Raw genomic sequence first — 250803 nt, 5'->3', positions numbered from 1 at the left:
GGTTACGAGGCCGACGACAACGCCGACAACGCCGACGACGACGCGAAACCCAGGAACGGACGCCAAAGAGCCATTTGTGTAGCCAGCACTCCTCCACAGTCTCTCCTCCTCCCTTCTATCATCCTCCCTCGCCCGGAGAGCCGACAGCGCGCATGCGCGGCGGCGGAGCAGATTCGTCGGCGAGCTGGTTACGAGGCCGACGACAACGCCGACGACGACGCGAAACCCAGGAACGGACGCCGAAGAGCTGCGCTCTAAAATACCGCGGAAATGAATCCTCAGCGAAGAACACTTAGCAGAGCGATGTCGTTTACGTGCCGAAGGGACCCGGCAACGTCATGCTGCAGCGGAAAAGCTTTTATTGTAAGCAAAGCAATCCATTTTCACTGGCAGCTCCAAGCACCCAGGGCCATAATGACCAGCGCGCCTTTTATTTCTTTCAAAACGGGGCAGCCTGTGGCTATCGCCCCCCCTCCCCCCCCCAAAAAAAAAAGAAAAAGACGGTTTTGTTCAGCATCCTAATGCTCCTTCTATACGCATATGTCCCTTGGATGTGATGAATTCTTGCCAATTTCGGACGCCGACGCCGCTGGCGAGAGAGAGAAGAGGTGGCGCGGACCGGAAACTGCTGCAAAAGCGCAGGGCTGAGGCAAAGTGGCTTTGAAGCCACTTTGCCTCAGCCCTGTGCGTTACTATAAATCTATATAACTATATAACTATAATATACATATATATATATATATATATATATATATATATATATATATATATATATATATATATATATATATATATATATATATATATACTTTTCTTTGCGACGTCGCATGACAAGCAGGTGAAGGGGGCGGCGCCCACACCGTTTTTACCGATGGTGCAAGGCCAATAGCAGAAGTGGACTGCAAGCAAACTGAAATAGCTTTACATTATAGTACCCATGGTGTAGCCTTTTTCTGGATGTTCAAGTAGCGGGATCGATTCGCGGTAACCGCGGCCGCATTTGGATGGGGGCGAAATGCGAAAGCGCCTGTGTACTTAGATTTAGGTGCACGTTAAAAAACTCGAGGTGGTCCAAATTTCTGGAGTCCCCCACTACAGCGTGCCTCATAACGATAAAGTGACTTCACCATGTAAAACCGCATAATCTAAATTAATTTTTCAAAATCTGTTTAAAGAAAGGGCATCGCAAAAATTTCCGATAACAATCAGAATGAAATACCTAAATATTACTACCAACTTGTTGGAGCCGCTTCTTGCGTTTCTGGTTCGTGTTTTGCATTTGCTTTCTCGAAGAATGCTACATGATTCAGCTCTTTATTGCGCTATAAAAGATACTACTTTGGCCAATTCAGGGGAGTATAATTTATCATTCTTTGGCGCTGCCTGGAAAAAGGACATGCCAGCTTGGACTGAATCTTCGGTCTATCATTTGTGGTCGGCTGATACCTGGCTATATTAGATGCTGCACCGTTATTCTGAGTGCGTACTGATTCTTTCGGTCGGCTTTTCACTGTCAATGCAGCTGGTTCTCCATTGCTGCATTTTATTTCAATTTAACGGCCATCTTTCCCTGTATAACCAACCACTAAACAATTTCAAGACGCGGACTACATTTAGAAATCCGTGCTACACTGTCGAGTCAAAAGTAATACGACTGATGACATGTTCAAGACGGTTGACTTTGATGAATGAAGTTTTGTACTCAGTTCCCTCTGCTGACATAGTAGGTCACTAACTTGTGCTGCTACGCTTTGACAAGTGCTTGATATAGTGATGACATCAACTCAATTCGACTATTTCAATTCGCTTTTGCTTTTTAATTACTATATTTGGCGTCAACATACGCACGCGTGAATGGGAGCGTATTCAAGCTACCCTTGTTAGAAACGATCTGGCTGTGCCAGAAGCTGGCTGCAGACAGTAGGAGTAAGGACCTTTCGACAAAGAAAGTGAGGCATGCTGGTTTGCAAGTTTCATTTTTCACCATAGCATATGTTCTGACATATATGGCATATGGCTAAGAATGCCGTCCGATGATATCGTTTTTGTGTTTGCCATATCAGAAAGCTACTCTGAGCTCATTTACGAAACAAATATTAGAAGAAGCTGTTGAAACCTGAGGCAGCACTTTATCGTATTATAAATCAAAAGAGGACACTTCGTTCACGCCGCCTAATAACAGTGTTCATATATTTGGTGGGAAACAAACCGTGATCACGTTACTTGCCTTACCTTGTGTTACAGGAACCCCTTGCTCTTGGATCGTTGCGAGTTCTTGCGGTAAGAGGCTGCTTTTTGCACCCGGAAACTTCAAGCGCACTCTAAGCGTCCAAACTGTCCAGCTTAAAGTATGGCATAAATGCTAGGTAATAGGCATATTGCAAAGTGGTTCAAGTACATAGGTTACAATGCTTACCCGTGGGATTGTGGACACTGAATCTGACGTTCCTACTCATATTTCTTAGTGATAGATACGAACACTCTTTTTAAAATGTCCAGCTACGCCTAGTGAACGATAAAATAATTATACCGAAAGCAAAAATTTCTTAGGAGTGTGGCGGTATAAATATGGGGGCCGTTGAGAGATCCAATGGATGATTCAATTGATGTTAATGATGATGATCCAAGGTATATCAATAATAATACGATAACTAATTATTTATGTATAATACTAATATAATTATTAATGGAAACTGGCCCTGGCAACTTTTAACAACCGAACTCTGTCGAGTGAGGCTAGCTTAGCAGGAATCATTGACCAACTATCAGACACTGTTTGGGACTTACAAAGAAGTCTAACCCCAACGGTAAAACTTTAGATATTACCAAATTTGCAGCAGGCTTTAGCCTTCTTGTGCTACAAGAGTGCCACACCTGCCGAATTTTTATTGAGTACCGTTCGACTTTCGCATTCGATACAAGCCGTAATATGTGGTGCCACTTCCATGCCATGCATGCCTAAACTCTCGCTTTTCGTTATTTTTTTTTTCAGTGCCTTATCTACTACACTATTACAACGTCTCCGGCTGAAGTTGGAGGGCAGTTTGGATGCGACTTCGTTACAATTATTTCCAGAATATTGGGCAGCTCTGCATCCAAGGTGCTCGCGCCCTTTCTATGCACAGTTCAAAACACGTTAATGCTTGATTGCGCTGGCATCACGTGCTAGAACTTTCCTGGAATGCAGCGCTTGTGCTAGCTCAATGAAAACAGACTTGTATCGAAATAATCATCAAATAAAGCGAGAGCATCAAAATGTGCATGGCGCCCGCACTTGGTCCTATACGTTTTTCCTTTGTGAACATAAACATTTGTGTACATTTTATTCAGTAAATAGATTGCTTTCTTTTTGCTGTTGCCGCAGTAAATATTCAGTATTGTGATCTATGAGAACAACTTGGGTACTTACTATGCATGCACAGGATAGATAGAGATAATTTATTTGAAAGAAGGCAGAGAGGTCGGCCTGAGCTAAGGTGCTCTAGCCTGCTACGCTGCACAGGGGGAGGGGGAACGGGGACATAAAGATGTGATGAGGGATGATGATGACATAGCAAGAGAGATGCGCAAAGGCGAAAGCAAGTTCAACACTCTGATGATAAACATTCACAAATGTCATCCATGAAGCCACAATCAGGCTTCGCATCAAGTCTGTAGTCACCAATTAGAGTGAAAATAAAAATAGAGGCGTTAGGACGAAGCTGGTGGGGGCCTCCCCTGCGTGAACAGCACAAGCGCCAAACAAAATATTTATAGCATATAAAGAGCTGCGATAAGCGGCTCTAGCACGGCGAGCACTTGTAGGGAACTTTTAGCGGCCGGAGTCTCGAGGCCACCGAGAATCACGCGCATTGATTCTACTAGGTGCTTCAGCATTTTTTGTACACTCTCTCTCCCTGCCTTTCCTCTTCATTCTCTCTCTCTCTCTCTTTTGTACACTCTCCTCATTGTGTTCATCTCTTTGCTTGCTTGTAGTGTCGCCGGTTTCATTGGCCCTATGATTCTTGGCTTCATGGCGCAGAGGACCGCTAGTGCCCGCTGGCATGGCCGTGGGCCTAGAGGGCAGCAAAGGCCATTCCGTGTCTGTATCAGCCGGTGGAGGTGAATGTTTGCCGCGTGCTCTCGTCGACCTTGCAATATCAGTAGACGCCGTTACCGTCCTCTGTGTACGCACAGGCAGAGGTGACCGTGGTACCTCTGCCACGCTAGGTAGTTCTCCTCGAATGGTTTTGTGATGCTTCTGTCGCGAGCGTTGGCCACTTTGGCGAACAGATTGAGCAGCCTCTGCACGCGAAGATTGGTCTCTTGCCATTTTTCGAAGGATGCGAACCTCCTGTTTCATCTTCGGGCATTCCTTCGGAGTCGCTTCGTGAGAACCAGCGCAGTTGGGACATTTAAATGAGGACGCCTCACAGTCGGTGGTATCATGCTCTCCGCCGCAACGCGAGCAGGTGGCTTTGCTTCTACAAACAGCGCTCACGTGTCCTATCTTGTGACATTTCCGGCACTGAATAGGCCTCGGAACGAATGTTCGTACTCGGTGTATAACGTAGCCCACTTTGACGGAGGCTGATAATGTCGAAGAAGCAAACGTTAACTTGATACATCGGGAGTCCCCCAAGCGGTGAATGTCAAGAATGCGCACCGATGACCTCAAAAGACTCTTGAGGTCCGCATGCTTGATTTCAAGCTCTACGTCGGAAATCACTCCAGTTGTTGTCTCCTTCCCGTAAGTAATAAAGGAGCGGACGGGGATTGCGCTTAACTGTGGAATGTTCTTTAACTTCTCAAGTATTGCGGAATTTTTCACATCTATTGTCAGGATATTCTTGCGAGCGTTGATCCTGATTTCATTAATTTGCCCAGGGGCCAAACTTTCAAAATATTCGGTGAGGAACTGCCTGCTAAGGGAGTTCATGCTGTGTGACGTCGAGAGCGGCACGTAAGAAACCATGAAGGATTCTTGCTCACTCTGATACGATGAAGTCGCCTCAGTCGACATACGGCGCATCTTCTTCATGCGGCGGCCCATGACTACGGTGTACTCGCTGTCAGAGTCCATGGCTTCTGGCGTTGAGCTCTCCCAGGAATCGAGCTAGTCCGAGCTTCCAAAGGCACGTCGTCCAAAAATGAGCGATGAAGTAGACGACTGACTTTGTTCAGGTGGTCGTGGGAACATCTTCTTGCTCATCCTTGATGAAATAACTCTCACGAAAATGACAAGAACGTCAAAAAATGCATAACAGCAAGAGGCCCAGAACACCAGTGAGCTCTGGGCACTTCTTTCTCTTCCTCCTCCAAAAAGAAGCCAAGGAGGTTATATGCATGCACAGTAATTATTATAACAGAAAGTACGTTAAAACATTCGCTGGATATTTCAGCCCGAATAAGACAGTGTGTTCACACCGCAATGAAAATTACTCACAGTGCCAGGCAAAACGAAGACAAGCACGATCGCCACCCGATGACTACTGCTAGTCTTCCTGGGTGGTAGTCATGTTTCATAATGTCAATACACACCCCCACCCTCCCCCCCACGAGAGTGCCGACCGGGCACTTGTTAGGAAAGACCATAGGAGGCCGTCACGTTCGGCTTAGGCTAAAAACGTGCACGATAGCATTGGACGGTCGCAATGATTGACGGCGCTCTGTCGACGACTTGTTCGTTTCGGTTGTTGGTGATAAGCGGTTTTGAGCTTTTGGGTTGATATCTTGTACACGTTCCAAAATAGAAAGGAGGCGGTTCGTTCCACCGAGCCAAATACGATTCGTCAATTTGAACCGTGCCGAACGCCATGACGTCAATTGTGACGTGATATCTGCTGTCAATCATTCTGTGTTGTCTGCTATCAGACGAACGGAACGGAACATACCGCCTATTTCGTGAAGTAAAGAACGAACCGCCTCCATTCTATTTTGGAACGCGTACAAGATCGCACCCTTGGTGGATAGATCATGAACAAAGCATGTCCTCAATGACGTGGACTAAATGTACCGGTCTTGGTTTGTTAGAAGCTGTCGGGTTGCATCGTGCTGTTAGTCGTAAAAAAAAATGTCGGCGACATCCGTAGCGCAGCTGGTTCAGATGACTCGGATAATAGGGTATCGCGTCGCGTAGTCGTTCGCGATGGCAACCCACTTGTTGCGTGATGTCGAAGTCTGAAAAGAAGCACGATATCGAGGCTAACTTCAAATAGCGGTGCCATGGGAATGAATGACACGGGATGAAGCAGACTGGTTGGAAGCATAGCTGGTCACTTGCTGTGTTGGCATTGGTCGCAGCTGGCGACATATGGTTGCATGGAGCGATAGAGCCCCGGCCAGTAAAAACGACGCTTCACGCGATCATAAGTGCGGGTGACAGCAAGGTGGCTAGCGGTGGCCTCACCGTGAAGCTGGTGGAGTACAGCTGATCGCAGGCGTACAGGCACGATGGGAAGGCGTTCTGGACCGTTGGGGTGCATATTTTGGTGGTATAAGGTGCCGTCGCGAGGGCATAATAAGTGGAGGAAAGGGTCGTGTGTTGCAGAGCTACGGCTACTAATGATGGTACATAAAGCCGACTCATGGTGTTGGTCATCCTTTATATTAAAGAGGTCCGATATAGACAAGACGCAGGCGTTGGTGTCTTGCTGGATGACGTCAGGGAATTCCAAGGGATGCCGTGACAGGCAATCGGCATTTTTATCGAGCTGACAGGACTTCTGCACTAAGGAACACGAATGTTCTTGAAGGCGGAGAGCATTGGGACGAAGGTAACCTGTAGGGCCTTTGAGGAAATAAATTCTTCTGCGGCTCGGACAGGAGGCGGCTAGCGTATGCATTATTGCAGTCGTATCCGCACTGACCCTGAGTGAAGATGGCACTGATTCCATGACCGCTGGCATCTGTGCGAACTTCTGTCGGTTCAGCCTGACCAAAATGCGCGAAAATAGATGTCCTGAGGGCATCGATAATCACCAAAAAGGCAGCAGTGTGAGCCAGGCCCTATGAAAAAGCATCGTCTTTCTTTAGGAGCGCCATAAGGGGACGCGAAATGTCGGCGAAATTACGAATAAAACGGAGCAAACAGGGGCACAATCTGATGAACCTTCGTAGGTCTTAAGCGAAACAGGGTACGGGAAACTTCGTTGCGGTGCGAACTTTTTCAGAATCGCGCTGGATACCCGCGCGTTGACTGGACGGCCGAGTACGGTTGCTTTACAGCATCCGAAACGACATTTTGAGTCATGGAGCTGTAGTCCGGAATAGCCGAATACATCGATAATGGCTGAGAGTCGCTGAAGACTTCTGTGACATGTTGCTGGAAAAACAATGACGTCGTCAAGGTAGCACAACATGGTTGACCATTTGAAGCCGCGAAGAAGCGAACGCATCATGCGTTATGTAATGAATGAGAAGAAAGGGGGTCCCGTACTCGTGGCGCCGGCGCCAGAAATTATGTTCTATATCTGCCACCAAGGTTTGTGAGTAGTGACGCTGGCTAACTCGCCCAGGCTTAGTTCTAGATATAAAACAAATAACCAGGAAAGCCGATAAGAAAACGACGCTGCGGTAACTCATTTGCTGAGAGCATCGTATGCGTGATGCGACGACGTGAGATCGTTCCCCACCTGCGGCAGGTTGTTTTTTTCCTGCACTTTCATTTCCATTAATTTATTACTGCTTTAATTCAGTCAGCAATCACAAGTAATTTCCCCTTTCTTGTCCTTGGTGCCTTTGTTTTTAGAGTTCTTATAATATGACTAATAAATATCGCGCTTCTCGGTTAGCCCTCTTTCTTCTCGTTTATTACATCACGAGGGTCCCGAGTACGGCAACAGTGATGCCTTAGGTAGCATGCGTGAGTTTATTGAACAGTTACCTTCACCCAAAGGAGATCACGTAATTGTGACGCCTGCGGCAGAAAGGATGTTTTATATTCACGGCCAAGGTTTGTGAGTGGTGGTGCTGGCTGGCACTCCAAAGGCTAGTTCTAGTAATAAAACATAAATTCCGAGAAAAGTTGGTGGGAAAATTGCGCCTCTGTAGCTCAATAGGTAAGAGCATCGCACGCCTAATGCGCAGACCTGGTATCGTTCCCTACCTGCGGCAAGGGGTTTTTTCATCCACTTGCATTTGCTATAATTTATCCCTTTAATTCCATCAGGAAACGCAAGTAATTTTCCCTTTGTTGTCCCTGGTGCCTTTGTTTTTAGGGTTCTTATAATATGAATAATAGAAATCGGGCCCCGAAGTTAGCCCCCTTTTTTCTCATTTATTACTTAACGAAGGTCCCGAATACGTCAACAGTGATGCTTTCAGGTAGGATGCGTAGGTTTATTGATCAGTTGCCTTCACGCAAAAAGATTACGTACTTGTGACGCCTGCGGCAGAAAGGATGTTCCGCATCCACCGCCAAGGTTTGTGACTGGTGGTGCTGGCGAGCACTCCCAGGGTTAGGTCTAGTAATAAAACATCAATAACCAGGAAAGCTTATGTGAAAACTGCGCCGCAGTAGCTAAACTCGTAAGAGCATCGCACGCACAATGTGAAGACGTGGTATCGTTCCCCAACTGCGTCAAGTGTCTATTCGGCCACTTTCATTTCCATTAGCTTATCACTTCTTCAATTCAATTTGTAAGTACAGGTAAATTCCCCTATGTTGTCCGTGGTGTCTTTATTTGTTGGCGTCTTATGATATGATTAATAAATTGGGCCCCTGGTGTAAACCCATTTGTTCTCGTTCATATATGTATTGCGTATCTATATCATCATCATCAGCCTGCTCTTATGTCGGCTGCAGGACCAAAAGACCGGTCTCTGCGATCTCCAATTACTCTTTCCTGCACCAACTGATTCCAACTTGTGCCTGCGAATTTCCTAATTTTATCACTTCACCTAGCTTTCTGCCGCCCTCTATTACGCTTCCCTTTTCTTGGCACCCACTCTGTAGTGCTGCTGGTCCAGTGGCTGTCTATCCTAGATTTATATGCATACATTTCTTTTCATGCAAGCCTCTTCTAGAAACAGTCATATGAAACTCTGCGTAAGGTTGACTGCGACAGGCACCAGCACCGACTTCAATTTTATCTGGACGGCGCGGCGCTTCCTGTGGACCTCAAAAGCGTACAACTTGACTTCACAGGCCACATGTCACGGCAACTTGGCTAGAGCTCGAATGGATAATCCATTCATCTTCATTCTGCTGATAGGAAAGCGTACTGGCAAATGATATTGCACTAACGAGCTCTGTGGAATTGTGCTGCCATGCACTGGGCTGCTGTGTGGACTGGTCTGTAGCTTGAAATTGTGTTTCCGATATTAACTTTCGCTTCTTGCTACAATAATAGAACTTTGTCTTGACAAAGCAGAGATTGCGCGTCATGTTTGGCTAGAAGCAGAGGATATTAAAAAATCAAGAAACAGAGGTTAAAGTTAATCGATAAGAATCTAGATAAACTGAACACAACAAAGAACTAAACATTATCTTGCACTAAACAAGCCACTAATCAACAACCCACATGCTCCATAGAACCCAAACTAGGCGACCTCGAAGATCGTCTCATGAAATCGAATTATCTACGGAGCTCTCGAAGATAAAACTGAATATGAAGAAACTCTACAACACACAAAATAATGTACGTGTGGAGTGACACAAAGAAAGGAACAAAATAGAGTGTATTTACAAAATCAGCGCAGACAGATATCAAAATTGTAGCCAGCTCGAGCGAAACTCAGATGGCCGTCTTCGTCTTTCTTATTGCCATGTCTCTTAAGCGCGTGTTGTATCGCGATAGCAATAACGTTGTGAATGCCACGTTGAAACCATTACAATCTGTGTCGATAGAACGCATCCATTGAGTAGAACGATCTGTTGCAATTAGAGCTACATCATTCATGCTAAAACAACTACACTACAGCAACAGGACTTCAATTTTACGGAAGTGGCATAAACTTAAACAATCTAGTCTATTGTGTAGCGAAGGCTTCACATCGGGCGCGCTATTGAGAAAAGCTACGGAGCAATATCAAATAAAGCAAATCATCCGGCAACAAGTCACCCTATTTTACAACAAACTAAAATTAATGGTGATTTGTTCTGGTCGGACAAGCTGAGAAAAAGCACATCGCCTCTTTCAGCCGATCCTAGGTATCCAAAGAAGTACAAGCACGAGACAAGACACTTACCTGCTCGCCCTCAGGAATAACGTCACTACTAATCCTTTTGACCTCGAAGGCTTATAGCATAAGAAACAAGGCAGACAAATGAGGATATTTGCTGGTTTATTTTGAACCCGACGTTTTAGCGCTGAGAGTGTGCACGCTAACGGCTGATATCAAATACGTTTAGACATTGTCACCTAGGCAGAACATTCCTTGCCTACTTCAGTCGTTTTGATCGTATCTATCTAATACTGCCGTCATCATCTCATTGTCCTGATGTTGCTGTCTTCACGTTGTCGTCGTTATACCATCGTCATAATTTAAATAGTGACATCTACGTCATTGTCGTCAAGCCGTCGTCATTATAAACCTTAGTCGTTCGATCGATATCAGTTCCTTCTTTGCCATTCCATCTTCATTGCTTCTGCGTAATACACTCTTGGTCATGCCTCCAGGCTCATAGTCGACCTTGGTAAGCGAGTGCCATAGCAAAGCGCGACGACATCGGAGTATGTAGCATACAGCCAGAACAATGAAAGTCTCATAATTTCCACAACACGTGTTAAATCAAGTTGGCTTCAGCAAGGCGATCTGTCTTTAGATTGCTCTAGTGCTGTTCGCATTACCATCGACAGTCATCGTGAGAAGAGTTCTGCCATAGTTTTTTTTTGTAGGAGCGACATCTCGTCCAATGAAACCATACCAGAAACTCTTGTATGCTTTTGCACCTACCCATACCACTTAAAATATATCGCAGTGAACGATCACGCACCATGATTATAGCAGAGCGGATGACACAAGCATAATTGATACTCTATTGCGCGAATTCACCTCATTCTTAGATATGTCTAGAGGCGGTGAACTGATATTGAATTATCATTGGCAAAGGTTTACATATATTCTTTCCTCGTGTGTTGAAGCCTGCCGACCCACTAATAAGAAGAAAGTCAAAAAATGCAATCCTTGGATCATACGTACAGTAATTCGCGATAAGCTCAAGCCAGTAAAAACAATACCGAGATTCAAAGCATCGCACGCACAATTTAGTTAGCTTGGCAATGCAATTGATGATATGAAATCAAAAATAAAATATGCTGGAACATAATATTTCACCAATAAACTTCCACACCGTTTGAAAACATAACATAAAAAATTGAATGGTGAATGGTCCTTGGATGGTGAACGGTCACCTCCGCATCTGCGGCAGCGTTGTGAGCGGGGTTGGTTGCATATGTCGGGGCGGTGACCGGTCTGCCCGACAGCTATAGCAGGACTCCACCCTGTTGAAGAACAGTTACAGGCGGTAGAGGACACCAAGGTATGTGATCTATTTGGGTAGAGTGGTACTTCCGAGGGCGACCACCACGTGCCGGGTTCGACTCATGCGCCTGCCACACATGAAGGGTACACCAGGATTACGGATGCATAGATCTGTCAGGACCTCAGCGTCGCTACTGCCGTTGGGAGCATGAAGGACGGTGCCTCTGATTCCGGTGGTGAGGCGTACACGTCTAGCTCGTAGGAGTGGTAGTCCATATTGATGCATTTGATGCGCAAGTATGCCTGAGCTCTGTCGAGATACGGGATGATGATGGTGAAGGCGTATACCGGGTGCGACCGGACGGCGTCGCAGCACTCCCAGCACTGGTCCGGCAGCTTGGCGGCCTGGAGCAGGGCGGCACGCAGTTGCTTCAGGTTCAACTTAGGCAGCTCGATGGGGGTTTGTGGCCGGAGGACGAGGTGGAGTTCGTTATCCCTCAGGCGTGGCAGCGGCGCACCCCGGCGCTGTGATGGCGGCTGCGGTTTAAAGATCGTCGTGCTCCTCCCGTTTCCGGATGAGCCGTCTCCAGTGGCACTCTGGTGGGGGTCTCGTTGCTGGCAGTCCTCCGGGATCGGTGGCAATGCTGTTGGGCTTGCAGGCAGGATGAGTGCCAAGAGCCATTCGACCAATTCTACTTTGAGATAGTGTATCCTTCAACCTCATACTCCATGCCTGTAGGTGGCAGGAATACGGCAGGGCGACGGCTTTGGACGCGCAAGGCCTAGCTTAGCTGTGCTCGCGCTAAGCCTGTCAGGCCTAATGCGGTGAGCAATGTGGTCCGATTTCGGCAAACTCTTCAAGGAGAATCGGGTCTTGCTCGCCGTACATAGTGGTGTCCACGGGTTCCTTGCACCTGCTTGCTCCCACCCCGTACAGGGAGCAGACAGATGGGGGCCATTGTTTCCCCGAAAACGATGGCAGAAACCAGAGGCGATAAGGAGTGTGACTGCTCTCTCCGCACACTTGCAGCGTCGCCTCGCTCAAGGGGACTATGTTTTTATTGGACTTCAACATGAAGTTGAATCGCCTTTCAACAACTTGCTAGCTAAGCTCGGCACACGCTTGTCAGATCCTCTCGACTGTTCAAATGAACGACACGTGTTTAGGTATGTGGCACATTTTATAATTTTATTTGCTGCACGTTTAAACATTTGCGAAGTTCGAGAACACAATTTTAAATATGTGTTATGATAGTTTTCATCCCCTTTAAGGCACATTTGAATGGTCTGTAGACGGGATCGTCAGATTTCTTGATAGGAAGTTCGCATGCCTGGACCACCTATTATGTTGGCGCAATAACCTTTGAATTACAGTGATTCGAAACTAGTCAAGAGAAGCATAACAGATAAGTGCTCCAACAACACATTAAAATGCTGTTTCACATGGTGCGATTTTCAGTCAGCGACACAGCGAATTCCGTCGCTCAGCGATCGCCGCGACATCGTGGGCTCTCGGCGACTGGATTCCAACTAGTTCGTGGCGCCGTCGCTGAGTCGCAGCTATCGGCACGATTTAGGAGGGGCAATGTGTGACGAAACAAAATGCCGTCAAAATAAGCATGTACCTATTTTACCGCGCGTTGGTAGCTTTGGGGAGCAATGTCGCGCGCCAGATTTAGCTATGTTGGAAGAGGGCGTACCCAGCAGTGTTTGCGGCTTGGGAGCTTCATAAGCATTTTTATTTTCTTTCGCTTGCACAATTCGTTTAAAAGGAGAAGCTACACGCTATCCAGGTCGGGAGAAGGGCGACACTTCAACATAAGGCACGTACCAACTCGATCGCCACCGTCGCCAACCTCTTCATCGCTACAAGTTGCGGCTGCTGCTTATGCATGCACACTCAATAGTAGGTTGTTCTTCTGCAAACGCAAATGCTAATCCAGGAACAAAAGTTGTGGCTCCCATAGTAACAACGAAACTAGAGTGTAATAAAGGGAACCACCCCACCGACGCCGCACAAGCCGCACGCTCATACTTGCGGTGTTGTGCAGCGCCTAACTCACCGTATCTGCAAGGTGTCGTAAAGTCTCAACGCTTTTAAACGTTAAGAAATGATGTACTTATTCTATTATCGAGTAATATTAAGAAAATTACAATATTTCACTAGTTTTCAAGTTGTTTTTATTTAACGATGCAGGCATGAATACTTCGTTCGCAGGAGACAACCTTCCGCGTCGTTGGGACGGAAATCGTGCTGCCGCAAACGCATCTGAAAGCTGTTAGCGAAAATCGCTCGGCGACGTTGGCGGGAAAACAATTTTTTTCGCCCCAGTCGCGCCATGTGAAACAGTCTAAAGAAGTCATGCCCGCACCAAATGAACCACAGTTTTCAGAAACCGGTCTTATACTTATAGGAAGCTGGCTATCCGAACGGCGTATTGATCTCGGCAGCAGGAACGCTACTCAAGAAAACGAGCTCAAGAATGGGTCAGTATGATGCCCTAAACGATTCAATCTCAAAGAAGAAAAATATTGCCGTAATCCCCTACATCGAGAACTCTCACAAAGCAATAAGAAAGTGACGCTCCCTGATACGTAGGGGGTTGTCTTTTTAAGCTAGGAATGTGAAAACACCCGTGTACTTAGATTTAGGTGCGCGTTAAAGAACCCCAGGTGGTCTAAATTTCCGGACTCCTCCACTACGGCGTGCCTCAATCAAAAGGTGGTTTTGGCACATAAAACCCCATGATTTTTTTTTATTTTCTAACCAGCTAGAAAGCCTTTGAAGGAAAACAGATCCGACAAGAGAAGTAACAGTCGATTACGAACAAATATGTAGCAATAAGTTTGTGAATTGAAGTTCATTTGTAATTTACGGCATTCCATTGCTCTGCGGAAAACAGAATGTTGGCCAGTCCACCAGATGGTTAAACAAACGTATGGGAAACACAAGAACTAAGTGAAGAAGCTGCCACGTCACCGATTTCGTGCACTCCATCCTCAGAAGCGTGATTTTCAGCGAATGTTTTCATTCTATGCAGATATAGGACGAGGTCACCCATCTAATCAAAGAAGCTGGGCATATCGATTCACTTGGTGAATCCTGCATAAGCGAGCCACCGATAACGTTGGTGCCTAAAGAGTTGGATTTCCTGCTCGAGCGGTAGTAATGGTGTTCTGTGGCTACGTTCTCATGTTTCTTTTTCTTTTTCCTTGTTCGTTAGATCTTGCTCCTTTCACGTGACCTGTGTCACAGTGTACACGAAGTATATCGTCTGACTTGGTTTTGAAAATAAAGGCTGTTGCTGCTAGTAGCACTACGTGTGCGTATTCTTTTGTACCTCCTGATGTCATCCTTCCGTGTCCGCGCTACATAGGGCTCGATTCAAGGTGATCAGCCTAAAAGCCCACATTGCGACTCTTCATAAATTTAAGGAGCTGGAACTTGCATGGCTCAAAGCACTTTGGTATTTTTGCTGTTTATGTTTCCCTTGTGCGATTGCCTTTCGGTAAAACTAATTTGTAACATTCTTCGCATCATTCCAGCTGTTTAACAGCAGGCTTTAAAAGAAATTCGCTTCAGCGACAAAAGATGCCATTCTTAAATTAATATGTTGCTTGCGACGGAGAGCTTCAAGACATCAATGAACGTTCTTAATCAGTCAGAATGATCGCCGCGATTTTGACCAGAGCAACGTTGTTATAACGTTGACTGACTCCTTCTGTCACACGTTTTCTTTAATGCAGAAGCATTCTAGGGCTACTTCTCTCAGAAGCTAGTGAGACTATGTGATCCCGAGGTATACGTAGAGTCCTATAATGGTATAACTATATGAACATGTCTTACCACTACGTATGACTACTGACATTTAGGAATTATGACCATACATGGTGTGTCAACCATCATGCACTAGGATTTAAACATATACAAATGCCACGTAGTGGACATAACCAAGGTAATCTTGTTTGCCGTCCATTCGAAATACTCAGATTACTTCTTGCACTAGGGCGAATTTCATAATTGGACGTGGTTGATTAATCAACTTCTCAACTATTATAATTAGATCAACAATGTCAAGCATAAAATTTTAGAGCAACATGAAAAACTCCTGCGATAGCTTTATTTTAATGAATAGGTGCTACATGAAATTCTTTTTGCGAGCGTGAATGAGGTCCGCGAATACACGCTAAGGGCATCCAGCGGCCACTCGCGCGGCAATTCGCGGGGTTATTTCACACTCCGGAGAACACTTTCATGTAACATCTATGGAGGAACACAAAGCTGTATCAGGAGTTTTTTTTTGTTTCTCTACAATTTTCTCATTCGCACTTTTAATTTAAGTATAATATTTGAGACGTTGCTTAATTAAACCTAATGACTCAATTAGGCTAAGTGCAAAAAATAATCTGATTGCCTCCAAGCAACCGCAAACAGTATTACCTTGCTTCTGTCCAGCTACGTGGTATTTGAATGTTTTAAATCTTGGTACGTGATAGTTAGGACATCCTGTATAAAAGGAGTGCTGATGATTTTTTGATTAATTAGGGTTAATACAAAGCTAGTAAGAATAATCACGAACAAAATATTTAAGCATAAATTAGACTTCGTAAGAGTATTGAAGGGCAAAGAAGACTAGTGAGGAGTAATTGCGACAAAATTGCTTAATTATGATAGCAACTGTTTTAGAGCTAGGAATGACTAGGCTAATTAAAATTAATTTATCTTAGAATATTTCCCAGTATCAACAAAAATTTAAGGTAAACTATTGAGGCCTAATTTCGACAGATTAACAATAAATTGAATAGGGCTAATCATGATTAGCTATTGGAAGATTATATAGGCCTAACAGGAATGAATTGCGATTATTAGGTCGAAGCAATGTTAATCAAGGTCATCATTATCATCAGCCTATTTTATGTCCACTGCAGGACGAAGGCCTCGCCCTGCGATCTCCAATTAGCCCTGTGTTGGGCCAACCAATTCCAACAACCACCCGCGAATTTCTTAAATTGATCGCTCAACCTAGTCTTCCGCCGTCCTCGATCGACTGCGTTTTCCTAATCTTGGTACAGATTCTGTCACTCTAATGGTCCAACGGTTGTCTAGATGCGCATTATATGACTTGCCCAGCTCCGTTTTTTTCTCCTAATGGTAGTTGGAATATCGGCTATACCCGTTTGCTCTCTGATCGAAACCGCTCTCATTCTGTCTATTAACGCTATGCCTAGCATTCTTCGATCCATCGCTCTTTGCGCGGTCCTTAACTTGTTCTCAAGCATCTTTGTCAGTCTCCAAGTCTCTGCCCCATATGTCAGCACCGGTAAAATGCGCTGATTTTGCAGCTTTCTTTTCAATGATAATAGCAAGCTTCCAGTCAAGAGCTGACAATGTCTGCCGTATGCATTCTAACCCATTTTTATTTTTCTATGAATTCCCTTCTCATGATCAGGGTTTCCTATGATTAATTGACCTAGGTAAACGCACTCCTTCGCCGACACTAAAGGCTGACTGGCAATCCTGAATTCTTGTTCGCTTGCCCGGCTATTCATCATTATCTTTGTCTTCTGCATATTAATGTTCAACCCAACTCTTACGCTCCCTCTGTTAAGGTCCTCATTTTGTCGCAACTTGTCTGCAGTGTTGCTAAATCGAACAACGTCAGCGCCAAATCGAAGGATGCTGGAATGTTCGCCATCGATCCTTATTCCTAAGCCTTCCCAGTTTACTAGCTTGCATACTTCTTCCAAGCACGCAGTGAATAGCATTGGAAAGCTTGTGTCTCCTTGTCTGACACCCTCACTCCTCGCATGATCAAACCATTAATTAGTAGCCAGGAGTTGTGGGAGACTGCCCTGCGCAGCTCCGACCCCACCCTACAGGACCATGTCCTGAGGTGGGCTGAGGAGGTAGCGGAAGCCTACCACGACTGGTAGACGGAAGTCTAGCTATATGAAGAGGTGGCGGACCCCAGCTGGGACTGGAGTACTTAGACCTCCCTCACTCTACCCCGGCCCCTCTCCTACCTTAAAAGGGGAATAAACTTCATTCATTCATTCATTTCTTTATAGGTATCTTCCCACTTTTCTTCTGTAGGATTAAGGTGGCGGTGGAATCTCTGTTGATATTTTTCAAGGCATTTATATAAGCGGTCTGCCCTCTTTGATTACGCAATGCCTCTACGACTGCTGGTATCTCTACTGAAGAAAGCCATATAGAGAAGTTTACTGTACTCTGCGGATTTCTTGATTTCTTGATTGATGGCATGGATGTGATCCATTGTAGAGTAGCCCTTCCTGAAGTCAGCCTGTTCCCATGGTTGACTAAAGTCCAGTATTGCCCTTATTCTGTTCAAGAATATTATGGTGAATATCTTATATGATACAGGGAGCAAGCTATTTTGCCTACAGTTTTGCAATTCTTTAACGCCTCTCTTGTTGTGGATTAGTATATTGTTTGCATTTTTCCAGTTTTCTGGGAGCCTTGCGGTGGACAGACACTTCGTATAGAGAGCTGCCAGTTTTCCAAGCATTACGTCTCCTCCATCTTTGAATATATCTACTGTTATTGCATTTTCTCCTGCCGATTTTCCCCGTTACATGTTTTGGAAGGTGCTTCTTGCCTCATCCTTAGTTATAGGACGAGTCTCTGCAACTTATTGAATACTGCTTCAAATGGAGGTGTCGTGGCTACTCTAGGTACTGTACAGGCCAGTATAGAATTCTTCCGCTGCTTTTACTATACCTCCGAAATTTCTGATGATATTACCCTGCTTATCTCTCAGTGCACACATATTTGTTGGTCCTATGCCAAGTTTCCTTCTAACTGATTTCAGGCTGCGCTCATTTTTTGTGGCTTCTTCGGTCTTTCTCATGTTATAGTTTAGAATATATCTTATTTTCGCCTTGTTTATCGGTTTTTACAGTTCCGCGTATTGTATCTTACCTCATGAATTTGACACTTTCATTCTTTGTCGTTTCTTTATTAGGTCCTTTGTTACTTGCGAGAGCTTGCCTACTGGTTGCCTTAGGGCCTTGCCTCTCACTACAATTGCTGCATCTGAAACCAGCCTAGCTGCAGTTTCATTCATTACCTCTATGTCATCTTCTTCTCCCTGTATATGAGAGATCTGCATATTTGTTGGCAAGTGCCAGCCTGAAGTTGTCTGCTTTTACCCTTACTACCTCTACGTTGGCCTGTTTCTTATTGACCAATTTTACTCCTTCCCAATTGAAATTGAGGGGAATCCTAGCCCTACCTAATATATGATCACTGCACTTTGCCCTACCTATCACTTCTACATCCTGCACTCTGCTCGGATCGGCAGAAAATATAAAATCAGTCTCATTTCTTGTTTCACCATGAGGGATTTACCAGGTCCACTTTCGATTGCTACGCTTCCTGGACAAGGTATTCATTATTCGAAGCTTATTTATTTCTGCAAATTCTATCAACATCTCTCTTCTAGCATTCTTAGAATCGACGCCGTAGTCGCCCATTGCTTGTTCCCCAGCCTGCTTTGCCCCCACTTTTGTATTGAAGTCGCTTATTACTACAGTATACTGAGTTTGCACTTTTCTCATCCATAATTCATCGTTTTCATAAAACTGATCTACTTCATCATCTACTGATGATGATGAAGCTTGCTTCATCATCGTGATGAAGTAGATGATGAGGTCACTAGATGATGAAGTCACTACTTCATCATCATCATCAGCTTGAACTATCTTTAATCTTTATCTATTACTAAGTTTGATTACGACTACTGCAACCCTCTCATTATAGCTGTAGAATTCGTCAATGTTGCCCGCTATGTCCTTATGGATTAGGAATCCTACTCCGCATTGCTTCTTATCTGGAGGAGCTCTATAGCAGAAGACATGGCCGTTAGTCAGCCCTGTGTAAGCCTCACCAGTTCTTCTAATATCGCTAAGGCACACTGATATCCCAAACGGTGTCTGATAGTTCCTCAGAGGGCCCTGCTAAGCTAGCCTCACTCGACAGAGTTTGGGCGTTAAAGGATGACAGGGTCAGCTTCCATTGGTGGCCTAGCTGGACCCAGAGATTCTTAGCACCATCTGCTGCGTTGCAGGTCTTACCGCCGCTTTGGCCAGATGCTCCGCAGCTTCTGGGGACTGAGGGGCATGGTATAGTTGTTGGAGTTATTTGAGAGGTGGTGACCGTATACTGCACCAGAGAGGCCTATTCCTGTTCTGGTGAGGGAGTGTCTTTGTTGAAGCTTAGTGGACCTTCCCAATTTGGTTGTACCTGTATTAGTATAGCCCCACTCACTCTCGGCATCTTTTGCCGGGGGTCAAATGTGTCAGGCGTCACTCACAGCCTGCAGATGCAGTGTACTGGAGGAGATGAAATTCATGCTCACCACCGTCATATTAAAAAAAAGAGGATTCGAACTTTCAACTAAGCTAACCGAGCATTCGACATAGCTCAGTCAGATAATCCCCTAGGCGGCAAGGCTATCTTCTCGTCGACAAATACAAGATTAAAGGAAGTTATTTCATGTTACATTACAGACCATATTTCAGATTATTTATGACTACTTTAAGTTCACCCACTAAAATTAATAGTGACTAGTTACCTTCACAAATTAGGTAATTGCAACAAGTAACTGCAAAAACCGCGGCGTCTGTCGGCTGTCTGTGAAGGAGGGTTCTTTCTATACACTTAAACAAACAAAAAACAAATAAACAAGATTAAAGCTAGGGAATGCCGCCATCATACGATGAGAATCATTCAGATTCGTCAGAGACACGTGTTCTAGAATGAGGGACTCGAAAGAATGCTTACGGACTATCTGACATCTCCGAATAGAGGCTTACTGCAGTAATGTTTTTCTTGCTTAGCCTTTTGCTGATCATTTTGACGACTGAATTTATAGGTGACCTAGTTTTGACGTTGCCACAGCTCTGGGTAAATTGAGCTATCAATCTGCTGCTTCGTCAAAGGAGGACACGCTTTTTTTCATCGGTCAGAGGTCAGCATCGTCCACACAAAACACTTCCCCGAACTAGAACGAACGTGTTCTCACAACTCAGTGGAAGTATGCGTCACCTTAAAATCGCTTTGTTCTATATAACCTTCAAACCCCTATGTATCTCCTCGGCTATTAACGGTAGGTGATATTTTGTTGTCCCTGCCGGCGACTTCGCATTCATAAGAGAAACCAAGCAAATATTTGTAATTTATTCGACGACATCAATAGAGACACCACTTTCGCGTTAATCTTCAAATTCAAGAACTGCTGTATCGTGCACTCTCCAGCCTGGATCGACGTACGAGAACTCTTCGAATCTAAACCTAAATCTGAGCATGATTTCACTTCCGTAAATTTGATGCTTTCACTTTCTTTTATTTTAGAGTTCACGGAACATCGTCTCGTTCTTGTGGCAGTCGTGATGAGGATATGCTCGCTATATTTTCAGCAGCGTAACCTAAATGCATCCTTAGGACGGCTGTTTAGGTTGATGTGTACCCACTGAAGCAGGAAATACCGTACAGCTCAATGGGAAATCTCATCTATTAATGGTCAAAATTCTGTTCTGGCGATTGGCTGTATTAGTACAGATGTTCCCAGGATATTACATGGATATATTAGCTTATTGAAGTTGTTCCTCAGCGCAAAAGAAATAGAAACATCGCGTACGAACCCTATGTACCCTTTCTTAACAGAAAACGAAGATTTTGCCTCTGCAACACTTGTCCTTAGTTATTGAGAAAATCCGTTGCAGAAGAAGAAAGAACAAGAAAAGGTACAGTACAAAAGAAAGTATAAGTCAACAATGCTGCGGATTTTCTTATAGCAGGAAACTACTAGTATTATCCCCAACTTCTAGACTTATGCTAGCTGTGACACTAAGGAAGTATGAGAAATAGCTAATGTGGCTTCAAGTGAAGGGCGTGTAAGATATCAGAAACTAGAGATCAAGGATTGGTACAGGTGTCATAAAGCGTAAAATAGATGTTTTAAGATCGGATGGCTCTAATATGATTAATACAGATTTTTTCTCTTGTGATATGAAAACATTTCAGCTGGGTGTACACTTACAAGCCTTAAAGCTACTCTCAGACAGTAGGGATCAATTTAACATGCCTTCTCAAATACAAGTTATTCAACACATGACAAAAGCAAGGAGGAAAGAGCACAGAAGCGGCGCGGAGAACGTTAGAAAGATGTATTTTCAAAAATGTTGGGTACCGCATCATGCCCTGCTGACTCTTCGTTTGCCCAGATGAAGGTTTCAAGTTGAATGCACTGCTGATTTTTTTTCGCACACACATATGTGTGATAGCAGCCAGCGTTACCGTCTAAGGGGCGCTTTCTTGCTCACAGGTATTTGACTGAGAAATACCTATAGTTTTGACCGTGAACAACTGTACAAGAAATAATCCGCGTAAAGGCAATAACTTCCTGTAGAAAAGATGTAATTAGTGTGGGTTCTTGTCACACGAGCAGTATCGCTGTTCTGCTTCATTTATTCTAGTACACTCTGTTTCGTACAGTTGTGCAGAATACAGGTACGTAGCTATAAAGTTGACTGAAAGCATGCTAGCACAAATTATAGCTAAATGCGGTTTGCTATAATTGTTCCGAGCGCGAACTTTTTTTTTCAGGTGTCCTTACTGCGCGAGAAATGGAAATGACGGCGAACACAAACGTCTCAGCGGAAAACCTTCCTTCAACTACCTCTTGCATCGAGGCAACTATACCCGACGTATTCTCAATTGGAAAGGTAAGAGATTTTACCTTTCCTATAATACGCGCCTTTTTAAAGAGGTATTTAAAGAAATGTTGGCACTACACATATTCCGTTTACTGTCAACGCTAATTCGACTATTACTGAATCAATACGGCACACAACCTAATGCCACCGTCGAAACGAGTTACACGTGAGGCGTTTACGGTAGCGGGACTTCTCTTTCACGCTTCCCAAAGTTTCCTAAGTACACTCGACGCCATATTGAGGTGTCATCGAGAAGCCTGCACATGGCCTCCGCAATGCATGGCACACCGGTGCGTGTGAACGTGAAGAAATGCGTCATGCGGCAGCCGAGCTCCTCTCTTTCTTTTTGCTATAGGTACGGCGCAATCTAAGCGCGCTGTCGAGAAGATCGTGCGTGGCTGTTGAAATGAGAAGCGTGCTGCGCCGGTACGCGCGAACGCGACGAATAATTGTGGGTGATAATGATGTTTATTCTCATCCCCTTTTAAAGGAACGCGACAAAATTGAGCGCCCTTCAACTCTGTGAAGAAGGATTAACAGTGAACCTACGTATGTGCGACCCTTAATGGCGAATTGCACGTCCGCCGCGGGTCGGCCCGGTATTCAACAACCTTCAAGGTCGGCCCATGTATGAGGGCTTAAAGCCTGTTTCATCTCCGCCGCAGGTTGGCCTAGTATTGTACAATCTTCGGGACGGGTCCCCGTATGGGTAGTGCTAAACGCCTGCTTCAACTGCGCCGCAGGTCAGCGCTGCATTGTCCTATCTTCGTTATCGGCCCACGTTTGGTTAGTGCCTAATGCCAGTTTCCCCTCCGCCTCGGGTCGGCCCGGTATTGCGCTATCTTCAAGATCGGCCCACGTATAAAAAAATTTTTCGTCTACGTGCCGACGCGATCCGCCAGGTCCTACCAATAGACAGCTTCGCGGTAATATTATGGAGGACAATGTCACTTAGCTAGCCAGAATGCTTGATTTATTCAGGTTTCACTACATGTATTGCTATCTAGCCCTTTACTTACCTCATCTCTACGTCAGCTTACATACCTAAAACCTCTGTCAAAATATTGCATCGTTATCTACGCTTGCTATGAATGCGGTTCCATCAGTCTCTTTCCTGCTTCGTTGCCCCGCTTGCCCCGCATCCCGTAGCATATACTCAGTGTCCCAAGTTCGCGAGAGGTTCATTGAAAGGCTGCACATGCCCCGTGCATTTGTGGCGCAACCTGCGAAATCTTCTCGTTGTAGTCTTTGAGGAAACCTGGTGACGAGGGTTTGATTCGGCCCACCATCGGATGACTTTTAAAGATACTTTTCTTCGTTGTGGAGCAGTACATTGCCAGTCACACATAGATGTTTACCTAGGTTGGCGTCATATACGTTAATAGATACAGCGGCACACACCTACACGCACATACCTAGTTATCCATGTTGGCATCAAAGAGGTTCATTAAATACTAGCGCCTATCAAGTGGCAAATACCTAGTGGTCCAAGTCGGTGTCCGAGAGTTTCATTGCAGAGCGGAGCATTTCCTGTGGTATATATACAGGTAGATAGTTACCCAAGTTGGCGTCCAAGGCATTCGTTGAACAGTGTGATGCACCTGCTGGCATAGACTGAGTAATCCCGGTTAGCATCAAACAGAGTAATTTAAGGCCAACGCAGATTAAATGGGAAATACCCAGCGCTGCAAGTCCGCGTCCAAGTGTATCATTGAACAACGGTGCATACCCAGTCCCGCATCTATAGTGAAGCATGTCGGCGTGAAAGAGGTTCGTGGAAGAGCGACATATATATATATATATATATATATATATATATATATATATATATATATATATATATATATATATATATATATATATATATATATATATATATATATATATATATATATATATATATATATATATATATACACTGTGACATACTCAGTGGCTCATGTTGGCCCACGGTTGCTTTCGAACCCTGTTACCTCAACGCAGCAGCCTGGTGAGTTATAGGCCCAAGTGAGCCAAATAGGCGAGGAAACGGTTAAAGGTAATATGCCGGGTGTTTGATCGAATACTATCAAAATTATTTAAAGTTGCCTGTGGCACATAAGTCAATTGTAGTTCATGAACCGGTCTACTCGAAGCGGCAGGCACTACTTGCACGAAACTTTGATGTGCAAAATCAACTACCAAGAACTCACTAGTAAATTTTTCAGCTAATGATCTCGTGACCTTTATTGCAATTTACAAATTCTAGCAGTGGGCTTCGCAAGGCGGATCCAATTGGAATGAATTTTCAGGACGACACCAGTTTCTAGATATAAATTCCCGAACTTTGCGGAGAAACGCATTAGCGTTCCAGTTACTTGTGTGCTCCAGTACATCAAACGTCCTTTTGTTAAAAGTTAATTGGAACGATGTAGCAGGGTTTGTTTGCTTGCTTTAGGTAGGATACGGGTGTCTTAGTACAACTGGGCTTATTTTACCAGTTTCTTGATATTTACTGCTCGTTTTTCATAGGTACACACGATATCTCTTCATACTTCTTCTTTTCTAGAAAAAGTTAGCTGACATGATTTAGAAAACCTGCCTACCCACGTCAATCTTTGTCTGTTTTGTAACCTGCACTGGTCAGAAGGACCAGACGCAGTACACCAAACCAAACACCCTTTCCCTCGCTATCACAAGCAAACGCCAAACGACCTCAGTTTTCCAACCACGTTTTCTACTTGTCCTCTGCGAATAGAAAAGGGTAAGAGGCGGATAAATCCTCAGCGGCCTTACTTTTTTTGCCCACAGCAGTACGAAGGCCACTTCTGCTAGCTAACTGATTCCTACTTATTTCTCCAAATTTTCTAATGTCATCACATCACGTTATTCTCTACCGTCCTCGATTGCGCTTTCCTTCCTTTAACACCCATTCACTAACTCTTAAGAAAACCATATATATCCATAAAGACTTACAAATTCTGCTTGTGTAAACGACGCAAAGGAAAGCATTTCCTACCGTTACAAAGAGAAGTCGTCGTGTTGAAACATCAGCTTCAGTAACGTCCTTCGTTCAATGACTGTTGATCACGATGATGTCCGATGCCTTTAACTTATCGTCAAAATAAAACGAGAAAATAAAAAAACGCACCGCAGAAGCACTCCGTACGAATGGTTAACCAGCGAAGATGGAACGTGCGGCCCCGGTTTTCATCACTGGGTCAACTCCGACGGTTCAATAAACGACGGCTTGGTAGGGTGCCGGATCCTCGGTGCGTAGTTGCTGCTTCCGCTCGGCTGCACGAGCCTGTTCTTGTGTCCGAGCTGTAGAATCGGTACGGCATAGAGAGGCTCGCTCACGGCTCTGCTCCCGGCGTTGCTGATCGAAAGCTGCCTGCTTCTAATGAGTACATATGAAGCGTGCCCTACCCATTCCGGAGAATGAGAGAAACTATTACGCGGGCGCTCGGCTGCGACACAATGCAACGACGTCACTACTGGCGTAGCGAATTCAACACCAGTTAGATAGCACGAGGCCTTTTCACTCCCATACCTGACATCATGTTACCTGGCCCCACTGCCATAGAATAAAATGGGGATGCTCCTGCGAAGGCATGCGTGATTTTGAGGTCATCGCCTTCGTCACGCCAGCATCGTCAAAGCAAAATGCGGGCCAGGCAGCGTAACGTCATCGATCGGGTAAACAGGCCTTGTGTTATTCAGGTGGTGTCGGCTAACCGCTCGCCTCTCTTTCTCTTTTCTTTCGCGCATGCGCATGAAGCTGGCGCCGGAGGAGCTTTCGGTGTGCCTAAAAGCAGTGAAGAAGAAACTAGGAATAGGCAAGACTCAGGTGTATGCGTTAAGAGACAAAGCAGGCAATATCATTACCAATATGGATGAGATCGTTCAAGTGGCTGAGGACTTCTATAAAGACTTACAAAGTACCAGTGGCACCCAGGACGATAATGGAAAAGAGAATAGTCTAGAGGAATTTGAAATCCCACAAGTAATGCCGGCAGAAGTAAAGAAAGCCTTGGGAGCTATGCATATGGGGAAGGCATCTGGGGAGGATCAGGTAACAGCAGATTTGTTGAAGGATGGTGGGCAGATTGTTCTAGAACAACTGGCCACCCTGTATGTGCAATGCCTCATGACCTCGAGCGCGCCGGAATCCTGGAAGAGCGCTAACATAATCCTAATCCATAAGAAATGGGACGGCAAAGACTTGCAGAATTATAGACCGATCAGCTTACTGTGCGTTGCCTACAAAGTATTTACTAAGCTAATCGCAAACAGAATCAGGAACACCTTAGGCTTTTTTCAACCAAACGACAAGGCAGGATTGCGTAAAGGCTACTCAGCAATAGAACATATTCAGACTATCAGTCAGGTGATAGAGAAATGTGCGGAATATAGCCAACCCTTATATATAGCTTTCATTGATTACGAGAAAGCATTTGATTCAGTTTCAGATTCAGTTTTTACAGGTTCAGTAGACAAAGTATGGCAGCGTTCTTCTAATTAAGTGTTTTGCTATGGAGAGATAAAAGCATGTTTTAATAAACCTCAGTATTGCCATCTTTTAGGATAGGAACGCTGATGCTGCACCTTTCGTTGCTCGGATACAAATAGACGTTCTCGAACGTCACTGAACTATTAACGCTTAATCAATCTTTGGTGAGTGCCCCAGTAAAATTTCACCCTCACGGGATAAGTCCAATGCCTTGTATCTTCACAAAAATGCGTAGTTTGTCAAAGTAAAACGTTTGTATGTTATAATAGTGTAAATGTAGATTAGCAGCTAAGTGGTAAAGAACAGCTGAAACAAACAAATTTATCTGAGAGAATACCAATCTAAGATTTATGCATACCGACAGGGATACATTGGGCTCCAAAAAAACAGAAGGGGAAGCCTACAGTAGGTGTCGGCCAACAGAACGGCGGGAGGGGGCTAATCTGAAATGTCGGGACGGGTCAACTGAAATTTGGGGGTGGGTCAACTTGAAATTTGGGGGTGGGCCAACTCTAACTTTGGGATGGCCCAATGAATATGGGTGTGGGCCTACTTGAAATTTTGGGGTGGGTCCACTTGTTAATAAAAGGTGGGCCGACTTCAAATTTAGGGGTGGGCCCACTATATATGAGGGTTTGCCCACTTAAATTGAGAGTGGACCAACTGAATATGGGAGTCGACCTACTTGCAATATGGGGGTGGTTACACTTGTTACTAAAGGGTAGAACAACTTAAAATTTAATTGTGGCGTAGCTGAAATTTGGGGTTTGGCCAACTTGAAATTTTGGGATGCGCCAACCTGAAACTGGGGGGTATGCTTACGCATACTTAGAGAACTCCGGTAGAGTTAATGCATAATTTTTGGCTAACTAGGCCTGTTCTTGTATTACTCAATCAAAGTGACTTCATATGCATAGAAAACAAAAAAAAAATTTATTTTCAGTGTCTCGGACAACAGCGCGACTTCTGCGTGGAGGAGGTATGTCAAAACAATGTCTTGATATACCATTGCAGAACTTATAGGCACTGCTATCCTTCGTGGTATAGCATAAAGCATATGTTAGTGCACCTTAAAACCTGTTTACACGAATTTCCTCAATTTTCAAAAAAAAAAGGCGCATTGGCGCATCTTTTACATATTAAAATGACTGCGAATAACTAACCTTCCGAACTTTGTTTTCCAGACGAAGGTTTCTCGAGCCGTCGTGTTGGTGGGCGTAAGTAAGATTGGTATACTGCTCCGCTTTTCGCTGTTTCATCTTAAGGCGCTAGGATGAGTGAATATAGTGAGGTAGCTTATTGTCATTTATAAAACCAAGTCGTTGACGCTAGAAGAACGTTAAAAGTAGTCTTGCGGTTAGCCTCAGACAATGAACGAGAATTCAGTTTTTTGGCCAGCAAGTATAATAGCTATGATTGTCTTTGTGAGAAAATACAATTTAACCAATATAGCTATCAGAAAAATCTAAATCAAATCCTCTGGTTCGATGAACAGTCTAAACCCGCGTCATCACGATAGAAGAACGAGCTGCAACAAATAAACCAATTATATAGCTCGCTGTTCCGTTTATCGTCAATGGTAACTTAGGGTACGCAAATCTAAAGGAGGTAGCTGCAATGCGTAATCATATCGAATAATCGAAGTCCTCGTCGAAACAGCCATTCACAAAGGCGCGGGCGTCAACTTGTTGCAAACTAAAAAAAAAAACAGAGGCGATCGGTGAGGACACCGAAGCAATACAACATTGCAACGCGCTAATCCTGCCTATGTGACTATGATCACTGTCCGCCGTAGCCCTATGCATTCGCTGCTAAGGTTGGTGCAGGCGGTTCACACAGGCGCCTAACAGAAAGCTGTAGCTACAAGCCACGACAGTTGCAACAATATTGTTTGACTTTGCCCGTTTCCATGATACATAGCAACTGTTAGGGCTTTCAAAAATAATCTATTTGTCGCTGTGCTTAGCATGTCTTGTACATGTTCTTTTCTGATTTGTCCGCATGATATTGCGCTGCCTAAATCGGCTGCGAAATTTCAAAAAAATTACCACCGGCCTGTCCTTTACTTCTACATGCAATATGTATCTGTGCTTACGATAGGAATAGATCTGATCTGGCCCAATTCCGCTTCCGAAGCTTGATCACTGGATGATATATACACAATCTTTCCAAAATAATTCAACAGGGATTATTTAACTGTCCAAGAACGAGGCAGTAAAGTACCTTTAAATAGATCATTTTATGCACACAATGCAATTAGGACATTTAATCCAGTGAGTTCGCGAGACAGGCACTTGGCGCGAATCGTGATAATAATGCCAGTTCACGTTATTTATATTCGCGTTCTAGCTGGACTTGTCCCGTATTGCTTTAAAAGAAGTTTTGGTAAATGGTGGATGAACACTACCTTTTGCCTTAAGTTTAAGGACATGTGTCCGAAAACTGGAGCTAGCTTCAAAATTTGTTTCAGGTAATATTCTGAATTCACCGGCTTCAATTTGACATCTGCCATAGATGTTCTAGTGTAACAATGAACATTGAATACCAACAACCTATTCATGGGCATATATTTTTTATGTTCGTGAAATTAACGCCCACGCCCTCCAGTAACATACCTCAAAAAAGAGCAGCTAGCTGCATGACCCAATTTTTTAAGATTCTGTTCTGCAGAACTGTATGAAGAAAACGGTTATTCAACCAACACGGCGTCATAATAATGTGGACATCTATGCACCAGCAAACCCACACAACCTCATAACCGATGTGTTCAGTACCGTATGGAGACTTCTCACTAACGTTTTTAACAGGTTCAGCAGGCGAGGCTGATCGAATTTACGTATTCTTAAACAAGACAACGCAACGTTCTTTCTTGCTTCCTGCGTCCTGTCAAGGTGTTTCTGCTTATTCTTTTTTCTTATTTTGCCCTAGGCCGAAAACCCTACCTGCTGAAATTTACTTACCGTTGACTTCCCAAGTAATCCCAGTCGTGATTATATTTATCCTATGTCACTCGTACTCATTTGCTAACCACCGAATTCGCAGTGCACACTGCTTGGAGCTTTTGCGGATCTGGACACCGTCAGCGCTTTGATGCTGATCCGAGACATCTACGTCGTCCTCGCAGAAAGAAGGTTTCACAACGGTGAGACGCACTTGAGTGACCTTTTTATCACTAAACTAAATTAACACTGAATAGACAGCACTAAACCTCTCCTTGACTCTTCCTGCTTCATATAAAGCAATACACGATATAGTGACGTACCCGACTCGGCATCCTCTTTCTCAGGTCATATCTTGAAGAAAAATGAGCAGAAAAGAAACTGGACAGAAAAAAAAAACATTAGCCCTTGAATAGGTTCTCTGAAGGATCTTCACCAGGTGTACAACTATTAAAAAAAAAACAAGGTTCAGTTCTAGTCTATGGAAAAATACGCGTGCTACATCCACAAGATAAAGCGATCTCCAAAAGCACTGTCACTGCGAGCATGCCGTTGCATAAGGTTCTCAGACTAAATCATGCATTAAAAGGCCTTTCGGAATGGTTCACGAAAAATTAGTATCTTTTTCTATTGACAAACGCACCGCAAATAATAACAAAATGCAGCAGATCCAACGCGCCCTGTTGGAAACTACATGCAGCAAAGCTTGCGAGTTAGTGTTCACGTTCATCTTCTCATCTGGCTCAAGGATGCCCTGGAAGACGAGCTCTGCAAAGAGATGTACCATTGAACGCAACCAGCGTTTAGGGGTTAAAAGAGGCCAGCTGGCTTGCCGAGCCACTTGTTAAGCGTACCCGACCTCCTTTTGCAGGCGCAGATGCGACCGTCACCGCAGTTTTCAGGTGACGCAACGCATGCGCAACTTGAGGTTTGTGAATAAATCAAATTAAATTACGTAAAAAATCAAATTATGTGGTTTAACTAGCGAATACCATGATCTGATTATGAGACACGCCGTAGTAAGGAAGTCCGGACATTTGGACCACCTGGGCTTTTTCAACGTGTACCTAAATATAAGTAGACGGGGGTTTTCGTATTTCGCCCCCAACGAAATACGGCCGCCGTGGTCGAGATTTCATCCCGCGACCCAACACCATAGCCATCATCAGCAGCCCAGAACATAGCCACTAAGCAACCACGACGGGTGAAGCAGTCACGTGCAGCCGGCGTCCGCAGGATTCGTCTTTTTACAAGACCTGCGACGTCCCCTTGTAGGACTCCGCGGTGCGCGGCTGGCGTTATTGCAGAACATTGTAGAAAATCATATGGCTAGTTGTTTGCGACCACTCACGAATCGTCCTCTGAAGAGAGGGCGCAACGCAGCAATTTTTCTTCCCAATTAAAAGCAATGACAGCTTTCCCGGATTCCATGTAATCCACAGTGAACAACCAGACAAGTCAGTAAAAGCACTCTCACCGTTCCCAGTGGCCAAATCTCTCAATCATCACATCGGATAAGGTAACAAAGCAACAAAACTCGCAAGCAGGGGCCTACTTCTTGAAATCTACGAAGACAAACAGCAGGAGAAACTCTCCAGGCTCAAAGTGATTGCTGAATTTGGCACCCCCATTTTGCCACACGGTTCTCGGAATACCATTCGTATAGTAACCTGCAAGGCAGACTTCACTGACCTAAGCGAAATTAAACTCCTGGAAGGACTGAAGGACCAGTGTGTTACCCACATACAGACAATAAACATTAGGTACGACGACAAAGAAACTCCGACCAAGTACATTATACTAACGTTTTAATCTAGCACCCCACCTGACACTGTTGAAATAAGATACTGCAAAGTACGCGTCCACCAGTACATCCCGAATCCTCCTTGCTGCTTTTAATGTCAAAGGTTCGGACACGGAACACAAAGCTACCGATGCCGACTCACGTGTGCTCAATACGCCGCCCATGACCATTCATCCGATGACTGCAATGCCTAAGTACACTGGGTAAACTGTGATCGTGGAAACGCTGCATATTCGCGATAATACCCCACCTGGAAAACAGCGAAAGATGTACGGGCACTCAAAATCAAAGAAAACCGCGGCTACCAAGAAGCGCGCAAACGTTTGTTCTTACCACACGAAGTTCATTTTTCCGATGTGGCGTCCGAAAAATACCATGTCCCGAGCGAGGGTCGCCGAAGGCTCGAACAAACTCCCCGTGGTATGCTTTTGCACATTTTTAAATATGTTGCTCTTACATACCACAAGAAAAAAGAAACACGGAACGAACACATAATGCAAGATTTCTTAGAATTGCAACAAAAATACAAAGAATGCACCTAGTTCTACACTGACAGGTCCGAGACAAATCGTACCGGAACCGTGGAAAAGTTGCCTTAAGTAGCCGCAGTTAGCTTCGGTCTTTACAGCCGGATTATAACGTTGCTAATAACCTTGAAAACAATAGTACTAACAGGACATTCGAAAAAAGGGCAGCTGTCATCACAGATTCAGTTCACTTAATGCCCTCTATAGAAAATGAGAGTGCGAACCTCTTCTCGTTGGCATCCTGAGCATGCTCGGTGAAAGGGAAAATAAGGATAAAGTAATTCGTCTCTGCTGGGCTCCAAGCCATGTGGGAATCCCGGGAATTGAAAAGGCGCACAAATAAAGAGCAATGACAGCCGATGAAGGATTAGCAGAAATAAATGTTCATCTCAAGAACTGTGTCCGGCTGGTATGTGCTTCGACCACGTGAAAGTGCCAAGGAATTGGCACGTTAAAATGAATAACGAACTCCAAATAGTAAAACCCATGCTGTAAGAGGGGAAGACATACCATAAGGAGTGTTTCATTGAAGTTATGTTATGTCGCGTTCGTATTGGGCACACGCATCTCAGACAAGTTTTTATCGTAAAATGAAGAGCAACCGGCTCGTAATCACTGCCAGGAACCTCCAAATATGAATCACATTTTACTATGTGGTTCCCCATAGATTCCCCAATATGTGGTTCCCATAATATGTGATTCCCCATAACCAGACGTTGGAGAAAAAAAGTCGCCGACGATTACGCTTCTTGGTAATGCGATGTTTGAGCGCCGCTGCTGCCTTACTTCAACATCAGTCAACCGCATACAGGACAAGCAGTACCGAACGGAGGAGGTTCTGCGTTTCCGATTAGGCAGCAGACACCGTGATCCGCCGCTACTGAGCCGGCGCTCTGTCGACATGCCTTCGCGCCCTCTTATAGTGGGTCACAGCCACGGAGAGAAGGGGGGGGGGGGGAGATGAGCAATTATTATTTAATGTTTCTTCTGAGGTGGGATGAGGAAACGGGTGGAGAATAGGGGTACTGAGTAAAGGTCACGCACTCTTTCACTCACAAAGAGGCCTCAATGTGGCCGCACAAGGTTGGGGTGGGAAGTAGAAGTAAGGGGGCGAAGCGCTATAAACTGTCATTCGAGTCACCGCAAAAGCGCCGCGCCAGGTAAGAGGGTATAGGGCAAGAGTGGAGGCGGTAGAAGAACAGCCAGGCGCAAGAACTGCCAAAGGCGACAAATGCCACTGGGGAACGCGCCACGCAAACGCGGAAGCGAGATACACGGCGGAAAGCCGTACAGCCACGTTACGCGGAGACGGAGGAGCGGACAGCCGTGGATCACGCGCGAGGCGGCAAGGATCGCCCACGGCCGGCACCACGCCAGTGCCGCGGCAGCGAGAGAAGGGAAGGCGAGGGCGGAGTGGACGGCAGCGGCGCGAATCACCGCAAGGCCAGTACAGTATAGGGCAGTTTAGGACAGTACAGTGCAGTTTAGGGCAGTACAAAACTATCCGCACATTTATAATAGGTGCGCATAAGAAACCCATATTTTCAGCAAACCTCCGTACGCTTTCTCAGGGTAAGCGTAATGAGGCTTATCGTATTTATGTGGTGGCGCGAAAAGCTCTTCCGACATCCCTGCGTCTCAAACGTTGTAGCCACGTCTGAAAAAAAAAAAAACAGGCTCGTCGTGTCAGGATGTACGCGGATATTTGGGCTGCTGCAGTACTTTCTCGACCTTGTGTCATGTTTCTGTGACAAATACGAGATGCGGTCTCTCCTCTACCGGTTTTTTTTTCATTTCTTCTTTCAGCTGGAAAGATGGTGGATTACTACTTGTATATAAAAAAGTACAGCGGGACCATCGGTGACCAAGTGTGTGGAGGAGAAATCAGGATTGCGTTACCAAATACCTGGGCCAAGGTTCGTCATTAAAAGAGAAATGAAAGTTTTTTAATGTTCTAAAATCGGACGTATAAATGCTATTACATTTGTGTTTGGTCAGGCCGTGAGCGTAGGCCAAGTGAGCAACAATACATGAGGGAGAAAAGTTGCCATTCGCTGGCATAAAATCCATAAATATACCAAGTGCAAGTTTTCAAGGACGTGTGACAATAAAATATACCAAAATTATGGTGCATTTATATCATGTTAAGGATTACCTGATCAAGACATAGCCTACAATTAAACAATAAAAATTGAAGCAGAATCTAACCCGTGCCTGTCGCCAATGCTAGAAGACGTCTGTCTATATGTCTCTGTCTGTCTTTGTCTACGGGCCGGCTGCTGCATGCTTGCATGTGTATGTTGTGTATTCTCACAGAGCAAAACACGTCAGTTTTTAACCAAGTAATGCGCGCATTTTCGTTTCCACCATGCGCAGTTAGTGTGACACTGGCGTGGTTTTGGCGCGTAGACTTCCGTATCATGTCTAGCGACCAGATTCCTAGCTACGACACGTATAAGTAGAGTCACTGCACTTATGGGGTGTTTTACATTGAAGTTTCCATGCCACACTTCATCCCGTGCGAGTAGTGCATGCATTTGTGCGCGCAAAACAATTGATTTGTTTGTGAATATCTTGAAACTTGCTTCTATGGTATATGTTTCTTCTGAATGCAGTGCATTAATGAGAACTTGGCGGGATGTGCACCAGGAGATACAGTCAAAGTGAGTATATGGTGCCGACCTAATTTCTTACGTAGAAACTAACGCAAACGTGCCCAGTGTCATCGCGAATGTCCTATACCATTACATTCCGCATATCGCTACACTGCACGAAAGAGGAGAGCAAAAGCAGGGTGAGAAATTTGTTTTGTCGGTCTTACATGTAATATTTATCACAAGAGCGTCCTATAGGAGTCTAATACACTCGTGATGGCGTAATATAGAAGAGGCGTTCATTTGTTCAGTCCTATAGCATAATTTAGAAACTTAGGTGTCGTCCATAAAACTATAAAAACAAAATGTAAAAGTCCCACCCACTCTTTCGATGGAAATTTCTAAAGCATTTTCAGGTTACCTGGCTATTTAGCCCGGCTAGGGTTGGTGCAAAGCGAAATCAATTGAACCAGCGTAAAATGAGTAGTCTGTGCGGGTCGTAAGAATACGTGAGTGTCATGACAGCAGCCCGATGACGACCAGCCTGAAGACAGTCGTATGGCGCACGATTTCTACGGCCATTCAGCGCGAGGTTAGGAGATGACGTTTATGAAATTCTACACAGGTAGTGGCGGATTGTAAGGAAGAGAAACACGAATTGTGACGTCATCAGCAACTACTTGTTACACACTCCTACGTACCTACAGGTATGTCATTTGTTGTACGTGAAAATAAAGATGGCATTTGTACTCCGGTAATGTTAAAATATGATTAACTTGGATGATCATCAAGTCGTTACAACATCGCACAGTGTCTACGCCGCGTAAGCTCCTACGAAATACGTACTGGAGTGAAGTGGGCGGTCCCAGAGATGGTACCGTTTAACACAGCGCCTAAAATTGCGAACTGTCCCAATAAAAGAAGACAAAGTGGCACTGGGCGCTCGCGCCCAGCGTTTCAAAGAGCTGGCTGCGTTTTGAACGACAGATGTATGCGTGCGATCGTGGCTTACTAACGATCTGTCTCAATAACAAATGTGCTTTTCTCATTGTTATTGATGCGAGCACAGCAAATTGCTCGTTGAGCGAAAGAGACGCCGTTTGTATTCTGTATTACGTAAATGACGCGCAAATTCTCATTCGCTACGACGCCACGTCACGAACGGCCCTCGACGGAGCAGAGCGGGCAAAAAGGAAACACATGCTTCCGGTTTAGCGTGACGGGTGTTGCGTGAGGTGAGAGCGTGTCGCCGCGACGCCACGTCACCCTCGCTCTCGCAAGCCAGCGCGCAGTCCATATCTCTCTCTTTCTCTCTCGCTCACCTCTGCTGGGCTTAGCTGCTGGGCGCGCCAGCCAGCCTTCGGGGCCGCTGCTGCTTCCTCGGCCTCTCGTCGCGCAGTACGCCGGTAGCTTGAGGCGTTGGCACCGCAGGTTGCTACTGCTTGCTGGCTCGGGCGGCGCGTACCGCTATGGTACATTACTCGCAGCTCAAAACACGAAGGGCCCCTCAGCGGTGTTCCATTTGACATCTGTTCATTCACAACTAATAAGAAGTGCTTAGGTGTTCTCGGATTTTTCAAGTTAGGTTTAGTTCTTCTTTGCCTGAATGAGTGGTTTTATCAAGAAACGAACAAACACCAACATTAATTGATTTTTTGAAGGAGGTTGTGTCCTTTTCTTTACTGAAAGCGCATATTTCATTTTAATTTTTGTTCAGAAGAGCGGCGAGTTGAGCAAGTTGGTTAACGTTCATGATTAGCGGCCGCGCAAAGACAAGGACGAAGGAAGACGACAAACACGACGTTTAACCGGCAACCGCCACTTTAGCGCCGTGTTATGTTTACAGTTCAGCTACCAACTAGTACAGTGCCGTGCTTTTTGTCTCGCTTCGTCCTTGCCCTTTGCGCTGCCGCTAATCGTGAGTTTTTGTGTTCTGTGACGGGAAACAAGGTATATCGCCATCTTGTTGATGCTGTTTTGCAGCTATCTGTCTATGCCACGATGTACAGCTCAGTACCTGAGCACAATGCGCTGACATGGTTGAAGAAAGTGTTTGTTTGATCTGTAGCGAAAAACTTTCTTTCTTCAGCTGCACTTTGGCAATCTACCTGAGGAGTCATGACTACAAAGTCAAATGCTTTCTTCTTGTGTTGTCTGTTAGTGGCATCATATGCAGCAAACCTGAAAATATACACCGCATATTCTTGCGAAGCCGCAACTCCGCGTTCTTGCGGAATGTTGTCGAACGAACTCTGAAAATGATCACCCAATAAATCCTTCGGTACGCGTTTTTGCTATGCCCAGACGCAGAGCAAGTGCCGGCTGACATGATGATACTTTTGTGCATGACCAGCATGTGGAAAACGCGCAGCGTGTGGAAACTCGTATATAAATTTGACTGCTCTTTCTAGAAACAATAGTTCGCCCCCCCCCCCCCCCCACCTCACAAATAGTCCCATGGCGGAACCCGTGAGGTATCTGCATAATAAAATTAAATAAAGGTGTGATAGCAATGCCCCCATAAACGAAAGGTCAGCAAGGTACCACTTAAAATAAACGTCTTACGTGTACGCGCGATGCCTTAGGGCATGAGTGAACTGACAGCGATTTTTTTCATAAAGTCGACGGTTTTGTGTTTCTGAAGGCCTCTGAAAGCATTTCAGGTAACTACAGTCAAGCGAAATTGTGTGAGAACTTTTCTTAGCACCAACTGCCTGCTTTGTACGTATGTCGTTGCTAACGAGGTAATAAAGAAATAAAACAGTGATCGATGCCAAGTTGTTAGAACACCGAGCTGCTGTGCTCAACGACAAAGATTCGATTCCGCTATCGTTTCAAATATCTTTCTTTGATTAAACCGAGCCGTAAGAACCCTACGTATGAAAAAGTTCCGAAAACTACGGTAAAGAATGCTCAGAATTCAAAAGAACTGCAGAGCCCGTAGTAAAATGTGGCATTGACAGATTGCCAGTAGGTGTATGACATATATATAAATTTATATTTTTATGCGTGAAAAAATAATCACCATACCTAATCTTTTGCAGGAAAGCACGATACAATCCATTGTGCAGCTCGAAGAGGTAAGTGCAACTGAGAACACTGTGTTTTTTTCAAAATGTCTCTTTTTCACCTTGTATACGCTTCAAAATATCGAAGCCACTGTACCGGGGGTAATTCAGTTCACTATGGAAGTGCACCTTAATAAGCGTCACATGCAAAGCTGAGCAGCCGACATCTAGAATAACGATCTCCAGTTCCTTGTGCAGGAATAGAGAAGAAGCATTTTGATGTGTCTGGCCAGCAAAATCATGCAAGTGAGGGTAGACTGCAGAATATTTCGCAGCACGACAACAAACTGTAAGAAGCAGTAGAATAACAAGTGTAGAAGACAGCGTGGTAAGACAAACATTGGAGTGAAAACGTTCGGTACGAGAAAAACTGATGGCAGAACTCATCCTAAATTATGGGGTTTTACGTGCCAAGACCACTTTCTAATTGTGAGGCACGCCGTAGTGGAGGACTCCGGAAATTTTGACCACCTCGGGTTCTTTAACGTGCACCTAAATCTAAGTGCACGGGTGTTTCCGCATTTCGCCCCCATCGAAATGCGGCCGCCGCGGCCGGGATTCGATCCCGCGACCTCGTGCTCAGCAGCCCAACACCATAGCCACTAAGGAACCACGGCCGGTGGCAGAACTCATCTTAAGATGTCTGTTGACGGTAATGCGATAGCAACCCACCAATGTAGCGACAGACCATATCCCTGAAGTCACGTTTATTTAAGACGTTTAGTGGTATTTCTGATGCATTAGTTGCGCCAATTAGATGCCACAATCTAAAATATCGTGCCACTTTGGCATGGCACTCGCTCGCCAAGGTCGTCCGTGCGCAAGGAGACCTGAAGGCGACTATCGGACGCCGACGCAGTGACAATGAATGACGAAAAAAGAATGACATCGATGGACCAACGGCAATGGCATATAATGAGACGGTTACAACGGCAGTCAGCTGTTGATTCTTAAATATCTCAATGGCATAATGACGATAACGCGACCATTACGACACGAGGACAATGAGATGACGACGATAGTAATGCCACGATGGCGTGACGACGACCGTATGGCGACAACTGGATGTAGACATGGGACCGACAACGATGGCACAGCAAGATGACATGACGAAGAGGAAATGGCAATGCATGCCTAATAGCGTCTGTGTGACGACAACGCGAAAGCAATGGCGGCATAATCACCACTGAATAACGACAGCATGATTTCTATAGAATGACGAAGAAGTAATGACGTCGAAGAATCGACGAAAGTTGTACGTCGACGATGGTACGACGAAAACGGGATGACGATATAGAGATGATGACTTTGGCGAAACAACGGGGGGGGGGGTAACAACAATGGCATGTGCAACAACGGTGTGATGACGATGGCGTGATAATAGCCAGATGTCCAAGTTACAATAATTATGATTGAACGACTGCGACGGCATCCCAACGACGGTATTACAACGAATACGTGACGAAGACTGTGTGTCGACGTTGCAGTGAAGACGATGACATGGCACCGCAATGAGGACAATTGGATGACGACGAATATATAATGACAATGGCATTGCAATGGATGTGGTACGAAATTTGTATGATGAGGGTGGCGTGACGACGACGGCATGAAGCGAGTCGGATGATGATGCTAGAGTGATTATGATGGTACAACTACGGCTGTGTCACGACAACGCTTGAAGTGAGGCATGATAGCAACTGTCTGACCATCACGGCATGACAAGGGAGGCATAATAACGTTTGAATGATAACAGTATGATTATAATACAATCCCAGAGAAAGATTGACGTCGATGCAACGACGAAGGCGGAGTGGCGACATGGCATGACGATAATGGGATGGTGCTATTTTAGTGATGACAATTTTAAAAGGACAGCGTGACAACGACGGAATGACGATTACTGCGTGACGAGGATGGCGTGATGGCGACGACGTGACGAGAGTCCGATGACAAAACTGGAATCAAGACGATGCAATGACCACGAATGCATCAATACCGCGAACAAAAAGCCCAAGCTATTGGACAAGTTGGACCACTGAGTCGGAGTACAAGGCGTGATGGCGACAGCATGATTGCAGTGCGATCAAGAAGGTGGAATAGCTGGAATGGCAGCAATTTAGCGACCACGACGGCATAAATATTCAACGAACTAACGAATGCATGACGACTGAATGACGACGATGGCGCGAAGACGACGGCTTGACGAGCGTCGGACGACAAAACTGGAATGATGGTAATGAACCAACTACGATGGCATCACGACCACGAGTCCGTACCTATTGGCCAAAGCTATTAGACAACTTGGCCACTGGGTCAGAATAGAAGAAACGAATGCCACGGCACGAAGATGGTAAAATTACGAAGCTGGAATCGTGAGAATAGAACCACTGCGACGGCATCCCGACAACGAGCATATACTTAATGACTCAAGCAGGTGGACAGCTTGGACCACGGCGTCGGCGTCAGAAGTTGATAGATAGATAGATAGATAGATAGATAGATAGATAGATAGATAGATAGATAGATAGATAGATAGATAGATAGATAGATAGATAGATAGATAGATAGATAGATAGATAGATAGATAGATAGATAGATAGATAGATAGATAGATAGATAGATAGATAGATAGATAGATAGATAGATAGATAGATAGATAGATAGATAGATAGATAGATAGATAGATAGATAGATAGATAGATAGATAGATAGATAGATAGATAGATAGATAGATAGATAGATAGATAGATAGATAGATAGATAGATAGATAGATAGATAGATAGATAGATAGATAGATAGATAGATAGATAGATAGATAGGTCAAGACGACTAAAGTAGGCAAATAATGATATTGGCATTAAAAAATTGGTCGAAGTTGTTACACCAAGATTGTCGAGTATGCGTAGGATTTCTCATCAGTACACATATTAAGAGAAACAAGATAAAAATATAGTTTGGATAAGACAGCGCTTTCGCATCTCCGCTGAAATTCTTTCCCCTCTATACTGATGTGTACACAAAAATATTTTGACACAACTTTGCGGAACAACACGAGCTCATGGGCGAAACTGTCTGGTAGGCGCGCGTCACAGTAAAGCTTGAAAAAAGAACAGAAAAGTAGTTCAGCTAAGGAATTAGAAGAAATGACCGCAGCGTTAGCATGATCGCGTGAGGGCGGTGAAGATAAATATTGTAAGGGAACGCAAGGTCCTCCGTCACTCCCCCTCCAAAAAGAATAGCATGTTTGTAATGAGTAGTGGCCACAGGATAATAATATACAGATTCAATGTGCAAACGCTTGCACGAAACGAAACAAAATGAGCACTCAATGGTCCCGATATAGAATGCGACATGTCTGATTTCCTAAAAGTAACTACCTTTCTTACCTAGTCATAGGGCCGGTCTAGCGAAAATTGGCCCCTTACAGTAATCTACAAAAATATTATATATTAGGCATTCTAAACTCTGTTGGTCACGATGCCACAAAAACATGTTTTGCGTGCACGTTTGCGTCCCTTCAAAAAATTTACAGTGCATCGCCAAGGACGTGTTTGACAGCGTTCCACAAGATGCGATTGAAGACCTCTTCTGCGACTTCCTCAAGAAGGTGCAAGTGACTTCCGCGGCCGGTTTGAAAGCGAAAGGCTTGCTTATGTTGGTATTCAAGGACAAATGTAAGTGATCACAGCTTTGGTGCAAATCCTTGAAACTTTTGCGCATGAAGCTGATATGTTTAATTACTGCAACGGGAGTTAACACAAGCACGTATGTGAATATTTTAGCTGACCAATTTTGAATCTCACTGATAAATTCTTGTACCTTTTTCTACTCTTTGTTGCGTATGTTTTCATTAAGTGTGGGGTGTTGCAAGTTAAGCTGGTGAAAATTTCTACTTGACTAATCTTCTGGAACCTATATTGCTAAAGCTGTTAGTGTAAAGAATGTTCATCAGAAATGCTTTCTGAAATAATTCACTACGGTATTCTTTTGTATGCTTCTGCACAGTGCCTTGTGCAAAGGCGGCTCTGGGTTTCAGCAAAAGCTGCTCTCTCGCGAGGTAGTGAGAGCGTGAAACTTTACTCGGTCCACAGTACACGCGAGTAAACTCGACGTCACCAGGCTAGGCACACTCGGGAACCATTAGGTCAAACCTGACGGCCCTCTCACGGGCCTTCTGTACTGCCAGGATTTGCGAGGTCTGGTCCTGGGCCTCAATAAGCTTCATCATTTCCTCTTGGGTGAAAGGGGGACCGGCAGAGGGTCAGCCCCACAGGACATGCTCGAACTCCCCATGACCACCAAACAGGGGGCAGTCCGGGCTTGGGAAACGTTCGAATCACATTGTGTGCAGTGCCGTGGGGCTGATGAAAAATCTTGTGACACAGCATCTTCTATGAAAATGAGGAAAAATAAAGTCATAATAATATTATTCATATGCATAATTACAAGAAACTAGAGTTCACACTCTGGATTTTGGATCGTGAGAGTGGCCTCGAAATCCACGCTCATAAAGCGAATGTCGGAGGTCATGCTCATGCACTTTCACATATCAAAGGCTCTAAAACGTACCACAAAGTCCTTCTTTGAATAAATTATACCTTTTATATGTTGATTGGGCAAGTAGGTTGGGATCAGTTGTCCGCTCATTATGAAGCAGAGTCAAGGCGAATAGGATGCATTCACCGTAATTTTCAAGCTTTGATGTACAATATTTTATTTCCGGATCACCGTTCAACGTACTATAACGAAGCTTCGGCATTACCATTAGTGGATAGCGGAAAGCTGGGTCGCTTAAATGCTGCTCGCATGAACCATTGTTCGGAATAACTCCAAACGAATATATATATTGCCGCCAGCATTGCGAGAACACAAGACGACCGCCACATCCCAACTGCGTTTAAAAGAGCCGCCACACCGCAAGCGTCAAGAAAAGCACCGCAAGGCAACGCTGGGCCGGTGCTGACAGACCGGTGGCTCGTGCGCGAGAATCGGACTGGCACGCGACAGGAGGCGACAAAGAAGAGAACGACGTTAGAAGAAGCGAAGCTCAAGGGACGTTTTTGTTGACGGGCACAGGTTCGCCCAGAATAAACTAGTTTTCATAGAAACGGCCGTCGTAACTGTTGGTTACATATCTGGTGGAGGTGCGGGGTATGACTTCAACACCCACACGCACCAGGGAAGGTAGCCCGGATCCCCGAAGTTTGGAGCCAACGGAATTAACGCCGGTCCACCAACGCACGAGCCGCCGCATACGAGGTGAGGCCCCCGAGTTTGGTCCTCTCGCCGATTCACCAAGGGCAGCGGCAGCAGTCAGCCTAGGTGCCAGTGCGATGGCTACTCAAGTTATGGCTCCTCACGTAGTCGTTGATTCACCCCGGACGCCAGAATCCTTTCACGGAGACACATTCGAGGATGCCGAGGACTGGCTCGAAAACTTCGAGCGTGTCGCCAGATATAACGGTTGGGACGAAACAAGGAAACTCCGGTATGTGTACTTCGCCCTGGAGGAATCTGCGCGCACGTGGTTTCAAAACCATGAAGCGTCGTTATCATCGTGGAACGACTTCCGACGAGAGCTGCTTGCTACGTACCCTAGCACGGACCGCAGAGAGAGGGCAGAAGCCGCTCTTCAGGCGAGGAACCAGAGAAACAAAGAAAGTGTGACCATGTACATTGAGGATATGAACCACCTCTTCCAACCACCGAGCTGATCCAAACATGGCTGAGGACAAGAAATTGCGGCACCTAATGCACGGTGTGAAACAGGAGCTTTTTGCCGGCCTGGTTCGTAATCCGCCCCGCACTGTAGCCGAATTTCGATCAGAGGCGACGACGATGGAGAAGACGCTGTAGCAGCGTGCGAGGCAGTACAACAGAGATGTAAGCCTCGCATCATTTGACGTTGGGTCAGGAGCCCTCTCCAACAACATGGACATCCTACGCGAAATGGTGAGGTCCGTCGTAAGGGAAGAGCTGCAGAAACTGCAGCTGGCTCAAAGCCCTCCGCCAGTGTCCTCACTTGCCTATGTCATACGCGAAGAAGTCCGGCAAGTAATTTGTGAGCCAGAGCCTCAGGTACGGCCCCGCGCACGGCCAGAGCGTCAGCCGCGGATATCGTACGCCCAAGCTTTACGCCAGGACCTAGGACGCGCCGACTTTGGACGAACGGCCACAATACCCCAGATACTTCCTCGCAATGTGCCGCCCATGGCAGAAGGAAGGCCACGTAAAAGCGATGTATGGCGCACTGCAGACGGGCGCCCCCTTTGCTACCACTGTGGAGAGGCTGGTCACCTATACCGGGAATGCCAGTATCGCCGAGTAGGACTGCGTGGTTTCTCTGTGAATGCACCTTGCCCTCGAAACGGTGAGCGCCCTGATGAAATCGAAGCATTTATGTCCACGCGCCAAACTATTCGAAACCCCCCGCAACATGAACCTCGATCGGCAGCGCCTATGCGTTATAGGTCGCCCAGTCCTCGCCCCTCTTCCATTTCACCGAGGCGTCGCTCACAAAGTCCGCGACGGGAAAACTAGAGCCAGCGACCTGTGGAGGCAAGGCCGCTGAAGCCCGGAACACCGAATGCCCTCCATCGCCAATCCGACAAGACGACGGCAGTGACGAACCGAAGAACCAGCGCCGTTAGTTCTGATGACGCCGTTACTTCTGAGTTGCCCGTCATCATCGACGACTTCGAAGTGACTGCGTTGATAGACACTGGTGCGGACTATTCAGTTATTAGCAGTGTACTCGCCAGAAAATTGAAAAAGGTATTGACCCATTGGACCGGACCCCCAATACGTACAGCGGGGGGACACTTAGTCGACCCCGTTGGAATGTGCACAGCAAGAATCGGCATTAGAGGCTTTACATACGTCAGCAGCTTTATTGTTCTCCCTGAGTGTTCCCGTGATCTGATACTGGGCATGGACTTTTTGTGAACGAATGGCGCAATTATCGACTTGCAAGAATCACGTGTGTTGTTTTCCACAGAAAATGCTGTTACCATTTCTGATACAGAAGAGCCACATATTTCCTCTCTCCGTATTGTGGATGAAGACGTGACGGTGCCGGCACGGTGCAGTATGACTGTCGTTGTAAGGAGTGACATATTTCGTGACTATGAGGGACTTGCAGACGGAAATATCGGGCTGCTACTGGAAAAGCAAATATGCGTGGCAAGAGGCCTAGTTCACCTGCGTAACGGATATGCGGACGTCCTTTTGACTAACTTTGGCACTGAGGCACAACTAGTGGCGAAGGGAACAGCCATAGCGTCTCTTCATGACTATGCGCAATTTGCGGATGTGTCAACCCTCGATGCAGCATCACCAGCTTCCGCCACCTTAGACAGTGTCCTTACCTCTATCGACATTGACCGAGAGCTGTCATCACTACAAAGAGATGAGATTGTGAACTTGGTCACAGAGTTTGCGGAATGCTTTTCGACTTCATCGAAAGTCCGTCGTACTCCCGTCGCAAAACACCGCATTGTGGTCGAAGAACCTGCAAGACCAGTGCGCCAACACCCGTACCGAGTGGCTCCAAAAGAAAGAGAAGCGATAAGAAGTCAAGTACAGGAAATGCTCAAAGACGATGTGATACAGCCATCCAATAGCCCGTGGGCATCTCCGGTAGTCCTGGTCAAAAAGAAGGATAACACCCTACGATTTTGTGTTGATTACAGGAAACTCAACCTCGTCACCAAGCGAGATGTTTATCCACTCCCACGCATCGACGACACCTTGGACAAACTACGCAATGCTTACTTCTTCTCTTCTCTGGATCTCAAAAGCGGATACTGGCAGATAGAAGTAGACGAGCGAGATCGCGAAAAAACAGCATTTGTGACACCGGATGGTCTATACGAGTTTAAGGTGCTCCCATTTGGTCTGTGTTCTGCGCCCGCCACCTTCCAGCGGATGATGGACACTGTTCTCTCCGGACTGAAATGGCAGTCGTGTCTCGTCTACCTGGATGATGTGGTGGTCTTCTCCACTACATTCGAGCAGCACATGCAGCGACTGAGAGCAGTTCTGGATGCTATTCGCACGGCGGGATTGACCATAAAACCCGAAAAATGCCACTTCGGCTTTCGCGAGCTCCGCTTTCTCGGACACATTGTCAGTGCTGAAAGCGTCCGCCCCGATCCTGAGAAGATCACTGCAGTAAAAATGTTTCCGAAGCCAAGAGACAAAAAAGCTATTAGACGTTTCCTGGGACTGTGTGCCTACTACAGGCGTTTCGTAGAAAATTTTTCTAAGATTGCCGAACCACTCACGCGACCGACAAAAGAAGATGTCCCTTTTGTGTGGGAGAAAGAACAAGAGGACGCCTTCTCTGAGCTACGACGACGTTTGCAGAGTCCTCCTATACTTGCCCATTTTGATGAAAATGCCGAAACGGACATCCACACTGACGCGAGTAACGTTGGTCTCGGTGCCATACTTATTCAGTGGCAGAATGGAGAAGAAAAAGTTATTGCCTATGCGAGCCGTACCTTATCAAAAGCCGAGACAAATTACTCAGCTACAGAAAAGGAATACCTGGCGGTTATATGGGCCATCAGTAAGTTCCGGCCATACTTATATGGCAGACCGTTTCGAGCCATCAGCGATCATCATTCGTTGTGCTGGCTGGCGAACCTCAAGGACCCTTCTGGAAGACTCGCTAGATGAAGTTTGCGTCTGCAGGAGTATGACATCACGGTCGTTTACAAGTCCGGTGTCAAACACAATGATGCTGATTGCTTATCACGTGCACCAATCGAATCTACGTCACCTGAATACGAGCAAGATTTCCCATTTCTTGGGGCTGTAAATATGACGGAAATGGCTCATAACCAGCGTACAGATCCGGAATCACTCCTGCTCATCGAGTACCTGGAGGATCGACAAGTGAAAGTGCCTCGAGTTTTCGTCCGCGGATTGTGTTCGTATGTCATCCGGAACAACGTCCTCTACAAACGAAACTTCGAGCACACTGGTGAGACGTTTCTACTTCTCGTACCATCATCGCTGCGAGCTGAGATCTTAGAAGCTTGCCATGATGATCCTGCAGCTGGCCACTTGGGCGTTAGTAGGACTCTGGCGAGAATCCGCCAGAAATATTACTGGCCGAAGTTGATGAATTCAGTGCTGCAGTATGTCAAATCATGCCGAGATTGTCAAAGACGCAAAACACCGCCACTCAAACCAGCAGGTTTTCTGCAACCGATACAGCCACCAGCAACACCCTTTGAACAAATAGGGGTGGATTTACTTGGACCATTTCCCGTATGAACGTCAGGAAAGCGGGGGATTGTGGTAGCAACCGATTATCTGACTCGGTATGCTGAGACATCTTCTCTTACAAAAGGAACCGCCATTGAAGTGGCTCAGTTTTTTGTCACACATATAGTGTTACGACATTGCGCACCTAAAGTACTCATAACAGACAAAGGAACAGCTTTTGTTGCCCGTTTGATGCAGTCTGTTATGAAACTAACACATACTGCTCATAGAAAAACCACAGCGTACCAACCGCAAACAAACGGCCTGACTGAACGGCTCAATAGAACGCTCGCTGACATGATCTCAATGTACGTGGACATCGAGCATGGGACATGGGACAGTATTCTACCGTATCCTACCTTTGCGTATAATACTGCAGTACAAGAGACGACACATTTCACGCCATTTGAACTTGTTTATGGTAGGACAGTAACAACGACACTAGACGCGATGTTACCTGTAAACAACAGCAGTGAAGACGACCCTAACGCTAGTGAGTACGTAGAAAGGTGGGAAGAAGCATGGCAGTTGGCAAGGCACCGTATCATACAACAGCAAAACGTCGACGCAAACCGGTACAACCTAGGGCGCAGAGAGGTACAGTACAACCCCGGAGACAAAGTGTGGGTATGGACGCCAATACGTACGCCCGGTCTTTCGGAGTAGCTACTGCGCCGTTACTTTGGTCCCTACAGAGTACTTCGCCGGCTAAGTCCCTTAAATTACGAGGTAACTCCTGAAGGCCAAGTCTGCTCCACACGACGCAGGACTCGCCCAGAGGTCGTACACGTAGTACGAATGAATCCTTACCATGAAAGGCATTGACAACGGGAATTTACACGTACGATCAAGCCTAGCACCAGCCATCCCCTGACCACTTTCCTTATAAAGCAGTTGGCTTCTCTATAGGCCTTTCCTACGCATCGGGCCGATGCTTCTTTGGAGGGGGCTAATGCCGCCAGCATTGCGAGAACACAAGACGACCGCCACATCCCAACTGCGTTTAAAAGAGCCGCCACACCGCAAGCGTCAAGAAAAGCACCGCAAGGCAACGCTGGGCCGGTGCTGACAGACCGGCGGCTCGTGCGCGAGAATCGGACTGGCAGGCGACAGGAGGCGACAAAGAAGAGAACGACGTTAGAAGAAGCGAAGCTCAAGGGACGTTTTTGTTGACGGGCACAGGTTCGCCCAGAATAAACTAGTTTTCATAGAAACGGCCGTCGTAACTGTTGGTTACAATATATATATGTATATATATTGCTGTCTAATGTAGAGAAAAATCTGTTAATTAAAAGGGGGAGTGCAAGTAAAAAGCAACGTGTCTCGTAAATTTCTTAGGTAGACTTAATATATTCCATTGCCATTCACATAAGGGGCACCGTTGGGGATACCAGAAAGTGGCGCCACTAGGCACGATTACCTAGATTACTGTACTTAGGCGATGCAGTTATTGTATATGTCCCGGCTTCCTGGGGGAGGCAACACAGTATTTCGAATGTGAAATGAAATAACACAGCAAAAACAATATATTATATGTCTACCTACAAGAGAGTTAAAATGACTGCACACGGTGTTTTCTGGATGCTTTCAGGTATTTCGGCATTAGTAAAAAGAAAACATAAGTTCGAATTATGTGTAACCTATAAACGAGCGCATGTTACCGCCACGGGTGTGTTTTTTTTTCATTAAAGTGAAAAACTTTTCATTATTATTTAATCTAGTGGCGTTTTATTTTATCAAAAGTTTAAGGTCACTTGTTCCGTGTGCTTTTGCCGAATGACGACACATAAATGTAATGTCCACAATGCAAAAACCTGCGCGAGGATTATAGCAATTCAACACCCACAAAATGGCGCTTCCGTGTTTTGGCATTTCTACACGTGCTGTCAACAATAATTACACGTGCTATCAACTGTAACGGCCTTGTGCTTTCTGAAGGCTTGTGCTTTCCACAAGTATGCCCGCATGGCGTCATTTAATATAGCTTGATGTTGAAACAAGCACGCGTAAACAAAAGGCCGCGTTAGTGAGACAACGATAGAATACATCTGAAGCGCATCTTGAAGATTTCTTTTTTTTTTCTACGGCAATAAAGCTTAAATAAATAGATTTATAATGTGACAGGAACCAGGGCTATTCAATTGCTGAGGCAAATATATTCTTGAACTGTATTTGTGAGGAAAGAAATATGTTCTTGTAGTGAATTTATGACACATTTATTACTCTAAGACGTGGCCTTTTCCTTTTCAGGTTTCTGATTCATTCTGACGCTGCCGGCTACCGCTGCAGAAGAACTTTAGCTGACTTCAACATACGTAGACAGCAAATAAAATGAACCGAGTCATAATGCTTCTTTCTTGCCCCATAAATTCACCAGGTGCATCATGTTAAGTATATTTAATTCGGGAAGACGGGGGTATGCAATGGTAAGCCTAGTGAGAGCTCTCCATTGCGAATGCGCTGCAGTCTCAAACCTTTTAATGTGCTCCGAAACGAAGTCGACAACAGGCAGTGGCAAAGTAAAGCTCGATACAATACTCATAGCGTTATCTTACCAGCATTACCTAATGTTGAAGCTCTATCGGTGCACGAGCAGACCACACAAACGTTCGTTCCTGGAGCATCGTGTGCAATAATATCTTTTTTTTTTCGCTTTTTCATACGTCACTGCGACAGTGTCACGTTTTCAGATCCTTTAGTGACGTGGCACTTAAAGGTACCACTACTGTAAGCATCGGCCATAGGAGTCTAGCAGAATACAAAAACTTGTTTGTGATAACTCAAGTGCCAATTGTAACAAAACTGCCTTCGGCTACATTAGTTACAAGTGATGGCTACATACTATCACAGCAATCTTAGCAGAGCTTCTGCGCTGGCAATTGCCTATTTTTCTTATTACAGCCTCTAAATAGCACCTAAGCAGCCGACGTGCACACGTGGTGGTTAGCGAATATGACGGAATTCCCAGCACGTCACCTTCGAGACGTTCTAATTTGCTGCAGGACATGGGTCACTTCGGGCACAGTGGTAATGGTGGCCTTCTTTCTTTTAAAGTATATAAAAGTAACATTTATATTTGTACGGTTCTCCTGGCGCACACACTCGAATTTGAAGCGTAAGATTTTAGCGTAAGACCTCAATATTAGTACCTAAATCTCGCATCTTATTTCCTGGAAGTTGGCCTTTACATCGCAATAAAACGTATCTTCATCGCAGGAGCTAGCGTCACTATTTCTTTACTTGTAGTCACACGTCGTCGGTAGCTCTCACGGTCACGCAGGTGAAGGAGCAGTCGCGTATACTCCATCTCACAACTTGTTTGGAACACTGCCGAAAATGCGGCGAGTGCACATGCAATATCCCTGTGCAGGGAAACAGTTCTGGGAGTAAGCCTTTGAAAAACGGTGGTATTAGAGAGTTCTTTTTTTTTATTGGTACGCAATACATTACAGCAATACGGGACATGCGAAGGACCTCTGCGTATGCACTCCCTATTGCGCGATTTCAGCAGGCACTGAACATATGACGTGGTGCGAAAACCCACATCGAGGGGCACTGCGCTTTTCTCTGGGCCAGAGTCAGCTTCCCCAGTGCTGCAAATGATTTGTGAGATGGACTATAAAAAAATTTGCGAGGCGTTTGTTCTTTGTCCCTGTTGCTGGATGGCGTAAATATATTTCCCTATGCGGTTTTCCTGGGGCTGCCGTCAAGTGAAAGGGATAAATTTTTACCTAGTTCGCAATGTTAAAAAGCGCTAGCCGGTGGACGACAACGCGAAGAACAAATCATAGCACCGTACTCCAATATTGGGAAAGGCGTATCTAGACGTGTACGCTTTTATTAAAAAACAAACATCTGCATACACACTAAGTTAGCGTAATATAAAAAAAAAAGACTAGTGTGCTGATAAATCCTAAAAACAAGCAAAACGTTTTGAACAAAGAAACATTATAAAGATATTTAAAAAAACTTTACCAGCGTAATACCAAACTGTACATTCCACTGATATCAGTTAATAGTTACATTATCATGGTCTAACGCATTATAATTACAATACTGCAAAACGCTGATTATATGAGTTCTGATGGACTTGGTGTTTTACCCTCCCATTCCTGCGCTGTATTAACGGTAAGTGAAACTTAGTTTACATCTTCAAGGCCCATTGCAGTAGGTAACCTAAAAATATTCTGCAAAAGAAAAGTCCAAGTTCTTCCGACCCCTTTATTGTCACTTAGTCATAAGTACACAGTTAGAAGCCATCTCCCCCATTTTGATATATAAAAAAGGCAACTAATAAAACGAGTTCCTGCAAACGCTGCCATGCTGGCTATCACATCAGGACGTCAGATCCACGTACTTGCGTCACGTGTATGAAGCAATTATTTCTTACGTGCATGGTTGCAGCACATAAGCGGTTTCTCCGTTTCGAAGCAAAACAGCGCCAGGCGTTGCAGCGATCTGTGTCACGTGGTTGTAATTGTCGCAATAGCTCATTCGCTCTCGCATAGCCAAGAATTTCATAGCCTGACTGTTGTGGCACTATCGCGGCTGCAGCCACTCGCCCAAAGTCTGTAGTCAATTACAATTTTATTTCTCTCAATGTGATTCCTTATACACGAACATCTTAACGCCATCAGAATTACATGCCGAAGGACAACAGGTGCACAGCTGCCTCTGTGATAGAAAAAACACGGCTCTTGTGAGCATTTTCACTTTAACCCGCAAAAACTCATCCTGCATTTTGTTAGCGTTATGTACGTAGCAATATCAATGCAGTTATCTATGCAAGATAAATTTTGGTAAGAAGCGATACATGTGCAGGGTATTCTGAAGCAGCTGTACCTTCTGGCTAATACTACTGATCGGTTGTAGGACTAGGTCCAGGCGTCTTTCCTTTTAGATGCCCAATTTAGCTGCACCACGGGAGCACAAGTATTAGTGCACTGAGCACTGCATGAGTGATGCTATTTTTAGAGCGATAAGTTATTCGCGCTGGCTCTCTGCGGATGGCTTCAGGATGGAGGTATAAGAAAGCAATGGTGTTAGTATGGTGCTCTTATTGTTAACTGTGGCTGCATGGTAGGTGTTGTAACCTTCCCATAGGATTTAAAGCAAGAGCCCTGGCGTCGTCTCGGCACTCAGTAATATCGTTTTGTCTGTAATATAAGATTTTGTATACAGAACGCAGAGTGGCATCTACCTTGACCGCTCTCTTTTTCACATATTTATATCGCAAAAGGTGCAAAAAACCTCGTTAACGTTGTATTGTGGAAGAAACGTTGCCCCAACTCCGCTTCACACATGTCATACGGACTTGTTTGTAACCCTTGATGAAGGACTCTATGTACCACTAAGGATGAAAGATTTCGACACACTGTTCTTTCGAGGTCCCGTCCATACTGTAAAACCGGAAAGGCATCTGAGCGCAAATTGTTATGCAACACTCTTCTCGCATTACCTTATCTCAACGATTGTTTACTGAAATGATTTTATGCCAAGCTCTCGTTTCAGCCGGGTCGTTCAGCGTGACCAAGTACATTGAGCGTACTAAGATGCGCCAGCACGCAATCTTAGAAGTTTTTTCTTTGAGGTTTTACATGCCAAAACCACTTTCTGATTATGAGGCACGCTGTAGTGGAGGACTCCTGAAATTTCGACCACCTGTGATTCTTTAACGTGCCCCTAAATCTAAGTACAAGGGCATTTTCGCATTTCGGCCCCATCGAAATGCGGCCGCCATGGCCGGAATTTGCTCCCGCGACCTCGTGCTCAGCAGCCTAGCACTATAGAAACTGAGCAACCACGGCGGGTGGTTTTAGAAGTCGATTACATCTTACTGTTGTTTCTGCGGTGTATTTTGAGCCGTGAACAAGCACGTAGCAGATACTGTTGGCTGCGCTGCCACAGCTATGATCTGAAGAGGAGTGGCGTATCCTGCAGGTAAGATTCTTCTCTGTTTGACCTGCCGTTGTAGGCCAGTGGCTATGGCGCTGCGCTGCTGAGCTTGTCACGAGTTCAATTACAAATTCGGCTGCTATATTCGGATGGGGGCAAATTGCAAAAATGCTAGTGTGCTTAAATTTAGGTGCACGTTATGGAACACCAGGCGGCGCAAATTATTCTTGCGTCCACTACTACGGCGTGCCTCATAATCACACCCTGGTGTCGGCACGCAAAACACCAGACTATATTATTCTTCTGTGTCTGGCATTACCTGTCGAAGCCAACGGAGTATTATCACTGCGTTCCGAGTCGACCACTTCGCAGAGTGGCAGGCAAAAGCTTGTGAAGAAGCTGGAAAAAGAAGGAAGAAGGACGAAGCCATCAATCCAGCCTGCACAACGCTGGCATAGCACACCGGTTTTACTACCTGCTGTAGACTTGCTTAAGCACGATTCACCCTGGAGCACTTGCTCAACGCTTTGGGCTCCGCAGTGACGTGCTTACAGACTTCCGCAAGTGGAGTCACGATAATTGTTATTACAGTGCCTTCCTTGATTCCTTCACAGGAGTAGATTACTTGCATTTTTATTCTTCTTTTACCATGGCTTAGGTAACCCTGATGGAACTAATAATAAAGAAGTGCTCATTGTCTTGGTGATGAAAAGCCAAACACGCTAGTTCTCAGCGTCTCTACTACACACAATGAGTGAATTTATGTGCATATGAAAGACAAACTTTGTAGTCATCATACCGTAGAAAACATCGTCACTATGGAGACGCATGCAGGGTGGCGGAAGAGTGAAAAGCAGAGAATTGAAGTAGATTAAACGGCCATTTGGCAACTCTGCACTGGGGGATGGGCTAAGAGTAGAAAAAATAAGAAAACAGAAGACGATCAAAAAGAACGCATCAGTTCCCACATTTTATATCTTTTAATGAGTCCCGTTTCATTTAAAAACGACTCATAAAATTTATTCTTACAAAATCGGTTGAAAACACCCAGAGCACCTTGTCAAACATTCTTCTAAAGGGAAACACGTATGTCGTTTCGCGATGCACACTTATCCAATTCAATACGCGGCATTCAAGAAATTAAGCTGCTTCTCACATGCTCCACATTATTTGACATGAATTGATGAAAGCCTTGTGACGGTTCCCTTAGGAAAATTTAAACAGGGAAAATCACAACGAAGAAATTATTTTTGCTAAATTAGTTTGCGTTAATAAATGCACGTGGTGAACCACAACAAAGGGCCCCAGACTGGGACAATTTTTTCGCGCATTTGTGCAACTAAGCTTTCTTCAATGATAAATTAATTCGTCTTTTACCGTCCTGTTGTTCAAGCCATACTGAAATCTTCAAGTGAATGTCACATCTAACCACCGATGCGCCACTGGTAACTCATTGTTTAAAAGGGCCCTGAACCACCCCTTGGCCTTGGTGAAATAACCTTGTCCGCAGGAAGTAAATGCTGCTGTGAAACTCCCATCCAAGTTTTGCTGTCGCACGCAGAGCGTGGAGCTCGCAAGCGCCACACGAAATCACCTTTCTCTCAAACGCTCTCTTTCCAACAAAAGCCAGCGCCTGATTCTCTTCTGATGCTCTGTTTTGTAATAAAAGCGGATTCTCAAGCGCAGCTGCTATTGGTAGTGGCGGTCGGCTAGGTAGCGAAGATGCCGCGGCCGCCGCGCGGTGCCGCCACAAGTCCACTGGCTAAGCGCACTACGGCTTGCTGAGGACAACCGCGTTTAACTTGTGTTTAGCGCGTCGGAGGCACCAAAATCGGAAGTCGTGGCGTCTACGTTAAAACGGCTCGCAATTGTGACTTGAAGAAGGCGGAGCATTGTGGGTGTGCCCAACTCCGCCGCAGCCTTCGCAGTGCAAAGCAATAAGAGGGGAATGGAGCACAGTGGATGCGACGTTCGAATGCCAAAAACTATGCTTCTGCTGAACACAATAAAGTACTTTTTATGACAAAATATTTCTGAAATCACCTATTTTCACTTTAAATACATTTCTTCACCTCAATAAAAGTGGTTCAGGGCCCCTTTAAAGTACCGCATCAGATTTTTGCTAAGAGGAGAATGTTGGCCGAATAATGTGACCGCGAGACCAGAAAGGTTCAGTGGCGTAGCAACAGGAGGGGCCGGGGGGCCGTGGGCCCCGGGTGCAAGGGGCCAGTGGGGGGGGGGGGTGTCATACACGTCTGAAGACACCCCTCTCTGCAGGCTACACCTGGGGGGCGGGGTGTCGTACACGTCTGAAGACACCCCTCTCTGCCGGCTACACCCGGGGGGGGGGGGGGGGGGGGAGTGACAGAAGACCTATGGGCCCCGGGTGCCAGACGACCTAGCTACGCCACCGGAAAGGTTACCACGCTTTACCGAATACCACGCTTTAAGTGCATAGCACGCGTTGCATAGTGTGCTGAATTATCAACCTTTCCTTAGATTCCGCGGTCAGTAAGCTTTCGGCGCTGACTTTACGCTCCGAAGTCCGTGGACTGCTTTTTGGCTGATAAGTGATGAGAAGAGGCGAGCTCTTGATGATAGAATGTTCGAGCGTAGAATGGTAGAATTTTCATGCAAGGCCAGGCGACTTTTCGACGCGAGATCTAGCGACAGAAGCTCAGTATGCTTTTCATTTGGTCACACTGGTTATAAATGAATACTCAGAGTAAATTAATCGTACCGAGCTATTCTGGGCAGACCTAGTGTACTGCACAGGTTCTATATCGCTGAACATTGTCATCATCATGTTCAGTGATACAGAATCTGTGCATTTCATACTGCGGATTCATATTCTACTTCTGGCTCGTCTTATGTCTCCTAATTTGTTAGCGATTTGCTGAGGTAGGCGGTTGTTTCTTGAGGTGTAGCCGAGGCTCCGGGAAGAAGACTCATTCAAATTAGAAAACTCGGACGAAGGCGTTAGGTTTTTACAAGAAGGGGCGTATTCATCATGCACAGTATTCAGTGTTGACGACACAGATTTATATTATTCCCTTACAAAAATCAGCTTTTGAAGAAAATCAAAATTGGCCTGATGAATAACGATGAGTTACATTTGAGGAATGAGACTTGGATGCCGTTTCAATCATTTCTCGAACTCTTCGCATTTTACTTAAACTCTACGTTTGCTGTCTGGGATACTGAAGTTATGATTCAGAAGCAGGGGGTCTACATTGGCTCTCAGGTGGCACAAATTCTTAGAGTGATTTTTCTCGCCTGTGTTGATTTGACGCTGGAGAGCGTCTTGACGAGAACTTTGATGAAGTGTTTCAGGTTGGTTGACTGCTTAATTAAATTATGGGGTTTTATGTGCCAAACCACTTCCTGATTATGAGGTACGCCGTAGTGGAGGACTTCGGAAATGTTGACCACCTGGGGTTCTTTAACGTGCAGCTAAATCTGAGTACGCGGGTGTTTTCGCATTTCGCCCCCATCTAAATGCGGCCGCCGTGGCCGGGATTCGATCCCGCGAACTCGTGTTCAGCAGCCCAACACCATAGCCACTGAGCAACCACGGTGGGTTGTTGGCTCGTTGATAATTACCCACTCTCAAACAACTTCTCAAGATATTGATATTATTCTCGCTGGCATTAATAAACAAGAAATGGGTCTCGGATTTGCTCACGAGCTGCGACCATTAAGGAAATTGAAGTTTTGGATTTAGAGTAACGATTACCAGCGCAACACATTTCTTGGCAATGTAGCCCCAGGACAAGCAAACCAATTTTAAACGACGCGTTGGCACACTCAAAACTAGGGAAAAGAAGCATTGTTATCACATGTTTAGGTTCCGCACTTAGAAAGGCATTCCCCCACCTCACAAATCTCAGCTTTTCGCAACAACTAAATCATCTAGAGAAGGCCGGAAATCCATTGTATGAATATGTGAAGGGCAAGTGATGAAAAAAAATTACTGCCCTTCCACTCTGTCAAGATTGAAGGATTTGTTGGCTATATTGCCGACAAATGTGTTGCGCTTGCAATCTTAACTGTAAATTCAAAAATTTAATTCCATTATTAGTCGGCAGCTCGTGAGTAAATCCGAGACCGATTCCTTGTTTTTTAAGGCCAGTTGGAAGGGTTTGGAATTGGATGCTTCACATACGTTGATGTGCCGACCACGCGTCACCGGTCGTGTCTAGATTGAACCTTTGGCAAGGACTTGTCTGGCATAGCAGCACAACCGGTCGCGGCGTAATACCAACGAAGCTATATTGGGATGACTATATAAACAACTATATTGATTTATATTGATTCCTACAGGATTACTATATGGATTGAATAAAGGCGCATGTAATTTCATGGTTTTCATGGTCTTTATTTTATCTCATTTGTTACCAAAGTGACCATAACTTTGTGGCCATTGAATTACGCCGCGACCAGTTGCAGTGCTATGCCAGACAAGTCCTTACCAAAGGTTCTATCTAGACACGGCCGGTGACGCGTGGTCGGCACATTAACGTATGTGAAGCATTCAATTCCAAACCCTTCCGACAGGAAGGATACAATCCTTTTGCCGCCGGAGCGTGCTAGGTCAACGTTAAAGTCGACGATTGATGGGTGCACTAATTTGTTTTATTACACTTTTCGACGCTCCAATGGAAACGAAGGCGCGCCGCCATCACACATTTTCGATATGGCTATTAAGTTCATGCGTCATAACATGGTCGATCAGATGATAACATTCAGAGCGACTGCCGTGACTGATAAGAGCACGCGGAAATGGTAATGCACTTCATATACAGATGGAAGATGATAACAGTCCGAGCAACCACTGCGACTTTTTATTTGTTTGCGCATTCGCATGGGGCTGCGTCGGAGGAGTTCTCTGCGTACAGGCGACAAACGGGCGGACGCACGGACGGATGAATCGGCTACACATACACAGCTTCGCTGTAAAAAGGCGAGTAATCCCAGAAGCAGATCGAAACGGGAAAAAGTTTACAGTCATCCCCGTATGTACATCACATGGGGCTTCGTAAAAAAAAAAGGCACCGATGAGATATGGTGTTCAAGCCGTCTTCTCAGCTAAAACCTCGTTAAGCAAGATATGCAATCAAGTCAATAGACCTTAGCAGGTGTCCAAGGCCATTTGTCGCATCAAGCACACATGGAACCTCGTGGCATGCTCAATGCGAGTTGTGTATGTCATTCAAGTTTCGTGCGGCAAGAAGGGTTTTGGGCAGACGGGACGCTGCCTTAACATCCGCCTCAAGGAGCACCAAGGTGCTATCTGGAATTCAACAGGCTCGAATCTGGACGCACATTGTAGGAATTTCCCATACAAATCTTTGTTTCAGAAGTGAAATATCTTGTAAGAATGGAAATCAAATTAACCGCGAGATTGTAAAAGCTTACGTTAAGCATGTTAACGCAGGATCATGCGTCAGCGAGACTTCTTTCCGCATCATAAAGAAAGGAAGTTCTTGAATGGCAAGATATGGTGGCACCCTTTCACCACCTGCACGCGTCACTTCATCACCTGATCCCATTCTTTGTATATTTATTCACTTATTTGAAAAAATAAACGAGTTGTTAGCCTGCGCTCGTATTGTCTAGTTGTTTTTGGCCTTTGTCCGGGTTGTGCTGCCCTCCCCTAGCAAAATATGTTTACCATTAACAGACGCCTCCAAAACTGCGTTTGTAAATTAACGCAATTTAAATTCAGAGGCGACACTTGCCAACGTCACGATATGATTAGGAGGCGCGCCAGAGGGAGGTGCTTCAGATTGATATTTAACACAGTGGATTCTTTCAAGTGCACCTAAATCTAAATACACGGGCGTTTCGGCATGTGTCTCATAGAAATGCGGCTGCCGACGTAGGAGTGAAGCCCATGACCTCAAGCTCAGCAGCGCAACATCATAGCCGGAAGCCTATCAACATTGTTTGTGACAGGATTTCATGTAGAGGGCACGTGAACTGTTTTTTTTTTTCTTAGCGTGTACCGCAAATTCCTGTGACACCATCGACGGTCATTATACCATTTTTTTATATACTATCAGTTTCAAATGAAACTTGAACAGGGGATCGCGTGGCCCAAGCATATATGATATAGTGCACTCCATCCAGTCATCACCATTGACAGGTGGGCACATCCGGTTCATCACACGTGGCTCCTGCCGCACGGCCGAATCTACCTTGCGATGACGGTGCAAACTGCACCACGCGCACCGGTGTTCGCGCCGACAGCACTCGTGGTTTCGGCGATCTGTGCGTCAAGACTCGCCGTAAACTGCAATATTCTAGCTTAATTTTTATTTTTTTTTATTTTTTCCCTTTCAAATGTAAGAACCCGAACAGAAACAAAATTACCTCACTAGAGGGGAATCACGTAGTAAGGCCAAACCGGATGTTCGCCCCTGTCAAGGGTGATGACTGGACGGCGCGCACTATATCTTCACTTATGCTTGGGCCACGCGCTCCGCAGTTCAAGTTTCATTTGACGCTGATGGTACGTGGGATTCCCGCAGCACAGCTATCGAACTTTCTCTGATCAGAGTATCAGCAGCCGGCGGGTCATTCTGAAGTTACAGTTGCAATTATCGGCATTCGCATCTGACGGCAGCGCTATCCCCTCCCTCCGCCCTTTAGAGTCGATCTTACCATAGAGAAAGGATTCAGCAAGAGCAGACACTCACTCACAGCCCAGCGGGCGAATTGACTGCAGCGCAACAAGCTGCCGACATTAATGCCCGAGGCACACTTCCGGTTTCGGTTTTGAGCGCGCGCGTTTCGAACGGGAGCCGGGACGTGTTACGCCAGCTGCGCTGATCGGCGCAGTTTCCTTCTTTTTTTTTTGCTGCTTCTACTGCTTAACCGCGCGTGGTCTTGGTGCGCGCTTATCTTATTATTTAGTAAAAATGATTGTGAACAATGTTTAAAAGCCTCCATCGAACATGTGCCACGTGCAGTTTCATAAGGACGCAAGTCGCCTTGTCAAGTTGGAAAACGTTTAGTTTCCTCTATATAAATGCCCCTTCCGGGCTTTTTGTGTATTCAGCCAACGTTGTGGCAGCAGCTAAACAGCAATGGTTCCCGTACGAAGCTTCACCGGACGGGGTCAGCTGAAAAAAGTAATTACAAGCCTGTGCAATTTTGGTATTAACACTGTTGTGCCATTACCACAAGCCCGGATTCCGAATCTGCAAGATGCAGAATTTATCCTGCGAGCGCCCAAATTCTCCCTTGAAATGTCAAGATGCTGAGCCGTCAGGCAGCGGTGTCCTGCGGGAGAAGCATCAACAGGCAACGTGTTCAGACGTGTCAGCGTGTGCCAGACAGCCCGGCGCCGCACCTCCCTTTGCCTGGAGGTCACCGCGCGCGCGAACTTTGAACCAGGTGGCCAGCGCGGTCGCTGGTTGGACCCCTCGGACGACCGTCGTGTGCTGACTTTGTATTGGGCCGTTTGAGTGACAATGGTTCCTCGGGGATTATAAAAGACGCGACGCGCTGCCTGAAAAACAGGATCCGCCGACCCACCGGGAGACAGTGTCGCTCCCGACTGGGGTGAGATGTGTCACGCGTTTTCGCCGGACGTCGCCGTGCGGGAACAGTCGCGTTTGTGTGAGCTCTCGGCCCCAGTGCCGATCCGATCTTGTCCTGTACAATGACCTGTATATAATGTATAAAATCCCTTTCGTTATTCTCATCGACGCCTGGCTCGGAGTCTTCGCCACCAACGCTCTGTCACGAAACGGGTGACGAGCGCTACGGGACCACAAAGCCGTAATCGTGGTGCAGCGGTACAAAGTCGTAACAACACCTTATAGAAATAATGGCTGTAGAGGCGAAACGCGCGGAAGTGGTGAATGGGCGGCATTACAAACAAAAACAGTTCCCTTTTAAATAGATGGCGTAGAAATTACCCAATTCATCTAAAGGAATGCCGTCCATATCACGAAAACATCGTATTGCCAAGCATTCCCCTCTTCCCGGGCCTTATTTCCTGCACTTTAAGAGCACGAATACACGGACGACTGTGCATTAGCCAAAGATCTTGGCTTCAACGAACCCGTACGTACGCTACGTATACACAGGTGGCCACAATATAGGCTCTCAGACCTTGCTGGACACCCACGGAATTCCTTCCGCTCGGACTCAAGACAAATACTTAGTTGAAAAACCTGTTTTCAGTCGCTTAAAATAATTTTCGAGTTACACGTTCCTGGGCCGGTATTTTGTAGCGATGCCTTTTCCGATTCTATGCTTTTTCAGGGTTTTCGCGCTTGGTCAGTGGTCAGAGCGACGGTCTGCCCACATTATCAACGGGATCAAGCAGCAGTGTGTGGTGGATGATAAGAATAGCATAGAATAAGGCATAAGGCATCCCTACAATATAGCGGCCCTGGCGTTTGTGCTCCTTGGCGTTATTTCTTGCGCGTTCTACCGTCACAAGCAACACACTCCAGTGTTATCACTCTTGGTAATTGCTCGTCGCGCTTTCGACAAGCGTGAGTGCCGAAAGAAGATGTATGTTGTTGCGGCGCGATGAAATCGTCACAAACTTCTTCCACTAACGCTATCTTCGGCTGGTCATTTCTGAGCACTCTGGAGCGCTCTCGCGAGCGGCGTTGTCTTCGGCTGGTTGAAAGAGGGTGCGCGCCCTGCGTTGGGCTGGTTCTTCTCGATTGCTCTCCTCTATCTTGGAGCGCTCTGAGGCGCTCCGCGCCCTGTCGTCGGAGCAGTCATCGAGATTGCAACGTCATCGCAGCGCCGGGTCGCTGCTGTTGGCGACGGCCCACGTAACCTTGGCAACCTAGGCCACTGCATGCTGGCGTCTCGACGAACGTTCGTCCCGCCGGCACGTCCGCCGGTTTTTCCGGCAGCGCCGGAAGCTTTGGATAGGCGAAACATCCGATATTGGCAATAGTCACGTGGTTTCGCATCAGCAATTTCTTCCTCCGAGAGCGAGTCGCACGTTCGGCTTGCGCGCTTGTCCACTACCTTTGAGCTCGGGAAATGACCGATCTACCCGACTCTGCTTCGGGGCATACAGGCGACCAGTCGAAGATACCATAAGATTCAGTACACGCCAAACTAACTGTCACCGCGGTCAAGTTGCTTTTCGCTGCGTCACGACAGGCGCGGCGTATGCGCTTCACAATTATCCCAAAATGTAGCCCAAAAATTACAATCATGTTGCGGGTCAGAGAAAGCATCACGAACTCGTCCTAATAAGATTCAGTACACGCTAAAAAAAGAAAAACTGGGCCACACGGCCAAGCTGCTTTTCAAGAACTGCGTCACAACGCGAAGTGCGGCGAGCTTGTCTCGAAAGTACCAAAAAAGGAGCGAAATTATTTTTCAAGAATGTTGGGCGTCAGAGAAAGCGCCACAAGCTTGACACACGAAACTGCGGCGCAGCGCCCTGTGGGCCGAGCGTGCCCAAAAACTACCCAAACAAGCTAAAATAAAGTTTGGGCTCATAGAAAGCATGGGAGACATCTCCCAGCGCGAGACATTAAGTCAATTTAGCTACGCTACCAGGACCGAGCTGTTTTTTGTTATTTGCTTGAAATGCGTCACAGACCGCCAAACAAAATTTGTCCCTTTGCTGTATATCCCCATAGTGCAGTGGTGCCGTGTCCGAGTATATAAGGAACACAATAATTCGCCGGCAGCCCAACAAACCAAGCTAAATCCAATAACTTGAAAACAGGCAGATGGGTCGCCGAACTGGGTAACGCTCAGATGTGCAGCCGGTCTCATTCGCTTCGGTGACGTATCTGAGTAGTTAACCATGAATCTGGCGCGTCACTGGCCTGTCGCTACGTAACAAAAGAAAAGTAAGCCGCAAAGTTTAACTTAATTTACACGCAGATTTTTCAGTTTTGCCGGGAAAGATATAAAAATATAAACAATGTATCTTAACATCATTTCGCAATCTTCTTTTTCGATGATTGCTGCAGCAGTCTGTCGACATTAAAGCTAGCACGACGTATTTCCTGTTGCCAGTTTTCGCCGCGTGTTCCTTCTTCTTAAAATTCTTTGTCTATAATCTCACTATGAATTCAAATTGTCTGTCTCCTCTTCTTGCAAGATAACGACAAAGCTTATCGTCGCTCTGCGGCAGCATGCATTCTGTAACCGCCTGCGCAACGAACGGACATACATGCCGTACGGTCTCCACCCGTCACTGAAGAGCAGCTAGGATTGCAGTGGTGCTCCCATGCCGTACTGTTTACAAGTACACAAAGGCATTTCACGTATTACTGCATATGTCCCGAGTGTTTGTATTCTTGTTCAATTGTGTACTTCTTGCCCAATAATACAACCTCGAAAGCTAATGCTTCCGTACCCTTAACTCAATACAGGGGGACGCGTAAATGAAGCACGTTCGATGTTCGTTATTTCTTGGGTGCAGTAAAGCATCCTCAGCATAGCAGACTTTAGGTTCATATGTTAAATTTGGGTTCTCTCGAGTTCTTAAAGGCCAACTGCAATGAAATTTCATTTGGGCTACTACAAATGCCTAGCGTATTGTTTAAAAGTAACCTTGAGAACGCCTCAGGGCTGGTAATTGCCTAATTTTGTTATTAACAGCTACTAAATAGCACCTACGCAGACGACGCATGCGCCTGGCGGCAAAGCGGTAGCGACGCGGATATGGCGAATATTGAAGAACCGTGCTCAACTGCTGATCGCTCAGTTGCGCGATGTCGCGCCAGGGCAGCCAGGCGCACTTCTCGCTCATCATTGGCGAGTTGACGGGCATCTGTCTCACGTGCGTTCTCCCTGCTCCGCTCGTGATTTAAGCTGTCGCCGGAATGCCGATGCGCTTCGTAGCCGTCGGGGGATGGAATACGCACTAGAGCATGAGCAATTACTGTGCAGTGCACGACGCTGAGCAGAGGAAGGCCGAACCCATCTTTCCTGCTCTAGCTTTCAGAGCGAAAGCGCGCACCGCGGACCAGCCAACGCGCGCAAAGCATGCAAACCGCAGTTGACGAAGCTGCACAAGCGCAGTCACGTAACCATCGAGATTCATTTGGCAAACGCATTCTCGGGACAAGTGCTATATGCAGAGATGGCGCACGAAAACCAAAGGTAACGCTCAAAGGTAAATTGTACTTAAGGACGATATTCTCGAGCGATCCTTTCCGGAGATGCATCATCTTCAAGCTATTTCCTGCCTCTCAAGATCGCACACGTCGAAATAGATTAACGAAATCCTTTCTGACAAAGCGCCAGAAACGAGCAGGTACCACATGCTGCATTTGTCAGGAAGGAGAACGCAACGCGGCGGCCATGGTGTCGATGCGACGGCAAGCCATGCAGGAATGCAATGCCGCCCTAGCATAATGGGCGAAGCTCATTCCGGTCTGTCTGGCCGTGAGTTTACGCACACTTGGCACCGAGCCCCTCTACAGCGGCCGTGCCAAGCCTCAGCTACTTATCATCCTTTAATAGGCTTCATCCAGTGAACAGGTGGAGCCACTGAGCAGCAGCGGATCAATGGATCGATGTTATGCGCGTCCCCTTTCATTTCATTTCATTTATTGTACCTTCAAGGCCCGAAGGCGTTACAGAAGGGAGTGGCACTAAATACAGAGCATGTGCAGATAACAGGGTATACTAATAATAACAAGAAAAAATTTGAAAGAGCGGATTAACAAAAGCAGTCTTCAATAGCAGTTCTAAAAGCAGATGTATCGGTTATGTTAACAATTGAGGCCGGCAGATGATTCCATTCATTGGTAGCTTTAAGATTAAATGAATAAAAAAATAGGTTCATGCGACAGTGTGGAACACTCAGTTTATGCCGATGGTCAGTTCGAGATGATATATATGCAGGTTCGGACAAAAGTTCACTTTTTAATTCCATATTGTAATAATAAATTTTGTGCATCAGTGATAAGCGTGCTAACTTCCTACGGGATGAGAGGAGAGGGAGGTTTAAAGTAGCCTTCATAGATGTTACGCTTGATGTCCGAGAATAGTTAGTAAGAATGAAACGCGCGCTATGATTTTGTATACATTCTATTGCATTTGTTATGTAATCCAAGCCAGTGTCCCATACAGAAGAGGCATATTCAAGCTTAGGACGTATTAGTGTTTTGTATAGAAGTAGCTTTAAGTTAGCGGGTGCCATAGAGAAATTGCGACGTAGGTAACCAAGCGTACGGTTAGCATTTTTAGTGATGTGATTTATGTGTGTTTGCCAGGAAAAATTAGATGTTATGTGGACGCCTAAGTATGTATAGGAACTGACTTCTTCGAGTACAGAGTTCTTCAAGTGATAGTTGGATAGGTTAGACGAAGCAGTATTGCGGGAAATCCTCATTAGTTTGCACTTTTGGCTGTTAAGTCGCATTTTCCAAGTATCGCACCAGTTAGTTACATTGTCTAGATCAGATTGTAGCTTTAGAGTGTCAGAATTTGATGATATTACTCTGTAAATGACAATCGTCTGCAAATAACCTTATGGAGGACGCTACACAGACAAATGTATAATATAAATGAGAAAAAGCAAGGGTCCGAGAACGGAACCTTGCGGCACCCCGGATCTGACAGGACAACGTGAAGAGTCAAAATTGTTAGCTGAGACAAATTGTGTTCTATTGGATAAGAAGTGTTCAATCCATGGGATAATGAACTTACGGTCAATGTTAAGTGTATTTAATTTGGACAAAGTAATTGGTGAGAGACGAGATCAAATGCTTTAGAAAAGTCTAAGAAGATGGTGTCAGTGTGAAATTCATTATCCAACGCGGCACAGATGTCATGTGTAAATGAAATAAGTTGAGTATCACAGGAAAATGATTTACGGAACCCATGCTGACGAGATGAAAAAAATGAATTTGTTTCTAGGAAGTTGATCAGATTAGAATATATTATATGCTCTAGAATGTTGCATGGCACATTTGTTAGAGAAACTGGCCTGTAATTTAAAGGTGAATTCACGTCGCCAGACTTAAATAATGGAACCACCTTGCCGACTTTAAAGTCCTTTGGTAATGAGCACGAGAGAATAGATTGCGAAAAAATGTTGCACAAAATTATGGATAAGTATACATCGGTATTTTTCAGAAATTTAGAGGTAATATCGTCTATTCCTGGCGATGACGAAATATTTAACTTACAAATCAAGTTCACGACACCATCGTAATCAAGTAACAAGGGCTCCATCTGAGGAAAATTCCTCTTAACAACTTCAGGTAGAGAGGCACAGGGCAACACGTTATTCAAAAATGATTTAGAAAACACTTCATTGAGTACAGAACAACATTCTTCTTGTGGAGCAACAGCACCATCTACATCAGTTAACGATATTGTGTTACATTCGGAAGCCTTGACAGTTTTCCAAAACTTTTTTAGTATTTTCAGTCAGCAGAGATGGAAGTGTAAAAGGAAACGCGTTTATCTTCTTTGACTGCGTTTTTAAACAGTGAAGCAACCTGCTGATACGCACGCCAACTATCAATTGTGTTACGTTTTTTAGTTTGGCGAAACAGCCGCTTCTTCCTGTTCAAGATACGTTTTAGGGATGCATTAAACCACGCTGCTCGATGGTTACACCGGACAACTCGGAGGGGTATGTATTTTTGTACTAATTCATTAACTTTATTTTTAAAGAGCGACCAGTTCTGTTCAACGCTCCGAGCGTAAAAGTCCAGCATATATTATTCTACAAAAGCTTCAAGTTGTGTGTTCATTGATGCGTAATCGGCTTTACTGTACTCTCGAATGTATTTTTGTTTGCTATTGGGACGGTTGACGTTTTCCTTAAGCTGGAAATGAAGAAAACAATGATCGCTAAGCCCTGGCAAAATACATAAAGAATGGACAAGATCCGGAGCGGTAGTCAAAACTAAGTCAAGGATGTTAGCACTAGTTGCTGTAGTTCGAGTTGGTTGAGTAATCAGCTGAGTAAGATGGAAATCAAAACACAAATCGAGAAATGCCTTGCTATCACTGGATGAGTCGGATACACTTGGCACAGGATAGGACCAGTTTATGTTGGGGTAATTGAAATCCCCCATTAGGAAAATGGGTGAGTGTGGAAACCTTGTTACGATGGTATTAAGCAGGTCATGAAGTTCAGCGCAAAACGTAGAGGAAGCGCTCGGTAGCCTATAACATGCGCAAAAAGAAACATCGCGGTGGTTTATGCTAATTCATGCGCAAACTGCTTCTAAACCAGAAGAAAGAGGAATGTGAAATGAATTGAGCCTGTCGGCCACTGCGATAAGCACACCACCACCTAATCTAGTACCACGGTCACACCGATAGATACAACATCGTTTTTGGCATTCGTATAATTCTTTGTTCGATATTTTTGACGATAGCCCGGTCTCTGTCAAAGTGACAATGTCGACAGTGCATCTATCGATTAAGGAAGATATGTCATCACGTTTATTTACAACACTAGGAATGTTAGAAAAGAGCAGATTAATATCAGGTGCAAGGCGGTGTGTGTTCGGGTTTAGTTATGCCGAAGGTGTGTCATGCGCAGAAGATCGAACAGCGGCTTGAGAAGGATGCCAAGATGATTCATCAGCCTCGATTCCGGACTTGATCTCACAGACACTGTTAGTTGATGGGTGGTACATATAAGCCCTTTTTTTATTATCAATTTGTTGTAGCGCACGGAAAATTGTTCACCGCTAGCTTTTCCAAACTCGATTAGTTTTTTGCGGGCAGTGCGGGTGGAAATGCAAAAATCTTCACTTGCAGTGATACCTGTCGTTCTCATTTGGGATTTTGAGGAAAATATATCGCTTTTTGTTTTAAAACTAGTGAACTCGGTTATTATTGGAAGGCATTTATTTGGCGAAAACTTTCCTAGTCTGTGGGCACGAGACATGGCCTCATTAGACAGTTCCATGTTGAGCGCTGAAGAAATTATGTCCCGCACTTTTTTTTCTGAAGCAGCCCACGTTTCTGTCCGGTCATGAGCGACGCCATAAAATATCAAGTTATCACGCCATGACCGATCTTCGAATTCATGGAAACGACTGTAAATGCAGGCCGTCTCCCTACCCACAGCCGTGGGTTGCGCCACCAAGCTCTTGCTAGTATAGTGCCTAATGTCCTACCTAGGTTAAAAAAGACAGAAACCCCGGGATGAATTCCCGTAATCAAATTTTCTGACCGCCCATTGTGACCTTTGTTTTCATACATCTCCGTATGTTCTTTTTTCTTTGTCGTTTCGCCACTTCTCTACCACCAATCTTCCTATCGCTACTTAATAATCTCTAGTGCGGACATATTTACCTTCCCCCTGCTCTCGCTGAGCGGAAGGGCTTCAAGAAGGCCACTTGTGGCTAAATCGGCCGCTGGGCAGATATCTTCACATTCGAATAACACATGCTCCATAATTTTCCTATAGCTTTAGCGCAGCATGCCCATTCCGCTTCTCACTTCTTATATCTCGCTTTATAGGTGCGTGTTATAGTTGGCGATGCATGCCTCATTTCGCTCCGGTGCGTTCTAGGCCGCGGCCTATCATTTGATGCCCATGTCGCATTGTTACTTTAGATCGCCGTACAGCTAGATCTGAAACGGGTACAGCTGCACCATCACAGTGGATCGCGATTTTGTCGATATGTGTTCAGTCGATCGCGATGCGCCCAACGAGTTCGAGCTTCCCGATCCCGATCGTAGGCTCTCGTCAGCACCGTCACACCGAGTGAGCTAAACTAACTCGACTCGAATTGTTAGATCGTGTAGCAGTGGCCATGCTTGATCGAAATCGAGAAATTCGATCCAGTCGGGCGCGATCTGTGGAACTGTGTAGCAACATGGTGCGCTAACGTTCTTTGTTCTTCGTCCTCGTCTGGCACGGCGCCAAAGGAAAGCTTTTGCGGTTTTGAGGCAGCTGTAAGCGGTCTGTCGTGGCTCACGTCTGAACATAGAACCGGGACCTACTTGCAGATGCAATCGGCGCAACTACGAGTCACTTCGCGCAGCAAGTGAGACAAAGGAGCCCTCGTTTACCAGGTCATTTTATTCGTCAGATTATCCTCGTCAGCTCGCCGCATTTTGAAAACTTCCGGAACACGCGCGGGTTTGTTGTCAGGATGATGAAATTATTAGGGCACATGCTGTTTGATTCGTTCGGGACCCATTCGGAGCCATTTGCAGCTGAAAAATCAGATTTATTCACCACGACATCTGAATTTATATGACGCGAATGTTATTTTTCATCATGTGCAAGGATCGATTGCTTGCGAATTCATTTGCTTCCATACATGCTTTGATTTTGCAAGGTAATTTGGCAAATATAAAGTCGGACGAAAAAACGCACATTCTAAAGCTGAGCGTCTTACCCCAGGAGCCAAAACAGGTATCGTCTGTGAATTAGCGCTCGTTAGCATAAAATAACCTTCTTCGGCATCTCACGCCAGTCTTCTCCTGATCATATAAAGTGCTAAGCAGTCGTGAAATCAGCACAGTCGTGGAAAATGTATTTTAATGTTGAGCAGCTGAGTCGGCCTTGACCGCTGGCGTCCCACAAGCTGCGGAACGCGCACTTGTAGCACGATTTACAAAACAAACCCTTCTCAAAAATATGATGACAGAAGCTGACTTACCTCACGCCCCTCGCAGCTACGATCGATTTCTTTTGCCTTCAAGTTCGTAAGGCCTGCTAGGAAATATGTACCAATTTATCCGTGGCTGTGAGTCTTTTACGCAGTAGTATCGCCGGTTCCACTAGCACTTGTGCGCACATCCGTAATTTCGACACTTGCCCATGAAGCGCAGGCCATTGGACTGTCGGCAAACTTATCTGAAAAAAAGGGGTGGGAGGGCTAATTAACAAAGCAATGTGGTCCGAACTATGGCCGGCACGAAGTATTGGCGGCGAGGAGTTACGGAGTCGCCATCTATCGGAAGCGCCTCGCTGGCGTAGTATGAGGGATCACGTGGCGCGCTCCTCATAGGTTTTGCTGTCAGCGCTCACTGAACACACCACGCGCGAGCTCTCCCGGACATTTCTGTGAGTACTTTCGAAACGAGAGAAGTTTCTTACTGTCTAAATAACAATCTTGGGCAAACTGAGAGCACACAATCGCTTACAGACGCTATCTCTGTACCGAATACGTACAGTGAACGCACTGCGCGCGGTCGCCGCGATGGAGTCTCCCGAACCGGCTTCTTGCGTGAGAGGTAGGTAAACGCTGAGAGCAAACTATGTGAAATATGTTCTTATAGTGTTTGCATAACTAAATGCAGTGTAATAGAACGAAGCCTCAATGCAGCGATCACGCAGATGCAGCGATCGCGCCGCGTGCCCGTTTTCGCACCGTGCCGTGAGCTTTAGGCCGCAGAATATGAGCGTTTGACAGTATACAAGCAACCACTGTTGCGTGGGCGCTATCACAGCTGTTCCATCGGTGATGTGCCGTCGCGACGATTCAATCTTTTTTTTTCTTCTAAATTCTTTGACCTTTCAATACTATTTCTCGAGTTGCGTCGCACTGTATGTTTATCGGTGTTCTCAGCGCGCAATTTCCCGCTGCTCCTTTTTTGTAATCCAGTGCATTAATTCATAACACAAACATGACCATATGCCATGCTTTTTTTAAATGTGCTTCTTACCGCTGCCTTTCCATTCCACTGAACTTACCAGTATCTATAGCATCGACAAGTTCATAGACCAAACCGTCACGACATTAGTCGGGCAGCGGACTCGGGCGAGCGTCTCAGTGCGTGTTTTCAGAACATCGCAGACCGGGCGCCGTAGCAGAAATCTTCCTCGCGTCTGTGCTTGCTGCATACCCGAATTGTAGCCGATGACTGTTTGCCGGTTTTATGTTTCGCGAGCCAAGCTTCACACAGCTTCTTGTCCTGCGGCTACATGTGAATAAGGCTGACACTGTGCTCCGTTGCGTGCGTCCGGCATTGCGGCACCGAACAGTAGCCTACCATGTTGTGCGCCTTCAAAGGCAGCCACTACCTATTGTAGTGCTTTCAAGCGTTGTAAAGGAGACACTCGAAGCAGGAAAATCTCGCCACTAAATGAGGACCGCAGCGTACGAGGGAATTTAAACTCGTTTTCAGCTTGCTTCGCCGCGCCCGAATTAGCCGACGCGGCCGCTATGTCCACGTGATCCCTCCTAGCACGTCACGCCGACGGTGGCGCCAGCTTTTCCAGTGGTGGAGCTCGAGGCCATGTGCGCGTGAAGAAATACGCGTCGCGCCGGCCGAGCCGCAAAGCCACCTTGACAGAGCTGTCGCTTCGCTGCAGCAGATGGCGCCAGAGTAGCCGCAAACTATACAGATGGCTGTGGTTGTCTGGTCGGCCTGATATGGTCTCATCCGTCGACGAGTTTGGAGCACGAGGCGTCATTTGAGGGATCGCCAGTCGTTCTTGCGCGGGCGCGTGTAAGAGCGGGAACGAGAGAGAAAATCGGGGGGCCTTTTGCTCCTTGAATATATGTCTTTGCCTAGGTACTACGGAGGAGGTTTCTTAGCGCGTGTTGTGGGCGTTTGTCCCTAGGCGTTCAGTATTGCGGAGTGGGGTTGAGTTTGTTTACCCTCCGACGCTGGCTGTCGGCGCGGTAAAATGGTGAAACAGCAGGCACTGACGCCCGATTTGGCAACCGCTGTGTCGGATAGACTGTCTCTAACATGCTGCCCTCTTGCTAAGTCAGTCGTGGCGGATCAAAGCTTTCTCGCGCCTTAGGGCGATGTACCTTGTAAATAACATCACAGATGTTTCTGTGGGAACAGCAGCGGCCGTAGTATAGCTCGGGTCGCATAGATTGAAAACCTAGAAGGAAGAGCGCCTCAGCAATGGCGGTTGAACGCAAGTGGCTGAAAGGCTGCCGGTGACGATGACTGACTCAGCACCAGCGCCGCAGGCACAAGAAAGTCTGTTTGACGTACCTTCAGGGGCAAAGTTCTGACTGGTTCAGCAGAAGTCGCGGGGTGTAGTACTGCTGAACTTAGCGTCACAAGTTAGCGGCCGTACGTAATTATATATATTCAATCGTGTTTTTTTGTTAATTGCGACAACGTGTCATTATTTCGCATTATTGGTGGCGCCTGAAGGACACCAAAGCGGCAATAGGGACACCAAAGCTGGAAGCAGGTCGGCCTGTGTGTTGGGGCCGCGGAGACCGAAGCGTGTCGGGGGTGTTCACATAAAAAATTGACTGTCCGCGACAGCGGGCAGCCGATCTTAAACATCCCTGCTATCCGCAGGCCTCGGCAAACGCCAACCCCCGGACCAGTTCGGGTTCGCACCCCACAATATCTTGGGTGCCCTTGAGATCCTGCGCCGCCTGCTTTAATACAAGAGGTGCTCTCCTGAGGCCTCCGTTTGCCGGTTACATGTGCCCTCCTGGAGCAGTGGTTGTAAATATTCCAACCTACCGTCACGACGAAAAAAAGCGACCCGCGACTTATACAACAGTCAGAACCTTGCCCCTTCAGACCCAGGTATAACCACTGCCTCACCTCACTGCCTCACCGCGCGGGCAGCCAGCGGCTGAGCGGAAACAAACTCGACCGCACTCCGCAACGCCGGCATGTATAGGGGGACAAACGCATACAACCCGCTAACAAACCTCTCATATTGGCGGCGAGGAGTTACGGAGTCGCCATCTATCGGAAGCGCCTCGCTGGCGTAGTATGAGGGATCACGTGGCGCGCTCCTCATAGGTTTTGCTGTCAGCGCTCACTGAAAACACCACGCGCGGGCTCTCCCGGACATTTCTGTAAGTACTTTCGAAACGAGAGAAGTTTCTTACTGTCTAAATAATAATCTTGGGCAAACTGAAAGCACACAATCGTTTACAGACGCTATCTCTTTACCGAATACGTACAGTGAAGGCCACTGCGCGCGGTCGCCGCGATTTAGTCTCCCGAACCGGCTTCTTGCGTGAAAGGTAGTTAAACGCTGAGAGCAAACTATGCGAAATTTGCTCTTATAGTGTTTGTATAACTAAATGGAGTATAATAGAACGAAGCCTCAATGCAGCGATCGCGCAGATTCGCAGCGACCGACTGCGCGTCTGCATGCTTGTCCGTGCACTGTTTCGCTTTCACCGCGCGCGCGTTTTCGCACCGTGCCATGAGCTTCAGGCCGCAGAATATAAGCATTTGACAGTATACAAGCAACCATTGTTGCGTGGGTGCTATCAGAGTTGTTCAAAAATAATTTCATTGTAGAGACTTCGACGGGGACTGTGATGTGGCGTCGCGACAATTCAATCTTTTTTTTTCCTCTTCTAAATTCTTGGACGTTTCAATAATATTTCTCGAGTTGCGTCGCACTGTATGTTTATTGGTGTTTTCCGCGTGGGATTTCCCGCTGCTTCTTTTATGTAATCCAGTGCACAGAATTCATAACACAAACATGACCATATGCCAAGCTTCTTTTAATGTGCTTCTTGCCGCTCCCTTTCCACTCCAGTGAACTTGCCAGTATCGATAGCATCGACAAGTTCATAGACCAAACCGTCATGACATTAGTCGGGCAGCGGACTCGGGCGAGCGTCTCAGTGCGCGTTTTCCGAACATGCAGACCCGGCGCCGTAGCAGAAATCTTCCTCGCGTCTGTGCTTGCTGCATACCCGAGTTGTAGCCGATGACTGTTTGCTGGTTTTATGTTTCACGAGCCAAGCTTCACGCAGCTTCTTGTCCTGCGGCTACGTGTGAGTAAGGCTGACACCGGCCTCCGTTACGCGCGTCCGGCCCTGCGGCACCGAGCAGTAGCCTACCATGTTACGCGCCTTCAAGGGCAGCCACTACCTATTCTAGTGCTTTCAAGCGTTGTAAAGGAGACACTCGAAGCGCGAAAATTTCGCCACTAAATGAGGACCGCAGCGTACGAGGGAATTTAAACTCTTTTTAAGCTCGCTTCGGCGCGCCCGAAGCAGCCGACGCGGCCGCTATGTCCACGTGATCCCTCCTAGCACGTCACGCCGACGGTGGCGCCAGCCTTTCCAGTGGTGGAGCTCGAGGCCAATATTCAAGGAGCAAAAGGCCTCAGAGTTTCTCTCTCGCGCCCGCTCTTACCCGCGCCTGCGCACAAACGACTGGCGATCCCTCAAATGAACGTCTCGTTGGATCGTGCTGGGCAGCTGTCAGTATGACGCGCGTGTCCCGCTATCTGGCGTCATTTCAGGCGCAATTTCAGGCGGCAATCGCGCCTGAAATCACGCCATGTGGTTGAGGCTAAAACGGCTGAGGCGAAAAGAATAAATTTGCGATATATGTACGAAGGCCCGGTGGCGATCAGCAACCACACAGGCGCTAAGCGGCGAGCGCTCTACCGCGCGAGAGGAGTACGCAAAGAATGGTCGTAAAGGGGAAGCAGAATGGGGACTTGTGGAGGCCTAGACGACTTCTTTAACGCGACAGCGTTAAGGAGCTCGGGTCACAGGAAAGCCGGTGTTGCCGGCGTCGTCGGCGATGGCTGTGAGCGAAATATCTCCGAAAATACCACTCAGCCATGAGTGTTTTTTCCCTTTATTGCCAGCTTTGACATACAGAAACAATATACGAGAAAGAAAACTTGTCAACAAGGATTTTGCTGGCACGACATATTAAATTTTTTTCAATGCTGCAAGTTTATCTAGCATGTCAATCCATGCTGGTTGTTCAGGGAGTGCCCGATGGACATCCCTGAACCGTACTACAGATTCAATGAAGTGATCACGTATAGTTCGCGAAACTGACATCAGCATTGTTGAACTGCGTTCTAGCTTTCCACAAACTGTGGAGGCCAAGGAGCATTATAGCGTCATACGGAAAAGGCTCCGTTTCTACCGGTAAGAATCCTATTCCATGTGAATCTAAAGGTAACTCTTTCTTTACAGTCCTTTGTAGCGCATCCCAGAAAAAGATAGGATCCCAGCCATCTAGAAACGCATGCTCTATCGTTTCAGGCTTCTTGCATAAGAAGCAGTTAATGGGCCACGGGACAAAAATACCCCTGTTATGCATCCATGTTTTAACTGTTCATGTGTTAGTGTGTAGTTTAAAGAAAAAAGCTTTTACCGAAGGGTGTACTGGCATTCTTTTAACCCTTTTGAGGACATTTACTGGGCCTCCATGGTTTTACATACGGTAAATCGGTACAGGGAGCTTATTGTCAATTAAGTCCTTGTACAGTTTTTTTCCTAGTAATATTGTCGAGATACGGCACTGAAAACCGCACATGCAACATTCTGTAAGCAAGCACCACTTCTCGCAGGTAACCTTTAGCGGAACCATGCATTGCTTCACACGAGCATACAACAAATCCTGCAAGGTGACGACATAAAAGCACTTGCATGACTGTGCGAAGGAACACATCATTCTGATCGCGAAGGTACATAAAGCGCGACACACCTTGTCGCACAAATAAACGTGCCAACCCAAGGCTCCCTTTCTTTACTGGCAAAAACAAGTTTGTGCGGCTGGTCCTTTCCCAAGTCGATGCCCATACAAAAACGGCGAAGATACGGTTGATATTTTTGAATGTCGATCCGCGAAGCACACAGCACATTCATGACATACCATATCTTGGACGTAAGAAACAGGTTACAGAATGTGGCGCGCGAGAACATTGACAGCTGTCGCCCCTGCCACGCGTTAACCTTTCTTCCTTTGCTCTCGCCACTTGTTCATTCCAGTAAGGCTCAGCGTCGCGATAAGAGTCGAGAGGCACGCCTAGGTAGGTTGTTGCAGTGGTGGACCACCGAAATCGAGCGAAGTTTATTTATTTGCGCCCCGGTGCACTTGCAGAAGGATTCAACTACCACCACGGCCTCACAAATACTATTTCTATTTCAAGAGAATATGGCGATGTCATCGGCATACGCCAACATTTTCACCTGTGTTGAATGTAACCTGAAGCCAGTTATCTGTTCATTGTTTTGGATGGCCTTACACAAAGGCTCAAGGTAAGCCGCGAATAGCTAGGGCGAGAGCGGACATGCCTGCCTCAGAGAAGACAGCACTTGCACGCTGTCTGTCAGGTCCCCGTGTACAATAAACCGAGTTGAGCAGTTAGCATACGCCATACTGACACCGTCTGTTATTACGATTCCTACGTTGAGATGCTCTAATATGGCGGAGAGAACATCGTGGGAAACACGGTCGAAGGCTTTAGCGAGATCTAATTGCATCATAGCCACTAGATCGCCAAATACATCACAACATTCTAGCACACTTGGAGCTACGTGTACACCACTGGCCTTATGCGTGCCAACCAGCCTCTTTATCACACCCTGCAATCGTTTGATCAACACCTTCACAAATGTCTTATAGTCGAAGTTGGTAAGGCTTATCGGTCAATAAGGCCCCACCAAATGACGTTTTTCAGGTGCCTCTGAGTTCTATGGTTCAAAGCGAGACAAAAGCGCCTCTAGTGAATGCGGCGTTGCCTTAGAAACATGCCATAGAAACTTATACTGCGGTGTGTATCGGTAGTTACGAGCATGTAAATTACAGAAGTCGCAGTTAAACGAGTACCGAAGTACGTTTCCGCTACATTTCTTCTGTGCTTGGCGCACACGCAGAGCCATCTTGCGGCAAACGCAGAAGACTCCCTCCTCGCAATGCACGGCGCTGCCACGACAGGTGGCGCGCCACTGGCCCGCTTCTCCCCTTCGTCTCGTCAAGAGAATGGCGAGCGAATGAGTGGGCGGTGAGAACGACGTGCGATAATGCTATCGCGTTCCCCTCTTGAAGGCGAAGCTTATGCGTCCTCAAATTTTTTTTTAAATTTTAACTTCTCAATGAATCTTTCCTCGTAAATGTGTGACACCTTTCAATATAAAGGGTGAATGTGATAATATCTGTAATATGTAGAAAAAATAGGAAGCTCTTTAAAAGTACGGTCCTTCTTCAACGGGCACAGAGCTAATATAAATGCGCTTCGAGGTTGCTGCCTTCTCACCTGGAACAGCTTCTCCCTTATGTTACTTCTCTGATACCGGAGTTTCTTCCACTGTCCTCATTGATGCCGGCTGGTAATGATCGTAATTCAAAGGCGTAGTAGCGTTCGCGCTATTCCTGCTGACGGTTGTTTCGGGAACCGGACTGCAGTAGAGCTACTGAAATTTCATCAAAACCATGTTTCGGCAGGCGTAGTTGCCTTGATAAGGGCAACCCGCCGTGGTTGCTCAGTGGCTATGGTGTTGGACTGCTGAGCACGAGGTCGCGGGATCGAATCCCGGCCACGGCGGCCGCATTTCGATGGGGGCGAAATGCGAAAACACCCGTGTGCTTAGATTTAGGTGCACGTTAAAGAACCCCAGGTGGTCAAAATTTCCGGAGTCCTCCACTACGGCGTGCCTCATAATCAGAAAGTGGTTTTGGCACGTAAAACCCCAAATATTATTATTATTATTGATAAGGGCAAAATCGGTAGTGAAGTAGCATGTTTTTTTTTCTTTTGAAGCGCAAGCGAAATCACGTGTCAGTTTATCAAATGTATTCCTGCCCATGGCCGCTGCAGTGTAGCTTAATACCGGATAATATTGGGCACCCCTGTTATTGTTGTGATGGGTGATCTTTTTTTTATGTCTGATTTTATCTGCGCAGGCCCCAAAGAGCGAAACGAAGGTCCCATATATGCCTTAGTGTGCTGCCGTTGATTTAAAAGCCGTTTTCAATGGAGAAAAATCAAGTTCTTCGCTTAAGCGCCTCTTCAACTCATCATGTATTTCAGGTGAGAACCGCTTGTATTCAGAGAGGACATAGTATTTGTATTTGGTTCAGTTTATCAGAACGCGTTATGCATTCGTCGCAGGACTGTAGGCGGCATGGTATATACATTTCACATGGTGTTCGTGGAATGCTACCTCAAGAGCAGAAACCGAACTGCGAAGTAGCGTTGGTGGTCTGGAGACCTCACAAAGGCTGGACAGGCAGATCTTGGTTTTCGCGCCGCAAGGCAGGCAGCTCCGATGAGTCATGGCGCTCGTTCCGACACTGGGCTGTGCTCTGTAGCATCGAAGGGGAAAGAAATTTTTTACTCGATGCCGTAGAGAGAAACGGAGTACTTGTCGGGCGCATGCAAAACAATGATTCCAGCATCGAACCACACGAAAAGGTAAGCAATCTTTGAAAGCACAATTGTTTTGTCGCACGCTTGCGCCTAAGTGGGTTATTAAAATCGAGTATATTTTGCTACACTGGGAAAAATGTCCTTTTAAAGCATTCCAGACAGGGCGTCGGAACGAAACATGTTTTGTTTTGGTTTTAGTTTCGTTCCGCTTAGAGAAGTTTCCTTCCGGTTCTGCTCCGGAGCGAAAAAAAATATCCGTAGCGGTTCATACCCGTTTCCGTTCACATGCAAATATTTTTTGAAGTAACGATAAATATAGTAATTATTTTTCTCAATAATTGAATTAGGCATTCTTATGTCATGCTCATTGCCTGGCACTGCGCATGATGTCAGAGGCAGCACGCCATCAACTGTACTCTCCGAAATGAGAGACCGCTGTTCCGAAACGAACATGAACGCACGATAAAACTTCGGTAAGAAAGCGTTGTACCCGTAGAAAGCTAAAACAGGAGCGGTTCAGTGCGCAAGCCCTGGTTTACGATGCTGATCTGCTAGTAGATGGAGCGGTAGGTTTCGATTAGTGGAGCGCTCTACTGGCAATTGCTTGCACTATCCCTGCCTGACGTTGCCTGGCAGTGGTCGTTTCGAATTGCTGACTTTTCCCTTGTACCGAAAACCAATCAAATATATTTCAGTTTCACTCCGAAACTAAATAACAAACAAAGTTTCGGTTACGTTTATGTTCCGATCAAAATATCGTTTTGTTTCATTGATGTCGTTCCGCTCCGACACCCTGAGTAAAGGTGGCATAGGAAACGACTTTATGGTGACAATAAAGGCGAAGCGCAGTCGTAATCTAGTTTTTTACGTCCCACCATTGTTCATAGCCATAGCCATAAATCCTTCGTTCATCCGTATCTACCGTGACCACTTACTCTTCGTGTTGTCTTAAAGGCCTCTCACCAGGCCGCATAGCAAATTTCGGTTATACGCTCGAAGAAGTTACGTGCCCTCTACGGAGCGTTCTGCCACATGATTTTTTTTTCAAATTGGTTCCTTTCTTTAATTGGTTCAGGCCACCTAGAGGAGTTGCTAGCCTGCACAAGCGAAATTTTTTCCCTGTGTTCTCCCACACCGCAGCTCGAGGATCGCGTGACGCATACGTCACGGGCGCGGCTTCATTGTGTTTTTTTTTCTTGTTGCGTTTGTCTCGATTCGCGCAGCACACGATTTTGCGCGCTGTGCACGAGTACTGCTGACTAGCGGTATATGTCAGTGCTACGTTAATAATGAGGCAGACACAAGCGTATCATAGAGCGTGATCACGCGATGGAACACAGTAAAAAAGACGTACTTTCGTTGTCTGCGCGCGCAACTGGACGACGTGGGAATAAGCCGACAAAACGAAAGTAAATCTCCCTTGCTGTGGTGGCAAGGAATGCAAGCACACGTGGACATTCGCTTTGCGTGCTTTTATTATTTCTCTAAACTTTAATTTGTCTACTCAAGCAACAGATTACACAAATAACAGATGTTTCCCTGAATAATTATCGAAGTCCCGTGTCTCTACGAGTGACGTCACAGCAGTGCGATGTACGTAAGCGCACTTGTGCGATATATGTCGACCGTCCGGTTGGCAGCACTGGGCTCGCGAGGAGAAGGGCAAGCGACGGCGTTCGATTTGAAATTTCAGCTCTTTCCTCGGCGCGTAACGATGTAATACTTTGCAGGCACGATCGTTAGCGCGCATTGCATGGACGGTGCTTGTCAGCTCAAAATGGCGAGACCTGGTGAGGCAATACAGACTTCTGGGCACCTCATTCCCAATGTCATGCACGTATTCGTCACTCAATACTCAGGACACGACTTCAGGTTCAATCAAAGGATACGAAAACCTCAACTCACCCCTTCTGCGGCGAAATTGCAGATAAAGAAAACGTCATTTTCCGTAGCGAAGCACGCTTGGAAGAAAATACTGCATAGGTGCGTGGTGAATGGGGCAATGGCGCAATGAAATTTTGTCACGACATGAAATAATTTTTTGGGTTATCTTCCGACATTTTAGAAAACCTCCACAGCTCAATACCAAGCTGTTTTTTTTTTTTTACAGGGTCACAGAGACTAAATTACTTTCTTACGTTCAACAGCACATTGTGTAAACAGACGAGGAACTCCTTCTTGTACTTTGCTGTAGTAAATGCGGTTCGCGCAACTTGGACCGTAGAGCATGTATGTAAAGCTGCCAACAGATCAGCTAAGCTCTCCAGTAATCCACAGCGCGTGCAGCTAACAATGAGAATCCACAGAAAACCTAGCCCGCACCCCATTCTTGGACAGGGCTGGTTCTCGCCACTTTCTGAACCGCCGACGGACGCACCGTCGTGCATCAGCTGGTGGTTGACGTTAGCCATTTGGTGATACCATTTTACCACACGCCCAAGCGCGTATATCCACGCACACACATTCAAGGCTTCTAAAAAGCGTAGAAGTCATTGTTTCCGATTTGTTTCTGATAAGCCCCGCCCGTCGAAACACTGCTCGTTTGTGTTCTTTCTCTAGCAGTTTTGTCAGGGTACCCTCAAATACAGACTCGTCGATTTGAGTATTACTCAAACTTGTACCAGCTTGTGTAGTTTTATTATCAGAAAAGCATTAAAGAAATGATCGTAAAGAACAGCAAGGCACGAGTGTGCTATCAAGAGTTTTTGTTTAAGTAAGGAAACTGTACATAATTGTTTGTAAAGAAATCCACGTCGAAATAACATCTGCAGAACCCATCTCACGATGAATACCGACCGTAATGCGTTCGCATTGAATCAATAAGCGACCCGACGTATTGCTGTCGTCGATACGAGTTATGCATGAGGCGCGTACTCTAGCCTCCTAATCCTATTTCACGCTATGCTAAGAACACTTGGTGCCATCTAACGCCGACACCGCAAAGCCTGCGCGTGGCCTCCAATATGAACGGGGCTCCAGTGCGTGCGAATGCTGAGGAACGTGTCATGCTCCAACCGGGTTCCTCTCTCGCCTTTAGTTTTGGACACACTGCGCCATCTATCGAAATTTAAGAGAAGTCCAAGCGTGGCCTCCGAGATAAATAACGTGGCGCAGGGGTACCAACAAATCCTGAGAATTGCTCCCTGGCTTGCCGCACACTCAGTGGCACATTCTGAGTTACTCAAGTTCACGAGACGTTCATTAACAGAGACACATGCCCAGTGTATTCATGGCGTGGCTCGCTAAAGGGTTGCTGTCAAAGGCTTTCATTGAACATTTGTGGTGCAGCCTGGTAATGCTTCTGGTTCCTGTCCTTGAGGAAACCTTGTGCCAGGGGTTCCATTGCATTCAGCACCGGAGAAATTAAGCGGGACTTTTTCGCCATTATAGAGCGGCACATTACCAGTGGCACATTTGTGTCACACCCAGTTTGCGTCAAAGACGTTCACCGAAGAGAGGCACGCACCTTCTGGCACATAACCAGTAACCAAACTTGGCATCAAAGCGTTTCATTGAAGAACAGAACTGACCGAGCGGCAAATATCTAGTGTTCCAACATAGTGAAACTAGTTTCCAAAGAAAAACAACATATCGTTAATTCTTCTTTCATAAGAATCGGTAGAACAGGAAAATGAAACGTGTCTTCACAGAAGCTATTACATGTTTGCTTCGTGAACTCTCGCTCCGCTGTAATCAAAGGAGGACTATTTGTGGATCGGTGGCCATGTAGCAAGTTTGCATGGCGTGCAGCGTCCCGTTGGCATGCGGCGAAAGGCTGCCGAGTCGATTTGGCGGTGGCATGAGCATCTTGGTCCGGCTCCGTAGTGTCTTGGGCAGCCAGTGGAGAGGCGACGCGCTCAGCTTCAGGAATGCAAGTGGCATACTTCACAGCTTGCGCCGCGAACATGCAAAGGCGTTTGGCTTCACGCTGACGCGTCTCTCGCTGCTCCAAAGCGAGATTCGCCCATCGACGTTGCGCCTTTCTGTGCCGTTTAACGTAGCAGTGCCCTGAATTGGCGCCATCGCAATCGAAGCAGTATGCGGCGTGTAAGCACTGCTGATGCATGCTGAAGCTGCACCCCGTAAGCGTGAGGCTTATAGCGCGTGAAAAGACAAGGACGAAAGGAAGACGTGACACACACAGGCGCTAACTTGCAACAATCTTTATTTCGAGCAAAGGACCCATACATATACACAACATTTTCGCGCACATCATCATCCATGCGATGTTTGCAAAAATTCCGTACACACCATTGCGCAGGTAAGCTAACTCTTTGCTGGAAAGGGCAATTGATGGTTTTGACACACAGTTATCCCCAAGCCTATCAAGCATTTCTGCTTCCATAATTTCGCGAGTTTATCTTCCTCGGGCTCTTCCCACAAGGGAAGTCTCTGTATGCTGGAGCACACGTTGACTAGTCACTATCATCCACCCCGGCTACAATGCATTTCCAATGCCTGCAATGAGCGTCAAGGAACCCACCCTACTTTTCTGCTGCATTATACCGGCATTCACTTACAAGCTTGTTGAGGCACCTTCCGCTTTGCCCGAAGTAATTTTCCCCGCACTTTAAAGGAAGGTTGTGAACAACTGCTTCCGCACATTCAACAAACGGTTCCTGGTGTTTCTTTTTGCACGTGCCTTTGTCAGATAGGTCTGGTCTGGTTAGTCTGCACCGACATTGCAATTTTGTAGAAGACGAAAACACAACCCTAACATTCGCACGTTGACCTAATTTCTTTGGACGGTGCGATAGGCCGTGGATATATGGGATGACAGCAACCTTGTTCTTATCAGCACAAGGCAGGCTGGCGGAATTCTTTGACAGCTTCGACTTGAGCAGAGCCTCAGCAACGCTAATAAGTACATGTGTAGGGTAACCTGCCAATCGAAGACGGATGATCTGTTCGTTGAAGCTTTCGGTCACCAGCTATGCGCATGACTTACATAATCCGTTCGACAAGCATGTCTTTGTGATTCCACTCTTAGCCAACTTAGAGTGCGCCGACTGATATGGGAGCAGTGCCTTGTTCACACGAGGCTAGTACTTCCAGCTTGCATAGTCCTTCCGAAACAAAAACTTCATGTCTATAAACTGAATACTTCCGTCAGTCGGTAGTTCATGCGTTACATTTAGAGGAGATAAACCCTCGCGTATAAAAGAAAGTGCATTAGTGTTTTAAAAATCAAAACAGATATAGCTGCAGTCAAGTAGAACTAAAAAGTCATCGTCGTATCTAAAATCTCTGAGAATCTTAAAATCTGGAAGCCGACCACTCATGTTCTTGTCTAGCTCTGCTAAGAATATCTCGCTAAGAATGGGAGCTATTCACGATCCGAGGCAAATTTTCTCTTTCTCTATACAAGGCTGTCCTTCCGCTAGAATAAAACAAGACCGAAGATAAAAACTAAGTTCTAAGAAACCGTCATTTGACATCCCTGTGGCGTTCATGAAGGCAACGTTTTCCAAAGGCGCCAATAGAACACTGAACACTAGAGAGCAAACCTGAATACGGTAAGGAATAAAACAGGTCTGTTATGTCTACATAATGGATGGACACAACTTTATTCCGAATCCGGCAAATTTGACGACCCGGGCTCAGGTCTCCCATGAGGGGACTTCGAGGCCTTGCCTCGTCGACGCCTCTCGCGCTTGCTGGACAGCCCACTCTTGTGTCTTGAGGTTGGAGCTGCGCAGAGCGGCGGCCCACTTCGACGCAAGAGCCTCCGGAGCTACTGCCATTGTAGCTGATGTAACCCGACACTCCCACAACATCTGTGACAGCGTCGCTCTAGTCTCCTGACATAATTTGCAAAGAGCAGTCGGGTATTGCGCGGGGAAAATGTGCTGCAATCGCACCGGACTGGGGAAGGTTTGTGTTTGCAATTGTCGCCAGATGACTGCCTGGCGACGTTTCAGCATGGGGTGAGGTGGGGGCAACAACCGCCTGCCTAGCTGGTAGTGCTTGGTGATGTCATTGTACCTGACCAGGCGTTCTCGCGTGTTTTGAGCCAGCAGTTCTGAACTCGAAGAGGCGGTCTCCGATTCTGCGCGGCGGGTCAGTTCTCGCGCAGAGCGGTGTGCTACCTCGTTCAAGTTAATGAGGCCCTCATCGGTGGGGGTGGCGACGTGCGCTGGAAACCATATGATGGCGGTGTTATCGAAGTGCTGTCGACCAGCTTTCCTTAGAATCTGGAGAGCTTTGGAGGAAATGCGCCCCCGCGCGTTGTTGCGAACTGCGGATTGTCAGTCGCTAAAAACTACCTCGCAGAGGGGGTCGGTAAGCGCAAGCGCAATTGCTACCTCTTCTGCTGTTTCGGGGTATTCTGTTGCGACACTACACGCGTGCGTAAGCCGGGAGCCAACGTCTACGACTACCGCCGTGAACCGGTGTTCTCGTGTGTATTTTGCGGCGTCTACAAAGCGCGTAGTCCTCTTTCCACCCAAGGAGCGCAGCAGTGCCTTGGCACGGGCCTGGCGTCGGCCCCGATTAAATTCGGGGTGCATGTTTCGAGGTATAGGGGCGACAATCAGCGTGTCGCTGAGGTCAGGTGGAATGACCTGTTTCTGACCGTGTTGGACGTGGTAGTTGAAGCCGAGTTTCTGCAGGATGTAGCGGCCCGTGGCTGTCAGAGACATGCGTTCGAGTTGAGAGGTTCTTTGCGCATCCACAATTTCCTCAAGCGTGTTGTATACCCCCAGCTGTAGCAGACGAGCAGTGCTTGTGGACTCCGGTAGGCCGAGGGCGATCTTGTAATTCTTGTATGTCTACATAGAAGGCCTGAATATTCTTGTGTGTTGACGACCTGAAGTAATCCAATACCACACCAGTTTTTTTACAAGAAACGGGTCCTTAATAGGCAACATGTTGAGCGTTTTATCAAGATACAATGCTATACATTTTTGCCAGGTGCCGTTTTCAGACACAATGGCTCGAACAGCTGCGTCCTTCTGTGTGTCTCTACACTAAAGAACACATCAAACAATATGGACACAACTTTTCGAGCCATTGTGTCTGAAAGCGGCTAGTGTAGACCTTCTTCTTGAGATGCCTCCGAAACATCAATACAAGAAGCAAGGCAGTCTTGTAACGTTTGGAACGCACCAATTTCTGTCACACCACACCGATCAATGAATAGCTCACGCGAAGTCGTATCAGAAGCAGACCTCGAGGAATTATCAGAAGCTGAACTTCTGGAACAGAGGAAAGATCAAAATGTCACCAATGTAAAACGTATTATCTTTACACGGGACAACAAAGAAATCCCCACCAAACATATTGTCCTAACATTTGCATCAGGCGTTCTGCCGGAAACCATTGAAACTGGATAGATTAAGTTAATTTTCCGACCATATAACCCCAACGATAGATGATATTTCCAATGCCAAAGGTTCGGCCATGGTTCGCAGAGCTGTCGTGGTCAAATAAAATGTGCAAAGTGTGGAGTCCAGGGCCACCCCTCCGACAACTGTAGTTGCACACCTCACTGTGTGAACTGCAGTGGTGACCGCCCAGCCTACTCACGCTCCTGTCCGAACTAGAAGAAAGAAAAAGACATAATCATCCTCAAAGTCACAGAAAATATTTCTTTTGGGGAACCCAGGAAGAGCTGCTCACCTTTCCACAGCACACCTTATGCTGATGCGCCGCGTCGGGCGGCAGCGTCGCAGCGGCCAATGCCAGGAGCCCAGCCCGCGCGCAGCGAGCTGGCACTTTTGGCTCCTGCCCCTAGGGTGAAAGTACGTAAGCTTACTCCACTCAACCAGCAAAAAGGTCACGCTACCCTTAGGTTGCCGGCACCACAAAAGTCGTCTGCAGCCACCTGCGCTACGCGTAGAGATCCAGCAGGACCGAGCTGCCCGGCCCCTGCTGGCGCCGGCAACAGCAGGCGCAGCTGAAACCCAAAGGCAGCCCCATTGACCACCGAGCTCGTGGGCGTCGGGGCCTCGCCCTCCAAGGCGGGACTCTCTCGCGGATATTGCCGCTCGCAAGAGCGCGTGTCCGGCGCCTGACAAGAGGCAATGGACACTACGCCTATCCTGATGGCATACCAAGCGCCTGAGGAGTGGCGAGGCTCCCTCGACCACTCCAGAAAGGAAAAACCCGGCGTTACAGGGCCTCGAAAAAGCTCTGTAATCTAACGCAACACTTACGTTTTAACGCGACAGCGTTAAGGAGCTCGTGTCGCAGAAAAGCCGGTGTCGGCGTCAGCGGCGTTGGCCGTAAGCGAAAAATACCGGAAGGCAATTCATAAATAAAAACAACTTGCAAGATGGGCTGGGTGGGAATCAAACCAGGGTCTCCGGAGTCTCAGACGGACACGCTACCACTCAGTCATGAGTTCGATCATTCAAAGTCGGACAAAAACGGCTCTAGTTAATGCAGTGTTGCCTTACAAACGTGCCGTAGAAAGTTATACCGCTGTGTATACTGGTAATTATGAGCATGTAAATTACAGAAGTCGTAGTTAAACGCGCAGCGAAGTAGGTTTCAGCTGCATTTCTTCTGCGCTTTCAGCACACGCAGAGCCATCTTCAGGAAAACACAGAAGACTCCCTCCCCGCAATGCATGGTGCTGCCCCGACAGGTGGCGCACCACGCGCGCATTGCGGCTGTGCGGGGACCGGTGCGAGGCGCGTCGCAGCCCGGCTGTCCGTGCCGATCACGACGTTTGGCTCGCGTAGATCGTTCCCCCTCCGAGTCACCGAGTTCTTTTGTTCGTTCCGCTTGTTCAGGCGCACGTTTCGTTGCTGCACCGAACGCTGCGTTGCTAGACGCTCACCGCGTGATTGGTGGGTGCAAATTCCGATGCGGGGCGCCTCGTAAGTGATCGCTGCGCCGTAGCGCATTGTCTTACACCCCTTGGCGGGTCGACGGGAACGCTCTCGCTTTCCACTCTTGAAGGGGAAGCTTGAGCGTCCTCCAATTTTTTTGTACACACAGCGCCAATGTAGTTTCAGTATGGATACAAAAATTATTCAATGGAACGTCAGAGGTCTTAGAAACCTTGATGATGTGCATGAACTTATCCACGAACACAATCCAAGAGTGTTGTGTTTACAGGAAACGCAATTAAAATCGGAACACAAACTTTCTCCGACAGTATGTTACGTTTCGCAAAGATCGCGATGATGTTCTCGCATCATCAGGCGGTGTTGCCATTGTAATTCATAAAGATATAGCATGTGAACGTTTACAGCTACAAACGCCCCTTGAAGCAGTGGCGGTCCGAGTTGTTCTCCTAAACAAACTTATCACCATCTGCTCGCTTGACATACCCCACATTACCACTTACATGACTTACATGAATTCACCATTACATTACCAATACTTAAATGTTGAAACACCTACCCTTTGAAGCACAAGAAACCCTTCTTTCTCTCCACAACGCTGTATGGCCTTCTGGCGAGATCCTGTCTGCCTGGAAACAGGCCAATCATAATTACTATTCTGAATGTAGGCTAGGATTCGTCATCTGCTTCGAGTAACCGGCTTATAGCACTAACAAGCCGCCTCTGCAAAGTCCTCGCACAATTGATAAACCGCCGCCTACTACCTTTTCTAGAATCATACGAACTACTTGACCCATACCAAGGAACGATCCACCACTGACCATTTAATAGGTATTGAGAAACAAATTCATGGAGGTTTTGTCCAGAAACAGTATTTTTGTCAGTATTCTTAGATATGAAAAATGCGTACGACAGGGCGTTTCGAAATCTTCCATGATCTGCTTGGAATGGGAGTCTGAGGCAACTTACTGAATGTGATTCAGAGGTGTTTCTCCCATCGCACGTTTTGTGTCAGGGTTGGTAACGTTCTGTCTCGTCCGTTTACGCAAGAGGTTGGTGTTCCACAAGGTGGTGTGCTGAGCTGCATTCCTTTTATTGTCAGAATGAATTCGCCCCGCACTGTTATACAACGTACTATGTTTTATTCTGTATATGTGGATGCCATCCAGATAGATTAAAAATAATGTAATTTAAGTATCTGCGAGCGACAAGTACAGCCTGGCTTAAATAAATTGTCTGATTGGGCGAACGAAAACGGTTTTAAACTGAACGCTCATAAAGTATGTGCGTGTTGTTCTGTAAAAAGAGAGGTATACTGGCGGGCCCAGTAGTAGATCTCAATGGACAACGGCCATTTGTGAGCCGTGAACACAAATTTTTAGGTATCATCTTAGACTGCAAGTTAACTTTTATCCCGCACCTAAAGTATCTTAAAGCAAAATGCTTTGCGATTATGAATCTACTGAAGCTACAGAATCTACTGAAGGGCAAGCGACAAGAGATGCCCTATAAGCTTGCATAAAAGTCTATTATCACGCCTTGACTACCGAGCAATACTCTATAACTCTGCTACGCCTAATGCTCTTAAAATGCTAGACCCTATCCACCACTCAGGCATCCGCCTGGCTACAGGCGCCTTCAGGACTAGCGTTGTGCTAAGTCTTTACGTTGAATCTAACGAATGGCTTTATAATTAAAAAAAAACATATTTAAGTTTTTCGTATGCCTTGAAGGTAAAATCAGCTGTAGATCATACATGCCGTTACCCGCCGTGGTTGCTCAGTGGCTATGGTATTGGGCTTCTGTGCACGAGGTCGCGGGATCGAATCCCGGCCACGGCGGTCGCATTTCGATGGGGGCGAAATGCGAAAACACCCATGTACTTAGATTTGGGTGCACGTTAAAAAACCCCAGGTGTTCCAAATTTCCGGTGTCCTCCACTACGGCGTGGCTCATAATCAGATAGTGGTTTAGGCACGGAAAACCTCATAATTTAATTTTAAATCCATGCCGTTCAATTATTCATGACTTGTCCGTAGCCAGGTTGTTCCGTAACCACCCAGCCACTAGGCCTCCTCCGTCCTTCCGGTTGGAAGCGCTATCAGAATAAACAGGCGTCCCTCTTTTAGAGAATGTCCCAAAGGCTCCCGCTCAGCTTCCACCACCTTGGTAGTGGCACACTATCCAGTGTGACATCGCTTCCTCAGGAATATCAAAACGAGCTTCTGAGACCATATACATCCGCAGTTTCTTGGGCTTAAGTAGATGCATTGCTGTGCTGAATTTTATGCAGATGCTTCGAAGTCCTCTCATGGTGTTGCTTACGCAGCTCTAGGAGCATCGTTTTTAATATCCGGCACACTGAATCCATATGCCAGTATATTAAGGGCGGAAGCATACGCGATCCTGTCTGCAGTCAAACATATTAAACAGACAAATCTCACTAGCGCTATTGTGTTTACGAACTCATTGAGTATAGTGCGAGCCCTAATGAGTCTTCGAAAATCTAAGAAAAATGTTTTTAACCAACTAGATGCATTGCTATGCTTTGCTTATAACGACAATACAATCATCATACTTTGCTGGGCGCCTGGTCACAGTGGCATAAAAGACAACGAAACTGACGACAAGAACGGTATTTCAGTAGTTTTTAGCGAAAGTGACAAAAACATACCTACTCTAGCCACGGACCATAAACCATACTTACGTCACAAGCTCAAGAAGTACATGCAGAAACAGTGGGATTACGAGGTATACAATAAACTGCACTTGATCAAACCAAAGTTAAGCAATTGTATACCGGAGAAAACAACACGATACCAGGAAGTGCTTTTTTGTTGATTGAGAATGGGTCACACCTTCGGCACCCCCTCTCATATACTGCCTAGAAGTGACCCTCCCTCGTGTACAAAGTGTGGCGACAGCCTCACAGTTCTCCATGTCTTCGTACACTACAGGAAAATTGAAAATCAACGCAAAAATTACTTTCATTCTGCGTATCCTCAATGTATTCCATTTCACCTAGCATTTTTTTTTTCTTAGTAATGAACCGCTTTTTAAGGTAAAAGCAGTTTTCAGTTCTATAAATGAAGTTAATATTAAGTCATTTTTCCGGGTCCTGTCTAGCACAACCTCGCCTTGGAGGCTATAGCTACACGCACGTAGCTATTTAGAGCACGTGCCTCTGAGCTCTTGTTTCATTTCAAGAGCCCTATGAATGCAGAAGTGCTTGTGCACATCCTATTATTTATATCACCTTTTCATAACGAAACATTTAGGCCCTTTTATTATGAGTCATTGTCATTATTTTTATATTTGTATATTTTACGCGCCTACAGGGACCCGTTTTTAAGCCTCCTTGTTGCCGCAATACATCCACCTTTCCACCTCAATGTGACCATTGCATCACTTACACAATTCATTACCATATGTCATGGCGCTCTTTGGCCATAGCTGACCTTTTGCGCCAGTAAAAGCCATACATCCATTAAATAGCGCACGTGGTTGCAAGTGGCAGTGTTTTCTAAGCCCTAATCTCTTTGTATACAGGATGAAGGCGATAGATCATTGCAAACACTGTCGAAATTGTATAGCGAGCTAAGCCATAGCTTACAACGGCCATATTACTTTTGAGAACTTCTTGAAGAAACTTTTTGCAACGACTTTATTTGTTCCACATGCGTGTAGGCCCGCACGCAGTTTTTTCCTCGGACTCCCCTAATTTTACTTCAATTTAGGCTTGCTAGCATTTATAGTGCGGCCTGCGCAAGAAAAATGGAGGACGCTTAAGCTTCGCCTTCAAGAGTAGAACGCGATAGCGTTATCGCATCTCGTTCGTACCGCCTACTTAAACGCGCTACGCCAGCCAAACGTCGCGATCGGCCGAGATAGCTGGGCCCCGACGCGCCATGAAGGCGGACGCGGTCATGGGGCGAGTGGCGCGCCACGTGTCGGGGCAGCGCCGTACATTAAGAGGAGGGGGTCAACTGTGTTTGCTGCAAGATGGCTCTGCGTGTGCGCAGAGCGCAGAAGAAATTTAGTGGAAACGTACTTCGCTACTCGTGAAACTGCGACTTCTTAAGTTACATGGTCATAATTACCGATATACACCACAGTATAACTTTCTACGGTACGTTTCAACACCGCATTCACTAGAGGTGATTTTGTACCGTTTTGAAGGAACGAACTCGCGTCTGAGTGGTAGCGTCTCCGTCTCGCACTCCGGAGACCCTGGTTCGATTCCCACCAGCCCATCCTGCAAGATGTTTTGTATTTATGAAGTGCCTTCTGGGATTTATCGCTCACGGCCAACGCCGCTGACACCGACGACACCGGCTTTTCTGCGACCTGAGCTCCTTAACGCTCTCGCGTTAAAAGCTAAATTGGTCATTCCTCCTAAAACGGACAATAGTGCTCAGGAGCGCATGTACAAATAATTTATGAAAAACCGCCGCATTTACCCACCCATTTACAACTTTGCCTAAACATCACTTAAAACCTGACCCTTAGTTTTAGCAAACATAAACAAAATGCCTCAATTAGTGCTGTGGGATCACGGGGAAAATGTATTACGAACCACGTATGAAAAATGAAAACAACAAAAGTGGGACTGTTGATTCCTTGCAACATTACTTCATGATGAGCAAACGCTGAAATGTCACTACCCGTTACGCATAGGATATGTTTTGACATATCATAAACTTGGCTTTACGTAGAGCTTTCTGGTAAATTAAGAAACATACTCTATATGGCAGTGTTACATATGCGAACACTTGTTTAGAATTTTATTACAAAACGTTTATTTGATCCACACGTAGTTCACTTCACATACTGATTTTCTATATTGGTGCTCCTATTTTCACTAAGTGTGGTGTTAGTGGCATTTATATTTATGACGGCTCCACGGGCTAAATATTTCTGCACACGGGCTAATTTCTTGAACAGCTATTCTGCGTTTTTGAGTGCTTCTAGTCGCCCTAACCGAGTATCTATAAAGACAGACTAATAACTGTAGATTGAAGGCTACGCCATATCATGAAAGAATATTTCTTTCATAGAGAGGTTGATACTTGGCTCGCCTACACAAGATCCCGGTTCATTGTTATGACATGATTTAATGCTTAGAATGTGTATATATTTCCTATATTGATAATACTGTAGCAGTGCGCAGGCATCTCGATGAAAACACAAGGGAAATTGCGAAGACGTGTAATATTGACAAATATGTAGCATCCTGTGTACAAGCCAGACAAATATTGCCCTGTCTAAAAAAATTATAGATATTGTTTCTAAATTCTAAACGTGCTTTCGTCTGTTTCAGTGGCTCCTATTCATGTTTAACAGTGGTACTTCCCGAATACTTGTTCTCCTGGCCACAATTATATACCGTAGAAATTGTGAAAAACGTTAGGCCAGTTTACAGACACAAATAATAACGGCCAACCATGAAATCCTACCAGCAGCGAAAGTAATAGTGGGGCTATGTCGCAACTGTGATTTGTATTCTGCGCATAGGAGTTCGCAATATCGCGCATAATAGACAGTTTTAGTACTGCGTCATGATGATACGTACGCAGCACGCAAGGGCTTTGCGGAATGTAGGAGCGCGTGTCGCGTTGGGGCTTTTAGTACTGCGAAATGCCTACGTACGTAAGAGGGCGAGCGTTAGACGCCGGGCGCGTCGGAGCGCATTGGCCGTGTCCACCAGTACATCGAACCGTCGGCCAAACTAGACGCTGTTGATCTGACTAAGGTGATGTAACGTGTGGGCGCGTTCCCGCTTCGTCGAACTATATTTAGGCCTTTAAGAGACTCTACTTTTAATGCGGATGAAATGCACGAATCACATAGAGAAAAATAAAGACCAAACACTTGCTTTAAACTCTTGTCTCGCGCTCTCCCGAACGAACGAGAACCACGAGAGCAGCCCGCAAGGCTCCCTACGTACGCACGCAAGAATCGGATGCGTGCGTACGCAGCGGCCGCGTACGCATCTCGTAGCGTTTGTGTTGCGTTCTGCACATGCGCAGCTTGCAGAACGCAGCGATCTTACGTACGCAACGCCGTTGCGTACGCTACGTACGCAGTACTAAAACTGTCTAATATCACGTCGAGTTACAGGAATAGTCCGCAGAACCATTATTCTAATGCCTCGACCCATCACTTAAACTGCGATTTCCCTTTCATCACGTGATGCGACATTGATTTATCGGCTGTGGGTCGAAGTAACCTTCACCAACTCGTATAACTATCGAATTGGAATGGTGGACTCACCCAGGTGTGCTAAGAGCAAGTGCGAAGAGACCATCGTCTCTCCTTTGTTCCACTGTTATCGCTTCGATAAACAACGCTACTATCCAGTATTGCTTGAATCAACTCGACGATGATACATTTACCTAAGCAAAGGTTTTGTGGGGCTGGCCTGCGCCAAGAAAGCCACTAGAGCTCTTCCTAACAAGCTAAAGGCGACAAACTTCAGTGCCAGACTTTAGATGTGTAGCACTTGGATTAGTACATGTGAAAGTGCGATAAAGACTCGTGTCTTCTCTCTCTCTCTTTCTTTTACTCCACCTCACCCTCCCGACGTGTAGGGTACCAAACTGGACAAGGTCTGGTTAACGTCCCTGCCTTTCTTTCCTGCCTTCTGTCTCTCTCTACGCATAGCAGAGAGCAAATTTTCTGAATCGCCGTACTCCAGCAAAAACTTTAATAGAAGTATGAGCTCATTAACGCTTTCCGATCACGCAATAATTGAACTGAAGCAAAAATTTCTTTCAGCTGCCACTCGGCGTTTACAAGCTTAATTTCATCGACATCTCAGCAGCTTACGACACCATTTCACGACCAGGACGGTACAACAAGATAGACAACAACTGTCAAAAATGGGTTGTAGATTTTCTACGAATACTGGGGATAAGGTTGCCACCGCAAGTAAGGACCATTCAAGAGCTTATACCACGTGCTCGTCTTGTGGCCGAGCTAAAGGTAAAAGTTTTTCTTCGTTATGAAGTTGAGTGCTATAGATGACCGGCTTTTCCCATTAACAATGTGGACCTTTTTTATGCCCCGCTTCTCCTTTCACGCTTTCGTGATGTTTTCTTGATAATCTCTATTCAGCAGAATTTAGCAAGACTATACACGATACTCAAACGTTCCTTTATATGTTGTCCTCATGTCATTATGTTTTTAATCTACCACCCATATTACAGTGAAGGGTCTATGAATTGGCGCATTAAAAACTATACTGGGACATTATTACCAGCGTAGTGGGGTTGACGCCTCAACATTATCGGGGGTCACACATAATAAGAGTGCACTAAGCACAAGAAACTGAAAAGACAAACTTCCGTGTGTCCCTTTGGTCAACACAGATGGGTAGCTCAACCGCTCTGAGCCTCAGTCGAGACGGCTGTTTCCGTCATGGATTGAAGAATGTGCGTATAAGGCACGCTTACATTGCAAGAATTTTGAGGATCCCCCCCAAGTGACGATACCATAGGACCTAAGCAATATGCAAAATACTTTTTGGCATCAAAAGGCGAATTCGTATGACGGCAACCACCGTAGTGAAGGTACGCGTACTGCACGTTTACGCTGCAAGAAATGTAAGGTATCTCATCTGCTGATGCATTTGAGGGCGATCTCACCGCTGCCAAACAGTTGTAGGAGTTGAGGACGGACTTCGGGATGAAACACTTGGGAGGTTTATTTTACATTAATTACAGTGAGACGTCAATGAACAGTCGTACAGTCATTACGGGCCGGCAGCAATTCGGACGCTGCGGCCCGCGGCAAGAAGTTCGACAGAGGTGAATCAGGGAATGCTCTACGAATGCTCTGGGGAAATCTGGAATCCTCTTCTGCTGCTCCCGGTCTCCCTTTTAAGCCCTTCGATGTTGGTAGACGCGTCATGTTCGGCCAATGGGAGAGTCCGCTCAGATGACGCCATTTTCGGCCAATGGTAGGCGGCCGTGCGGTGGTGTCACACCCGGCGGCTCCCTGCGGGCTTGCCTTGCTGCGTTGCAATGCGCTCTTCAAAGGCGGACGGGGGGGACGCTTGGGCCCCAATTGTCCGAGGGCCCCCCTACTCCCGGTGGTATGGCCTCACTGGCTTGCAAATGCCCTCTTCAAAGGCGGATGGGGGCTACGCTGCCAGGCCTTCCAGGTACATCACAGCCGTCCGGTTGTCACGGCGCATTACAGCCGTCTTGCTTCGGGATCCACTTTACTTCCAATACTGCCGGGCTATCCCCTCGCTTTCTGGAAGAGTCAAGCATTGAATAGCTCCACCGGCGGCATACGAAGTGGAGGCCTTCAACTTGTTTGCACGTGCGCACCTCTGGAATGAGGCATCCGTGTTTCTGCGCTTCTCAATTCGCTGTGGTGCGATTCGATGTGGTCTGGGGAACTCGAAGGGGGCTCAGAAAAAGGTCCCGTATCTAACACTGCGGTGATTCTAAAGAACCCAAGTAACAAAATGATTTTTTAAAGATGTTCCTACCACTAGGATCTATTGTTTAATCTGCAAGTAACATGCAGTATAGCAGTTCACGCAGAGTAACTTGGATATGTGCACATTGCACCTTCATGCTGCCAGAAATCCTCCCTTTTGAATGGTCCTACTTTTGTACTATTTACCTAACAAACATGTAAGGAAACACATTTTTGGCGTAAGAGTCGGATTCACATGGGAGGATTGAAACCTCTGTAGATGATAAAGCAAGGTAGTAAAGCTACTTGGTAACATAATCCTTCAACCATAATGGGGGTTGTCTAAGACGTGTACGTCTACAGAGAACTGCTTCTGGTTGTGGACTAGGACCAGAGGAATCATTAGTCGTACAGGAACTGGAATGTGTTTCGGTGTCCTGATTGCCTGCAGGAGCCGTGTCTTGGGAAGGATTGTTGTACGGAAGCTCAGGAGATCCTTCTGCATGGGGTGAACACAGTCGCGGGGGTGAAACAGGCGGCTGTAATAAGTGGACGCAGCAGGAAAACTGGTACCAGTAGGAACTGGAAAAAATGGCGGAAAACTATCATCAAAGGATGATTTGTCATTGAGATGACTCCTTTCATCAGTCGTACAGGGTATTTCACCAGTTTAGAAGGATTCTAACGCAAGCCATTTTCAAGTTGCAAAGTACTCCGACGTACTTTGCGATATATCTTGAACGGACAGTAGTAGTTAGAACCACATATTTGTGAGTTACGTACTCTGACAAGATCCGCTGGTTGAAACTGAGGACATTTGGTTGCGCGACGACTATCTACATACTTTTTGGTATTTTCGTGTTTTTGACGTACTCGACTTTGCGCTTCTGGGCGCAACTTCGGAGAAGAAAACTCAGGAGGATTTGTAGGCATGTTTGCGACGTCAAGACGAGTTCTCAGTTGACGACTGGATAGACACCGGTAGTCATATGTGGAGTAAACCTGTAAATTGCCAAATATTCTAAGATTGCAAGCCTGAGGTCTTGCTGTTCCAAAATAGAAATTTGTGTGAATTCTATGAGGACATGGGTAAATCTTTCTACCTGGCCATCGGACTGTGCATAGTAAAGAGAAAACAAGAAATGCTTAATGCCTATCTCCCTCAGGAAGTTCTCAAATTCTACAGAAACCAACTACGGTCCATTCGTAGACACTATAGCATCAGGAAATCCTTCTTTACTGACTATTGAAATAAGCGTGCGCATGATGGCTTCGGACCTGATTGAAGTCATAAAATCAACATCGGGGCACTTGGAATGATAGTCAACGATGACTAAAACAAAATGTGCTTACTGTGGAATCCGATCAAAAGGACCTAATATGTCTATGGCTAATTTTTCAGCAAGGCTGTATACCTCTACCGTCCGAGAACATTTTCGTGCCGTTACTGGCGTGGTAATCCAAAACTTTCCATATCTGGGCCAATCCCGAAGATAGTGAAATACCGGACAGACCCACGGCGGAGGTTAACCAGGTGTTAAGCACTTCCCATACGTGGACCGATCCAGAAGATGGTGCAATTGCCGACCTACCGGCGGCGGAGATGAAGCAGGCGTTAAGCCCTCCCCATACGTGGGCCGATCCTGAAGATAGTGCAATACCGGCCTGACCCGGCGCGGAGGTGAAATGGCGTTAAGTGCTCCTTATACGTTGGCCTATCCAGAAGGTAGTGCAATGTCAGGCCGAGCCGCGGCGGAGGGGAAGCAGGTGTTAAGTACTCCCTATACGTGGCGCGAACCCGAAGATAGTGAAATACCGCACCGACCCGCGGCGGAGGTGAAGCAGGTGTTAAGCACGCTCCATACGTGGGCCGATGCAGAAGATGGTGCAATTGCCGACCGACAGGCGGCGGAGTTGAAGCAGGCGTTATGCACTCGCCATATGTGGGCCTATCTCGAAAATAGTGCAAAGCTGGGCCGAACCACGGCGAGGTGAAGCTGGCGTTAAGCGTTCCCCACGCTTGGCCCTATACCGAAGGTAGTGCAATGCCAGGCCGACCCGCAGCGCAGGGGAAGCAAGTGTTAGGTACTTCCCATACATGGGCCGATACCAAAGATAGTGAAATACTGGACCGACCCGCGGTGGGGAAGCACGTGTTAAGCACCCCCATACCAGGGCCGATCCTGGAGGTCGTGCAATACCCGACCGACCCGCGGCAGAGTTGAAGCAGGCGTTAAGCACTCCCCATACGTGGGCCGATCCCGAAGATTGTACAATACCGGGCCGACCCGCGGCGGAGGGAACCAGGCGTTAAGCACCTGCGTGGGCCAATCTTGAAAATTGCGCAATGCGAGGGCGACAGGCGGGCGTGCAGTTCGCCATTTAGGGGTCCACATAAACAGCTTGGCTTGCCATCGTTCTTCGTATAGTGGAAGGGCACTGAGCTTTTTCCCATGGTCATAACGGCCATTCGAGAAGTTGTAATTGAGCAAAAGAAGGTTTGGTAGATTTATCTGCTTGTTGACACACAAAACAGTTTCTCACCAGTTCCTCAATTTCTCTAGCGATGTGAGGCATCCAGTAGATGCCGCTCAGTCTGAGCTTTGTTTTAGTGATGCCTAAATGACCATCATGAACAATAGACAGGACTTTCTGACGGAAGGAAGCAGGTGGAAAGGTACGTTCATCTCGGAGAAGCAGATTATCCACGTAGGATAATTCAGACTGTAGGGCAATATATGCCTGTAATTCTGGCGGAATATCCGCAGCATTTATTCACCCTTTGATAATTTTTTTCTTTAATGCTTGGCAACTGGATCTGCCTCTGTAGGTGCTTAGAACTCTTCCATTGTGATACATGCTGAAACAGAAGACAGCATTTCCTCATCTAATGCTGGTTCCGATTCGGGAGGAACAGGTAGGCGCGACAATGCGTCCGCGATGACATTTTGGTCACCTTTGCAGTACTCGATGGTGAAAATATATTACAGCAACTTTGCACTCCACCTTTAAATCCTTAATGGACGCTCCAGGAACCCTTTGAAGACAGTGACATAACAAAGGCTTGGTGATCAGTTCGTACTGCGAACAGTCTACCCCACAAGTAAACATGACAATATTTGCAAGCAAAAAGGTAAGCCAACGCTTCCCGTTCGCAATGGCGTACCGCCGTTCTGCGGTAGATGACGTTCGAGATGCAAAATCCACTGTAAGGGGCTCAGTTCCACGTTTTTGCTGAAGGACGGCACCTAAGCCAACGTGAGAAGCATCCACCATTAAAACAATATTTAGATACGGCTTTCTTCCTCTCGTCTTGTAGTGCCTCGCATTTGGTTGCCAGGAGAAACGTGCAAAAAATAACGTTTCCAAGTGAACCACGGTACCGTAGGGGCATCGTGTAACGCAACGAAAGGCAGCATGGGCGGTGCGAATGCCATGCTGGGCACCGGGAACAAAGACGGTTTACCTCGTCGCCAGTTTGTGGTAGCTTCGACGGCACGGATGGACGAGAGACCTACGGCGTGAGGCATAATGGCCGTGGCAAAACAAGAGCCGGACTGCACTAGTCGGGTAACACACAAAGAAAGCGTTTATTCCAGTGAGTGGAAAGAAAATATGACAGGGTGCGCTTACAGCATTGGGCGCTGAGTGGCGCGAGCGGTCATAACCATTTGAAACCGAAATTGGATATGGAGACAGGCTATCACAGTGGAGGCGCGGGGTACGACACTGCGTGCCACGGAGTCGCAGCACCTAGAACTTCGCCAGAGCCATCGCCTTACCGGTAATTTGCCAACGACCGTACTTAAGGCTCATGACGGAAGTGGACGAATGCCAGGCCTACTTTTACGTGCTCAAAGGTCAGCGCCAGTTGGACCTTGACAGCACTACATTGAACCACACTCATTCGTGGGAAAACGGGCAAGGACGTCGACGAGTGGCTGACGTACTACACAAGGGTGAGCCTCTGCAACCCTCGGGCATCTGTCACTCAGCTTGAAAATGTCAAACTGTTCATAAGTGAGACAGCGCTGATGTGGTACGAAAACCACGAAGACTCCGTAACAACGTGGGAGCGCTTCGTTGAGGAAATTAAGAAGTGTTTTGGCGAATCCTACGCCAAACACAAACGCGTGGAGATAACACTAGCTCAAGGAGCTCAAACGTATGGAGAAACATGCACTGCATGCAAGAAGAAATCCTCAAGCTGTGCAAAATAGTAAATTCACAGATGCCTGACGAAGACCGAGTCGGACATCGCCTCAAAGGAACTACTGATGTCTACAATTTTAATATAAGATGGTACAAGTTGATTCCGTCTCAGATGAAGTCCGTCACTGCCGTACGTTTGAGGCGTTGAAGACACGTCCCACTGCGCCAAAATTTGGATGCCTGCAGAATGTGGCAGCCGTTGCCAGCGTCGATGAAAGCTCGTCCGCCGATCTTTCGTCTATTATGCGGCAGGTCGTGCGTGAAGAATTGCTGCGGCACCAGGTACTTGCGTGCAACGTCATGCATCGACCTGATGCTTATTATTCACAACACATGGCACCTGCAGCAGCCTGCGTTTCGTGGCGACCGTTGCTATGTGTCACATACGTCAGCGACAGAGGCGCTCCATCGCCACGTAAGGGCACATTTACGCCTGAACACCGACTTGCAGAACACTCTCGCCCAGGCAGATTTGCACGCAGACCAACCGTTACTCCTGTGTGGCAGGTTCAGCTACTACGCTTTGCTACACGACCCCCAACGGCTGAGCACTTCGACGAACAGTTCATCGATCGTCGTTGACATGAGTGTTATAACTATGACGACTTCGGTCACATTGCCAGATACTGCAGTTGCCGCCAGCCACCGAGGTTCGACCGATCGACATGCCTAAGCGGTACTGCATTGCACTTGGGCGAAACGTATTCGCCCTCGGACACATATCCAGGAAACTTGCCTCACCAGCACCCAGAGCCCCTGCGGAACCGTTCTCGAGCATGCCATCGCAGACAGACACCACCACCCGCTCCTCGCGTAAGTCAGTTGCTCTCTCCGCGGCGTCGCTGCCCGTCGCACCCTCCGGGAAACCTGTCAGCGCCGGCGTTGGAGGTAATGTTGCTGGACAATGTTCGATGTCGACAGAGATACCTCAACACATTTGTAGGTTTAAGAATAAGGTGTCTGTATTAATTGACGCAGTTTCATCAATGGCCTAAGCGGACACGGAAGCAACCGTTCCAGTGATGAATCTTGTGTTTAAAAGCCTGCTAGGACGAAAATTAATGTTTCGCTGGGACCGTGCCGATGCGTTTCATGGAGTGAGTGGTGAGTTTTTGTATCCTGCCGGCGTGTGCAATGTAGACATTATCTTGGGTGATCAAATATTTAACGCAGAGCTCACTGTTCTACCTCATTCTACGCATGACGTAATCTTGGGCCTTGATTTTTTCAAATTGCGTAGTGCCACTGTCGACTGCAGAACGGGAGAAAACGCTATACGTTCGAGCTTTTCTATTGCTTTTATGGAAGGTCCACCGTATCATGAAAGTGTGCTTTGTGTATCCAACGATAAGTTTTTCCTCCGTTATCCGCAACGTGTGTTCCAGTCGCCCGTTTCCCTACCACCGACGGAACGTTTGACGCTACCGTGGAGCCCGATCATCTGAGATGCATCAAAAGGAATGTACTGATACTGTATTGCACGCTGTCAGTTATTCAGGGAAGCACTCACTTATGTACCGCAAACTGTTCCAGTGAACCTGCAATACTACCACAGGGTCTTAAATTTCAAGCCTACCATGAAGATCAAGCGCCGTCGCTCGCCATTCTTAGAGGCCCCCGATTCTGCGAATGAGCGCCATTTCGTTAATACATGCCTTGCTGCGCACTCCTCCATTCTAACTATGGTGAACAAGTGACTAAGCACTAAGCAGCGCCATGAAGTGCGGAATATTCTGCTAAAACGTGCCCGATTGTTTGACTTTTCGCAGCAAGAGGGGCCACCATTGTTTCCCCCTTCTAGCATACACCACAGCTTGAGGTCAAGGTACTGGCGGATTCCTTTTCACAAGGCAGACAAGGAGGAAAGAGCATTTGTAACACCAGATAGACTTCTTGAGTTTGATGTGATGCTTTGCGGGCTCTTTAATGCGCCTGCAACTTTCGAACGCTTTACGGACAGCAACCTGGATGGTTTGAAGTGGGAAGCATGCAGGAGCTATCTAGAGGATGTAGTGATTTTCGGGCACACAGTCAGTGAGCACAACGCACGTCTCGATCTTGCGCTAGACTGCTTGGGAAAAGCGTGTTTGGTGCTCAACTCGAACAAATCTAATTTTGGAGAGCAACAAACACTGATTGTAGGCCATCTAGTGCATGACGACGCCATACGGCTCGATCCAGCGACGACTGCTACTGTAAAAGCCTTCAAGCAACGTGGCCATGTAAAGGAGCTACGCAGTTTTCTGGGGGTTCACTCGTGCTTCCGCTGGGTTATTGCTGACATACCTGACATACCTCCGCTGACATACCTCCTCTCGAAGGCGTTCCCTTTGAATGGACTCCTGAATGTGAAGGTAGGTTTCGTGAGCTGAAGTTTCTTCTGATGTCCCATCCCATTCTCCGGCACTTCGACCATGCGGATCCAACAGAAATTCGTAAGGGCGCTAGTGGTGTTGGCATTGGCGCTGCCCTTATTCAAGGCGTCGACACTAAAGAACACGTCGTCGCCTCTGCGGGTCGCTCTTTACGTAAGTTCGGGCTCAACTACACCATCACAGAGCAAGGATGTCTTCCAGTGATTTTCGTAGCACAGCGCTTCCGGTGATACCTGTATGGGCGCCTTTTCTCTGTGGAGACAGACCATCATTTTCTCTGCTGGCTCGTTAAGCTCCGTGATCTGTTAGACCGGCTTGTGCGTTGGACACTTCGTTTAAAGGAATATGACTTCATTCTTTCTTTTAAAAGAGTCCGAAGGCACACCTACGCTTACTGCCTCTCGCGCATGCCACTTCTAATGACGGAGTGTGGCGCGGACAATTTGGACCGCTATATCGCATCACTGGAGCCGCGATTTCCTGATAATAATACCTTCAAGGTCGAGCAACAAAAAGTCAGAATGTTAGAGCCACTGCTCAAAACTGCAAGGAAATGAGGACCATCCACTCGTTTCTGCATTGGTGATGGGGTTCTTTACAAAAAGAACTATTCTGCTACAGGCACACAATACCTTCTGGTGGTCACGGAAAGTCTCCGTGTCTCCATCTTGAGCGCTATGCATGACGATCCAACATTTCCTCATTTGGGATCTGCACGAGCCCTCTACTACGGTAAAGAATGGTTCTACTGGTCTGAAATGCGCCAGATGACCGACCACTACGTGTCCATCTGCAGCGAGTGTCAACGTCAGAAGCGTCCTACGAGCGCTCTTCCTGGCCGACTACATCACGTGCCACCCCTGAAGACTCCATTTGAGCAAGCCGGCATCGACCTTCTCGATCCTTTCCCGTAGTCATCCGATAAGAATCGCTGGATTGTCGCGTGTGCCGATCACTTGACACGGTGTGACAGCTGCGATAGCATGGGTTACTGCAGCCTAAGTGTATGTTTTTCTGCTTCATTTGGTCATCTCCGACATGGACTTCCCAGAGTAATCATCAGCGATCGTGGGCGGCAGTTCACTGCAGAAGTGGTCGAAGAAGTGCTTCGTCTATGTGCTTCACGTTTTTGAAATTCCACCCGTATCATCCATAACCAAATAGCTTTAAGGGACACACGAACAGAACTCTTACTAACCTGCTGTCCATGTATGTCGCGTCAGATCATAAGAACTCGGAGAGCGTGCTACATTTCATTTCGTACGCATTTAACACCTCACAGAAAGAAATTACGGGCTACAGTCCCTTCTTCCTTCTTTATGCTCGTCCGCCTCGTTATACACTAGCCACTATCTTGTCGTTTTCAGCCACGATAATCTTTGTATATCCGAGACCATCTCTCTTGCTGAAGAGGTCCGACGACTTGCTTCTTTGAGCACTCGCGTTTCTAAGATGGCTCGAAGGCACGCTACGACCGCCAACACTCGCACGTCATATATGAACTTCGTGACTTTGTGTGGGTTTCGAAAGCAACCAGAACACATGAATCACGTGAAAAACTGCTGGTGCGCTATGCTTGACCCTATGTTATTACTTATCGTATAAGCGCATTAAACTACCGCATAGAACTCCTCACGCCCTATGGCGTGAGAACTTTCGCATGTCGCCCGTTTAAAGGCCTTTATTTCTGGACAGCATGCTTGACATGTCCGGCGGGTTTCGTCTGCTCGGAGCGTAATGTGACACTTTTACGTGCGTAATCGGTATACGCCTCAACAATAGGGGGCGAGGGGGGGCATCCAAGAGAGGTGAAGGAGGAAAGCGACGTGTGGCTGGCCAGCCGACTCTCCATAGGCGTTGAGCTGATCAAGGGCGTCGCGTCTAACTCTACGTGGCTTGTCAATAAACGGCTTTCGTGGGCGTAACAATATTATTTGTAGTAGTGCCATGCGCTGTACTAATTTGAGAGATCAGCATGCACTTTCAAGCAAATATCTTTAGCAGACAGAACAGTTATTAAGAAAAGTTCCGCGTGAATGCCGCAAAAGATGTAAGATTTCATTTGCTATATTTTAATTAACCGTACTGCCAACGTCTTGTGAGCTCACAGCAGGATGTGCATATGCGTTGCCGTATAGAAAATTCACTGAAAGAATAAATTTTATGAGAAGGATATAAAAACAGAGACGCAACATTGTATATAACTTGAACGTGTTACTAAGCGTCATTGCTACTAAACATACATTTATTTGTATGAATCCTAATTCCTGTCTACACGAACAAACAAAAACCTCACACAGAAAATGCGGGAAATTTCGGAATTAGAGTGAACGCAACCATTTCGTTATGCACGCGAAATATACAAGCTCATGCTAGCAGATAGTATGACTCTCGTTCGTTGGTTAAAGTGACCCGGCTCACACGTGGGCAGAAATTTCAAGCTACCAGGCCATGCATCCGACGAGCCGGTAGATCTGAAAACAATTCGAGAGCCTCCAGCAGCCACCGCAAAGCAATAACACGTTTGTGTGTCAGACTGGCGTTGTGCAGCAAACACTTCGTAACATTTTATGATACTAGCGAAGGAAACAGATAAAATAGGCAATATAAAAAGAAAGATAGTGGCGCGGCCTATAACTAAACAGCTGCCGTATCTCTGCGGTACATAATGTTCTCATGGCGTAACTTTGCGTGTAATAAATCTTTTTAGGTATTGAAATTTACAGGCAATACTAAACTTAAACATCTTTCTAATATTGTGAACTGTTGCCGGCATATTAGGCTACCTAACAAAAGTACAAGCAACGGCTGCTTTCGAAGAATTCGCCACTACCCTTAAATCGCAGAACAGTTTTCCGTGCTGATAGCGATTTGTAGTGGAGTACCAGCCAAATGTTTTTAACCATACCCCTTTTTTAACAAGAAAGCACAGTGTATTAGAGTATCAATTCATATTCGCAGAGTTTTATTTGTGAAAGGGTTATTTCTATTAAGTTTTCATTCACACGAAAACCGTTCTCTCACGGGATAATGCGTACGCCACGCATTTGCCCCTTTTGCAACATGCACAACACTTAGACATTTCCCGTTAATAAAGCTATAAGCTACACGTAGGATTCGTCTCTGTGCTTGCTCTTCCCCGGTATTTTGTACATTCAGAAGCAAATAAGTGGGCACCTTTTTCACTTGTAATGCACATGTATACACTTTCCGCAGCGAAAGAGCTTATTTTCCATCAATGTAACAGGCAGTTTCCTTATTCTAGCTTCCCACAATTCGGTTCGTACTGTAGCTATTCCCCAGACCTAGGTCTATGACAAATTTCTGGCAAATTTTTCAGCCACGTTGCACGGACATTTTATAGAATCATGTCTTAAGAACATATCTTACATTTCGTGATTTAAGCCAGCCGTGTCTACATTTCCTGACTGGACATAATAATTACGCTGCTTACTGTTGATGATAATAAATGTATTGCATTATTGAAATAGGTTTCCTCACTGCCGGCTTACTTCAGAAATCCAATGTTCCTGCAATAACACACACAATCAGTAGCTTCCTAGTTACATGAGCTGGGGCTCTTTTGCAGTACATTACCTCTGGGGCTTCCCTCTGTATGCACAACCCATGTTTTGTAAAAGTTATCGGCAATATACAGAAACAAAATCTGAATTACAACAATGTTCGCGGTAGAACCATGGGTAAGCAGAGAGCGAAATTTGGTGGAATCATAGCCACATTTGGAAATTCTTTTTTTTCATTTAATGTGTTGTTGATTTTTAAAAAAAAGCTGATGACAGCAGGCTCACTGTCATGAATGCGTTCCAGTGATGGACTGAAAGTATCACTGGAACGGGCAGACGCGCTCTTTAGAAGTCTTGAGAGCTCAATTTATCAGCTTCTTCTTCCTCACTCCTTCACCTGCACACTCCTCTATCTGCTTACTAGCGTGTTTTGACGAATACCTGCCGTGGTCATTGCTTTGGTCTGTGCGTCCCTTTCTAGTTGCACGAGTGTTTTGCGAGGTTCCATGATATGTAGCTAAATTGTAATTAGTGTCCTAGCTAAGGTTTCTAGCAAGTGACGTTATAAGTATTGTGTGATAAACGGTCATTGAAATATTGCGATGTTTGAATGAATGGAAACATTTTCTTGGAGAGTTCCATGAGTGTATGTAGTGTTTTTCTTGCCTCGTTATACTTTGGTGGCATAGTCAAGTGTTCGACGAAAACTCGTCTGGCGTGGAAACATATTAGTGCCAAGAAAACGTGCACTTGTCAAGAATAAAAGAAAAATAAAGAACAGGAACGGTTAGAAGAAAACGAGGACATAGTCGTCCTCCCTGCGGACAAGGAAAATGCCACTGTGGTTTCGGACCATGTGGACTGCGTCAACAAGATAAATGGGCTGCTTCAGGACACGTCGACCTATGCCAAACTGGCTAGGCATCAAACGAAAAAGGTGGAATCGGAGCTCCTGACGCTGCTTACGGAAGTTTTTAGGTTTGTCCCCCCCTCCCCCACGCCCCGAAAGAAAGCATCTCTACAACAGGTTGCTCTGCCACAACGGATCGGTTCCCGCTCTCTACGGACTGCCGAAAATTCACAAGCCTGACGTTCTAGTATGACCAATTGTGGGCTACACACGCTCGCCCCTGTACGAGCTGTGTGGCTACCTGCACGGTATTCTTCGACCGTTTGCAAGACTCACGCCCTCGTTCGTCAAAGACTCCGCTCACTTCACTGAGCAAATTAGAAGCGCCTGCATTGATAATGACGAGGTCGTGATGCCCTTTGACGTAATGTCAATGTTTACATGCGTGCCTATTCACTATGCGGTCGAGTGCTGCCGGGAACTTCTCAAGGCTGACTCTTCTTTGCCTGAACGCACGCCATTCGAAACCCAGGACACTTGCCACCTACTAAAATTTTGCCTTAAGAATACGTACTTCGTCTTTAAGAAGGAGTATAACAAGCAAATAATCAGCACAGCGATGGGAGCCTGTGTCCGTCGTTTGCGCCAACATTGCTTTGGAGGATCTGGAAAGTGCCGCCTTATCTTCATTCGGGACGCGACCAAAGCTCTTTCTAAGATACATAGACGACTGCTTCTGCATTATCCCTCGCCGGCACGCAACACATTTCTTCGAGCACCTAAATTCCTTCGAGCCGAGTATACAGTTCGCAGCTGAAGAGAAAACCAATGGGCGAATTCCGTTCCTGGATGTCCTCGTAGAGAGGACTTCAAGCTGCTTGAGGACTATTGTGTACAGAAAGCCAACGCACACGGGAAAGTACGTGAGCTTCGACTCAGCGCACCCAATTATTGGGCAAATTGCGACCTGTCGCAGCAGCACGTTATTCCCCGGCATCCCACGTGTGCTCCAGCCCCACGAAGCGTAGGCAAGAGCTACAGGTTGTGAAAAGGGACCTGTTAAGCAATGGTCACCCTCTACAACTACTCAGAACGCAGGAGCGCAAATCAGCGCAGCCTCGTCGTGAAACGGCGAAAAAAACAGTCAAGCGCGCGGCGGTACCCCGCAAAGTGGGAACAAGCGAAGCCCTTGCACGAATTTTTAAGGGCTACAGTGTACAAATCACCCGCGTGGCTTCCCGAAAACTTGACCAACAGCTGGTTCGCGTAAAAGACCCTTTGAAATACACGAACTACCCGGGAGTGATCTACAAGACACCATGCAAGGAGCGGGACGTGTCGCACATTGGTGAGAGCGAAAATTTTAAACCGCACTTGAAAGAACACATGAATGGCGTCGGCAAGGGCCACAGAACGGCGAATGCCCAGGCGGAATACTACGAACCAACCGGACACATCATAGACAGGGACTCGGCAGCCCTCATCGCAAAAGATGAACACTTACATGCCTATTCGATTTCCGAAGAATTTAGAACGCATGGTAGAATTTTAGAACGCACGATAAACAGGACGCGGGCTAATCTTTCCGAGATATACACCCGCACGCGGCGCCACCTCACCCATAATGAGCTGTACACCCCTGCTTATGTCTTCATTGTGATGAAGGGAACCGTACGGGGCCCGAAACGTCTGTTCTTTATTTTTGTTTTATTCTTGGCGAGTGCACGTTTTCTTGGCACCCCTTTCCTGGCATGAGCCACGTTTTCAGAGTGCGACTGCAACATTATGCTTGAGTGCGTTTATTCTTAAGGTGGCGTGTTTCCTCTTAATTATGCATTGAACATGAGAAGTAGAACAGAATGCAGCCAGATCACCATTCTGCAGATGACTAGCTATGTTACCCAGCAGTCTGATCAACTTTCTTCTCTACTTCCAAGGAGGCTTGGTTTGTAAACGCCATAGTTGAATATTTAAAGGAGAATGGAATGTTGACTTCTGTGCTGAAGTAATTTTATACAAATATCTATACTGCATTATTATTATTATTATTATTATTATTATTATTATTGCTATTATTATTATTATTATTATTATTATTTACCTTTGTAATGAGCGATCGCAGTCTTATAAAATATAGCAACCCGCTCACTTTTAATTATTGTCATAATACGAGAAAACACTTGTGCAAAAAAAAATTTTATTTGATTGGCGGCTTCCTAATATGCAGTGAATAATTATTTATTAATTGGTTTTCTAAACTATCCATTACTGGAAGGTTGCTTATCAAGAACGCCAGCATACGTTCCGCGCAAAGTTTTGCATGGTGAAATCAGAGTTCACAGTTATCAAACTCAATACAGCATATATTTTACGTTCAACACTGCAGGGATATCACAATATTGTATCGTCAAAGTAGTGCACATAAATATGTGTTGTTTTGTTTGCAATAAAAAACTGACATCTCCGTTCATACAAAACCTTATTGCAGCTGAAGTTGAATATTTCCAAAGAAACCGGAAATCCTGCAAACCCCTAGTCTTTGACTTGTCATTGAAGATAAAGCCAGGTTGCACGAGCGCGTTCAAGCTAAGCGAGGTTTCAAAATGCCTGCTCTACTCATACTCTCCCTGCAATGACGCGCCCGTTTATTTGGCCCTTCCACGTAACGGAGAGATGGGAAATTTCTTTTTAATAACTGGAGCCACGTTATTATCGCACCAGCGATAACACAAGAATGCAACGGCTGTCTGCGCTTTGATGGCGGCACGCACAGGAAGCCCAAACGCTACCGGAAGGCTCAGCAGCATTACACCAGCCAACGAAGTATTCCCGCCACAAAACGCAACCGGACGTCCTGACTTGGAGAGAAGAATGTTAATAACTTAATTGGCCTCTTGTATTGGTCTATTTCATCGAATGATAATGAGCAGTTTGATTTCCTGTAGTATACGAAGTTCGACTACTGTCTTATTGCGCACTTGTTTTTATGTATGTATAACTTCTTTCCTACCAAGAACTGCTATCTTTAATAAAAGGATGAACACTGGTAAAATATTTCATTACTTTATTAACATATACATATGTGGAATAAAAGTGTTCAATGTTTCATGGAACCCCAACACAAACAGAAGAAACTACAACAAAATTCATGGAGTTGATTCGTACACCGTCTTGGAAGCGACGCTTCCTTTCTTTCCAACCTTGCCGCCAACTGGCTTTGCATTGCTGGTACAGGTTTGGTATCTCACTATATATATATATATATATATATATATATATATATATATATATATATACACACATATTTTTTTTTGAAACAAGTGGAAGCGCACGTAAGCAAACAAAACAAATAACTAAGTTTTATGTTTCGGCCGAGGTACGGCCTTCATGAAGGCTGCGAATGCAGGCACCCAGAGCTCAATGTGCACGTTTTATCTGAAAGGGTGAAGCACATATTTAACAAAATGTACAACTACGTGAATACCAAGACTCCTACAATATAAACATGTTGCATAGTGCAAACTTCGATGACAACCCGCCAGACGAATGCTATACATCACCAAATCAACCGGCACCCGCTGAAGGTTAGCCTTAAGCTAGTGCCGTTTTTTTTTTTGATTTTGCAAGCGTGTTGGGCGTAGCAAATGTAAGACTCTAAGACGCTGCCAGTGGAATGCAGTGGAGAGGGGTCGCATTTAGCATAGAGCATGCGAGGGCTCGCAGCTTCCAGAAGAATGTTTCTCTTGTTCTTTTTTTGACGTTACTGCAGCTTTTGTGATATGACAAGCAGCCGACAAACACTGACACCAAAGACAACATTGGGGAAATTAGTTGTACTTAATAAATGAAATAAAGAAACAATAAAGTAATAGAAATTAAAGTGGATAAAAATACAAATTACCGCAGGTGGGAACCGAACCCAAAGCCTACGCAGTTCGCGTGCGATGCTCTATCGATTCAGCTACTGCGGCACCATTTTCCCATCCTCCACTTTCTTAGGTACTCATGTGTCCTAGTAGACCCCTGGGAGTGTTAGTCAGCGCCACCACTCACAGATCTTGGCGACGGACGTGTAATGGTACGCCCACACTAGCGACAAAAACGCGCGCGACACGCCGCACGCGGCAAGCGACCGCGCGGCAGACGCGTGCTGGCAAGTCCACAGTCGCGTTTTGCGGCACGCGGCAGCGTCCCGTGGAGTCCCGCGTTGTCTCGTTCCATTCGATATTTCTCGCGACAACGCGCTCTCCGTTCTGCTCATTTCGTCTTCCATCGGAAGTGTCTGTGTTTTTTTGCGCCACTGCCGGCCACGCTCAGGCATGTCGGATACGGACGAGGAGCTACTGGTGACTGTGAACACTATAATACTTGTTTGTTCTTGTGCGACGCCGACGTGCCAGACAGCGGACGAGAAAGTTTTGAGTGCGGTACAGGGACACTGAGGGCAAGGCGCGCACTCTGCTTCCCCACCTTCACCAATTACTCACCTGTCATGCCAAACTGCTGTCCATAATGTGCCAGCGGTTGGCGCGCAGCTCCTTGTCCGACGCTCGATTTATCATAGGGGTACGCATATCCGCGAACGGTTTCCAAAAACGCCTCCATTGCGAGGCGAATTCTTCGTCGACGCCTCAGTGGCGGTGTGGTAAGGCTTAACAAAAACAGCCCCCTTGACTGGAAATGGCCTCTGAGATTTTACGGCGCGCGTGTCACTGTTCAGTCTCAGAGCCCATAGATTATGATTCTTTGCTTATGCGACAGGTGGCGCCACAACAGCGCGGCTCGTAAAGCGGCTCGCTTCTGATTGGTGGACGTTTCGCGTCTGCCGCGAAAAATGGGTCTCGCACCCATTCGCGCGTTTGCCGCGCGTTGCTGCCGCTTTTCGTGAATCTTGCCGCGCGCGACAGCGCCGCTCGCCGCGCGCGTTGTGTCGCGCGCGTTTTTGTCGCTAGTGTGGACGTACCATAACGTCCTTTTTGCCGCAGGCGTCACGTTTTGGGTGAAGGCGACTGGTCAATAAACCCACACATACTACCTGAAGGCATCAATGTTGCCGGATTCGAGACCCTCGTTATGTAATGAACAGGAAAAAAGGGGGTTAACCGAGGAGCCCGATTTTTAATAATAATATCATAAGAAGCCAACAAACACTGACACCAAGGACAAAATAGCGGAAATTACTTGTGCTTAATAAATGAAATAAATAAACAATAAATTTATGGAAAAGATATTGGATGAAAAAACAACTTGCCGTAGATGGGAATGGAACCCACAACCTTCGCATTTCGCGAAGTTTCCAGTTCGGTTCCCACCTGCGACAAGTAGTCTTTTCGTCCACTTTAATTTCCGCTAATTAACGTTTCTTTATTTCACTTATTAAGCACAAGTATTCTCCCCTACGCTGTCCTTGGTGTCAGTATTTGTTGGCTTATTATGATTAATAAACATCGGGCCCTTCGGTTAACCCCCTTTCTTCCCATTTTTCGCAGCTCTTGTGATATATATATATATATATATATATATATATATATATATATATATATATATATATATATATATATATATATATATAAACTTTATGCCAGCTCCGGCAAATCGTTTTATCTTGCACCGTCAATGAGGTGTCAGGATGTGTGTCTGCTTCTGCGTAATCATCCAATAAATCGCGACATAAGACGCATGCATGCAACGTCGGCTCACTGGTTTATTTAAAGACAAGATACACCAATAAAACAGCGCAACATATTCAGCGGCTGAATTGATTTTCTTTTATTTCTCATATTGGCAGTGGCGTAGCCAGAAATTTCGTTCGGCGGGGGTTCACGTTCCAGCTTGGCCTGCACCTGATAAAATTTGTCGAGGGATCAAATCCATCAATGATAACTGCATTGTCATCGACAAGGATGCTGCACGCGAATTCTTGACGCTTTGCACTCTCAAGACTTGTAAAATATGTGTTCTTTCATAGAAGAATATGTTCGTATGGCCCAAACAATATAGCCAGAAATAACTGATATCAATGCTTTCAAGTTTTTTTGTCTATTTAAAAGAATATATCACACAAACTTTATAACTATATCGCTTCACTATATCACTATATCACTTTGTGGTCGTTTTGGCACACCGTGACCGGTCGTACTGCTATGCTAGACAACTTCTTGCGGAAGCTTAAATCTATACACGACCGGTGATGCCTGGTTGGCACATTGACGTCCGTGTAGCACTCAATTCCAAACCCTTCCAAAAGGAAGGATACAATCCACTTGCCGTCGGGGCGAGCTAGGTCGTCATTAAAGTCTTTAAAGCTTTTCGAGCCTCCACTGAGAGCGAAGGCGCACCGCCATCTCACGTTTTCTATATGGCCATTAAGTTCATGCGTCGTAACATGGTTGATCAGATGATGACATTCAGAGTGGCTGCCGCGACTGATAAGATGACGCGAAAATGGTAATGTTCTTTATACATAGACGGAAGATGATAGCATTTGGAGCAACTGCCGCTATTTGCTGTTTCTTTTCTTGCGCATGCGTATGGGGTTGCGCTGAGGCGTTTCCGGCGTACAGGCGACACACGGATGGGCGGACGGACGAATTAATCGGCTAGCCATATATATATATATCTTCGCTGTTAAAAGGGAATAACCCCAGAAACAGATCGAAACGGGAAAAAAGTATGCAGTCATACCTTGCGTACATCAGATGGGGAATGGTTTTAAAATGGCAGCTGTGACATAAGGTGTTGAAGCCATCTTTTCAGCTAAAAACTGCTTAAACAAGATACGCGGTCGTGTCAATAGATCTCAGCAGGCGTCCACGGCCATTTGCCGCATCAAGCACACGGGGCAGCTCATGGCATGCTCAGTGTGAGTTGTGTGCGCCATTCCAGTTTCGTGTTTCAAAAAGTACTTTTTCAAAAGTACGCTGCCTTAACATCGACCTCATGGAGCACCAAGTATTATCGGGAATTCGACAGGCTGGAATCTGGCCGCACATTGTAGAAATTTCCCACGAAAGCTTTTGTTTAAAAAGACTGAAATATTTTATTACAATGGCAACCAAATCAACCACGAGATTGTACAAGCTTACAGTAAGCATGTCAACTCAGGATCATGTGCCAGCCAGACTTCTTTCTGCATAATAAAAAACGAAGTTTTTAAATGGCAAGATATGGTGGCACACTTTCACCACCTGCACATGTCACTTGCAATACATTTTAACTCTCTCAAGGTTACTACAGCAACAAAGGAGAGAGAACGCCAGGCAAAAAGCTGCGTTCTTGCAGCTTGAGAGCCACCCTGCGCCCTCTGCCGGAGTGCATAGCCCAGCAGCTGATCACAACAGCAGTGGAAAAGCGCACTCACAAACACAAAGGAAATACAGCCCCAGAAATATCTACATCTGACATTTGCGTGAAGTTACGCCTCTACTATCACATAGACTTTATTAGACAAAAACTACTCCACATATTCTATGCACAGGAAACTCATTTACAGTAAACCGAGATACAATGCAAGTAAAATGAAGGTACATGAAGCTATAGGTGTGTTGTAATCACGAACTATATCCATTCAAACATGCGAATAAGTTTGGGTAATTTATGCCGTGAAGTCTGTTCAAGTATGATGTTGTTCTTTTGCAGAATATTGAGATACTGTGATAAATTATATGTCAGTGACTGCTTACCGTATGTTGTGCGGCAGAAAGGTACATTCCATGGCATTTTGTTCCGTGTATTGTAGGAAAGAATCGCATGAGTCAGGTTGAGACTTGATAAAAAAACTCATTCTTAGTGGAAACAGTGTTTTTATACATACAGATCAACCTGAATGGGAATAACTCTGATATTGTCGTGATATTAAACCTTGCAAAGTAGGGGCCCCTATGAGCACACCACGGTACATTAGGTATTAATATAATTGCTCGTTTTTGAAGTTTGAAGTTTATTTCCTTTCTTCATTACATAAAGACAGAGGAAACAAGAGCTAAAGGCCATACGGCCTGACAGGGGCTCTTGCTCCTAAGTGCGTTCGGGTTACATGATGATACGATGTACAAACAAAAAAAGCAAATATAACAGGAAAACAAGCAAGTACGATGTACAAAAGACAAGTAAACAAGATAATGTGTACATTATACAATGACTATGTGTAAAAGACATTTATGCTACAGTTTTTGTTTGTGCAATCACATTTAGCGCGCAGGTTAAGCATACATATATAGTGCATTATTAAAAAAAAAAATTAGTGCGAGAGCAATTTATGTGTAATTAATTTGATAGTGTATGAGTAGGTTTTTTATATATTGCTTAAAATTAGGCGCACAGAAATCAACTTTTTGCTCAACAATGTTTAGTAGCCTAGGTATTTGATAGCTTATATCCTGACGTCCGTAGTTAGTACGCGTGAATGGTATTTTCTTGATTTGATAACGTAATGGGTATCGAAAAGAAGTGGGTATGCTGACAACATGGAGCCTGTGTTTTTTTTATATGTAAGAGTAATCTATAATAAAATACTTGATTTGCTCGGATCACTAAATGTTTGTCGAAGAGATTGTGTGTGGGTAAGTCACGCGGCCTACCATGGTAGTTTTCAAAAATTCGGACTACTCGTTTTTGCAAGCCTAATAACTTATCATAGTTTTTTGTTGTAGTTGTTCCCCAGATCAAGACACAATAAGATAGCTTCGAGAAGAAAAGGGCGAAGTATATTGATTTCTTTAGCCATAAAGGAATTAAATCACCTATTTTATACATACAGCCTACTACTTTGCTAAGATCATTGCAGAGCTTATTGACATGATTATCCCAGGAGAGGTTTTCTTGGAACCATACCCCCCAAAACTTTTGCGTTGTTACTTGTTCTAGCCTCTTTGCTTAAAATAGAACAGTTATATTAACAGGCAATGGCTTGTTTATCGGTCTAAATATTATATATTTGGTTTTATTGACATTCAATTGTAGTTTGTTTATGTACAGCCATTCAGATAATAAATTTAAATAATCATTTATTTCTTTTTGTATGCATTGCAAGGAAGAATTTGCAAAGAAAAGATTAGTATCGTCTGCGTACATGATGATATTAGGTGAGGAAGAAATGTTAGGAAGGTCATTGATATATAGATTAAATAATATAGGACCAAGTATGGATCCCTGTGGCACGCCATTCTGTATTTTGAGAAGTGAGGAAGTGGCCTGATTATATGAAACAAACTGATAACGATCCGTTAAGTAGCTTCTCATTAACTCTAATGCTGTACCACGTATACCGTAGTCATAAAGTTTGCACAGAAGTATACCATGATTTACGCTGTCAAAAGCCTTACGTAGGTCCAGGAATAAGCCTACCGTGTATAAACGGTTTTCTATATTTTGCAGTATTTGATGTTTTATATTTAAGAGCGCATCCTCACATGATTTATTTTTTTGAAATCCGTATTGCGCCGTACTAATAATAGAATATTTCCTTAAGAAACCTTCTAGTCGAGTGTTTAGAACACTTTCAAAAAGTTTTGAAAAAAGAGGTAGTATAGATATGGGTCGGAAGTTGTTTACACTATGATCAGCACCGCCTTTATGAACCGGGCAGACTCTGGCTATTTTAAGTTTCCTAGGAAAAATTCCGGACTCAAACATTTTATTAATAATATGAGCTAATACATTAGAGATGATGTCAGACACATACTTTATAGGAGATGCCATGATACCGTCGAAACCTGCAGCACTGTTTGACTTAAAGTTTTTGATCACGCTCTCTACTTCGGATGATGTCACCGGAAATAGCATTAAAGAATTTTGCAGAGACGGTTTCACAGTATGCCCTATCTCTTCTGGATCTGCTGCAGAAATGTTGCTGCAGCATTGAACAAAGTGAGTGTTTAGGATAGAGACGGCTTCTTCACCCGAAAGAGTGCCCTTTACCGAAGCTATTTGTAGGTCTTGAGGGCTAGCCTTTCCTCCAGATATTTTCTTAATTTCCATCCAAACTTTTCTTGGATTCGTATATATGCGCGAGAACACCTTCTCATAATATTTTTCTTTTGCCTTTTTTAATTCTGAATTTACTTCGTTACGGTACTCCTTAAATTTGGCTAATTCATTCATGTCTCTAGTTCTAAGGAATGTATAGTACATTTTATTTTTGTTTTTGATTTTTGTAAAAAGCACTACATCTATCCACGGCTTTCTAATTTTTTTGGGTCGTTTTGTAGCACTATGTTGCGGGAAGGCTATGTCGTAGCAAGTGATTAGTTTATCGAAAAATGAATTGTATGCCTTATTTGGGTCACTTTAAGTTAGTTCAGATTCCCAGTTTTTTTCCCGAATAAGAGAGCGAAAATAGGCTAGCGTCGTTGTATCTATGACACGGTAGGAATATACAGGCGCATTATGCTTGCATTTCTGCGAACAAGGCAGAAAACAAAAAATGGGAAGATGATCGCTTATATCAGAGGACATGACACCAGCAGTCACAGCGGAATCATGTACATTAGTGATACAGACATCTAATAGGGTTTGACTGTGTGCTGTAACTCGTGTTGGCGAGGTTATAATATTCGAGCATGCGTAAGAGTAAAGCAACTGGTTATATTCTCGTGTTATTGTATTTTCAGCCATCATATCTATGTTCGTATCACCTAGTATGGCAAACATTTGGCCGGTGCCGCTGAGATAAGCTAGCAGGTTATCCACAAAGGAAAAGAATTCTTTTTTGTTCCCACAGGGTGGTCTGTAGACTACTGAAAATGTTCCTGCTTGAAGACGAATAGTGAGGCATTCAACGTTGCGATTAATTAGGGAGAAATCTGCAATTTTCTCCGAGTTTAGATCATTTCGTACATATGCTGCTAGACCACCACCTCTGGCGTAGGTACGGTTTAGTATGTGATGCCTGTAGTTTTCGAACTGTATCGGGTAGTCCTTATCAGATATCCACGTTTCAGTAAAAAGAAGAACATCGGGATTAGTGTTGGTGTGTTGAAACAATTCTTCAATTTTATCTTGTTTATTTTTTATGCTTTGGACGTTTAAATGAAAGATTGAAATATGTTTTTGCGAACCCGCAGATATATTTGCAAATGAAAGATAATCATGATATAAAGATTTATCGACTGAAGCCATATCTGGACTTAAATCAATAATTAATTTGACGAAATAAAGCTGAATATTAGGTTATCATCTTGCTGATATCTTCAGTGCTGAAAATATGCAGAACAGGAGATGTTTCATTGCGCCTTGCCATTACTTTCCCTCCAGTGGTCCAGACATATTTCCAACCAACCTCATTCTTCCTTTGTTTCGCAGCAATTAGTAATTGTTTACCTTGCCTCGTCAAATGCTCGTTAATGAATACAGGACGATCCTCATCAAAGCCAAGCATTCTGGCATTAATTTTTCCCTTTCGCGATTTAGCAAGAAAACTGTTCCTTTTGAAACGGCGCACGAATCGAACAATTATGTTTTGTTCATTGTGTTTCGCTGTCGGTACCTTATGGCATGCATCAATGTCGGAATCTTGCACTTCCTCTGCAACAAGTTCGCCAATCTTCTTTATAATAGCTATTGGCTCAGCATCAACAGGAACACCCTTGATTTCCAGGTTGTTGGAACGCTGGTACGTTTCAAGCTCCTCTAGTTTCCGCGTCAGCTTAGCATTTTGCCCTTTAAGTACCTTGTTTTCTGTTACAATGGCATCGATTATTTCTTTCAATGCTCCTAAGTCCTTAATTTCCTGTTTCAGTTCTTTTAGATCATCTAGACTTTTTTTTATCTCTCTGAGTTCATCAATTATCTCAGCGCGCAATTCGTCCACAGCTTTTTTTTGACATGAGGCTTCTGGACTATGACACTATTTCACGCTTGTAATGTCTAGAATGTTTAAGAAGCAGTTCGGCAGCAGTGCATAAATTTGAGCGGGAGAAAATCGAAAATGTATAGCGCTCACCTGCAAAACAGATAGATTTTAGTTGTGTGCTCAAGTTGCACTGCTGCCGAACTGCAAGCCTGGTCGTCGATCCGCCGCTTTTTAAACCAGCCGTGGTGTCCTGATGCCCTCTTGTGGCAGAAAAGGCGCCCAGGGAACCACGTGGGTGTCAGATGGACGATACAAGGCCAGGGCGATGAAGCTCCGCAATCTTGTAGGCGTCACCCCACTGCTCCACGTGCGGCAAATCCAGCGGCGAAAGCGATAGCTGCAAAGCAGATAGATTTTAGTTGTGTGCTCAAGTTGCACTGCTGCCGAACTGCAAGCCTGGTCGTCGATCCGCCGCTTTTTAAACCAGCCGTGGTGTCCTGATGCCCTCTTGTGGCAGAAAAGGCGCCCAGGGAACCACGTGGGTGTCAGATGGACGATACAAGGCCAGGGCGATGAGGCTCCGCAATCTTGTAGGCGTCACCCCACTGCTCCACGTGCGGCAAATCCAGCGGCGAAAGCGATAGCTGCAAAGCAGATAGATTTTAGTTGTGTGCTCAAGTTGCACTGCTGCCGAACTGAGCAAGTAGAACTTTCCTTTGGTTCTGCTTGGTTGTTGTCCCCCAGACCATGAGGCAATAAGCTATATGTGGCAATATAAATGCATTGTAAATTAATATTTTCACTTTAGGGGGAAGTGTGTGCCTCTGGCGACATATGATGCCATTAATCCTGTTTATTTTAGCGCCGATATTCTCAGTATGTTTATCCCAATTAAGAGACTCGGTCAAAGCAACACCAAGACATTTCACAACTGGCACGACCTCCATTTTTTGTTTGCTAATCAAGGGTCGAGATTTGCACCCACCGTTCTGTTTTTAGCTCGGAATAATATTGCTTTCATCTTGGTAATGTTAACTTTTAGGAAATTCTTAAAGGACCATTGACGCAGGAATTCTAAGAACTGATTGCCGAGTGCTAGTAGGTCTGTTTCTGTATTACTTGAGGCAAGCATTGTGAGGTGGTCTGCATACGCTATTATGTATACAGGAAGAGGAGCAGAAAATATATCATTAATGTAGATATTAAATAATAGCGGCCCCAGAATGCTGCCTTGGGGCACACCAGAGAGGATAGGTTGTGAGTCTGATATAGCGTGATTAAGGGAGACCATTTGTTTACGATATTTTAAATATGATTGAACTAAAGATAAGCTCGTTCCTCTAATGCCATAATAATTGAGTTTATGTATCAGTAAATCATGATTAAGCAGGTCAAATGCTTTTGAAAAATCAACAAATATTCCGAGTACAAGGAGCTTTTCCTCAAACGCATTTATTATGATCTCTTTTTGCTTAATTAGTGCCATTTCTGTGGACCCCTGTTTTCTGAAACCGAATTGACTCTCTGATAGAACTGAATGTTTAACTAGAAAAGTATGAAGTCTCACGTAAATAATTTGTTCCAGACCTTGGATAATATCGGAAGAATTGAAATAGGCTTGTAATTTGCCATATCCGAGGTAGCACCATCTCTGTGAATGACAGTCACTTTTGCTACCTGCATTTCGCTTGGAAAGACGCCAGATGCTCAAGCTAGGTTATAGATACGCATTAGCATTGGGGCTAGTATGTCAACTACAAACTTGAAGGGTTTGACCTAAAAGCCATGTTTATCTTCGGCTCTGCTACTTTTTAGACTTCTAAACACTGTCATGATTTCGTCTTCATGTGTGGGATACATGAACAGCGATTCTGGAATACATGGCGTGTTATACATGTAACCCACAGTTGTGTCAGAGGGACAGCATAATGTTTTGGTTATATTAACAAAGAAATTATTAGATTCATTACACAGTTCCTCCCCACTTACTGGTACATTATCTTTCATTAATGCCGTAATAGTTGTTTTTGAGGTGCGATTTAGTTTTTTGTTCAATTGGTCCCACTGGTTGTGAACATTTCTTTTGGATCCCTCGGAAAATGCATTACTAAAATACCTTAACTTGGCAGTTCCTAATTCGCTATTTAGCTGGTTTCGGCATTTTTTTTTATATTTCTCAAGCTTGGTAGGCTGGCGCAATTTTATGAATTGCGCAAACATTTTCTCTTTGGTGTTTATTTTTGCAGCAGTTCTTGCGTAACCCACGGTTTCTTGGGATTGCGTTTGCGCGGACGGACTTGCGGAAAACATTTGTGATAGAGAGTTTTTATTTTGAACATAAATGCATTATACGCCTCATTCACGTCTCCTAAAGATAGCATATCGTTCCAACTTGTTTCATATAGCATCGAAAGAAAACGGTCAAGTGGGCTGATATCAATGCGTCGAAAATGTGGAGAGGGTGCTGCGGGAACTCGATAAGGGCGTTCAGCTGGGAAAAAGGCAAAAACAGGGAGATGGTCACTTAGGTCGGACAGTACAGTGCCAGCTTTTTTTGTATCGCATTTTTCTGCGTTCGTGATTACAATATCAGTGGAGAAAGATGTGGAGCACGTGATGCGTGTAGGTACATCATCACATGTTCTCATTCTTTGTATATTTATTCACTTGTTTGAAAAAATAAACCAGTTGTTAGCCTGCACTCGTATCATCTACATTTTGTCCTTCGTCCGGGTTGCGCTGCCCTCTCCTAGAATTATGTACATCTTTAGCAGACGCCTCCGGAACTGCTTTAGTAAATTAATTTAAGTTCAGGGGTTATACTTACCAACACCACGGCATGATTAGGAGGCACGCCATAGTGGGGCGCTTCACATTGATATTTAAGGCCTTGGCTTTCTTTACCGTGTACCTAAATCTAAGTACATGGGCGTTTCGGCATGCACTCCATAGAAATGCGGCCGCCGATGCCAGGGTAAACCCGTGACCTCAAGCTAAGCAGCGCAACGTCATAGCCACTAAGCTACCACTAAGCTTTCAAGTGTCTTTCTAATAGGATTTTGTGAAAAGGGCACGTGGACATTTTTTTTATTTTTTAACGTGTACGGCCAATTCTTTTGCTGGACGCGTTCAACGGCCACTACACTCTATTTGTTGAAGTACGTGGGATTCCTGGAGCAAGTTATGGAATTAACCGGCTCTTATCAGTGTATCAGCAGCCGGCGGGTGATTCGGAAGCAACAATTGAAATTCCCGCCGTTGGCACCTGATGGCAGCGCAGTCCTCTCTCTCCCCCCTCCCATCCACGCACCCTCTAGAGTCGACCCCATTGTTACTGCAAATGGTCTGTCTTCTTTTCTTGCAAGATAAGGCCGAAACTTATCGTCCCTTTTCGACCGTATGCATTCAATACCAGGCTGCGCAACGAAGGAACATACATGCTGGATGGTATGCACCGTCATTGAAGAGCCGCTAGGATTGTCGTGGTGCTCCCGTGCTGCAGCGTTTACAAGCATTACAAAGGTATTTCACGTATTACTGCACATGTCCTCACGGTTTGTTGTCGTGATGCCTTGTTAACTTCTTGCCTAATAATCCAACTTCGAAAGATAATGCTTCCATGCCCTAAACGTAGTGTAGCGGGACGCGGAAGTGAAGCACGTTCCTTGTTCATTCTTTCTTGAATACAGTAAACGAAAACATTCCCAGTAAATCAGGCTTTACGTTAATAGGCAAAATTTAGTTTTTCGAGTTCTTAAAACTGCGCCTAACTCGCGCGTAGCGGAGACATCTCCAGTAAACACTATTTTCTGCTCTTGAAATATATATGCTTGGACAACTCCGAAGACATTGGGCGACGGTTCTTATTGAAGAAATTGATCCTCTTTTACAAACAAAAGCCGGTGTTGGCAAATTGGAAATAAAGCCTCTATATTTAGCAAATTTTTAGTCACTTGGATGACATTTGTGACCTTTTTGGACGCTTATAGAGAGTTTAGTTACATTTTAGTGACCCAATTATTCACACGCGTACTTGTTTATCTTTTTCCGGTGACCACCATTTCACGGGCTAACAAATTAAAAAGGCTATCGCACAGCGCAAAAAAGCGTCTTCCTCTATCTGAAGTTTCTGGACTGTTATCGCTCGCTCTACATCGTTTGCGTATGTTGTCGCCGAGCCTTGTGTAATCAGAGTGCGTGCGCAAAGAAAATAGTGATGTAGATTCTAGAACAGGCGCGAGCATTAGCAATTACGCAGGAAGGTTCATGGAGCGATGCATAAAGAGCCCGTGCATTTGATCTGCATCAGATTTCAGCGATCAATGCATGTGCTCGTCACTGTTGTTCTGCCCAGGTGTAGCTTGTCCTCGTTGGTACAGCGTCACCCAGTAAATAGTTTATTTAATCGCTCTTGCCGTCATTGTCTTGCTCCTCACCGTCACTACAACGTGTCGATATCCATGAAGTGGACCCATTATACTGCCTCACGGGACCCTGCGTCAATTCAGTGCCTCACTTCCATTTTATCAGAAGAGGGACATACACGCATCAATTTGAAGCTACTTCTCAAGGCACATGAAAGATGTTATATAATTGAGCCCCGTCTGGGTTCATCAAAGCTGTTTCTTTTGGCGAAGAAAAATATTGAAATATGGTACGTGTTTGGAAGTGGCGTGTTGTTCAGCGATCAAATTACTATAACTGATTCGCCAACGCCGTAAATAACCTAAATCAATACCAAAAACATGAAACACATCTTTGAATTACAGAAAATTGTTATCATCATCATCAGTTAGTGACTTGCTGCTAAAGCTAAAGTGTTGACCTTGTGTTAGGCCGCAACCTGGCGACTTCGACTCAACAAAGGTTACCAACACTAGTAATAACGTGCAGGCTACTTCCAATGTTGACAAGATCTAGCTAGAATTTGCACGAGCGTCTGCCTTCTAGATAAATTTCTAACTGTGCTTAATGCGTTTGCAGGCCAGGCCAAGATTGTAAGTGAAAAGTTTGCCCAATTTCTTTTGCTTAATTGACCAGTGATGCGAGCTCTGAGACACGCGTTTATATGGTTAGAATTACCGAATCCTTGAATTGAAACATATCTCGTACCATTGCTTTCATTTGAGAGAAAGAATGATTGATTATTATGAGTATGAAACAACCTGAACGAGACTTGTTCCAATCGGCGTTATGGCAGCATTAACGTATACTCTATATTTCATGCATCCATGCCTCTAAAGATTTGCATTTGAGCTTTGGAGTCTCCACCGGCTCACTTTTCTTTTGACGGAACAGTATTACTCGTCCGATGCATGGAAACTTCGGCCATGCTCGGTAAGACAACATTTTGTCCGTCTGCAATGACACTTCAGCTACATTTTGGAACATCTAATGAAGTACTTTGAACACACTGGCGAGGTCAAACTATGATTACCAGTCGCATATGCTTTTCATTTGCATTGGTGGTTTCTAAATGGAAGTAGCTTGCGCATATCAATTATTCCACAATGGGACAGGCCTTTGGAAAGCAGGGTTTTGCCACAGAACTTAAAGTACTTCAATGTTTTGTTCTTTTACATGTGACTTCCGTCTTCCCTAAGTGATTCCGGCGCAATATAACGCAACAACATTCCAATGTGTTTTTACTCCAATCTGCAGACGTCAAATTTACGTCAGTGCCGACGGAAACATCGAGTGGCGACTCGCTTCATTAAACGCTTTCCTGGTTTATAGGAGTTCGCTTTTAATTGCCTTGAAAGTGAATAGCCTTGCCTACCTAGACAGATTTTCGTTGTCTAATTGGCTGAAAAAAAGGTGCAGAGCACACGGAAGTAGAGACGGTTTCGGTGGAGCCGAATTAGCGCAGTGGCAGCAGATAACCGGATGAGGAGGGTGGCTGGTACCCCCGTCGGCTATTGGCCCTCGTCCCCTTGCCTAGCATGCCATCGTAGGAAATCGCCGCGGCGTGCAACCGAAGGTTAAAAATGCCGCTAAAACCGACTCTCAGCGACAAAGAATTGTTAAAGCCACGTCGCGTACGTTGCGAAAGACCTCGACAACATTATACTTCCACGCCCAAATTTTTATTATACACATTTCATTTTCCTTGGCAGCTCCAGGTAGCCAGTTACAGAACGATCAGTAACTGAACAGACAGGAATGATCTATTCCTTTCGTAACGGCGCAGACTCCGCCTATTACGAATAAAATGCAGTTTTGTTCGGCATATGAGTGCCTCTTTTAACTTTTAGCCGGTAAGTTTTCGTGGTTTTGGGACGTCGCGTGACAGGCAGGTGAAGTGGGTGAAGCCCAAAGACGTTTTCAGCAGTCGCGTGCAGCTCATGGTGAGAGAGGCGTATAATCGCAAAGAAATGTTTATCTTTTATTTGGTTTAGGTTACGTCGCGTGACAGACAGGCAAAGTGGTGGTGTCCCGAAATATTTTGACCGATTGTGGAGCGCTTATTGCATAAGTGGAATAGAAACAGTTTTGAATATTATTACGTAGTAGCGCCCCGGAAAACGTTGAAAGCCATAGTTATGCTATTTGACTATTATACTGTCGACTTCGTTATTATGCCACTGTCAAGCGTCGATATAGTGGCCATAATGAAGATTGTTCATAAACGTTCTTGCACAATACATATATTCTTTTCAAGAGTTTAGTGCACGTGTAAGAAGACAAAGAAATTGATCCAGCAGTGACAGAAATATGGATGGGAGCCCGTACTCGGTAGTGAAGGTATATAGCCAGTCGAAAAAATGAAAGCCTTTGTGAATTCGGCCTCAGGACTCGCATTCACGAAAACGATATTGCATAAGAAACACTCATTAGAACAGCTCTCAGCCAATCGTAGTGTTCGACGTTACAGAGAACGCGGGAAATCAATGACGAACAGCGTTTAACTCGTAAAATACATACCAATTCACTAGTAGAGCCAAATTGATCAAGCTTTCATTTCGGAAACTAACGCTGCTTGCAACTGGCCGGTCGCCTTCACTAAATATGAAGTGAGTTACACAACTGGCAGGTATCTGTGATTCCGGACACGTCTAATGCGAGAATATTTTTTTAATAAAGCCCTTCATCTTCAGATGCTAAAATACACACAGCTTTCTGAAGCCGTGTGTCGGACGACAATATAAGAATGGTATAAACAGTACAATCAGCCAGCTGGCCTGGAACGTATGCACATTCACTAATGTGGTCTTTCCCCTTCTCCTGCGGGATCTTTGTGCCTTACGAAAACGCATCAGCGCATAATATTGTCACGTGGTGGTGACGTTATAAACACAGTAGCAATACAGTCAAAGACAAAACTAACTTTTATTGGGCGAACCTGTGTCCGCAAAACAGGCTACACTTATAGCACAACGATAGCGGCGAACACGGTCGGTGATCGTCGAAAATCTGATCAGCGGCTCAAGCGCGTCAGCTTTTATAGATCAGTCGTGGAATATACCAGATTAACCGATGGTACCCGCGTGCCTTCCCCAAAGTTCTACACTATTCGCGTCGCGCATACATGCAATCAGATTACACAAGTTGCGGTGAAAGACAGTGGAGGGAACCATCGATAACATTCCAGAAACTTCTTTTACATGCAGGCGCGTCCTGCGCTGCACGATAACATTTGTTAGGCGGCCAAACGTGGTTGCCGGATAAAGATAAGTATACGTGTCAATACACACTCGCTTCCATGGAGATTGTTCCTCGTAAAATTTCGGTACCGCTGAGGCAATGTAGAAGGCATGCCCCTAAAGAGGAAACGAGCCGGTCAATGCATTTTGTCTGGTAATGGCCCAAACAAATGTCTTGCAAAATTTAACATAGCCGCTACAGAGCTAATGCCGCCGTAAATAACTGCCCATTGAACAACCGGGCTACAATTTCGCGAATTTGGTTGCAAATATCACGTGGCAAAGTCAGTCCTACCTGGTCATGCACCTCATCGGGAAAACACCTGGCCTGTTGAAAACAGTACGCTTTAGTGCTAAGGTGTACCTATTGCAAGATGAGCTAAAATTCGCAAGGCGCACGATTTAAGGCACGAGGATCAAAGTTCGGATAAATGGGGACTGTATCACGTCCAAGTAGCTACGATACCGTACTTGCTAATAGTGCCCATGTAGGTACAGTAACAGGTCTGTAAGCTGCAATGAAGGCGTGGGTAATGTTGCTCCCTTCATACGCGCGGCAGGAAATCGGCTCAGTCATGCCGCTGTTTTATGAAAGGCTTCGAAAGCTTACTTCCAAAACTTACAGCACTGCGTCTGGTCACTCGAATTTTAGCATTTGTGCTTGAGGAACCGATGCCTGTCGTACACGTTAGTAAACATACTTGGAAAAAAGTTCCGCGCGAATTGACAAGGGCAAGAAGGAGACGTAGGCACCACGAAGCGCTTAATTCAACAATTTATTCTCTGTAAATTCGCATGCTTATAATACCAAGTGTTGTTTCGCACCACTATACTACTACAAATGACAAGTTTCCCTTTGCAAGGAAATCTCATGAGAACATCGACAAACACTTCGCTTACGCACATTCCGCTACTACTTCAGAAGGCTTCGGTTTCTATGGCTTTCAGTGCCATGACGTGACTGAGTGTTCATGAGATGTATATTTTCTGAAAACAGGCTGCAACAATTGTAGAAAAATGTTCAGCCTGTAGCCTGAATATTTAGGACACGCCAGTAAAGTCGTCGGAATTACGAAGATCATTTGGTTATGGATATTCAGGCCTTATGGATGATGCGTTATGTCACTAGAAAACTTAACTGTCCCTTAAGAGTAGACGCAATAGCTATCATTCAGATTACGGCCTTATGATGCAAGAAGAACCAGCGTCAACAGTGATATAGGTTGACATTTCAACTTTCTCGTAATATGTGGCAGTGCATTTTCTAAAATAAATTTTTTTGCTATAATTTCCATACGAAACTTTCCTATGACATTGGCTTTCATTAGCAGATGATTGCGTTTTCATTGAGTTCTGCCTTCAACATTTTTTCTCATCGACACCAGCCGGTACACCAAAAGCAAGTAGCGCTTTCATACGTAGAGGCACTGACCGAAAAGGCTATTACTTTTTTAAAGCGTTGCCTTAGTGTTTTCGCGGAATGACGCACTCTTAAGACAACGAGGCGCAGCCACATTCCTGGCTGCGCTGATGAGTTTTGCCAATTCTTAAATTTCAGGCCGTGCTTTCAATACAGGCAAATATCCCTTCAAGCAAGGGTTCAGTGCATCGTTCAGTGCAGCTATGTTTTCTCATATTTAGGCTGTCCATGCCTTAGTCCACATTTTCTTTCCTCCAGCCTCCATTTTTACCTGACTCGTACTGAAGTATACGCTAACAGACGTATACTGATATTTCAATTACTGAATCGCGAATTCTTCGTTCTCATGAAACCTTCCCACCTTCCTAACATGGTGTATGAACGTTGGTACTTAAAACTGCAGTGTTTTATTTATACAGTTCATTGCGTTTTATTGCCATGACTGCTACAATTTCGTTAGTGAATTACGTTAATGATGCCCCTTAGTAAAATCAATCCTGCTCCGCATTTTACATTTAACGAGAAAAAGAAAATAGTGTGCACCTGTAGCTGTCACCATCACTGTGTACGCTCCGTTCTTCATGAAAACCCCTTATTTTGCTAACATTATCCCTGTTATTTTTGATAATTGCTAAAACAACTCCGCTAAGACAGTTTAATTCGAGAGGGCCCGCATGTTTAAAACGGTTGCCCGGTTCCATATCTTTAATCCATGCGGGGCAACCTCTGTATGCCTCAGACTGGCCACGTCAAATAGTGTGATGATTTCGTCAGGCTTGTGGTGAGCGCCAAATGCTCCCCTAGTATAGGACGGCGTAAAAGGCAAATCACAAAGACAAGAAAAGTGGCCGTCACGTCACGCTTACCTCCTTCCGCAATAGAGTTTACCACAGTTACCAGAGGGAACTCCACCCGCCCTGATTTCCCAGTGGCTATGGTGCTGGGCTGCTGAGCTCGTGGTCGCGGGATTCAATACCGGCCAAGGCGGCTGCAATGCGATGGGGGCGAAATAGGTAACTAACCATGTACTTAGATTAAGGCGCACGTTAAAGAACCCCAGGTTGTCCAAATTTGCGGAGTCCCCCACTACGCCGTGCCTCGTAATGAGATCGTGGTTTTGGCACGTAAAACCCCATAATTTTATTTAAATAATTTAGAGGTAACTCTGGCGCTGCGATCTTTTTGCCACCATAATGATGCGTAGTATACGGATTTGTCTGACCTCCGTGCTTTGGGCTTCAGACATTCTTGTGGCTTCGTTTATTACGCTCTCTCTGGGCCTAAGTTGGCCTAGATGTCAAAGCGAATTGTAATTTTTTGATAAACTACTTTTTTTTTATAATAGACTTTCTTCACAATTTTAAAAATGTTTCTGTAGTTGTTTATAACACACTACATTTACAAAAATTATTACTTTTCAAAGTCACGAAGCTACTTAACTACTACTAATCCTTTGTGATGTCCTCGTTCAGTGCAGGACGAGCTGTAGGCAAATCCATTTACTACCTAACATTCCCGTGCTGCATGAACGGCCCTGATTGCAGCTCTCGTAGACACTAGCGTCAGAGTTTCATCTCTGGTAATTGTGTCAAACTGCACACCTTTCGCCATCCGCCCTGCCTCCTCTGCCGGCTACGCCCCCCTTTCCCCAGACCACTCGTCCGCCTTATCTTTGCTTCGGCGGCCGATCGCCGGTTAGCCAGCGCAGCCGCCCAGCCTCACGGCTCGAGTGTCGCTACGCGGAGCGCTGGCTTCTGCGTGTTATTGGACAGTTTTAGAATAGCGCTTGCAATCAAACGTACGCGGATTACGCACGTAAAGGAATAGTGCTATCCACTCTGTGCGTGTTCAGTACGTTATTTGGTTTCAGTGGCTTACGAGCGCTATGATAACATACGTTATTTGACGAGTTTAACGAACCTGTTGTTTACGCATGCTAAGAAATAGAGTTGTGGAACATGGTGGAGTAGGGGGGGGGGGGGGCAGCATCCATGGCTCCCACCTCAGCCTGAATTCTCGTCATCGCTGCGCTCTCACGTTCTTTGACCACCATTAACTATAGAAATAAGCTCTCCCTTCCGCTAAACTCACCTGAACGTTAGTCTATGAGTGCATAGCACGTTCCATTTCTGCGATCGTTCGGCAGTTCCGACGTCCGTAAGCATAACGACAAAGCAATGATAGGATGGTTCCTAATGAATCGTGTTGGCTTGTGCTGCATGGCGTGCGTACTCGCCAGTCGTCGCAGGTAGTGAATAGAATCGAATTCTAAATAGTTGAGCGTGAGAACTAACCTAAGGAGCGATAAGTAAACTTCAGGAGCGTGCCCTTGGGGATTGATTGGGAGGGATCTAGAAACGGCTTCAATTCCTTCACTCATGGGAATGTTGGTGTAAATGGCAGAAACATCCAAAGTGACTAGAATAGCGCGGTCGGGAAGGATTTAGTTGGCGTTGATGCAGTGGATAATTCGAAGGAAGTGCGGCGTGTCTTGAACGAAAGACGGGAGAGTGGTGGGTATGTTTGACAGGTGGTGATTTAAGAATTTAGATAGTGACTCAGTAGGCGTGTTATTAGACACAATAGGCCGACCTGGGAGTTCTGCTGTAAATATTTCTTTCACCGGAACTTTATGTATTTTAGGAAGAAGATAAAAGCGGCCTGCTGTTTTGTTCTTGGGCATCATGAAGCGATATTCAGATTGCGTGATTAGTTCCCTGGACAGGAGCTCTGCTATTGTGTTTATCACAATATTGCTGTAATCTGAAGTTGGGTTAGAGTCGAGTTTTCTGTAATGGGTGTAGTTGCTCATAGAGGCCTCATTCTTGTACTCTTCTATAGGCCAGATTACGATACTGGCGCCTTTGTCTTCTGGTTTTATTACAATATCATTCCTTTTCGCAAGTTCTTTAAGGACTTGGTGTTGAGCGGGGGTCAAATTTTTGCGTTTCCGGCAATGCCGCGTTGACTCTAGAATTTCCTTTTATATCAGTTTTATGTATAAATCCAGGTCTTCCCCCTATTCGGTGTCCACGTGCTAGGTGGTCTAAGAGAGTCTCTATCTTCTTTTCCTACATCTGGTCTATCGAAAAAGAACTCCTCGATGCGCATGCGTCGTGAAAACACTGTTATATTTTTGTGGAGTTCGTATTCGTTTACTGCGTTGTTAGTCGCACAAAACGTTAGACCACGTCTCAGGAGATCAACTTCTTCGGGGCTGAGACTCTGGGATATGTCTACTACATTGCTGCGGTGCTCTGGATGCTCGCCTGTAGGACTGTCGGTAGAGCTACGTGCTGCAGAGCTTACATTAGTTTCTTTGGGTGGATCTGCAGCTCTAATATCTTTGCGTTGGTATTTATCTAGTAATTCTTCCTCCTTAGTTCGGATGAATTGTTGAAGCCTCTAAATATTGTTACGTGTGGAAAGACACAGACGAAAGATGCTATTTACACGGTATTTACGATGGAGCCAGGCAGCCGGGCTGACACTCGCTCGTTCCAAGGGCACCGACCAACTTCTTCGTTTTCGCGGCGGCTCGTCTCTTGAGCATCGCTCGATGATATCGTAATAATATAAAGCGTGAATATAAGAATATTCCTAATATGTAGAAAACAATAGGAAACTCTTTATATGAGTGCGGTCCTTTTCCAACGGGCATAGAGCTCGTATTGCTACGCTTCGAGGTTGCTACATTCTCCCCTAGAGCAGATTCACCTTTACGCTACATCTCTGAGGCTGCAGTGTCTTCCACTGTCCTCAGTGATGTAGGCTGGTAATGTCCGTAATTTAAAGATGTAGTAGCATTCGCGCTGTTCCTGCTCACGATTGTTGCGAAAACCGGACTGTAGTAGAGTTACTGAGATTTGGTCAAAATCATGTTTCGGCAAACGTAGGCGCCTTGATAAAGACAAGTTCGGTAGCGAAGGGGTGTGATAGTGTTTTTGGTTAGTAAAGCGCAAGCAAAATCACGTGTCAGTTTGTCAAATGTATTCTTGCCCATGGATGTTGCAGTGCAAGCTTAATACCGCATAATTTTGGGCACCCTTGCGATTGTTGTGATGATGGCTGCTTCTTTTTTTATGATTTTACCTGCGCAGAAGTGAAGGTCCCATATATGCCTTAGTGTGCTGCTGTCGATTTAAGAGCTGTCTCCAATGGAGTCAAGTGAAGTTCTTCGCGCAGGCACGTCTTCAACTCATCGTGTGTTTCCGGTGAGACAACCATTTGTTTTTAGAGAGGGCATATTAGTTTTATTCGGTTCAGTTTATCAGAACGCCTTATGCCTTCGTTGCAGGACTGTATGTGGCATGGCATATGCATGCCACATCCTGTTTATGGGATGCTACCTCAAGATGAGAAACCAAACTGTGAAGTAGCGTTGGTGGTCTGGAGACCTCAGCCTCAGCAGGGCCGGAAAGGCAGATCTTGGTTCTCGCGCGGCAAGACGGCCAGCTGCGATGAGTCATGGCGCTCGTTCCGGCACTGGGCGGTGCTCTGCAGCATCGAAGGGGACAGAAATTTTTTGCTCGACGCCGTAGAGAAAAACGGAGTACTTGTCGGACGCATGCAAAACCATGATTCCAACGTCGAACCACACGAAAAGGTAAACAATTTGGAGCTCGTTTTTGAAAGCACAATAGTTTTGTCGCACGCTTACGCCTAAATGGGTTATAATACAGTATATTTTTGCAACGCTGGAGAAAATATCATTTGAAAGCATTCAAGACAAGGCGTCGAAACGGAACGTCTTTTGTTCTGCTTTTACTTTCGTTCTGCTGAAAAGAGTTTCTGTTCTGGTTCTGCTCCGCAACGAAAGAAAAAGGTCCGTCACTGTTTATAACGGTTTCGGTTCACATGCAGAAATTTTTTGAAGTACCGGTGAAGAATCCAGTAGTAATAATAATAAAAATATTAAAATATTAGTAAAAATAGATCATGCTCAGTGCTTGGCACTGCCAGTGCACGAAGCGGCAGCCTTCTTCAGTGGAGTGCTCGGCTGGCTATCGCTCGCACTATCCCTGCCTGAGGTACGCGCTTATGCGGACCCCTGAAGCTGGCGCTAATTCTGACGTTGCCTGACATTGGTTGTTTCGGATTGCCGACTGTTCCCTTGAGCCTAAAAGCGATGAAAAATATTTCACTTTCACTCCGAAACAAAATAAAAAATAACGTTCCGGTTCTTTTCTTCTTTCCGGTCAAAAATGTCCTTTTGTTTCGTCTTTGTATTCGTTCCGTTCCGACACACTGATTGAAGATGGCATATAAAGTGACTTTAGGGGGTCAATAAATGCGAATCGCAGTGGCAGTGTAGTTTTTACGTCCCAATATTGTGCGTAGCCATAGCCATAAATCCTGCATTCGTCTTGATCTAACATCACTACTCACTCTTTGTGATATTGTGAAGCGCCCCTCACCAGGCCACATAGCAAATTTCGGTTATACGCTGGAAGTTGTTACGAGCCCTCTACAGGGCGTTCTGCCACATGATTTTTTGAAATTGGTTCGTTGATAGCCGAGATAGAAATATTTGGGTGCCGCGAACCCATGATTTCAGGAGGCGAGGGCCAAGAGAGACAGGCGCTCTCTCCACTTGCCCAGTCTAGCCTCAACGCCACCTGGAGGAGTTGCTGGCCTTCGCAAGCGACATTCTTTCCCTGCGTTCTCCTATATCGGAGCACGAGGATCGCGTGACGCATACGCCTTCATTGCTTTTTGTTGCGTTTGTCTCATTTCGTGCGGCACACAATCTTGCGCGCTGTGCACGAGAACACCTAACTAGCAGCATAAATTAGCGCTACGCGAATACTGACGCGCACACAGGCGGATAATAGAGCATGATCGCGCGCTGGAACACGCTAGAAAATGACATACTTGCGTTGTCTGCGCGCGCGGCTCCACGATGTGGAAACAAGCAGACAACACGGGAGTACATCTCTCTTGCTGCGGTGCGAAGTAAAACAAGAACACGCAGACATTCGGTTTTGTATTTTTTTTAATTTCTCTAAACTTTATTTCGTCTATTGAAGCAACCGATTACACAAATAACAGACGTTTCCTTGAAGTCCAGAAACTCCTACTTTAAAACCAGCCGCCAGCGACAACACCCGCACGTGACGTCACTGCACTAACCCTTTAAAACTAATACGCCGAGGATGACGAGGCCGCCTTTGACGAAGATAGGTCCTCCTATCGAAACGTTGGCTAGCCTTTCTGAGGCACCTTATCCCTGTTTACAAACTTTATACCACAAGATGTTTCCTTGAATAATTCTCGAAGTCATGGGTCACTACGAGCGACGTCACAGCAGTGCGATGTACGTAAGCGCACTTGTGTGGTATATGTCGACTCCGGTTGGCAGCACAATGCCCGCGAGGAGAAGGGCAAACGACGGCGTTTGGTTTGAAATTTCAGCTCTCTCCTCGACGCGTAGCAATGTAACACTTAGCAGGCACGATCGTTAGCGCGCATTGTATGGAATGCGCTCGCTCAAGATGGCCAGAGCTGGCGAGGCAATACAGACCTTTGGTCACCTCATTTCCAATGCCATGCACGTATTCGTCACTGGATACTCAGGACATGACTGCCGGTTTAATCAAAGGATACGAAAACCTCAGCTCACCCCCCTTGCAGCGAAATTGAAGACAAAGAGAACGTCCTTTTCCGTAGCAAAGCACGCTTGGCACAAAATACTGCATAGGTGTATTGTGAATACGGCAATGCCTCTTTGAAATTTCGTCATGACCATATATAGATTTTGTGGTTATGTTTAGAAAATTTTAGAAAAGCCTCACAGTTCAATACTGAAGTAACTCGAGAAGCAGTTGCCAAAGAACGGACGCTTTATTGAAGGTTAGTGTTGCTTTTATAGTCCTTATCTTATGACGTCAGCCGCAGCCACTGCCGATTCACAAGAGGCATGGCCGGTGAATCTAACAAACAAATACGTGTCAGCGGCGCATGCTGATTCACAACAATTCTCCCCCCTTAAGGAGTGAAGCGGTCCGGGGGCCGGGGCTTCCGCTTCGACCTACGCAGTGTCACTTCAGCCCGGTCAGTCACTTGCGGCTCGCTGGTAGCAACCTCGGCTTCGGCCCGCCCGTCTGACGGCGTTCGAATGTCGGTACCTACTTGAGCCTGACTGTGACTGCTGTCGTGTCCTTGAGACTGTGAGTCTGCCGCTGCGTTCTGGCTGCCTTTAGTCGTTGCTGCTTGCACGGGGGCCTCGGGTTCCATCTCTTCTCCTCCCACGCTGGTCCTCCTGGTTTTTAGCTGGTCGAGGTGGCGGCGATGTTGCTCCCCATCTGCTGTCTTTACCGTTGCCATTCGCGAGCCTTCGGTGGACTCTAACGAGCCTGGTTTCCATTTGTCACCCACTCCGTAGTTCTTGAACCAGACGTCTTTGCTCAGCGGTTGGCCACTGTTGCACGCACCTGCAGAAGGGAATGGTCGTGACACGACGTTGTGCAATAAAGAACGTGGCTGATATCCGAGAAGCATAGAAGCTGGGGTTTGCCTATTTGTCAAGGGAGTGCGCCGATAATGCGAAAGAATGTGGTCCAGCCGAGCTTGCAAACTGCCGCGTGTGTTTTTGTTTAACCCCTGTTTGACAGTCCGTACTGCTCTTTCCGCCAGGCCATTAGACTGCGGTTTGTAGGGAGCTGTCCGCAAATGAGCGATGCCATTGCGCTTCATAACTGTCCTGAACTCTTCACTAGTAAACTGCGGCCCGTTGTCCGTTACCAGGGTCCTCGGCAAACCGAACCGGCTGAACATAGTCTGCAGTGCTTCAATTGTCTTTGCCGAACTGGCGGTCTTCATGGCGGTAACCTCGATCCATTTCGTATGGGAATCAACCACGATCAACAACATGTTACCTTCCACAGGACCCGCAAAATCGACATGGACCCTAGACCATGGCTCCTCTGTGTCCGGCCAAGGCACGGGTTGTCGGGCAGGAGGCATGCTGCCCCATTCTATGCATGTTGGACACGCGTTCACCAGCTTCTCAATGTCCCGATCGAGCCCTGGGTACCAGAAAACAGAACGTGCCAATTTTTTCATAGCCGTTATCCCTTGATGTGCATCATGCAGCATACGCAGCATTGACTGCCGCGCACTTGTTGGAATAACCGCTCGATGGCCCCAGTACACAATTCCATGGCTGTACGTCAGTTCGTCTTTCCTGTGCATGTACACGCGCAACGGCTCCTGAGCCGGTTGCAAGTACCATGGCCAGCCATTCTGAATGTAATTGCGGACTTGCGCGAGGTCGCTGTCGTCAACAGTCATTTTAGCCAAGTCACTCGCCGACAGAGGACAGGTATTGAGGTGATCGGTCAGAAGAACGTACTCACGAGCGTCATCTTCTGCCGCCTTAGTGTTGTTATGCTCCTGCCGCACCGGTAAACGGCTGAGGGTGTCTGCAGGAATCAACGTCTTTCCTGGCTTGAACTGGATTTTGTAGTTGTAGGCGCTCAGCAAGAGGGACCAACGCTGAATCCGGGCAGCGGCCATGGCGGGAACGGGCTTGTCGGGGCTGAAAAGGCTCAGAAGAGGTTTGTGATCTGTCACAAGCGTGAAATGATTCCCGAGCAGATATTCCCGGAACTTTGTAACCCCGAAGACAACTGCCAATGCCTCTCTTTCAATTCGCGCGTAATTACGCTCAGCAGCTGAAAGCGTTCGCGACCGGAACCCAATTGGTCGATCTTGCCCATTTACTCTGTGATATAGCACTGCGCCGACGCCACACGACGACGCATCGGTTTCCAAGATAAGCGGCTTACTTGGATCGTAGTGCGCCAAGAACTTAGCTTCCTCTAGCAGCCGCTTTGTTGCTCGGAACGCGTTATCTTGTCTCGCTCCCCACTGCCAGCGTGTGTTCTTTCTTAGCAGTTCATGCAGTGGCTCTAGAACAGTAGCCAAGTTTCCCAGAAATGAGTGGTAGTAGGTCACGAAGCCCAAAAACGCCCGCAGTTCCGCAACACCGGTTGGCTTCGGCATTTCCATTATTGCAGCAATGTTGTCCATCTTAGGTAACAATCCGTTCGTATTTATACGATGTCCCAGAAATTCAACTTCTGCTTGTCGGAACTTGCATTTCTGCGGATTCAGCTTCACACCGTGTTGCCGGAAACGTCTGAAAACTTCACGCAGCGTCTCACAGTTGCCGCGTTTCTCCGCGGCTACCACATCGTCCAAATATACTTGAATGCCCGGAATGCCTTGCAGGATGCCATCCATACGTCTCTGAAAAATCGCAGGGGCAGAGGCTACACCAAAAGGAAGCCTATTAAAGCAAAACAGGCCTTTCGGAGTGTTTACAACCAATATCTTCTTCGTTTCCTCGTCAAGCGGCAGCTGACTGTAAGCATCCTTCAAGTCGATGGTGCTGAATACTTCACCACCGTTTAGGTTTGCAAAGATATCCCTTATTTTTGGCAATGGGTACTGCTCCGTGACACATGCAGCATTTGCGGTCACTTTAAAATCACCACACAACCGAATGGAACCATTCTTTTTGATAACGGGAACCAAAGGTGTGGCCCACTCCGCACTGTCGACAGGCGAGAGAATGCCATGCTTAACAAGCCTGTCTATTTCATTTGACACTTGCTCCCGCATTGCATACGGCACAGAACGTGCTTTGCAGAACCGCGGCAACGCATTTTCCCGCAACCGCAAATGGACTGCGGGGCCATCAATTAGCCCTAGACCTGGCGTAAACAAATCGCCGAACTCCTCTAAGAGTGCGCTAACCAAAGTACTGTCAAGAACATTTTGCTCACCGGAGGTTTCCTCGCCGAGAATGCTTAAGACGGGCCTTCCGCTACGCTCAAATGCGCTGATGACATCTCGCCCGCACAAGTTCGGGCCATCGCATTGCAGTACGGTTAGAGTGGCATCTAGGGTCTTTCCCGCGTACGAGACCGGAAGTTTCAGCTGACCCCTCACGGGCACCTTGCCAAGAAAGCAGGACAACTTCAAGGACGTCTCGCGGATTGCAGGCCAGGCATTCCGATGCTTGCAGTATGTTTTCCACGTAATGATGGAGACAGGCGATCCGGTGTCCACTTGCATTGTCAGCGGAATTCCGCTCCAGCAGAGGGTGCGAACCACAGGCTTGACCAAGTTTACCGACGTAGTGTACAAACTCATTAGACAAAGTTCGTTGCCGTCGCTCTCTGAAGAATGCTTCTCACAAAGGGCCACCCTTTGTTTCCATACACACATCTTAGCTAGGTGCCCTTTACGTCGGCAGCGAAAACACTCCGCCCGGCGAAACTTGCACTTTGCTGCCTTGTGCTTAGTGCTACCACAGCACGGGCAAACGACGTCTTCGCTTGGTCGAGAAGTGCTCGGATGAGTCTTGTGGTAATACGGTTGACCTTGCACCTTGCTCCTCACGGCATGGACGTCGCCATAATCCTGTGTGCTCTCCATGTGATCAACGTTGAGAGCTGCCATCTCTGCTGCTAACGCTATATCTTCGGCTTCTTTCAGCGTCAGCGAAGGTCTGGCCAAAAGCTTCCGACGAACGCCGGCATCACGTAGACCACAAACAAGTCTGTCTCGTAGCATCCTGTCCCGCGCTTCGCCAAAGTTGCAACTGCAGGCCTTCTTCCGAATTTCCACAATGAAGTCCTTCGTTGACTCGTCGGGACGCTGGCATCTGGTGAAGAACTTGTAAGACTCCGCTATTTCGTTGCCCTGTGGCGCAAAGTGTTCTGCCAGCAGTTCAAGCAGCTTCTCATAGGTAAGGTCCTGAATCTTCGCCGGCGCGCACCGTACCGTTATTATGCCGACTGTTGCCGTGCTTAAGGCTACCGTTAGCAGGGCTCGTCGTTTCTTCGAGTCGACGATATCATAGGCTTCAAAGTAAGACTGCAGACGCACCTGGTAGGCATCCCAACTGTCTTCCGTTTCGTCGAAACCCGGTGGTCCGGCGTGAGCCGCCATGGAGCAGGCACGGCCCGGTGGTGGGCAGCCTCGTCGCCACTGAAGTAACTCGAGAAGCAGTTGCCAAAGAACGGACGCTTTATTGAAGGTTAGTGTTGCTTTTATAGTCCTTATCTTATGACGTCAGCCGCAGCCACTGCCGATTCACAAGAGGCATGGCCGGTGAATCTAACAAACAAATACGTGTCAGCGGCGCATGCTGATTCACAACAAATACCACCCTCTTTTTTCGGACCAAGAAGCCTGATATACTTTCTTACATAAGACGGCACATTGCGTAAACAGAACGGGAAGCACTTCTTGTGCTTGGTTATAGTTAATGCGGTGCGCATAAAGTCCACCATAAAGCGTATACGTATAAGTGTAAACCGATGAGTTAAATCCTCCAGTTATACCCAGCGCGTGTGCCTGATCATGAGAACCCGAAAAAAACCTCCCCTGCGGCCCATTCTTGAAGAGAGGACTAGCTCTCGCTACTTTCTGAACAGCGGGCTGACGCACGGTCATTCATCAGCTGGTCGTTGACGTGACCGATTTGGCGATCGCAGTTTACCACATGCCGAAGTGCGTGCACCCATGCACACACATTCAAAGCTTCTAAAAAGCGTGGAATTCGTTGTTTCTCATACGACCTGCCCTTCGAAACACTACACGTTTGTGTTGTTCTTCTATCAGCTGTGTCACGGTACTCTCACTATACAAATTCGTCGACTTCAGTATTACCAAAACTTCGACCAGCTGGTGCAGGTTAATTCCGATAAAAGCGTTAAAAAACTAGCGTGAAGAACAGTAAGGCATGAGTGTGCCATCAAAAAACGTTTTCTGGAATTGAGAAAACTACACATAATTGATTGTAAAGAACTTCACATTGGAAGAACATCGTCAAAACCCATCACTGCGACCGTAATGCGTTCGCATTGAATCAATATAGCGACTCAACGCATTGCCGTCATCGACACGAGTTATTATGAGGTGCGTACTCCAGGGGGGGTTGCTCTTTCGCGCTTTGCTAAGAACACTCGGCGCCATCTAACGCCGCCGCCGCAAAGCCTGCGCCTGGCCTCCCAAGTGCATGGCGCGCCGGTGCGTGCGAACGCTGAGGAACAGGTCAAGGTGCCGCCGGGTTAATCTCTCGCCTTTCTTTTTGGACACGCTGCGCCATCTAGCGACACTTCATAGAAGTCCAAGCTTGGCCTCCGAGATAAAAAGCGTGGCGCGGGGCTGCCTACAAATGCCGAGAATTGTTCCCTCGCTTGCCACAAACTCAGTGGCACATAATCGCAGGCACATACTGAGAGACTGAAGTTGGCGAGAAGTTCATGAAGAGTGACACGTGCCCAGTGTATTCACGGCACAGCTCGCTAAAGCGCCGGTGTCAAAGGCTTTCATTGAAAGGGGCAAAAACCCAGTGCATTTGTGGCGCTGCCTGGTAATGCTCCTGGTCTCTGTCCTTGAGGAAACCTTGTGTCCTGCATTCCGTTACACTCAGCATCGGAGAAATTTAAAGCGTCTTTTTCGCCATTGCAGAGCGGCACATCGCCAGTGGCACATATGTGTTACCCAAGTCGGCGTCAAAGATGTTGACTGAAGAGAGAGAGAGAGAGAATCAACTTTTGTGCTGAGCCCTTAGTGATGGTTGGTGCGCGCTGGCACCAGATGGGATGGAACCTTCTTCTCAGGTCCCATGTGTGTCCAGCAGTTCCTGGCCCCTAGCCGCCAGCGCGAGCTGGGTCGGTAGGTCGGGGCTGGACAACAAGGTCTCCCATCGCTCGGGGGGGTTGGGGCTGGGGAGGGTGGGGGGTAGGGATGGTGGGGGTTCTTGAGCTTAGTGCACTCTGCAAGGATGTGTGCTAGAGTGCATTTTGACCGTCTGAAAAAAGGGCATGAAGTGTCATGCTCTGTTGGGAACATCTTATGCAAGAGCACGGGATGCGCTAGCGACCCCGCTTGCGTGCGTCGCACGATCGTTTGCTGAATTCGGTTGAGTTGCGGATGCGGACGGGGAAGCCTACATCTGCCGCTTCTGTACATTTGCGTGATATCTTTGTAGCTTGTCACGGGGTGCGGTAGCCCTGGCTCGTCCTCGGCCCGGATCGACAGTTCTCGAGCATAGTGGTCGGCGATTGCGTTGCCTTCCACTTGCGAGTGAGCCGGGACCCACACGAGCTCAACGGCCCGCCCCGGTGATTTGCATTTGTTAAGGAGCGCTAGTACCACGGAAGAGATGTTCCCCTTGCGGCAGCTTGTGTAGGCGGTCTGGGAGTCTGTGACAACGGTCCTCACTCCTGGTTGTGCGAGTGCGAGGGCCACGGCCACTTCTGCTTCGGCTGTATTCGTCGTCCGTATCGACGCGCCTGTGACCAGTTTATCGATGGTGGTGACGACCGCCGTTGCTCTGGTTCCGTGCTTGGGAAGTGAGGCGTCCGCGTAGAGGACCTCGGGGTCCTCTTCCAGCTGTCGAGCCAGTGCCTTGGCCCGCGCAGAGCGTCTCTCATTGTTCCTCCCCAGCTGCATGTTCCGGGGGAGGGGCTTGGTCTTAATAATGTCTCTCCACGTTGTGGGGAGCGGCTCCATTGTTGGTAGCTGTTCAATTTTCCATCCTATCTTGCTTAGGACGGCCCGACCGTGCTCTGTCCGGCTCAGCCTTACCCTCTGGTGGGATAGGTGTGCTTCCACCAGCTCTTGCACCGTGTTGTGGGCACCCATTTCCAGCAGCTTCTGCGTTGACGAGTAGACTGGGATGCCCATGGCGAGTTTTACTACTTTCCTTATCGTCGTTTTCAGCGTTTCGCGGTTCACCTTCGCAAGCTGGAGGTACGGGGCGGAGTACGTTACGCGTGACACGACGAATGCCTGCACCAGGCGCAGTGCGTGTTCTTCTTTGATTCCTCTGTTCCGGTTGGTGACTCTCCGGATCATGCTCAGGACTTGCTCGGATGTGGTCTTGATTTTGTTGACGGCTGCGTGCGCCTTGCCGTCACTGCGCAACAGCAGGCCCAGTATCCGGATCTGCTGCGTTGGTTTGATCTCTGTCCCGTCGATGGTGATGATTATGTTCGGCGGCGGCTCTTTCTTTGGTTTTCCGGGCTGTACCATGAGCAGCTCCGATTTCTGTGGAGCGCAGCTCAGGCCACAGGTCCTGGAATACTCGTGGACGGTCGTTGCCGCTCTCTGCAAGGCTTCCTCCGCCCAGGCATCGGAACCCGCGCGGTTCGTCCACACCGTTATATCGTCGGCATAGAACGCGTGGTCCACGCCCTCGATCTGATTGAGTAGTTCGCGCAGGGGCAGGGGCAGGGGCAATCATGTATGGATTCAGCCAGCACCTGAGCACCCAAGACGTCTTGATCCAATTACACGAACTGGTGATTAAAAGAGCAACGAGGCACGCGCCCCGGGGTATACTGGCTTTGGACCTCAAAGGGGCCTTCGACAACGTGTCCCACGCCAGCGTGCTCGAGAACCTGCGCAAGACGGGGTGTGGCCGCAAGACCTACGGCTATATCAAAGATTTCCTAACCAATAGAACAGCAACTATCCGGATAGGAAATGAGCGGTCAGAGCCTGTGGAGCTCGGAGACAGGGGTACCCCACAGGGGTGTGTCCTGTTGACTGAAGAGGGGCACGCAACTGCTGGCACGTAGCCAATGATCCAAGTTAGCATCAAAGAGGTTCATTTGCATGGTAGATATCACGTGTGTTCATGGCACATATATTCATTTGGTTCACTTGAGTGGCACATATCGAGTGCACCACCACTGAGAAACTAGTTTCCAAAGAAAAAGGATATTGTTGATCCCTCTTTCATACGAATCGGTAGAGCACGAAAGTGAAACGTGTCTTCACAGAAGGTGTTGCATGTTTTCTTCGTGAACTCACGGTCCACTGCAGCCAAAGGTGCACGATTTGTAGATCGGCGGCCATGTTGCAGGTTCGCTTGCCATGAAGCGCCCTGTTGGCAAGCGGCGACCAGCTGCCGAGTAATTTCGGCCGTGGTACGACAATTTGGTGAGATACTGTAGTGTCTTGGGCAGCCGCTTGAGTTGCGACGGGCTCACCTTCAGGAATGCGATTGGCAGTATTCGCAGCGTGCTCTGCGAACAAGCAAAATCGTTCTGCTTCACGCTGGCGTGTCTCTCGCTTCTCCAAAGCGAGATTCGCCCGTCGACGTCGTTGCCTTTCTGTGCCGTTTAGCGTAGTGGTTTTCATAGTTGGTGGTATCGCAAGCGATACAGTAGACGGCATGTAAACACTGCTGATGCATGGTGAAGCTGCACTTCGCAAGCGTCGAGGCGTACCAGGCTAAATCGAATGCGAAAGACAAATGTGCCCAAACATGTGCCTGTGTACCTAAACAGCGTCGTCACCTGAGCAGAAGGCCTACACCGTCTACACCAGGCTACACTGCGTTGGAACCTCCGCTGCCCTGAGGCTACCGAAGCGCTCACTGTCGGCGCTCCTTACTCTCACGGCTACTAGATGGCGGCACCACCCCTGTCTTTTCCGGCCCGGCCGAAGTTCACCGACCCATCACGCTTCCCGGAGGCCGAATTGTTCAACGGGCGACCGAGTATAGGTATCTGGGCGTCAACCTCTGCACAGAGCCTTACTACACTGCTACCCACGAAGATCACCTGCGTACAGCGTCAAAGCGGGCCAGCAGTGTCGGTGGAGTATGTGGGGCTCCAACCGCTACATCACGGTTCGCGAGCTCTGGAAGGCGGTACACGTAACGCCATCGTTTGCATGTTGTCGTCGACTCGGGAGTGGTTGGAGTGAGGCCAGCGGGCCGTCGGGCGCCTGGGAACGTAGCCAGCAGCATCTGTAGGGCATGCGGCGAGGAGGACAAGAGCATTGAACACGTAGTGCTGCGATGCAAGATCTTCTTCCAGATGACGCCACCTTACCTCACGCACTGGGATTTCAATCCGCCGATGATGCCACGTCAGGCTACGGGGGGGGGGGGGGGGGGGGGAGTGCTGCTGGCTGCAGCGAGCGTGACGAAAAGACGGCTGAACCGAATGAACCAACTCTCTCTCTCTCTCTCTTACAACGTTATCGTTTTTCTTCTTTCCTTTCTCTTTTATCTATTATTTTTTCCTTCTTGTTTTCCTTTGGCCTGAGCAGTTTGGAATACTCACCCGTTACAAAGGGTACGTCCACAAGTTCAGTTCAGTTAGAGTTACCACAGTTCACGCGTTCGCACCAACGCTATATCCGTTACAGGAAGTTCGTGGTATACTCCACTATAAAACACTTTAGTGTTAAATCTCGTAAAGGGGAATAAGAGATGCACTGTACCACACAGAGATAACGAAAGAAATTGTGAACACAAATTGCTTGGTACAACTGTTCCCTTTGGCAAAGCAGCATCGTAGGGCGCATGCTAACACACAAGTAAACGCATTATCACGAATGTTAATTACGCACACGCCGGAGATATGCCCGTAGCGCACTACAAGTTTTCGAGGCGCACGCTTTTCCGAATCCATAATATCCTAGGGATGTACAAAAATACGGCTGCAGAGAATTACTCCCAAACAGCGCAACTGGTTGAAAGCTGTACTGTTTTCTAAGCCCTAATATGTCCTTGTAGTGTACAGAATAAAGAAGAAAGACCACTGCACCCACACAGGAAATCATACGCCTAGTTCAGCCGTAGCGTACAGCAGCCGTATTACATTTTCGAGCATTTGTTTAAGAAAATTTTTTGCAATGGCTTTATCTACTCCACATGCGCGTAGTCTCGCACACAGATTTTTCACACCCGCCGTGGTTGCTCAGTGGCTATGGTGTTGGGCTGCTGAGCACGAGGTCGCGGGATCGAATCCCGGCCACGGCGGCCGCATTTCGATGGGGGCGAAATGCGAAAACACCCGTGTGCTTAGATTTAGGTGCACGTTAAAGAACCCCAGGTGGTCAAAATTTCCGGAGTCCTCCACTACGGCGTGCCTCATAATCAGAAACTGGTTTTGGCATGTAAAAACCCCAAATATTAATTAATACAGATTTTTCATAGGACTCCCCTAATTTTGCAAAAATTTAATTTTGGTGGCATTTATAGTTGTACCTGCGCAACACGCAAAATTGGTCATCACACCTAAAACAGATCATAGCGCTCTGCAGCGTATATTAAATTATGGGGGCTTTAGGTGCCCAAACCACTTCCTGATTATGAGGCACGCCGTAGTGGAAGACTACGGAAATTTCGACCACTTGGGGTTCTTTATTTTGCACCTAACTCTAATAATACGGGTGTTTTCGCATTTCGCCCCCATCAAAACGCGGCCGCCGTGGCCAGAATTTGATCCCGTGACCTCGTGCTCAGCAGCCCAGCACCATAGTCACTGAGCAACCACGGCGGGTTATGAAGCGTATGTACACGTAATTTATTGAAAAGGCCGCAATCGCCCACTAATTTCCTACTTTGTCTGAACATCATCTGTAACCCGGACCTTACATTCAGCGAACATAAACAATTAATTATTTATCTTGGGTCACCTGGAAATATATTACGAACCTCGTGAAAAGAATTAAAATAAGAAAAATGAGACTTTAGCTGTTAATTGCAACGCTATTTCTTGATACACAAACGCTGAAATGTCACTGGCCATTACAATTAGGATATTTTTGACACAGCATAAACTTGGTCTTGCGTAGAGCTTGCTTGGTAAATAAAGAAACATAGCCTATACCTCAGAGTTACAGATGCAAACACTTGTTTAAGATTTTTTTTTTGCGAAAGCTTCATTTGATCCAGAAGCAATTGACTTCGCATACTGATTTTTAGTATTGGTCCTCTACTTTCGCTAAGTGGGGTGTTGGTGGCATTTGTAGTTATGCCAGGGCTACGGGCTAAATACTGCTGAATACGGGCTAAATCATGGGAATTGGTATTCTACGTTTTTAATGCTTCTAGTCGCTTTAACAGATTATCAGTAAAAACAGACAAACAATGGTAGATTCAAGGCTATATCATACACTCTTTGCATGTTAACGCTTATGTTTACCTTTAGTTGCAAGTAACCTATAACATAAAGCTTACTAGGTTATGGAACCAACTTCATATCTGTGTTTTTGTTGATTTCCATCGCGGCTAGAGGTTACACGCGTCGAAGCGGCTAAATTGAAGGTTACTGCAACGCCAAATTACTTGTAACCCCTTGATTATAACTTAACACAAAACGTGTAATTCGTGGCTCAGGGGACCTATTGCATAGATTGAAAGTTTGCTGGTTATTCTGTCGTACTGCGATCCTGATATGACAATTTCGGCCAGGGCTAACGTGTGAAATATGGTGTGCAGCCGCGCGACGGAGGCAGGTTGGACTAAATTAAGATGTTATTGGTGCCAGTCGTACTGTTTGTTTTTGCAATATATATAAAAAAAGTTGAAATCTTGCACGAGCGCATGCTCAAGTTACCCAGCAGCAACTCAGTGGTCAATAATATGTATACATACGTGCCATTATAATGTAAAAGCAGGCCACAGAATCCCTGAACATACATCGGAGAATATTCTGGCAAACGATGCTGGGGCATAAATTATAGCTACTCTTCAGTGTGGTGGAAAAGCCCCCACTACCATTGCTGGCTTCGAGGCTGTGGTATGAAACCTACCAGCACAAAAGCTAAACGCGGATGCATTATGGTGGTTGAATATACATTTGTGCCCAATATTTTTTTTTCCATTTCCTTGCGTATCAATGCTTCCTGTAGTCGGGTTTGTTATATCTTCTCCTGGAACACGACACCCTTTAACAGCAGGACGCGGACTGAAGGGCCCACGCAGGCGCGCGCTGGAATACTGTAGAAGCTCTACGACCGACACAACAGAAGTGCCGAGCAGGCCCAATAACTATTCTGTAGGGGAGAAAAATGATTTCTACACTGCAACAGAATGTATATGCCACTGTGTTTTTTTCTTTTTTTTTCTTTCGAAAGCATCAGATAGGGTGGTTCCTAAACTGCAGCAAATTCCGGGTTCCTGAGAGAACGCCCGACACGCACCACTTTTGCCCGCTCACTAAGACGCGAGGAAGCCACTGCTACTTTCACATGACAACGCGCAACAGCCGCTCCAGGAAGGTCTCGTGGAGAGATAAACGGGCGCTCACGGTATAAAGCAACAATGGCGGCCGGCCAAATGAGCAGAGATTACATTTACGAATACAAAAGAATAGCAACATATTTCAACTATAGAATATTAGAATCTTGATATGCGGTTAAGTGACAAAATCCTCCAAATGACCCACTCAATAACCCAGTGGCCCTCAGTCGCCAGCAACTGCGGAGCAGCTGACCAAGGTGGCGATCAGACTTGTAACGCAATAGAGGGTGCTAAGAATCTCTGCGTCCGGACAGGCCGCCAATGGAAACTGACCCTTGCAACGTTTAACACTCGAACCCTCTCGAGTGAGGCTAGCTTAGCAGGACTCTTTGATGAACTCTCAGACATTGTTTGGGATATCATCGGGATATCATTAGAAGAACTGGTGATGCTTATACATTGCTTAAGAACGGACATGTCCTCCGCTACAGATGTCTGCTAGATAAGAAGCAATATGCGGTACGATTCTTAACACATAAGGACATAGCGGGCAACATTGACGAATTCGACAGCATTAATTAGAGGGCAGCTGTAATCGTAATCAAACTTAATAAGATGTATGTATTAAAGGTAGTACAAGCCTACGCTCCAATATCCAGTCACGATGATGAGGAAGTAGATCAGTTTTATGAAGATGTTGAATTAACGATGAAAAAAGTGCAAACCCAGTACGCTGTAGTAATTGACGAGTTGAATGCAAAAGTGTCGAAAAAGCAGGCCGGTGAACAAGCAATTGGCAACCTCGGCGTCGATTGTAGGAGCGCTAGAGGCGAGATGCTGGCAGAATGCGCAGAAAGGAATAAGGTTCGAATAATGAACATCTTCAGGATGCGTAGCAACAGAAAGTAGACCTGGAAAAGCCCTAATTGTGAAACAACAAATACATTTGACTTCATGCTTTCTGCTGATCCCAGCATAGTGCAGGATGTGGAAGTGATAGGTAGCCTAAAGTGCAGTTATCACAGGTTAGTGAGAGCCAGGACTCACCTTAATTTGAACAGAGAAAGAGCTAAGTTCGTCAAGAAGTAACAGATCAACCTAGAGGCAATAAGGGTTAAAGCAGACAAATTGAGGCTCGTACTTGCAAACAAATATGCAGCCTTAGAACAGAGAGATGACGATGACATAGAGCTAATGAATGAAACAGTAATTAGGCTGGCTTCAGAGGCATCAATTGTAGTGAACGGCAAGGCACCAAGGCAACCAGTAGGCAAGCTCTCCCAAGTAACAAAGGACTTAATAAAGACACGACAAAGAATGAAAGTATCCAACTCAAGAGATAAGATAGAATTTGTGGAAATGTCAAAACTGATCAACAAGGCGAAAGTAAGTGATATTCGAAACCGTAACGTGAGAAAGGCTGAAGAGGCCGTAAAAAATTCACGCAGCCTGAAATCAGTGAGAAGGAAATTAGCATAGGAGAAACCAAGATGTATGCACTGAAAGATAAGCAGGGTAATATCATAAGCAATCTCGAAGATATAGTAAAAGAAGCGGAATAATTCTATAGTGGCCTGTACAACCCTGTATACTCCGATGAGTCAGGATACCACTATTAGAAACAGTAATGACCAGGATACAGAAACTCATCCTATAACTAGCGATGACGTCAGAAGGGCCTTGCAAAATTTGAGACGAGGAAAAGCGGCTAGAGACGATGGACTAACAGTCGATTTAATCACAGATGGAGGAGACATAACGCTTGGAAAACTGGCGGCTCTTTATACGAAGTGTCTATCGACTGCAAGGGTCCCTGAAAAGTGGAAGAATGCAAACATTATACAAATCCATAAAAAAGGTGATGTTAAAGGAGTGAAAATTTATAGGCCCACTAGCTTACTCCCAGTATTATATAAAAGATTTACCAAAATACTCTCCAATAGAATAAGGGCAACACTGGAGTTTAGTCAACCAAGGGAACATGTTGTCTTCAGGAAGGGATACTCGAAATGGATCACATCCATGTCATTAATCAGGTTATCGAGAAATCCGCAGACTACAATGAGCCTCTCTTATGGCTTTCATAGATTACGAAAATACATTTGATTCAGTAGAGATACTATCAGTCATAGAGACACTAGGTAATCAAGGAGTACAGAACGCTTACATAAATGCCTTGGAAAATATCTACAGAGGTTCTACAGCTACCTTAATTCTACAGAAAAGCAGGAAGATACCTATAAAGAAAGGGGTCAGACAGGGAGACACAATTTCTGCAATGCTATTCACTGCGTGTTTGGAAGAAGAATTCAAGCTATTAAACTGTGAAGGCTTAGGAGTAAGGATCAACGGCGAATATCACAGCAACCTTCGTTTTGCCGATAACATTGCTCTATTTAGCAACAATGCAGACTAGTTACAACACATAATTGAGCATTTTAACAGAGTGAGTGTAAATGTTAGATTGAAGCTTAATATGCAGAAGACAAGACAGGCAAAGCAACAAGAGTTCAGGATCGCCAGTCAGCCTCTAGAGTCTGTGAAGGAGTAGGTTTACCTAGGTCAATTAATCACAGAGAACCCTGACCATGAGAAGGAAATTCATAGAAGAATAAGTATGGATTTGATGGCGTACGGCACACATTATCAGCTCCTTACTGGAAGCTTACCTTTATAATTGAAAAAGAAGGTGTACAATCAGTGCATTTCGCCAGTGCTGACATTTGGGGCACAGACTTGGAGACTGACAAAGAAGCTTGAGAACAAGTTAAGGAGCGCGAATTGAGCGATGGAACGAGGGTTGCTAGGTATAACGTTAGGAGAAAGAAAGAGAGCGGTTTAGACCAGACAGCATACGGGTGTAGACGATATTATAATTGACATCAAGGAAAAAAATGGAGCTGGGCAGGTCAGGTAATGCGTCGGTTAGATAACCGTTGGACCGTTAAGGTTACAGAATGTGTACCAAACAAAGGGAAACGCAGTCGAGGATGGCAGAAGACTAGGTGGAGCGATGAAATTGGGAAATTCGGGGACGCTACTTCGAATCGGTTGGCGCAGGACAGGGTTAATTGGAGATCGCATAGAGAGGCCTTCGTCCTGTAGTGGATATAAAACAGGCTGATGACGACGATGATGATGACACTTTCACGGCACTGCAGCGTGATTGTTATATTTAGTTGCGCTCTATAGATAGATACTATAATCAAACGCGCTTCAGCTTCAGCCAAACGTGAGCGCAGTCATACCTCCTCTGCGTTGTGTAGCTCTCAAGAAGCATGCCGGGAAGAGTATCGCCCGCGCAGTCTTTTGTAACGGTCGTGTCGCGCTTTGTTTCGCCGCTCTAATTACGCTTTAACGCTCTCCTATTTGGTGGCGTAGGCTTATCAATCGTGTTATGTGCCTCAGCCGCTTGTGACGCGTGGTACAGTTACCAAGAAGACTCCTAAAGGTGCGCGAGCCGCTGAAAAGAAGCCATGTGGCCATAGACGCGGCAACCTAAAGTTTGCCCGCGCGGCACCAGCGCCGAATGCTCCCCTAGCGGACCGATGGAAGTTTCGAGGGTCGTCGCTGCGCTGGCGCGCGCCCGTATTCTGTACGGCGGGAGCGCTCGTGCGCGTGGTTTTTGCGATTCCGAATGCGACCTCATCAGCCAGTAAAGGTGGCACGCAATACTGATGTGTTGCCGATTGCCACAGTAGCCTCGAAAACACGAAAGGTCCTACGCCGCCCGTGAAGTTCTACAGATTTCCTGGGAAGTGGTACGAGAAGGACAGACGACAAGCATGGATAACTGCAGTGCGCGGCCGAGTCAAGTAAGGCTCATACTTTCGCATTCGCGTGTAATACCTTGAAAGCGGAATAGTCATATGCCTGTTTTTAGTGCACGGCCGTTTGTTTAGTAGTGTCGCGTTGATGAATTGTGGTGGCATCCGCCGTTTGTTAGCGGTAAATGCATGCGTGTTGCGCCGCTAAGCTCTACGACGCGTGCTCGATTCCCAGCCACGGCGGCCGCATTTCAAAAGGGGCAAAATGCATGAACACCCTTGTTACCGTGTGCTTTGATTTTTGTGCACGTTAAAGAACCCCCAGGAGTTAAAATTATTGCTGAGACTCCCCATTACAGCGGGCCTCATAATGATATCGTGGTTGTGGCATGGTTTTGGCACTTAGAACCCCCGAATTTATTTGATTGCACTGTGCCTTCCCTCGCGATCGGCATGGATGAGCTCAAGAGAATTATTTCCCTTTTCCAAACGCGGCAACTTAAATTACTAGTTGTGCAGGTAACGAAAGGGGCCACGCGCTACTTTTGTGTGGTAGCAGACCGTATTTAATGCAAGCCGCGGTCGTCGCGTGCGTCGGGAAGCGGCAGATCGGAAAGCAGCCGCTCGAGACGTGCGCGTTATGTTTGTTGTTTGCCCATGCTTTCTAAGTATCTTAGTGTGCAAGTATGATAACTTGTAGTGGTACCACTCTTGTAGAATAATATATGCACACAATCACAGAAACGTTACCTTTGCAAACATATTATTGGGAGTAATTTAATCCCCACAACAAATAGGCACACACACTGTTTCATTTATACGCGATGCAGATGGAAGCGGCGCCAAACAGACCAATGGCAATCACAACAGTCTTCTCAGCAGTCAGTACCACCGGGACATCTGCTTTCGTACTGCAGCGACGCAGCTCTTGAGCAGCAGCAAGACACGTGTGAAACAGACTCCAGAATATGCCTTTGTGAAGTGACGGAACCGTCAAGAAGCAGCCCAATGGATCTGCAGTGATCGAGTAGTATGACAACAGAAGTTTCTGCTGCCAGTGTGACTTATGTTGTAATTGAAATAAAAGTGGCTAAATTTCTGAACATGGTGCGTACCTCTAACTCGACGTCGTCTACGATCTTGTCGGATACCTGTGACATGCACTTGGCTTTCACTCTCACATCACCGTCCACAATTTGTTCAACGCCGTACACGTTCGGAAGCAGACGCTCCCCTATCGTGAGGTTGCCGCCACGAAAAAAAAGCTGTCGGCGTCGGCAACCTTCTTGAAACCGCACGGCAATCTTTGCATCGCTGTTGCGCAAGCAGGCGATCTGCCGCCGTCGAAAACGGAGCGCCGTGAGAACGAGCAGCGAAGAAAAGCGCGGACGGCACAACGTAAACGAAGCGGAGACTACGCCACGACGCGACCGCGCTGCTTGACGTTTCCACATTGGGGCGCTGTCAGGAGAGGCGCAGTAGCGCCGCCTGGCCATGGTTTTCTCGTCTATGGAGCAGCAAAATGTTTGGCGCGCTGCATGGCCGCTGCTAGGAGACGCATGGCCGATGGACAGTGGTAAAAGTTCTTCGCGTACTTAAAGGTGGTGAGCGTCGCTTTTGTTGTGCCGGGTTAACAAATGCCGAAGACAGCAATAAATGTGATGTAGAAGAGCAATGCTACCTTTAATTATTTATTTGCTAGTTTGTGCGTGTCGTACCTTTTACCGTGAATTCATGCTCGTGCTTACGCTACTGAAATTTATTCAAGCAAACTATCTGCTCGGTTCATAAGCACAGTTATTTTTTTTGTATCTGTATCAGTGGTTATTCCTAAAGCTCGAGTATATGTTCCACTTTTCTGCGCAAGCACAGCATTAGACCTCATGCACGGGACTGGTGTTTTGTGCTGATATCGTCATATGTTTACAAATGAATTGTAACCTATCCTTAACTAAAGAACATTGATTGGAGTAATTCAATTTGCAATCACCTGATATCGCGTTTTTACTGTTAAACTGTCCCATTCTTGCGGTGTTGTTCTTTGTACGGGAGCGGAGTACGAACTGACGTTAGAATTTCTTGGCATTAATTAGTTTGAATTATTAATAATTTTAAAATAATTATTCTTGAATTTTTATTGCTACCAAAATTTTCTTGATAGAGCATGTTCAAATTTTGGGGTTGTATTTTATATATTCTGTGGTAATGTTTTATCTATTTGTGGTTTATTTATGCCTGTTTCATTAGATGTTAATAGTTGTTTACAGTGCGACTTGAACAAGCAACTATGAGATTGTTAGATTAGTACTCTGTCCTTGTAGGCCCAGCAAGGAGATCGGAGAATTAGCAACTCACATACTGGCCACAGGCGGACATGATTGTGCTCTCTACAAAGCTGAGATTGTCTTCCTTATGATAGTATTTAGACATATTATACCCAAACCTACAACATTTATTTCTATTTGCATCATTGCTGGTGCTGCTGCAGAAATAAACGTGTGCTGCCACGCAGAGCTGTGTTCGAAGGCTTCTTCATTATTGCTTCATGGCCATGAAGAAAAAACAAGAGAGCAAGAAACGGTGCATTTTGGTTGTGAAGGGTAAATGTTGAATTACCTTGCTTTGTACTTGCAAATAAAGTAACCATTACATTTTGAATAAATATTTTGTGTCAGCTTCTCTTTTCAAGCTGCTACACAGATCATTTCCATAATGTGGGTTCTGCTGCCTTATACCTCCAAAAATTCGTTTTGATACAGGCACTTTTGCCAGCAGAAATGTGCAGTAATTTTAACGTGTGCCACCCTCGCATACGTGCTTTCCACTTTTTAAGATGTGATTATTAGAAATCTCACTATAATATCTCGACGGCATCATACTGCTTGCAGAAAGCTTTCTTTCAACGTGGACCACAGAAAAGAAATGTGTTGCGGTTCGAACCTTTGTACTGCGTATTCACCTCTACAAAAGCAGCACACGTATTTCACCAATTATTCTGTCTTTTGCACATTTAATCCTGAAATTACCAAGTATATGTGACAGCTCATTTAAAAAGATGAACTTTTATAATGCGTCGTGCCTTCTTTACTAATTGTAGCAAGCTGCGCTGTGTAAATGAGCTGCGCTGAAGGAATAGCAAGGTGGCAAAGGTGATTTATAGACTGATCCGGACTGTCTCTGAATATCAAAAATATAAAATTTGAGTTGAAATGTTGATTTCTGCAGAACAAGCTTATAGAAATCGCAACAGCATTTCAAAATTAATCGTTAGTAGGAACATGCCAATACCTGACTGATTATCGTGTAAATAACCAATTGTGGTTAACGGCAGAGCAGTTAAGTCAACATTCCATTTCCGGTTGCGGGAAGCATTCTGCCGCAGATACTCTCGAGAACACATACTGGAAACATGCTATAATATGTATTGCTGTTCCAGTTGAGATGTTCATGCACCGAATGTTGCTGCAGAGCGTGCACAAATAATAACTAAATCAGCAACGCACTTCGTTGCAGATACTGACTTCCAATTTCTGGAAAGTCGTGCCATGCACAACTTATGGTAAATTGGTATGCTTTCAGTACTTGCTGGTTTCAACATACTATGACATCTCCCCTAAAGAAATGAAAAAAAAACATTTAGTAAAACATTGTCTCTAAACAATTTTATTGCCTATCGCGCAAATTCTGATTTCTGTCGCCGCTTTCAGTACTTGCTGGTTTTAATATAAGAGTGCATCTCGAAACAATATTTCTTTCATGGACAAGCTGATACTCATCTTTCCTCTACAAGATTCCGCTTCATTGTTATGACAGCTCTTAATGTTAAGAATCTTCATAGATCTCCCAGATTTATAATACTGTCTCATTGTGCAGGCATCTCAATCAATGTCATATTGACAAATACTTAGAATCCTGTGCACAAGCCAGCCAAATGTTGCCCTGTCTAAAAAAAGAGAGACATTGAAAGAGCGTAGGTTATGGCGTGTTGGTAGTCCATAACTGAGATTTCTAGCGCACGGAAAGAGACGAGAGACAGAGGCAAGTCGCGGACACAGCGTGTTGCCTCTGTTGACACAGATATATTGTTTCTAAATTTTTCCTAGCCTTGAAGCTGGGTATATTTGTTTGCCTTTTTTAAAGTTTTGGGCGTCTGTTTGTCGCTGCCAAGTCGGGTATCACCACATGTACATTTTTCCCAAATAAATAAAAATTCACTTGATATATTCAGCGCTGCATACTCTTGTCCTTCTTCATGTCCAGTCTTTCCGTGTTTTTCCGAGAATGAATTTGACGGCTTGGAGGGTCAATGACCTTGGCGCAATCTGGGTCGCTGCGTGTCAGTGACAGCCATACGTAAAGGTAGCGCCTTTTCTTGAAACAGTGCAGCTTAGGCCGCTCGCGACGAGTCGGAGAGTAGAAGTTACCGTTAGCGTAGTTCCAATAGGTGGTCCAATGGTACCAGCATCAACCCCGTGAGTGCACATAATGAATTTCGGGAAATGGAGAAAATAAGCACATAAAAGTTAATCTCGGCTCTATATAAGATTATTTTCAAGCATCCACTGAGTACCTTGCTCCTTAAAAGGCGACGCTCTTATTCTAAAGTGATCCTCAAGTTAAACACAACAGACTAGGACAAGCGGCTATGTCCTGAACTAATGTTCACAGTGCTACAAGTGCTACTGTAATGTGCGGTGAATTTAAGCGGTGACAGTGACCGACTGTTATTGTGCATCAGTGCTCTATTTTTTCTTTCTCTATCTCTATTTTCCTTTACCTTTACGTCCCCTCCCTCTCTCCGAAGCGTAGGGTAGCAAACCGAATCTTCCCCTCTGGTTAACGTCCCCGCCTTTCCCCTTTCTTCTCTCTCTCCGTGTGTATGAAGGTAAATAATACTGCGCATTTCTTGGCCCCTTTATAGGTTTGAAAGCTACTGCCCTCTACGTGTGTTAGGACACGCAGAGGGCGTCTCTTTCATAACATTAGGGTTATTTCATAGTACGTGTCTCAGGTGATTCGTAGTATTTATTTGAGAGACTGGCTCATGCACCGGTTTTTTAAAGAGAATAATACATGAGATGAGCTACATTTCACGGTAGACCCCTCTACCAAGGGCACAAGATCACGGTGATTTGAATAGATGCATTACACAACTACGCAATGTAATTGTTCGTTTATGCTGAAAGTCAGTGCGGATTTATACAAATGAGCCGTGGAAATTACGTGCTCTGTAAATACTAGGTCCAAAGGAAGAAATGGTATTGTTAATTACTTCTTCTAAACATACGTGGTTTCGTCTACTTCAGAGGCTGTTGTTCATGTTTATAGAGTGGTACCTCCCGAATACTTGCTCTCCTGGCCACAAGTGTTTACCGTAGAAATTTTGAAGTACAGGCCAGTTTACTGACACGAATGACAGTACCAGGTTTTATGCGAAGCATATTACGAGAGCTCAACCCAGCTACTCAGGCGCGGCGGTGTCGCCTTGAATACCACGTGACACCGTGACGTCACGACAGAGGAGAAGTGGCTTTGGCTCAACTCTTGCAAGATGGGCTGGGTGGGAATCGAACCAGGGTCTCCGGAGTGTGAGACGGAGACGCTACCACTGAGCCACGAGTACGATGCTTCAAAGCGGTACAAAAGCGCCTCTAGTGAATGCGGTGTTGCCTTAGAAACGAGCTGTTTGTAAGGCTCAGGCGTGCGTCGCTTGCTCAGGCGCACATTTCGTTGCCGCGCCGAACGCTGCGTTGCTCGACGCTCACCGCGTCCAATGCGGGGCGTCCAAGGCGAAGCAGAGTAACGCATGAGTTGTTTCTTCGTCTAGCCGAACCAAATATAGCCAAGCAACAGCAGTTCACCAAGCTAAACAGTGGTTCAACAACTAAAATAAAGGCTAGTATGCTTCGCATCCTGGGCTTAACCTTACCTAAGCCACAGCCATTTTTATTAAAGGTCAGCCACGAAGTCATTCCAGCGGCGAAAGTAATACTGAGGCTCTGTAGCAAATATGCTTTGTATTCTGCCCATAGGAGTTCGCAATCTCGCACGTATCATCACGTTGAGTTACAGGAATGCTCAGCAGAGCTCCAACCGTCGATTATACTGCCTCAGCTCATTACTGAAACTGCAATTACCCAAAACTGATTCGCCACGTGACGCAACATTGTTGTGTCGACTGTGGGTAGGAGCAACCTTCACAAACTCCCATAGCTATCGCATTGGAATGGCAGAAACACCCATGTTCGCTAAGAGCAAGCGCGAAGAGACCATCGACTCACCTGTGTGCCACCGTTCTCGCTTCGATAAACAACACTAGACTCCTCAGTGTTGCTTGAATAAACTGTACGATGGGACATTTACCTAAGCAAAGGTCTTGGGAGCGTGGCCTCCCAGTTCATTAGCCCAGAAAGCCATTTGAGATCTTCTAAAATTCCCGGAGGCTACAGATTTGAGTGCCCTATTTGTATCCGCCGCACCAGCATAGTGCATGTCAAAGTGCGATCAGGAGTCACGCCTTCTCTCTCTCTCTTTCTTTGTCTCCCTCCTCCCCCTCCCGACTTGTAGGGTAGCAAATTGGGCAGAGTCAGACTAAACTTACTGCTTTCCTTTCTGCCTTCTCTCTCTCTCTCTCTCTCGCTACGCATCGAAGAGATCGAATTTTGTGAATCAAGACACCCCAGCAAAAACTTTATTACAAGTATGAACTCTATGTATGCTTTCCGACCACGCAATATTTGAAGTTAAGTTGTGATAATTTCTCTTTCAGCTACCACTAGGCGTTCACAAGCGTAATTTCAACGACATATCAGAAGCCTACGTCGCCATTTCAGCACCAGGGAAGTACGATAAGATAGAAAACCACTGCCAAAAATGGGTAGTTGATTTTCTAAGACTAATGCGGATAAAGATGCCACCGCAAATAAGAACAATTCAAGAGCTTATCCCACGTGCTCGTCTTCTGGCCCAGATAAAGGTAAGAATTTCGCTTGGATGTGAAGTGCTGTATTACACATGACTGCTTTTCCCACGAACAATGTGGACCTCTTTTGGGCAACAATTAATCTTTCACGCTTTAGTGATCGTTTCTTGAGAATCTCAATTCAACAGCGTTTAGTGAGACCATACCCGATACGCCAACGTTCCTTTATATGTTGTCCCTATATGGTGAGGTTTTTAATGTGCCATATTAATATTACACGTGATTGAAGGGTTTATGAATGGACACATTAAAAAAAGTATTATTTGTGGTACTGTCAGGCGCTGTACTGATTTCAGAGATTAGCATGCACTTTCAGTCAAGTAGCTTCAACAGACAGAACATTTATTAAGAGAGGTTGCGCGCGAAAGCCGCAAAAGATTTAAGATTTCATTTCCTATATCTTATTTTAACCACGCTGTCGATGCGTTGTGAGGTCATAGCAGGATGCACATACGCAATGCCGTATAGAAAATTCACGAAAAGAATACCTTTTATGAGAAGGACATAAAAACCGGGAGACACAACATTGTTTAAATTGTGCTTGCTGCACAAAGGACAATACTAGTAAATATACATTTATTTGTATGAATCCTAGTTCCTGACTACACGAACAAGCAAGTACCACACACAGCGAATGAGGGAAAGTTTCGCAACGAGAGTGAATGCGAACATTTCGTTAGGCACGCGAAATACACAAGTTAATGTTAGGAGAAAGTATGACTCGTTCGTTGGTTAATGTTACCCGGCTCACACGTGGGCAGAAATTTCAAGCTACTAGGCCAGGCATTCGACGAGCTGGTGGATCTGAAAAAATTAGAGAGCTTCCTGCAGGCATCCCAAAGCAAGAAAACGTTTGTGTGACGAGCAAACTTTTTGTAACATTTGATGATACTAGGGTAGGAAACAGATAAAATAGGCAATGTAAAAAGTAACATAGTGGCGCGGCCTATAACTAAGCAGCTGCCGTGCGGGCTGCTAGGCTAGCCAGCGTAGCAGGACTCTTTGAGGCAATATTAGACGTTGTTTGGGATATCGTTGGCCTTAGTTAGGTTAGAAAAACTGGCGAAGCTTATACAGTGCTCACAAATGGCCACGTCCTGTGCTATAGAGGACTACCAGATAAGAAGCACTTGGCAGTAGGATTCCTAATTCATAAGGACATAGTGGGGCAACATTGCGGAATTTGACAGCATTATTGAGAGGGTAGCAGTAGCCGTAATCATACTTAATGAGAGGCATAGAATGAAGTTAGTACAAACCTGCGCTCCAACCGCCAGTGACGATGATGCAGAAATAGAACAGTTTCATGAAGATGTTGAATTAACGATGCAAAAAGAGCAAACTCAGTATACTGTAGCCATGAGCTACTTCAATGCAAAAGTGGGGAAAAGCAGCCTGGTGTACAAGCAATTGGCAACTACGGCGTGGATTCTAGAAATACTCGAGGAGACCTGTTGGTTGAATTCGCAGAAACGAATGAACTGAGAATAATGAACACCTTTTTCGATAAGCGTAGCAACAGAAAGTGGACCTGGAAATGCTCTAATTGTCAAACAAGAAATGAAATTGATTTCATACTTTCTGCCCATCCCAGCATAATGCGGGATGTAAAAGTAGGGTAAAGTGCAGTGATAATAGCTTAGTGAGGGCTACGATTCACCTCAGTTTGAAGAAAGAAAAAGTAAACTTGGTCAAGAAGAAACATGCCAACCTAGACCCAGTAAGGGTAAAAGCATACAAATTCAGGTTGGCACTTTCAAACGAATTTGGAGCCTTAGAACAGAGAGATGAAAATGACATAGAGGCCGTGAATGAAACCATGACTAGGCTGGCTTGAGAAGCAGCAATTGAAGTGGGAGGTAAGGCCCCAAGGCATCCAGTAGGTAAGCTCTCCTAAGTAGCAAAGCACCTAAAACAAACAACAAAGAATGAAAGTGTCCAACTGAAGAAATCAGATAGCATTCCCGGAACTGTTAAACCTAATTGGAGAAGTATGGGAGAGGCCTTTGCCCTGCAATGGGCGTAACCAGGCTGATGATCATGAATCTAGCTGCACAGTTTGGGATTGATTCGAGGGCAAGTGTGAGTGGTTTGAGCGGGATCCCATATGGCGCATGCGTATTCGAGCTTCGATCGTACCAATGTTTGGTAAAGAATTACTGTAAGGGATGAAAGCGCAGATAAAAAATTACGATGCCGGTATCCAAGCATGCGCTTAGCATTATTACAGACGTACTCAATGTGGGTGTGCCATGAGAGGTTATTTGTGATATGAAGACCGAGATACTTGTATGAGTCAACAGGTGTTAGCTGATTACTATTAAGAAAGTATAGGGGAGGGTCACTGCATTTTGAACGGCGGAAAGTTTGCATAGCTGTACATTTGGTTACGTTAAGTTGCATTAGCCATTTACTGCACCAGATTGACACATTATTCTGATCGTTTTGCCGTTTGCTAGCATCAGCTGGATTACTAATCTTATTGTAGAGTACACAGTCGTCAGCGAAAAGCGTAATAGAGGAAGAAGTAATGCAGTCAGGGAGGTGGTTAATATAAACGAGAAAAAGCAAGGTGCCCAGCACGGATCCTTGCGGCACTCCCGATTTTACAGCAGAGGAAGGAGAAGAGTAATCATTAGCTGTTACATACTGTGTTCTGTTAGTCAGGAAGTCTTTAATCCAAGATAAGACGTTAGGATAATATTAAGTTTGCTGAGCTTAAGGATTACTAAATTATGTGGGACCGTATCACATGTCTTGGCGAAATTCCGAGAAATGCCGTCAGTATCAAAACCTAGGTCAGCAATAAAGAACAGGTCATTGGTAAATGATAATAGCTGAGTTTCACACGAAAAGTGCTTCCTTAAGACGTGCTGACAAGGGTTAAAAAATTAATTGGTTTCTAGGAAATTAAGTAGGTGTGAATATATATGTTCTAGAATTTTGCAAGAGATACGGGTAATGAGATAGGGCGATAGATCTTGGGTGAACGCGTAGTACCTGACTTGTGAACAGGAACAACCTTCCCATCTTTCCAGTCGCCGGGTAGAATTGAGCACTGTTCTTCAAAGGATTGTTCAAAGGATTGTTCAAAAATTTTAGAGTGAATAATAGATGAATACAGGGCCGTACGTTTTAGAATTTTCGTCGTGACTTCATCGGCTCCTGCAGATGAAGATATTTTTAAGCCATTAATTAGATTGGTTACGCCGTCCCAATCTATTACAATGGGATCCATAGGTGGGAAATTCCGAACCGCAATCAAAGGGTTACAAACAGGCGACACTTTATGAAAAACTGATGTGAAAGCATTATTGAGCACAATGCAGCATTCATCGACAGGAACAGCGATGTCGGAACGTTCTAAATGTATTTGCCTGTTAGTTCTCCCGCCAACTATGCTCCAAAATTTACGAGGATTACTGTGCAACTACGGAGGAAGCGCAACAGTAAAGAAAACGTGTTTTGCTTCAGCAACCACCCCAACATAAGTAGCGTTAGCGGCTTGATAATCTGACCAAGGTATCACGAGGTTCGAACGTTGCGCGCATCGAAACAAGCGCTTCTTTTTGTTGCGTAGGCGGCGTAATGTTGTATTGAACCACGGGGAACGTTGGTCAGATTTAACGATTCTTTTGGGTACATAACGATCAATAAGGTTCAGTAATTTGCTTTCATACATCAACCAGTTATCATTGACCGAGCGCTGATAAAACTCAGCAATAAATCCTTCAACAAAGCGTTCCATTTCTGCCGTCATAGCCTGAACATCGGCTCTAGAAAAATCACGGCTATGCTTTACACTTTTTTTTTATACAAAGACGAGCTTGGATATCAAAATGCAACACTAAGTGATCACTTATTCCTCACTGATAACTTATTGCAGAAACAAGGTCAGGTGAGGTAGTGAAGATCAAATCAAGTGGGTTAGAGCAATTAGGAGTAATGCGTGTTCGTTGGTGTAGGACCTGAGTGAGGTTGAAATCAGTACATAGGTTTATGAATTGAGTACACTCAGACGAATTGTGCTCTAAAGAAACAAGTTGGGATTGCCACTTTATGTTCGGGAAGCTAAAATCACCCAGAAGGATAGAATGTGAATTTGGATACCTTACAAATAATCTGTTCAGAATATCGTGAAGATCGGAACAAGAAGAGGATGAGGCAGTAGGCGACCTATAGCATGCGCAAAAAATGAAGCCACGAGAGGAAAAATTTGCGCGTGCACAAATCATTTCCAAAGACGAGGCAACACCAATAACTGGAGCGTTGAGCGCATCAGCGCTGCCAATTAAAATGCCTCCGCCCGAGCGAATGTCGCGGTCATACCGATAAATCTTCTATGCTTTTTCGCAATCGAATATTTCATTGTTATTTAGTTTTGCTGACAACCGCGTTTAAGTAAAAATGACAATATCTGCCCGGCTAGAATCAACGATAAAAGAAAGCTGAGCACGTTTGTTGAAGATACTGCGTGTGTACTATCAGTTTTTGACGAACTGAAAAATTTTCTTTTATGTGAAATGTGACACTATGCACTGTATAGTCCGATTCTTGTTTTAGACCTTCTTTCTTAAGTACTCCAACACGTAATTAATTTTTTTCTTAAGTTTTTCCTTCCTGTTTTACTTTAGTTTTATCTAGTTTCGCAATATTGCTTACTGCCGTTATATTGTCTATTTTTACTTTACTTTGTAATTGTATCTGTAATTTGTATCTACTTTGTAATGTACCGATTCAGCTGCTGTTGCTTGCCAAATGAACTTTTGTGTTAACCATGAACAGTAGGTCCCAATTCACTTTTAACTATGGGACCTCTTTCTGTATACCACTATCTATATAATATTTTTATGTAATAATAAAAAATTGATTGATTGATTGAGTCCGTAATTCCAAAGAAAAAACAAGATGCGCTATGCTTATATTAAAAGGGTGTGCCTATGCAAAAAGAGAACAACTAGATAGAAGAGTTTTTCATTCGCATATGAGCAAAACAGTGTTGCCAACACATTATCTATTCATTCTATTGGAATTTGAAAAACCCCTAATAGATAATGGTGACAATGAATAAAAATGGTGATCAGGAAGAATGTACATTCGCTTATTTTTCTATATTTCCGCAGAATCCTGAAAGGCTGTACTTGGCTGACAAAGAGACAGATTCCTGTGCCACTGGTTGCACAGCACACGGCAGTGCTCTCATTATGGCGCCTCATAACGAGCCTTCTTGTAAAGTGACTATGGGATTTACACCTATCGGGAACCGCAGCGTCCAAACGAAGTTTCTCTTTTCGTCGAGCAGTTCTTCAACAGCAGTAAGCCATTGCTTTATGCACTGGGAAGTCTACTGCGAGTTTGACGATGGTGATTGCTGGAAAATCGAAGCTCTGCAAGAGGAGGGCAAACTCGTGCCTTACATGAGATCCACTGAAACAAGCAATCTACCACGGGACAAGGTAAGTACATTCGTCCTCACAGTAGTGTACTTGGGCAGCGTATATAAAGCCGTTGATATACACGTTTAGAATTCTTTCACATGTGCGTCCAAGGTTGTCCCACTCGATCAAGAGTGCACACGTACCCCAACAGAAGGGTGTTAGTGGAGCTGGCTATAACCTCCCTCTGCCCATTCTCTTCACAAGGTTAAACAGTAATATTAATAAACTTTATCGATCAATAGATGTAGCGGCCCGGGATCAGGCGAAGTCTTCGTCCAAGGTGGGTGGCGTCATGTGCCCTAATTTTGCTTGGTCGTAAAGGTCTTCGCTGGTCAGCTGAGCCTCGACTGCTTGACCACTGGTTCCTTGATGAGGCTATTGATTTTTTCTCGATTCAGTCGTGCATCCATATATGCAAAGAAAAATAATTGACATGTAGCGTTCACTCTAGTTAGCATTAATTTTACATTTTTCTTACCCTGGAGTAATATCTCTTTCACAATGTCACCGCAGTACTTGCCCAGCTACTCAATAATTGATTATTGTTTCAAAGCAATTTAACTCTTAGATTTAGTTCGTACTAATTTAAGTTTTTCATCATTACTTGAATTCTTCCTCAAATATTCCAGTTGCTTCAGTTGGTGTTAAACGCCTTCTTTATACCTGAATAGTGATTACCCGCTCATATTGAGTACAAGTCATCGACCGAGGGCAAACAAAACAACAAAGAGCAACTGCCGGGCTCTATGGTGCTTGGCGATACATTCAAAAATTACTAGCAGCTCGGCTCCCTCTCTTGCTGTCATGCACGCAGCTTGCTCAGTGACGAGCTGGCTCAGTGGCATGTACTAAACATGGCACCACTCTGGTGGCATGTGAAAACTAATTCGATATTGCCACAGGGATGAGAGTAGCCAAAAGGGATAAGAAATTGTATTTACAAAATATATATAGAGATGGCTGCAGGCTAGATGGAAGAACAACACGAGTGCTACTCTCATCGTCGTCTTCACCGTCTTTCTGGCCCATTCTTCCATGCTCGGCAGGATGCGTGCTTCAGTGCGCGGGAATAGCGCGTAACATAGAAAGCCCCCTGGCAAGAGCTTAAGGAGCCGTAGGATCGTGTCCGGCAATGCCAGTCTTAAGTCGGGAGACGTGCACGATATCAGTCGCGGACGCGGCAGATGCTCGACTGTCCAGTGGAGAAATTTCGCACGTGATGTCAGTGACCTTGGGTAGGACCGATACATTGCAAGGCCTGGAGTAGTGGGAAAGAAGCTTTGGCGACAAGCCCACGTGGCGGCAAGGCATCCAGAGCAGGACCAAGGATACCGGAGAGTAATTAACGACTCTGTGATGGCGATCGTGGTGGGCCTTCTGGGACAGCTGGGAGGCATAAAGACGATCCCTTGCAATCTGGCGAGCCGTTGCAGCCAGAGAAGCTGCATCGCGGACGTAGTTTGTAACAGGGTACACAGGTGATGGTAATAGAGTCTCGAAGGGCAGTGTGGGATAGCGGCAAAACAAGAGATAAAAGGGGGGAAAGGCCAGGGGTGTCAAGACTTGACGAGTTGTAGACGAATGTCACATAAGGCAAGGTGCTGTCCCAATCACAGTAGTCTGAGGAAACGTACATGGAGAGCATTGTGGTCAGCGTGCGGTCGAAGCGCTCGCTAACCTCATTGGTTTGTGGATTGTAGGCAGTGGTAAGCTTGTGACGTTTGGAACACGAACGAAGATTGTCGTCGACGACTCGGGACTGAAATTAGCGACCATGGTCGACCAGGAGCTGCCGAGGAGCCCCGTGGTGAAGAATAACGTCGTTAAGGAGAAATTCCGCAACGTCAGTGGCAGAGCTTGTTGGCAGTGCCCGCGTGATAGCGCATCGCGTCGCGTAGTACGTTGCTACGCCAATACATTTGTTCCCAGTCAGAGTTGTTGGGAATGGCCCGATGAGATCAAGCCTGACTCGGTAGAACGGGACACCAGGAATGTCTATGGGTTGAAGAAGACCGACTGGCGACAAAGATGGATGCTTGTAGCGCTGGAAGGATTCACAAGCAGCGACGTATCGACGCACAGAGCAGTGGAGGCCTGGCCAGAAGAACCGACGCCGAACGCGATCGAAGGTGCGAGTTGCTCCGAGATGTCCAGCTCCTGGGGCGTCATGGAGCTGTTCGAGAACAGTGGAACGGAATGTTTCGGGAACAACCAGAAGTTCCGGGCCATCGGAGCTGGTGTTGCGTCTGTATAGGATTCCGTCCCGAAGCACTAATAATTGTGGGGATGGGGTACAATGATGAGAGTGGAGACGGGGGATAATTGACCGCCAATTGGCATGGCGGAGCTGTTCGCTGCGTATGTCGGTTAAAGCGGATATCACGAAGACACAGGTGTACGAATCGTGCTCTCACAAGTCAGGAGGATCCACTGGATGACAGGATAGGCAATCCGCATCCTGGTGCAATCTGCCAGATTTGTAAGTCACATCAAAGCTGTATTCTTGCAGTTTCTCTGCCCAGCGACCAAGTCGGCCAATCGATTCTTTGAGGGAAGACAAGCGACAAAGCGCATGGTGGTCTGTGATGACTGAAAAGGTGCGGCCGAACAAGTATGGTCGAAACATGCCGACAGCTTGAACTAGTGCAAGGCACTCGCACTCAGTGATGGAAAATTTGCACTCAGAAAAGAAAAGAAGGCTACGGCTATCTGATGCATCCAGGCGCCGGATGTTCGCACTGGAGCTGCCAGAGAATGTTGTTGGTCACCGCTGTGGGACATCGGGATCTCAAGTGGTGTTGGGGGCAGTCAAGCGAGGCGTCGGCTCCCGGCGTGGTACTTGCTGCAGCAGCTCCGTCGTCTTGGTCGAAGTACCCAGCACCTCCACCACAAAACTGTTACGGTTAAAGTTAAACAGGCTTTATTTAAGGACCGAGATTGATGGTGAAGTAAAGATGGCGTCCCGAGGCTGCACACGCATGCACACGCTAACGTCTTCTTCTTCTTCTCCTCGCCCGGCTCATGCCGTAGCAATTTCATTAACCCGCATTTGTTCCCTCACCCAATCTACTCTCTTCTTATCCCTTAACGTTACACCCATCATTCTTATTTCCATAGCTCGTCCTCAATTTAAGCAGAACCCTTTCGGTAAGCCTCGAGGTTTCTGCCCTATACGTGAGTACTGGTAAGACACAGCTGTTTTACAATTTTTTTCTTGAGTGATAATGGCAACCTGCTCTTCATGATCTCACAATGCCTGCCAAACGCACCCCAGCCCATTCTTATTCTTCTGATTATTTCCGTCTCATGATCTGGATCCGCGGTCACTACCTGCCCTAAGTAGCTGTATTCCCTTACCACTTGCAGTGCCTGGCTACCTATTGTAAATTGCTGTTCTCTTCCGAGATTGTTGAACATTACTTTAGTTTTCTGCAGATCAATTTTTAGACCCATCCTTCTGCTTTGTCTCTCCAGGCCAGCGAGCATGCATTGCAATTGGTCCCCTGAGTTACTAAGCAAGCCCATATCATCAGCGAATCGCAATTTACTAAGCTATTCTCTATTAACTTTTATCCCCAATTCTTCCCAATCCATGTGTCTGAATACCGCCTGTATATACGCTGTGAATAGCATTGGAGAGATCGTACCTCCCTGCCTGACGCCTTTCTTTATTGGGATTTTGTTGCTTTCTTTATGGAGGACTACGGTGGCTGTAGAGCCGCTATAGATATCTTTCAGTATTTTTACATTCGGCTCATCTACACCCTGATCATAGATGAAATCAGTGAAATCAATGAAAGCTATATGTAAGGGTTGGTTATATTCCGCACATTTCTCTATCACCTGGTTGATAGTATGAATATGGTCCATTGTTGAGCAGCATTTTCGGAATTCTGCTAGGTCCTTTGGTTGACAGAAGTCTAAGGTGTTCCTGATTCTATTTGCGATTACCTTAGTAAATAATTTAGAGGCAACGGACAGTAAGCTGATCGGTCTATAATTTTTCAAGTCTTTGGCTTCCTCTTTCTTGTGGATTAGGATTAGGTTAGCGCTCTTCCAAGATTCTGGTACGGTCGCAGTCATGAGGCATTTCGTATACAGGGTGGCCAGTTTTTCGAGAACAATCTGCCCGCCATCCTTCAACAAATCTGCTGTTACCTGATCCTCCCCATCGGCCTTCCGCCTTTGCAGAGCTCCCAAGGCTTTCTTTACTTCTTCCGGCGTTACTTGTGGGATTTCAAATTCCTCTAGACTATTCTCTATTCCCTTATCGTCATGGATGCCACTGGTACTGCAGAAATCTCTATAGAGAACTCCTCAGCCACTTGAACTGTCTCATCCATATTAGTAATGATATTTCCGGCTTTGTCTCTTAACGCATACATCTGATTCTTGCCTATTCCTAGTTTCTTCTTCACTGCTTTTAGGCTTTCTCCGTTCCTGAGAGCATGTTCAATTCTATCCATATTATACTTCCTCATGTCAGCTGTCTTACGCTTGTTCATTAACTTCGAAAGTTCTGCGAGTTCTATTCTAGCTGTAGGGTTAGGGAATTTCGTACGCTGGCGTTTCTTGATCAGATCTTTCGTCTCCTGCAACAGCTTGATCGCATCCTATCTAACGGAGTTACCATCGACTTCTATTGCACACTCCTTAATGATGCCCATAAGATTGTCGTTCATATCTTCAACACTAAGGCCCTCCTCTTCCTGAATTAAGGACGAATACCTGTTCTGTAGCTTGATCCGGAATTCTTCTATATTCCCTCTTACCGCTAACTCATTGATCGGCTTCTTATGTACCAGTTTCTTCCGTTCCCTCATCAAGTCTAGGCTAATTCGAGTTCTTACCATCCTATGGTCGCTGCAGCGCACCTAGCTGGCCACGTCTACATCTTGTATGATGCCAGGGTTACCGCAGAGTACAAAGTCTATTTCATTTCTAGTCTCGACATTCGGGCTCCTCCACGTCCACTTTCGGAAATCCCGCTTGTTGAAAAAGGTATTCATTATCTTCATATTATTCTGTTCTCCAAATTTTCTAATAACTCTCCCCTGCTATTCCTAGAGCCTATGCCATATTCCCCCAATGACTTGTCTCCAGCCTGCTTCTTCCCTACCCTGGCATTGAAGTGGCCCATCAGTATAGTGTATTTTGTTTTGACTTTCCCCATCACCGATTCCACGTCTTCACAGAAACTTTCGACTTCCTGGTCATCATGACTGCATGTAGGGGCGTACACCTGTACGACTTTCAATTTGTACCTCTTGTTGAGCTTCACAAGACCTGCCACCCTCTCGTTATTGCTATAGAAGTGCTGTATGTTACCAGCTATATCCTTATTATTCAGGAATCCGACTCCTAGTTATCGTCTCTCCGCTAAGCCCCGGTAGCACAGGACGTGCATGCTCTTTAGCACTGTATATGCTTCTTTTGTCCTCCTAACTTCACTGAGCCCTATTATATACCCCATCTACTGCCCTCTAATTTCTCCAATAGCACTGCTAGACTCGGCTCACTAGATAACATTCTCGGGTTAAACCTTGCCAGGTTCAGATTCCAATGGCGGCGTGTCCGGAACCAGGGATTTTTAGCACGCTCTGCTAAGAATCCCTGGTTCTATGCAGTCTTAGCTTTCTTCAACTGAGCGGCGATGGGTCCACTCATGACGGAGTAATCAGCTCCTGTGTCTACTAAGGTGTTCACTGCGTGGCCGTCGAGAAGCATGTCGAGGTCGGTGGTTCTTTGTCTTGCGTTACAGTTAGGTCTTGGCGTCGGATCACGGCTGCGTCTCGTTGACCTGTGGCGGGTACGTGGCGCAGTCAGGTCGTCTTTCGTCGGCGTACTCTTTGCTTCCAGACTTTGTCGGGACGGCGGCGTGTCATTATGTTGTCAAGGTAGTTTCCTCGGCGTCTTCGTCGGCGACGGAGGATCATCGTCAGTTCGACGAACAGCAACCGCACCTCCATCGGTTGCTGCTTTTAGTTTTCGGATATGGGCTCGCAGACTGGCCCCGAGCTGGGCCGGTGTATGCTCGGCGCTGCGGCGACAAGTAGCTGCATGATGACGGCGAACGGGACGGTCGTCGAGGGCTCCACCGAGTGGTGGCGAGGCAGTCCGCGATATCGCGAGGCCGTTCGCCAATGTGTGGTCGCGGCACGTTAACGGCGAAACCTCGCTGCCCCATCTCTCGGTATGGGCATCGGCGGTACACATGGCCGGCTTCTGCGCAGTGTAGCAGAGCGGGCGGCGGTCGGGGACTCGCCAAAGGTCCGTCTTCCTCGCGTAGGTGCGCTGGGCGATGGGTGGGCAGCAACGGTGGACGATAGAATTGCGGCGTTGCAGGGCCCTGGCGTGGTCGCGGAGGGGGACCTTTACGGCGTGCCACGGCAACGTATGTCATCGCTTCTGGCTGGGGCTGTGGTAATTGTGGTTGCACCTCAGGAACTCCATGCGATACCTACAACTCCTCTTTCACGATGTCGGCGAGCGAGGCCACTTGAGGCTGCGGCGAAGGCAAGACCTTGCGTACATTTGCCCTGATAGTCTCGCGCAAATCGTCCGTGGCCAGTGATTGAATTCCTGCGTAGTTGGTAGAGTTCGTACGGCGGATGAATTGCCGGTTCCACATTTCGAGTGTCTTCTCGATGCTGGTGGCCTCGTGACGGAACTCTTCAACGGTCTTTGGTGGGCTTCGGGTCATTTCGCCGAAACGTTCTTCTTTCACACTACCCATGAGTAGGCGGACTTTCTTCTCCTCGGGCATATGCGGGTCTGCGTGGTGGAACACACGGTTCATTTCTTCCGTAAAGATGGCAACATTCTCGTTAGGTAGCTGCACTCGGGCGTCCAGCACAGCTTCGCCACTTTCCTGGCGCACGACACTCGTAAAAGTGTGCAGGAAGCCGCTACGGAAAAGGTCCCATGTTGTCATGGTCAACTTCCGGTTCTCAAACTACGTTCTGGCGGCGTCTTCTAAGGCGAACTATGCATACCGCAGCTCGTCGTTGGAGTCCCAGTTGTTGAAACTCGCGATTCCTTTGTAGGTCTCCAGCCAGGTTTCCGGGGCTTCTGTAGCTCCTCCATGGAAGGTCGGTGGGTGCCGAGGTTGTTGCAGGATAACGGGGGACGCTGGGGCAGCTATTGGGGTTTTCTTGGCCACGATCTTTGTCGTCTCAGGCAGAAGTCGATGCTCTGGGCTTGCACGGCTTGCGTGCAAGCCGTGCAATTCTGCGGCTTCCACGCTGGTCTTGGGCGATGCTGGTTTTGTCCTCAAGCTTCGGGCTTGGATCGCGTCTTTGCGGGGCCGATCGGTACATGAACGCACAAGCACCTCCACCAGATTTCACGTGGTAGTGACGGCGAAGAAAGCAGTGAAACTGAGAAAGACGAAACTAGCGTTTTATTGGGTGAACATGTGCCCACAAAAGCAGGCTACCCAGTCGGCGAACACAGTCGGCCATCGTCAAAATCTGATCAGCAGGTCAAGCGCGTCGGCTTTTATACATGAGTCATCGAATGTTCCAGAGTAATCGCTGGGACCCGCGTGCCTTCCACAAAGTTCTATATTATTCGCGTCGCGCGCACATGTGATCAGATTACGCAAGGTTCGTTCACAGACACCGGATGGAAACATCGATAACATTCCAGAAACTTCCGATACATGCAGGCGCGTACTGCGCTGTGCGATAACATTTGTTATGCGGTGAAACGTGTCGCCCGATAAAGATGAACAAGTGCACGTGTCAATATATTACCTAAACATATTTTCCCTATTGTGTTCCTTAGTGTTATCTTTGTCACATTTTTGGTGGAGGTGCGGGGTACCAACACGATACAAGGAGCTCCGCAGCGTCCGACATCTAGTTCTTCCCACAATAACAGACGAGGCGGATCCCACCGCAACAGTGGCAACGTTAATGGCTGTCGTGCCCGAGCCAAAAAACCCAGGCATATTTTGTGGAACTGATGATGTCCACGTTGATGAGTGGTTGGCGATCTACGAGCGAGCAAGTAAGAACAACCGATGGGATGATACGGTCCTGTCGGACAACATTCGCTTTTATCTTCCAGGGACAGCAAGGAAGTTGGAAGTTCGGATACCTGCAAAGAAAAGATGTGTGCTCTGTTTGTCAAGTCTCTAGGTCGAAATATCGCGGCGAAGAAGAAGCTAACATGATGTGACCAAACATGATCGAATGGCTGAGTCTAGGAAAGTAGGACACGTGCTTAAAGGTGTAGCAGATGATGCGTTCAGTCTGCTAATCTGCAAGAACTGTAACACGCTGAATGCTATCATTCAGGAGTGCAAGCGTTTTGAAAACACCAAAAGTAGTAGTATTGCCCATCAGTTCACTCGACTTCCCCACACCGCAGCAACGTCGTCGTGCGAAGACACGCCTGCGTCACAGCTCCCGCTAACCACAGAACACGTGACGAAGATCATAAAGCGTGAAATTGAGGCTTCCTGCTTCTCCGTGTCTCCTTGCCTGTGAGTCCAGCTCTACCGTGGTACCACTTGTCCAAGCGATCATTGTCAGGAGCTGTCTAATGCTGGCCTGAACTCTGTGTTCACCCATGCTGTGTGCCCTCGCTCCCTCCCGCCCACCTGACCATTTCCCAGGTTCCTATGCCTAAGGCCAGAGCCTACGTCACCGCAATCCGGCTGAGTGGAGGACTATTGATGACTGGGCCACTTGCTTTAATTAGCAGTCGGATTCGTCACGTTGCCCGCTATAACAATACCTGTCTTAGTCACATGCGCCCTATACTCCAAGCCCTCGCTAGGAGACCAATCCTGGTCGCTTCCAACCTTCCAGAGAGTCTCTTAAGTCCAACCGTGACAACGCCCTGACCATGATCTACCATTCATCTCCACGCGGTCATCAGTCCCGTTCGCCGTTTCCTCGTAGCCCATAATCTCGCTCCACACAGTTTCCCCGCCCTCCATCGCTAATTGAACGCCTGCCTCCGGAAAACTACACGACGCACCTCCTCGAGGTCAAGCTGCATAGACAACTCGCCCGCAAAATCCTCTGACCACATTGCCGACTAGACGCGACCTAATTGACGTGTAGGTGGATGGCAAACTTGTCGCTGCTCTCATTGACACGGGGGCACCGATATCAGTGATGCATTCGGAGCATCGCCGTCGACGTAAGAAGGTCCTCAGGCCACCCACGTTACCGCTCATCGGCGTCACCGACGCGGAAACCGTTCCCGTCCTTGGTATATGTTCTGCGCCAATACGTATGACCGGCTGCTGCACGAGTGCATTACTTGCTCTGCTCGAGCGCTGCTCCCAACAACTCATCCTAGGCCTGGACTTTCTATCTGCCCATTCTACCTCATTTATTGTGGAACCGGACTGCTTCCTCTTCACCTACCTTGATAGTATGACGCTCCGACCACAGTCAACAGCGTTTGTGTTCCATGGATTACATCCGTCTGGCACCTCGATGCGTTATGTATGTGACCTAATGCCTCTTCCTTTCATTCCCGATAGCGGTTGCGTCCTGACTCCCATTGTTGACGTTCTGTTTGCCAGAAATGTTGCCGTTCCCCGTAGCATCTTCACCGTTTATAATAACGGCGCATCCCTCCCAACTTCAACTTCAGATTTTCCAAACAACTTAGCCGAAATGGTATCACCCTGGCCAACGTCTCTTCTATCGATGAGTATGCCATTTTTGCATTAGTTACCGGTGATTCCTCAGTCCCCGCTTCATTCCCCATTTCAAGCCGTACAGCCAATCGTGATATTACCGAGATGAACTCGCCTTACCTCCTTCCAACACATTCTAACAATATCGGGCACATGTTGATGGCTTATCGCAACATATTTGACACTGATGCCCACCCTTTGGGTCAAACAGCTGTCGTCACACACCGTATCCATACCGGACACGCAAACCCCATCAGACGACGTTCTTATTGTGTGTCCCATTCTGAACGACAACTAATTCAGTGGAAGGTCGAAACTAAACTCGCGAAAGAAGTCATTGAACCTTACTGCAGTTGCTCGGCGTCACAGTTAATGCTAGTGAAGAAGAAAGAAGGTACATGGCTCTTTTGTATAGGCTAACGTCACTTGAACAAGGTCATGCGAAGGGACGTCTACCCCCTGCCGAGAATCGATGACGCTCTCGACGGTCTCCATGGGTCTGCCTACTTCTCTATCGAACTGCGGTCCGGAAACTAGATTTCTGTAGCTCGCCAGGAACGAGAAAAGACTCCATTCGTTACACCGGATAGACCTTTTCAGTTTAGGAAGATGCCATTTGGCTGTGTAATGCCCCAGCAACGTTTGAAATAATGGTGGACTCTCTCCTTCGCGGCTAAGAATGGTCCACGTGCCTGTGTTATTTAGATGACGTCATTGTTCTTCTCCGACATTTCAGAGCCACCTTACAGGCATAACGGCAGTTTTTATATTTTTCTGCGAGGAGGCCTACAGCTAAACTCATCAAAATGCAGTTTTGGCCGTCGTGAATGCACTTTGCTAGGTCACCTTGTCAATGCTCGTGGCGTGAAGGCAGGTCCCGACAAAATACTTATCTTCAAAACTCTGCCAGTACCACTTCGGCCAAAGACGTCGGGAGCTTCGGCGGCCTCTGTCCTTATTTTCGACGCTTCATCCAGCATTTCGCCGACATTGCCCGCCCCTTAAAGCAACTCCTGAAGAAAGACGCATCACCTTCGCGGGGTTTTGAACAGGCTTGTGTCTTTTGCACATTCACTAGATTATTATCACCCCACGAATCTTGACTCATTTTGACCCTTGCGCGGCCACTGCAGATCGCACCGATGCCAGCGAACACAGCATCGACGCTGCCTACGTCAGAGGCAACAAGGACAAGACCGGGTCATCGCCTATGCCACTCGACTCCTCTCCCCTTCAGAGCGCAAGTTTTTGCTAACTGGACGCGAATGCCTCGCTTTAGTTTGGGCAGATGCAAAATTTCGACCATACTTGTTTGGCCGCGCGTTTTCGGTCATCACAGATGATGATGCACTATGCTGGCTGCGCTCCCTTAAACTGGACGATTTGGTCACTGGGCATCGAAGCTTCAGGAGTGTACCTTTGATGTCCATTACATGTCCGGCTGAATGCTCCAGGATGCCTACTGCCTCTCCTGTCATCCCGTGGATCCTCCTAACTCCGCTGCCCAAAATGCCGACGCGTGTGTCTTCGCCATCTCTGATTTTAGCCATATCCTGAAGGCACAGCTAAATTATGGAGACTTGGCTACATCGTCCACCCGCTGCCCTTTCACCACTCCGACCCATCTTTCCACCTGCTGGTGCTCCGTGATGGTATTCTCTACCATCACGGAGCAGCTCAGCAGCATCACGGGCAGGGGAAAGTACAAGCAGCTCAGTCTATCTGCTTGTACTTCCAACATCTCTCCATTCCACTGTGCTCGAACAGCTACACGATGTCCCAACCGCCCGTACATAAGTGTTCCGTGCATATTACCGGGTGCGGCGTCGCTTTTTCTGGCCAGGCCTTTACCGTTTTGTGCGTCGGTAGGTTGCCGCTTTTGAGTCCTGCCAGCGCCGCAAGCGCCCGTCCTTGTTGCCCGCCGGTCCGCTTCAGGCCATCGAGATAGCAACTGTCTCGTTCTACCGCGGTGGTCTAGCACTGGTTGTACCATTACCAACTTCTTTTACGGGGAACAATTGGGTTGACGTGGCCACTGACTACACCACACGGTATGCCATCACCCGGGCAGCCGACAAGCTGTGCCACTTACGTCGCGGACTCACTGCTTCACGATGCCATTCTCCACCATGGCGAGCGATGACAGCTGCTGAACTATCGCGGTAAATAATTTTTTTTCAAGTCGTTGACAACATCCTTGGTTCGTGTTCCACGCGTCGCAAGCTAAGCGCAGCCTGCCATCCGCAAACAAATGGACTTACCGAACGTCTTAATCGCACGCTGACCACTATGCTATGTACATTTCGGCAGATCATAGTGATTGGGACAGCACTTTGCCTTTTGTGACATTCGTGTAGAACTCCTCCCGCCACGACACTGCTGGATTTTCTCCTCTCTACCTGTTGTTTGGTAGCCACCCAACGCTGCCCTTTGAGGCTCTCCTGCCATCAGATACCTGTGTTCCTACAGAGTACGTCCGCGATGCTGCTGCTCGCGCTCAAACAAATCGCCAGATTTCACGGTATCATCACCCTATCTCGCAGGTATCCCAAAAGGCCTGTTATGACAGCCGCCACAGAACTGTTCACTTCTCCCAGGCTTCTTGGTGCTTCTTTGGACGCCGTCCCGCCACGTGCGCCTGTATTCGAAGCTTCTGTCTCACTACTCTGGACCTCAAAAGGTTTCCCGCCCGCTCAGTGAAGTCACATATGAGATCGCCCCGGTAGACGGTACCTTATCATCGCCCTTACCACCTAGTGATATTGTGCACGTTGCCCGTTTGAAGCCCTACTCTCCTGACAACAACCCTTCCCTTCTATTAGCGCCGAGACGGCGCTCCCACCGGTTGTGGTCATATGTTAAAAGCTATTCCCATACGTTCGAGAGGGCGCAATCAAGGGGAGGAAGACGAGGATAGAAAAAAATTACCGACGATTACGTTACTTCCTAATGCGAAATTTGAGCGCAGCAAATAAGCTGTTTCACCTTTTCGATAGATTGAGGCAAAGAAATCGAGCAACACATGTATGCGCTATCACAGAATTTTTTTTTTATTTTTCACACGTATTCCTTTAACAAAGACTCCACTAACAGTTCTTGACAGTCATGAAGGAAGCTTTGTGGTCGGAGAAATAGGCTGATATATGTTCGACTTGGTACACCAATGCTTGATTCTCAAAGACGAGATCTATACAAGTGCCTCGCGAGGTTGTCACAGCCGTGGGACGCGTTACGAGCGAGAGGAACGGGATGTTCTCCCGCATTCTCCCACAACCCGAGACTCGCAGGAAGAGGGGGGAGGGGGGCGGCGTGTACACCCAGCGGCAAACGATGGGGGCAGAAGCGCGCGCAGCAAGCGGACAACACGATAAAGGGAGGAGGGAAGAGATAGCAGCGACTGACTGATGCCGCTGACGCCGATAGTGAGTCAACCCCTATCCGCCACACAAGAACAGGGGGGGGGACCCTTTCCTCCTCTTTCTGCATGGCGGCGACGGTGTTCTATGCAGTCACGTTATCTTGAATCTCTAGCAGCGTCAGCGGCATCCAGCGGTATCAGTCGGTCGCTGCTAGCGCTGGGGGGATGAAAGGGGGGCGGAGCTGGTTACGAGGCCGACGACGACGACGACGCGAAACCCAGGAACGGACGCCAAAGAGCTGCGCTCTAAAAAAAAAACGCTCGTGTGATGGTTGTTCCGCCATCTGGTCTTCTCTGTCTATATATTACCTAAACACGTTTTCGCTTTTCTTTTGCCCAGTCTTATCCCTGTCACAACACCTTTAGTTGGTGAAGAAGACAGCGACAAATACTAAGCTCGTTTCGTTCTCGTAACACCCTCGTTGCTCTTTTAAAGTTAGGCTCAACTTAGCTCAAGCGCAAAAGGTGTTGCCGGCGATGCGGTAGAGGCGAGTGCCATCTAGAGCCTTTGCAAGGAACCGGGCGCGCCGCTCCGTGGCCCCCAAGACCCTCGGGTGCCGTCATGCGCAAATGGCGGACGCTGTGGCCGGTCTATGAATGGTGAAACGCTTCAAAATGGGTTTGTTTGAGTTTTCGCGTAACAGAATTGTGTTTCTCGTATAGTTAAATTACAATCCGGCGCTATCATATCTGTAGGTTGTGTGTAAGTCCTACTTTGCGATTTTTCTGCGTAGTTTACCTTGACGAATTCAATTAGTTCAGTAGCCGAAGGGCCTGGATAAAGGGCCTGGGTATGGGTGACTCGAAAATTCTTTTGCCGAAACGACATCCGACACCGGACGCCGACGACAGATTTTCTGGCACGTGGGGCCATTACGCTATCGCGTTAAAGAAATGTTATTCACAGGATATCAATTAAATTTCTTCTCCGGGACATACTGGAACCAAATTTCCTGGTTACATGCTGCACTGTTAGCAGAAACTACAACTGCATACGCCAACTAAAGGCACATACCTATACACAGAAACAATCGTCTTAGTAAAATTTGTACGATTTCCATACATTATTTACCCTTAATGTACTTTCCCTGAAATGTGATCCACTTGTGCTTCTGCTTTCTTCCGACTGCTGGCTTATGGCCTTGAGTGATTCTGCTCTTTTCCTCTTTAGTTTTATATGTGCGAAATTAAAATTCTAACCTTCTGAAGCTACCCACATTCTGCCCTATGATCACTACGCCTATTCACTTTCGCCCTTCATGCGTCCACCTCTCTCTCGTTTCTCTCGAAAGAAGACCAACAGTATATCGATGCACAAATTCAGCGAACGCTGGTTTCGCGTCTGCCACAGCTCAAGCCTTAGTCTTAGACATACTATCTTTCCAGGCCGTATAAATGTGTAAGCATGTTTTTTTGTAAGTACCCCATGGAAATCTGTCCATCACGCGAAAAGTGTAATGCCTCGTATCTGCACAAAAATGCGTAATCGCCGAACTTCAATAATGTATTCTTTATAATAGCGAAATTGTAGATGATTCATAGCTTGAGAGAGATGAAGGAGAATTGAAACAAAAATATGTCAAATTTATGAGAAAACAAACCCCTGGGGATGCGTAGGATTCCTAAAAAAAATACCTGCAGAAGCTTACAGCAGGCTTGCGCAAACTGAAATTTGGGAGTGGGACAACTAGAAATGTGGTAGTGGGCCAACTTGAAATCTGAATGTAGGCTAACTAAATTTTGGGTCAACTCAAATTTGTGGTTGGGCTAACTTGAAGTTTGGCGGCTTCCCAACTTGAAATTTCGAGCGGCCAACTTTTGTGGTGGGCCAAAATAAATTTGGGGCGGGCCAAGTAGCAATTTGGCGGTGGGGCAACTTCAAATTCAGGAATGGGCAAATCTAAATTCAGGGGTGGGCCTACTCGAATTTTAAAATTACCAACTTGAAATTTCCAAGTGGTCCACCCACATTTCTCAGTGGGCCAACTTGAAGGGCGGGGTGGGCGAATTTGAAATGTGGGGTTGGGCCAGTTTGACATTGGGAGGTACCCTTACGCATATTATGACAACTACAGTGGAGTTTCTGCATCCTTTCTTGGAGGCTGGCGATACTTCGGCTCAGGTGGAGCGTTGCTCTTTTGTTACTAGTATGCGTAAGCTTTGCGTAAAAGGGCATAATGCCCTTGATACATATGTCCGTGGTACCATGGTAGACAATTTGAGTGATTTTACTTTCAATATTTAGCATGAACTCACCCTTCGCCAATAGCGACGCGTAAATATTGGTACCGCGAGAAATTGCGTTATGAAGGCTCTGCAGTGCCAACGCTAATGCTGTGGCGCAGTCTTCATAATCTTCCATTATATCACTTCCCGTCTCGTTGCCCTCTTTCTTGGCCTACCAGCGCCAGCACCAAAAGCCGGCCTAACTATCAGGAAAAGAAGGCTAGCACAGACCACTCGCAAATAAGCGGTTAGCTTGGGTGTTGGCGAATGCCTGCGCAATGATGGTAACATGTGATACCACAGTTTTCAGCCGTAGTAAGATGTCTGCACGCGTCGGTCCTCGGTCGTCAGCGTATCACGCATAGCTAAACAATTGTTGCGATAGCAATTACATGGGCACTCTCGGCGTATTTCCTCCCATTATCGGGATGTTTCGTATAAAATCCAAATGCAATTATATTGTGGCCGCAGACCGTATGCTGTGCGTACGAGTGAAAACATGTGAGGGTGACCAGAGGATGGTGGCTCTATCTCACCCTCGGAATAGGGGAAGGTGGGGAAGAAGCGCACTATAATCCATAGCCAGCAATTTACTGGGAGGCGGAGTAGGGGGGCTATCTACTCCGACGGCGGCTGGCTATGGTGCGGCTGTGAGTGGCCGGGCAGGCCCTATCTTGAAAGCGACCTGCGATGGGTACAGAGTTTAGAGACGCCGAGGACTGATAGGTTCATGTGTGCTGGCTTCTAGCCGCTTAGTTCACATGGAAGCGAGAGGCTGCACGAAGGTTGACTGACTCGCTATTGCTGCCTTTCCTAACTCCGTCGTTTTGATAGCGAGTGAGGGCAGTCATCGAGAGAGGTGTGTTGACGTTTGCTTTGCCTGCGGGACACCATGCTTATTATTTCGTTAAAAACTCATGTTCTAATGCTTACTTGTTCAATAAAACTATTATCTTGACTTCAGATTGCTGTTTAGTAATGTGTTATAAGGTTGCCTAGTGGCTAAATTGTGGGGCTACTAAGTGTGAGGTCGCAGGATGAAATCCCGGCAATGGCGGCAGCATTTCGATGGGGTCAAGATGGAAAACCATCCCTGTACTTGGATTTAGATAAATGTCAAAGGACCCCAGGTGGTCCAAATTCATGCGGAGTCACCCAGTACAGTGTGCCTCATAATCACGTCGTTGTTTTGGCGCAAGAAAACCCGTTCAATTGTAATTCGCTATAGCAACCGATGCTTCGCGTTGAGGGCGAAACTGCGACGCCTTTAAAGGGCCCCTGAAACGGTTCGGACAAATTTTGTAGACGCGTAGGGTACAGCTTAGGTAGAAAATTCGCACCACAATTTAAGTGAAGCGTTACGTATTAATGGAGCTACAAGCGATTATAAGTTACCCTCCTCCCCAGCCATGCTTTTCCTCCTCAACTCGTTCGCCGAGCGAGCGGGGCTAAGCTCCGCCTTCGCTGGTCCTGCGTCATGATGCGACGTCACATCTTCCACTTCCGGGTGTTTTGGAGCCCGCCCCCACCCGCGCGAAACCTCTCCGCTAGCTGCTTGGCTGTCGACCCCAAGCGACAGCTATCGAAGCAGCGTGCGTTGCGAGCATTCTGTCGTAGCGCCTAACGTGTCTGGTATTCCGTTAACCACAGGCAAGCTGGTCATTTCGTCAAATGACTGGAGGCATAAACTCAAGCTGATGAAGGAACTTTGGCGTAGACGTACGTGAGCGGCCTTCTCGGTCTGCATGGTCCAGACACTTGTTGGCGCAGCGCTTAACCAGTCAAACAAAGCGCTAATATTGCTCTAACAAAGTGTAAAACATCTTAAACATTTATAAAAACAACGTGTTGATGATTACGCTCCTGCGAAAAATACGGACCAGCAGCAATGAAGGAAACGCTTCGTTGCTGCTACTGTGTATGGTTGAGCTCTATGCCGCCAGGTGGCTGCACCGTGCAGACAATTCACATTTGCCCTTCTGCTCATCTCGGCTCATCCCGTTACGGCACAATCAAGCGGCCAGACCCTGTCCCCTTGCGCTTATGTTTGCCTTAATACGGGACTCGCGAAACGCTATTGCGTTAGTAATCTTCCGGTGTAAAGTGACGGCCACAAACGCGCAATGCTGGCGCTGATCGGATAGCGGCAGTCCGATGCGCAGCAGCCACTTCGCTCGTACGCTGCCTTGCAGAGGGACACAATGTCGCAGCTTGACATATTGCCAGTCGCTACGTTTGCAGCCCACAAGGCAACAAAGTCGAATCATAGTGCTCGCGAAAAGACTGAGACCAACTCTGACCGCGGAGCTCTCGTCAAAATGGAGTACGTTGTAACACAAGCAGACGACACCTGCTGTGTGCCGGAAGTGCTTAAGTGTACTGAAAAATTATTCTTGTGCATTCTCTTTATGCTACATTCTTTTTATAAAAACAAATTAACTAACATTCCAACTATTACGAAGATCATCTGTTTACCATAAAGTTAGAAAAATTATCGATCACGCGCCCTGGTCAGCCAATCGGATAGCTCGCCCCACTGACGTCATATGGGTTATTTCGGTCATGTGGGTAGGGGCGGCTTAAAATTCCGCCGAGCAGTGCGCTGCGATCGGCAGCGATGTGCATTTTTAAAACCTTATAATGAATTACACGCTTTACGCAGAGCACTTAGATGTGTCAATTAATGATCAGAAGGACCTACTCTAACGACTCAGTACGTTTGTAGAAAATCGTCAAAAGCGTTTCAGGGTCCCTTTAAGGATGCACACGCGATCATCCTCACTGTTTGTACCTGCATCGACCTAATGTGTGCTTTGTCATTTCAGGTATGAGAAATAACGCTGATGTATCATTGGTTGCTCTTAGTCCGCGTGATCTCTGGAAGTGCTTTAATAGCATGTCACATATCATTAACGACAGTTTCTGAACATACTGCTCCTTCTGTGACTCTTGATTTACTTATGCATTACACGTCATATACCAATGAAGCACTTTCTCTTGCAGGTTTTTCTAGGAGCCTTCCAACTCAGTTACGAGGATGTCTCAAAAGCTGTGCGTTCCAAGGGAACAATCAAACAGTATCATGTTCTAAAACACAACTGCCAGATGTGGCTTATAGCTTTCCTTATGGAGCTTAAGCTTCCGATTCCAAAAGAGGTCTCGACAATTGCCGTGAGCGTAAGTAGTGCTGTGCTTGCAGAACGCTTCTATACTGAAGAACTACGCGAAGATCTTGAAGAGCGAGCTGAAGTGAATGAAATTACCGCTTTTAATTCCTTGGAAGACAGAGAGAAAGAAAGAGGAGGAAAAATGGGAAGGTTAGCCAGTACAGGCTGGCTACCCTGCGCTGGGGAAAGAGGCATTCGCACAATTCGCACAAGACGGTCGCACAATTCAAAAGTCCTTAAAACTTGAGCAGAGCCCTTACGGCCTTGTAGGCCGACACCCGCCTGGACCAGTGCCCTAGGATCTTCCCCTCTGGGAAGGGACGATTGTACAGTTTTTATAGCTCCGTCGTGAGCACTTTTCAAGACACATTGCAACGGGGAAGAGGTGCTCAATCGTGTCTTCTCAGGCACAGTTGTTGCAAGGAGGGTGGTCGGGGATTTCGATGCGGAAGGGATACGCGTTTGTGAATGCCCCGCCGAGCCACAGGCGGCACAGAAGTGCTGTATCGGCTCGTGGTAACCCTGGTAGACGACGGAGTGGCAGAGGTGAATTCAATCTGGAGACGTGCGTTGATTAATTCACTGGTGTTTCACATAGTTTGCGTGAGCTCGCGTATCAGGGAGCGAAGCCTAGTGGCTGCATCTGTTCTCGACATTGGCACAGGTTTACTGTGGGCACGATCGTGGGCCAATCAGGCAAAGTAATCCGCACTCTGATTTCCTGAAGTTTTGCAATGACTCAGTATACACTGGTACATGAAGCTGTGCCCTTTGTCGATCGCGTGAAGGTGGAGTAGTAGCATGTCTGCGACTAATTGCAAGTTCGGTCCGTGGCTGAAAGGGGACAGCAGACACTGGATAGTTACCTTCAGAAATGCTACACTTAGCCTAATAGCAACAAATAGAGACAATGCGCATTGCAAGCTCATATACACATGCCCGGTAGTCGTGTACATGAGTGCGTAGGAGACATGGCCTTCGATAAAAATTGACTTTATGTGTACATTACCTGAAAATCATGTGTGAAGATGCTCGAATATTTTCTTTACAGATTGGAAAGATCTTCTCTGGCCACGACAACCCATACGAGTTTGTTGTCAAAAAAGTTTCCAAAGCTTTTCAATGTACAACAAAGCCCTGTAAAGGAAGTGCTCCTAAAGAAGAGGAAGAGATGGAGGAGATCTAACAACAGCGCTGAGGAGAACAAGAAAACCAACGAGACCACAATTTCTTAGGTCGACGTTACTCTGTCTGAAAAATCCTGAATAACTCTATCGTGTGCAGTGCCAGGGTATGTTTAAGGTGAACAAAACAATTAGCAGTGCGCATTTTTGTTTGTGTGTAGAGTTTTGATAAAAAGAGCATAGTTCAAATTGCTTAATAAGGATAACTTAAATGCATATATAACTCGGCGGGAGTTTTCTATAAATACATCAGGGCCAAGATTTACCACCCGAAGCACTCTATAGCCTAAATTAGAGACGTATATAATTTACAGATAGACCTAGATCTAAAACAAGATTTCTGAACGAAGGCCGCATGTAGAGACGTATATTAGTAAACCTCTATTAATAACACCTGTCGTGGCGGCTCAATGGTGAAGGCGTTCGTTTCCAGAGCACAGCGTAACGGCATAAGTTATTGGTAATGCTGCCGGCATCCAGATAGCGACGGATGCAGAAATGCTCGTGCATTTACACAAGTTGCGTAAAATTAACTGCGCCCCTCATAACCTAGTTATAGTTCTGAGACGTCAAGCCCAAAACTGCGGTTGATTTCCCTAATTATGTTGCCATCAGAACTGCAGCAGTGAGCAGCCAGTTTTAGGCCCGCACAACTCTGTAAAGATTATCTTCCGTTCCTAGGACAATACCTGACGAGTGTCCTGCTACAATTCATTATTGCATAGTTCAGTAGAATAGTTCTTGTGTCGTTTTTTTTGATAATCTTACTGAGTCGTACGATTTTGCATAACGTCTGAAGTGTGTTTGTGTTTGCGTATTAGGTAAAGTTTCTTTCAACATATATTGCTGCTGTTCTTCCAAGTCTGACTGCCCTTTTCTGCTTGGGCCTCTTTTCCTTTGCACCATCAAAACATTGCAGATTTGGATTATATTCCAGTTTCAGTAATAAGACCTGTGAAAAAACCACTATTGCATGATAATTCTTAACTGAAACAGCGACTCAATTTTGCTACAGATTATTAAGACACATTTCAGGACGCATTCAATCTCGGCGGTGGCATTTGCCTTCCCGGACCCTGCAAAAATATCCGTGTACCACGCATTGAGCGCACGTTAAAGGACCCCAGGTTGTAAAGATTAGCCCCGGAGTCCCCTACTATACTATCACGTTGTGATGACCCACTTATGGGGGCAAAGGTTCGTGTTCTCAATGGTTCGGTCGGTTCTCTTAGGCGGAGCCTCCGAGAACCCAAATGAGGACAAAGCCGTTGGTTTGAACACACACACAAAGACTTTTAATCAAACAAAAAAAAGGAGGCGTAAACTAAATAGAAGGAAATAGAAAAACATGCAAAACCCTCAAGCGGACATTGCGGTAAGGAACATACATAGATAGGCCTTGCATGAGATTAACGAGGGCGTGAGTCCGGGCTTGCCACGAGGGCGGGGACGCGTCACAGTCTCGACGCGGCAACGCGATGAGAAGCTGGCAGAAGGAGTGGCGCCGGTCTCACCAAAGGTCGCGGCGTAGGCTGACCGACCGGGCGCCGGGAGCGCGCCAGCTCCGGCTATAGGCGAGGTAACGCTGGCGGCTGGGTGGCAGGAGTGGACGGGGCGGCGTTCTGGCCGGGCAGAGAGCTCGGGCCCGTAGCCCGACTGCTCCCCTCTCGCCCACGGCACGGAAGCTCGAACGCTGGCCTCGGGCAGCAGACGGCACGGCCGACGGGGTGGCGTCCTGGCCGGGCAGCTGGCGTAGAACTCGGGCCCGTAGCCCGACTGTTCTCGTCCTGCCCACTGGCGCAGAAGCTCACCGCCGGCCTCGAGGAGCTGACGGCACGCTCAGGTAGACGGGCGACGCCCAGGAACAGGTTGGCAGGAGGCCCCGGGCGGGTGAAGTCCTGGTGGGCTCGGGTCCGGAAACCGACGGCCCGTCTTCAACGCCCGCTCCGGTGGTTGACCTCCTCCTGCCGTCGTTTCCTGGGACTCTCCTGGCGTCTCCCCGGCGTCTCCCTGCGTGTCCTCTAGCGTGTGCTCTTGCGTGTCGCCCCGTTCTGCCAGCGCACCACGCTTTTTCTTTTGGTCTGGCCGATTTGGCATTTTCGGATTGGCTGCCCGACGCTCCGTGGTCTTCCTTGATTGGTGAGGCTTTTCTTCTTTTTGTTGGCTGTCATGCGCCGCGCGTTCTCGTGCCGGACGCTTTTCGGCGTCGTTGTCTTCCTTCTTCCACCTCGGCGCGCGTGCACTCAGCGTCGTCTGCTCCTGACCGTCGCGCTCCCCGCACCATGTCGCGCACCACACATCACACAAGCCCCTTTTTTTTACCGAGTTTTTCTGAGGAAAAACTGCCGCTCAGTGCGCGACATAGTTCACGTATACTTGGCACACTACAGTCAAGGTCCGTTCACAAGAACGCACCGTATGGTTCCAATGCACAGTTCACAGAGTGGCACAGATGAAACCGTTAAAGGAAAACACTAATTCAAAGAAAGCACACCAAGTAAAAAAAAAAACAAAGAAACTAGCATCAAACACTAACAGCATGGCATTGCGATGACATAACCTTGCTATGGTAACGGAAACATCAAGAGGTGTAGGGTTGTAGACCCCCATGTATTCTACTCATGTAGTCCGCCCCAACATTCTCAGATCCCTTGATATGTTCTACATGAAAGGTATATTCTTGTAGTGCTAAGCTCCATCGCAGCACTCTGCTGTTTAGGTGTTTCGCCCGTGATAAATATTGTAATGGTTGATGATCAGTCTGAACTATGAAATGTGTGCCATATAAAAATATATGGAACTTTTCTATAGCTCAAACTAAGGCTAGGCATTCTCGCTCTATCGCCGAGTAGTTCTGCTCTCGAGGCAATAGTTGACGACTGGCATATGATACGGGGTGTAAAACTCCATCGTGCTCCTGCATAAGGACTGCCCCGATGCAGGTGTCAGAGGCGTCGCTGCGTAGTGTGAACACTCTTTTAAGGTCAGGAGCCTGTACTATGGGTTCAGATGCTAACGCTCGCTTTAGTGCTTCAAAAGCGGCTTCTCTCTCGGTGTTCCAACATATCTTGTTCTTTTCCCTTTTCTTTGTCATTTCCGTCAGAGGCTGTGCCTTCTCTGCATAGTGAGGTATCAAATCGCGGTAGTATCCCGCCAATCCGAGGAAAGAACGGAGTTGTCTCTTAGTATCGGGTCGGGGAGCTTGAGCTATCTCTGCAATCGTGCTTTCCACTGGATGAATTGTCCCGCCTCCTATTCGATGACCGAGGAAAACTATCGATGTTACGCCGACTTCGCACTTCTGAGGCTTGATTGTCAATCCGGCTTCTCGGATCCTTTTCAACAGACAATGCATTGTTTCTATATGTTCCTCCCAGGTTGCCGTAGCGATGAGAACGTCATCGATGTAATGAACTACGTTGGGGATTCCCTGTGTTCGCAGAGGCGGAAGGCGCATATGTAGGCAAGAAACAGCCAGAAATTAGTCTGTCTGACTTAGCCACCGTAGCCCAGCGATTGGGTTTGCAGGGGGAAGACTTGCACAGGTGGATGCAAGACAGGTGGCTGTTAATATGCGCGAAAGCTCGGAGGGAGTGCGAAAGCCGAGTGGCAGAACAGGCGGCGGAGAGGGCACGCCTGGAGGAGGAGCTTCGCAGGGTCCGCGTTCGCATCAAGGCACTCGCGGATGCTTGTTCCGAGGGGACAAGATCCGCGGTTAAGGATGCAGCACAGAAGTACAGCGGCGACCCAATGGTTCCCTCCGACATGGCCTCAGGCCTCGGCGAGGAAAAAGTGTCTCAAGGAGAGACGACTTGTGACCACGCCATTGTAGGCAAAGATACCGTTAGGTCACAAGACAAGAAGCAGATTGCTTCCGTATCTAAACCAGTGCTGTGTGGGTCTGGCGTAGACGATGACTGGTTTGTGCAAGGTGCAAAGCTACCATGCATAAGCATGGTTGAGAATAAAGTTAGAGCAGAGCAACCCCTACAGGCTAAAGATAGCACGTTGGAGGGTTTGCATCATGATCAGGAAGAACCTGAAAATATCAGGGCTCCTGAGGAACCGTGTTTGGTTTCCACAAAAAGTATTGAGGGGTCTTTACTGCGTCCCTCGACTCAGACAGAAACTATTTGTGACTCTATGCGCACTTGGGAGGGCTCAGGCCTCCCTACAAAATCAACTGATGTTTTTAAGGATCCAGAACATCCTATGTGTTCTCATGCTTTTGTGTGCGGTTCGACCATTTGCACTGATGCGGCAACCATGCATTACAATATTCACTACCTTAGAACGCAGGCAGTGACTTGGTCGACACCATGCAAAGACATTAACGCCTGGAACGTTATGGTCACGGACTGGTCAATGCACTCTGACCGAGAAAATAGATGTCTGGTCCGCCTCATGTGGGAGAGGGTCACCTGAAGGAGCCGATGCTTCGCTTATGGCTCTTCACGGACTTGTGACCTCGGACTTCGTGACTTCAACTTGATTGTTTGTAGAGTGTGTCGTGATAGCCTGTGATGCTACAGTTTCTTTCTTGTCATTTGTTATGGTTTCTTTGAATTGTGTTTTCCTTTAACGGTTTCATTTGCGTGCTCAGTGAACTGTGCGTTGGAACCACACAGCGCAATCTCGAGGACAGATCATGACTGTAGTGTTGTGCGCAATCTCGAGGACAGATCATGACTGTAGTGTTGTGCGCAATCTTGTGGACAGACCATGACTGTAGTGTTGGGAACTTTGTCGCGCACTTAGCGGCAGTTTTTCTTCAGAAAAACTTGTTAAAAAAAGGGGCTTGTGTGATGTGTGGTGCGCGACACGGTTCAATGATCGCGACGGTCAGGAGCAGACGACGCTGAGTGCACGCGCGCTGAGGTGGAAGAAGGAAGACAACGACGCCGAAAAGCGTCCGGCACGAGAACGCGCGGCGCATGACAGCCAACAAAAAGAAGAAAAGCCTCACCAATCAAGAAAGACCACGGAGCGTCGGGCAGCCAATCCGAAAATGCCAAATCGGCCAGACCAAAAGAAAAAGCGTGGTGCGCTGGCAGAACGGGGCGACACGCAAGAGCACACGCAAGAGGACACACAGGGAGACGCCGGGGAGACGCCAGGAGAGTCCCAGGAAACGACGGCAGGAGGAGGTCAACCACCGGAGCGGGCGTTGAAGACGGGCCGTCGGGTTCCGGACCCGAGCCCACCAGGACTTCACCCGCCCGGGGCCTCTTGCCAACCTGTTCCTGTGCGTCGCCCGTCTACCTGAGCGTGCCGTCAGCTCCTCGAGGCCGGCGGTGAGCTTCTGCGCCAGTGGGCAGGACGAGAACAGTCGGGCTACGGGCCCGAGTTCTACGCCAGCTGCCCGGCCAGAACGCCACCCCGTCTGTCGTGCCACCTGCTGCCCGAGGCCGGCGTTCGAGCTTCCGCGCCGTGGGCGAGAGGGGAGCAGTCGGGCTACGGGCCCGAGCTCTCTGCCCGGCCAGAACGCCGCTTTCGTCCACTCCTGCCACCCAGCCGCCAGCGTTACCTCGCCTAGCCAGAGCTAGCGCGCTCCCGGGGCCCGGTCGGTCAGCTAACGCCGCAACCTTTGGTGAGACCGGCGCCACTCCTTTCGCCTGCTTGTCGCCGCGTCGCCGCGTCGAGACTCTGACGCGTCCCCGCCCTCGTGCCAAAGCCCGGACTCTCGCACTCGTTAACCTCATGCTAGCCCTAGGTGTGTTCCTTACCGCAATGTCCGCATGAGTGTTCATTTTATGCATGCTTTCTGCTTCCTTCCATTTACTTTATGCCTCTTTTTAGTGTGATTAAAAGTCTTTGTGTGTGCGTCCAAACCAACGGCTTTGTCCTCATTTGGGTTCTCGGAGGCTCCGCCTAAGAGAACCGACCGAACCATTGAGAACACGAACCTTTGCCCCCATAAGTGGGTCATCACAACTAGTAATCGGTCCCATGACTTTGGCTCTTCTTGGCACATCTTGCGTAGCATTTGTTTCAACGTGCCATTAAATCGCTCCACCAGACCATTACACATAGGATGGTACGGCGTCGAGCTTAGATGTTTGATAGCCAGCAGGTCATTTATCTCTCTCATTAGGTCCGATGTGAAACAGGAGGCCTGATCGCACAGTATCTCACGTGGAAATCCAATGCGAGAAAACATTTCTATCAGTCCTTCGGCCACCGTAGCCGAATCGATCGACGGCAAAGCTATCGCATCTGGATATCGGGTAGCGAAGTCCACCAGGGTCAGTATGTATCGGTTACCCTTATTTGACGTAGGCTTTAAGGGTCCGATTATGTCCACTGCCACTCTTTCAAATGGAGTGTCTATTAAAGGTAAGCGACCAAGAGGTGCCTTGCCCACCTTGCTCTTAGGATACGTTCGCTGGCAAGTGTCACAAGAGCGTACGTATCTTCTCACTGCTTCTTGGACTCCTGGCCAGTAGAAGGATTCTAGAACACGATCGATCGTTCTCTTGATTCCTTGGTGCCCTGCCATCAGGCTTTCGTGCGCCAGAGTGAGCACTTGGCCCCGCAATTTTAGGGGTACTACCACTTGTTGGGTTGTTTTGCCCGAGGACAGTCGGCAACGGCGATAAAGCACTCCCTTTACTACATCGAATGAGTAGGATGCCAATCTTTTGCCTTGGAACACTTGACCCACTTTGTTCCTGCAAGACTCTAAGGTCTTATCTTCGTTCTGGGTCGTGGTAAGATCCTTCCTGGTTATTTTCAAGGCGCTGATATTGATCGCGGATGTTTTCGGCTGTTGGTCTCGGCTCTTGATGCCGACCAGCAGAGCATCCGGTGAATGGTCTTCTCTCTTCGTTCTTTTCCGACTTGCTATACCATCTTTGATGGGCTTCTTCAGTCTCTTTGGCCATGTTTTATCTGGATCGTGAGGTTCTCGTGAGCCTGGTACATTTCCGATAATAACATCGTATAGAGGAGCTCTCATACACTTTACAATCGCTGCACCAGAAAAATAAGGTGAATCAATTTCAACCTTGGCCTCGGGAACTTCAATGCTGCTGCCATCCGCCAGGACAAGCTTTGTGGTGGTGCCCGTCAGAGCCTTGTCTGGTACGAGGGAACGACGCACGACCAGCGTGTTGCTTCCTGTATCTCGCAAGACTGACGCGGTCTGTCCGAAGACGACGCCCTTTAGCACTGGCATCTTGCGTGCTACAGTCCCTGTGTGGGTCTTCACTGTGCTAGTTACGTCTTGTTCAACGACTGCTGTGTTGGAATCTTCCAGGCATTCTTCTGGCGACAATAGGCAAGACGTCTTCTTTGGTGGACCGTTTTTCTTGGTGCAGGCCTTGACATCATGCCCGGGCTTACGGCAATATCCGCAGTACGGTTGCCTCAGCTTAGATCGGCAGTCCGACGCCCCATGGCCCAGTTTCCCACATACGAAACATCGCACTGTAACTTTCTCGGATGAGCTTCCAGTTTTCTCTGTATGGTTAATGCCTTCCGATTTCTGCCGGAACACCAACAAATTGGGCTGTCTCTGAGCTTCTAAGAAATTATCGGCTGCTTCGGCCATGTCATCTAGCTGGCGGTAGCTCTTCTCGCGCAGGAAGAGTCCTAACCGATGATGACAGTTGTTCAGAAACTGTTCCGTCACCACCAGGTTTCGAAGTGCCAAATACTCCTTTTCGGTTTTGGACATTTCCACCCACCGATCAAAGAAACTCAGTAGCCTAGTTGCGTACTGCTTTGCAGTTTCGCCATCTTGGGGTTTGCTCTGTCGGAACTTCTCCCGATAGCCTTCCGCCGTAAACCGAAAACGCTGGAGCAACGCCAACTTGGCTTTATCGTAGTCGAGGGAGTCTTCTGGAGACAGACGTCCAAAGACTTTCAGAGCTTCTCCGCTCAAGCATAAACTTAGAGCCGTGGCCCATTTGTCTCTAGGCCATTCTTGTCCGGTGGCGACGCTTTCGAACCTTTTTAAATAGGCATCCAAGTCGTCCCGGCTTTCGTTGAATCCCGGCATTAAACTGTGGGGATTCACGCTGAATGGGGCACTCCCTCCTGGCCCTCGGTCAGCTGTCCTTGCAGCGTCCGTTGCCGCCATTTGGAGGCGCAACTGAAGCGTTCGCTCCTCCAATTCTAGCTGCCGTTGGCTCGTCTCGCCACGATTACCCTCAGCTTCCGCGACTTTAAGCCGTAACTGTAGATTTCTCTCCTCTAATACAAGCTCCTGCTTTTTAGCCTCGCGCTCCGCTGCCCGCTCTTCTCGCTCCGCTGCCCGCTCTTCTCGCTCCCGCGCTTCCTGCTCGTTCAACCATGCTCTCAACTCCGCACCTTCTAGCCCCATGCGCTCGGCTAGCGCTAACAAGTCTCGTGTGTTGGCCATAGTTCCTAGCCGCTAGAGAAAAAAGGTCCAAACGAACGGCTTTGTCCTGTCGCGGACGCCAATTTGTGATGACCCACTTATGGGGGCAAAGGTTCGTGTTCTCAATGGTTCGGTCGGTTCTCTTAGGCGGAGCCTCCGAGAACCCAAATGAGGACAAAGCCGTTGGTTTGAACACACACACAAAGACTTTTAATCAAACAAAAAAAGGAGGCGTAAACTAAATAGAAGGAAATAGAAAAACATGCAAAACCCTCAAGCGGACATTGCGGTAAGGAACATACATAGATAGGCCTTGCATGAGATTAACGAGGGCGTGAGTCCGGGCTTGCCACGAGGGCGGGGACGCGTCACAGTCTCGACGCGGCAACGCGATGAGAAGCTGGCAGAAGGAGTGGCGCCGGTCTCACCAAAGGTCGCGGCGTAGGCTGACCGACCGGGCGCCGGGAGCGCGCCAGCTCCGGCTATAGGCGAGGTAACGCTGGCGGCTGGGTGGCAGGAGTGGACGGGGCGGCGTTCTGGCCACGAGACGGTCATTAGAGGAAACGCCAGTTCACGGGATTGGCCAGTCGTTTCAGCGGGTGCGAGAGAGAAAATCTGGGGGCGTTTGCGCCTGAAATTTCTCCCTTTGCCTAGGTACCACGGAGGAGCAGTTTCTTTGCTCGTTCTGTCCCTAGGCGTGCCTGGCGTGGCGGCATTTTGCCATCCGTCGGCTGGCGATCCGTGCGTCGTGTACAAGTTTTCCTCGTGCGTCTCCTTGGGTGTTGCTGGCACAGTGCACTGGCGCGAACGATTGTTGTCATTTCGTCAGTGGTCTCCCGTGAAGGCGAGTATGATATGGCGTTGCCCTGTCACTACCAGTGTCACACGTATACTTCTGATCGCGATCGGCACCGATCCGGATCGAAATTCTCGACTGTGATTGGGTCTCTCGCTCATTTTGTCCAAAGGAGGCAATCACGACCGCGAAATTCGATCAGGATCGGGCGTGATCGCGATCAGCAGTGAGCCAGAACACAAGATACACACACAGCGCACACTGTCAACAATTTCATTGCGAAAGCATTGCGACCTTTGAAGATTAGAGCATGGCACTAGTCACTTGATAGATATAGCATATATTACATATATAGCAAAATATATAGTATATTCACAGTTTGCCCTGTGTGTGCGTTTTCGTTCCTTGCTTGTGCCTCTGTCACACTGGTATCTTACCGTCCTCGCGAATTTTTCCATGCGTCGAACGCTTCGAGAGGGCTCAGTTGCGCGTTATTCAATTGCCATCATTTAAACTTTAAAATACTACTAACTTGTAGCGTGCGGTCTTTTTTTTCACGTTTCTGTGTCTTCGTCCGCTTCCGCTGCTGCCTTAGTATGTTAAACGGCAAACTTCTGACTGCTATTGCAGAAGTCTTGGCGTCACAAGTTGGCGGCTGGACGTAATAATATTTATTTTAAGTCCAGCACGCTTAGGCCTCCGCCACTCCAATCTACGGACCATCCTGCTTCCAGCTTTGATCTCCCCACTACCCCTTGGGTGCTCTCAGGTCCTCTCCTGAGGCCTTTGGTTGCATGTGCCCTCCTGGAGCAGTGCTTGTAAAAAATCCAATCTATCGTCGCGACTTAAAAAGCGACCTGCGACTTATACAACACCAGTCAGAACCTTGCCTAGGCGAAGCCGAAGCCTCCCTCCCTCTTCCCCCCCACACACACACCTAAAGTGCCAATACCAGTGCTTTGTCACCCACATCATTTGAGGTTTCTTTTCACTTTCCTCGACTTTTTCCCTTGAAATTTTACTGAGGCTAATAGCTTACTGCATCCTTGTTGGCGCAGACTTGAACGGCTTTTAATTAATATTTTCGATTATTTCTGCAAAAAAGAATATTAAATTATGCGGTTTTATGTGCCGAAACCACGATCTCATTGTGAGGCACCCCATAGTGGGGGACTCCGGAAACTTGGACCACGGGGGGCTCTTTAACATGTACCTAAATCTAAGTACATTGGTGTTTTCACATTTCGCCCCCATCGAAATGCGGCCGTCGTGGCCGGGATTAGATGTGGCAATCTCGAGCTTAGCAGCCCAACACCATAGCCACAAAGCAACCACGGCGGGTCACTTTATTTCTTCAAATCCTGACAATAGGGGGACACGCCCATCAGAAGCACTCGCGGTGGCTGCCTTATCCATACTTTCTCACTTCAACATTATTTTAAAGTTCCACTGTAAACACCATGCACATATGCAATATATTTAAATATACACACAGGACAAAGTTTATAATATTTTTGAAAGAGATGGAGGCAGCCAATTAAGAATTATTTCTAACGGTATGGATAGCCTATGTCTAGAGAATGAATATGTTGTTGTAAGCTCACGACGCTTCAAATTGTTTTGCGTGCTTTTTTGATCATTAATGAAACCTATAAACTTCACTGACCCCGTCAGCAGACTCTTTTATCCACGGCGTATGAAATGCATGTGAATGTTGTGTGTCTCGGTGTTGCTTCTCTTTACAGTAAGCAATGTCAACGACTCATGAAAAAAAGAACATTTCTAATAACTTACAACATTTATTACGTATGGGAACATTGTCACTTACATGCAAACGTAAATATATACAGAGTGTCCCAATTAATTATAATGCACCAAGATTTAAAAAGAGAGCAATGCGTTACTCGAAGAAAACCTAGCGCATATTGTTTGCAGTACATTGCAGTAGCTGCCAGTAATTTTTTCGTTCCAGATTTAATTTGGTCATTTAATTAGTTATCTAAGCCGACATGTACTATCCTAATTATCAAATGATAAATGAGGCATCTAAAGGCACAGCCAAGGGACACCTAACTGCGATATTTTCAGCGACGTACTAATTGTGTACTAATTTTTTATGATAGATAAATAAACCCTGTGAAATATGGAGAATACTACATGACTGTGCTCCCACTCGCATCATAAAGCAGCGCCCTCGAACATGCTCCCTCTGAGTAATCCAGGACGAAATAAAGGAAATAAAGAAAAACATTGTGATCGACCTAATGCCTTATCTGCCGCATCCCTGCCGAAGTAACACGTCTTGTTTGGTGTTACCTGGAAAATAGTTGTGATAGCTGTTGTTTTAGCGTAGATAAAGTGCACGAATGTTTTTTTTTTTGCTACAGAACCTGTCACCACAAAAGTGAATTGACGTCAGTGCAAAGATTTAAAGGTACGTTTTGTTCCATCCCATTTGCCATGTGTTTCTCTAATGAGCACCCGGTAAGCATGATCCTCGCCTTGGCATCTGCAAATGGCAACAAGAGGAAGACTACAAATATGTATATCAGTAATGGAAGTGTGGCGGTAGACCAAATACATCGACTATCATCAGAAATTGTGAAAACCTGAGACAAACCGGCAGCTTCAACAAACCAGCGGAGGACTCCATGTTTGAGTCCTAGCCTATGCAGGGATGTTCTAGCATTTATGGCCTCAAATCCTCATGCTAGCATGCAGAACGTGGCCGCCCAGGTACCAATTTCCAAGTCAGTTTGGAGAATTCTAAATGACAGCCTTTCAGCCGTCCCACCTTAACCAGCAACAATGCTTGGAAGATAGGGACCCGTAGAATCGTTTAAATTTCTCGCAAAAGCCCATGAGTCATCATACCTTTTGAGCAACATCATGTGCACAGATGAAGCCAATTTTCGCCGAAACGCCTAGGTACATTTGCATAATGTGCACTAGTGGAGGGACTCCAATCCACGCTGTGTGAAGTGCAATAGGCACCAGTACCAGTAGTTGCCCAAATTGTGATTCAGAATTTACGCTGGTGCTATAATCGGTCCCACCTTCTTCGATCACATACTCACTGGACAGTGTTACATCAACAAAATCCTTGAAAGAGTGGTGGATGAGTTTCTCTGTGAAGTCCCGCTGTCAGCTCTTCCGCTTCTGTGGTATCAGCAAGATAGGGCACCCGCACACAGCAGCAGCCAAGCACAAAACTGGCTGGATGCGACTTTCAATGCGCAGTAGATTGGAAGGCACAGGCCTGTGAATTGGCCCGCTAGGTCATGTGACCTCTCTCCACTCGATTTCTTTCTTTGGGGTTATTTATGTGAATGATCTTGCTTACGTAATTGAGACAGAGTCAGATTAGTTCAAGGCAAGGATAACGGATGTCTGCCGTAGAACTCCGGCGTCGGTCATCAAGAAAGCCACTAAAGATGTTTCATATTTAAAACAGCACCAAAAAACACGGACAAGGAAGGACACAGAACGAGCACTGACTGCCGACAACACCTTTATTGAAGCGTGCACAAATATATACAATTCGCAATGGGCATAAAGAGAGTAAAAGAAGAAAGGGAAGGCGAGTCATCGTCATTCAACTCCTGCTGTGCATGCGTCAATAACATTAAACTTGAGCAAGGTTAGTGACATGTTAGTCGCACATTCAGCCACACAAACTATAAACAAAAATACTAGTGACCTATTTCACTAAGTGTCCCTTAATTCATAGAATAAGGGTTCTCTCTACTTTAACATGTCCAGCCAGCTCAATTGTTGGCGGCGGTGTGGTGTACAATCTTTACAACGATGTGACCGGTATTACGAACGATTTTGGAGGTCCCAGGCACTTTCTTATGTCTTTGACTGTACATGTCAATGCCCATCTATCTGTCACCCTGAAGGTCCAAGCCAAGTAGGTCCACTTGCTAAGTTTCTGTTACTGAGTAAGATGCATGCTAATCCCATTTTTTTTTAAGACTTGCATGCCAAAGAACCAGCAATAAGTGCAACATTTTTTCTCAAAGTATAGATCAGAAGACACTTCTTGAAGCAAACCAGCTTGGTGCCTTTGTACAAATGCTGCTTAGTCACTAAAAGTCGTACCATAACATGTTTGAGGAAAATCGATTAGAACATTGATGCTTTAATGCAGTGCTGCTGTCGTGCTTAACACTGCACTGTAAGTCAATTAGAACGCAGTATTTTGTCATTCCAGTTACAGTGGAATCTTGCTAATCCCAGTGGTTCTGAGGCACCACAATGCATTATTGCTGTAAACATTTTGCAAAGCCTTTGCCAGTAGGCAGTGAGCTGTCATGCTCATTTCAATATGCCTTTGTCTTCTTCACAACCTTCTGTTATACTGTGAGATGTGGATCCTTCAAATATTACAGGAACTTGCATGGCTTGTGTACAGGATACAACATTTCCTGGGAGTGTTCTCAGCCTAGGTTGTGAAAGACTGCTTTAAACTCATGGGGACAACTGAGAGTGACAAGAGGCATTATTTTGTTGAGGTAAGCAATCCTTAAGCTAAACCAAGAGGTAGTATGCATGATTGGAACTGAACTTTCATATTGAGTGAGCAATCCTCTAGCAGCACTGGCACGATGCTTAGATCTCTGTGCTTCGTGCAGTTCTTTTTCTTTGCCTTGTTGTTGCCACAGTGTTTCACTTCCCTGCATTCGTGTCATTGACTCTTGCTAAGCTTGTGCAATTTTTCCTCCATGCAAGCATGGACTGATTTATCTTCTGTTTGGGAAACAGTCATAGTTTGTCCAGTGACCCACTGGGCTATGTGAATAATGTACATAATGATACCACTTCAGACTTTTAAATCATCATGATGTCGATGGCACTGTCTACAAAACTATCACCACTGGACTGCCCCTCTTCAGCGGGCAAGACAGCAGCAGCACCAATAGGTGTGGTACCATGATAATGCTTACTGCATATGTTCTGACCATCCCTTCATTGCTTCATAGCTTCATTGCCCACATAGTCGGTGCCTTAATTTTATTCCTACTTGTTGCCCAGGTGGTGTCCCAATCCTGTAACCCTCTGGTGAGTGGGGATATTGAGATGAACCATCGCCCTATTAGACCAACAGGATAAAAATTGTAATCTTGGTCCCCCACTTGATTAATGGCTAATGTCATGACTATTGTAGGGTTGATAGCTCAGATATGTTGAAATAATTTTTGCTCTTCAAAATGAGAAAACACATGACATTGCTGAACTGTGGCTGTTCGTCAACTCTTGATATTAAACTATAAAAAATCTTCTTACCGCCCTCAAATAGTTTGTGCGCGGTTTACAAGCTGGAACATACATTCAACAAACTTTCTCCTCAAAACTTAATAACCGCTTCTCAGAATTACAATATTGGAAATTGTTCATGGCAGAACAGCTCTTTTTGCATCATTTTGTGGAGTCTTGATAACAACAATCCCTTGCTATTGAAAGTTGTAACATTCTTTTCATTAACATTGAAGTTCAAATGCTTTCAAGTCCTCTTAAATAAAAAAAAAATAGGAGGCTTGGGACATATTGTGGTATAGGGCCTATGCAGGCATTTTTTAAACTGCTGGAATAACAAGTTAACATTCACGAATGCTTGTACTGAGAAAAAGGTACTGAGTTCGATTTATCTAAGCAGTGGTTCATACACACCTCTAACACCACCCCAGGAGGAGCCAGACACTGCCAAACTTTTTCCAATATACCCCCCTCCCCACTTTCTCCCGCACGCAAGAGGTATTCGCCAAATGCCAGTTAGGTCAGAAGAGACAAAATAGAAAGGTCTCTTTTTGCACCTCTTGTTCATCGAGCAATGTTTAAGAAAAAATGAGGACATACAAGGCACTGTTTCCAACTAAATTTTTTATCCAAGAAAACCAATATACAGTAAACTACCACTTGAACGTCACTTGAACAAATTAGTCAGCTGTACGAAGTTTTTTATGTCCCCCATCGAAACGCCATTCAACCCAATGCAAATGCCTTTCAGTTTAACAAAATTCAGTACAGTGGCATTTCACTCCTGTGAACATATTATGCTACATCATCATCATCATCATCATTTTTATTTTCACCACTGGATACAAGGTGAAAAAGGGAGAGCTGGGATAAAACCGAATTCTCTTCGGCTTGACAAAGTTCCGGTCTCCCAGACAGGCACGGAAGCGGCTGGTGTAGGAATACAATTACGGATAAAGTGTGGATATAAGAGTTTTTAAGCGCAAATACATATAGAAATTTTCATGTTATTACATGGAAACTAGTTGTAATACAGTTGTGTCAAATGACTCCCAGTATACAATTATGATCTGTTATCTTGCATATTATTATTTAACACAGGCTCAGTTGCATATATCATAGTGGACTTGGAAGCACCAAACGAGCGCGGATGCTGATCAAATTTTTTCTGATCGCAGAGATCGTGCTGTCGAGGACCAGATTCGTCGACGCAGGGTCTGAGCATGCACTGCATCAGGCCTATCTACTGGTACCTCTGGCTGTCTGCCCTGCTGGCTTCATCAGACGAAACAAGTCGCAGGATGCTGTACCACGTGCACTGCACTGGGACCACCTGACCAGCACGGTGACGTCGACGGAGACACCATGGCACCCGGATAAAAGCAGCAGCCTTTTCGACGTTACCTTCAGTGGACTTGGAAGCACTGAACGAGTACAGATGCTGATCAAATTTTTTCTGATCGCACAGGTTAGTGACCAGCATTTAGTCTCTTCAACTAAAGACAATGACATAACGTTAACGGTGCTCCCAAGTCCACAATGCTGTGTTGCTATTTTGCGGGATTGTTTTAATGTTGTCCGCTTAATGTTACTAATATTCGGAGACGTTGAACAAAATCCAGGCCCTGACTCTGATTCAGATGAATGTTCGCAACGGGAACGAATGAAACGCATTCTAAGAGAACAAAAGGAAACGAACAAAACACTGAAACAACTGTCTTTAAATATCAAGCATGTGGAGACAATAGTTGCAGATTTGCAAGAAAGAATGACAGTTATTGAGAATGAAAGGGGATTATGGAAAGAATGCGAAGACAAGATAGTACACTGCGAGGAATCTTGTAAATCTACCATGACGCAAGTAGAATTTCTGGCATCGAAGGTCGATGATCTAGAAAATAGAAGTAGGCGGAATAACCTAGTAATTTATGGATTAAGAGAGAGCTCTGCTGAAGATGTTAAAACACTTGAAGAAGAAGTGCGAGATGGTATATTTAGGAAGATCCTAGGAATAGAAGTTAACTCAATAGAACGAGTTCACAGAATCGGTACAAAGCAAAGCCAAAGGACACGCCCCGTTATTATCAGGCTATTCAACTTCGCTGAGAAAAACAAAATATTATCAAACTGCTTCAAGCTGAAAAACACCCAGATTTCAATATCCGAAGATTTCTCAAAGAAAGTACGCGACACACTTGCTAAATTATGGCGTTCTGCAGTAAGTGACAAGGCGAAAGGGGCAAAGGTATCTCTGGCATTTGATAAACTAAAAATAAATGGCAAAACCTTCATATGGAATGAGTGTGAGGACAGAAGAAGTGAACTATCTAAACCGATAACTTCTGCACACGGTGGCTCAGCAGCTCGCGATTGCACGTGACAAAATGCGCGCAGTGTAGTCAATAAGTTCAGCCTACTTGAAAGCATAGTTGCAGCCCATCAACCACACGTTATAGTCATCACGGAAACCTGGCTTCACGAAAGCGTCCAGGATTCCGAAGTGTTTCCACCTTATCGGCTCATACGGAAAGACAGAGAATCGCGGGGGGGGGGGGGGGGGTGTTGCTGTCGCAATTAAATCTAACATAAAATTCACAGTTTTAAAAAGCATACCTGACCATGAAAGTGTATGGTTTAAACTTACATTTAATGGAAAAAGCATATTTCTGGGTGGCCTATATCGACCTCCGAATGCGCCCCCTGTATACCCAGACGTTATGCACACTTACATTGCACAACACACTAATTCACGTTCCAATATTATCATCACAGGTGATTTCAATTTACCAGGAATCAATTGGTCTAATCTTTCGCACAACAGCTGTGACGCAAAAAGTGCTGAATCTCTATTGTTCATGTCATTTACCTTTTCTCTAGACCAGCTAGTTTCCGAACCGACTAGAATAGCTGGTCGGTCATGTTCTGTGCTTGATCTGATGTTCGTAAGCAGTCTATTTCAAAATAACACATTAAACGTTGAAAATAGCATTTCGGACCATAAAATGATTGTATTCTCCTGTCCAATTTTAGGAAACCGTGAACGCGTTAAGCCATCGATTGCTGTTATCAGGGATTACTCAAGAGCGGATGACAATGCTATCTCAGAATATTTAAACGCCTGCTTTCTGCAGTTTTCATTACTTCATGATGTAAATTAATTATGGTTACGTTTTAAGCGTATTGTGCGCTTTTGTGAAGAAAACTACATTCCCTCCAGAAATAAACGAGTGAACAGAGAACATCCTTGCGTATCGTGTGAAATAATACATTTAAAACGAAAAATTAAAAGGAAGCGCAGAAAGAAAACCACACGTGACCTTCAAGATCTCGTACGCTTATTACAATATAAGATCCATATGGCCAAGGAGCATTTTTTCACTGTTACTCTGCCTTCTTACCTGACGAATAAACCACAAAAATTCTGGCGCTACCTATCGAGGGAGCGGCACACCGTATCGCAGATTACTGTTTCAAACGGGACAGTTCTTCAGCCTGACGTCATAGCAAGCAAATTTTATGAATTTTTTCAACCTGTATTTAACAGAACTACCTTTAACTGTCCCTCTCCACAGTATCAGTTCGAGACTCCAATGCCTGAAATAGATATCGACCAACAAGGAATTTTTCGACTCTTACAAAATCTGGATGTAAAGAAACCCTGTGGCCGTGATCTTATATCAAATGCATTTTTGCAAAAGCATGCAGTTTGGACGTCAAAATACTTACACGTAATTTACAGGCGATCTTTGGAAACTTCAGTGATACCTGATGACTGGCGAAGGGCCAAAGTAATACCTGTGCACAAATCTGGCTCTAAACTCGACGTAACTATAGACCTGTTTCATTAACATGTACATCCAGTAAATTGTTCGTACATATTATTTATAAGGCCATAATATTGCACTTAATATTTTTAGAGTAAGAGTGACGATTATTCACTCAAAGAACAGTTTACACCCTTTCGAGTGCCCCTTCTGCCACACAACGATAATCGTCATCTGCCTTGATGCGTTTTTTTATTTAACGCTGCGAGCCCGGTAACGAACGGCACGCGCGTTATCAGCATGATAGCATTGCCTGTTACTTTCCTGTCGGGAATGCTATGTCATTCTGATAACGCGCATGCCGTTCGTTACTGAAAAGTACCGGGCTTGCCGCGTTAAAGAAAGGAAATGTGGGCAAGCAGATGACAATTATAGTTGTATGGCAAAAGGGTGTAATTATGCTTAAGAGTGTATGCTAGCCACCATACCCTTAGTATAAACATATCTTCTCTGTAAAAAAAAAAAAGTAACACAGCGATTTTCGTCTGGCGACAACAACAACAAAAAAAGGTCGCTTCCAAAGATTGTGCGCAGCTATTAGCGGCGAGAATTAGGAGTGGCGCCCTCTCGCGAGTGACGTCACGGCCAGGACGCCGCTCGCTCTGGCTCGCTCGGTTGCCGCGCGCGCTCGTTCCCTTCGTGTATGCTTGGGGTATGGGTGGCTCGAGCCGTACGTATTGAAGAATACGTCGGCTTCTTTCAGCTGCCATACCTTAACCACAGTTTCTTCTTCAAAAGCATGTGAGTCGAGAAACTTTGCGGCTTGGATATCGCAAGCTAAGCAGCGTTAAAGGGGTCTACTAGGTTTTGCAATGCATATATGCGCCGTGTCTATCGGTAAATTTTGACAAAAAAAAGAATATCTGCAAATTCAACGCGCGAAGTTGTGTGTGATGCTTCGCTAAACACTTAAAGGGAAGCTGAAGAGTCTGTCGAATTCAATAAGACGCTCATATACGGATGCGGGAACCTTATAAACCATGTAGGTCAAATTTGGGGGTTTTTTTTCAAATAGGAGCGACGTAATCGTCGGTTGAAATTGCACTGTAGCTCCGCCCCCCGTCGAATGCCGCGCGCTGCTGCTGACGCTGACGATGCGAGCGGAGACCGGAAACCGCGGTGTTGTGACGTCAACTTTAGTGTTTTGCTCCTTCGCAGCCTGCGCGACCGTGCCTGACCGTGCTTGTTTCTGCGTGCGTGCCGTCATAATCTGCTTCGATCAACCCTGCATTTCTTTGTGGTTGCGTCTGTGTGTATGTAGAGTGGTGGTCAACGTGCGCAGCATCAACTGATGTGGTGGGCCGATCATGCCGTCTTTCTGTGCAGCCTACGGTTGCACGAACACCAGCGGCCGCGACGATGTTGTCTTCCATTGCTTCCCACAAGACAAGAAGCTTTTAAGGAAGTGGGAGGCTGCTGTAAAGAGAAAGAATTTCAAGCCCTCAAGAACAACACTGCTGTGCTGCAACCATTTCCGTGACGACGATTATCACCAGAATTTCCACTAGCAGGCTTTCTAAACGCAGCGCGAAAAGATCGGAGCAACGAAAACAAAGACGGCACGAGTGCGGACTGACTGATGATAACTGGTGTTGGAAGGCCTTATGAATACACGAAGTCGCCCAAACCTGGATTTTGATTTACTGCGAGCTCCTTCATGTCAGCACGCTGAACGGAAGGTGCATGTTTATTTCCCGCCCTCGACGCAGGTTTCGTCGCAAAGCGCCGCGAATTTTCTATTTGCACGTGTGTTGTAAAACAGCCTGCACGCAGCTACCATAACGCAGTGCAAATGTAGAGTTTGCATGTTCTGGAAAGCCGGCGCACGCCAGGATGCTACGCTCCCCCCGTCTCTCGCGCACAGCGAGAAACCGACCGTCTCACGTAGCCGACGGAATTCGCCGCCTTTACGACTTCGGTTATGAGTAGTGTGCGGATGGCGCACAGATGAAGGTCACTACACGTACTGCATGAACCGGGAAGCTTTTCACGCGTTTGAACCGTCTTTGTAGGTTGCCGACAGCTTTGGACAGCGCACAAATGCCGACGATCGCATCCCCGCTTACGTTCCACGAGGAGGCATGCAGGAACACAACACTGCAGTTGTTTGACCGGAAACGAGCTCACTAGATCGGCGAAAGATCGGCGAGATCACTAGATCGCTTTGCAAAAAACATACTCACCAAAGAGCATTTCCAACACGAGGAGATCCCAAGACTTCGCTTTCATTCTCGTCGAAAGCACTGCTCGCACCAGCATCGTTTACTTCTTCGAGAGGCCGGCTCTTTGCAATCGGCTCGTACATGTAGGGAGCAACGCCGAACTCTTCAGAAAAACGCAGTCTCTCTCAATTTTCTATTACCGCTTAATTTTCCATTACGGCACCAAACTACCTGGCACCGCGCTTCATGGGGAGCGGCAGCGGTCGGTCGCTAAAGTTGACGTCCCGGGTCGCCCAACCAATCACAGGCGGAAACGAGACGCGCGAGCTGGGCGTGTCCGCTGCTGCACTTTTCGTCGAAATAAAATATATTTGCGCTTTCTTTCGCTCAATTTCGATACGATATTCGAATTCGGAGGGTTGAAAACCATTATGTACACATGTTCACTCATTTTTTCTGGAAAACCTTTCAGCTTCCCTTTAACATTCCTTTAGTATTTAGCTATGAGAGGCATTGCATTTTACGTGGAAGAAAAATTTGGTAATTGGCGTCAACATGTCATCCGATGTTAGAAAGACACTGCCCAGCGAAGCTGTCATCATGATTCCTATTACTCTGGTGTGTTGTTCTATTCAAATATGCCCATTCATTAATGCGTAAAAAAATAGTTAGGCGCGTATTTCTTATGAAAAAGTTTGCTGCTACTTTCATCCCCCTCTGAAACAGGCCTCCAAATAACAAATTGCTCATGGCTGCTAACACGACGGCGCGTCATGTAGAGTATTTACATAGTTAATTCACAAACACCATAGTAGCAATCACCTGAGAGAAAAGTTTCATTGTTAAGATCGAGAGCCACTCAATTGAAAGTGATGAAATGTTTCATAGTGGCCCTAAGTAGCCTTTATCGACAATATGGCACACCCCTGATCACGTAACGGTAGCAATCGACTGTCCGTATAGCGAGGCACGCTATGATCGCGAAACCCATCAGTTCACTACAACTTCGAATTAAAACCATAAAGCATTTTTTTACAGCGCCAACTGGAATGGCTGAAGTATTCTCGAGCTACTACACCGCAGCTTAGATTGCCTACAAAAGGAAAATTCAAGCACGTTCTGTCTCATGATGTCTCGATCCAGCGTTATTTAATTATACAAACGGATAACAATTCGCTTCGTCGGTACATAAAAGAGAACCTTGCAGGCTAAATTAAGTTTGCTCCAATCCAATCGCAAACATTCATAAAGAAAGCACCACACCACAAGCCTTGCATATACTTTCACTTGATTTCTGACCCTCCACCGGGGGAATTTCGATATCTTGAATATGTCCCATACTACTAGTCATTGACGCTTCGACTTCTTTCTAGCTGCAGCTATGCGGTCCAGCAGGCATGCTTCACTAAAAAAATTGGGCCGAGTAGCCTGTGTCAGTTCGCCAAACAGATTCGTCATGTATATTCCTCAAGCAACAAGCACCAGTAAATTTCTCAAATGAGTTTGATTTGATTTGATTTATTAATTTCCATTTACACACACACATGTACAGAGGAGTGGTAAATGGAGGTGGATGAGGGAAAAAAGCCGCACAGACGCGGCTTGAGGTAACCTCACCCCCTTAGGTACAATATGGCTGCATGGGGTAACACATCAAGCGCCATATAAATTACATTTATATAGTCGCCATAAAACATTGCAGTTATACAATATATGAAAGAACAGTGAAATATTTCCACAATAACAATGCAAAACACACTGCGGCATTGAAATAAATAAATGATATACACTAGGTACCATAAACAAAAAAAGAGGAACATAACAAACATTATTACAGTAAAAGCTCGTTAATTCGAACCGCAAGGGGAAGCCTCTTCAGTTCGAATTAACGAAAGTTCGAACTAATGAAAGTGAAGGAGGGCAACTAGTACACTGCGATTTGGAAGCAGTAGGGCATGTCAGAAAGTGATGGCGTGTGCTGCGGGCACACGCCATCTTCAAGTCGAAGCTCCGGGTCCGACTGTGCCACACCACCGATGCCCATCGAAACGAACGTGAGCCGAGGCTTAACACCCATCACAATGAATCGCGACGGCCGATACCTCCTAAGCTGAAAACAGAGGTGCACAACCGATGAAGACTGCCGAGACAAAGACGCTGAACATGTGAAGGTGGCGTAGGCCCTGATTCGTAGGTTCTTGATTGTAAGCGCAGCTGCGACGTACTTGATTCGCTGTGTTTCGGAGCTTGCCGTGCCATCTCCGCACAACATTAGCAGCTGTACAAGATTTGCAAAGCCTCCGAGATTCGCAACGGGCAAGAAGTCTCGGAGGTTACGTAGAACGGAGAGGCGGCAGCCGCCGCTGCCTTCTGGCTGACCCCGCGTCGGTTAGATTTTTTTCCGATTTTGCCTTCTGTCGCCGTTCTCTCCGTTTCGGAGGCAATACAGCCTTGTGTGTAGGCAGTAGGCGCGTTTCTCTGGCCGTGTGCCAGGCGAGCGTAGTTCGAATTATCCGTGAGGGCACCTTCTCGCGTTCGAATTAACGGACTTTCTTATACATAGACTTCTGTGGAGCTTGGCCGGGCCAAATCGTACAGTTCGAATTATCCATAAATTCGAATTATTGAAGTTCGAATTAATGAGCTTTCATTGTAATCATTAACAAACGTGCTCCAAAGAGGTGAGTTGAACGTGTAGCACGGAAAAGGGAATATATATTGGTACATTCCTATTTGTACTATGTAAATAGCTGTAAGCCTTCATTAACTTTACTTCAAGTTTCCGCCGCGTATAAAAAATAAACACGTGAAGAACCGCCTAGTGTTGACAAGCAGGTAAAGAAGCAAGTGAGGCGTGTAGAATCTAAGCTCCAGTATTAGTTAAGTCCCCGTGCTACTGCCGAGCGTTTCTGTGAGGAAATGCAAAAATTCGATATTATACCATGAACTACTCGTCGTGAGCTAACCTGTTTTAGCGGAATAAAATCAACGTGACTGCTGTAGAAGTCATATATAGCCAGCTTTGTGACATACTTGTTGCACCGCGGCAGGTATGGTATCATAACTGGATTCCTATAGGCTATGCTTTTGCGATTGTCTATCCGCGTATGAAAAACCCGCAACGGGCTGGTCTGCGTCGCTTCGGCTGGCACTGTAGCGCTGCCTTCGAGAGCTGCATTGTTGTCTAAGAAATTAGCTCTTTGAATAAATGTTCTCAAAGGAAGACGTCGTAAAAATATATTTGAGACGACCACCATAAGTATACAAGCAGAGAGAACGAGGGCGAACAAACGAAAACACCGCAGAAAGCGCCCGGACAACGCCCGAACTGTAGCAGACGACAGGCGAGAGTCCGTGCCCTGACGTCACGCTAGCGGCGCTCGCAGCGCCGCTCGTGTTCGTTCTCGGGGCTAATAGCCAAGCCGATCCACGCCTAAAACTTCCCAAAATGGCCGACTGCATCGTCGACGTCGTTAATACACTCTAATCGTTCACTTGATTTTTCGCTGCATTGGAAATGCAAGCGGTTAATTTCGCCGAGTGAAATGTCTCGACGCTTTTCAGCGCCCGTCTCGTGCTTCTGAATAGAGCTTGCGGTATTGGCGTGAACAGACAGGCAAGTGGACGTATTTATTCTAGTTATTGAACAGTTGCTTATCTCACCTCAATGCGAAATTCTTGACTGCGTTCTCGAGTTTTGTTTAACGGTAATGAGAAGGAGTTAGATAATGCACAGAGGCAAGGTTTTGTCTGGTCTTGCAGGAGTCCCAGGTGCTTTTTCCGCCGCGTACACTGTCGCAATCGTTACACGTCTGAGAAACCAGACTGGCGGCGCATAGGTAAAGCCGGCTGCCACTGCTAGCCACAGTCCCCTACCTTGTCGCTATAAAGAGGAAATTTGTACGTGTACTAAGTGTACGCAATGTTTCTTTGTTTAGTATAATTTGGCGGCGCCTCCAGCAGACAAAATGTGGATACCATACTGCTCCTTCGGTTCGGGCTCGGCAATGCCTCCGCGTGGAGGGCGCGTTTAAGAGGAAGCTTTAGCTCGGGTGTTCCAATCTAAATACATGTAAACGGAGTATTCGTTTTTCTCGGCAACCACTGCACCAAATTTGACGAGGTTCGTTACATTTAAAACAAATGCTTAGAATCTAGAATTTCTGCTGGGTACACAAAAGATTTAAGCGAAACAACTGATGCAAAGCGGGGCATGGTGCTTTCAGTGCCCAATTTTTTATAGAACATGTAGTTTTCCATTATAAAGGGAACTGTAATGCGATGTCTTTAAGTAGGGGTTGTCTTATATTCAGAGTCGACTTATGTTTCAATATGAACGGGAATGAAGTGTTACGCAAATCTTCTAACGAAATTTACCCCTGCTGTTTAGTTTCCATATTGTGCGTAGAAGAAACAGTGCGTGCACTTTCAGCTGCTCAGTTTATCTTCAATGCTGCTCTCATTTTGTAGAGTTCATCACATGTGCATGTGCAACACATTGGCGGAGGCAATACGAACTGCATTTCTCTCTAGCTGGACAAGTCGGAATGGCAATGCACCTTGGAGAACAAGACTCGAATTGTGAAAGTCTGGTGGTAAGTCAGAAGTAATATATTTTCATTTATATTTGGTGTTAACTTTCCAGCGCAAACTTTCTATCCTATTGAAGAAACATTTAGCCCCCTGTTTGGCCTGTTTTTTGAGGGCCTTACATCAGGCCCCCTAGCAAGTTTTATAGCGTCCTCGATCACCTTGCCCCGAGGTTGCGCTGAAACCAGAATGGTGCGCCTTGCACTGCCGTGGTGGTGCACTGCGGAGGGTCAACATCGAGGACAAAACTGCACCCATTGCAGGGTGCTTGCATGCAGCGCTATTTTGCCCCTGGCGCGCAAGACGTGCGCGAACGTGCGCGCGCGCACATTTTGTTGTTTGCAGGTGCTGAGCATCTGCGGCAAGCGCTCAAACCTTGTCAAACTGCATGCTCCGACATACCTGGTTGCAAGCAAACACCAATGGATCTTATAAATAATCCTGGCGACCCTTTCAACGAACCTGTCCACTTTCGGCCGCTCTTCACCACATTGTTTTTGGACGAGGTCGATAAGCATGCTGTCTTCGCTGTCCGAAGAACTTGAAAAAAGCTCATCGATTGCGGCAATTAGCAGCGCTTCCTTTCTCATTGCCGACATCTCCACTGGCTAACTCCGTCAACTCCATTGCAACCGCAGCTATCAGGCCAGAGCATCCACGGTTCTGCAGTCGGCAGTGCGCGCGCGCGTCCCGCAGTGCTTGCTGGGATTGCACCCCGGCGCACCGCCGATTTTCTCGGTGCGAGACGGGGCAATGGAAAACCGCTCCAACAGGGTGCGCTTCCGGTGATCGAGGATGGTCGGTGCGGTTGATCGAGGATTAAAGTGCGCAGCAAGGCGCCCCGGTGCGAGTGATCGAGGACGCTATTAGTTTACACTGCAATTTAAAGCTTCTTGAGACCCGAATACAGCCATGGGACATAATTACTTTTCAAGCTGGTTATTATTGCCTCCAGGCATGTTTCGAACATGAAAGATGTTTTTTTAATAACATAGTTTTAAATAACTGGCATCTTTTTTAAATATCACAGTCATACGTAGACAGGCTAAGAGCTGCATCTCCAAGTAAACATCTCATGCTCGCTATGGTAAAAACTGCATTTCATTGCCTGAACGCAGAGGTGAAGATGGAGTTATGTGTAGTAGACTGTTACTTGGCTGCTGCATCCTGGATTTTCATGCATTAATGAGGAATTCAAAACAGACTTCAAGGTTGCGTCCTGCTGTTTGTGACAATGCAGAGGTCTACATCAATTTAGTGTGAAATTTCTTGAAAGTAGATGAGAAGAATATGAGTGAACCACTTTCGACAGTTCCACATGCATTGGACTTCATATCCACGATGAATGTTTGGAGTAACGACTTCAGACTTCTGGCATTTCTTTACAGAAATAATCTTTTAAACTGGTTTATTATTAGAGGAGACAGCAGAAATTGAATGCCCTCTTACCACACCACCATGAGGTGAGCATGACTGCCAACAGAGAGACACTCTGCCTCGAGTAGCCTCCGCGAGCGACGTTCCTTCCTCGTCTTGTCACATACTTGAGCCGAAGAACCACATTGGGTTCACGTGACTAGCACCACCCGCTTTTTTTTTCCTTATCCGGTTTTGTTGCATGGCACATTTTCCACCGTGGCATTGCGCATTCTGAATTGGGCGATTTACCTAAGTAATGCGTCATGGCGAGCGACACTTTTAAGACTCTATTTTGTTTGTGTTGCCTTGACTCTGGCTGGGTGTGGCACTTTCTCGAGAGGGAGGAAAGTGGTGTTTCATTTGAAATTTCAGCGGTCTGCACAGATTTGTCGTGAATACCTGTGTCATGTGCTGTAAACTTAAGAACAGCATTAAATACATTCTCTTAGTGGTGAATGCAACGCATACTTATCTTTTGCGCACAAAGAAAATGTGAACAGTGTACAGTGCTCCCACTTCTGCGTCAGTCTGATAAAAAGGCCAACAAAGAGTGATACTGCACTAAATCAAGTATCTTGAAATTGGGAGACATACTAGGGATGCTTCTGCAGCAGACATGATTGGCCAGAGAGGTTAACAATGTACAGCTGCTTGCAGTGACCATATGCACAGCACCATTAGTTTTGTGCCATGCTATAGTTCTATCAAAACCGCCTAAAATTCTTGCAGCTTTTTAGGAAAGCATTAGTGGCACATAACACTGTGCCTATTTTTCCTGTTTTTTGAATGTATATTTTGCTCCCACGTAGCTGATGCGACTCAAAGGTTTATAGTCCTGAAAGCTTGTTTGCTTTGTTATGAATGTTAACAAAAACTTACGTGTGCAAGCTTACCCCTGCCCACACTAACGCAGACCCAGTGAGTTTATTTAGTATGGAAAGCTAAAACAATGTAGTGGCTGCACTATTGTTATGACTCTGTCGTAATGATAGATGTTGCTGATTTTATGAAGTGCTTGTTTTCATCACTCAGGATATCACCCAAAATGCTAGGAGGCAAAAAAAAAATATATAATGTTCACAAGATATGGTTGAGTAGAGGCTGGGTGGTGGCAGCCGATTGAGGGAACGAGCTCGCCTGCGGATCTTGCGACCACAAGAGGTTCAAGTAGATTTTATCGCATTAAAGTGCAACAAGTGACTAGAAAAAAAAAAAGCCTGGGCATGTCATCAAAAGATACCGTTGGGAACAAAAGTCTATGGATCTACACGCACCATGAAATACCCAAATTTTTTTTCTTACTTGCCATGTTGGCGTACACTGGTCCACAGTAAAGTTGCAGAATGGGGCGGGCCCTCCGTTTCATTCCTACTTGACAAAGTTGAGATTTCTTAATTCCACTCCTTTTAACTCCCCAGAATGCCAAGAGTTGTACTATTTCTCCAACTTTAAATGAAATTCTTACTATAGTTGTTTACTAGTTGTGCCTTTCAACAAAAAACTTATTTTTGAAGTTCTGACAACATTGCAGATAATGTTATGCTTCTTTAACGAGAACATATTCGCTTTGTGACCTTTTATTTTTGCAGTGCGTTGCTAGCTGTATAATCTCTCTCATATCTACTCTTTTTGACAGTACATGCATGTTACCTGCGCAAGTGTAATTCATGAATAAATAATGTGATTGCAGAATATATTCAGTAATGTTTATCTATAATGGCATCAATTGGGCAGATTTAGTTGGAATGGAACTGGCACAGTCCTGTAGTGCTAAACCTTCACTAGAATAAGACTGCAAAAACAGGTATCCTTGCCAATTACTCTAAACTAGACTAGGCCGAATTTTTTTACATTTATAAGTTTTTACTGAATACTGGCTCTTTCAGTATCTACCTATAGGTCACTATCTCTGCCGTGGTACTTACCAACAAAATGGTATTCTGCTTATTGTGAAATTCTGAAGTCCTGGAGACTGTTCCAATGACGAGCTTTAATTGCACTTAAACACTAACCTTTAGTTGCCAAGAATGATTCTATTTAGCAAGAGCATGCTTGGACTATGACACAAGGATGGAGGCCAAAAAAGTTACTGCCCTTCCACTGCTGTGAAGCGGGGTGCAAGCGAAGCTTGGGATCTGCTGCTCTTTGTAACGCCTCACGGCGAGAGCGGCACATCAACGTTGACCCCTTTCTCGAATGAGTTCCCGGTGGCATCAATCAAACATTGCCTGTTCTTTGGCCAAACGCACAACACGTGGCCTGCTCCCACTGCCATTCCTTCAATGCAGCCTGCTCTTTGGCAGAACAGACCAAACGCGGCCTCCCCATCTGACTGCTGGGCCTGAACTGGTGTCAGGCACGCGAACACACCCTTTCCCTTCTCTGGAGGAAGGGGACGCCCGTGATTGGCTCATGCCATGCGCTGCTTCTACTTACCCACCTTAACCCTTTGAGGGTCGATTTTTTTGGCCACATGCGACCACTCAGTGTCGATTTTTTTTATTGCACATTTAAATTCTTCAGAGGGAGCTATTTCGAAAAAAAATTACTGTAATTTTTCTAGGGTGACCGTAAAGTGAGAAAAAAATGTTTGGCGCTGGCATAGATGGACTGTTTATTCATGAAAAACAATAAAAAATAGCAAATAAAGTTATAAGATTTTTAAAAAATTGGCGCATTGTTATACACAATGTGCACACGAGAAAAATACACAAGAAGAATGCGCACACGAAAATTTTTTGCAAGTCTCAAATGTTCCTTTTGCACTAATACTTCTTCAGCGTGTGGTAGTTCTTGAAGCATGGCTCCACGCAGAGCGGTTTGTTGCACTCAGCGCGCATGTACCTTGTGTCCTCGCGATATTTTTGCTGCCAAGTGGTGTTGGCGCAGACATGGCACCTCCTCTGGGTACTGCTTCCCTGAGCAGACGTGGGAGGCAACTTCGGAATAAAGGGCCAAAAAAGGAAACGCATGCACGGCGGCATCCTTCGTATGCGGACCCCTGTGAGCAGCAACCGAGCGGGTAACAGGCGGTCACCCTTTGAGTGACAAGAACGAGATAGCCATCAGTTTTGCGAGCAAAAGAAGCCGAAACCGCGTGCGGAACAAAACCGAAACTAACCGCCGCGCGCCCGCGAGCGCGCCAATGCGCGAGCGGTAGCAGACGCGCCGGAGCAAGAAAAAACTATAGAACGAAAATTGAAAGAGAGAGACGCGAGAAAAAAATTTCATGTATTCCCACATACTAGCACCACATGCCAGGCAAGAAAAAGCTATGAAATTAGCGCGCGTTTTAAACGTACAGACGGCGCCGTATATTTACGGCGTCGACCCTCAATGGGTTAAAGGCAGCATTTGATGAACTGACGGTGGCTGAATCGGTTAGCGTGGTGGTCTCGCAATCCGGAGGTCGGTGGTTCAAATCCGCAGCCTGATAAGCAATTCCTATTTTTGCGCAGCTTGGGTTTTTTCGCGCGGTAACACCGACACCAGTGAGGCAATACAAGCTTCTGTTAAAAAGGTTGCAAGTGGTTGCATCTTGTGCCCGTTCCTGTATCAACAGGACATTGACATTCAGTGTTATTTTTCACTGTCAGAAGTATCCTCGAAGAAAAAAGGGGAGGGGGTCAACACTAAAGAGACAACGTCGACGTACATGGTAGTTGAAATAAATCGATGATTAAATGTTGATTATGCTGTCATGTACGACGCGCAAATTGTTAGATGGATCTGCCGAGCTTCAAGCTCACGTGTCAGCACTCTCACTGGCCTGTTGAGCATGTGCAGTGTCGGTAAGATTAGCATTTCCTCTCTTCATGGTGGATCCACACGACAGACGAAATCCGTCTTTTTCGCGACGGACGGCGCATCACGTGACTATGCGTCACTGATTTGTACCGTCCGCGCGTCGTCCGCCACCCCCACGGACGGAAAATGCCGTGCTATTTTTCGCATCCGGATTTTGGGAGTTGAACGCTGCGGATTTAGCCTAGCATGCTCTACAGTGTGGCAACAAGCGCGGCTTTGGGATCTTTCTGAAACAGCTTCATCGCTGCTGACACCATTCATGTCTGTTCGCGAGCATGCGACTCTCACAAGAGCGACTGAAATGAACCTGAGCGGACGAGGTAACTTTGTTCTTACATCTTGTGGAGCAGTTCGCCGCGTTGTGGGATATGACTCACCGATAACGCGGACATGAGAGCGTAACAAGACCTCTTTCGATGAAACAAGCACTCGTCATCATCCAATTCGGACAAAACGACAGCCATTGCGGCCAACCGTCGTTTCCTTTCGATTGCCATTTTCATTCAGAGTGAAAAACACGTATGACAAAGTCTTTGTTACACCGATGGCGCCATCTAGAGTGAGTAGAAACAAGCAATCATAATAACTTACGTCCACTGAGATCCGCCCGGGCCGCCACAACATCGTCGACGCCATGTTCAGCCATACAGCCACTCTAAGCCTACACGCCGAGAATCTGAGTATCTCTTTCAGAAACGGTGCCCACTCATCACGAATGGATTGCTGTCGAAGCTTCTGGACACAAATTTAAACCAAATACAAGCCTCAGTTTGAAAATTACGGGTCACACAGTGGACGACGACGACTTCACAGGTTCGAGGCGGACGGCAGTCGCTTCGGGTGGTGCCGCCATGTTTATTTTTCCGGCGCGGTCGTCTGCTCAGTCTGTCCATCGTCTGGATGGGCGGCGGATTAAGCATCTGCGGCACAGACTTGCGCGGAGCCGTCCGTCGTGTGGATACACCATCAGCGTTGACTGCTGCATTGTGGCGTGGTGGAGCACTGCCATTACGAATCCCCTCACAAACTATGAGCTACCAAGCTGCACTAAGACCAGTTTCACGTCTTTGCGCACTCAAGAATGACAGCACGCATGCATGCGCACTCAGATGTGCATACATACAAATTCTTGATTACGTCTCTCATTGTATTGTTACACTAAGGTACGTTTTAATACTGGATAAAATTGCTGCTTAATTTGCACATCACATAGCATTAATTATAAAAAATTCAGCATGTGCATATTATAGCCGGCTATAAAGGAAAAAAAGTTACGGGGCTCCTTCCAACACATCATGCTATGTTTCACAAGCTGTTCCAACAATGAAATAGAGATGATTACACAATGGTGGCCGCTTTTCATAAGTTAGCTTCGCTGGAATACATCCGTGTTAGTGGCAAAGCATACGAATTTGGTTTCGTGTCGTGGTGAACTGTGCAAGCTATTTCCGGCCCAAATTTCTTTTTAAAGAGTTGCACGCATTCACCATCATCATCATCCTATCTTAAAGTTCAATGCAGAACGAAGGCACCTCCCTGCAGTTATCATTGTCTTGCACTAGCTGATGCGAACTTGTGCTTTCAAATTTCATCATCCTTGGCGAAGCTTCCCTTCCCTTGGCGCCCATTCTGCAACTCTAATGGTCCTCTGGTTATCTACCCTATGCATTACATGGCCTGCCCAGCTTCATTTTTTCCTCTTAATGTCTACTAGAATATCGACCATCCCCATTTGCTCTCTTATCCACACCGCTCTCTTCCTGTCTCTTAACATTTATCATTCCATTGCTCTTTGTACGGTCCTTAACGCGTTCTCGAGATTCTTCGTTAACCTCCAGGCTTATGTGCCATACTGCATGCTTAGAAGAACAACGTGTCTACCAAGTTGACATTTTCAAATTCCCTGATTTTTTTCAGGTTTTCACCAAGTTTCACGTCAAGATGAGCTGACACCATGTCACCTGATGCTGTCACTCTCTGGTAAGCATGTTAAAAAAATAAAAACAATGCAGTTTGGACAGTAAGGAGTAGTGTTTATTTTATTCAAAATAGAAAACTGAAACGAGGGGTTTGTAAAATGCACAGCTACTAAAATATCTTCGAAAGAAACCCGGTGCCCCTTTACTCTGTGAAGGCTGACCAGCGAAGCTGCGTATGTGGGCCCCTTAATGGTGAACTGCACCTCTGCTGCGGGTCAGCCTGGTATTGCACTACCTATGGGATTGGCCCATGTGTGGGGAGTGCTTAAAGCCTGCTTCATTTCACCACCTTCGGGATCAGCCCACATATGGGGAGTGCTTAATGCTTGCTTCACTTCTGCCTCGGGTTGGCCTGGTATTGCAATTTCTTCAGGATCGGCCCATCGTATGAAAAATTGTTGGTCTATGCGCGGATGCGATCCGCCAGATCCTCGCAATAGACAGCTTCACTGTAAAAAAAAAGTGGTCTAGCTCAGGGCAAATAGTCGAACATTTTAAAATGCAAATAAAAAGAGATGCATACAAAAGCAAATAGAGCTATTTGTATCAACTGATAGCAAGCTCATTGGTATTATGCCCGAACTTTGTCACATATCAGATTCTCCAAGCAACTGGAAAGTCAACCTCAACTGTCCTGAGATACTCTCAGACTGCACATAATGCCTCAGTGTTGCATTTCACTGCACTGTTTAAGGGGTTTATTTTGGTGTGGATGTGGGTAACCTGCATCTTAGTGTCAGCCAACACTTTGCTTTTTGAGCTCAAGCTCCTTCAAAGAGGCGGCGGCACAGTTTCTTTCCCCGTCATTCCTCAAAGCAATGGTCCTTCCTATTCTTGTCCTCGTTCCACAGCGTGTTCGCCCCATGGACCATTTGAAGCATCCTTTTGATCAGTTGTACAGTCCGATTTTTCAGAGTCCCTAAGGGCCGCTACAATGTCCGAAAAAATGAATGCATGTCTTTTACTGCCCTTAAGGGCCCAAATCGCCACAGACACGTCCGAAAAAGCTCTGAAGGTCTGCCAGTACACTTATTAGGCATATAGGTGCTTGCACTGTGACAGGCGACGGCAAGTGCACGTATATGTGCTGCGTCCCATACACTTCACCGCGTAGCATCACTGTGCTGAGGCAAAGCTGCCTTTCGAGGACCAGCAATATGCAACGCGCCGTGCTTTACGAGGATTGCAGAGGCAGAGTGGGTACCATTGCTGACAGCGGTGAATTCTTTCAATGAAAAAGACAGCACTGAATGGCAAGAACCATAATAGCATACCTAGGCCTAGCGTTCCCGCCATGGTGATTACAGTGGCCAGTGGATCTGCGTGTGAGAGTGTCAATTCAAGGTGGCGAGATAACACGGCGGTGTTGACTTTGATTAATGCCATTTCAAATCTGCAGTTGCAGATCAATGGTGAATATCTCGGCAACAGTGGGGACAAATTACTAGTGACCTTGACCAAAAAAGAGTTAGAGTGTGTTTGAAGATTAATATGCAGAAGACAATGTTCAAGAATTCACATCGCCAGTCAGCCTCTAGAGTCTGTACAGGAGTAATTTTACCTAGGTCAGTTGCCCGCAAGGGACCCTGATCATGAAAAGGCAATTTACTTAAGAATAAAAATGGGTTGATATGCATATGGCAGGCATTACCAAATTATGGCTGGGAGCTTACCACTGTCATTGAAAAAAAAAAATTAAATTATGGGGTTTCACGTGCCAAAACCACTTTCTGATTATGAGGCACGCCGTAGTGGAGGACTCTGGAAATTTCGACCACCTGGGGTTCTTTAATGTGCACCTAAATCTAAGTACACGGGTGTTTTTGCATTTCGCCCCCATCGAAATGCAGCCGCCGTGGCCGGGATTCGATCCCGCGACCTCGTGCTCAGCAGCCCAACACCATAGTCACTGAGCAACCACGGCGGGTGTCATTGAAAAGAAAAGTGTACAACTATTGCATTCTACTAGTGCTAACATATGAGGCACACATTAGAATGAGGTAAATACCGTAATTAAACGTTGTGATATATGGTTCTTGCTTGAAAAGTTTCCTAGGGCAAGCATAAATGGGAGCTGTTGACACGCGATCACACGTGTTGAATGCATACATTGTTTCCTAAGCATCGCCGAGGTAGACGTGCTGCCACTAAAGGGGTCGCTATTGGGTTCACCATAGGGGTCAACAGCGAGTCACTGTTCCAAGTTCAAATTATCCTGCGAAGGCCAATTTTACGATCAAAATAAGAGATTCGGGACTGTAGAAATGTATGACTGCTGGCCAAGACCTTTGGCCAGGATTGAATTACCCGGAGTCGAATTCACAGAAGTCGACTGTACCATATATAAGGCAGTGGACTTCGCAGCGAGAATGTATCTCCTACTACACATAGCAGAATATTGGCATACTGCAGTGCTCAGTGGCTGCAGAACAGTAGACTTTGATCCCGGCTGAAAGTCCCAGCCGACACACGTGCATTTCTATAGGTCCAAACTTTAGTTATTTTGATACTAAAATAGGCCTTCACCCAATAATTCCAACTTGAGCAGTCGGCATGCATGCCGACCCCTACAGTGAACCCAATAAGCGACCCCTTTGGTGACACACCTCAGAGGACAGTAGATGTGTTAAACAGACTTTATCTCCTGCAGGAAATGCCTATTTTCTGCCTGCCCAGGAGGAGCTCCAAGCAGTAATCACAGATCAAAACGTCTGATTGTGTTATTTACCCATTTCTAATGTGCCATCTTTAACAAAACTTCCTTGGCGATTTTCGTATGCTTTACCGCATAACACGAATGTATTGCGGCGAAGCTCACTTTGGAAAATTGGTTGCAATGTGCAACACATTGGACCCTAGTCCATTTTTTTTTAAATAGAAATTGTGTGCGCATTTGATTTTTCTTTCATTTTAGGGGCTTTTGTCCTTTCTATGCTAGTTTACACTTTGGACACACAGACAGCGGGCGTGTGTTTCACTCTGGGGCATGTTAGAATCTGTACGTAAACCATGGCAAATAAATCAGTCATGCGTGTTGGCATTTCTTCTGCATCTTCTTAAATTTGACCCACCAAATAATTCAATCTGTTTCATCAGTCCCGTCAGAGTCGAATTAACGGAATGAAGTTAACTGCATTTTGCTTGCTGCTCAAAAGTATGAGCTTGAATAAAAAACATAACATTACAACACATAGGACATAAAGGAGACAAATGAAGTGCTGCAACATGTGCCAACTTGCCTAAGTTAGCACTATATAAGCTTGAACCCAGATGTGCCAGCTGCATTAAGATTGTGACAAAATGTAAAATCGCATGTGTTGGAGACTGAGTAGGTTGGCTTTCCTTCTTGAAAAAGTGTTGCAGAGTGCCTGTTAAGGATTCACTGATTAATGCTGTCAAACTGTCAACAAGGCTGCCAAAAATTATTCTTAATACAACCCTTTCATGGACACAACAAGGTAACAAATTGTTTTGTGTGTGAAGCATTAAGAGTATATTCGTGATCAAATATTGTTCTTAAAAAGTGACCTCAACGAGACAGCACACGACACCACACAAGATCTAACTCGCTGTGTGAGCCCGGACTCCCTCTCGGCAGGATGGGCAAGCGAGCGCGATCCCCTCGTCACTTACAACGATCTCACCCACCATTACAAGTTAGTCAAGAGAACCATGCTGCTACCACACAAAGCGCCCAATAAAGCACAAGAAGTCATGTACAGGTAGCTTCAGACGGGCACCTACCCATGCCCGGCCTTCCTGCACAAAATCTTTCCGGATGCGCACCCTCACAATGCGTGTCTCTACTGTAAGGATGTAGCTAGCCTTGATCACATGCTCTGGGCTTGCCCCCTGGTGCCGGGACCACCAAGGGAGAGTGGGACCAAGCTCCACACAGCTCGGACCTTGAAGCACAGCTCTGGGTTGTCCATCGAGCCTGCGACGCGGCGGAGGGGCATGGCCTCTCTGTCTTGACGTGGGCTTGGCCCGCTGCGCACCAATCGCATGTACCAACGGACCGCAAGAAATTTATTCATCCATCCATCCATCATCAAAGCAGTTGTCAGAAAACATACTGCAGGGAACAGCTAAAACACTATGCATTTCTCATTATAGTGATATTATGTGTGCGTGAGTTTAATAAATAGATAACTTGCAGGCGTGTGTATGGCAAATTCAGATGCTAACTTCACCAAAGTCATAAAAGCACACAGCACTCTACTTAAAAGAAATCTGAGCATTTGGCCACTGTTGTGTCACCAATGTGCACTGTTATAGCCGTCTTCATTACCAAGCAGAAATACACCCAACAAACTATTTTTTGGGCATGCATGAGAATTTGGGTATCTTTGCAACACAGCCACGTACCTCATAGAGGCAATTAATTATAAGGACAGCTGAAATTTTGGATTTTTGGAACCATTGTTGAGTGTTGTATAATGCCGGTTTTCAAGCGTCAATTTTGCTGCAATATAGCTTGCTACGGGAAGAAGCTTATGCAATGTATCGTGGTGAAGCATACCAGCAGTGGAAAGGGGCCATTGTAACATGGTATGATTTACATTTCTTTATTTACACACATACATACTCTCTTCTGTTACAGCACAAGCACCAAGAAGCCTAATAAGTGTTGTGGTTGGTTTACAAAATTAAGAAAAATTAAATTATGGGGTCTTGTGTGCCAAAACCACTTTCTGATTATGAGGCATGCCGTAGTGTGGGACTCTGGAAATTTCGACCAACTGGGGTTTTTTAACGTGCACCTAAATCTAAGTGCATGAGTGTTTTCGCCTTTTGGCCCCACTGAAATGTGGCGGCTCTGACCGAGATTCAATCCTGCAACCTCGTGCTTAGCAGGCCAACACCACAGCCACTAAGCAACTAGGGCGGGTACAAAATTAAGTTCCTTGCCTATCCAAACAAAAATGTTTGCAACATGATGTGCATGGTATACCGTCCTTGGGAAGGCAAGCTTACTTGGTTGCTGTTGGCTTTGTGTCTTGCTTCACTCTTGAGCAGCACTTACTGACTGCACAGTAATAACAAGCTCCACCAAATGGCTAGATTACTTCTGTACTACTCCAAATGTCCCAAAATCTTTTGGAACACGAAGTAGAAAAAAAATTCTGCTCCTAAACTGCTCCAGAATGACAACTTTGTGCTTGAAATCCTAAACTGTCTTGACCACCACCACTGAGGGGTTGATCTTCAACATCACTTATGTACTTAGATAAAATCTTCAGTAACACTTACTGGTTGTCTAAACATTTTGAAATGGTTTCACAGGTTCTAATTTAACACTTGTTATCTGCACTTTTTAAAACATAACAGTGAATAACAATTTTGGTATCAATTTCGGTAACATATTTCAGTATTCTACAGTTGATTTGGAGGATTATGCGCCATCACTGGTCTGCAATTATGGAAGTTTAGAGATAAAAAAGTGGGGGCAAGAATGTCTACGTTTTACACATTGTCGTTGTACAGAACAAAACCTATGCAAGTTGCTATAAAACTTATTTATATAGTATTTCAAATTACCCAAAGAGAGTATGTAAACAGCTGGGGTTTCATAGTTCTAGGTTCTTGTTATGTTTTCGACTAGCACCTCCCTTTAAATGGCAGTAAAAGGCATGCATAAATTTTTTTTTTGGACTGCCTGATTTTCTAAATGTTTTGTTTTTGCAGTCCTCAGGGAACCACCCCTTGCCGCCAAGAAAAAGCACCTTTGACTGTAGCAGTAATCAGTGATTCGCCTAATTGGCAAACAGTTCAGGATGCCAAACAGCCTCGAGACAGCTGTACCTCTGACAGAAGGCACTAATACACAGTGCAATGCACTGTTTCTGCACTTTAGACTGTGGGATTCTCATCCCTTACTCTTGGGTCAAAGGGACGACAGTACAGTAGTGCAAACAATCACAAGGGAATTTATTGCACGTTTCATAGATCAATGCCTGCTAGCCAAGTTGCTATCCACAAAACATGCCAATGGGCGCGCGACAAATCGCGGAAGTCCGACTCACCGTGACCGGATAGCGAGCGAATATGTTTGCCCCTTGCTGGATCCCAACGCCTGGTTGTTCGTGTGCACGGTCACGCGAACGGTGGCTCTTTCACACAAGGCCTCACGAGACGGTCTTGCAGAAGCATGGATCGGTGCACGCGTGGCACGTCCGCGCTGCTTGCCGTCCCAAACCAAAGAGGAAGCGTGTTCTCCCTTGCGCCCCCAAGTAACCCTGCCGTGAGGCGGCGTTGGCAGTGCAACACTTGCGCCATCTCTCGCATGGCCTGGGGCCCGCGGCGAAGCCGCAATGCAGGAGACGGAAGCTATACAGGAAAAACAACATATCAGGGGACGTGCGACAGTCGCGCATCCCCACAAGACAAATGTGATAAGAGCTGTATTATGTGACCTATCATAACTGCGTGGTGCCAATACAGACAGGATATGCAGGGCATGTAGCGATGAGGACAGTAGCAATGGAATGATATCACCAGTGTACAGAGCGATGAATTCATTCTTGCTCTGTTACTGATAATCGAGAACTGCATCAATTAAAAAATGTGAGAAAAATTAAGAGAAAAATCATGTGTGAAGGAATACTACTCATCAAATCTATTGCAATTATTCTCAGACAGCATTCCCTCTTTTTTGCTTTTATTATTAGTGCATTTATATAGTACTGCTCACCTGCTGTTCCAAGTGTTCCATCGACACATACACGATCAGTTCCAAGCCTCTTGAAAAGCTCCTGTTGTGGTATGGTCATGATGACTAGCATAAAATCTGTCATCCAAAAGGTCCTCATTTTTTTCTCTAAAAGAATGTCACTTTTTGGTGTTTAAAGAAGAGCAATGGGTTCTCCTTTTCACTATGCATCCTCTCAACCCAGAGTTGCACGCTCACATAGTCATTATCATGCAGCCGCTCGGTCTTTGAGACTCTGGCATCCCTCATTATGTTGCGGAGACCTCTGGCATCCCTCATTATGTTGCGGAGACCCTGCTTGCTTAACAGGTTAATGCGGTGCAATGTCTCATCCACGTTGGACTGCACATTATCCAGTACTGCATCAATGGACACGCCTTCTCGCAGCTTGTCTTGAGAGAGTAGAGAAAAAGTGTATATTAGTTGAAGCATAAGTAACTATTACCGAGCACGCAAGGAAGTGAAATGGGCACTGATGAACATTTTTAATATCATTATTTAGAATTCCTTTAATTGAATAATGAGTTACATTGCCTTACAAAAACATTTTGCAATGGTGTGTGTTAAATAGTTCAAGCTGTCGCAATTTTTGTTCTTTTTAGGTCAGTTCTTTGCAAGGACATGGTGCTATGCAGCCTTCAGCTGCTGAAGAGGCAAGATTACATTTCTGAATTACACTACACGATTACATTACATTTGAAGAGGCAAGATTACATATTTAAGTGTTTCAATTTTTGGTGTCATTGATAAACCGTCATAGGGATTATCTGCACCAGTGCTATCAGGTACGTAAGTGAAGAAATTTATTGTGTGTACCAAGTTTACAGCTAGGCTGCCAATTTCATCCTTCACTGTTGGTAACCTTGTCCGCACAAAAGACATTACTGAAGCATTGTGAAAGCATTGCACTGGACTGGACATGTGAAGATTGTGGTTCATATCCTACCCAGGGCAAAAATGTCTTCCACTTTTATTTCCTTTACTAAATATTGCCATTATTTACAATTTCTATCCTTCAGTTAGAACTTCATTTTCCAATTACATTCCATAGCAGAAGTTATTGCCACTTCCATAGTGGCATGCCACCATAGAAGGGCAAAACAGAGTCGGCAATCGAAAACGTGCAGCATTTCCAGATTAACTTAAATATAAACATCACTGTTACTGACTGCATTGATGGACATAATTTGATTAATGTCAATATAAAAATTTTCAATTAAAGCTTTCAGCAATTATTTATAGAGTTGATTTATCAGTCACTCATCCATATTTACGGAGCAGACACACCTGTGAACGTATGCTTTGAAGGCTATGCAGTCATGTGGGTTTTTGAGTTAAAGGTATTATTTCAGTCAAGTAGAGTACTGACTGGACACTTGAAGCTGTTTTACGAGTTCATGTCTAATACCCAGGGTGTCTACCAAGTTGACATTTCCAAATTCCCTGAGTTTTCCAGGTTTTCCCCGAGTGCCATAGCAAATTTCCCTGAGTGATGCAGAACTATGTTTTATATCAACACGGGCTGAAACCATATCACCTGATGCTGTCACTCTCTAGTAAGCACATGAAAAAAAAAGCAACTTAATCCAATTTGAATACTAAGGAGCAGTGTTTATGTTATTCAAAAAGAGAATAGACGGCAGGGGTTATTAAAATGCACAGCAAATAAAGTGTCTTCGAAAACAATTGCAAATAGGGTCGGACATCATCAAATACGAATAAAAAGGAGATGCATACAAAGGCAAATATTTTCTAATATGAGCTATTTCTATCAACTGATAGCAACCTCAGTGGCATGAGGCCTGAACTCTCACAATTGAGATTCTGTCTCAACAGCTCGTAAGTCAACCTCAACAGTCCTGACATACTCTCAGCCCGCGCACAACGCCCGAGTGTTGTGTTGCACTGCTTCAAAGAGTGTATTTTGGTTTGGATGAGAGACACCTGCATCTCGGCATCAGCCAAAACTTTACTTTTTGAGCTCGAGCTCTTTCAAAACGGCGGCAACAAGCTTCCTTTCTCGTTTATTCCTCAATGCGTAGGTCACTTCTGTTCTTGTCCGCCCCAAGGACCATTTGAAGCATCTTAATCAGTTGCACAGTCCACGACCGATTTTTCGAGCTCCCTGGGGCTGCGAAAACGTCCGAAAAATCGGTCAGTTGGAAAAAAATGAATGCGTGTCATTTACTGCCCTTAGGGGCTCAAACCGCCGCAGGCGCGTTCGAAAACGCTCTGAAGGCCTGTCGGTACACATATTAGGCATACCTGTGCTCGTACTGTGACAGGAAATGCCGGGTGCCCGAGTGCGTAATTTATACATACTGTATTCCGTGGCAATAGCCCCTTCCCACGCTTGTTATGCTTCACTGCAATACTTTTCCGTAAGCTTTACTGAGTAACATTTCTGTACAGAGGCGAAGCTGACTTTCACGAACCGGCATTATGCAACGCAGTGTTTTCCAAGTTTCTAAGCCAATCGCAAGGACCACAAAGGTGGAGTCCGTGCCATTGCTGACAGCAGCGAATTCTTTCAATAAAAAGTTCGGCACCTAATGGCAAGAAGCTTCGTAGCGAACTTCGAAGCAGCTAGGCCTAGCGTTGCCGCAGTGGTGGCAACGGGTGCCAGCGGATCTGCGTGCGAGTGCCGGTTCGAGGCGGCGAAGTAATCAAAACGGCAGCGGTGGTGCCTTTGATTAATGCCGTTTCGAACCTGCGGTCGCGGCAAAACGTCCGGAAAATCGGACGGCAAGGAGTTCTTACGTCGGAAATTTCACACGTTCTGATACGTTGACACTATGGGGTACGAGGTGGCGCCGCGAAGCCGTCCAAATTATCAGGAATCCGGAAAGTCGCTCGTTGACTGTACACTGGCAACTCCTCCTGCCAACGACAGGGCGTCAAAGACGAGTCATTACGATTCCTGTCTGCTACTCGAGCCAGCATTACCGCGACTTTCGACCCTTTCAATAAAATTGCCGCTAATTTTCCCTGATAGAGGCCCAAATTCCCTGAGTTTTCCCTGACTTTTTCCAGACTACTCAAAATCCCTGAGAATTCCCGGTATTCCCGGTTGGTAGGCACCCTGAATACCCCTGTCACATGGCAAATCTAATGTCATTTACAACGAATGACATTTCCTGATAATGCCATTTCTTTGGTGTCACACGGTAAAACGTAAGGACATTTTCGGAACTGACATTTACAAACAAATGACTTCGCCAAAGTCATTTGCATTCGTTTGGAACTGAATGCGTATCCTCGACACCACAAGTTTACCAGTGTTTTGCAAACAGTACATGCTTCTTTTTTGTTTTAACAAGAAATAACTGTTATTCTATCCATTTTATTACCTAATTATTGCTTTAACGACATTAAAGTCCATCACGTGCGTAAATTCAGAAAACTACTCTCAGTTTAGTGACCAGACAGCCCTCTTTCGCTGCAGCAGTTGTGTTGGTTCTCACCGGAGCATCGGCTGCGGCCACTTCAATTGACTTGGCGTAAAAGCGTGCGCGTGTTTTCCTGTGGCACGCTCCAAGAATGAGGATATTAGAAGCTCACATGCACATCAGAACGGCGATGACATGCAACTGCCCTTCTCTTACCACTTTAGCAGATGTAGCGGACGCACGTATCGCTCTCTTCGCCCTGTTGCTTGCCTTAGCTGGACTCGACTTCGTTGGCAATGTCGACAAGTCAGTGATCAAACGCTACGGTTTGAAAGCAACGATCACATATTCTAGTGGAATTTAGCATATTGGAAAATAATTATTGGACAAAAGTGGGTTTGAGCCGTGTCTTTTTTTTACTATCGTCATTGTCATCATTTTCAAATGACAGTTTTCGCCGTGTGACAGCGCACTGTGATAATGACATTAATCGCGAGAAATGTCATTTGTTGGAAATGACATTAGATTTGCCGTGTGACGGGGTATAAGCCTAATTATCGTGATCATTCCAATCATGTTTTATTCACATAGCTGATTCATGAGCATTCAAAATATTTAGGTACCATAGGTGCCACTATTCTTTTCATTTTCGTCCAAGCGTATTATACAACAGTGTAACTTATATATGCAAGACCAACATGAGATAATCTTTTTCTCCAGCAATGTGCTTGCAGTTTATTTTGCTTGCTAGAATGTGCGGCTCATGAAAATTTTTTTTACTTAAGTTTATTGCCCTGAAATGGGTAAGTACGACATTTTAGGATAAGTGTATAAACATGCACAATCGCATTTCACAATGCTGACCCAAGTTAAAATAGATGCATCTTATACAATGAGTTATATACACATATTTTTTCTTTGAAGGTTGTGAAAAGAGGGGGAAAGGGGGTGACTTGTACAACAGTTCAAATTATAGTCCAGAAAGTATGGCACATGGTTTGTGAGCCCTACATATGGTAGAGTAAAATACAACTTGAGCTGATGAAAGTTTCACATGGAAAGCACATCTGCTGTGGATGACCTACAGTAGTGGTGAGAGGTCGCAGTTTCATCAATGTCTGTAATACTTGCACATCAGTTTCAGCAAAATGGCAGACATAATTATGTACAATGCACCTTAAGTAATCCCAAGTGGAAATTATTCCAGCTTACTGCTATTTTGAGACATTGAATCCCACTAGGATCATAAGTCATACCAATCCAGTTAACTGCAAGCCTGAAAAATAAAGCAGAAAGAGAAAAAGCCACAGTCTGCTGCGTGGCCTACAGTGCACCAGGAGGCACTACACCTTCCTGCTTGGTACATGAAGTGATGCAAACAAGTATAAAATAACTAAAGTCGTTGCCTGCAATAAGAATAGCCATATAGGTCAAATATAGGCCACTGGCTGTGCCAAGGTAGTTGTTACCACTGTGAAATTGGAGAGCGGTTCCCTTTTCTCTATCTCTCTCTCTGAACTCTTCAGGCATTGATACAATGTAGCAAAATGATAAACATGTTTATGATGTCTTTAACTATAATGCCCTGCAGTCGGTAAAGGTGGCCTCGAATTATGTGGAAATCATTGAATTTCAAATGCACTAACATGTGCTCCAATTTCATTGCATGGTCTGGCATGAGTATTGCCTTGTATTTGGGATGTTGAAAACTCAACCACTCTTTATGTATTATAAAGCAGAGCAAAAGCGGTTTCTTACCAGCAATAGCAGTTCTTTCCGACTTGGACAGAAAAACACGACCCAGTTCAAAGTCGTGGCCTCTGTGCTTGAATTGGAAAACCACATACATACATGTGTTGTCTTCAGTCACAGCCATTGCCGCAAAACATCTTTTTCCACACTTAACACTTGAAGGCCGCTTCAGCTTTTGTTTACTTGTAGCTGTGGAAAAAGATAACCGGGTGGTTTATTCTAACTTAAGCACTGGACTTCCAGCACATGCTTAATGGTGGTTCTACTACACCATTTACACCATTTAGCTACTATTCAACTTGCCTGAAACCTGGCTACGTGAACGGCGCAAAGGTGCGGTATTTTCACGCTTTCAGGGCAACGCAGCGTTTTCAGCAGGGGTATGAGAAGAAGACTTAAATATAGGAAACAAATAGTGAATGTGCAAGTAATTCAGTTTGAGATGGATCATCTACTAGACTTTTCAAATATTGAGTAATATTTGCAGTAATGCAATGGATTGCCCGAGGTCAATGCATTGCATGCAGCATTTCAAGGGCACTTGGTTTGTCTCTAAACAAGAACACAAAACAAATCTGCGTTTTTACATGCCAATACCACGATCTGATTATCAGGCATGCCTCTCTCAGTAAAAATTCGTCCTGGCTGTCAACACCAATCGAAGCACATACTATATGCAATGCTAACAGGGTACGGTGACAAAAGCAGCATTCATAGCAAGCACAATGGCATGCGCTGAGACCCATTGACCACTGGAAGGCACACAGTTTGCATTGCATACATGTGTTCTTGCACGTGGTTCAGAACTGTATGGCAATTTGTGATCCTTTAAGTACAGAAACTAACTTCTGTGCACACTTGTGATGGTTGTTGACTTGTGAAAAGAGGGGGAGGTTACTTGTGCCAGGTTCAAATTATTGTCCGGAAAATGTCGTATATGGTTTGTGAGCCCTGCATATAGTAGAATAATATGCAAGTTAAAGTGATGAAAGCTTCACATGGAAAGCAGATCTGCTGTGATCTTATGCACTCATACAGCAGTGCTTCATCAGTTATCAAAAACCCATACGAATGATCTCGGAAACAATCGCCAATCGTACCAATATATTAACACCATGCTTCCTGCGACTGCTTGCAGCCCATATCACAATCAACAAAAGCTAATTTCATGGCACACTACCCTGACCATTGGCCCTAATCAGCACCGCTTCATCAGGTCGGTTGGGTATCAGCAACTAAAGCTACAGTTAGCTGATGAATCGACTCATATCTATTTGCAGAGGCCAGCAAACCACCTTGTAACAAAAGAGTGCATGGAATGGTAGCAATGTTGTTTGTGTCCACCACTGCCATCTTTGCATCCATTTGTGCTATGGCCCCTCCTTCTGGACGCCGTTCATAGCCTCGCGGCAGTCTCTTGTCGAGCTTCTTGCATTGTTATCGGGTGTAATACACTTGTGCATACGCCATAGTGCATATGAAAGCACATGCGTCATTTGCAATGCACATAAGACATTCACCTTCACTTCTTTTGTTATTTGTGACAGAGCGAATTGTTTTAGTGCAGTTGTAATTTCTTACCTCTCCGACGCCTAGGCACACAGCTGCTTTCATTAGCCCACAAAACTTTTATTTAATTATTTACAAAGGCTTTCTACCTACTTAAATAAAAGTACTTGCAACATACTGGCATGGTACCAATTGGCTGGTTCTGGGTGTTAAAATTTTCTTAAATGTGTAAGCATCTCTATGCTTACCAAACCTCCATCACGCAAGATAAAAATGTGGGCCGACCCACGGCGGAGGTGAACAGCCTTCAAGCACTCAACAAAGTGAAAAGTGCATACAATATAGATAGAGCATGCAGCAGCAAGTGGCTTTACCTTTGTTTTGCCTGTCGCTACCACGAGATCGAAGCAGCGCTCGCAAATCTCTCAGCACACACCGCACCGTGCCCCTTTCGCAGATCGCTTTCAAGATATGGGCCCGCTCTTCAAGGCAAAGCGACGAGAACACGGCGTTCAAGATATGGTCCACGCAGCGCATAATGGTTTGACGTAGATGGATAAGGCACTAAAGAGCAGTATCAGCTTGTAATGATCAGAATGTCATCAGCACACCTGGTGCTGCCGTCTGCAGCAGTCCGTGTTGCTGCAATGCTGCTGTTTATACCGCTCATATTAACTTCCATAACACTTTTTTTTGTTCAAGTACTCTAAAGAGCCCAGGAGGCATAGGGGTGGGGGATGTTACGATTGGCCAGCGGGGATAGTGACCTTCTGGCTTCGCTGCAATAAATCGCTTCGTGAAGCCAACAACACGCCCCCTTCGAATAGCCCTTCGGAGCCAGTAAGGCTAGACACGTTTGGCGGACAGGATTGTTAGCTGGTTCGCTGTCACCTTCAGGGACCAATTGGAGCAAGAAAACTCCTGGAAATGTTTGTTCTATGGCGTTCCCCCATGTACTCTGGTAAAAGTCACAGTCATGACAGATTCAGCAGCTAACTGCAGAGTCAGCTCAGGAACCAAGACGTGCCAGCTTGAGTCAAGCGCGACAACACCTGTCTATGAGGCCCCACTCATTTTGGTGTGTTCAGTAAAACAAAAGTGCAAGAGAGTGTGTGAACCTTCACCCTCAAAGGCGGGTACTTCGACGACTTTGGACGCTTTGGTTGGATGAAGGTTGGATGGCAGCTTTCCCTGGCCTAGGGATCTAGTAAGGACAGAGAGTGTTTAAGCATTTTCGGCTGTTCAGTGTGCATTTCAGTCATGCTAGACTGATCAGATGTAATGTTCTCCACCCTTCATGTAGATATTGTAAATAAATCCCCTACTCCTCATTCTTAATGAGAACAAGTTCCTCCCTTCAACAACATCCTTAGCATGAATGAGTCGAACAATGGTATGGGCCAGGTACCCTTTTCATGGCAGACACCAACTCTTACAGGGATTACAATGAAAGGAGCAAAAAATACCAAAAGTACACAACTAAACAAGAAATATGAATTGGAACAACATGAATTAGTGCAAAAAAATGACTTATTACAGGGTATATACAGTGTGTGAAAAAAACATAGTAATGACAAGGTTCAAGGTTCCTAAAATACTTGCCTTATCACAATGAGCTGTTTCACATTACAAAACAATGGAAAAAAATTTAAGTATAGATTCCTAAACAGGAAAGCAAAATTGCATATTAAATAAGAACATCAAGAAATGCAACTGGAACAGAACAGCAAGGTAAGAGGTAGTTCAGATATCTAGGAACAACTTCAAATTATGTACAAATGAGTCGTGTCAGATAGCGAGGAGGAGAGGTGAGTGGAAAAACAGATTAGTGTGGGCGAAGATGGGTGCGATTTTAAGTTGGTGATCAAGCCGTCAAGACACACGTCACAAGCTAGTCTGATATTTAGAGTAACGTGGGACAACCGATTGGAGTAAAGTTTATGAAAGAAGGACAATATTGTCAGAAGCCTGCGTATATTGAGAGAAGCTAAATTAATTTAATATTTGATTTCCGTAACTCTAGATGTATGCGAGTAGTTTCTTGTGATGAAGCTAGCAACCTTATTTTGCAAGGACTAGTTTGTGTTCGAGGTAGGCCTCGACACAAACTAGAGTCAGAGTCAAGTAAGCGAGAAATTTTGTCTTGGAGTTAGCCGGGTGCAAATAGTGCCTTATGAAGCCAAGTGATCTGGTTGCTTTAGTAGAGTTTGCCGTTTTTACACTCTGCTAAGCAGCTGAGCGGAAGCGCGAATGCACATGCGCCCTCCGCTTAGGTGCAAGCGGGCTGGCGGAGTCAGAAACACGGTCCGCTTACAAGCTGCCTGAGCAGAAGGTTGCTGCCATTTTTTCCTAGCAAGGGTGGTCGATGCACACACCCACTCTGGCTCGTGCATCAAGGCACCTTGCCTGCCTTGCTCTTTACAAGATAGATTTGCACAGACGAAGACTTATGTCTGCTAGAAGGTGCGCATGCTGACCTATTTGAAAACCTCGCAGCGCGGGAGTATGTGATGCACGCTGTGCAGCACGTTAGCATCAGAAAGGACCAGATTGGATGCAAAATGCAAGCTCGCTGGCTATCACGTGGCATTCCCCAAGATGCATTCCAAGATGGGGTTTATTTTCCACTGGATAAAATGGACCGGTAACGCATTACAAGTTCATGTTTAGATGCTTTATGGACAAATAAGCTATATGTTTTCGTTTTACTTATAAAAGTTTTACTTATAAGTTGCCGAAAAGATGCCGATTATGTAAGTTTCATCTTTCCAATAACGTAAATTTTTATGAGAATAAACAATGTTGTCTTTTTCTAAAATTGATGGGAACCTTATTTCTGGATCAACCCTCGTATGTCTATCATGTCATTAACGTAAATGTCGAAGGGGACCTAAAATGCTGCCCTGTGGGACACCTAACAATATTGCCCTGTCGAAGGAAATACTATTTCCAATGACAATGTATTGCCTGCAATCAAGCAGATACGAACACAACAAAATGTGTCATTCCGTGTACACCGTTGGCAGTGAACTCTGTTAATAAAATCTTGTGTTGCATTGTCAAAAGCCTTGCTGTAGTCAATAAATATCCGGACCACTAGGTTTCATTTTTCTAGCTTCTTGATTAACGCCTGCTGAACAAGCAGTGCAGTTTCTGTAGAGCAGGTCATCAAAGCTGTTTCTCCATCGCCAGGGTTCGTGTCATGCTCTCCAACCATGATTCCTCACTCCTTTGTGCCCTCCAGAGGGGCACGGTCATGGGCCCCCCAAACAAGGGGCTTAAATCACCACAGCAATTAAATTGCAATTTTTTGCTTTTAACATGCTTCAATGCAATACATTGCATAAGCTTCCCTGCTTAACTCAACTGTAATGCGGCAGAGGTGACTTAAGGAACACTTTCTAGACATGCCAAACAATATGTGCATTCTGGTCCGAACTACACCTGACTTAACATTCCGACACGTCGGCATATGGATGGCCCTTGTGCAGTTTAAGAGCACGAATACGCATGCTGGTTGTGGCTTGAGGAAATGTGATTGCTTAAACAAGTTTCAATGCCAATGCCCTAGACTGAGCTTCACCGCAATGCAGTTGTGTTGTGCACTGGAGCTTCCGTGATGTATTGCGGTCCATCACTGCAGCAACGTCAGAACCAGCTTTGAATGGGTGTCAGGTGAGTTATTAGATGTCTCGGTGCTCATATTGCGACAGATGACGGCACATGTGCGCATGTATAGCCGGGAACATGTGCAAGGCTGTGTTGCATTCTCGTATACGGAGCTTGCATATGGGCGAAGCAAGGGCCCAAATCACCACAACCCTGCCGGAAATAGCCCTAAATCCCTGCCTGTACACTTCTTAAGGGTCTCGGTACTTTTACCGTAACCGGAGATTGCACATATAATAGTATATTTTCAAAACTTAGCTCATTGGAACATCTTCCTGTTCATGCTACGCACACAAAAATGAGGAATAAGAGAAAAATTATGCAGATCCCACACCCTGTGGGAATTGATGTAAGTGAAGCTTTCCATGCTGGATGCTCTGATTGACGATAATTAGCAGTGTTGACGGCTAAAGCTTAATTTCTTCAACATTTAGGCTAACATGAGATTGGCGAATTGATGTTAAACGTTACCTTGTGGGCACCACTGCTGTTTGCCTGCGCAATAGGCAGAACACACAGGGAGGGGTGTTTGCATGAGGCATTGTTGTGGGCCATATCTTATAACTCCTGAGAAGGTTGAGTGTTGTCATTTCCTCATATGGCACATCGCGTTATGGCGGAAGTATTAAACTTGGATTGTGGGGCTGTACGTGCCAAAACAACACTCAGATTATGAAGCACAGCATAGTGGCAGACTCCAGATTAATTTTGACACCGTGATGTTCATTAATGTGTCCCAAAATCTAAGTGCACATGGGTTTTCTATTTCGCCCCTGTCGAAATGTGGCTCCCGCGATTGGGATCAAATCCATGACCTCTCGCAATGCCATAGCAGCAGAGCTAATGCAGCGGGCACAGAAGTGTTGATTTGACGGTCAACCACTTCTGTAGTGTTTCCTGGACGCTGCGGTGCGTTTTAATTAATGTGGCTCTGCTTCTGCACGCCCTGTGTGAGTTGCTCGCTTGACATATTTGCATGGTGTTTCTTTTTTCAGAAATAGCAGCAACATATTGCACTGTGCCTTGAACATAAGCACCCCGCAATCGCTGTTGTATGTTAGTGGAGTTTCCTTGCCTTCTCACGTCACTTCCCCCATCTTATATGGGAACTGCCTCTTCTCCCTCTTCTCTCTACAGTTCTATCTGTGTCCCCTCTGGCCTCGCACGTAAGCATTGCAGTTTCTTCAGTGCTTCCGAAAGGAGTCACGGATAATTGCAGCTGTCAGGTGGCTAATGTGACAACGGCCAGGGAGCTCCAGAGGGCATTGTGCACATTCGATGCGGTGGGGTGAAAACAAGCTTCTCCCATCTCCTTTCCTCTCTTACTTGTGCCTGTCATGTATATACACACTCTGAACACCCCCCTCCCCCCTCCGACGTGGTGTGTGTGACATCAGCAGCTGGAGTGGGAAAGTGAAAAGAAGAGACAAAGAAAGCTTCACTTTAAAACAAAATGCGTAAAGGTTTCTATGCTTACCCAATGAAAAAACTCGTCCGTCACGTAAGATGATTGCTTTCAAGATAAGGCCCGCATGAGCGAGCGAATTGTAAGATCGGGCCTGCGCAGCCGCGCCATAAGCAGCGGCCGCTAATGTACAGTTGATAATGGTTTGCATCGAGAGGAGGCAGCATCATTGACATCTACGTATGACGTCTACCTAACGTGACACTGTTCAATTACGTCACGTAGAACAGCACGCATTGGCCAATGCTCATCTTCCATGAAGCAGCAACATCATCCAAACGCACCATGATATAAAAAGTGAAGAGTGCTACTACTGGCCTCTGCTTCATACTTATGCTGGTCTTGGTTTAACATTTTGGTGTTGCATCTGCGCTTCTCCATTTCATGATTTTTTCGTGGCATTTCTCGCAATTATATGAAACGCAGCAGCATATGACGACAAAACAGTAGGTGATCAGTAGCAAATGCTTATGCATCATTTAGATAACTCCGACAGGATGCTCTGCATGTAATTTTATCTTTTTCCACTTTCAGTATGCTTCAGCGCTATGGTATGCTTGACCGCGTAACCTTGCTATGTCCAGTGTTTGTGACCCTTTCCCACTGTTGGTATACTTCATCACAATGCTAAGTGCATGGTTGAATGCGTAACACCACTGTATTGGGATGAAGCTAACTTATGGGTCTGACATTGGACAGCTTTAATTTAGCGTACGCAACTATAGCGTAGGCTATACGCTATAGTATATATAGCGTATGCTAAGCAGCACACATTTTTTTTAGTTTTAGTTGGCCTGTGAGATGTTCAGATCTCAGAGGCCATGTGCCGTCATTGCAGCTATCTCCCTACTGTAGCTATAGGTGGTGCTAACATGTCGGATGTTTCTTTCGTTAGGCTTCGACTCACTCGAAACGAGAAGCGATCTCGGAAACACCACAAGGTTATCCATAATACTCTGTCATCGAAGCAGCCTGAGACTAAGCAAAAGCCATTTACACAGTCAGTTGCTAAGAACGAAATCCATTTACAAAAGCAACGCCAAATTCAATTCGATCAAAGCTGGCAGCCGGGGCCGCCGCCATGTTTCACGCCAATTCCGCAAACCACACAAAGACGCTAATGCTCAATCTGAGAAATAGTGTGTGTACGCTATACGCAATGGGTCGTTTAGCATTCTGCGCATGCACAGTGATGTATGCTAAACTAAAACTGTCTATTATGCAGCACATTTTAGATGCTTGCTGGTTTTCCAAAAGTCCAAAAGCTGAGATACAACAGCGTCACACACTATCACGTGAGGAAAACGAACCGCAGCATGCAGCAAGTAGCGTCAGCATAAGCACTAGATTACAATCGAACAGCTCTAGAATGAAGACCACAATTAATTTGCCTGTAGTACAAAGAAACCAATGCGTCCATGGTGGCTGATTTACGTTTATAAAACGAATGCCGCACCAGTGCCGCCACTGCCCCGCGAAGATGTCACCAGGGTAAGCTGTGCGCTAGCGCTAACAGCAGTGTATTTGAAGAGCGTGCTGATATTACTAGTGCTGTTGCTCTGCCCCAGGATTCACTCACCTCATATGCTACTTGTTGTAACGGATCAATGGCTGACGAATGCATGGATAGGCTGCGAATGTCAACGAAGGCGACCAAAAATTTTGCAGCAAGGGAGGCTTGGGGTACTAGACAATCGGGGGCTTTGCTTTGCATGGTTCCTGCATTTGGTTGGAGAGCAAGCTGGGAACCTCAATGGAGCACAGGGTGGCTACAGTAGAACATGCTGTCAGGGATATTTTGCAGAGAAAGATTAGCGGTCTATTTCATTAAGTCTCTCTTGAATTCTTGTTAAAGATTTTCTTTTGTTGAAAGTGCTTAGCTATTGTGAGCAGTGAGCTGCGCAACCTTTAAAACAAAGTGACCTGCATAGCGAAGGATTTTGAAGGTGCGAGCACTTTGTTAAAAAGGCTTTGACTACATAGATATATTCAGAGCAGCGCTTTCTGCCCTTTAGCCCATGCAGAATTTGTAGGTCCTATTTGCGCCACCAGGATCTGCCGATGTACTGCAGTGAAGCCTTTAATATGTGTCCCAATGTCCAATGCTGCGGAGTTCAATATATCCATTTAATGTCTGAGCAAGTTTGATGTATGAAGTTTCATATACATGTAATTCTCTTGGTGATTCACCACCTGTTATTTAAGCAATAATTCTATTTATAATTGTTTCATATAACAAGGTTCAATTGTAATGAATTATTGCTATATGACATTCTTCCCATTATTATAACTAATACTCTCAAGCTTGGAACCTCCAAGCTTCCTCATACACTTGGCCAATGTGACAGTACACCTGACACAACAAGCCATGTCGTACACTTACTCTGTGCATATTCACAGCCCATGCAAGCTTGTGCTGAAAGCTTGTTGCTGCTTGCAGAGGTAAACATTTCACTTGACTGTTGTAATGATCTCGCTGACTATGTGATGGAATAAACAGTTACTCCACAATAAAACATAGTATGAGGCCATTTTGTAAACATGAGTTTGAAGTAAAACTGTGCCATGCATCATCGAAAAAGGAAAACAACATTACAGGGATGAGCATAGTTATCGTGGGCTTGTCTCTATAGCTTTTATGTCTTGCTTTGTCCACATTATGCTGCACAGTTTTAGTTGAAGCGGTTATTGGCTGGCAGACGTCTTCCCATCATGTTACTACAAGTTTTGATGAAAGCAGTCTTGGCCAGCCTCTCTACCCCTGGTTCTCTGGCTTAGGTGCTGGTGCCTCCAGTAGTTCAGATTTGAATGGGTGCAAATTAATTTTCCCTCTCAGTGAAATCATACCAACTTTCCCAGGTTACCGGGCTTCTACAATTCCTCCTAAGTTGGACTTGTTCAACAGCTTTACCGAGTACTTTAAGTAGGCAGTGTATTCTATGTCGTAGGGCAAACAGAAAATTAGCATAAGCACTCTTGCTTTCAGGCTGCCATAGACTTCGAGTTAAAAGTGCAGTCCAGATCAACATGTCCGACCTTGATCCCTCCAGTCTATGTGCCAGCCTTCCCTATGAGCCAATACTTGTGCAGGTGAACATACCTTCTTTGTTCCATGCAAAACATTTTGTTAACTGTTTCCAGGAAAAAGTAGTTCAAGCATAAATGGCTAACACATGCTCTTCATACCAGGTTGCCATGGATAATGGAGACGATAGGAAAGTACAGGCCAGCGTCGCTGTCCCAGATCCATCCGTCAGCTTCTCTGTCACAGGTCCATGTGTCCTAACTGCTGGTCTTCAATGGGAGTTGACACTGTCTCCTTCTATAAGGGCATTTTCTGACACACTCTTCTGTGGGAGAATGCCCCATTCATAAAAAGAAACAACAAAGATTGGACACGAAATGGTGCAGCTAAAAAAAAAAATTACTTGCTGGGTTCGCCACCGGGCCATACGCGTCGGCGCTCGTGACTCGACAAAAAGCAGCCGCAGTGGCACGCGCAAGCTCAGGCTTCACATAGTTTCGCGCCCATCGCAAGAGAGGCACCTCACGGCTACATTCGGATATTGCCGGCGCACAAGGAGGAAGTGCAGAAACATGCACGCTTGCAGTCTCGGAGGAATGCGCATGCGTGCAAACTTGATACCGTGGGTGCACAGCTAGAAGGGGAGAAGGGTCGTTTTTCCACACGCTCGCGCACCCTGTAATATTTTGTGGCCGAGTGTACATACTAGACATTGTCTGTAGTGCTTATTTTTGAAATGTGATCTTTTGGGACATATAACACATATAATATGCATCTTGGCTTTGTTGCGCATTAAGAATTTATTTTATAAATACTATGTAATTATCTGAAAAGATTAATGTTTCTTTAGATTTCACACATTTCTTTTGCTACATTGTAAATGTATATCCTGATAGATTAGTGTTTCGTATGTTATGCGTTTGCCGATAGGAGACTTACTGCTGCCATGCAAGGGCCTTCAGGCACGTTAAAGCTGTATGTTGCAGCTTTTCGCCTTGAGGACACCCAACAAAGTTTGTTGGAAATAAAACCATTTCTGGTACAATAAGTCGAAAATTCTATTTGAAGTCGCTGCCTCTAGACCCTTTGTGCCAACCGCCATTTTGGCAAGGCTGTGTAATGTCTGGGAATAAGGCTGCTTCGATGGATTTCAAGACCAGATAGCAGCCTTCCTTCGCACACTCTAGCACCAAAAAGGGCAGCACAGGTGTCAGTGTTACTTGTGCTACAATTCCTTCACTTGTGCTATAAATAGCAGCAGCAAACTGCCAAGATGCAAAAGCAAAACAATGAATGAGGGCCATAACGTATTTCCCAGCTCCTGAAATCAGTTCCAGTGTTTGCAGTAGGCAAAGGCATGGCCTTCAAGATCAGCTTCGATTACCAGTGGGAACAGTTTCCGAGGGTGCCAATTCATTTCATCAAGACTGCACCATCAAAAGCAGTGTTGCCACACTGCTTTTGATTCAAGTGTGGGGAAAAAAAATTGAAGTGAAAATTTTCTAACACATTGAATGCAGTCAAATTTTTTTCTGTTATGCTTTCCTTTTATTTCAAAACAAAAAAAAACCCCGAAATCTATGAAAAACAAGAAGCAAAACAGAAAGAAAAATATCTCAGTATAGGGCGAACATCATTGCACAGTGTTGTGAAACCAGATGTGCATGCCTGTGAGGGTGATGATTGGCCAAGTGTGTGCACTATACATTCAGTGATGCTACAGGCACGCACTGTGCTGTTTGCGTTTCATTTGACGGTGATAGTACATCCACACAATGTAGCCACAGGGACAAGTGAGCAGTCAAGTGAAGCTTTTTGAGATCATGTTTAGTTGGATCATGCAAATAAAATGCATTAATTAATCATATGCCATGGAAGATACAAGCACAAGTACACAAATTACTGTGCATGACAGGAGTGGCTGCGAAGATGTATAAGGCTCACACAAAGGACGGACAGCGGACAAGGGACGATGATATTTAACTAATTTTGCCAGGGAAAATGACTTAAAAGTTTGTGCATTAAGTACAAAGAAAATCCGAGGACACCTAAGCACTTCTTATGAGTTCTGAATACTTTAATGTCCAACTGAACGCCACTGAGCAGTCCGAGTTATGAACTCCTCGCGGGCAAGCGGGTACGTTACGACGCTTGGCATATATTGATTTAGCCTTACCAAGGCACAATTAGAACACACACAAGAGCTTGAGTAGACAAGGAACAGGTGGTAACACAGGCTTGCGAGGGGGAAGGTGATGTGTTGTCGTAGCAATGCACTCTCCCCTCGCGAAGTAGCGCAGCAGCAGATGTTCCCATTCGCTCGCTTTCCTCCGCTGAGACACGAGCCAGCAAGTGCAAGCTAGTGTCATGAGCGCACCTCGTGTGCTCACATGGCGTCACAGTCAACGGAAATTAAGCACCGTTTTGCTGCTACGGATGCTGCCGGCTTTTTCACTGAAGGAACCATTTAACTCTTGCATAAAAAAAAATCCTGTCACTGACCACATAATAAACAGCAATAAAGAAATTCCATTAAAAGTATTGCATCAAACCAGCTCGGAGCACGAAAAATTGACCAAAACTGTCAGGCTTGGCTGCTGAAAATTGATGTCTTGTAGCAAGGTTTAACGAGCACAAATGATATGCAAGAATACTCAGAATGATGCGAATGCTCAGATGCTAAGCTCTGCTCTTGTGCAGGAGCTTGGCAATGCAGCTGGCATAAATGCCAGTCTTCTGACAACTACACTGGTTTCATGAAAAGTAGGTTATTCTGGCAAGAGTATCACTGCAACATCACTGCACTACACTTTTACTGCACTGTGTCAGATAAACAAGTCAACAGACGTCTGAAGTGGTCCAACCACAATTCACAGCTGGAGAACAGGATAGCAACCATAGAATTTGGCGAGATGATTAGACAACAGGCAAAGAAGAGTGGACAAATGTTGGAGGTGAAAGCTGTTCTGTTTGACTGTGACGAGGTGTATTGGAGTCGTCAAGCAACAGGCAATAGCGATGGTGCTTCCTAGCGTGCCGATATTGTTCTGGCTTCAAGGCACATAATGGTGATTATTGCATTTTATAGTGTCCCATTCTTCTTTAGATGACAAAGTATTTAAATTTGTGTATTGGTTACATTTGCAGTGATGTCCAAAATCTAGATTTGTAGTGGGCAAATACTTAAAAATTAAGCTCAGTGGTTTTACATGCCAAAATCACTAAATGATGATGAGGGATGCAATAGTGAGAAACTCTGGATTAATTCTGAGCACCTGGGTTTAACGTGCACCCAATGCATGGTGCAGAGCATTTTTTGCATTTTGCCCCAATCCAAATGTGGCCGCAGGGGCTTGGATTTGATCTCACGGCCTTGGGCTTCGCAGCCAACACCAAAGCCACAGCACCAGTAACATTAAAACAAAGCAGTGATTTGATAAAGCGTGTAAGAGCACAACAGTTTTTAAGCATTGCTTCATGCTAAGGTCTAAGTCATAAGCTCGGTACTGTCACACAACAGCCACATTAACCAGATGAACAATGGGGATAAAATGCCAAATTAAGCTGCAAAATTATGAAGCAAAAGCCTTTGAAGCTGTGAAGTTCTTTAGGAACTTGGACGGTGCGGACATTTGGACATGCAAAGGATGCAGTCTTTGGAAACAACTTGCCAAGTTAATTAGTTGTTTTTTACCAAAGTAATATTTCATCACAAAGCAAATAGCTATAATTTCAATATGCTCCAAGATTGAATGCCCTATGATAAAGATTTCTATTGCATTTCTAGCAAGTTATATGGCGCAACCAAAGGTAAGAGACATTTGATGCTAGTGTCCAATAAATTTCAGTTATTAGAAAGCACTCGTCCTGTGCCCTTCTGTGTGTCTTCCGTTATTTCCGCACTGATAAGTAAGTATGACGCTAGTGACTGCAATAGAATACGTGAAGGCCGAGAAAATAGCAATGGCAATGAAGAGCTATTGCTTGAACAACAACGCCAAAAAAAAGCTTAGGTGTAGTGACAAAGCAGAAAGGCAAGAGAAAGCAGCAGGCAAGATGTGGTGAGCAGGGGGGTGGGGTGTGGGGAGGAGTATTCTGTAAGAGCCCACCTAGGGGACTGTCCATTACGGCCGCTACTGATTGGCTAGGGCTGCTCGTCTCCTGCTCTCACAGCCGAATCCAATCAGCAGTGGCCGAAATAGACAGCCCACTAGGTGTACTCTTACAGAATACCCCCCCCAGGAGAAAATGATTAGATGGATTCTTGCCTTGTGAAGTGCAGCAACTGCTCTTTTTTTTTCTGTTCAGAGCAAACGTGAGTGAGACTGGAGATGTAATGGTGATATGAGGCTTTGATGTGGAGATAAGCTGTGGTCTGGGATGAAGCACAATTTTGGTTTCCAGCTGTGGATGAATTTCCAGGAGACCCTGCAGATAAAAGTTTTTTAGCAATTAACAATTCACGTATCTGGCGAAGGAAATCATTACAGTGAACATGCGGCATAAGCAATAGACAGCCAGGCACATATAGCAAAAGACAGTGCCACTGTAGATGAATGGTGACAGGGAAGAGCAACAAAAAGTGATCAAGCATGTGCAGGGAGAAGGGTACAGAAAAAGTACAAGGGATCACACAAAGGAGATCAGTTTGACAGTGACGACAAGAGCAGCACTTATGAGCACAAATTTCAGAAGAAAGTAGCAAATTAATTGGGTCATCAGTTGCCAAAGAGCAAGCATTTTCTGTCACAAATGCTACTGATGCCAAGCATCAGTCCTGGCGCTGTTAACGAAATGAAGGCGCAGTTGTGGCAAGAGATAGCAGCAGCAGGTGTCTCATAAAAATGGCAGTAACAGGCTGGTACACTTGGCTACAGTGAGCCAAGTGTACCAGCCTGTGCTTCTGGAAATCTGTCACCTATGTCGAGTTGAAATGTACTGCTAAAGTGGGTTTACGTCGGAAAGACTTTCTCGCCCGTACGGCGCTCGTGCCGAGTTGGTGTTGACGGATTATTGATTTAATGAGCCATCTTTCGTCTCATTAAAAATGTTTTGTGTCTCTTCCCGGGCGAGGAGTAGGGGCCACAGTGTAGACCAGGCATGCTCTCCTGGAGCAGTACCTTTGCTCGTGCAACACTTTTTGTACGCTGCTCTCTGACTTTTAAATGGAATATTTGAATGGTCCCCTTCGATATAAATAAAGGTTCTTCAGCAAAACCATGTGCAATAAATCGGTAAGCGGGAGCCGCAGAGCTAGCGAAACGGAAGCAAAGCAGGCAAGTCGGACGTACATTTAAATTAAATTATGGGGTTTTACGTGCCAAAACCACTTTCTGATTATGAGGCACGCCGTAGTGGAGGACTCCGGAAATTTCGACCACCTGGGGTTCTTTAACATGCACCTAAACTTAAGCACACGGGTGCTTTCGCATTTCGCCCCCATCGAAATGCGGCCGCCGTGGCCGGGATCGGATGTACATTTAGACAGAGCGTTATTATAAGCTCAGGTGCTCTCGTGAGGGCTCCGTTTGCCGGTGATGTATGCCGTCCTGTCGCAGTATTGGTAAAAATCCATTATATCGTCGGGACGAAAAAAGCACCCCGCCACTTCTATAACACCAGTCGGAACACTGCGGCCGCCATCACCTTTTAGAGTGGTCTACGGCCATAAATTGCATAACGACTTTCGCTTTTCCCGGCCAGCTACAGGGTGATAAATGTGTTTCGGCATGCAGACATGCATGTTCACGCGTATCTCTTGAAGGGTGCAGTATGCACCGATAACCAACACACGATGGACACGGCGTAATGCTTTGGCATTACGCCGTGGCATTAAGTTATCCGATTGGTCCTCCATATCACAGGTTCATTGATCCCGTCGCACGTTCCGTATGTTACCAAAAAGCGCAACAAACCTACCGGCAACATCCAAGGAGACGCAGTTATGCACGACGCACGGCACGCACGGCTTCGTCAAAAAAGGACACATTGATTTGAAGGAATCGCCAGCCGACACACGGCAAAATGCGCGCCTAGGGACAAACGCATACGAAACAAGCAAATCGGCTTCTCCTCCGTAGTACCTAGGCAAAGGGAGAAATTTCAGGCGCAAATGCCCCCAGATTTTCTCTCTCGCACCCGCTGAAACGACTAGCCAATCCCGTGAACTGGCGTTTCCTCTAATGACCGTCTCGTGTTCTGGCCGGGCAGAGAGCTCGGGCCCGTAGCCCGACTGCTCCCCTCTCGCCCACGGCACGGAAGCTCGAACGCTGGCCTCGGGCAGCAGACGGCACGGCCGACGGGGTGGCGTCCTGGCCGGGCAGCTGGCGTAGAACTCGGGCCCGTAGCCCGACTGTTCTCGTCCTGCCCACTGGCGCAGAAGCTCACCGCCGGCCTCGAGGAGCTGACGGCACGCTCAGGTAGACGGGCGACGCCCAGGAACAGGTTGGCAGGAGGCCCCGGGCGGGTGAAGTCCTGGTGGGCTCGGGTCCGGAAACCGACGGCCCGTCTTCAACGCCCGCTCCGGTGGTTGACCTCCTCCTGCCGTCGTTTCCTGGGACTCTCCTGGCGTCTCCCCGGCGTCTCCCTGCGTGTCCTCTAGCGTGTGCTCTTGCGTGTCGCCCCGTTCTGCCAGCGCACCACGCTTTTTCTTTTGGTCTGGCCGATTTGGCATTTTCGGATTGGCTGCCCGACGCTCCGTGGTCTTCCTTGATTGGTGAGGCTTTTCTTCTTTTTGTTGGCTGTCATGCGCCGCGCGTTCTCGTGCCGGACGCTTTTCGGCGTCGTTGTCTTCCTTCTTCCACCTCGGCGCGCGTGCACTCAGCGTCGTCTGCTCCTGACCGTCGCGCTCCCCGCACCATGTCGCGCACCACACATCACACACGTAGAAGTGACAGTAAAGGACCCAGTAGCAATACTGTGAATGACGAAGCTAACTTTTATTGGACTACCTGTGCCCACAAGAGCAGGCTACACTTAAAGCACAACGATAGCAGTGAACACGGTCGGTGACCGTCGAAATGATATCTGCCGGTCAAGCGCGTAGGCTTTTTTACACGTGTCATCGCACATTTTAGAGTAATCGCTGGCGTCCGCGTGTCTTCCAGAACGTTCAACACCATTGGCGTCGCGCATACGTTCAATCAGATACAAAATGTCCGGTGACAACAGACAGTAGATAGAACAATCAATAACATTCCAGAAACTTCCAGTACCTGCAGGTGCGTCCCACGCTTAGTGATAACATATTTTTGACGGTGAAAAGCGCTCACACGAAAAAGACACCCTTCTTCATAATCTTCCTCAGTCTGCGATAATCGAAATAGAAACGTAGGTTTCTGTCCTTTTCTTCATCAAGACTGCAGGAGATGCCCACGGGCTTCTCGACGGCTCGATGATGTCGTCGCGCAACATTTGGTCGACTTGTTGCCTTGCAGACTCACGTCCTCGCGTCAGAAATCGTAAGGACTCTGGCGGAGTGGTCGTGTGCGCTCTACGATTATTATGCGATGCTTTGCAATTGGTGTTCGTCGAATCCTCGATGACGTCGAAAAACAGCCCTTTTATCGTCTGAGATTTCTGAGCTGTTGCTGCTTACTCACGGAGAGACTTGAATTTATGTCGAAATCTGGTTCGGGAACTATGTTGGTCGGGGTAAATGTGGCGAAATCTGACAGGACAAGAGCATTGCGTGTTTCTTCAATTTCCTCAAAGTATGCGATCGTCGTGCCCTTATTGACGCGCATTAACTCCTCGCTGAAGTTGGTCAACATCACTTTCGCTTTTCCTCCATGCAGTCGAGTGATCCCTCTTGCAACGCAAATTCCATGACCGAGCAGTAGACGTTGATTCTCCTCGATGGCGCCTTCTACGTCGATGGGTGTTTCTGTGGCGATGGAAATAACAATCCGGGAGTGAGGTGGGGTGCTCACTTCGAGCACAGTCACGGCCTGGTGCCTGCGACAGCTCTCCGGCGGTACCGTTTGTTCTTCCGACAGCGTTATCGACTTCGACTTCAGGTTGATGGTTGCGCTGTGTTGGTTCAGAAAGTTCATGCCGAGAATGACGTCGTGTGAATACTGTTTGGTGAGATGACGAAGGTGGCAGGATAGGTCCGGTCGTGAACCGTATTTCTTGAAGTGCTAATTCCAGTTGGCGTCATTAGGTGTCCTCCAGCTGTCTGGATTTGAGGCCTTCCCATGCAGACTTAACTTACTTCAAGTGGGCGTCGATGGGGCCACTCACCACGGAGTAGTCGACTCCTGTGCCCACTATAGCGGTGACTGCGTGGGCGTCGAGAAGCACGTCGAGGCCTGTGGTTCTTTGTATTACGTTGGAGTTGGGTCTTGGCGTCGGATCACGGCTAAAGCGCGTTGACGTGTGGCTGGAACGTCGCGTCGTCAGGTCTTTTCTCGGTGCATTCTTCGTTTGCAGGCCTCGTGGGGATGTCGGTGTGCCATTGTTGTGTCGTCGAGATAGTGTATTTGGCGTCTTCGTCGGCGGCGGAGGTACTTCGTCAGCTCGACAAACAGCAACCGCACCTCCATCGCTTGCTGCATTTAGATGTGGGCTCGCAGACCGGCCCCAGGCTGGGCCAGTGTATGGTCGGCGTTACAGCGAGAGGTAGCGGCCTGATGAGAGCGAACGGGATGGTCTTCGAAAACGCCTCTTAGTGGCGGCGAGGTAGCCGGCGATGGCGGGGTAGCGACGGCGGGGTAGGTCATCGCTTCTGGCTGGGGTTGCGGGGATTGGAGCAGCACCTACGGAACTTCCAGTGGTCGATGTACTTCATCCTTGAGCATGTCAGTGAACGAGGCCACCTGGGGTTGCGACGAAGGCAAGATCTTGCGCAGTTGTTCGCGCACAATGGCCCTGAAGGTATCTTGAAGGTCGTGGGAAGCCAGTCTTTAGACGGCACACTGTGGCGTAAGCGTTTCGCAGTTGTATTGCCTAGTGCACATTTGCAGAGTTTTCTTGATTGTAGATGACTCTGTAGAAAACTCAGTTACGGTTTTCGGCGGGTTGCGGATCAGTCTGTCAAAATGTTCTTGCTTGAAGCCCCATATCAGGAAGCGGACGTTCTTCTCCTCCGACATTTCCGGGTCGGCGTGCCTGAAAAGACGGGTCATCACCTCTGTGAAGGTCGCTATGGTCTCATTTGGCAGCTGTACTCGGGTTTTTAGTAGAGCATCGGCTCGCTCTATGCGCACGAAACTTGTGAATGTCTGCTGGAAGACGCTTCGGAAGAGGTCCCGCGTCGTTGAGGTGGCTTCTCGATTCTCGAACCACGTCCTGGCGGCGTCTTCCAATGCGAAATAGACATGTCGGAGCTTGTCGTCACTGTTCCAGCTGGTAAATGTAGCAACCCTCATACACATCTCCAGTCAGCTTTCCTCGTCCTCGAATGTTGAGCCGCGGAACGTCGGTGCCTCCTTGGCCTGCCGCAACACGATCGGCGTTGGAGACACTAAGACACTAATGGCCAAACAATGAAACCCTCTTTTGCTCAGTAAGGAAGCCTTCATTGCGGTGAGGCCACCTTATGTCACTTTGAAAGCTTCCTTACTGAGGCGCCCTCGGTGAAGGCTTCCTTGGTACTTCCTCAGCATAAGGGGCCAAACAATGAAATCTTCCTTACCTCACTAAGGAAGCCTTCATTGTGGTGAGGCTACCTTATGTCACTCTGAAAGCTTCCTTACTGAGGGGCCCTCGGTGAAGGCTTCCTTGGTGCTTGCTCAGCATAAGGTAGCTCCAAAGCTACCTTCATGCGTCCTTACGCCGCTCCTGGTCCTGAACGAGCGCTTCACCTCACTGCTTAACCGCGTGGCATTCGCTTGCGCATGCGCAGTGTCGCCCACCTGCGGAGAAGCGCGAGCACGGTACGTCTTGCCAGGCATGTTCGTTTCAATCATGCGTGCGGCATGAAAGCATTGCTAGGCGTTGCAAGACGCCGGCGTGCCAGCGCTGCTGGAGCACATCAAATTTTGCAGTGTAATCCGCAGCATTTTTTTAACTTTAGTAAACAAAACTAGAAGAAAGCGTCCATGCTTCTCTATATTAGCTATGCAATTTAAAGATTGTGCGACGATACAACATTTTTAATAGAATAATGGTGTTCGCGGAAAGATTTGAAGAAATAATCTCGAACCCAGGCACGCGGCAACCGCTCCTTAGGTGAGGACGGGTGAAGGGAGCTTTCAGAGTACGCTTGCTTCCTCCATCGGTCCTTCGCTGTAAGGAAGCCTCAAGTAAGGTTAGGAAGCACTCGAAGGAAAGGAACGTTTTATTGTTTGGGCCAAGCTACCTTCATGCGTCCTTACGCCGCTCCTGGCCCTGAACGAGCGCTTCGCGTCACTGCTTAACCACGTGATGTTTGCTTGCGCATGCGCGCTGTCGCCCACCTTCGGAGAAGCGCGAGCACGGACCTGAGTATTGCCAGGCACGTTCGTTTCAGTCACGTGTGCGGCATGGAAGCGTTGCTAGGCGTTGCTAGGCGTTGCACGATGCCGGCGTGCCAGCGTTGCTGGAGAACATCAAGTTTTGCGCTCTAATGCGCTACTTCCTTAGATTTAGTAAACAAAACTAGAAAAAAGCGTCCACGCTTCTCTATATTAGCTCATCAACTTAAAGATTGTACGACGATACAACCTTTTTTATTGAATAGTGGTGTTCTGGTGTTCGCCTAAAACTTTTAAGAGATAATCTCGAACCCAGGCTTGGCGGCAACCGCTCCTTACGTGAGGACGGGTGAAGGGAGATTTGAGAGTATGCTTGCTTCCTCCATCGGTCCTTCGCTGCAAGGAGGTCTCACGTAAGGTTAGGAAGCGCTCGAAGGAAAGTAACGTTTCATTGTTTGGGCCTAAAGCTGTCATTGTAGCTGCTGTCGTGTCCGTGCGCTTCCTAATCTTCGCAGGCAAACGTCCGTGCTCCGGGCGTAGTCCTTGCAGCCTGCGGCTACCTCTCTGGTCATTGGCGATGTTGGGGTTCTCTCCGTGGCTCTGGCTTGGATCACGGCTTTGCGAGGTGGTTCGGTACATGAACGTGCTAGCACCTCCACCAGATGTCACGTAGTAGTGACGGTAAAGAACCTAGCAGCAACCTGTGCCCACAAAACAGGCTACACTTAACGCACAACGATAGCGGCGCACACAGTCGGTGATCGTCAAAATCTGACCTGCCGGGCAAGCACGTCGGTTTTATACACGAACAGTCAAACGTTCTTGAGTAATCGCTCGCAGCCGCGTGTCTTGCAGAAAGTTCTACACCATTCGAGTCGCGCATACATGCAATAGGAATAAAAGATCCGTTGACAACAGGCAGGGGATGGAACCATCGATAACATTCCAGAAACTTCCGGTCATGCAGGCGCGTCCCGCGCTGAGCGATGACATTTATTAGACGGTGAAAAGCGCTCACCACAAAGAGATAAACGATCCACATGTCAAAATGGTGTGCCTCATCTAAAAAAGTATTTTGTTCTTCTAAAGCTTAAACACGTTTTCAAACAGTAGTGCGTGTAACTACTACGATTTATAACTATAAGTTTCTCTGCATCGTCCCTAAGTAGTGTCGCGCACAGCGAGACGAAAAAAGAGAAAACAAACGACGGGAACAATTACATCCCAGTGGCTCGCTGGCGCCGATGATGGGGTCGATTTCGTTGAACAACCAACGCACTATTTGTTTCGAGAAACGAAAGTGACGCCAGCATTTGCATTCTGCCATTTCTTCAAACGCATCTCGCACTGCCACTCGCTCTCCTTCCTCCTCGAGCAACGCCAGCGCAACAACCTAAGTTCCCACCGCAAGTGCCATTTTCTCGAAATGAACTATGGATTGGATCCGAACGTGCCATTCCTCAGCCGCAGCCACCACTTGGATTCAATCCATTGCACCAGACACGCCATGCGAAGCCGGTCTCGCAACGAGCGAATGATCGCTCCAAACTTCTCAACTGCCGTCGGGTTCGGCACCTAGCAGATGACGTGCTTGCTTGTACTATGACTGACAGGAGCGTGTCGTCGTTTGCCGTCATTTTGACGTCACCAAAAAATGTGGCCGCGCCCCACGGCTGGCGACGCCGGCGCGGAGAGCAGGCTAATCGCGCGCACAGGTTTAGAACCAGTGCGCCGACCAAGTATCTCCGATCGCACCTCTGGTATTTCTTTATCACTTCTCGGCTATAACGTTACTCAAGGTAACTACATCTTCCCTCCTCCTCCGCTTTCCGCCTCATGCTTTCACTGTAGCCTTCTCCTTCACTTTCCTCCTCGCGCTCTTTTAGCTCATCTCCAGATGCACTCCTCGTTCGCTTTCGTCTTTCGCTAAGCTTGTTTGCTCCTTACGAGGTACAACGCCCAGGCACGCTGACGCTCAATGCAGGAACGGGTGCCTAAGAGCTGCGTTCTACAACCGGGCCATCCAGAAAAAATAGGGCAGCATACAAGGGAAATCAACAAAGGCATTGCGACAGATGGCACCGTGCCTTGTAGAGAGAATCTGTACCACTGCGGATAGCCCTCCGCATTCTGTCCAGCCCTGCAAAAGGAGGTGCAGTTCTGTGACAAGGTCACATGACACGCATTCGTACACACATGGAGCACAGGAAGCGGCCTCACCAGACGTAAAGCAAACTGCGGCTGTTACTGCCTAGACTGCGCATAGGTTTTTTTGCCATTTTGACACTTTATTAATATAATTAGCAAGGATTTCGTCTGTTTAGCGAACAATTCTTCTATTTAGCGACCGGAGACCGGAAGCAAATGGCGGCGATATGTGAGCTGCTTTGTGCCTCTAACTTCTTAACTTATCCTTGCAGTTCTTAAGTATTAACATGTATTTAAGTGAGTAACACATATCATAGATGTAGTCTCCACGTGCTCGAAAACGTGTTTCACCTTTTTGTTGCGGACTTTCCGAAATTGTTAAAGGAGCTCATTGACTTATTACGGTGCTACTAAAATCTCGGGATCATTTGCGGCTGGCTGTTATTAGTCATCAGATTTCGCGCCGTGAATGAGTAGGATTCTCCCACTCCATGTTAGTGACTGCGTCCGGGACCTGCATTCAGAAATGCAAGGGTGAAAAAAACTGAGGATATTCTGAAGGCGTATGTTTCTCATTGAGCATATCCAAATAACCAAACAATATAAACCTAACAACGTATTACCGTGCATTTAAGAGGACTGTATGGGCTGCATGTGGTATTCACGTGCTCGAAAAAACTGATACCTTGCGCTTCCATGTCAAGTACGGTTGCTAAACGAGCCATAATTTCTCTGTGCCTGAAATTTGTGTAGACTAGTTTTAATAGTAACATATTGTGCCTTCGCCTTCAGTCTACTGGCTCCTTTTTAGAACGGTAGCGGTGGCCAAGGCCCTTTTGCAGAAACTGAAGTATAAACGCAAACCTGAGCTTATGGTCATAATAAAAAGGCCTGAAGTGGTGCCCTACAGGCACAGTGTCACACAAACTGAGAAACATCGCACTAAGTGAAAACTATCTATTGTTTTTTTAGGAGCCACAGAAGCTGGCTGGTCTATGCCCACGTAGTTTCGGGCCACTAAGGAAGCGGCCTTGTGGCAAGAAGGATGCAAGGCCCTATGCCACTGGCGCCGTTCGCTTTGTCTATGAAATTTCACTTGCCTGCGGTAGGGCCTATCTCAGACAGACCAACCAGTCTATAAGCGATCGAGCGTAAAAAACATGATTTGTCTTTTTATATTAAAGCCATATCGCATTATATATATATATGTTTTATATATATATATGGTTGTAATCGACTGTAGTTGTGAGTTTGAACTTGTGGATTTTCTCCTTGTCTCGTTTAGAGCATGCGCTTATTGCAGAAACCTATTGTGGGATCAGCCCATCCAGATAAAAGCCATACGTGCTCGTCGTTTACACAGGAGCACTTACATCCTTTATGGTGGTGTTTGTAGCTATCCCGGACCTCATGCCAGCTGCGGCCTTTTCAACTTGCCGTGATATTTTGCACGGATTCCACACTAGCAGTCAGGAAGGTACAAATTATCGGCTCTCTCGGCATCAAATCCGATGTGCAGCTGCTCATGGAATTGTTCCGGTGCCATGCTTGAGTGCTGTGGTTTTGCCACTCTGCACCAGCTCAGATGGCTGCCCATGCTGTCTGTTATCCACGAGATGTGGCGAATCTGCTACCGTTTCTCCAGCAGTCTCTAACAGATGCATTATTCCTAGACAAAGCATTTCTCCTGCACTCCGCGCGTACACTTATTGCCATGCGTAGTGTGACATTCTCAGTTGTTTATTTCGCTGTGACAGGATTTCGCTCAGGAAGATCACCGCGGACGTCGCACTAACTCCTGGTTTCCGTGATACAAGGGCTTACGGTGTGTTCCCTGCGTCTTGTCTTTTCTGCATGCATCTACCATGGTGCCTAAATTACAATAACTCCTCAAAAGCTGTCTATGCTTAAGATGACCTGTGCCCACCATCTGCAAAGTTTGGGCAGCATTCGAGCTGTCCGTCCGTAGATTTTGTCCAGGAACCTGGCCTCTACATGCTTGTTTGAATTATGCCGTAGGATGTAGCTTGGCGCAATAAAAACATATTTTGGTCTATCTATGACATAGATATTGCATATAAATAACGCCTTATTAATTTGCACTGGCTTATTCAATGAAAACTTGCCCCATTTGTCTTGATCACGTTCTCTAAATAATGCTTTCCCAGCGCAGAAAGAATTGGGGAAATGCTTTAGCCTTTCTAATAAACAGTTCATCAGCCAAAATGTTGCCTGCATATTTTAAAAATAGGATAAGGGTCGCTGCTTCGCATTTTAGAAGCATTGTTTTGGCTCAGGTAGCATTTTGTCAATGCTGTGCACAAATTCTAAGAAGGCCAGCTACACCGGCCTGCAGGAATTTTTTTTATTTATCGCGCTAAGATGACTCTCCTGAATAAAATGATGAGATTTCTTATATTGCACAAGAAAAGACGTTCTCAGGTACTGTAGCTTACGAAATAGCACAGAATATTACCGTTGCTAAAGTTGCTCTTCAAAAGTAAATTCAACGACCGCACCAAGTTTTCTGCAATGTAACAGACAGAAACTTTTCATTTCACTAAAAGTTAGAGAGAGGCTGTACTTAGACGTACTACAAGCCTCCTAACCATGTGCCATTTCTAAGAAAATTATCTAAAACTATCACTAATCAGCATATCTTTGCACAGAATTGAGTGCTTTGTGTGCCAGAAATTGGCGCTACAATTGAAGGGAGCGTTTGACAACGTGTCCCACGCGAGCGTGTTGTAGAATCTAAACAAAACCCGGCGCGGCCGAAAGACATTCGGCTACATAAAAGATTTTCTGTCATACCGAGCGGCGACCATCAGGATAGGGGAGGAGAAGTCGGACCCTGTCGAGCTCCCTGAAGGGCACCCCTCAGGGATCGGTCTTGTCG

The 250803-nt window shown here is 46.2% G+C and overlaps 3 protein-coding genes and 4 long non-coding RNA genes across 14 annotated transcripts in view; 5 read left to right on the top strand and 2 right to left on the bottom strand.

Moving 5' to 3' along the window:
• LOC139049262 (uncharacterized) overlaps nt 1-3182 on the top strand; it is an 18525-nt gene extending 15343 nt beyond the window's left edge. Inside the window, exons 6-7 of the mRNA XM_070524633.1 lie at nt 2245-2280; nt 2993-3182. Coding sequence (XP_070380734.1) covers nt 2245-2280; nt 2993-3169 — 213 coding nt within the window. The 3' untranslated portion in view covers nt 3170-3182. The remainder of the gene's footprint in view (nt 1-2244; nt 2281-2992) is intronic.
• Nucleotides 3183-22062: 18880 nt separating this feature from the next.
• LOC139048527 (uncharacterized) lies at nt 22063-29780 on the top strand. The gene is made up of 4 exons (XR_011507750.1): nt 22063-22155; nt 27582-27617; nt 27823-27855; nt 29681-29780. It is a non-coding gene; the product is annotated as an uncharacterized lncRNA (long non-coding RNA).
• Nucleotides 29781-62810: 33030 nt separating this feature from the next.
• On the top strand, nt 62811-182357 carry LOC139048792 (uncharacterized). Of its 2 annotated transcripts, XM_070523446.1 has the most exons (11): nt 69723-69750; nt 69833-69920; nt 77295-77421; nt 77503-77805; nt 93333-93539; nt 130901-131014; nt 131098-131406; nt 156349-156555; nt 161685-162017; nt 180311-180484; nt 181526-182357. In XM_070523446.1, the coding sequence occupies exons 6-11, from the start codon at nt 130958-130960 to the stop codon at nt 181658-181660; spliced, it is 1215 nt and encodes a 404-aa protein (XP_070379547.1). In that variant the 5' UTR covers nt 69723-69750; nt 69833-69920; nt 77295-77421; nt 77503-77805; nt 93333-93539; nt 130901-130957; the 3' UTR covers nt 181661-182357. The 2 variants fall into 2 exon arrangements, 1 of the variants encoding a protein (XP_070379547.1); XR_011507948.1 differs by lacking the exons at nt 69723-69750; nt 69833-69920; nt 130901-131014; ... (3 more) ...; nt 180311-180484; nt 181526-182357 and adding exons at nt 62811-63004; nt 108435-109144.
• A 5718-nt stretch (nt 182358-188075) lies between these two features.
• On the bottom strand, nt 188076-190023 carry LOC139049261 (uncharacterized). The gene is made up of 2 exons (XM_070524632.1): nt 188626-190023; nt 188076-188111 (listed from the first exon to the last, which is right to left on the bottom strand). The coding sequence occupies exons 1-2, from the start codon at nt 190021-190023 to the stop codon at nt 188076-188078; spliced, it is 1434 nt and encodes a 477-aa protein (XP_070380733.1).
• A 524-nt stretch (nt 190024-190547) lies between these two features.
• On the top strand, nt 190548-197358 carry LOC139048790 (uncharacterized). 4 transcript variants are annotated; one of them, XR_011507943.1, is made up of 4 exons: nt 190548-190846; nt 193186-193232; nt 195216-195315; nt 197236-197358. It is a non-coding gene; the product is annotated as an uncharacterized lncRNA (long non-coding RNA). The 4 variants fall into 4 exon arrangements; XR_011507945.1 differs by having other exon boundaries at nt 195193-195315; XR_011507944.1 differs by lacking the exon at nt 197236-197358 and adding an exon at nt 195628-196369.
• A 7360-nt stretch (nt 197359-204718) lies between these two features.
• On the top strand, nt 204719-230259 carry LOC139048789 (uncharacterized). 3 transcript variants are annotated; one of them, XR_011507939.1, is made up of 6 exons: nt 204719-205659; nt 206514-206638; nt 213777-213839; nt 221153-221203; nt 222593-222704; nt 227658-230259. It is a non-coding gene; the product is annotated as an uncharacterized lncRNA (long non-coding RNA). The 3 variants fall into 3 exon arrangements; XR_011507940.1 differs by lacking the exon at nt 222593-222704 and having other exon boundaries at nt 204724-205659; XR_011507938.1 differs by lacking the exons at nt 221153-221203; nt 222593-222704 and having other exon boundaries at nt 205374-205659.
• Nucleotides 213874-221146, bottom strand: LOC139048791 (uncharacterized). 2 transcript variants are annotated; one of them, XR_011507946.1, is made up of 3 exons: nt 220844-221146; nt 219865-220813; nt 213874-214287 (listed from the first exon to the last, which is right to left on the bottom strand). It is a non-coding gene; the product is annotated as an uncharacterized lncRNA (long non-coding RNA). The 2 variants fall into 2 exon arrangements; XR_011507947.1 differs by having other exon boundaries at nt 219865-220168; nt 220533-221144.
• Nucleotides 230260-250803: the final 20544 nt, after the last annotated feature.

The sequence above is a fragment of the Dermacentor albipictus genome, chromosome 8 (assembly GCF_038994185.2).
Source record: "Dermacentor albipictus isolate Rhodes 1998 colony chromosome 8, USDA_Dalb.pri_finalv2, whole genome shotgun sequence".
Taxonomy (NCBI): Eukaryota; Metazoa; Arthropoda; class Arachnida; order Ixodida; family Ixodidae; genus Dermacentor; species Dermacentor albipictus.
This window is presented reverse-complemented; position numbering and strand designations above follow the sequence as displayed.

Bases quoted from the DNA above. Each gene is read 5' to 3' on its own strand.
- LOC139048792 (XM_070523446.1), top strand. From the start codon at position 130,958: ATGGAGTCAAGTGAAGTTCTTCGCGCAGGCACGTCTTCAACTCATCGT. The intron at 131,407-156,348 runs GTAAACAATTTG...TTTCTCTTTCAG, and splicing joins ACGTCGAACCACACGAAAAG to CTACCACTAGGCGTTCACAA. The intron at 180,485-181,525 runs GTAAGTAGTGCT...TTTTCTTTACAG, and splicing joins TCTCGACAATTGCCGTGAGC to ATTGGAAAGATCTTCTCTGG.
- LOC139049261 (XM_070524632.1), bottom strand. From the start codon at position 190,023: ATGGCCAACACACGAGACTTGTTAGCGCTAGCCGAGCGCATGGGGCTA. The intron at 188,112-188,625 runs GTAAAGTGTATG...ATCGTGTTCTAG, and splicing joins ATTTTTCTGGTGCAGCGATT to AATCCTTCTACTGGCCAGGA.